General features: G+C 32.8%; 12 protein-coding genes and 2 non-coding genes across 26 annotated transcripts; 5 read left to right on the forward strand and 9 right to left on the reverse strand.

Annotated features, from left to right (window-relative positions):
• Positions 1-6,514: 6,514 nt before the first annotated feature.
• LOC129808094 (leucine-rich repeat-containing protein 15) lies at positions 6,515-20,483 on the forward strand. The gene is made up of 4 exons (XM_055857797.1): positions 6,515-7,789; positions 12,380-12,973; positions 15,656-15,862; positions 19,933-20,483. Exons 1-4 carry the CDS (start codon positions 6,896-6,898, stop codon positions 20,014-20,016), a joined length of 1,779 nt encoding a protein of 592 aa, XP_055713772.1. The 5' UTR covers positions 6,515-6,895; the 3' UTR covers positions 20,017-20,483.
• LOC129808092 (very long-chain-fatty-acid--CoA ligase bubblegum) lies at positions 20,038-56,543 on the reverse strand. Of its 4 annotated transcripts, none has more exons than XM_055857793.1 (9): positions 56,434-56,543; positions 34,895-35,168; positions 31,431-31,565; positions 31,061-31,271; positions 25,228-25,329; positions 24,162-25,154; positions 20,930-21,058; positions 20,748-20,868; positions 20,038-20,665 (listed from the first exon to the last, which is right to left on the reverse strand). In XM_055857793.1, exons 2-9 carry the CDS (start codon positions 35,116-35,118, stop codon positions 20,589-20,591), a joined length of 1,992 nt encoding a protein of 663 aa, XP_055713768.1. In that variant the 5' UTR covers positions 35,119-35,168; positions 56,434-56,543; the 3' UTR covers positions 20,038-20,588. The 4 variants fall into 4 exon arrangements, with proteins under 4 accessions (XP_055713768.1, XP_055713765.1, XP_055713766.1 ...); XM_055857790.1 differs by lacking the exon at positions 56,434-56,543 and adding an exon at positions 52,075-52,422; XM_055857791.1 differs by lacking the exon at positions 56,434-56,543 and adding an exon at positions 46,198-46,339.
• A 59-nt stretch (positions 56,544-56,602) lies between these two features.
• On the reverse strand, positions 56,603-64,355 carry LOC129808095 (COP9 signalosome complex subunit 2). Of its 2 annotated transcripts, none has more exons than XM_055857799.1 (4): positions 63,986-64,355; positions 63,535-63,855; positions 63,305-63,472; positions 56,603-57,547 (listed from the first exon to the last, which is right to left on the reverse strand). In XM_055857799.1, exons 1-4 carry the CDS (start codon positions 64,037-64,039, stop codon positions 56,756-56,758), a joined length of 1,335 nt encoding a protein of 444 aa, XP_055713774.1. In that variant the 5' UTR covers positions 64,040-64,355; the 3' UTR covers positions 56,603-56,755. The 2 variants fall into 2 exon arrangements, with proteins under 2 accessions (XP_055713774.1, XP_055713773.1); XM_055857798.1 differs by having other exon boundaries at positions 63,305-63,484; positions 63,986-64,270.
• On the reverse strand, positions 63,164-63,235 carry Trnap-ugg (transfer RNA proline (anticodon UGG)). The gene has a single exon. It is a non-coding gene; the product is annotated as a tRNA-Pro (tRNA).
• LOC129808096 (BLOC-1-related complex subunit 8 homolog) lies at positions 64,274-68,987 on the forward strand. Its single transcript, XM_055857800.1, has 3 exons — positions 64,274-64,375; positions 68,383-68,560; positions 68,622-68,987. Exons 1-3 carry the CDS (start codon positions 64,336-64,338, stop codon positions 68,944-68,946), a joined length of 543 nt encoding a protein of 180 aa, XP_055713775.1. The 5' UTR covers positions 64,274-64,335; the 3' UTR covers positions 68,947-68,987.
• Positions 68,988-70,539: 1,552 nt separating this feature from the next.
• Positions 70,540-90,699, reverse strand: LOC129808093 (protein artichoke-like). 2 transcript variants are annotated; one of them, XM_055857795.1, is made up of 4 exons: positions 90,056-90,699; positions 85,147-85,635; positions 73,891-74,539; positions 70,540-71,451 (listed from the first exon to the last, which is right to left on the reverse strand). In XM_055857795.1, exons 1-4 carry the CDS (start codon positions 90,271-90,273, stop codon positions 70,972-70,974), a joined length of 1,836 nt encoding a protein of 611 aa, XP_055713770.1. In that variant the 5' UTR covers positions 90,274-90,699; the 3' UTR covers positions 70,540-70,971. The 2 variants fall into 2 exon arrangements, with proteins under 2 accessions (XP_055713770.1, XP_055713771.1); XM_055857796.1 differs by having other exon boundaries at positions 90,371-90,666.
• A 3,066-nt stretch (positions 90,700-93,765) lies between these two features.
• On the reverse strand, positions 93,766-204,007 carry LOC129808097 (neuronal acetylcholine receptor subunit alpha-7). 8 transcript variants are annotated; one of them, XM_055857806.1, is made up of 14 exons: positions 203,147-204,007; positions 197,166-197,265; positions 164,714-164,850; positions 156,902-156,946; positions 151,956-152,065; positions 148,132-148,312; positions 118,880-118,955; positions 118,616-118,810; positions 115,609-115,695; positions 112,711-112,820; positions 112,503-112,636; positions 112,292-112,408; positions 112,001-112,136; positions 93,766-100,353 (listed from the first exon to the last, which is right to left on the reverse strand). In XM_055857806.1, exons 2-14 carry the CDS (start codon positions 197,260-197,262, stop codon positions 100,201-100,203), a joined length of 1,578 nt encoding a protein of 525 aa, XP_055713781.1. In that variant the 5' UTR covers positions 197,263-197,265; positions 203,147-204,007; the 3' UTR covers positions 93,766-100,200. The 8 variants fall into 8 exon arrangements, with proteins under 8 accessions (XP_055713781.1, XP_055713776.1, XP_055713778.1 ...); XM_055857801.1 differs by having other exon boundaries at positions 197,166-197,838; XM_055857803.1 differs by having other exon boundaries at positions 197,166-197,838; positions 203,209-203,990.
• A 5,077-nt stretch (positions 204,008-209,084) lies between these two features.
• On the forward strand, positions 209,085-215,529 carry LOC129808230 (protein snakeskin-like). The gene is made up of 3 exons (XM_055858040.1): positions 209,085-210,785; positions 214,388-214,511; positions 214,674-215,529. Exons 1-3 carry the CDS (start codon positions 210,669-210,671, stop codon positions 214,889-214,891), a joined length of 459 nt encoding a protein of 152 aa, XP_055714015.1. The 5' UTR covers positions 209,085-210,668; the 3' UTR covers positions 214,892-215,529.
• Positions 215,530-221,537: 6,008 nt separating this feature from the next.
• Positions 221,538-223,749, reverse strand: LOC129807716 (cuticle protein 64-like). Its single transcript, XM_055857166.1, has 2 exons — positions 223,665-223,749; positions 221,538-222,334 (listed from the first exon to the last, which is right to left on the reverse strand). Exons 1-2 carry the CDS (start codon positions 223,677-223,679, stop codon positions 221,633-221,635), a joined length of 717 nt encoding a protein of 238 aa, XP_055713141.1. The 5' UTR covers positions 223,680-223,749; the 3' UTR covers positions 221,538-221,632.
• An 11,846-nt stretch (positions 223,750-235,595) lies between these two features.
• LOC129807715 (keratin, type I cytoskeletal 9-like) lies at positions 235,596-236,564 on the forward strand. Its single transcript, XM_055857164.1, has one exon. The coding sequence runs from the start codon at positions 235,665-235,667 to the stop codon at positions 236,424-236,426; it is 762 nt and encodes a 253-aa protein (XP_055713139.1). The 5' UTR covers positions 235,596-235,664; the 3' UTR covers positions 236,427-236,564.
• Positions 236,565-239,686: 3,122 nt separating this feature from the next.
• Positions 239,687-240,466, reverse strand: LOC129807717 (shematrin-like protein 2). Its single transcript, XM_055857167.1, has 2 exons — positions 240,222-240,466; positions 239,687-240,163 (listed from the first exon to the last, which is right to left on the reverse strand). The coding sequence occupies exons 1-2, from the start codon at positions 240,464-240,466 to the stop codon at positions 239,866-239,868; spliced, it is 543 nt and encodes a 180-aa protein (XP_055713142.1). The 3' UTR covers positions 239,687-239,865.
• Positions 240,467-251,629: 11,163 nt separating this feature from the next.
• Positions 251,630-253,058, reverse strand: LOC129807714 (chorion protein S38-like). The gene is made up of 2 exons (XM_055857163.1): positions 252,998-253,058; positions 251,630-252,653 (listed from the first exon to the last, which is right to left on the reverse strand). Exons 1-2 carry the CDS (start codon positions 253,007-253,009, stop codon positions 251,793-251,795), a joined length of 873 nt encoding a protein of 290 aa, XP_055713138.1. The 5' UTR covers positions 253,010-253,058; the 3' UTR covers positions 251,630-251,792.
• Positions 253,059-265,557: 12,499 nt separating this feature from the next.
• On the forward strand, positions 265,558-275,090 carry LOC129805263 (nucleolar transcription factor 1-like). Its single transcript, XM_055853045.1, has 6 exons — positions 265,558-265,864; positions 265,928-266,011; positions 266,070-266,407; positions 269,952-271,024; positions 273,909-274,083; positions 274,158-275,090. The coding sequence occupies exons 1-6, from the start codon at positions 265,795-265,797 to the stop codon at positions 274,236-274,238; spliced, it is 1,821 nt and encodes a 606-aa protein (XP_055709020.1). The 5' UTR covers positions 265,558-265,794; the 3' UTR covers positions 274,239-275,090.
• An 8,937-nt stretch (positions 275,091-284,027) lies between these two features.
• Trnai-aau (transfer RNA isoleucine (anticodon AAU)) lies at positions 284,028-284,100 on the reverse strand. Its single transcript has one exon. It is a non-coding gene; the product is annotated as a tRNA-Ile (tRNA).
• Between the last annotated feature and the right edge of the window lie 4,258 nt (positions 284,101-288,358).

The raw sequence follows: 288,358 nt of genomic DNA on the forward strand, positions 1-288,358 counted from the left end.
TCAATGATCATTTTTGGCATAATAATAATTTTCAATATCTTAAGAGTTTAGTTTACCAAGGACAATTTTTCAGTTTGATTGAACTTTCAGCTGGATTCAATGGGACACAGATTAAATTTCTCCACTGGAATCCTTCCTCTAAAAGACACTTTTCTATCAATCTTACTCAAAAAATATGTGGAAGGAAAAAGTTGAAAAGAAGGAGGATACCAAAAGGATTGATAAGTGTCTGAGAGCATTAATCATACTAGCGAGTGATATGAAATTTGTGTAGTATTTGCCAAGGAGGGAAACAAATTGGAATCAATATTTATTCCCTAGATAGTTTAATGTGCGAATGCTTCACAGAATCAATCAAAATTACTCAAGTGACTCCGAAGAAAATTGAAGAGGGTGGTGATGGTAGGGGTTGGCAGGGTGTGGAATATGCAAATCTCAGTAAGAGGAGCTTCCTAAGTCGATATGCAAATTTATTTTCAGCATTCGTGCTATATTTGGGGCTATAAGAATTCAATTAGATCTAAATGGGGGCATTGTGAGTCTTTTCACTCACCACGCAAATAATACCATCATCTCCTGGATGGCATTAGCATGCACTCTAGAACCATCACCTTCTGTCTCCGGAGACCCGAATCACAGCATTGCAATTAGTTCTCTGGTGATATTTGCCCAAGTGGTTATACTTCCCATGGAGTCGTATAGTCTGTGACCCAAAGCAAAATATTCAATTTATTCCAACTTGCAACCACTTAATTGGAGAGATAGAGAGTGCAAATGCACTTGCAGACTTGATAAATGAAGATGCATTCTACCATTTCCATATATCCCCTCAATGTAGAAAATTTTCATATCTTAAATAACATTTCTCTGGAGAGGTTTTCTTTTTCATCCATTACCAGATTATTATTGAGTTTTATATACCGGAGAAATTTTTCCCTGCTGATGCTCTTTTATGATAAAAATATTCCTATGATATGAGTTAATAGTTTGCTAGATGATGCCCACAAAGTTGAAGGCAATTTGGGTCAATTTATCAAAAGGACCAATTTGATAAACTACGACTTTTGACCATTTCGATATCATGAGCACTGCAAAAATGGTTCACAGTCTGTATGTATATATTTCTTATCCCATCTGGCTTCAACACTGCTGGGGGTTCATGGCAATATTTATAGTTCCTCGCCTCTGCCCTCTATCTGGGCCTTGGTAAAGGTTCTGTTGCACCATGACATCCCCCTTGACTTTTCTAAGAGGATGACCAATTTATCTCTGTCAGGAAGATTCTCAAGCACTCTACAAACTGCCCCTGTAAATCTGAGTCTTGTTGAATGGAAAAACAAATATTCAACCCGATTGACACAAGAGGATTAACCATGCAGTAAAGATAATAAACTTATATGACAAGAGATATGTCATCTCTAATAAATTGACTCTCTATACTTTGTACATTGTACAGAGCAAAGCATTTTGCAGAGCACAAGGAAAAAACATAAAACACTTTAAAAAATTTTTTTACAAGTGCAAAATATTTTAATTGTTGATTGAGGTGCAATAAAAACTCAAATTTGACCAGTATTATAACAGTAACCTAAATCCGAAAAACAAGGGACTTACGAAACATATAAAAAATTTTCTATTCGATTAAAACACTGAGAGCATTCCAAAAAAGTTTAAATAACATTCCGGAAATGTTAATTTTACCCTGCAGTATTGATCCGAAATCGGTGTAAATATTATGCATTTCAGGTGTATTATGGGTTAAAGTTACACTTTTTCATCTTAATTTTACTCTTAAAAAGGTGTAAAATTAACATTAAAAATGTTGGTATATTTTTACACCTAAAAAGTGTTGTTACGAGGAAAAAAAGTTAATCGCACCCTCTTTTTTTCTCAGTGAAGAGAATTTCCTAAGACTTTTCAGCCTTTTATTAAACAAACTTGAATTTTTATTGATCCTTTGCATATTTTACTGACCGATTTGATTTTTCTAGTGCGAAAACTGGTAATTTATTACATTAAATGGTCAGCAAAAAATGTAACTAAATCAGCAAATAATTCGAAATGATCAGTAAAAAATTAATAATGAGCAGTAAAAATACAATATGCAACACGGATCTTTTTGACCAAGCGGTCGCTAATCCATAATTATGCTTACTCTTGTTACCCTGGATCCCGCGCAACAACTCTCACAAACTTATAAAAATCTTTGCAAAATAAATATAACATTTTATTTTTGGCATATACGATCAGTGATTCAGTGAGTTCTGCCGTTTACCTGATGAGATCGGTAGTGAAGTCGGTCAGCAGCAGTTACTTACTTATCCGGCGCTACAATCAATTACTGGTCTTGGCCTGACTCAGGACCCGTCGCCACTCGAGCTTGTTACGCGCCACTGTTCTCCAATTCCACACCCCTAATATCAGTAATCAGTAGCAGTTATCAAGCATAATTGAGGAAAAATACATTAAATTGAATTTAATTGAATTGAAGTGGAAATATGAGAATGTGGCTTCAACTCCACAGGACACTTGCCAGGGGCTTACTGGATCAGTATAAAATAAAATGTGGTCAGTAAAAATTCAATTCCGGCCAAGAAAGAAATCTATGATGGTTAGTGAAGAAATCGATCTTGATCAGTAGAAAAAATCCATTTTGATCAGATCAGAAAAAAAAAACAATTTTAGCCAGTAATAAAAAGTATCTCGGTATGTATACTTCAATCAGTAAAAAAAAACATTTAGTGAGTAAAAAAAAATAATTAATTAAACAAATTTGAAAAAAAGTGAATTAATTTGTGCATTTAACTTAAAAACAAAAATTGATTTCTTGAGTCTCCTGCACACCTTTCAGATCGAGAAAATTTCACGAAACCAAAATTAACATTTGTTCTTTCTCAAATATTTTGCACATGTCTATCTCATTCTTTCGTACTCGAAATTCAATTGAACTAAATTTAATTTGGTGTGATGTTCAAAAGAAGAAGAAGAGGCCGAAAAAATAGGGTAGACATGTGAATATTGCTTGAGAATGAAAAGGCCGCGAATTTCGGTCACATAATATTTCCTTGATCTATAGCCATTACAGACGGAAATTAATAGTTTAATTGATCTCTTTTTCACAAAACCAAATTGTTTTTGTTATTAGTCAAAAATTACTTTATTTGTAACAAATAATAATATTTTACTGACTAAAAACAATTTTTTTACTAACAAAGATTGCTTTTTTTAAAACCTAAATGATTTTTTTATGTATATAGATGGGGAAACCGGAAATCGTCGGGAAATGGGATCTCTCAAGGAAAACTCATCAACTTTTCTCAGAGCTTTTGGCTCTCAGGCTTCGAGCCTTCATCAGTGATCAAGTCTAATATACAAATAATTCGAACAAAAAACAGATCCCAGAAGCCTCTAACATTCCTAATAATTGTAAATTTGATGCCAAAATAGTGAAAAAGTATTGTAGAATTGTAAAAACGTGCCTCCGCATTGTCCATATACCCTGTACTTATAGTGTTGACGTTGATTATTATGAACGAATCCCAGGAGAGAAATATTAGACTTGATCGCTGATGAAAGCTCGGAGCCTGAGCCGAAAGCTTTGAGAAAAGTTGATGAGTTTTCCTTGAGAGATCCCATTTCCCGACGATTTCCGGTTTCCCCATCAATTCTCACGTCGCGTTGGTTTTTACTTCACAACAATTTTTTATGGCTCAGATTATAAAAAAAAATAATTTAAAAACCAAAATCACATCCCTTCCGTTCTCAACTGTTTGAATACATTATCTCTCCCATAATTGAAATTGAAATTTAAATATATATAATTTAAAAAATTAGTGTGTTAGAAATAATAATGCAAATGAAAAGTGAAAAAATTGTTCACGTCTCTGTATAAACAACGCTTCTAATTAAAATAACTCCTCTTCTATGCTCGTTTGTATTTATTGTTTTTGTTCAAATCTTCTAATATTTATCATTTGTAAATTCTCTAAAGATTCGATTAAATAAACTATTTCATTTAATTGAAGAATATTAGAGATGAAAAATCTACATAAACTTTCACTTTCAGAATGAATATTTTAAAATTTAGTTAAAGTGCCATCTCTGTGCTACCTGGCTTTCCACTGGAATACTCAGAGGTCATCCACTCAACCCTAATAGGGATTTATTGTAAGCTGTTAACCTACTTTTGAAGTACTTAATTTGAGTTATACGTATCCCTCTTAGACCCTTATTGAATTCTTATCCAGAAACAGATGCAAGTTAAAACAAATGCCACATTTCGTTCATAGCCGATTGTATGGGGAATACCATCCTGTACTGATACATCGTCAGTCTATTTTACTATCAGTGCGGAAAAGCGCGGTAAACAGTGAAATGAATAGGTTGTTTTGCATCTCACAAGAGAGACAATTAACATGAAATGGTTGGGCGTTTGGTATTGGCGAACAATAATGTAGATCATCGTGACAATGGCACTGGCGACGGTGTGTGAGAAAATTCACTTTAATGAGACATCATTTGAGGGAGAACTGAAGGGGGCCCCCATAATATTGAATGTCTCCACTATTAAGACAGTGGCTGTCTGCTTGTACACCACACAAACCAAGGGGCAACTCATTCTAATAAATTATTGACGAAGGTTTTTGGATTGACAAGTTCCGTGAATCTTTTCGGGAGTCTTTCGCGTCTATTTCGCATATAGGGTGGCGGCTTTACTTGTGGACTCTGTCTTTACTTATGGCAGGGGCACATCAAGCGTAATAAAAAGTGAAGCTATTTTTCACTTTTCCTTGGAAAAATTTTGCAGATATTGCACCGCGACTTAAACAAATTTGCTCGTAGTTCTTGTATTATTTCATCGATCATTATGAAATATGTATTTTTAGACAGCTTTTAATGCACGATTTCGAAATGTATCAGACTGATAAGTTAATTCTCTTTAGGAAAAAACTTGCCAATAGTCTTCAGTGCCTTTATGTAAAAACGTATGGAAAAAATAAATGTCGAGAGTTCCCTGCTTATGGCCTCCTCGCAAAAAAAAAACTTTAAAATGTCATAAAATCATTTCGAAAAACCTTAAAATTAAAAATATTTGATTTATTATGGTAATATATTACTTTCTTTGGTTTTCGGAATCATTTTCAGACAAAAATTACGTCGAGGCCATAAATAAAGACAAGCCACAAGTAATGCCACCACCCTAATGGGTTTTATAAAATAATTTTCAACTTTGTCCAGATTTCATATTTTTCTTTGTTCTGTTTCATCTTTTTTTTTTAATAATTCGGATTTCTCATAATTTCGAATATTTCTCCAGATTGTCCTAAAAATTTAATGCTTCTTTATAAATATCTTCAATCAAATCCCAAAATCAAAATTACATTAGGTTTTTATAAAACATTTTCTTTTGGTTTTGCAAAATATTTTAAGGTTTCTCAGATTTCATAAATTTTTTTCTAGATTTTCGAATAATATTTTGGTTTGTTAGTTGGAGTGTTTCTCAATGAAGTGCAGATAAATGAAGAAAAAGGACCACCTCGGCAGCATTAACTTCGATTCTAATATGTCTATGCAGAGCATCAATCACGCAGGGTTCCTATAAGAAGGAATTACACTTTTGAGGTTGCAGATTACTTTACCATATTTGGATCAACGATTTAACGATTTTCTGTATTGTTGAATCAGACCTAAAAACGTTTTTTCTAGGTCAAAAGTTTAAAAGGCGCTAGAGAGTGTATTTATTAACCGATTGGGGTCATATATGGCTTGTTGGAATGGCCTTGGAATTTATGACAAGGCTCAATCGCTTCCAATCGGTCATAAACTGTCAATGGGGATCTCAGTGGCGCAATAGGTAAGAGCGTTGGCTCTTGGGCGGATGAGATCTATGACTCGAGTCTCACAGTTGTCCCGCCCGGTGCAAAAATCTTAATGTCTGATTTACCCAATTTTGAAATGTAATAATAACGTAATGTAATGCACCGCCTTTGCCCAACAACTCCGGGAGTATGGAAGTAGCATCTATATTACGGGAAGGGGCTCCTGGGAGGTCTACAATGGACTTAGCAGATTTTTTCACTACGAGAATTGACATTGTTAAAATCATTACCTTGTATATCTTGATACTATTAATAATAATTGTCTATCTATAACAATAAACGGCTTCTGAAGATCACCAAACCCTAGGTCAGTCCATCAACGGTAGGGGAAAGTGCCCATGCTTCGTACGATTCCAAACTTTGTAATAACTAAATTTTTCCTATGTTTCTGATAAATGTGAACCGCGATATATTTTAAAAACTAAGGACTTTCCCCTAGTTCGATGCTGGGGATCGTACCAACCAAGCATGGACACTGTTCCCTATTACGGTATAAAAACCATCTTCATTCATAAAGTTTAATATAAGGCCTAACTTCTCTATTTTTTTTTTACTTATTTCTGGTTTTACGAAACATGGCTCGAACAATTGTCTTTGGTTTCTCCGCATGATTCTCCCCTTGTTACAAACCGTGTTGTATTTGAACAGCAGAAAGAGTGTATCTTGTGAGTGTCTCGAGGGAGTTTAGTAAATGACTTTATCGGGTTTGTAGAGTGTAGAAAAATTAAGTCGTAAATTATGTGGAATATCACTTTGTCATCAAGTGTTTGGGATTGTTTGTCTCAGCCACATTAATTCTGCGGTGCTGAGATTTAATTTTAAACCACACCGATCACCACGGAAAACTTATCTCTCCCCACATACTTTTCACTCATCTCTGCAACTTCTTTTGTGATTTCGCCTCAATTGTGATCACAGTGAAAAATAATTTTTTCCCCTGAGTTCAAGAGCACAGAAAAAATTAAGTGTTTAGAAAATAATGTGAAGTTTTTCCGAGTGTTGTGTGAAAAGTTACCATGGAAAGGTTTAACTATCTTATGCTAATTAGTACGAATTTCCTCCTATTGTGTGCCAATGCCAGTGCCAGAAATCATCAATTTCGACACGTGGTCAGCGATAGGACTATCAGCTTTACCAATTGCACTATTGAGGATGTCAAAAGTATCCGGGAGCATAATTTGCAGCCTGATGATGTAGTTATTAATCAGTGTCACGTGCCAGAACTCCCCAATGCTCTGTTCCTACGAACTTCAGCACTCGTCTCGCTTGAAATAACGGATTGTCATCTGGAAAATGTCCAGGATTATGCCCTAAATGGCCTCAATAGTCTCCAAGTACTCAATCTCACTAGGAATAACATTTCAGTGGTGAAGTCCTGGAGCGATCATGATCTCGAAGCTGTTCAGATTATTGATTTAAGGAGGAATCAACTTAGAGAACTCAACAAGAACACTTTTCGCAGATACCCAAATCTCACTCGGCTCAATTTGGCTGTAAACCTCATTGGGGTTATGAAGGAGAATACCTTTAGGTTTACACCTCATCTCAAGTACATAAATTTGGGCAAGAATCTCATAACTCACATTGACGAGTACACCTTCAAGGGCCTTCACAAGCTCACTCACCTATCACTCCATCACAATCAGATACGATACATTGACTTCTTTGCATTTGTCAGCAACAGTCATCTCAAATCCCTGCACCTACAAGGAAATGAACTGGCAGTCTTTGAAGCAGAACTAGTGGCTAACCTGCCGCGTCTAATGCACCTCAATCTCAGTCACAATCAACTGGAATTCCTGTCTGAGGGCACTTTCAAAAGGAATCTCGAACTCAAAGTTCTTGACTTGAGCTACAACAATTTCACAGAGTTCTCTGAGACTTCATTCACAGGATTGGAGAGTCTCGAGGTAACTTTGCAAATGATTCATGTGGCCTAAAATCTTTATCAGCAATATAAAAATCAAAATTTATCTCAGGCTCACAGTCTTAACTTTGACGTCGTATGGAAAGCTACAGGTTTTACTGAAAATTCCATTCTGAAATCAAAAGCTTTCCTAGGTTGTATAGATGTCGAGTGACGTTTGTTGGTAATCAAAGAAGAAAAGCTTGTTTTTTTCTCCGGCAAATTTATTAGGATGTAATATCGTATTCTACACTCAAAATATTTATTGAAAAGAAAACGATTAATCAGTTCAAAAAAAAAATCAGTCAAATTTCTATAATACTCTAAATGGAATTAAAATGTTAGTTTAGTCATTATTAAACTCAAGTCCATTTTTTAGTATTCTACTCATGGTCTTTTAAACGGAAATTTTGAAGCCCTTAGGGAAAAATTCGTAGTGATTGTAAATCAATGTTTCCGTTTCTACCACTCGCGGTTTACAAAAATGTATAGGGGGAAGTGGGGCACCTTTGAAATTGGGATTTTTCACCTATTTTTAAATAAAATTGAGCCTTATCGTGATATAATTTAGCTTCACAATCTATTTGTGCAGCTAAATTATATCACGATAAGGCTCAATTTTATTTAAAAGTAGGTGAAAAATCCCAATTTCAAAGGTGCCCCAGTTTCAAAGGTGCCCCACTTCCCCCTACAGAATCACCCCTTAACTTATAAATTAAATTATAAAAGTTGTTATTATAAAAAATGAGCGAAATTGCAAGGATCAATTTTGAGAAATAGGAGGAAGTGGGGCACCTTTGAAATTGAGATTTTTCTCCTATGTTTAAGTGGAACTGAGCCATGACAAAAAGTAATTTAGCTTCTCAATTTGTTTGTGCAGCTAAATTATATCACGATAGGACTAAATTTTATTTAAAAATATGTAAAAAATCCCAATTTCAAATGTGCCCCACTTTCAAAGGTGCCCCACTTCCACCTACTGAATGAAAATATGGTCTTGGAGAGGTAGAAGAGAGTGGGAGTGAAAAAGAAAAAAAATGTCTAGAGATAACGTTTTTTATTTGGGGTCACTGAAGATGGGAAGTAGCTATCTTTTACCGGTCTGGTCAAAATACTGAAAGCCAAAATTCCGAAAGTCAAAATCCCGAACGCCGATATCCTGAAAACCAAAATCCCGAATTCTTAAGAGTATTACAGCTACTCCCATGATTGAACCCGTGCTTGCTGGAGGCAATGTGAAATTTTCTGTGTTTTTGGAATTTATTCTGCACATTATTCTCTATATAAGGATTTTGAACATTCGGGATTTTAGCGCCCGGGATTTTGACTTTCGGGATTTTGGCTGCCTCCGATCTTTACCGTTTAAATCCCAGGACGGTGACAAGTTGAAAAAAAAGCAAATAACTGCTCTCTCTTAGAGTTCGAGCAATAAAAAATCGATTTCTACATTACCCAGCAAGCATCAAATGACCAAATGCTAACCGATTTCATTTCAGTAGAATTCTGCTAAGCTTAAAACGACATTTGCAAGGTAGTGGCATCTCCATATATTTGGTTAGCACTTTTTGTTTGAGAACTGATGACCGGCTATGTAATCTTAAATATGCTGAAAACGGTGCTTTTTCGACTGATTGTGCTCTCTGGGTAGTTATTTTAGCGTAAACTAAATGGGGCAATTATTTGGCAAAAATAGATAGTTAAGGATGGAACTTAAAAGTTAAACGAAAATCGTAACATTGCAAATGTGCAAAAATAAGGAAATATTCATGGGAGAGAAAGGATAAGGAAGTTATAAACAATTTTAGCAATGTTGATTCAATACCATGTAATAACATCCTACTGCCTAACACCATGCTTGGCTAATTCTACCCCGGTCTCCCCTATATTGGATTATTTACAACAAATTAATTGTAAAGTTTCGAAACAGTATGCAAAATGCTAATTTTTTCAAATTTTATTTTAAAAAATGTTTTAAAAAATAATATTCAGAAGGATCAGTAGCGGAAAGCACGCTACTTTCAGAAGACCCAAGTTTCGAGCAACTCAATCTTTTCTCTATATTCCTTATGGATTTGACGGATTTGACTGGTTTGACCTATGGCTCATTGTAGTTAATTTGAAGCATCGGACTATCTACTAAAAAATACTAATAGGCCAAATTAATTAAAAACATAATGAAAAGAATGAATTGTTCAACACTTGAATCGTCCGAAGGTAGGCCTCTTTCCCCTATATTCTATGACATTTTACTTTTAAACTTTGCTTTCAGCATGAATAAATGTTTTATTACTATTGTTTCAGCATTTTCATCCGTTTATTATTGACACAAGTTTTTGTTTTAATTTTTATGGTCAAATATGTTTTTTTACGTCCTCGAATAAAATACAATTATACAAAATAAATGGTAAAATTACATATTAGTTCATTTGGTTAATAAAACACTATGCATGTAATTAAATAATTAATTCTGCAAAATTATCTATCGTGTTTGTAAATGGCTCGAATTTTGAATGCTCTCAAGCTATAGCCAATCAAAGAACTAGTTGGACTAAAACATTTTGTAAAAATAAAAATTTAATTAGTCAAAAAAATAAAATAAAATTTTTCAGTATTTTTGGTGTGACAAGTGATATAATTAAAATTAGAATAACAACCTAGGAATTCAATATTTTTTGATCCCACTATTAAAATTTTTTTGAGGAACAGGACAATGCCCTCTTACGGGTAGAATTGAGTAAATTTCTTGCTTCTGATTCTAAAGTGCCATATAGTAATCTTCGTAATCTTCTAAATAATAAAAAAAAGAATCATCCAACTCTTTAACGGGGTGTGTCCTAAAAGTATTTTTGGGCGGAACATAAACTACTGTAACAGCATTGTAATATTCTAATATAAAAATATTTTTAGAGAAAAAATATAAGTTAAACTAAATTTTCTGCTCAATTCGAAGTCAAAGAAAGTTTAAAAATTTTTAAGTTTTATTAATATATAATATATACTATTTTTAGTATTATTATAATTAAGGATTTCTAATTCTGAATTAAAAACTCATGATTATGCTGCTTTGTCTATATACTATTCCAAACTTGTATCGAAATTTTCTGCATTTCATTAAAGGTGGGCCCTCCGAATAACTTTGAAATTAATTTTTTTACAGTAGACTCTCTCCCAATTGAGCATTTGGGGCAAAATGTCATCCGGTTTATCGATAGATTTGGGCGTCAAAGCCTTTGTAAATTCCACAAAAATCGCTCAATTATAAATAATCACGATAAAATAGGAAGAACTACAGCGAATTTGAGCAAATTAGCTTCATAATTAAACATGAAAATTGTCAACAAAATTTTTCGCCCGATTGAAAAAGAGTCGATTGAGTGAGAGTCTACTGTACTCCTCTGTTTATTTCACAATCTGTTTTTTACACAAAATTAACATTCAGTGAAATCTTTCAACATCAATGTAGAGGGACATGCAGAGGTATTACTCAGTAGCAATCCTCAATATAAAAAAAATTAAAAGAATGACTTGAATATTACAATGTTACTCTCAAATTGAGGTCAGGAGCTCTTGGCCTTTTCAGACGTGTGGTGAAGGATCTCTCCTGAAATTAAATAAATCATAAGGAGTTTGGTATTTCCATTACAGCTCCGTTATTCTGAAATTACCTTTGGTTTAAAGGTTTAAATAAATTTGATACTTTTTAAGCTAGTACTTCTTATCAGATATTTTAAAATGATTCTTTGAAATCGGGGGTTTTCATTAAAAACAAAAATAATAATAAAAATATTGAATTACCTTTACAGAACTGGCGAATGGAACTAATGTTACATAGGTCTTTTGCAAGCTTGAACGATGAAATAAATTTTACCCAAGGGACAGATAATAGTCGAAAATGATGTAGGGATATTGAAGATTTTTCATATCGTTTGTGAAAGTACCTAAAAGGTATCAGAAGTAAGGGAAGAGCACCACGGATCGGAATGTTTACAGACATATTCCATATTTAGTTGAAAATATAAGCCCCATAACACTTTTTGATATCTTTGTTTTTGTTAATTAGTTTATTAATTATCCATTTATCTATATCTGTTCATTTCATTTTTAAATATTTATGATTAAGTAATAAAAAATATTTGTTAATGAAAACTTGCACTCTGTACCTCGGATCGTCACGAATTGAATCAGGTCTCTCACAGAAAATTGGTTTTATAAATTAAATCTGAGCTAATGCAAAGAATTCTTGTAAGAGTTAAATAGTAAAAAGTAGCTAATAATTTTTAAAAATTCATTTTATTTGGAGCAACGATACGGTATTAACCTGACGATCCGAGGAACACTGCCGATCGCTGCGCTGGTGCTCTTCCCTTACATGGTATACATTCACATTATTTCTATAATATCTTTCACTAGATTTTGCCCATATTCCAAGTTTATAATCCCTACGAGAGTTCAAAGAAAAGCACTTCAATGGATATTTGTGATGACTGAAATATTTCACCTGCATCACCTGCATTGTAATCTAAGAGTGAATCTCTCGCACTTGTTCTGCAAAAACGTTGGTGAATTGAGAAGATTTATCAGTATGTTTTTTTAGGTGTTCAACATCAGCCACAACGACATTCCCGAGCTCAGCAAATACATCTTCCGGGAGTTCACCGCTGTGACACATTTAATCCTCGCTAGCAACCATCTCACTGCACTCGAGAATGAGCTCCTGGAGTTTGTACCCAATGTGAGAGTGTTTAATGTGTCTGGAAATGAAATCTCTACCATCGACAGTGATCTGTTTGATGGTCTGAAGGATCTTGCTGTGCTGGATCTCTCCAGGAATCGACTGAGTCGCCTGGATTTCTTATCTTCGATAGGATCTCCACTGAAGGTGTTGGATTTGGGTGGGAATCATTATCACAGTCTGGATTTTGCGCAATTTGTAGCTGTGGACAGAGTGATTGTAGAGGGAAATCCCTGGTACTGCAGTTGGCTCATTTTGGCCATGATGACCAAGCCAGATTCGATAGCACTGGGAAGGGATTATCTCGTCACGGCTACGAGCCACTCATCGGAAATCCACCATGTGGCTGGGATTGAGTGTGTGGATGAGGAAAATGGGCAGAATAGGAGTGTCATCCTTCTGAGGGAGGTGGACAAATCGTTCGAGGACGAGAGTGGAAATTTTAACAATTGGCACGTGAGTGAACTTCCAATATCTCTTTCCCATCCTATTCATTTTCACACTATTTACTCAGACTGGACCAATTCCAATATAACAACCCAAGTGATAAGGATTGATTAATATAGAGATTCTGCTCAAGCTATCATGAAATGCTTTTAATTGAATAATTCGATTTAATTTTGAAATTTGATTGTAATTTAATGAAACATTCATAAAATTTACAATGGAGAAAATTAATTGATTTATAAACATTTGTGCTATATTAATTAAAGTTTATGCAGATTGTGTCTCAGCGTTCCAATAATATATGATACAAATTTGTTTTTCAATTGTATCAAACTAGGCAAAATTATTACTTCAAAATTATTACTAAGAATATAAATTGATGAAAAAATAGAGAGCAAGGCGTCTCAACAACTTTGCGGAGCGTTTGAACTTACAAGAAACAGCTATCCGTGTATTATCGTTCCGGATGCGTTTAGGGTTCATACCGCTTTACTACCGATTAAGTTAATTGATAAATTAAAAAAACAAATTAAGAAATTGCTTAAGAAAAGTAAGTTTTTGAATATTTTAGCATGAGTAACAAGCATACGAACAAATAAAAAGTAAATCCGAGAAAGGTAAATTATTTTCGGGTATATTACCGATTCACTATCGACTAATGCCGATGCAGTCGGATTGAAAATTTGAAAAACTTTCAAAAAAATCCAAATTTAAGTCGGTTGAAAAGTAGGTGCTCCAAAATGCTTAAACTTTTACCCTTGATAATTCGATATCAAAATGGTTTTCGAACATAGGTGTCCAACTATATATTTAAGAAAGATACATTACCGATTCATTACCCATTAAGTCTGATGCAAATGGAAATTACAAGACCTTTCAAAAACATGCAAAATTAAGCAAAGCGGTTGACAAATGAACCCTCCTAAGTAGTTTAATTTTGACCTTCGAAAATTCTATATCGAAATATTTTTCCGACACAAATGTCTAAGGACGAAATATTCGCCTTGACTACCTCCAAAATGCATTCCAAAATGGAAAAAAAAACATTCTAGGAACTGTTTTTGAAAAGCAATAGACTGTCCTAGACAATGTTGACTAATGGGGGGAGGGTCGCCGTGTACCGGAAATCGATATCTCTTACCGTTTGGCCTCTAACCGTTTCACAAGTTGAAAGACGTGGATTATATAACTGCTTTGAGGATCTCAGTGGCACAATAGGCAAGATCGTTGGGTTTTGAGCTGGTGAAATCTCTAACTCGACTCGCACAGTTGGAAGCTCGAGTCTCGCCCTGTCCAAGCAACTGAATGTCTAAAAAAAGGCATTTTCACTCTGATATAACGTAATACAATAAAAATGCACTGCCTCTGCCTAAAAACTCCGGGGGCACGGACGAAGCATCCACATCACGGGAAAGGCGCTCCTGGGCGGTCCACTATGGACTTAGCATATTCTTTCACCATGGGCAGCATGACTACATTCTAAAAAATATATACCGACACGATAATAATAACTGCCCTCTTTGAGTTCGAGCAGTGATAATGATTAAATTTACATTCCTATCAATTTTCTGCTTCGCCCTCTCTCGGCTTAAGCCCTAAATCTGTTCAAGATATTAGATTAGAGATTTAGCCCGGTTCCTAAAGGTCTGGATTTTCTAAACAGCTAACAATTGCAGTAATTTAAAAAAAAGTTTGAGCCAATTTGACAGACCCAAGTTAGAATTTTCTTGAAAACCTTGCATATTTTGAGAATGTATATGTCAAGCCAGAAGGATAAACCTTAAAGCTTTAATCTCGTGTCAGGATACGTAATTACAAGCGTGATCAAGTTTTATCAGAAACGTAGTCTATTCAAATCATGAGAAAGTTTGAACCACTAATGGATTTTTCATTTTGGCTGCTTGTATTTTATATCTAAAATTTGAAATTATTAATTTAATTTGGGTATAACTTCTGAATAAGCGGGACTAAAAATGATTTATACAGTAAGGGAATTATGTAACATTATGAGAATGTCTTATGGTAAATTTTGGTGGTAAATTCAAGAACAAGATAACATTAAAGGCCTGTAAACATCAGATAGTTATTGTAAGTTGCTCTGTGAAACTCTCAGTAATTAATGTGAATCTAATTTTTTTTATAATTTTTCCAAATTTATCAAATAAAATAATAAATTTTGTCATATATTAATGTCATTCGGTTACAGAATTCTACTTAGGATTAGGTTCTTGACACACTTACAACTTAAGCCGAGAGACAGCTTAGTGGAAAATGATGGAAATGAAATTTAACCATTATTTCGAATATAATTACGCTAAACCGTCCTTCGGCTAATCCTCATGTCTGTCAAGGCCCTTACATAGTCTGGGATTTAAGACAAGCTTATCGTAGGGGGAAGTTGGACACATTTGAATTGAGACAGCTTTGAAATTAAGTTTTTCTCCTATTTTTAAATGAAAATTGTACCTTATTGATATAATTAAGCTAAATGGGAAAACAGAGCCCAATTTTAGAGTTGCACCAATTCAAAAGTGCCCCGCTTCCCCCTAGTCAATTTAACTTCTATGCAGAATAATGATCTCATAAGAAATTCAAAAATCTTTTATCTATAATTTCCATTTAGAAATATCGTCTGAAAAAAGAACGCTAAAGAATCTTTAGCGATAAATGTCCAATTTGTCGTAATTTCAGGCACAAAATTCCGCGTCATCTGAAATGGGCTTCAACCAGGACTATCTTCTGTCTAATTTACCTTCAAGAATTGATAATTTTGATTACAAGGCGATAGTACTGTGGATCATCATTGGTGTTGCTGTTGTGTTTGGTGTTACGAAAGTTTGCAGAGTTATCCTGATCAAATCTGAGCGTCAGAGTGAGGAGTTACGCAGAGCTCAGCACGTATGTTTACCATAAATATTCCCCTCCATCACCCGCCTAATTGCACCACATTAATTCCCATTTGTCCATCCCCATCTCCCCCCGCATCTTACCAAACAACGAAACCCTCTGAATCCACCCTGAGAAATTGCTCATGTCTCTTGAGCATCTCACATGATGTTCTTTCCATTGATGTTCTGGAGATTAGTACTGACGCTTGTGGGGAACATCTCTGGTGCCCCATTTTCCACCATATGTAATGTCTGGTGGAAAATATCCGCAAGAAACTGAGTTTGGTTGAGGAGGAGCAATAGAAGGATTTTCCAAAGAGAAAAAAAAAGAGAAATTCCCTTTTGGCAATTTCCACCCTCAACCCCCTAAATCCATCGCAACCTCTTCAAGCCAATTAATTTGTGTTGATTTCTCGATTATATATTAAATCAATTATTTATAGAACAATAACGAGAATTTCCTGTGCCCAATCTCATACCCTTCCCCATCGCACAACACAAGATTTTCTCTCAGGATAACAATTTCTTCAAGATAGAAACTATATTTGGTCATAATTGTTTCCAGGAATTGCCCCACAATTGATCTCGCCATTTATCCAATTATCCTCATGCGATTCATTGAGAAGATTTTCACAATGATTTTTTTTGTTTTTTTGTTTTTATTTTTTTTTTTGTACAAAAAGCTTTCGATACTTCAGGAAAACATGGGAGAGCTCTTTAGAAAAATAGAGATTATATTTTCATATTGTTCGACTTGAAAAAGAGAATGGGGTTATAAGCCGTCAGTGCTGAAATATAACAATCAATTGTTAAAAAACAGAATAGGAAAATTCGGGTTTTGAGAAAAATAACATCAAGCTATTCGTCCGCCAGGTTCAATTTCTAGAGAATATACAATAAGAGACAATTACTTAAAGGTTTCAAGAATCCCTTCGCTTAAACCAGGGAAAGACATTTTAGACAGAAGTTTATGACGAATTTTAAAAGTGATAAAAAATTATTGATTGAAAAATATCTAAAAACGAAATGAGCTTTCACGTTCAAATAAAACGAAAGCATTATTGGATGAGTAAACTTTTCAGGAAATTGAACTTTTACTGGGATTATACAATAGCATTTTCGGAATTCATATTAAGAAAAATTAAATCAATTGTGCTTGACGAAAATTTGAAATCATTTTATTTATTTGCTTGCGAAAGGGTACATACCAGACTTGAAGCCCTTAGATTGTTTTTGATTATGCCGATTTATAATCGGAGAAGCATTCTCCTATTGCATACGATATAACAATAATAAATTAACTTATTATATATACATTTTAATTGTTGAGAAATAATGTGTACTGCTATCGCAAATTAAGTACAATATTAAAGATCTCAATAAGGCATATTAAATGTCATTCAAATAGATTACCCTATTATACGAAATATTGGTTTTCTGTTTCTACTTCCATTGCAATCTTACAAAATTAAACTTTTAAAATGAAATTTCGTACTTAGTTAAGTAACTTTTAGAAAAAAAAATGCTAGATAACGATGGTTTATTAAGGAAATCAGATTTTGGCACCATTCTTTTGTGGTTGCATTATATGTATAGTCTGGATATATACTCAAAACCGTTCTAACTGTCACATTTGAATGAATATCTTGCGGTAAAACTTTTCTTATAAATTCAACAGGACTGAGATCCTTGGATCATCCTGCCCACTCCTGAAAATCAATTTTGTTCTGTTAGAACCACTTTTAATTGTTATTGTTAGCATGTTTAGGATAATTAGCTTGACTGTAACGTTCTAACGTAAAGCAAATTCTTTTCTACGTATGATTACATAGCTTGTTCAAAAACATCCTTGTTAATAAATTGGTCTATATTACCTAAGATCCCATAGGTCATACGCCAGTCTATCAAAAGCAACTATGCCATATACGTTGAAATTACCACTACCACCGATAAGATTTATGTCTTTAATTGTGTACCAAGGAGAGAATTCTTAACTTTTAAGACATCAAATTCTTTACCATGTCGGATCCTCAAATATTAATCAGGGATACATCGATTCAAATTATATATTATATTTTTCCTAAAATCTCAGGACTTTTCGCACATCTTCTTTAACAGTAATCAAATAACAAGTTACACTTCCGTTTGGATACTTACTCTTTACGTTTGGTAATCCTTCTAAACCGGTAATTTTTACAAAATCGGCTTTTAATCCTCACAGAGGTTACTTCTTCATGTTTTGTTCACCTTCTTCTGGTAGAATCTTCCCTAACGGTGGCCATTATGTACCGAAGTTTTCGAGTTTTATTGCGAAATTTGTAAGTTTAATCATAAACACTTATTGTACTGATGATTTTTTTCCTTGAACAATCCAATTAACGATAAATTTCTAAGTTGTCATAATCTCTTTTACATTAAGGTTGTTCATGGACACAAAACGGCTTATTCGCACTTTTTATGCGTCCCATAATTTTAAATTACAACATATACAAATTCTTAGGGAACCTGGAGAACGCATACAAAATTTTAAGGAATCCGGAGAACACGTAAAATATTTTAAGGGCCTTGACAGACCTGAGGATTAGCCGAGAGACGGCTTAGCGTAATTTTATTAGAAATAATGGTTAAACTACATTTCCCTCATTTTCCACTAATTCGTCTCTCGGCTGAACCCTTTAAGGACGAGACAGTTTTCGTTGACCGAAAATCACCAATAAAAATTAAATCGATAAACAAATTTTGTCAAACATCTTACATCTAACCTTCGAAAGGCCAACAAAGTCTAATTTGGTGTATTTTTTTGACTCTATGAACGATAGGACCAAAAATACCTAAAAATTTTAAGTAATTTGTCTGACGATACCAATAACTGATAATTTTGATTCTAATGAAAAATATTATGTTTGAGTATTGTACTTTCTCTTTCTAAAACGGTTTTGCTTTAAAAAAAAAACTGGAAGTGTAAAAAATAAATAAAATAAATTTTCAGTATGAGAATTGAAAAAATCGCAATTTTTGAGCTTAAAAATTTTCAATACAGCAAATAGCTGGAGACTTACAAAAAATATCCTAGATTCCTTCAACCTTCTACTTTACAATTATGTGCAAACATAAGAAAAAAATAAGTGATCAGGAAAAATTATCTTCTTTAAGGGACACCGGTGTTCCAATAGTCCTTAAAGGGTTAAGTCATAAGTGTGTCTAGGGCATAAGGCACTTAGAAAAATCATTCAAGTTTACAGGGATCATGGAGAGCTAAAAAAATTCAGGGTATCAGGGGAACCCGTACTATTTTTCAGAGAACCTGGAAAAACCCACCCAATTTTACTGGGAGTCCTGGGGGGAAACCATACCACTTTTTTTAGGAAACTCGAAGAACCTAAACAAATTTTCAAGGAACCTGAAGAATCCTCAGAGAACCTGGAAAACCCGTTCAATTGTTTTAGGGGTCTGGCAAAGCCATCACTTTTTCAGAAAATTAGGGTAACCTAACAATTTTTAAGGGAACTCGAAAATCTCAAACAATTTTTCAAGAAACCTGGGAAACCTATGCATTTTAAGGGAGTCCGAAGAACCTATTCAACTTTTAAGGAACCCGGGAAAGTCAATTTAGCAGGGAACCGGTAACTTTGGAAATTGGCACTTTTATTGCTTTTCCGTTGCTTCATAAATACTTTAATAATTCTGAACATCAATTGTAGTTGTGGTAAAATATCTTTTAAACTCATTACTTATTACTCTATTTCATTTTATTGTTAAGAAAAAGAGAACAAAGAATGAATTAAATATTAAAGAAAAATTTATGCACATAACCTGTGGTAGAAGTTGCGCTCTTTTAAAAAAGCGAAAGCCATTTAAAGCCTTGATTAAAGCCCAAAATAATCTTAATATTTTTATAAATTTTAAAAATTCAAATATAAATTTTTTTCATTCATCTCTCGATCTTGAAGCATTCATTTCTTTTTCCATTTTCTCATTGTCAGCTTTTAATAAAAAGACTTGTGCGTCAGAATTTCCCGCACATATCTGTATTATTAAAAATATTTCGATGAAACCTTTAATGTTCCTTTATCTTTGCAGGAGAAATACATGCAGGAACTGGAAGAAATCGACGACAAGTACATGCAACAACAAATGCACGAACATTCCATCTATAAACCGTGAAAATGTTGTAAAATAAGCATCTTAAAGGCTCATAAAAAATTTATTACTCTTCCTCCTCTTCAGTTTAACAATGAATCATTTTGCTTACATTTTATATATCACTCTTTTCATTTTTGCCAAGAATTTCCAATTGTCTTTAACTTTTTTTCTTTATCTTCACTCCTTCTCTACTGCAATCTTTAATGCATTTTTTTGTACTTACAAAACAAGTAATTTCTTTCTAAGTGGCAAATGTACATCTACAACATTCAGTGTACAACCCCCTTGAAATGCTTCTATCTATCTAGTTAACGCCCTGTAGTAGTATTATATTAGAAAAAAATTTACTAAGAATTGTAAAAAGAATATTTTCCCCATTCAAAATATATTAATAAGTATTTTTTTAAGATAGAAAATTTGTAGCCATGGAATGAACTAAGTAACTGCAAAGGATGTAAATGGAAAGAAAAATAAACTATTTAAGTAATTATTTGTGTTGTGACTTGGTGCTTAAATTCTAAGTTTTTCTTTGTGGCACTTTGCGTTGGTGGTAAGAATTTTCTCAGAAAAAAAAATACCCAATCCAACAGAGTTTAGTCCTTGTACAGACTCTCAATGAGTTCCTCGTACATATTCACAACTACATTTCGTTTCACTTTAAGTGTTGGACCTTTGAAAAATAGAAAAAACAACAAATTTCACTAAAAGAAGAACAAGACCACAAATACGATTTTAAAAGAAACTGGACTTACCTAATTCACCAGTCGGCACGGAGAAATCGTGCGGAAGGAGCTTGAATTTTTGGATCTTCTGAGCATTGGACGTTGCAAATTTATTAGCCCTAGCAATGCCATCTTCAAGGGCTTTGAGTACCTTGTTGAATTTTAATTAAAATTAAAATATGCTAAAAGAAATAAGTGAAATTGGGTCTTACTTTGGGACATGGTCCAGCTTCGTGAACCTGAGACAATTTGGTGTAATCAACTCCAAGTGGTTTGAACCAATTCAACGTTTCAGGATGCAATTCATCCTTTGGAGCTCCGCTATCCACGTCCATTTCAGTCTGAGGAATGTGGAAAAGAAAATTGAGATTTTAAGGAATCTCAAATAAATAGTCAAGTACCAATGGTGTACATAAATTCGTTTATTGTAAGTTTCGAAATACGTGCAAATTCTATTTAAAAACGTTAAGTTTGGTACAGTTATTCAAGAAACGATTAATTAAGGAAATCTTTCAGGATTCTCACATATTCTGGTTTCTAGTACTTCATTTTATATATTCCTTTAATGAATCTGACCAATTTTTTTTCAGGAAATGTGTGACTTAAATTTATTGTCACTAGGTCAGATTCATTGAAGGAATATATGGCAAAAATAAAAAGTGTTCGAAGCCAGAATGCGAAGCATGAAATCTTTCCCTTACCAACAAAATAGCGGTATGGTAAAAAAGTTGCCTTAAATGCTCCCTAAAATATTACAGAAGAATTTTTTCAGTTCTGAGATTAAGAAAGCTCAAAACTTTAAGTTAAATAATTTATTCCGAACTCAAAGATTTCCCTATTCAAAGTTTCCAAAGCTTGAAGTTTATATTTCAAAATAGATATAAAGAAAAATGAATCAACTCTTCAATAGCTGAATTAAATAGTTAAAGTTTAAGAATTTATTTCAGAAGTGAAATAGGTCAGCAAAAATAAATATATTTGAGATTTTTTCGATTTTGTTGAAAAGAAAAAAATGAGTTAAATTTTAGGAGATTAAACTATGTTTAATCTCCTAACTAGTTAAATATCTTTAACTAGTGTTTTTTCTTTCAAAAATCATTAAAAAAAAAAACCACTGATTTTTAACTGTCCAAATTTAAAAGTTTAATTAAAGAAATATTATCAATTTAAGTCCAAGAATTTTCAAAATTTTCATTTGTTACCTTTTTTTAATCAATAAAGCTGAAGCTAGAGACTATTTCCTCATAATTTTATTTATTAACTTTAATTTAATTGTGTTTAATCAAAGACTTTAAAATGTTTAAAATGTCATTTTTTTTTTAAATTCGTTCTATATATTTTATTTTGAGATTATTATGTTTTCAAGTTGTTTATTACATCTTTTCTCCGCTATGTAACTTCCGAAACATAATTACAGTGAAGAAGTTATTATGATTGTGATTTTTGATGTGTTAATCAGATATGGGAAATATTTTGGATATACCTTGTTTGATTTGAAAGCCCCAAAAGCATCAAAAACTCTTATTGTTTTTGTTAAATAGCATTTTAAAAAGTAATGAAGAGGACAATGCCTTTCCGAACTTTAAATCTGCATTGACCTGTAACCTCGTAAACTTGAGTTAGAAATTTTTAAACTTCTGAGTTTCTTATATAATTTTGAAGAGAAAATTCAATTATAACAGTTAATTTATTTTATTTATTTATTAAAAAAACCTACTGTTCAAAATATTTTCTAATTTTTCAGGTTTTGATCTGAGACACTAACTTTTAGAATAATAAAAGAAAAATTAGGTCTGAGGATTCAAAAATTTTCCATATTTCTTTTAAAATTAAAGAAAAATTCCACACTGGAAAAATTTAAGAATCATATTTGATATTTTTTGAATAGATTGATCATATTTGATACTTTGCCAGGCTCAATATATTTTTTTTTAAATATTCAACAGATGTCATGCAGATTTATGACGATTAAAAATTACGTATCATAAATTTATTTATGATCTGTTTATTTGTTTATTATATTGCAACAGACAAAATCCATCCTTTGAAATATTGCTTCATGATCCTTTCATTCTTCAAACAAAATTTATTTCATAAAAAACGTTTTAAAGAGCTTTTAATTTTTTGTATTATTGCATACTATTAATTAAAATGTTTTCTAAAAGGGTGCCAGTCAAAATCGCAAAATAAATTAAAAATATTGCATATTGTTTGCGATCACACGCAGATAGTCGAAAACACTTCTGTTTTCTTTGGTAATTCTTTTAATTTTTACCTCAAGGGAAAATCCACATTCGGAATTTTGACCTATTTTGGATTTGGTATCTTCGTATTTTTGGTTTTCGGAATTTTGGCCCTTTCGAGATTCTGGATTTTTGCGATTTAGGGGTATGGGATTTTGATAGTCGGAATTTTGTTGCTTCAAGTTTTTGACTTTAGGAATTTTAACCGGGACCCGTATTCGGTTTACTTCGTTGCGAGTATGAGTTGCTCACATGAAGTATAGAGGTAAATTGAAAAATTGTCAATATACGGCATTCATCCTCTAAAGAGGGCCGTGCAGCATCTCCAAGACAGGGTATGCCTAAAAGCAAATCTACAACAATATTTTCGAAAATTGAATCTATAAAATTACTGTGAAAGTTAATAATTATTTACTTCATGGCTCCAGCACACCTTTTAGATCAGGAAAATTTCATGAAATCAAAATTCATATCGCTTTCTTTCTCATACGCTTTGAATATTGAATGTCCATCACATTCTTTGGCACTCCAAATTCGATTGATCTAAATTGAATTTGAAATGATGTTTAAAAAAAGAAGAAGAGTGCGAAAGAATCAGATAGACATATGCAAAGTGTGTGAGAAAGAAAGGGATTCAAATTTCGACTTAATGGAATCTTCTTGATCTAAAAGGTGTACCGGAACCATTAATATTTAAATTCAAAATTCTATTTAAGAGAATATTGAAATAAACACTGTAGTTTTGGTTTATTGAATATAAAAAAATAAATATGTAATATTTCTGGGAACGGCGATGAATTTTCTATAGCTTTTATGTACGATGATTTAATTACGATAAGTATAAAACTGTTTTAAGCAGGCTAGAAACTATAAAGATTATGATTTTAAACGAAATAAGTTTAAAATAATTTTTAACACGAAGAGATATACTTCAGCCGAGAAAAATTCCTTTCCACAATTGTCCAAGAAAACTGCTATAAAGATCATTAGGAGAAATTGTCTTTGACTATCTCTTTATAAATATTAGTTAAATCTTAAGTTTTTTTTAAATGTTATTTTTCGTTTTCAACTCTAAAATATTAAAAAAAAATAAGCACTCTCCTAACAAAGCATTCTGCTAGTTATTATTCAGAATTAGAATTTATAAAAGAAGTCAAGGAATAAATTCCAAATAAAATAATTTGTGATCTATAGTACTCACCTTAAGTGCGAGGAGCATCGTGAGATACTTGCGCTTGTCTCCCACCAGGAAAGCATTGCTCACGCACGGTAATTCATTCTTCACGAGATGCTCCACATGAACCGGAGGTACATTCTCCCCGCCAGCTGTAATAATGAGCTCCTTCAGCCGTCCTGTAATGTATAGGAATCCACGATCGTCAATGTAGCCAATGTCTCCGGAATGGAGCCATCCTTCATCATCGAGAGCATCTTTGGTCTTTTCCGGCTCACTCAAGTAGCCCATGAAGATATTCCTGCCACGCATGCAGATCTCCCCATGTCCTTTCTCATCTGGCTCATGGATCTTTGTCTCAGTTCCTGGCAATTGACGGCCGATCGTGTTGAAATTGTAGGAATCTGGATTGGTCAGGGAATGTCCTCCTGTCGTCTCTGACATTCCAAAGGCTTCCATTACTGGAAGATCGAGGCTCATGAAGTATTTCTTGAGATCAGGTGACATTGGAGCTGCTGCGCTGGCGATGGTTTGACATCTGTCGAGTCCAAGGGCCTCCTTCACCTTCTTCAGGATGATATTCTTAGCCACTTTGTACTGCCAACTGGCTGAAGGATTGCCCTCAATGATGTTCATGTGATGCTCAAGGGTCACAGATTTAGCCCATGTGGCAATCATTTTCTTAATCCCCGAATTCTGAGCACCAACTTGGAGCATTTTTTCTTGGATTTTCTCATAGACCCGTGGGACTCCGAGAAATCGTGTAGGTCTGGCTTCCTGAAGAGTCTTCACCAGAGTCCCCTTAAGGGCATCTTTATCGGCAAAATACACTGTCACTGCAAATTGAAGTGTTAGAAAAATATCCACAATCTGAGCTGCAACATGACTAAGTGGCAAGTAAGAAATGAGAGTCTCCTTGCCATACTGAATCCCCGGTAGACGCTTTCCAATTGTAAAAGCATCCCACGTGATATTGTCATGACTCAGCATGACTCCTTTGGGATTTCCCACAGTACCAGACTGCAAGAAGGATTATCCAATTTATAAATATTTTTAGAAAGAAAAGTGCAGGAAAAATATAAATCTCACGAACCGTAAACACCAAGCAACAGCACTCATTGATAGCCATCCTTGCCAGTCGATTATTCAGCTCCTCTGTGTACTCCTCTACATCCATCTCCTCTAGCTCTGACCACTGCATTCAGGGCGATAGAGAGAGCAAAAAAAAGAGAAACAAGACATGAACATTATATATTGAATTTTCCACTCACTGAGGGACAAATTGGAAAATTCTTCATGATTTATCTCCTCATTTTCAATCTCATTCCTTCAGATTGTTTTATTCCCATTCAGACAATCGTAATCGTCGTATTTCGTCTCTTTGGGTGTTTTCTCCACCTAGTTTTTCACCAAAGATGAAATCTTACGCGAGGGAAATAATAACGTTTTTCACTTTAAACCACTTTGGTGTTTGTAAAATAGATATAATTCATAGTAAAAATTATTTAAGATGTGATAAAGATGCAATGATGCAACAATTAAATAATATGTTCTTTGCAAATTTGTTGACAAATTTTCAATGAAATGTTCTAAATACATTTAGCAAATAGTGTTATGGATAATATTCCACTGAAAGAGGATGTGCAGTGCACTAAATAGACGGAACCTAATAAGATTAGTTTTAAGAACTCCTTCGGCTAATATAAATAAATGATATAAGGAGGAAGAATAAAGGTAGGTTACACACAATTTCAAGACCTTTTTAACCGTATTAGTATTCTTAAAATTTGCAAAGTGATATAAAAGGCAATTTAAAAAAAAAGCTACCAGAACCAAAAATGTGATATAGGGAGTTCGGCTTTGAAAGAAATTCTTGGTACTGCTAAAAAGCCCGCAAATTCATTTCTACGACATAGACAAATTGCATATCCACAGGAAATGTCTTTGGAATAAGTTGCGCAAGTTACGAAAACGCCGCAATGTACGCAAAACATGTTCGGCAGCAATTTTCAGTGCCAGGGTTGAAAAAAAATTTGCAGATATCTAGGAGATATATTCAAAAGTGATTTTTTTTATTTAGCTCTCAATTATAGGCAATTTACAGTGCTATCACACTTGGATTTCCCAATTTGTAAATTCAATTTAATTTTCAGATGAATTGTTCCTGTGCGTTATTTTGCATTAAAAATCATTTGAATTAATAGATTTTTTGCTTATTTATTGATATAAACTAATAAGTGGACCACTAAAACAACCTGTTTAAATATGGTAAAATAGGATAAATGTGGTTGCTCAAATTAATTTCAACTCAGCAAATTAAAATGTTAAAATTGCTCAACAAATTCCAATTTTAGACGATATAGACACCCTCATTTTCGTTGTTTCTTTCTGCAAATGAGGTCCAACTATGTGAAGTATCTCCTCAAATTCTTCAGTAGCCATACGAAAAAAATTCTCGTGTCCAATAAAATCACCAGTTGCGATATCATCATACATTTTTTTAATGAATCCGTGGGCAGATCTCTCTTGGATCCCTTAGATCCACTTTCTGGCCCACAATCTCTTCCTTTTACCTTGAGACACATTTTTATTGAACATGTATCCTACATAAAATAGAAAAATTTCTTCGTCATCACTGGACTCACTCATTTTATTTTTCTAATAATGTAACAAAATCACAAATGACAAAATAAAAAAAACTGGCAATCTGCGCGGCTTTTTTGAATTTAACAAATTTCTCGCAAAAATGTGTCCTGGCTATGAAAAATTTGAAGTGGTTCTAGCAATTTTAATGCTCAATTTGCTGAATTCAATTTAAAATTAAATTGTGAAAAATCCTAGTGTGATAACACCGTTAGACCATCAAATGAAATTCTTTTAGTCCGTTTTAATATTAATGTTTAATGCTTATGTTTTTTTTATGTTTAATGCTTATCCCTATTGGGGTCGCGGGTTATATTGTATATATAGTATATTATATAGTACTACACTTATGTAGTATACAATTATGTTCTACTTAATTTCACGTTAATTTACCTTTTTAAGGATGAAATTTACATGGAAAAGGCTAATTTTAACCCCTAATACATCTAGAAAAGGTAAGGTAGGCAAAATTAGCATTTTCAAGATGTTATATTAACTTTTTCGAATATCTTGAAGTGTAAATTTTAATAATTTTGTAGCATGAATTCTAGAACTTTCTGGATTAATTTTAGATGCAGTAAAATTAAGTACTTTTCAGACTAATTTTGAAACTTTTGGAGGATGAACTTTAGGATTGATATAACATATATCAATCTTTACCTTTTTGCCAAAAGAACCCATGAACTAACTAAATACAAACTCTGAAATATTTTTAATTAGCATGCACATTTATATCAAACATTTACGACTCTGCAATTGTTCTGAAAACCATTTTTCTCTATCTTGAAGAGAAATATATTTTTCGAGTCATTTTCATAAATTTGAAAATTTATGAGGAAAGGGCTACTTTGAGCTCTGGGGCTACATTACTATACGCTTTTTCTGTGTAAGGTAAAGTACCCTTTATTCGACCGGTTCCTCTATTCGACCGGTAGATTTATTTATTCAATTTAATTATATTTGCTATAATTTTTGTGTATGATCTAACATTAATAGGTCAATTATTCTTTAAATAATACGAATCAGTGACAAATTCATAGAAATTGATGAAATTCACCATCAAATATTCAAAAATTGACCCACCGGTCGACTAGAGGAACCCGGTCGAGTAAGGGTACTTTACCTTATTTCTAAAGAACACTGGGCTTTAATGTAATAAGAAACAATTCTGTAAAATTAAATTTAATGAGGACTAGTTTTTTTTTAATATGCGAAAAAATGGTATAGCAAAATAGCTCCACCTTCCCTAACACCTTGGTTAAGGGGAAAAAGCGAACTGGAGACAAAGTTTGTCTCTTTAACAAAAAAATGTGTTTAAAATTTCTTTTGGTTTTCAAATTTATCTTGTTCGAATACTTAAAGGCCTCTATTGGAAACATTTTTTGTCAAAAATTGTTTTTATACGAAATTTCAGTGAATCTGAAAATTCTAAATCGAAATTTCAGTGAAAAGTATGTAGAAATTGAGCTTATAATTAAAATAAAATCGCCTCCGCATTGCTGAAAATTTAAGTTAAAAAATTTAGATTTTTTACAGAAATACGTCGTGTGAATAGGCAATTTTGCAAGAAAATCGCAACATTTTTTAAATAAAAGTTTTTCCATTAAAAATTTTTTTTTAAAAGAAGTTTTTACGAAAATCGCTTCTGTTATGTAGAGAGGCTTTAACACTGTGGACGTTTAAAGAGGTTCATGAAAGCAATTGTAAAAATTTAAAATTTTTGTCTCAATCTTAAACGTTTTATACGTTTTATATGTTAGGAGTCCTATTTAGCCCAAGCTTATCCTCCATAAAACATTTAAAAATTTGAATTGGTCAATACAAGCATGGTTTTATAATCTCGTTAAGGCGTAAGTTAGATACTTTTTACTGAATTGAAAATATTGTACATGGTATTTCCGAGAAGTTTTGCTTTTCTGAATCAATTTGAAAAATAAAAAATAAAAAAAATCGTAGACAATCATTTTAGACAGTCTACAGAGGCCATGAAATATAGAAAACTACTTGTAAATTTTCAGACCGAAGGACCAAAAAACTATAAGGATGCCGATCTACAAATGAAACTTTATAATGATTATGTAATGCAAGATTAAAGTAAGTTGTATAGTTTGACAAAAAGTAAAATGAAAATTGAAAAATCTGCTTTCGAATTTTGTGTTTGCGGGACGAAAGAAAGATTTTCTAGAAATGAATTGATAGGGTAAAATTTGAACTTCTAAGCAACGTAAAATTCTGAATAAATCATTTTAAAATTTCGGGATTCAAATTGGGATGTATGATGATAATTAAAAGAAAACTTATTCGAGAAATTTCAAAATCCAAATTTCTATAAATTAAAATTAAATGAAAAATATTTCCAGTCTCAGTTTTGAGGATTTCTTACTAGGTAGTTTAGTTTCCTTTTTTAATTTTGATTTAATTCAATTTTTGAAACATGTTCCAAAAACTATTTTCTCAACTTTTTCTGTTTTCGAACAAACGGATCAGCCAAAGTTTGAAATTGTAGAGCTAAACAAACTTTTTGTGATACCATTCATAATTCCTCAATGGCGATGAAATTTTATGGACATGAGAGTTTGCTTGTTCTTCTACTTTGAACAGAGCAATTCTCACAAATTTCCCCCATTTGTTTTTCTCTGTTCAGGCACCCAAAGAAAGAGCAACCAGAAACCAAAAACCTAACAATTTTCCCTTCTCATTGCTGCACGCTGGTATACAAAAAAATCTGTGAATAATATTTTATGTTGGGAATTATGGATTAAGATAGAGGAAAAAAACAAACATTCAATCTTCCACTGATTTGAATAGTTTTGGACTTTGGGTGAAGCAGCACTTTTGCCCCAGTAATCCCAAATCTTCCACATTGAGTGTCATGATTAAATTGGAATTTGGGCAAGAGAGATATCGTGTTGAACTTTGAGTACAGCAATTCATTATGAGGTTTTGGAATTGGACAAAACGACAAGAGATTTGTGGAACAAAAAGGGTTACAAAAGAACAAAACTAAATAAATCATTGGCGTGTCGATTTCCTTTTCCGGCAATGAAAATGGAAATTGATACGTTCAATGAGTTGAGATTCAGATGAAAGAAGAAGAAAGCTTATGATAAGATTACATTTGTTTATGGGGATTGTGATTCTGTTTAGTGGAAACCCAAACTGTGTGAGCAAACTTCATTGCAGAGTGTTAGAATCAAAATATTAAAAAGAAAACTACTGATAAACCTAGATAAGTTTATGATAGCTGAGATTTTTCACAAGACCTCGGAACGTTCGTCATTCAGAATATTTTCAAATTCGATTGTGAGTTGAATATTGCTGACAAAAAAAACGCGTAAAGCAAAATTATTTTGACAGTTTCTCTTGGGATCTTAATTTTATCTTAAAAACTGTGTCACAAAAAGGAAATTTAAGAATAAAATACTCATCAAAACATAATACGCGACTTTTTCATTTTTTTTATTGATAATTTTGATTGTGAAAATAACTTAATTTAGCATAAAATTTACATAAATCTTCTGCTCGATTTTGCTGAGTAACTTTTCGTTTTTCTATAATCCCCCGTGAAGCGAGACTTGTACGATTTTAAAACTTGTAAAATTAACATTAAAAAATGTTGATATATTTTTACACCTAAAATTGTTAAGGTTATGAGGAAAAAAAGTTAATCGCATCCCCGTTTTTTTCTCAGTTTGGTTATTGGTTAATTAATTTGACGATTGTCTGGTTACAAGTTAAATTAGCCATTGACAATATCGATTGTCTCATACAACTAACCGTTTTCTCATAATCCAGGACACATTCCCCTCTTCATATTTTAGCAGCGCCCTGAATTTTAAGAATATTTAAGATTAAAAGAAACCGCGCGAAATGGCATTATGCATGTAGAAAATTAGCATAATTTGGATTATTTCAAAATAGATAATCCTGGTATCCTTAGTTATAGAAACATTCAGTAAGGGCCTTGACAGACCTGAGGATTAGCCGAGAGACGGCTTAGCGTAATTATATTCGAAATAATGGTTAAACCACATTTCTATCATTTTCTACTAAGCCGTCTCTTGGCTTAAGTCGTAAGTTTGTCAGTGTCAAGGGCTTAACCAACCAGCATTATATTTGTGGTTGAGCCTTTGAATTTGACCTTAGGCAAGTTAAAAACATCTGCCCTGTGAATATGAGCTCGATTCGAGACTTTTTACATAACAGCAGAATTACAATAGCTGTGATTGTAAATGAATCACAAGCTAAGAAAACAATCTTAGAGTGATATTCTCTTGACTTACACGATAATATCCATCCTCTCGTTTCACGAAGGGCTCATAGGGAGGCAAAGTTTGGACGACAGCTTTCAAATGTGGCAATTTGTGCCTAATGGATCGAACTTTCTCCATTTGCTTACTATCATCCACGATCACAATGTTTGCCTCCGAAGTGCTCAACACATGATAAACAGCATCCGCCGAATTTGTCGTGTAGATGCCCGTAACAATTCCTCTGGAAATTGTGGCGGGAAAAGAGAAATTGTTAGAGGGAATTGTGATATCAAATTCCAAATGGATTGGTCAGCAATTGAGGTTCACTTAAATCATTGATTGCTCGTTTACTTCTTTTTCCTTCAACATCCATTTTCCGCCAAAAAAAAAAATCACTCACCCAGCATGGATTGCGGCCAATTCGGAGTAGAACCACTCAGGACTGTTGAAAGCCAGAATCCCAACGGAATGACGAGGCTGCAGGCCAAGTTTAATGAACGCTTTGGCCACTTTGTAAACATTTGCTTTGTACTCACTACAAGAGAGAGATGTTTGGAGGGAAAAATATGTGAGATGGAAAAATCAATAAACACTTCTGCAAGATGCGCCCTATATTGGTCACTTGCACTTTGACATCACAGAAAAATTCCCCAGATTAAATCAGTTGAGCAGAAAATATTTCCCAATCAATTATCTTACTCATTCCAAAATTACCTTTGAGTCAAATACGATTTCAGTGTTTTTCCCACGAAAATTTTCTAACTGAAAGACTTTTGCTTTTGATAGTTTTATTAAAAAATGAATTTATTTAAAAGAAGCGTTCTTCATTCTTCCATGATAATTTCGTTAAGCTTACTTTCAAGTATGAAAGAAAATCATGTTTGAATATTTAAATGAAAGAGACAATTCCTTAATTTATTTCTTGTTTTATAAATTTCTTTTTCTATTCATATTTTTTTTATTATTTCCTGAAAAGCTTTTAAAATATTCAGCAAGTCCTAACAGTGGCACATCTTATGTTGGACATTTTGAATCTCACTTAAATTAATTTTTAAGCCACGCCCGCCACAAAAGTAATGTTTTTTTTTGAATACTTAGCGTTTATTCCGGTAGTACGTTGGCATTCCTTAAGCATAAATTCCTTCTATTCATTTTAATATAAGGGGATCTCAGTGGCGCAATAGGCAAGATTATTGGCTCTTGGACGGATAGATCCCCGGCTTGATTCACAGGGTTGTGTGTTCGAGTCCCGCCCGGTGCAAAGTCGTAAATGTCTAGAAAAAGACATTTTCACTGTGATAAAACGTAATAAAAAATGCACCGCCTCTGCCCAAAAACTCTGGAAAAATGGAAGAAGCGTCCACACTGTGAGGAAGGCGTTTCTGGGCGATTTACGACCAACAAATTTTTCGAATACGAGCACGTTGTAAAGATTACATTGTAATACAAATAAAGTGTCTCGATACGATTAATATAATAATTTTAATATATTTGGGATTCAAGAATTACAGTTTCTTGTGAAATAAGCCACGCCTTCTATAAGACTTTCTTTAAAAAAAATGTTTAAGAATGAGACAAATGTTCGTAGAAAGTGAAAAATACAGGAAGTAGAATTTTGCATTTCAAGAGTCCATAAGAGTAAAACATTCGAATTTTCAGGAAAATTCTATTGAACTTGCTTAGTAAGTCCTTACCATTAATAATTTTAGATCACGCCCCTTCTTTGGAGTGTTGCTTTATCAAAGTTGCTCTAAAGAGGAGACAAGGCTCGTAAATGGCAAAAATTATAGAGATAATAATTAGGCATTTAGGAATTAAAAAAAAAATTGCAGGAAAATCGTATTAGACTTTCTCAGCAAACTTTTAACATTCTTAATTTTAGATCCCGCCCCTTTTTTGGAGTTTCGTCTTAATAATTTATTGTTGTTGATTTTTTTTGTGATTAATTGGATAAATATTGTAGCATTATTAGGTCAAATCATGACCAAAGTTTTAATTATGGGCGGTGCCTAAAAGGTTTCATCCTCCAAAACATAAAACACGTCTTCAATCACGCAAACATTGTAATTATACAAAGTCATTTAACCCATTCAGTCAATGTACCAGAAATACTTGAGATAGAATGTTCATATTTTATGATTAGTTTCCTACAGATTAATAGATGAATTTTTTGAAAAGAAAAAAATTTTATCTATTATGGGGGCGCGAGGATTCGCCCTCAAACACACGTCCTAACGGTCACTGAATTTAAATTCTGTGCATTAATTCATTACAAACTCTATTGCTTTAGATAGAGTAGCTATCCAAGAAAACAAATTGGCAATCAGAATTCAAATCAGGAAAGAGGAAAGAGGGCAATTTTAATAAATTCGACGGGATGTCGACATTTCCGTCCGCAATTTTGAGCAAAAATTTTGCATGACCTTCCGCGAAGCAAGAAAACAATAACAAAATGTATTTTCATCTCTGTCTGACTATTTTTTCCAAATAATTGAAGAACTAAAGTTACTAAAAATCCATTCCCGACAGCAATTCGAGTATCAATTGCCCAGGAATAAATCATCTAAAATCACTCAATTTGCGTATGATATATAATACCATGGTAAGGAATGGGTTAAAATTATCTGAAAGTGAATAAATGCTCTTGAAAATTTGGCAGAAAAATTTCCCGAGCTTTGAGTGGGGATTATGCCAACAAGTGGGCGTGGTCTTTAAACTGAAAGAGGTTAAACAAATCTTCCTTTATATAAGTTAAATATGTATCAACATGTAATTAAACACTTTATTTCCAAAAATGATTAGACTTTAACTTAATTTGAATTCAACCTAATATTTTGTTCTTCGGTATTTCTGACAATCGATTCATTTTTGGACATGTTTTAGAGATTATCCAGACGGACATTTCGTCCTTAGACGAAAATACCGTTGAATCATTCCTAATAACGGTTTTTCAAGATCAAAGGTTAAAAATATACTAGAGAGCGCATTTTTCAACAAAATGGTATCGTATTTGCGCTCGTTGGAAAGCTCTTGGAACTTCCTATAAAACTGAACCGGTTCTTATCGGTTCTGAACGGGTAATGAACCGATTCATAGCCGATAACTAATTTTTATCTGAAAATCAATACTATTACTTTTAAAACTATTCTGGGATCTTTGGAGTGATGAATCAGTTCAAATCGGTTGAAAACCGGTGAATAATGCGAAAATCCTTTTGAGGTATATCATCTAAGTCTCGAGTTCGCGCATTTCGCATAACCTGGGACACTTTGCAACCCTTTTTGTTTCCTTCATTATAATTTACTTTATTGACAGTTTATCCAGGAATATTGCTAAATGGTCTTCAATCGGTATTTTATTCAAATATTTCATAATTCAAACGCTTCAGACTGAGAGAAAAGTAGATAAACAATTTGAACAATTTCCTTCTTGAAGTGAGCTTCCAATGAAATGAGTATATTTTAATCTCTCGAAGTGTATCACAATTTGATAAAAAGAACATTAGGAAATTTGTTGACATTGTCTTAAGTATAAAAAAAATTACTTCAAAAGTCATTAAGCTTTTAAAAGATGCTATACAATACATCATAAGAAAATTATGGTTGTACAATGAGCATAAACAATTTAATTACAACTAATCTCAACCTAATTTGTAAGCAGTTTCTCACAATTTCCCGCTTTTTGTGCAATTGCGCTCAATGTTAGCTTCTATCTCATTGAGAGGTTAGTCCAGTTCATTCGCGAGAAGGTTTTCAAGGGTTTAAAAGGTCTTACATTATAAGCTCTCTTGCGTTTAAATTTGACGTCAAGAGATTTTTAGAATGAGTTCAAGGAACTTCCGAATTAATCAAAATATAAACTTACGAGTATGTTACTGTCTGCCACACATTGTTGGGATTTTTGTACACAAGAGCAGGATGATTGGGATAATCCCGAGCTGATCGGTTGAGGAGGGTGGGCACAGATATGGGATCCTGCGCTGCAATTCCATCATTTCCAATCCTAAGTTTTACATAATTATCCTTTTCGGTGATGGTGTATGAGTCCGAGGGCATAACCCTATTTGGACCAACTTTCTCAGCTGGCATGGTTTTTCACAAATACACAAAATCAGGCGCAGAAAATGAAAAATAAATAACTGCAAATAGAATAAAAAGAGAAACAAAATTGAAAAAATGGAAAACTTGTTTAGTTGAAGGTTGAAGCAATTTGAAGATCATGCGACTAAATACTTGGTAGAATCATTGCAATGTCTATATGTCGATTTTCTCACAGAAATTGTTATTATTTTCTATTTCCGAACGAAGGAAAACTTCTATTTATTATCATGAGTACTGTACATAATAGATAAGAAATGTTTTACTTGGTAATAGACAAGTCATAACCAGTGGGAGAGATATAAATATTTATGATTACTGATAAGATCAGTTTGATTAGATACTTCTTAGGCTATTGGCTTGCTCAAGTTTTATAAAATATAAATATTTGCAATATTTTTATGTGTTTTTATCAGCGTGTCGGGTCTGTAAGAAAAAGTAGACGCGTATTCATTTTAAATGTTGAAGAATAGAATAATTTTAAGTACTTTGAATCTTGGGCTACATTTAAAATACTATTTTCCGCATATTTCTGAATTAATCCGGTCTTAGCCAGATTTTATAATTTAGAACTAATTTGAGTTTTGAACTTAAGGGGTTACATGGGTCTCTCAGGTCCAAAACATCATTTTTTAATTTTTTTATTTTATTGTATAACATTTGAAAAATATTTTCTGAAAATTTCAAGTCAATCGGAGTAAAACTCTCGGAAGTAGAGTAGTTTAGTTGTAAAACTTTAAACGCGTTTTTCTCAAAACACCGTTTTACAATGCGGTAGTCAAGATTATTTAGAGTCTATTGAACCGATCTTTCTGAGATTTTGCATATTTGTTTTGAGAAGTTTTATCTACTGTTTGAACGAAGGATTTGCACTTCCTTTTATCAGAACCATTTTTACAATACAAAATGTGTTGAAAAATAGGGTAAAATTGATACTTTTTTACAAAAACTTTTGCCAAAAATCCAAATTTTGTTTTTTTCAAAAATTCTTCGTTTATCCAGGGTTCCAACTAATCCTCTAACAGAGTATATTCGGCTTTTTGATTTCAGATGAACCTACTGGGAGAAATCCTGCCTACCGCAAGGTCTGTTTTTCGAAGAATGGTTCCAAAACTCAACAACCAACGGTCGAATTTTCAAAATTTTTCAATTTCTTTTTAATTATAGGTTCTAAAGTTACTCTTTCATATCCCAAAAGTTGGAATTTCTAAAATATTACCTACACAATAAATTATTATCAGAAAAAAGGCCTATTTTTTGACCTGAAAGACCCATGTAACCCCTTAACCCCAACTTTAATGCAGCCCCACCTCCGCCTATAATTAAGAAAAAACATTGTTCTAAAATTCCTACACATGATCATATACGTTTTACAAAATCATTCCTAATATTGCTTTCTCAAGGCCAAAGGTTAATCTGCTTTAAAAATCATATACTTCATAACCGATAGTAACCGATTGAAGCAAATTGTAGGGTGAAAGGAACGTCTGTTCGACAGGGAACCCCTATTGACACTCTCATCAAAACATTGAAATTTATTTAATATAAATTGTTTATATCTAGTGAAATTCATGTAATCTGACCTGCTTTCCTTTAACCTACCCTTTTCTAGAACTGTTCTGCGAATTTAAGAAGGTTTTAAAAAGGTTTAAGCAATTTCAATTGTCGACGTGGAGAAATTTCAAGATTCTTATGAAAAAGTGTAAGAAAGAAGCTTTTACAAAAATAATTTTTTTCTATTTTTTTTTAATAAAATGAACGTATATCTGTTGCATAACAGTCAAAAAATAACTAAATTTTAATTTAATACACAATTTGCATCAATTTATTTTAATTAAAATGAATTTAGTTACAGTGTCAATAAACCGAGACAAAATCGTCGATTTCAACGTCTATTGACAGGTACAGATTGCCGACTTTTGTATCAGCTTGATAGATGAAGAAGAATGAATAAAAGTAAACAAAGTTGGTGCATTTTTGTGAAAGAAATAGTGAAATTACTAACAAGTTAAGTGTTTGTGCGCAAAAAAGACTAAGAATGTTTGTTGGTGGATGAATGGCCACTGGTGATATTTTTATAGTAGAACTTCCTTCAGCTCTAGCACTGCAGAAATCTAATGCGTGACAAAAATTTCGACTGCACCACAGATGCCCCAATGGAAAGAGTATTGTCTATAAGCTGTTGAGAGAGAATTCTTAAGAAGAGTGTCAAGTTTTATAAATCTGAAAGCTGCCCATTGCATCCTGTAAGGAATACAATGTAAGATTATGAGGATAGAGAAGTTTATCATCACGAGAATGGCTGCTGTGAAGGGACATAAGATTTACAGAAATCTCTGTGAGGAAGAGTTTCTTACGGAAAGACGGGGCATTCTGGATGGAGATTTAATAGATTCCCTGGTTGGCAGTCCTTCAGATGGGGTTATCCAGTGCAATAAGGAAGTTTTCAGCCAAAATCTCAATCAAATGTGTAAAGAAAAAGTGTCCAATAGGTGTTCAAATTTCGTGTGTCAATAGATACCGAAAGTGTCAATAGATATGGCATTTAGGGTAAAATGTATAATTTGGAATTAGTGATATAAGTTGGACAATTCGCCGGTACAAGTTGGACATGGCTTTTTTCTTGATAAATACAGTACAAAATTTGTTTCTAAGCACAAGAAACCAAATTATAAAACTAAAGCATTAAAAATATACAAATAAAAATGAAGTAGTAAATTTATCAAGACGAAAAGCCCTGTCCAAATTATACCATTGTCCAACTTGTACCACTGTCCAACTTGTACCACTTTACCCTAGTCATGATCTTAAAAAATACAGTTTTTTTAGTTTTTCAAACATTTTGAGAAAAGTGAATGATACTGAACGGTAGTCAAATTAATAAGTTGATATAAGTTAATATTTAAACACAAAAAAATTTAATACAATAGAAGATATCAGTCAGGAAAGTTACGAAAGTTCTTAAAGTGTCAATAGACGTTCCTTTGACCCTATTCATAAGATAGGTCTTGGAAACCTGTACAAATCTGAAATTGTCCAAATTGTAATGAATTGAACATCATTCATGCTATATCTTAAGGCTTAAGCAATCTTTTAGTTCAATTAAATCGGTTAAGTTGCACGAAATAAAAGTTATTTTAATAAAGAAGTTATGTTTCATTCCTCAATGTCTTTCATATTTTATGGTAAACTTTGAAAAAATTAAAAGTAAAACGAACAAAAAAATATTTTGAAAATAAGCTGTTTAAATTAATTATTGTAATTAACAAACAAAAATAGACGTTGCCTTTTTTACATGTTTGAACTTTAAATACCACGCTCTGGAATAAATTGTTATCAGTAGCCGAATTTTACAATATCAAATATGAGAATGAGATTTTCAAATGTGAGAATCCTATTCTCAAACTCACACTACTCACATTGATTTGAGAACATTGTTCGAAAACTCGCATGCAAATCGCACAATAAGATGGTCAATCATATTGCAATATTCATAAAAAATAATAAATAATATCATTTTAGATGTTTTTGAACATATTAGTTTTTAGTAAATGTGAAAGATGAAAATGTTGAGTTTACTCAATTACCAAACTCAAACTTTTTTGCTTAAACTCACACAATTTTACTCACATTGAGTTGAAACTCAACTCACAATGGAGACGCTTAGAGTAAGAGTGGTCTCCATTGTATGCCATTCCCTATTAAAACGGTCCACTTTTGCTCTGAGCACCTCATTGTGCAAGTTGCATGCGATTTTTCGAACAAAACGTTCTCAAATCAATGTGAGTAGTGTGAGTTTGAGGATAGGATTCTCACATTTGAAAATCTTATTCTCATATTTGATATTGTAAAATTCGGCTACAGAAAAGTTTAAGGCTTCGCACATACTCCTGCTTCGAACACTCCATTTTTTTCTCATATTCATTTAATAAATTCGACTAACAACAATGTATTATATTTTAGGTAGTATTAAGTCACACACTTTCTGAAAAAAAGTTAGATTCTTTAAAAGAATACAGGAAAACTATGAAGTGTTCGAAGCCAGAGTATATACGAAGCCTGAAAGCCTTCCCTTACATTGTAAAAATAAATTAACTACAATTATCATGTTTAATGGAAGTAGCAGGTTTATTGTAGAAAATTTCCAACGATTATCGTAGAAAAGTTGAGAAGCTAAGCAAGTAGAATTTTTCCAGTTGTATGTCTCAAGTTTAACACCCATGACATAAAATAAAATGAAAATGAACAATAGAAGAGTTCAACCGATAATAATCGTTTAAATAAAAAAAAGAGTTCATTCGATATAATCGTTTTAATAATATTGAAGCAAAACTTTGAAATTTCATACGATAAGATCGTTGTTAAAAAAGTTTTTTAAAAAAGTTATATTAATTCATTTTATAGTGGAACAATATTGAGATAATGGTTTAATTTTGAACTATCAACCAAATGGATTTCATCTAGTTCTCTTTCTGTTAAATGCTTCGCAAAATTCCAAATAAAAAATCGAAATAAGAAGATAAATCCTACCACCTCAGTATAGGGGAAAGTAGGGGTACCTTTGAATTGGGGCAACTTTGAAATGAAGTTTTTTCTACTATTTTAAAATGAAATTAGACATTATTATTAAATAATTTATTTAAAAAAACCCAATGAGAGGCTAAATTACATCATAAGGCTCAATTCCATTTAAAAATAGGAGAAAAAAGCCTAATTTTAAAGCAGCCCTAAATTAAAAGGTGCCCCACTTCCCCCTGCATTAATTTTTTAATTCATGGATGAGAAAATCAAGAAAATGGGTTTTTCATTTAAATTTTAAAATCATTAAAGTAACTTCTGGAAAGTTTTCTAATTTTATCCAATTAAAAAAGTGCTTCCTAACTTTGCATTTGATTGCAATTAAAAAGAGAACAACATCAAAAGATAAAATGTGCAATTCACCTGATAACTACTATGTCAATTAAAAAAATGTCATATCACTGCATTGATTGTTTAAGAAGAATGAAAGCGGAAAATGAAGAATCATTCTATATTATTAATTGGTAGTTTAGTACTGTTTTGTAGAAAAAAAAATTGTTTAAAGAGTCTTGGGAGAAACTTGCGACAAAAACATCGGAAAAACCTTCACATTGTTATTTTCTCATCTCATGTAATTTTTCTTCAAAAAGACACATTCCTTATCAACGGATATATTCTTGTCAGAGCGACAAGCGAAGTAGTGAAATAAATTCTTATCGACTTGTCATGAACAATGTCATAAGAAGAGAAAAAAAGGAGAAACATCACCTTATTGACTGTGATTAAAGTGATTTTATTCATCGATAATTTCCATAATATGTACAATCTTTATAGCCCCTTTGGAATCACCTAATCACTCCCTGATAGCAAAAGCACCAACAAATACAGCAAATACAGGTATAATGCCAATGATATTAGGGGGTGGCCCCTATTGATAATGCCATACGCAAACGTTATTTGATATAACACACATTTCTGATTGTTAAGAAGCCAGAGTCTTATGGAACATTGATCAAATGCGAATTTAGGAATTAACTTTTCAATAAAAAAATTATGTGAATGACGAAAATTTCAAACAGGTGGAGTGAGATTTATAGGTGTCGGCTCTTTCTTTTCTTTTACAATTCATTCACACGAATTCTTCCCTTAGTGATTGGTGAAAAATAAAGAGTATACTTCTTATCCGAATACCTCCTCATAAATTTTCATACGTTACGTAGAAGTTTTTTTTCCCAGAGTGTAAAATCTAGAAATCTGTATTCCATAATTCCACAATGATTGATTATTATCAATAAATTCAATATATTCATATTCTAAAATAGTGTGAATGATAAAAAAATGGTTAAAACAAAAACAACAAAAGTGATTGATTATCGAGCCCTGCTAATTGATTGTGTTAGAGAGATTATACTTCCAAAGTTCAAATCGCACTATTTTTCCTCGATTTTTTTTCTATTTCCTACAAAAAACACAAATAAGCAACCTCTTCAGTGATAAACCCTGGAAGTATACTTTTATCAACGAAAATGCTTCATATTACCGCACAAAAGCTCATACCCAAGTCCAAAATTTATGTGCAATATTTTATGGTAGAAAGAGATTGCGATTAAAATTGCTAATATTAAACTACAGTCAGAGCGAATGAATATAAAGTACACTGCAACTAAAAGAAACCATCAAGATGGTTTTATGATCCATAAATTTTGCATTAATCATATTATTTCTTCTGCAATCTTTAGTTTAACATATGCAGCAAAAAATCTCGCAAATAGAGATTCATTAACTTATCAATTTCTTCTGAAAAATATTTTCTAGTTTTATAAGCGCTTTTTTTAATGTCTGCTTGATTACCATAATTAGAATGTTTATTAAAATAGTTATCTTTTTTACAATCACAGTGATGACATGTAAATATAAACAGATTTTTTTTAAAATTGTTTTCATTAATTCAAGAGAATGAGAAAACAGAAAACGTGACTTACTTAATTTGTTCTAAAGTAATACCCAACGCACAATAACTTTTGTTTAGTAAACATTTTTTTGATATTTCAATGAGAGTGAGTGAGATCTAGATCTAGTTATCTCGCTCATTCTCATAGAAAATTTTACAAACAAAAGTTATTGTGCGCTGATCATAAGACTTTGAAGAAAGTCTTATTCTAAGTCTATACTAAATAAATAATAGAAAATTAATAAACAGTTTTTTAAAATAAATTCGCAACAAAAACTTGATAGTATTGCATCGAATATAGTAATAGTACATGTATAGGGGAGACCGGGGAGATTTGGGACAGGGGCAGTGTGGGACAAGGCGAGTTTTTCAATTCATTTTTTAAATAAATGGGATTTAACCATTACTGTATCGTAGGCAATATTAAGATGTATCTTGACTAAAATAATGGATATCCTCAGTTTTATTGTTTTAATTCTATGAACATTTTTTTAAAAATTGATAAAAATCGTATATTTTTACGTCTCAGTTTTCCTCTTTGTTTTTTATATCAGCCATATATAATCAAAACTTTTTTATCTCATTAGATATCAGTGTAATCTGGGAACATATTTTTATAAAAGTTTCAAAGATTATACGATCTTGTTTTTTACATAAAGGTTTTAAATACCAAAACTACACATGGGGATGTTTGGGACACCTGAAAGGGGATGAATGGGACGTTGATTTTCGACAAGATTGTAGGTGGTATGCAATTGTTTATTGTCAAATTGAAGAGTAATGCCCAGTTTCTACTGGAAATCTCCCTCTTGTGCAAAGTTAATCAGTGCAGCAGATTTCTCTAACTACAGGGACAATTAAACCATCATTGTCTTGGGAATCAATAATTCCTTCTCAGAGGATATTCGATCTTTGCCCAATTTAGTTAAAAACCATTTTTTCGAAAATTTCTCGAACAAATTCTCCAGAAAAGGCAAGGCGAGATCTAATTCAGAGAAATAATGAGAAAACAGGAACAATGCAGTTGTCGTAAAATCAAACAGGAATCCATCAATGAGTTCAAAACTAAGAGTTGCAAGAAAATCTACTCGCCTGAGGAATTTGATAATCATGATTGCAATATTTAGAACAAAAAAAAGAAAAGAAAGGTAGTTGGAAAATAAGAAGAAAATACTTTAAATAATTGATTGACAATAAATGACTCTACTGTACAAATAAAATTGATATTAATTTCTAAGTGTAAATAAAAGATGAAACATTTTTATTTCACATCGGGGAGGTTTGGGACAAAGCATCAAGTTAAATGTTTTATTTTCTTTAAGAAAACTCAGTTGTTTTCCAAGTTCTATCGAGTACTTTTTATAAAGTCAATACCCATAAGTATCCTATAGACCGCATAAAATTGTAATACACTATCGTGGTTTTTTGGAATAGTGTCTCAAAGTCAAAACATGAAAAAGTGTCCCAAACCTCCCCGGTCTCCCCTAGTAGAAAACCTTTAATCCTTTAAGGGTTATAGTTAAGATTATCTATATTTACAAAATATTTTTATTCATCCTTCAATGTAATAGAGAGCGAACAAAACCTTTCCAATCTGAGCATGTTTTTCACACTATAAATGAGAAAAAATAAATAAATTACATAGGGTAAAAGGAACACCTATTGACACCCTGTACTAACTCTGTATTAACTCTGTACAATTTGGAATACGAAATTTGAACACTTATCCTTATCGAAAAACGTAAAATAATGAAAAGACACCATATTACTTACATTTTATTAGATACATTAAAAAAATTTCAAGATTTTGACAAAAGTGTCAATAGGGGTTCCCTGTCGAAGAGGTGTTCATTCGACCCCATAATTTCGAATGAAAATTTTAATAGCCAAGATATAAATTAAAGTGTCCAAGTGAGATGGGGTCAATGTTCTAAGAAAAGAAGTCAGTTCAATCATATTGAGCCGTGTCTTAAGAGGTTCGACATTAGGTAATGAGAACGTCGTTGGAACGTTTTTAATGCTACATCAGCAGAACGACTAAAATTTTACTAGTTTTACAACAATCAAAATCGTAAGCTTAATGTCGTAGTAACAACGTCATGCTTACTATTAATTACGCAGAGCTTTAAAAGCACTAAAATAGAAGATAAATCATAGATAAGTACAGATAAGCTTTTGGCAGTTGAGATTATTTATAGGCAACCTCGAAATGCGTGAAAATTCAATTTTGAATTGGATTTTGGGGGTAATGCCCAGGCCCGGCCCGACACAAGCCTTATATCAGAAAAGTTTAGAATAGGGATCTTATAATTTTCGAATTTGAAATAATTTTTTTGTGATATTCAAAAAAAAAAAGAAGAAGATTGCGAAAGAGTGGGATAGATATATGCAACACGTTTTGGAAGAAAGAGATATAAATTTTGATTTCATGAATTCTTCCTAATCAAAAACCATGATCATGAGCGTAAGTTATTTTGCAAAAAAAAATCATAATTAGGAGGACGTGGGGCTACTTTGAGCTGTGGAGCTACATTGTTATACAGTGCCCGCTTTGTAATCCGGATGATTGGGAGACAATATGACAGATGTCCACTTCGTAATTCGGATTGATTTTTTGAATTTGTTCAACGTCTCGAAAATATAATACAAGGTTTTTTTGTAGAATTAGAATAAAAGTTTTAAAGAAGATTAAAATGACATAATTAGACAATTCTATGCTATTATACTTCATTTATGAAACAAAAACATCACACGATAATTTATTTTCATTGCTGAACACATATGCATACATGACCTCAAAATTATTTTAAATGTAACCGTCGATAACTCGTCCGGATTACGCCGATTCGGATTAGAGAGCGGGCACTGTACGATTTTTTAGCATATTCCTAAAGAAGCTGGGGTTTAATATGATGTAATTTGGATAGACAAAGCAATTGTGGATCTAAATAAAATAATTGTAAAGACCAAATAATAATTGTAAGTGCACCAAATTCCGGCCAGTTTGCAATTCTGGCCACCATTTTTATTCCTCGAATTTCTATGAATTATTAGTTTTTGCATACTCTAGAGATTATACAGTGGAGTAAAATAAGTGTGGTCGAAATAAGCCACCAAAGCTATGTCTCCATTTTTATTCATTTTAAAATGTATTAAGAATAATTTTAGAGAAAATGAAATCGATAAACTGTCTGCAAGGTTGCAAGCAACACTCCTTAAGAAGAAGGAATAAAAAATTCAATTTATATTAAAAATATTACGTATTAAATTTGAGATTTAGGCGCTTGCATGCAACTATGCCGAAATTTAGCACACTTACCCTAAGCATGCAATTTTTCCAGCGAGAAATAAAGTGTTATTTTTCTTTTTTTCGAAGTTTTTGATACATTGGGTAAGATGGGGAAATTTGAAATTATGTCTAATTTGGGACTTTGAGATTTCTTGACATTTCTAGATGGCAAATTAAAAAAAAAAACATAGAAGTACTCTGGAATGTAAAGTCTTGTGTCTTCTTCGTGGTTTTCGTTTTTTCTTCTTTGACTTTCTGTAACATTAAGGAAATCTCAAAATTCCAAAATAGACGATTCTGAATTACTCTAATTATACTGAATCTTACCCTAATTGTGATATAAAATGATACGTAAACACATTAAAAAATCTATTGCTTTTTGACAGACAATAAATTCACGAAGCATGAAATATAAAAACTTTAACCAGATTTAAAAAAAAATATATATATAAATGTCATTAGAAAATAAATTTTCAAAAACAAATCTGGTGCCTGAAATTTACCTGCCCTCCCCTACTTTCAGATTAACTTTAACATAATTAATGTTCAACAGGTTTAAGATAAACCCTAAAAAATCAAATAATACAAATATGAAATGCGAATAGTTGCGATAGTGACTTTAAAATTCTTCAATAGAAAGTTGATATGAAGTAGTTCAGTAACCTCTTCTACTTTTAAGTGTTTTCCTTTAAAAAATATTCACAGCTTGTGTGAATTAAGCACTTAAGTAAAGCCTTACTGTAGAGTAATCTTTTTTTTATAAAACTTGCTGCAGAAAATCACAGTTAAACTTATTAAATGCATTTACATTGCTCTAAAAATAAATATTTGAGTTTATTTGAAGAGTTTATATCAATGGAACATCGTATGATTCGCGATGATTCACCAATAAAAAAAGTATTACTAGAATAAACCACTGAATGCAAATTTCAATGAGCAATGTGCAGTAATTTATACAATATTTGATTATTTTTCTCACTGTTGAAACGATATTAACTTGCTGTATAGTATTAGCATAGGAATTGCAAGCAATTAGAACAAGTGAAACACAGACTCTACAACTGGATTTTCTAATCAGTCTCTGGCGAGAAAAATTATTTTTCGTTGAAATTTCCTCTGGTCAGAGATCGCACAAGAAACAGAGAAGGTCAAGTTGAAGCTGATAAAGCCATTGAGAAAAAAAGCCACAATTCTTACATAAATCGTATTACGAATGCATCTCAAATGTCTCGACTGAAGCAGCCATGATCCAATTTAACTAAATCAACAGTTCAATTCTAGTGTCAGAACAAAGTAAGAGTAAGGTAAACACCTGTTAATGCCGTTTGGAGTGATGGAGGATGGAAGAACTAAAAAATGTTGGAGGGGAAACAGAATGAAGCAGGGAACTGAAAATGATCACTGTTCACACTCTGAATGCACTCACAGCACTAAAGCTGTGACTACAATAAACAAGACTATTGGTTCCCGGCGTATTGCCATCTTATCACAAAGCTCTATTGAGCCGTTATCGAGAGACTTCAACGTATCGATATGGGGAGATTGAGGGGCTTTTCTATAAAATAGCGTTTGCTATCACAAAATTGGGCCATATTCACTCAGTTACTGATAATTTTGTAAATTTGCAAATGGATATGGGAGAAATTTGTTGAGTTTTCTAACAAATTTAAATTAAGGTAGAAGCACACGGGGAGACTGAAATTTCATTAAATATTTGATAGACATTTATATAGATTCATTATAAATTTCGTAAAGATTCAATTCTATAACCCATATTTTTATGTACTTTATTCCATCTGTGCAAAACGGTTCCAAACAATTTCTAGAATTTTTTATGTAGAAAGCATTTACAGAATATTAAACATAGACCTTAAAAAATCTCTTTCTCAATAACTTTACCCGAAAAAAAACAACTTTTCTCAATAATGGTTTTTTTAATCTTAAGGCTTTTCTTGGGACAGAGAAAATAATAATTAAATTATATATTATGTACTTTTTGACATCATCTTGACCAGGGGCATAACGTTTCCTATGTTTCCCATATGTTTCTAGCGTGCCGAGAAACTTACTGGAGTTTATTAGGTGTTTTTCTTTAATTGTAGAATGAATTAGAAAAAAAATACAAATACAAAATAAAAGGCAACTTAATACTGAATAGGCAACCGAAAACCCCGAATTGACAACCTACGTAGTTTCGGAGATATCTTGAGAAATGTGTACGAAAGCAGGAAAAAAATTATACTAAAACTGATCGCATTTTTCAGAGCTAATGTCACCCCCCTGATCTTGACAATATGTCTCAAATACGGCTATTCTTTAAGAAATTGATAACTAAATACCAAAAAATATATTAGGTTGCTTGGAAAAGCTTTATATTTGTGCAAGTCCTTTACTAGATGTGACCGTATACCCCGTATACCTCACAAATTGCAAAAGGGGAGTATGGGGAAATTCGCGAATGCATGATTTTCGAAAATTGATATTTTTTGGAAAATAATTAAATATGCAGGAATTTTATTATAAGTTTTTAGATAGCCACTATCTTAGAGAAATTAGGGTCGAGTAACCACTTATCGCCATGTTTAGGAAAAAGAAGAATTAATTTTATTATAACTTTTGACGCCTTATTATCAGATAACTCAAATTTGACACATAACTACTTAGATGTAATGGCTTATGATTTGTGAAAACAATAGTCCTAGAATTTAACGCTAGACTACTTAAAAAACTAATTTCTATTAATAATGCAAAAATAACCACTTTATCGCCACTTTTCACCACTTTTCGCCAGTTTTATAACCACTTCTCGCCATATATTTGAATTTTGAAAAGGTCCAAATTCGATTATTTTAGGCAATGTTATATATAAAAAGAATGCATTTAGCATATTTTTTTCTCATGATCACCTTATTATTACTCACTTTAAACAATTTTTCTTCAAGTTTATTTGAGAAATCAAATTATAGGTCTATTGCAGAAAGTAAACAACGCAGATTTGATAACTGTCAATCTGCGAAGTGAAGTTAGCGTCGCCTATTGAAAAGAGATGGCGACAGGTGGTAAAATCATGTGGTAATATAAAATTAAATATTAATTGACTAAATACAAATTCTATGTATTCTACAAGTGTAATTAAATATTCAATTGACAAACTATTGATCCAAAAAGGTATTTTTGCTTAATAAAAATTTTATGGCACTTAGTATATTTCGTATATTGGATTCGATGCTCTTGCTTAAATACTCTAAAAAATGCTCAATATCCAGAACGAATAATAATTATTTTTCGACTCTATACGTAGCAGCAGTAAAAATAAAAAGAACATTGCAAATCATTTAATTCACAAATCGTAAAAAATAGCGATTTCAATATAAGTGGCGAAAAGTGGGGCACTGGCGAGAAGTGGTGATTCCACCCTAGTTGGACTTGAATGGTTCGAATTCACTTCCAATTCGTTCACGAAATGGATATTATAAGAAAAATCAGCTGCATGAAACTGCATCATTCTCTCTTAAATTTTAAAGAAACCCGATGATCAACTTAGATAAAGTACTTGTACGTGTAATTCTTAAAGTGAGTGTTTTTTATCTCGTAAGTAAACTCTAACCAGCCATAAGGGAAAGCGTTTTATCTTCGGACGTTTTATGCTTCGGACAAATAATTTTTTTCAATTTGTTATAAATGAATTTGGCCCATTTATAATATAATATTTTAATAGTTCAATACCTCACATTTTCAGAAAAGAGCTATGGGAGAAATCCATAAGGAACATAGAGAAAAAAATTGAATTGTCCGAAGCTTGAGTCGTCCGAAGGTAGCGCGCTTTTCCCTAATATGTAGTTGCATTCAAATTAACCCGTTCAGGCAATGTACTAGAAATGTTGGAAAAGGATTGTTCATATTTTGGAATTAGCTCCTTAGAGAAAAACAAGTGATTATTGTAAAAAGGACTAATAACTATTTCGCATCATTTAGAACTCTGATTACCCAAAGGATAATATGGATATTTTGAGAAAACAATTTTTTGAATAATTCAGAATCGAGAAAAATCGATTTTTGTGGATGATTTTAAACTAGAAAAATGACCAAATGTAGGATATTTTTTATAGAACCTGAATTAATTCCTAACCTGTAATATTCTTGATCTTAAATTTATAAAATTGGTTTGTATTGTATGCAGCTGTCCTGAAAAGGTTAAGGTAACGTAGAAAGACGCTATCAGTAAAGAGTTCTAACCCAGTGAGCAGTTAGCTGAAATAAGTAGCGTTTTCAGCATATTTTTGCTAAGTCGAACAGCCAATCGGAAAGCAGTTCTCGAACAAAAAGTGATAACCATATACATGAAAATGGCACTACCTTGCGAGTGTCATTTTGAGGTTAGCAGAATTCCTCTGCAAATGCTTTCAGCTGAATTAAGAAAATCGGTTAGCATTTGACACTCGCTGGGAATGATCACTGAATTTAAGAATTTAATTTTTTTTACGTTGAATCATTATATACACCAATCACACATATAGTGTAACTATCTAAGAAAATTATTTATTATTCAGAATTCAAATCAAGAAACAGTACAAAAGAAAATATAATTAAAATCGACGTTATGTCAAACTTTCCGTATGCAACTTTGAGTAAAAGAAATACGAGAAGTGAAGAAAGAGCAATAAAATCCGTTTTTACCTTAGTCGCGTATTTTTCTCACGTTACTGAAGACTTAATATAATTTAAAACTTTTTCCCGACAGCAATTCCGATATCAATTGTGCAGTATACGAATGGGTTAATTGAATATGGAGAATAAATTAGAAATTACTTTATATATTCACGATAAACCTTCTTAATTTTCTGCATTATTTATAAACTATTACTCCCAGTTTTAAAATTCTGTTACAGAATATTTTTTTTATATAATTTTTCAGTCTCATATAAAAATCAAACGGTAAGAGATATCGATTTACGGATTTAGACAATCTTCCTAGAATGACATAACTTCTAAGCTAATCTCTTTCGTTTTCCTCCCACCCCTTCATGTGTTCCTTACCCTGAAAAATACGTCAAAAATGTGGTTTTTGTAACTTTGCAAAAAAATTGACCCTAACGATTTCAATGATTTTCGGATATGTTTTGTAATGGCTCCGGCACACCTTTTAGATTAGGAAAATTTCATGAAATCGAAATTCGCATCCCTTTCATTCTCACATGTTTTACATATGACTATCACATTCTTTCGCATACCAAATTCTGAATTTTCTGTTTGTCCGTTTGTCCGTCCGAGTGTCGCCAGTTCTAAAGGCCAAACGGTTAGAGATAGCGACTTAGGACCTTCGGAGGACCCCCCATAAATCGACCCAAGGATCGCTAACATGCCCCTCATTTCCCCCCCACCCCTCCCTTTCCCATCCAAAACTATGTTTTTTGAGATTGCTCGAAAACACGTCGTGCGATTTTTTTTTTTCATTTTTGGATATGTTTATTTTTGGAAAAGATTACCCAAGGGACAACCATAAAAGGGCATGCATAAGGGGCCCAAATAGAGGCCTGGATGCAGCGGGCGAGTCGGTGAGATCATAGTACACGAGGAGGATGGAGCGGCTGAAGCTGAGGCTGGAGCTGAAGGTGTATGGATGGACGCCGCTTGCTTCCCCCAGAATGAATCTATCTAAGATTACCCAGGCGATCATATCGTTCTTAGACGAAAATACCGTTGAATCATTCTTAATAACGGTTTTTCAAGGTCAAAGATTAAAAAAAAACACTAGAGAGCGCATTTATTAAGCAAATGGGGTCATTTTTGGGGTCGTTAGAAAGGTCTTGGAATTTTATATAAAACTGAACCGGTTCCAATCGGTTTTGAATCGGTAATGAACCGGATCATAACAGATAAAAAATTTCATCTGAAAATCAATCCTATTACTTTTAAACTATTTTGAGGGGATCTTTTGAGAGATTTATGAATCGGTTCAAATCGATTGAGAAGCATTTAAGTCAAGTTCAAACATTTCGCAAAGCGTTGGACGCTTTGCCACCCCTTTTTAGAAGATGCTTCAAAAGCACATTTTTATTCAAGATAGAGGAAAGTGTCTTCGATAAAGTTATAGAGCAATAAATTCTCTACATTATTGCGCTGATTAAGAATCTTTCATGCATTCCGGGAGCTCTGGAAAAATATTCTTTTAGTATATCTTAGAACTTCTCACATTGCATTGTCAACGGAAAAATTACCGAATTTACTTATTACTTTAAAAAGGTTTTCAGAACCATTAAATTGAATAGTCAACCAGAAAATTAATATCGTAATTTGGCGTGGAAAGCTTCAAAGCTCCAGAAAATATATTAATTTAATTGCAGCACATTATGTAATTTTGCGAAGAGGCAATAAACTGACATTGACACTGTTGCTGAAGTGAAATTAATCACCGTTCATCACTTCAACAAGTTTCAGTAGAAACTTGGGGAGTGAGAGAGAGAGAAAGCAACCTAGTGAGTGAGAGGTAGAGTGCAAAAAAAAATCTTTTTCAAACTCATAAAATTTCTTCCTTCTGGAAATTTTTTTCTCCCTACTCTTGTATTTCCCCCAAACCCTCTAAAAAAAGAAAAATCATTCAACGTGGGAGTTGAGATAAATATTTTTATAGACTCTCTTTTATCACTAAGAGCCATCGATCATTTTTTGGGCGATTTTTTGATAACGAGAAGCTCTTTTTTATTCCATCGATACACTTGAGCGGAATTTAAAATCAATAAAGGTCATTATGCGATAGAGACAAAAGATTTTCCTGGAGTCAACTGCAAGATTTTCTCCTGCTCCCCCAAATCAGTGAATTTTTCGTTATCACTTGATACGACTATAAATGAGTTGAATTATTGATAATTAAACTCTTTCTTCGTTACGTAACACACTCGTTGGAATAAACTTTGAGCTTCTTTTTTTTAAAACATTATTTTTCCTTCCTCAGAGTCAATACACAAGGTCAATAGAACGATACATCAATGAGAAATCTTACGATGAAAAAAAACCTTCCTCGCGCAATTTTCTATCAAACCAGACGACCATAAAATACTAGACTAAATGAGAAACAGGTGGAATATACACTAAAGCGTATAAGATTTGAATATTCATAGTGATTCTCAGAGAGAGAGGAAGTTTTGGCGCGCTTTTAGAGCACATGGTTCAAGAGTAAAAATTGCCTTACCGCACACTCTCGGCGGTACCTTTGGCGGTCAAGGTAATCAGCTTCCAGCCACTTCTAAATACAGTTCTTGGAAAACTGCACTTAACACTCAATGCAAAAATTACACTCTCAACAATTAAACTTTGAGCAGGATTCACTGACAAATGCACGAGGGACGGGGAAATAATTACACTACAGAAAGAATGTGCATTTGTTGGAAGAACATGCGATCAACTGAAATGATTCTGTGATTTTCTGACCAATGTTGGGCACGATCTCCAGCACGAAAAAGGCCTCTCCCTCTCCTATCACACTCCCCACACACTCCTCAACCGCTCTAACCATCAAACATGCGATAATCTTGGAGTAACAATGAGAAGCACAAAAAAAATTTAATATTACTTGTATATTAAATGGAAAATTGTAACTGCTTATTTTGTCGATAAGCCTAGATTTTTTTCTGTCTGAGCATTGTAAAAGAAAAGAATCATTACAAATTTTTAATACTATCCTAAATCTAAATACAATTATTACTATCACGATAAAATTATTAGAAATCAACTTTGTGAAAACCACGTTACTTTTTAAATTCTTTGTATATTCACCATTTACCTTGAAAGATGCATTTTAGAAGAGAAATTGGCGATCAAGAAGTTACAAGGAGATATTACATAAAGGTTTAAGTGATACCGGGGCAGAAATAGCTATCAAATTGATGTATTTATTACTCTGAAGCAGGAACCCATAAAGCCTAATAAAAATGAAGCTATTTTTCACTTTTCTTTGTAAAAATTTTGCAGATATTGCACCACGACTTCAACAAATTTGCTCGTAGTTCTTGTATAATTTTGGCGAATGTTATTAAATATGTATTTTTAGATAGCTTTTAATGCACGATTTCGAAATATATCAGACTGATAAGGCAATTCTCTTTAGGAAAAACCTTGCCAATAGTCTTCAGTTCCTCTATGCAAAAACGTATGGCAAAATGAAATGTTGAGAGGCCCCTGCTCTGAAGAGAAGTTTTAAGAAAAAAATCAGTGATAAACCCAGATAAGCTGATGGTAGCTGAGATTCTTTACAGATGACCTCTGAGTGTCTGCAACTCGGGGTCCTTGCAACTCGAAATTCTTGAAAGTTTGATTGTGAATCGAATTTTGAGGGTAAAGAATCGCATCAAGCAAATCGTTCTTAGTCATTGAAATGAATAAAATGTGGTGCGCGCGAACCACCATTAGAAAGCTCTTGACTTCAGCTGCAACATACTAAAATTTCATTAAAATTTAAAATGGGAATTTCGATGTATTCGACTAATCAATTTTATGATTATTCGGACCTTTGATTAAATCGGACGAAAATGGGGCAGTGGCGGAAAAAATTTATAAACTTGGTTCGACGCGATTCTTTACCCAAAAATTCAACTCACAATCGAATTTTCAAATATTCCGAGTTGCAAGAACTCCGAGGTCCCCTGTAAAGGATCTCAGATATGATAAGCTACCTGGGCTTATCACTGGTAATTTTATATTCTAAATAGTTTGAGTACAGAAGGCCAACAAAAGAAAAAAAATAACATTAAAATTTGTTAATAAACTAGAGATAGAATCCGGTCAATTTCGATATAGTAAGAGTCGGGGAACAGTGGGATGGAGCTGGGATGGATAAGATGGAGAGACTTATTGTTAGAAAGATCTCGATCTCATATACAATATAATAAAATCTCTTTTTTTTTTGCTTCATAAACTTCGAAAATGCAATCCGGTTAAGACGTTTTCGATTATAGCTTATATAGGGATCATCGAGGGAGGAGTTTGACCCACTGTTGGAAAGGTCTCAACCTCAGTTACGACATATTAAAATTTAAATAAAAACCATCATCTTGTTTTTGAAATATTCGACATCGAATTTTCGAAAATTAATTTTACGATTAATCAGACTTTCGATTAAATCGGATAATGTTGGGGTGTTAGAATAGTTGTAGTGAAAGCTCAAAATTTTTCAAATTCTAACAATTAGAATCGGAGATATAGCTATTTAAAAATTAAATTTTTGACTCCTTATAGCTCAGTTCAGGGAGTCGGAGTGTTTAATTTTTTTTAGTTGAAAGCTCTTAAGACCCCTAATACACGAAAATTTGAACCCGTTCGATGCCATACGGGCTGAGTTATTGAGAAAACAAATTTTGGAGGTTGTTCAAAATTGCGGAAGGGGGGTCGGGGAAGTGGATCTGACATCATACTTACTTCTAGCGACCCATCGATATTTAACTTTTGCCGAAAACCATTTGTCGATATCTCTCTCTGGTCTCTCTCTAGCCAGAAGTGGTTATACGACGGTTATACGAAAACCGGTTTTTAGCTCGTACGATATTCGTGATCTATGAGTACCTATCAAAATGTGTAAAGCCAAAATTTGGGCGCAATGTGACGAGATGGGGTTTCACCTTGGACCACAGGAGCTGAGATTTAAAGAATCTTAGCTAAAAATAGTCCTTATACCCTCTAAGTAAGGGATCATATTTTGGTAGAATTTTGAAAAATAGTGTCAAGTTTTCTGACAACGCATTTTTTGTCCGTTCGTCCATCCGGCTGTCATCAGCTGTAAAGGCGAAACGGTTATAGAAAGAGGTTTGGGACCTTCGGGGAACCAATTCTTTTTCTTTTTGGATTGCTCAGAAACACGTCGAAAACCCCTTACAATTATTTCTAAAACCGTTTTTTCAAGATCAAAGATTTAAAAGGCTCTAGAAAACATATTCTCTACAGAATGGTATTGTATTTGGGCTCGTTGGAAAGGGCTTGGAATTTCTGACAATTAAGAGCCGATTCCAAACGATTATAAAACGGAAGGAACGGGTATGAAACTATAAGTAATTTTTCCGAAAAATTAATTTACTCTTCAGCTACTTTGGGTGATCGTTAGAGTGATTTAGGAATCAGTTTAAATTTGTTGTGAATCGCTAAACGGTGAATGACACTAACGTACTTTTTAGGTATGTCATCTAAGTCAAGAGTTCAAGAATTTCGCTAAGCCCGGGGCGCTTTGTCACCCTCTTTTTTTGTTTTAGGTTTTTTGAAGTCTGTTACTTTCAAAAGTGGGTTTTATTTTTAGTTTTCAGTGGCAGAGTCTTTGATTTTTTGTTACTTTTCGATAGATTTTGGGTTTTTAATTTATTCGAGAATTCCAGGGGGTTTGAGGGCAATTGGGGTATGATTTTCAGGTGTAGTTTTTATTATAAATTAACTTGATTTTAATGAGTGGGGATTTTCCTGATGGAATAAATATAAATTTTCTAATATAAAACAAATTCAAAAAAACTATGGCTACAGGCACTTACAGTCTCCTTTAAGACCTTGAACTTTTCCTACACCTAATTTCTTCTTTTTCTTCTCTTTCTTCTGGATTCCTATAAAAATTTAATCTCTTACATTTCATCTAATTTCTTTCTGTTAAATAACTTACTTCTTTGGATTTTTTATCCCTTTTTCAGTAATTCAACTCTTCACTCTTCTCACGCATTTACTTCTGAGCTTAATGAGCTTGTTTTGAGCTTTTTCCCCTTTTCTATGTCCATTATTGCAGTTGCAATAATGAACATAGAATCTATGAATATTAATTTATCTTACTTGACAAGTGTCTTTGTTTACTAATTCAAATTTAAGAAATTCACTGAACAGTACTTATAGCAAGATATTTTTTTCTCACTATGAGTTAGGATTTTTGATGGGTTTGACCGTCAACTGGGTTAACAATTGTAGAATAGACCATACACTCTATAATTACCGGACATTTTCAAGATGACTATAAAAGCGAAACTAATGGTGCTATTCCAGTAACAACTGAACATGTATTTTTTCTCAAGTGCTTTTCTCCATTATCGACTTTTCGCTATGTTAATTCGTTGGTTCCTGTCACGACTCTTTGGTGGTTTTAGAACACGGCGAGGACTAGAGGAAGACAATCGAAAAAGAAACCAACACAACGAAAAGTCGATAATTCAGAAGTATTTGAAAACAGTAAAGTATTAAAAAAAAAAGTTTATTTTTCACTGGAATAGCACCATAGGTAGTTAAATGGAGTAACGTATCCCTTTGGCTAGGCTAGAACGTTAGAGCATTTTGGAAATCATTAATATTTATTCGGTATTTTACATCATGAGTTTTCTTCAATAAAAAATTAATGTAATAGAAATAAAAGTTTTAGAAACCACAATCAATATGATAAATTGTAGATAATTAAACAAGACGAAATACTCATGGTATTCGCCCTACTTCTTCATCAATCTCTAATTGAACGTCCTCTCATCATCTCGAATGTCATCAATTTCCTGTCAACTCTTTAATCAAAATCAAAAAAACCCCAAGAATCGATAGAACTTACCTTTTGATGTCACACACTCAACACTTCTTGCACAAACAACAATTTTGGATGCACCTCTTTAAAACTTCCACGTTGTTGTGATGTGTTTGCGTTTTAGAAAACCGGCAAAAGTAACAAAAGAAAAAACACGCCACACTTTCATTGGACGAGAGCAGTAGGCCAAAAAACATCTGATTGACGTCTCTTTTATTCGCTGTGCTTCTTTCTCTTTTTACCTCGGATGATTCTCTCAAATGTTCATTTATCGTTATGTGAAAGTAATTTCTCAAGAAGAATCGCAAGATTTTTTTAGAGGAAAAGATTTTGTGGTTATTAGGGGCTTTTAGGACATTTTGTTGATCACGGCAAGCTGAAGAGAATGAATCTGATTGGACCACTTCTCCATGGCATAATCCCTAGTAGCACACAGTGTTTCCTGATCAAGTTCCAATACCTGATTAACCTGATCGATGCGTCCATGGATGGCATTGTCCAGGATACATGACACCAGGAGACTCTCAACTTCCGCCGGTTCGATGTTCAACTCATTGGAAATGAAGGGAATGGCGATTCTGGTATAAGGTCTTATGAGCTTGATCAACACCTGAGTCCGTATGTTCCTCAGCAAATCCTCAATATGTTCCCGGATGAAAGGATCATCCATAATATTGTTTCGGTTATTCCGCAAAATCGATTCAAATTCATTGATATCATTATTCTGATAGGACACCACGAGATTCGTCATTGCCAATATTTCCGGATCATTCTTGTACGGTTTAGCCTCCTGAGAGTCAAAAGGATTAATCCCAGACTTCATCAGCATATTGGCCAATACCAAATACTTCAAGCACGTTGTCCTCCTCGGTGAGCCTGATTCATCGTAATTCTTGAAAGCCTCGAAGAAATCTGTATGAGCCTTTTCAAATTCTCCCTCTCGCAAATGCATCTTGCCCCCACATTCCCGGATCACTCCCATAATCAATGGATGCGGAATGGCTGACTTAATGTGCAGACTCTGCTCATAGAGAGCCTTCAGTTTCTTATTGTTCTTCTGCACGGTGTACATTTGGATTTCCAGAGCGTAAATCTCAAGCAGTTGGGTGCCCTTCTTCAGATCATCTTCTCCATCATCCGTCTGAAGAGCAAAGAAAAGAATTACTGCAATTAATCTCTGGCAATCACACCAAATGTGTCCGCTTCAATAATTTATATGTTTTGTTTTTTGTATTTATTTTATCATGAAAAAGAGATCTTAGGAATGTTATTAAAGCTCTTTAGACAAAAGATAGAAAAATTATTAAAAAATTAAGGTTATGTTATACCTAACCTAAAAAAAATATACTGAGAAGAAAGGTTATGGACAAAATTTAATTTGAATAATATTAAAACCTTGACAAAAATACAAAGGCTAATTCACCTTTATTTTAATTTTAATTCTTTGAATTATCTTTGGGAACAAAAATGTTTGTAATTAACCTAAAAAATAACCTTAAAAATATAAAAAAAACCTTAAAAATATAAAAAAAAAACATAACCTTAAAAATATATTGAAGTCTCCAGCACTATCTTTATGTGTTCAAAATTCTGTTTAGAAATTCATAAAATGGCTAATTGGCAAAAATTATATTGATAAAATTTTGTTTAGTATTAAAAAATTCGAGGTTATGGCTTTTTGGGAAAGTAGTCTTCCAAATTTATAGTTCTAGAGGTTCTGAATAATCTAAAAATGTATGACTACTTTTCAGTTTTTATTACCACCAAACGATTTTAGTCATCTTAATTAACCTCAATCACTAATTAACCTCTCTATAAGATACAATAAATTTAGGTTATCCTAAATTATGATTCAAAATCGTTGTTTTTCGAATCTCATATACAGTAGACTCTCACTCAATCGGCTCTTTTTCAATCGGGCGACAAATTTTGTTGACAATTTTTACGTTTAATTATGAAGCTAATTTGCTCAAATTCGCTGTAGTTCTTCCTATTTTTATCGTGATTCTTTATAATTGAGCGGTTTTTGAGGAATTTACACAGGCTTTGACGCTCAATTCTATCGCTAAACCGGATGACATTTTGCCCCATATTCCCGATTGAGAAAGAGTCTACTGTACAAAAATATGTGTGTTAATAATTCCTGTAATTCGGAGAATACTTAAAATTGCTTTATTCGATGTTAAAATCTGGAATAATCTTTTAAAGGTTATGTTCATCATAACCTTACATTTGCAAAATAGATTATATAAGTGAATTGGACTGTGTTAGAAAAAATTTATTTCAGTAAGTCAACCAGATATAAAGTATCTGATTTAAATTAAGCTAATTCAAAACCTACTCCAAGTGGAATTTTTTCGCTACTCCAAATGGAAACGTCAGTGTTTTTGTTTTCACGATAAATACAGTACTAAATTATTATACTTAGATTTTCAATTTCAATTTCAATTTATTTAAAATCCACAAAAAATAGGGTGATTCCCTCTTACAAATTTGTGGCAAGTAAAGAAAAAAAAAGGATAAAAAAGTATAGAAAAACAAAAACGGAAACAAAAGAGAACAAAAATGAAAGAAAAAAAAGTAAAGAGTAGTATGTTGCTAACCCAATTCATCCTGAGTGTTACAAATGTACTCCCGAATTGCATCCGGTGATCGACGATTATGCGAAGTAAGAGAAGTGTATAAATATACACCTCTAACAAACAGAGTGCGTCTAAAGCACTCATGATTACACTTCGGGACAATGAGCCCCCTGACCCTGACCGAACCTCCACCAGTCACGAGAGAGGCCAGATATCCAGGACACCCAGACTCGTGAAGGCGATGTAGAAAAATGAGGGCACGCATAAGCAAAAGTGATGGAAGATCACATCCCACTAAAACTTTGCGGTGAGCTGAGATATGGTCACGGGGACGCAGCCCACATACGTACCTGACGCAATTATTAAATGAAGTGGAAAGACGGCGGATAGTCTCACCGTCTGCCAAGAAGAACAACTCTGCTCCATAAGTAAAAAATGGCAATATCAGTGCTCGAGCTAAGAGCAAGCGTGTGCCATAAGGTGTAATGTCCCAGTAGCGTCGGAGGGTATAAAGAGAGTAATTCACCTTGCGGCAAATGGTGGATGCATGATCAGACCAGGATAAAGTCTTGTTAAAGACAATACCCAGATTTTTGACCGAGTCCACAAAAGGAATGATTTCTCCGTGAAGGAATAAAGGGTAATGCGAAATATGGGCTGATTTTTTATAGATTATTATGGCCTGCGACTTTTTGGGATTTAGAAGTAATCCATTTGTGGATATTTTCTATACCACAGTTTCATTATTTAGTTATTTTGCTCCAAATAAAGGGAAAATCCATTCATATTCACAAATTTTAAATTGTTAATTTCTCAGAAAAATTAAAAGTCTACCTTCTCACCATCGAATTCTTTATCGATCGACCATGTTTTCCAATGAAAAACACAATGAAGAGACTGTTGTTTATTCGTTTTGTTTAATATTTATGTCATATTTCTGGCTAATTTTAGTTAAATTAAGTGCTAATCTTTATTGTTAACGGTACGTTTTCAAAGTTTTCAGATTTCAAGTTTAAGTTTTCAAATGAAATAATTACCTATTTCGTGAACAAAAAGGGTTTTTTCTGAAGTGTCTGCAAATGCTTCAATAGGAAACCCCGAAAATATATAATTTTCTTTGGAGAGATTTTCTTATTGTTTCAGATGGGAAAGGTGAAAAGACCAGGAATAAGAACAAATCCTGGACTCAAGAGGAACTCAGCAAGGTTTTGGAAGCCTTTCGTCGCGGTTTCATTTACACTGTTTGTCTCCAATAGAAGCATTTTACACTCGCGTATTTTTCTTGTATTTAAGAAGTTTTCAAATTATATCTAAAGAATTTTCACTAAACAGTAACATTCTAGAAGAGTCAAGGAGCAAATTTATGTAATTCTCTTCAGAAAAAATATGAACTTATAATGTGTTGAATCTTCTGTCAAAGTTAAAGCGTCTGGAAATGGTTTTGAATTAGGACATTTACCCTAATATCTCTCTTCTGCTTAAAGATTAGTTACATAGACCAAGGCTTATCGCGACTTATTGCCCGGCAACGATCGAGCTCTAACCGAGACACTTGCGTCACAAACCGAGTACAGTAGACTCTCTCAAATGCGGGCATTTGGGACCGAAATATCAACCGAATTAGAGAGATATTCAGGCGTCAAATTTTTTGAAATACAACGATTTTTTGTTTATCTGCATATCTCATATTGAGTTTGAATGCTCATTGCTATTATCAACTTCATGAAAACTTTTTAATAATGCAAAATCACATAAAAACTAAGACAAATCATGACAAATTTGAACATATTTGCTTCATTTGATAATAATAATCAACTTGGAAAATATCAACAAGCTTTTTTCGAATTTAACTGCCGCTCGAATTAAAATGTAGCCCGATCTTAAAAGAGCCGAATTAGCGAGAATGTACTGTACTTACTCTACTGTTTGACTCATTTAGTTAAATTTGATTATGTTAATCCAAACGTAAAAATTAAAAGACTGTATTAATATTAAAATTTTGTAATATTTCCCGAATCATATAGAAATAAAACTTCGATAAAATTCGGTCAATTCAAGGTTTATAAGACAAATACACGGATTTTTGACCTGGTTCAGATTTATTCGATTAAAATCAAAAGGATAAATCGGATCTTGGAACAAAATTTGAATCTTGGAACAATTTGATACACACAGCATGCCGATCAAATGAAAACTGATCAACAATTTCTTTAAAATCAAAAGTAATGAAATTGTAATATCAGAAAATTATAAAACAGCATTGACTAAATAATTGAATAAAGGAGATCTTAGTGGCGCAATAGGCAAGACCGTTGGCTCTTGGCCGGTGAGATCTCTGGCTCGACTCTCACAGTTGTGAGTTCGAGTCCCGCCCGATCCAAGCAATTGAATGTCAGAAAAATACATTTTCACTATGATATATAACGTAATAAAATGCACCCCCTCTGCCCAAAAAAACTTCAGGACCATGGAATAAGCATTCACTACGGGGAAGGCGTTCCTGGGCGATCTACGATCAGCAATTCTCGATACGTGATATCGTGTCTCGATACGATTAATAATAATAATAATTGAATACTTTTGTATTATTTATTCACTTAAGTTTTACGATTTCATCGAAGTTGAACATAACCTAAAAATTTTAGCAGAAACCGAGATGTTCTCAAAGAACAGTTTGTTAAAAAATTAGGTGAAAGTTTAATGCCTAAACTAAAATTTAGATGCTTTTTTGAATGCAAATTTTTTTCAGGTATTTCAATAAATATTTTTACTATTTAATAAGTGGATAAAAACCTCGATCGGTTAAACTTTTTGTAATTTTGAGCCTTATTACAATTTTTTAAATCAAGATCATGCTGAAAACTACTCGATTTGACTCTTAAATTTTTTAAATGAGTTCCAAAGCAGAAAATATTTATTATTCCAAAAAAGACAGTATATTTTTTAGGTTACATGCAACATAACCAAAAACTTTCAAAACAAAATCTTTTTAGGCTATAAGTCCAGTAGACTGTCTCAAATTAAAGTCATAGAAAAATCCTCGGGAATTATACACAGCAACTAGAATTTTCTTGGACACAAGAAGTTGGGTAAGTGTGCCAAATTTGGGCATAGTTGCATGCAAGCGTCAAAGTCTCAAGTTTGAAATGTAACATTTTAAATACAAATTGATTTTTTATTCTTTCTTTTGAAACAGTGTTGCTTGGAACCCTGTAAAGAGTTTACCGTCTTTATTTACTCTAAAATCATTCTTGATACATTTTAAAATGAATAAAAATATAGACATAGATTTGGTGCCCCATTTCGGCCACCTTCATTCTCATAGTTTCTTGCCCTTCGGGAATACTTCCAATATCTTTTTTACGTCATATCGTTTGTCAAAGCTACATTTTTTGTTATTATTTTTCATTGTATAATCTCTAGAGATGTAAAAACTAAAAATTCATGGAAATTCGAGGAACAAAAAAGGTGGCCGAAATTGCAACCTGGTCGGAATTTGGCACACTTACCCTATTAAGAAGAATTTGTCATAAATAAAAAACAGAAAATAATAAATTTTATAAGGAGATTTTCTAATATATAAATGGCTTTCCTGCTCGAGTTTGATTAAAACTGTTGATCATCTTTCCGTGTTCAGAATATTTAGGATCTTTAAAAGGTTTTTATTCCCATTAGGAAGAAGTGGAACACCTTTGAATTGCTGCAGCTTTAAAATTTGGTTTTTTTTCTCCCATTTCAAATTAAAATTGAGCCTTTATTAATGTATTTTAGCTTCACAATTGGTCTGTGAGTTAAATGATATTACGATAGGGCCCAGATTCTTTAAAAAGGAGAAAAACTTCTATTTTGAAGCTGCCGCAATTCAAGCGTGCCCCAATTTCCCCTACAAAAAAATCATCATGAATATTCTGTTATTCCCATTTAATCCTTAGAGCGACTATAATATATTCATTGTAATTATCAAAAAGAAAAATAAATAATTAAATAAAACCCTGTATCATGTAAAATTACGTTCTTGTTAAAATATTTAACATGAATTCTAGAAGAAATATGTCAAATACGACGACTTTCCGAACAAATTTTGGAGAAAATGAGAAATTATATTTCTTTTCTTTTAATTGTTAAAAAAATAAATAAAAGGACGAAAAATCAAGAAAAAAAAAATAATAAAAATCGGGCTCAACCGGGATTTGAACCCGGGACCTCTCGCACCCAAAGCGAGAATCATACCCCTAGACCATTGAGCCGCTTATACGAGATCATTCGCAGAAACGCTTCATATTTTACCGCTCGAGCTTAAAAGTAATTAATCTTACCTGACAAGATTGATGCAGTTGCTTGAGGATTTTCTGCAATTTGGTGAAGTCATTGCGATCGAAGTACAATTTGCCCAATTTGGTGTTTGTCTTGAACCACAGCCGGTCATTCTTGGCATCCTTGAGAGCATCCAAAGTAGTTTCATAGAAGTTTTGTAGCAGTTCCATCTGCAACGACCCCTAAAACCTATAGCTATATCTCCAAAAGAGACTAGAGATCTCGAACTTACATTCTTAGACGTGGAGATGTAGTCGAGGATGGAGTTAATGGACTTCTCGGAGTGATTTCTTGTCACTGCGCTCTTGATGTAAGTCAGAAGCTGCTTATATCTTGTCATCATCTCTACGTATTTGCCCAACTTGAAGTTGATCTTGATCATCTGCTTGAGTGCCTTGAAGCCCCATTCACCCTTCTCGCCATTCTCAAGATCCAGGACTTTCTGGAAGGATGCCAGAGCTGCTTCCGGTTCATCCTCTTTTAGGGCCTTGCTATTATAGTACTGATTCTCAAGATCAACATCTGGCTCTGAATTGCTGTCCTCAGAGTATTCCTGCACAAGAATCCAAAAGATATTTTGAGAAAATTATATGGAAAACAGGACAAAAGCCCCAATTCCTAACCTAACTTCAATCACCGAATTAAAAAGGTCATTCAAGGAAATATATGCACATTTAACTTACCAATCCATAATCCTCTTCATCCTCACACATAAAATCATCATCCACGTCGGACATCTCTTGCAAAAACTGGCTTTAAATGGGATAAAATCTTAGAAAAACAACAAGAAGAAAACACTCCAATTACTACTTCGAATTTACTACGCAATGCGACAGCTTTTCCCTCCTTCAAATTATTCGTTATTACACTGCCAAAAGAATTTCTGAAGATCAAAAAAGCAAGAGAATTTTTCCACTGATATTTTCAGTGTACTTTTAGTAAAGGTTTTCACATCAAAAATTCAGCAAAGTGCACTGTGTCAAAAGTGTTTTTGTATCTTCAAAAATATAGTGCTTGGTATTTCCCTGGAAAAATGTCCGTAGATCAGGAATTGGAGACTAAAATTAGAAAAAGTGAGTAGATAAGTTATCCCTCAATCATATTTCAAAAGAATATTCAAAATAATTTAAGAATTACCGCGGAAATGGTTTGAAATCTGGAGGCCTTGTTTTGCATGAAAAATCAATGTTTACTACATTTCACAGGGTGATCCATATTACTGATAAAATTTAATAAAAACTAATAGATTTTTTAAGTTTTTCTAACAAATTAAAATTATTAAATATTTTGATTCTAAATTGTCAGGCAATTAATTTTATTTGAGTTTCAATGCTAAAATTAATTTATTAAATCTTAATTTAAAATAAATATATAAATAATTTTTCATGTTTTTCATCGTTCTTGGATCATAAAATTTGTGTTATATATATTTCAGAACACAATGAAAATTTTATAAAAAATAAATTCTAGGGAAATTTTTCAAAAGTCGGACACACCGAAAGTCGAAATGAAAAGCGGCTTTAGCACAAATGAAAACATGTCCTGCTGTTGCTCGCTAGCACTAGAGGTCAAACGGTCAGAGATAGAGACTTGGGATCTCCGGGAGACCCCCCCCCCCAATTAGGTCCGATTGTTAACACTCTCCTCATTTTTCATCTAGCCCGTCACTTCTTCAAAAAAAAAAACCATGTTTTTTGGGATTGCACGAAAATGCGTCGTGTGGTTTTTCTCATTTTTAGTAGATTTGGTATGTTTACCTGTGATTGTAATTGAACTACTGCGTTTTGTATATGCTGGACAGAAGGAGACACTTTGATGGCCATGTCACATATAAGATTAATATTAAGATTAATACTTTTTTAACTGCGAGAATGGCAAAAAAAGATAGCAATTGTTTTATCTTGCCTCTCTCTCGCATTTCCCCTCTGCGTACAAAGTTGGCAGCACTACTTAGCTCGAAAACTGACCGAATCACAGTTGGCACGTGTAGGTTTTTTTTCTCCAAGTAAATCTGTCAAACAAAAATGGAAAAAGTAGCGTGGGTTATTGAAATGGAGAAGATGGTGATTGAAGAATTCCGCAACAGTCCACATCTGTGGAACTGCAAGTACAAGGGAAAAAAGAATTTAAACCTAGCCAGAAAGGAACTGGAGAGAATATCAAAAATTTTAGTGACAAATTTCCCTAAATATAGCAGTGTCTGTTCAAGTGGAGGTTATATCATCATCCATTGCACTCTGTTTTGCATAACACCAAGACCATAGACAATCGAAAAGTGCACGAAGTGCTAGAATTAATATGTTTCAGACGATTCAGAAAACTATTAATACGAACAGTAATATCTTACTCATCGTATTAATTCACTAGAGTGTATTCTTTCTAACAGACGTGATATTCCATTTGAATTTCGAAAACTATATATAGCTCTCTTTCCAGCTTTTCTTAATATTAATATTAATCTTATATGTGACACCACGGTGAGGGTTTTGTAAAAAAAATTGGATAGATGATTATAATCTGGCGAGAAATGACCAGATGCTTGATTCCTGGTCAATTCTTGCATTTTCTTAATGATAAACGCGATCTTTTCTGCTTCCGCAACTAATTTTACTAACAAAATTCGACAAGATGACTCAAATAATTAATGAAAACGTTTAAGAAGAAATTTTTTGTGACGCCTCGATGCCAGCTCACGGCGAAAAGATGTATAGCGTGAAGTTACCCAGTTCCGAAATTCGCCGCTTCGGAATCCGTCATTTCGGATGAACGGGATCAACGGGATGAACAATTTAACTGGGTAACCGGCTGTACGATCAGAGGGGCAATTCACGAAATATCCAGACAAATTTGACTGGACGGCGAATATGGTGGAGACATATTTGGTGTGGCGAAAAGTGAAATAACCCTAATTAACGCATTTTTCAGTTCATTTTTATTCGCTTAAAAGTAAGCAAAATGCAATTGGCAGGTTATTTGTGGCGCGTATTTAAAATTGGAATATATGAATTCTTATAATAAATTAGGAATTTTATTTAAAGCATTCTAAGATAAAGACAAATTTTGAAATAATAATATTTTTTTTTATATTTTGGTGAACTTTGTTGAACATTAAATCATTCAAATAAAATCGCTTTGACTTCCTTTTAAATTCTAAATTACAATTTCAATATTAGAAGGTTATAAAATTATTTGGTTATTGATCAAGTTGTCGTCACATGTATTTTCTGAGACTTATGATAAATGTTGTAAGTCTGTAAAGACTAATTACCTCTCAAGAGTAGCATCGAAAAAATTGCATTTATTCTAATAATAAAGATTTCATTCATTTTGTATAAATGTGATAAATATTACTTAAAACGTTGAAAATATGATTTTTTTTATGCATACCATGCATACATTGATTGAGACGTGGTGGTCTTTAGTTTAGAAGGTTAATTGATATTAATTTTTAATTTATTATTATAATATTAATATTTAATTTACTACTATTTAATTAAATTTTTAAATTCATATTAAAAATAATTTTCTTTGGATCATTCTAGAAGTCTTAGTTTGGCGAAAATTTAGGTCCAAAAAAAAATCGTATGTAAATTTAGCAATAAAAAATTCTGAAACTTATAATCTTTAATACTAATTCCTTTAATCCCCGAATCTACCCAAAAGCTATTTTTTAAGAACGCAGGAAGTATTTAAACGTTTATCAAATTTTAAAGCCCACTAATTTCATATTTTTACTTCCGGAAATCTTTATTTAAATAAAATAATGCAAATAAATATTTTTTTTATAAGATTTTGGTAAAAAAATCGTAACCTCCGCTCTCGAGCTGGAGGGTAAAATTGTCTGGATACATCCCGAAATTCCAGCAGGTACCAGACACAAAACTTTGTACACCCTACATTTTTAGCGAGGAGACGAACCTTTTCACGGGATGGCGAAATTCGCTTCACAGAAAACAGGCAGTAACCATAGTCAAAATTTTGTCTGGATATTTTCGTGAATTGCCCCTCAGATATGTTTGAGAGATTATCTAGGCAGACGGAAATATCATCCTTGTATGAAAATACCGTTGAATCACTCCTAAAAACGGGTTTTGAAGGTTGAAAGTCAATGGTTAAAAAGGTTCTAGCTAGAGAGCGTATTTCTCATCCGAATGGTATCATGTTTGTGCTTGTTGGAATGGTCTTGGAATTTCCGATAAAAGTGAACCGATTTGAACCGGTAATGAACAGGTTCACTACCAATAATTAATTTTTATTTGATATTCACTTAATATCCTTTATATCACTCCTGACCTGAGGTGTATTTTGGGAAATGTTTTGAGTGCTTTAAAAATCGGTTCAAATCGGTTGTGAACCGGTAATGAAGCGGTTATGAGCCTTTATGAACCGATAAGTAATTTTTGTCCGAAAATTAATTCTATTGTCCTTTAGCTACTTTGAGCAATCTTTTAAGTGATTTTTAAATCGGTCACCTCAAATACAAGTCTGAATCGTTTTAGGCTTGATATGAAAATATTCTACAGTAGACTCGCTCAATCGGCTCTTTTTCAATCGGGCGAAAAATTTTGTTGACAATTTTCACATTTAATTATCAAACTAATTTGCTCAAATTCGCTGTAATTCTTCCTATTTTATCGTGATTCTTTATAATTGAGCGCTTTTTTGTGGAATTTACAAAGACTTTGACTCCCAAATCTATCGCTAAACCGGATGACATTTTGCCCAAATGCCCAATTGAGAGAGAAGTCTACTGTATTTTAATATTATGAATAATTTAAAAACTTGTTTAGGTATTGGATAGACGGCTGAGTTGTGCTAATACCGACTCGCATTAGTCCGATTTTCGATTATGTTCGATTTTAAATGCTGTCCGACTAGCAAATCATACTTAAGTACCTAACATTTAACTGCAGCAGAGTAAAAATGTTTATTCAAAACCGTAATCATAATCTTCTACCGTTTTGTCTTTAGAAATAATTGCACAATAATAGACTATCCATCAAAGCGGTTCGGGTTTTATATTTTCGTTTTTCGCTACTGTTAAAATGGTAAAACCTTTTTGAATTTCTTTTCTAAATAGCCAGCGAGAAAATCTCCGAAAATATGCACATTGTGGCTAATGAGCCCAGTTTAGCATTCTTTCGGATCCAGGAACATGTTAGAAAAGTCCTCCCGTTAATTGTGGACAGAAGGAGCGAGGTAGTTCAGCTGCAGCAGGATCTTCAGGGTCACTGCTATGACATGGAATACGCAATCGGGTAAAAACTTATTCCTTTTCTTGGTAGAGTTGTTTTTCTTCAAGAATCCTTTCTTTTTCAGAGCAATAAAATCCATTGAAGCATCTGAACAGAGTTTTCAGAACATTCATGAACTCCTGAAGAATGCCATCTTCCTGAAGCAGCAACTGAAATATGAGGAGTCCCGGAGATCGAAAAAAGAACCGAGTAATAACTCGGTTTACAAGAGATTATCAGCTCATATCACCCTGGAACTCCCGGATCTGCCAGATCTTTCGGGAGTTGTGAGGGAAACTACAAATAGGGTGGAAAATATGATGTCCCATGCTAGAAATTCTTCATCTTCAGCAGCACCATCCGGCAATGGAGCTTCAGAGTTGCAGAGGTCGCATACAACTTTGCATTGAAACTGTTTTTAATATTTGCCAACTGAACCAAAGACATTATATAAGGAAAGTTAAGCTCAATAAAAATTGAATAATTCAGAAAAAAATTCATTTTTATTTGAAATTTGTGAAAATTTTAAATCCGCAATTATATTTTATTTTCTTCAAAACCTACATTCACTTAAAATTTATTGGGTGGATATGAAAAAACGCATTAATATAGAACCCCATCTTAGTTAGAAAAATTTATGCATTAACTTAGATATCTTGGATATCATTCTATGGAATAAATAATAAACTAATCAGAATCTATTAAAACATTCCAATTTCAAAGACGAAATTTTTATTTCAAATTTTAGATACTTTTCAAAAACACTTAAAATGGAATAGATATGTCATATTTTTCAGGTTAGGATTTGATTGATTTAAAATTTAAATGAATTTTAAATCGATTCTTATTTTGTCAATCAAGCACTGAAATATATTGATTTTTTAGGGTTATGTTCAACACAACCTTAAACTTTTAAAGGGTAAAATGGGATAATTTGGTAAGATGTTTAATTTGGAACTTCGAGAATTCCTTACAGTTTTATTTAGATGGAAAAAGGAAGAAACGACGAAGAAGTACTCTAAAATGTAAAGTCGTGTACTTCGTGGTTTTCTTTTTCTTTTTAAGCATCTGACAGTGAAGAAATATCAAAAATTCCAAAATGGACATGCTTCCGAATTACTCGAATTTTAAATGGATTGATTCCGATTTTTAAGTGGTGGAATTTCTTAATCTGTTCTTAATTTGTTTAAATATTTAGCTGACAAAGCGTTCTTTAAAAAGTTTTAATTTTAATGTATCAAAGCCTAACCTAAAAAAATTATCATAGATCCCTACCGTTCAAAATGCTTTTATCTGTTCAGTTCCGAAACAAATTATATATCGCTTCATCTTAAAATTGGAATACATCATAGATTCCCTAAAAATTAGAAAAATAATATTAGCAAATAGGACTTGAAAGTTCAAAATCATCTGTTGATAGATAGGGTTACGTTTAACCTCAAATTCCAAGATATTTTATTTACAAAATAATTAGTGACATGCCAAATATAGAAAACATATAATTCTTATCAAATCTGAATAAAATCAAATTATTGGAATGTCGAAAAAATTAGCTTTCCATATGCGAAATATTTGACAGATTTTAACCTAAAAACTAATTTTAAAGACTCTTTGAAGTATTGTAAACTTATACTTTAATTTATGACTTTAATGCTTCGAAAACGAAAGACAAAATCGATTTGTTTTTATATCAAATTGCTTTTAACAAAAATTATGACCAATGAATAACTTTAGAAATTCATGTGGCACTGTTATTGAGGTTATACTATAAAATAATAAGAATAAAATACACATAACCTCCTTTTGAATTAAATAAGAATAGGAAATTTGCGAGAAATCTTGTATTCCTTCATTACTGTGTTAATTTTAATAATGTCTTTGGTCTCTTTGTCAGTGAAACATATTTCATTTTGCTATGAAATTTGAGGTTAGTGGCAATTTATTATTAAAACTCAGATAAATATTTGTTAAAGTGGAATTTGCTTAAGGATTAACATTACTTCTGAAATTTAAAACGCTTTTATTCAATATACAAATTTATGATCTATTTGCTAACTTCTGCAAAAATAAATTTAAAAAAAAATGTTTTGAATGAGGTTAGGTTATATTAGGAAAATTATGGAAGACTTTCGATCCGATGGAATGTAACAGGGTAACAGGAGATGGACGCAAACGCTGAACCTCTCTTGATTTTCACAATTTTATTCACCACAATAATGTTTCGAGGATGGATGTCCCTCTCATCTGCCATACTCGATATCTAAGTGTTTCCGTACATCTCCAGGAAAATTGTAATGAATTTTTCTTTTGTCTATTGTTGTAGGACGACGAGGAGGGCAGAATGTCCTGTTGTATCTTGAAGTTCTATATATCAATGCTTTTAGTAGTAAAGCTATATACAATTCTAAAATTTCCTAAAAAATATTTACAAAATATTACTGAATTTCCCTGAACAATCTCTTTTGTCTGTTTCTCCTCAAACGTTGCTTCTCAACGCGGACCATATAAAGTCCTCCGGCCATCAAGGCTAGGACAACAAAACAAGACACTCCAATAATAATTCCAACTCCTGGGCCCTTGTTCAGGTGCAAATGAAAGCCAGCTTCCGCAGTTTCGGATTCCTCGATAGGTTTGATGACCATCCGAGCGGTGGGATTGCAAAAAGCCAGGCGCCTTCTGTAGTACCTTACGATTCTCTGTCCGGCAAATTCTTCCGGAGAAGCACATCTGAGATCTGAAAGGTAGTGCTGGTGTTCTGGTCTTTGGTAGAGAATGTTTAGCACTGTGTCCAGCATCCACTGGGCACTGCACGAACAATCCAAGGGATTGTCCTGAAAGTCTATTCCATCTTCAAGATTCGACCAATTTGTGAGGTTCTCCGGGATTTTTGTTAAATTGTTCCCACTCAAATCAAGCTGAAAAGAGAGTTTAAAAAATCGAGGTTTAAAAAATCGTGATAGTTCTTCTGGAAAAAGCATTAAAAAATTAAAAAGTACCATTTTTTAAGGTTAACCTGTTGATTCTAACCTCCAAGTCTATAACGGTGTTATCACACTTGCACATTAAAATTTTAATATGATTCACATTAATTGGTCGCTGGTGAGAGTCCAAATGTGTAATTTGTGTGTTTGGATCATTTTATATTCAAAACTTGATCTATTGTTGATAAAAAGGTAGACTTGGCCCGCAAAATTTGATATAAATTGATTTATAGCATCAATGCGAAAAATTAATGCAATTTTCTCTTTAATTTTTTAATGTGAAAAATATTTATGCTTTAAGTAAATTTAAACTTATTTTTGCAGGCCAAGTCCACTTCTTTATCAATAAATTGAAAAACCCCAAATATTAAGTGACTCAAAGACACAAATAACATATTTGGACGCTCACAAGCGACAATTAAGTGTGATAACGCCGTAAGACTTGAAATTTATTTTAAATTTATTTTAAATTTTTAATTTCATTATTAATAGAGAAATAAAGCAAATTCTGAAATCAATGAAAGCTGAAGTTCAAAAGCTGTAGCTGTTTTCAAAATCTGTATATTTTGTTCCAAATTCTGCATATAAATGATATTTAAAATATCTATAGTCGAAAGATTATTCTAAATAATCCATAGCTCTCCTTTTAATACTTGAAAAATGTTTTACCATGTATCTCATTTGCTTATTAAGTTTCAAAGTTAATTATCAGATCAGCAAATTTGAGGTTATAAAAGCATAACCTCCAAAAAGTTGGTAAAATTTCAATTTATAAAAATTTCAAAGTTTTGTAAACTCTATGCAATTATTTTATTAAATTCAATCATTTGACAAAGAAAGATGTGAATCTTGAAATATTTTTAATTTTTTTTTAAATTACTGATTTCAGATTATAATTTTATAATGTTTTAGTTAAATTATAAAATGAAACCTATTGAAAATTTCTTTAAAACACGGATTAGAAGATTCCGTCAAGTAAAATCTAAGGTTATATTCCCTTGATGTTTAATAAATCAGTTTGAAAAATTTTAGGTTATGTTGAGTTTTACTTTCAAAATTTAAGGGCATATAATTCTCTTATATTTGGCAATAATCTATGTAACAGTAAACTCTGTCTGATTCATTGATTGCATGGATATATCAAGAATCGTTAGATTTTCAAAAGTTTAACGCCGCAAAAAAAACTACCATAAGCTTTTTTTTGCAAATAAAGGGAGTCCAGTATACGATTTTATTAACTAACCTTGGACCTAAGAATCTGAAACTTTTTAGATTCATTGAATGGCAAAATATGCGAACGTGAACTACGGTTTCTGAAGAAGGCGTGGCCTAAATTGTTTCCTAAGCGAAAAGTAATTTAATTAATTTTTAAAAAAAAACAAAATCATGATATTTAAAAGTTTTAAATTGAGGAAATTAGAAGAAATTAAAGTATATACCTATTTAAGTATTTTTATTAATAAAATTATTTGACATTTCACCAAGTAGTGTAAACTAGGCTAATTTAAAACCTGCTCTAAATGGAAATTTTTCGCTACTCCAAATGGAAACATACAGTGCCCGCTTTGTAATCCGGATGATTGGGAGACAAAATGACAGATGTCCGCTTCGTAATCCGTTGGATTTTTTGAATTTGTTCAACGTCTCGCAAATACAATACAAGTTTTTTTTGTTGAATTAGAATAAAAGTTTTAAAAGAAGCTTAAAAAGACATAATTAGAGCTATTATATGCTATTATAATTCATAATAATAATAATTCATTTTCATTGGTAAAGACACATGCATACATGACCACAAAATTATTTTAAATGTAACCGTCTATAACTCGTCCGGATTACGGCGATCTGGATTAGAGAGCGGGCACTGTAATTGTTTTTAACGATAAATACAGTACTAAATTATTATATTTATATATTTTCTATACTACAATTTCATTACTAAATTAGAATAAAATATTTAAAAAGTTCTAGTTCATGAATGAGAAAAACCTAAATCAAATTGAAAGGGTTAAATCCGTTAAATCTATCTTTAAATTAATAAAGTGGATGATAAGTGGAATAAATGTGTACAAAATCACCGTTAAATAACTGCCATAGTTGTTTAAAATTTTGACAGTAATTTACCTGTCAAATACTTTTTTTTGTCCTTTCCTGTCAACAGTTATATTATTAATAAAAAAACCTATTTGACTCAGTCGTATTAATAAATAGCTTTTGTTATGAATTTCTGAGGAAAACAGTTCTTATCATGGTGTTATCAGAGCGTCTGGGGCATAATAAGGCAGAAAAACGGGTCGCTTATCGCCCGGAATGTGTCTGATAATTTTGCTAAGACTTTAATGACGCAGACATGAGGTCACAAATCGGTCTTACCTTGCATAGATTAACACCCTCAAAGGCTTGCTCATGGATCTCCTGCAGAAGGGGGCACCGTGAGATGGAGATAGAGACACAAGTGTGGTTTTCCTGCGAATGTCTCCCGCTCACAGCGGAGAAAGCTTTGGCATCCACCGAACGGATGAGGGGCATGTTGCTGAGGGATAGATTGCCCACGGTTATTTGGTCGACAAAGAGAATAGTCTCGATAGGATTGTGGTCGAGAATGAGGGTTTGCAGAGATGGGGCTCTGGTTGACATTCCCTGAGGCACAGAAGTCAGTTGATTGTAACTCAAATCCAGGACAGTTAATTCTGGAAGAGTCACATGGTGAGGCATGAATTCAATTAGGTTGTCGGATACATTGAAAAAGGTCAAATTGGACGATGTATCAGTCAACGTGAAGAGTTCTGTGAGACGATTGTTCTCAATGTGAATCTCCTTGATTGCTTCCGGGATTTTGGTGAGAGGCCACAACTTAATTCGATTGCCTTTTGCATAGAAATTCTCCACGGAATCTGGTAGATGCAGGTGAAGGTCTTCTATAGCATTATCAGACAAATCCAGACTCTTCAGGTGCTTCATGTATTTAAATGCTTTCTGATTCACATTTATGATCTTATTTTGCGAAATGTCCAGCATTTCCCTAAAACAAATTTAAAGAGAGAAAATCTACAGATTATTGCTCTTTTTAGTTTATGAGAATTATGATTCTCTTATAGTTATCTTTTAAAATGATCTTTGTTTCTAAGATTTTTTTTGTTGTAAAATCTGTAGCTTGTAATTCTTGTGGGAAAAAAGCAATTTAAAAAATATTGAATTTTCATAAATATATTTCACAGTTAAACCTAAACCAAGAAAAATCGGAAAAAAGTAAAACCGAATCCTTTTTAACGGATTTTTTTGAAATGCATAAAATGTTAATCTAAACTTCTAAACACACAATAAAAAAATACATATATTTTTAAAGACCATTCAATTTTAGCGAGAAGAGCTTTTAATTTTCAAGACGATAAGCCTTTATTCATTTATATCGGTTTAAATTCGACAAAGTCGTAAAAATGGAAGTTGAAAGAATGTGCTTCAAAATTATAAATGTTTGTCCAAATGTTTGTAAATCAATTCGGTGCTCCTTTGCTTTAGTCTCTGTATCTTAGAAAATTCTTCAGAACCAGTTTCTGATTTTTTTAGTTACTAGTTCATCAATCGATAAAAGAACTAATAAAATAAAATCTGCTTTTTGACTATGAAGTTTAGGTTTTCACCTAGCCCTAGCAAATAATACCCTAAACGCCTAAACAGACTTACATCTTAACTTCTTAACGACGAGACACTTTTTACGGACTGAAAATAAACAATAAAAATTAAACTGAGAATTATAACACTATGCAACAAATTGACAACTTTTTTTTGGCACACGAATCTCACATGGTACGTTTGGTAGAGTCGAGTCCCCTGATCAAAAATCTGTTCTTGGTTTTTCTTCTATACGTCACAATTTTCTTTAATTATTTTTTTTTCTTTTTTCTGTTTTGTCTCATATTATCAATTATTCCTCCGGTTCTAGTGAACAGAACTTAATGAATGGGCATCCGTTGGAAAGGTAAGTAGTTGTGCTTCAACTTGAAAATTATGTGATATTTTTTTCAAAAAATCCTTGGGGGCGGAAAAACAAAATCAAACTAAAATCTCTAAAAAATGACCTAAGAAAGCAACTTTTAAAAAATCATATAAACTAAACTAAACTAAATACTAATGTACTCTCCTCAGCATATAATAGATTTCACTTAGGACTACATTTTTGCCATATAAGACATTCAGCTGCGATACCTCTTAATGCCTTATTTTTTGATTCTGTGCTTCTATGAACGATAGGGACAAAAATAGCCCAAAAATTTAAGTAATTTTTCTGCCAATACCAATGAATAATATTTTTCACTTTAATGAAAAATATTACGTATGAGTATTGTAGTTTTTATTGTCAAAAGGGTTTTGCTTTAAAAAAAAATTGTAAGTATAAAAATAAATAAAATCAATTATGATTTTGAGAAATTAAAAATTCGCAATTTTTTAGCTTAAATATTTACTACATAGCAAATAGCTAGAGACTTGCAAAAAATATTCTAGATTCCTTCAACCTTCTACTTTACAATTATGTACAGATATAAGAAAACAATAACTTTAGGTAGTCAGAAAAAATTATTTTCTTTATGGGACACCGGTGTTTCAATTGTCCATAAAGGGTTTAAAGGATTAGAAAAGCTGTTTCTGTTCTTCTTATTCGCCTTTTTCTTCTATTTCGCGGTCTTTGTTTCCCTTTGCTCGTCTGAAAAAATGAGAGTCTCAAATGTCCCAAATTATAAGTGGTTCCAAATTACCTCATTTTACCCTACGTTAAGCTGTTAACTGTTTCAGATGAGCAAAGAGAAAAAAATGACAGCGAAATAAAAGAAATAGACGATTAAGAAAAACAGAAACAGCTCTTCATCCTTTTGAATCTCTAAAACAGTGAGAAAATCTCAAATATCCCAAATTGAAAATTGTTCCAAATTACACCATTTTACCCTAAAGCTTAAAAATTTATGTAGCGTATACACTGAGAAAAAATGGAGGTGCGATTAACTTTTTTTCCTCATAATTTTAACACTTTTTATGTATAAAAATATACCAACGTTTTTTAATATTAATTTTACATCCTTTTAAGTGTAAAATTAACATGAAAAAGGGTAACTTTAACCCCTAATAATATTTACACCGATTTCGGATCAATACTGCAGGGCCTGCAGGGTAAAATAAACATTTCCGGAATGTTATTTTAACTTTTTCGGATTTCTCTCAGTGTACGAAGTTTTAGTAAAGCATCATTTTTAATTTTTTTTATTTAACTATTGAATTAAGACGTACCATGATGCAATTTAACTTCGCAATTGGTTTGCTGAGTTAAATTTAATCACGAATAAACCTGAATTTCTTTTAAAATTAGGAGAAAATAGCCCAATTTAACAGCTGTCCCAATTCAAAGGTATACCATTGCCCACTAGCCAACTTTCGGTTTAGATAAATCTTGTCTGATAACTAATGAAATAAAGTTAAGCCATATGATTAAACCTGGGCAAACCTTAGTTCTGAACGCCATATCATCCGTTTCCAAAACGTATAGTTCAGAGATGTTCAAAACTGTTCTCCAGTTAATATAAGATCAATCTGAGATAATTGAGTGAATCACTGTATCACAAAAGCTGTGATTATGAAAGAAAAGCAGCTTAAAAAATTGAAACATCTTGCCCAATTTCCCTCAATTATTAATCAACCCCGAATTTTACACTCAGCGATGCTATTAATAATTTTCATGAATTATTACAACTATACAGAATTTATAGGAAGAATGGTGAAGCACGTGGTGTATCTCTTCCATGGGAAATCCTAGTTAATTTATAATACTTTCCCCTCTTGTGTGGGATATTCACGGAAAGCATTCTCAATTCCTGGAAAGTTTGGAGAGTTTGGACGTGCTGAAAAAAAATTGGGTCATGGCGATGCGAGAGTTTTGTGTGGAAATTTTCCGTGAAATTATGAATCACCGAGAGAGAAATTTCACTAGAACACTGTGGCACAGAATCCAACTGCAATGGGAATTCTCTGTCGTGGGTAGAGATTTCTCAGAATATTAGAACACATTTTAAATGGAACATGGTACACAATTAAAGTGTCATCGCAAGCGCATCTGTTGGTCGTTTATCGCGATAAGATATTCCATTCATATTCTTGCAGTTATCCCAGTGTATTTTGCTAATGAATTTAATAATTTTATAAAACGTTTCTTAGTTTTTTTTTAGGAAAGGATCAAGTCAATAAACTTTAAACTTCAGCAAAATTTAAATTTTAGGCAAAGAGTAAAAAACTTGAGGAAGAAGTACGGTAAAGGTTTATATTTAAAAACGTAAATAAGAATGGCAAAAACAATTATATAAATCAGTTTGAGGAGTTTTTTCAAACCTTTTCTACATAAAATCTTTATTAACATATAATTCAGTTTTCTTAGTATTCTTGAAGCCCTATGGTCAGTTTGGAAAATAAGAGGTAAGAGAAAAATAAAAAAGCACTTTGTGAGTACTCTTGCCTTCCGTTTACTAAACCTCCGTAAAGGCCTTTACACATCGGGAATCGGGAGCAATTTTCGTGAAAAATTACTTTTTTGAAGGAAATATTCTGCACTTTTGTAGGTAGAAACGTCAAAATTCTGTCAAACATGCAATCTTTGACAAAAATTTCCCCTAATGTGTAGAGGCCTTAACGGAGATATTGGTTTAAGAGTTTTCTAAGAATCCCTCACAAATTAATCCATCTTGAAACCTTATCGCAGGATTGTCGTTTTCAATCCTTATGTAGGAAGATATTTCGCTCATAAATTAACTGACTAATGGTTTTGAAAATTGAAGTTTAATCAGAACTTTACCATGCATTCTCATCCAAATAGGGCAATTATTTATTCATTTAGTCATTTAGAGATTCTTGGAAATCCGAACTAGCCTGATTCGTTTTCAACCGATAATTCATCGATAATTAATTTAATTTAATATGCTTTTATATGCTTTCTTATCAGAAATTTGATTGTGTTCTCAAGTAGCAAAAAAAGTAGCGAAATATAAAATTCGTTATTCTAAATGTACCCGGTTCAAATAAGTCTGACCAATTTGAACGAAAATCAGTGAAGAACTTAAAGACTTGACCACTGATGAAGGCTTGGAGACTGAGCCGAAAGCTCTGGAAAAAGGTGATGCATTTTCCCTGAGTGATTTTCCACTTCTGACGATTTCCGGACCCTCATTGATAAAACTAGTTTCACGTCGGTTTTTCTTTACAAAGAAGTAGTGGATAGTGTTCCTAAACAGCTGGGGTTGCTGAGGTGCTGGAATGAGATGGCGGAGAGTCGCCAGGACTGAAGGAGATTACTGCAAGAGGCCTGGTTCCATATAAGAAAGTTGCAACCACCTAAGAAAATTCTGGACGTCATGATATGTAGTAAAAATAACGTAATACTGCGCTAAGAGAGTAGCTCGACTTTAACCCTAAACCTACAAAGACCCGGTCAAATTGACCGGTTTAACCCTTTAACGACGAGACAGTTTTCGCGGATCGAAAATCAGCAATAAAAATGAAACCAATGAACAAAACGAGTAAAAGGTCCTATATCTGGCATTAGAAAAGCCAACAGAGACTGATTTAGTATACTTTTTGTCTCTATGAACGATAGGGGCAAAGATAACCTAAAAATTTAAGTAATTTTTTTGACAATACTAATGAATGATAATTGTCAAACTATTGAAAAATATTATGTTTGAGTATTGTAGTTTCTTTTCCCAAAACGGTTTTCCTTAAAAAAAATTGGAAGTATTAAAAATATTTAAAATTAATTTTCATTATGAGAATTTAAAAATTCGTTATTTTTTAGCTCAAAAATTTACTATGTTGCAAATAACTTTAGATAGTCAGGAAAAATTATTTTCTTTATGGGACACCGGTGTTCCAATCGTCCTTAAAGGGTTAAAATTACCACAAATTTAAACAGTATAATGTCACTATCAAACTTTATGAATTTCTTAAAATATGCATGAAATATATTTTTCAGTGTTTAAATTTTAATTTTTTGCTCTTTTCCAAGACAAATTTGTTGAGTATCTTACCCTGCCGCAGTTTGTCATTTCACCGAAAAACGACCAAAAACGGTCGGTAGGTTTAGTGTTAAGACTACCCTATGTCATTTTAATGACGTGAAAATAACGTTTTTAAGATTTAATTTGTACGCTATAGTCAAATTTTTCTACTTGGGCAATTCGTATCTGTTTTTGGGCAAATTGTAAAGCAATCTATAAATCGATATTAATTGGTTATAATGGCTTCCATTATGGCTCTTCTTTTTTAAATATCATAAAAAAATAAATTTAGCTCAACCGAATTTGAAGAATAAGATATACATATGCAAAACGTTTGAGAAAGAAAGGGATATATATTTTGATTTCGTGAAATTTTACCGATCTAAATGTGTGCTGGAGCCATAAAAAAATACAAAACGAAATTTTTTTTAAGAGAATTCTTAAACTCGTGAGTATAATTACTTTCTCATTTCACTTCATTTAAAACGATTTATAATCGAAAGAATTAAAAGCACAACCGGTTTTAGGGTATGTCATCAATGTCAAGAGTTTAAGTATTACGCAGATTGGACGTTTTTATAACGTTTTTGCTTTTATAAACAAAAGTTTATTTATAGTGCTGAAGTTACAAGTTTTATAGTTCATTGGGTTGTATCTAGAAAGATGTGAGAATTATCACGTGAGATATTTGCCTTAGAATACTTTTTTAAAAGGTATCAAAAAATGTTATTCGACTTGGTGTCTCATGAGTTGATATAAAAAAGTTAATGAATTTAGCTATAATGATATGAATATATGAATGATAGGTTTTAATACTCTTTCAAATCTAATGGGATAATTTATAAAGTATACAATTCCGAATTTCATTATTTGGAAAATCATAAAATTTATATGACTTTTCCCAGTTCGAAACTCATCAATATCAATTCTCATGTTCAGCACATGAATCCATCTCAAGGAGTTATAAATCTTAAAAACGGTTATCGTAAATGTTCAAAAATAGGGTAGAGTCAGTACTTTTTCGCCAGTAAGCCCTTTTTCGCCACCTAAATTAAAATCACATTTTAAAAAAATTATGAGTTCGTGGAACTACGAAATGAGTGTTATTTCGTGACCTCTAACCAAATGAATCAGAAAACCATATCAGATGCTCCACCGACTAGATTATTTGCAAGTTAATTAAAGAAATTGTCGACAAGGTGAACAGTCACCAAAAAAATATGGAGTTCTTAATATTCTTGTCAACGCTCAGACAAATTGTCTTGCATTATTAGGTGAGATTCTTAACAATCTCACCTACTATAATCCTAACAAAATTTCATGTCGTCCGATCGACCTCAAACTTGGCCAAAATGTGTTTCGCCACTTCCTGATCACGAATATATATGTGGCTATTTTACGTTCCCGGCCGGCCGCTCTTTGGAGCTTAATAGCTCCTAAACTAAAAAAGATATCGACTTGCGGTTTTCGGCAAAGGTTATATATCGGGTGAAAATTGCAACTTGGTGCATAGACCCCCCACCCCCCACCCCTCCTTCCGTCATTTTGAAGACCCCCCTTTTTTTGTTTTCTCAATAGCTCCGCCCCTATGGCATCGAGCGGGCTCAAATTTTAGTATGTTATAGCTGGGCCTTAGAGCTTTCCATCAATACCAAACTTAAGGTCCCCCAACCCCCCTGACCCAAGCTATAAGGGTCCAAAAAAAATTTCTTAAAATGGCCATAACTCCTGTTCTAATTGTCAGAATTTAAAAGGTGAGGGCTTTTTGGAAAGCTCTCGTGAAATGCCACTGCCTCTTCTAACATCGCAAGTTCATAAAACCACCGCTAGGGGCGCTATTAATAAAAAGAAAATTTTTAAATCTTATAAGTTAAATAACTCAAAAATTCCATTGTGCATCGGGCTGAAATTTTAGTATGTTGTAGCCGTTGATTATACCTATCAAACAAAAAAAACCTTAAGTCGATCTAAAACCCCTGACCCGAGCTATAAGGGGTCAAAGTTCGAACATTGACCGGCCTCTATCTCCGGTTCTAACTAACATAGCGACCTAAATTTTACCTTTTTGGTTTCGTCTCGATGAGCACTTTCAGATGGAAGTTCAAAAAGTCACTACAGGTGGCGCTGTGATAGCGTCAAAATTCATCGAAATTCAAAGTCACTTTTCTCAAAAACGGCATTGTGCAAGTTAATGAAATTTTAGTATGTTGTAGTCCAGTCTAGGACGTTTCCAAAATGGTGCGTATGTGCGCTGTGGTTAAAACAGAACCGGAGATATGAGGGGTCAAAGTTCACAAAATTCAAAAAATCATATCTCCGGTTCTATGTGACCGATTTTGATGAATGAGGGCTTAAACGAAAGATCTCACCAAATACTACAACTTTCTAAAATATTTGAACTTCGTGGGACCAACACCAGGGGCGCCACAGTCGAAAAACCAATTTCAATATCACATAACCTCAATTATATCGACTGTCGCTGAACCGATTTTGATGATTACTTCAACATAATTGTAGAGGACATTTGTCTCTACATTTCGTCCATACATCATTTTCCGCTCAGACTACGCTATCACTCCGATTTTGCCGTTTAAGTGTGAAAAAATTGATTTTTCCCATAATAACGCTTTGAAATCACTCAGATGCGAATTTGACTGCCTCTACTCCACCAAGACACTTAAAATAGGGTTTTAAATGAAGAGTCTCACAAAATACAACAATTCTTTGATATAGTTGAAGTTCAACAAATGACTACTTGGGGCACTCTGGATGAAAAAACAAGTTAAGAAACAAAAAACCTCGATTATCTTGGCTTCTGAGTAATCGATGAGATCATGTTCTATAGGAAAATTATAGAGTACACTAACGGCCAAAACATTAAATACACCCCTCGTAAGCTTAAATACACGTGATTTGGACCGGGAAAACGCTGTAATATCCAGTTCTATTGACTGAAATAGTTTCATATATAAACCTAAGAACAGTTTTAAACAACATTTGAGAAAATACATGAGCTACGAAATTTATAATTTGAGGATCAGTCAAAAATTAGCTTTTTGGAAAAAATGCAAAAGTAGCCCCACATTCTAAAACTGATCTAATCTTTTAATAATCATTTAATATAAGCTAAATACTATTAGTAAATATTGTTAAGAGTCAGAAAAATTGAAAATAATACCGAGGGAATATTTTTGGTACGGATTGTGGTCGGTTTCCGGTGTGATGTGTCCTGAAAGGGGTTTCTTTTTTGAATATTGAAATTTTCAGCCCAAATTCTACTTTTTCATATATTTTTTTATTATTTTTCCAATGACTATTTATTATTGTTGCAATTTCATTTCTTTTACTTCATTATTTTATTTAAAAAAACATGAATAAAATCATCAAATTCAGTTTTCCTCGAAGAATTTTCCTTTAGCTTTGATAAGCGCCTCACAAATTCGGGGCATCCTGTTGATCTATTTCTACAAAATGTCTGAAGGAACTTTGCCCACACATCCTGAAGTGTTTCCACCAAGATTGGAACTGATGTCGGCGCCTTCTCTCGGTCTAGAAAATTCATTCATTGCAATTCTCTTGGATTTTCTAGACCACAAGGTTAGAGATTAGGCGCGACATCAGTTCCAATCTTGGTGGAAACACTTCAGGATGTGTGGGCAAAGTTCCTTCAGACATTTTGTAGAAATAGATCAACAGGATGCCCTGAATTTGTGAGGCGCTTATCAAAGCTAAAGGAAAATTCTTCGAGGAAAACTGAATTTGATGATTTTATTCATGTTTTTTTAAATAAAATAATGAAGTAAAAGAAATGAAATTGCAACAATAATAAATAGTCATTGGAAAAATAATAAAAAAATATATGAAAAAGTAGAATTTGGGCTGAAAATTTCAATATTCAAAAAAGAAACCCCTTTCAGGACACATCACACCGGAAACCGACCACAATCCGTACCAAAAATATTCCCTCGGTATTATTTTCAATTTTTCTGACTCTTAACAATATTTACTAATAGTATTTAGCTTATATTAAATGATTATTAAAAGATTAGATCAGTTTTAGAATGTGGGGCTACTTTTGCATTTTTTCCAAAAAGCTAATTTTTGACTGATCCTCAAATTATAAATTTCGTAGCTCATGTATTTTCTCAAATGTTGTTTAAAACTGTTCTTAGGTTTATATATGAAACTATTTCAGTCAATAGAACTGGATATTACAGCGTTTTCCCGGTCCAAATCACGTGTATTTAAGCTTACGAGGGGTGTATTTAATGTTTTGGCCGTTAGTGTACATTCTGGTCTACATTTCACCTTCACCCATATATCACTTTTGTGCCAGTTCATCCCAATCCTTGATATTTTGGTTTAAATACAAAATTTGTATAATTTCACGAATTTGATTCAAGATAACTGAATGGCGACTCACAATTTCAGCTCTAAATCGAATTTGCATGCACTCCGAGTTAGCTCACGTTAAGAATCTCACCTACATAAGCCGGTTAGGATTATCTGTCCCTTTTATGTTTTTTCAGTACTGTATGCGATATTTTTTCACTGAAAGTCAATCCGTTATTAACTAAGCTTTGCTCTAATATCATTTTTTAATAATGTTTTCCAAAAAATAAAGAAATACGGATGTGGTGAAATAGGGCTTACTTTTTTCCGCTGTGTAAGTACTTTTCGCCACTCATTTTTCCAAGCATTTTACAAGTGGCGCTCCTCGCGGAATTTAGTTGAAACAGGCGTAATTTTCAATTGATTATTGTCGCAAATAAAAAATGTGCAAAAAATCATTCGAAATACTCTAATAAGTGTATTATATCGGTGTTAAATAAGAAAAGTACTGTGCCGTGTACTTTTGGGGGTTTTCGAAAGCTGCTGTTTCTTAAAAATCAATTGAAAACAAGTGGCGAGAAAGTGCTTACACAGTGGCGAAAAAGTGTTTACAAGGTGGCGAAAAGTACTGAAACATGCATTGTTGCAGGAAATGTACTTTTTCAACCAGATACTCAAAAGTTCCCAGAAAGTCTCCTGGTTCAATAGACAGACAATGCTTCAAAGCACTTGTACACAAAATTTCATTTTATTTCGACAAAAAGTGTAAGAATTATAAAGATGTCAAACCTTAAGGTGGCGAAAAGTACTTACTCTACCCTACTTATTAATAATCTTAGACTTTTCGGTTAAATTTAAAATGAATTTATGATCTTTTTTTGTACTAACCGGATTTTTTACTGAATAAAATTTAAGTTACGAACCGTTTTGAATTATTTACTGACCAAACTGTTTATTTCCTGAAAAGAAAATGTTTTTCTGTTAAGAAAAATCTTTAAAAAAAAATATTTCAAAAATCACTTAACACTATTTTTGTCAAAATTAATATTCATCAAACAGTTGGAATATTTGTATTCCGACAGTTATTGCTATAGCGTACATTACTAATGATTTATTCTCAGCAAGTAACTCTAGGACACCAAGGATGAGTCATTAAATGGAAGATAAACCGAATGCATTTGTTGACACTGCAGATAGTGCAGTCAGTGGCATAAAAGAATAAAGGAGTCAAGAAAGACATTAGCTCATTTCAACACTTTATACTTACAATTTATCAAAGTCGGCAAAAGTTTTTGCCGTTATGACTGCAAAATTATTCTTGGCCAGATTCAACTCCTTGATGTTCAAGTGCCTTTCAGGCACTCTCACATCCTCGTGACTGTCATCTGTGTCATCATCCAGATCTTCAATATCAAATATTAGATTGCCCTCAAGATTGAGCCTCTCCACGCGATTTAGTGCAGACAGAAGCTCCGAGGACACTTTGCGGAATTTGTTGTGGCTGAGATCTAGACTTTGGAGTTCCTTGAGATACTTGAACATCTTCTCATCCACATCCTCGAGGACATTGTTGGAAAGATTGAGATGTTTCAGTTTCGTGGGACTGCGGATAAAATCTTTAGGGATTTCGGTTATTTGATTATTAGCCAAGGAGAATCTCTCGAGATTTTTGAAGAACTGCAGTGGCTCAGGTGTGAATATACTAATTTCATTGTCGTCAAAATCTAATCCAATCACACTAGCGTCTTCAGTCAATCTGAAATGAATGGTTACAATATGATATCACGCAGCTTTTATCAGCAACTGCTGTAGCGATAAGTATTTAATTCTGATAGCAAATGCAATGAATCGATGTTGACTGTTCCAACGAATAGAGGAAGGTGAGGCAGTTTCATTGATATAAAATTCAATTTTGAATTTGATATCCTGTTTGATACAGTTTAACAAGAGCTGTAACTACTTTTAAATATGGAGTAGTTTCAAGTATCCCTTGAGGACAATTTTGGAGGAAAATGCCCATGCTTCGTACGATCCCAAGCTGCGTAATGACTAAATTTTCCTATGTTTCTCAATAAATGTGACTCATCGAACCCATATTTTAAAAGCTAGAGGAACGTGCCCAATTTTTAAAATATATTGCGGAGTTACATTCATTGAGGAACACCGGGAAAATCTAGTCATTACGAATCTTAAGATCGTACGAAGCATGGCACTTTCCCCTACTTATATTTAAAATAAATTATTTATTACCTGGGAATTGTGCTAAATAAATTTTCAACTTAGGCTTCCATTCAGAAAACGTGTCGTTCGTAAATCTACTAGGAACTCGGATCTTGGTTTAATGAAAAAATTTAGGGAAACCCTGGGGCAAATATAACAAGCTGAAAATTTAAAGGTTTTATGTCTTCCGATACCTAATCTTCATAAGAAATCTTCATGAGCAACAAATTTTCAACCTTTTGCTTGTTGTTTGTTTTAGGTTATTCTGAAGGGTTTCCGCTGTGGAAAATCTCGAAAATGACAAATCGGCGTTAAAACTGCGGCTGAAATATGAACTAAAGACATTTATGGTGCCATTCTATTGAAAAATTAACATATTTTTTTAACACTTTACTCTTCTCAAAAGTTTCTGCATTATCGGCTATTTTCGTTTTGGTTTCTGTCTTGACTATTTTTTCCAGTTCTCGTCGTATTATTGTAAAGGTTCTAAAACCACTAATCAGTTGTGACAGAAACCATTACAAAAAAGTCGATTATCCCAGCGAGCACAGTTAGCAGAATAAAATAGGATTTTCAGCATTTTTTTGCTGAATCGGTCTGCTGGCCAATCAGCAGCTCTCGAACAAAAAGTGCTAAGCAAATACATAAAAATGGCACTGTTTAGCGCTCGCAGTGGATGATGGCAGAACTAAATACTGCCGGTAGATGGCGCCAGGAAGCATTTAGCAGCAAATTTTCTTTCATTTTTTTTCTTTTTCTCTCAAAATGTCAAAATGGACTTGGAATTTCCCCTGAAATTATTTATCAACTTAGGGGGTATTATAATCACGATTTTTATTACTTATATTATTATAGGAATTATGCTGCGGTATGCTGCCTATAGAGAATGGTCAAATAAGAGTATTAAACATACTCCCGACCAAAAATGTTGCATTTTTTAGTGAATTGCGTCATTATATTTTCCCGAGAAATAAAAATATTTTTTTCTGAGCAAATATTCAGTCGGGGGTTATAAAATTATTCATTATTTATGAAAAATATGTTTTTTCTTTTGCAAAAAGCATATTTTCCTCAATTTTCGCAATTAAATATTGGCATCTTTCCTGGAACAGCCATTGATGTATTATGCTCACAGTCGGTAACAACTATTGTAATTGATCTTGAAACAGGATTTTTCTACTTTTTTAACTTTTTTATGGTAAATAAAGTTGCAGATGCATTTAAAAAAATCCATTTAAAAGTTGTGACTCCCCCACTTAACTCTTTCGCCTCTTTTGGGACTCTGAGTACACAAAGCAGCATATGAATACTTTGTGGAAAACAATGTTTTTTTTAATTATTCAGAACTGATAAAAATCCTATTCTTGTGAATGATTACAAACTATAAGGATGTCTAAATGTAAAATATTTTTTTGTAGGACCTCAATTAATTTCTGAGCAAAGATATTTTTGATTTAAAAAAAAAAGTGAAATTGGCTTACAGCATAATGCTGCGGTCCGGAAAGAGTTAATGAGTTCAATAATGCCTTTTAAAAATACTACAAAAAAAATTTCTATGGATACTACAAAATAAAATATACTTGTTTTATCACAATTTGAGTTGAAAAATTTACATAAAAGCGTTTTTGTTTGTTGCGGCAAATGCGGAAAATATATATTTTTTTATGTTATAAAATGTTTTATATTTTACAAGTGAAATAAATGTATGATCCGTGCACGATGCATATGCATAATGTATATGCTGCACTTTTCTATTTATAAATTTTCGATCATAAATTTTCTAAAGCGCATTTTTACGCAAAAAACTACTTTTATTATCGTGGTAAAATAACAAACCAACAATTATCGTTTTTTTTAATACTGTACGTATTCATTTTTAAATGAAAAATTTATTCAATTTGATGATTCATTTTTTAAATTAAAATGATATGCATTTATATTTTTTAGAAGAGAGTTTTTAAATACCTTTAAAGTCAGGAAAATATGCTAATTTGTTGGAAATCATTTCAAATAATTTTGAGTAGACTGTGTATACCATTAAATAAAAATTATAGAGGCTCTAAATTCTATATGTTCTTGATCTTCTTGGTATTTCCACGAGGTTCCGAAGTTTTTTCAATATTTCTCGAATTTAGAATTCATTAAATATCAAAATATCTTGAGAATTCCCAAGAATTTCTTGGGTTAATTTTCTAAAATCACAGCGGACAAGAATTCTTGGCAATGCAATTTTAATTTAGGTGTAGTATATTTTTTTTATAAATGAATTCACAATATTTTTTGATAAAATTAGCCAAAAAAAATAAATTTATTGGTTGGAAAAGGTTTAAGAATACATATTATTCAAAATATATTATAAATATGATTTTTTAAAATTTTTTGCTTTATTTTTTTAATGTCAAATGTGGTTATTGTAAGAATCATAAAATTGTAATAATGGAAAAGGTTAACCTTAGCTTCTACTCAACTCAGCAAAGACAAAAACCAAGTGCATTAAAGTATCTCACTCGATTGGGGGAAAAGAATAACTTTGACTAATTGCCACTGCGATCGCTAGTGTAACTTCGAGGTCAGCAGAGCTCAGCTGAAAAAATATATGTTTTCAGCTGATTTGAAAAAGCTTAGCATTTGGTGCTCGCTGGGATGTAGAAGCACTTGAAAGCAGTATGGTGCTAAAAAAATATGTTCATTTTGCAAGTTCTCAAATGTTTCTACATTATCGACTTCTCTTTGTATTGGTTGCTGTCTCGACTATTTTCCGAAGTCCTTGTCGTCTTCTTAAACCATCAAACATTCGCGACGGTCGTGACAGCAACCAAAACAAAGAAAATTCGATTATCTAGAAGCACCTGAGAAGAGAACAGTAAAGTGATAAAAGAAACATATTAATTTTTCATTGGATTACTACCATTATTCAATTTATTTCTTGTCCGTTCAGTTTTTCTACCTTTTATAAACCATTGAGGAGACTTTTCTCGCTAAAAGCAACCTTTAGAATTTAACTCAAAAAGTACATTTCTCGTTCCGAAGGAGAAAAATATTCTGGGACAATTTGGAGAAGAATAGATGCCCTATAAAAATCAATTGGATGTTTCTTTTATTATTTACAAGTTCCATGTTATAAGTTATAATCTTATAATGCGAATAAAAAGCTTCATAAATTGACCCATGCCCGTCAGTACTATCTTTAGCATTTTTAATAATTTCTGAAGAATCAATTTTAAGTAAATGGATCGAAAATCAAAATTACAATTTAGATAAGGAAAAAGGATTCAGCAGAAGTCTAAAGGTAATTAGGGTTTTTCAACAAGAAAAAAAATTGGTACTATTCTCAGGGGGCCCTACATAATGAGACAAGAATGTTTTTCTTCGACGACCATATGATCGGACGCTGTTTAGAGGTAACTTAACGGTCCTCTCTGTAGTGTAAAATCAGAAAGTTGTTCTACGTAAACGGTCGTTCAGCTACATCTAAACAGCGTTTGATTAAATAGTTTTCGACGAAAAACTTTCTTGTCTTATGTAGAGCACCCTGACAATAGTGCCACTTTTTTCTTTTTGAAACACCCTAGAATAAATTTTTTAAGAATGTTTTATTAGATTTTCCTTTAGAAAATGCGAAGTTATTCATAAAATCCTAAATTGTTAAATTAATAAATAGTTATAAGCTCTATAATGTATTTTTTAAATAATTCTTTCATATATAAAAGCTCACTGATCTATCTCATTGAACGTCAAAGTTATTTTTTATAAAAATATTTATTTTATTAGACATTAGAAATTATCCTACGCGAAAATTTCCCTCACATAAACCGCACTTCCAGAATAATCTTTAATTTTTTTCTAAAGAATGATTAAAAAGTGAAGACTATAAAAACGCCCCTTTATGAAACTGCCCTACTATCCCCTACGCCCAGTTTTGAAGGTTTGTAAGAACTGGACATAAACTCAATTACTTGGGCAAAAATCTGAGTCCGAGATGGTTGAAATGTGCTTCAATTTTCTTCGCTGCTGGCCATGCAATGTTATCCAGTTCAATTGTACGATTGCTTTTCGTTGTTCGACAGAAAATGTGTAGAATATCGCCCCTTTCGTCGCACTCACAAAGACTGCACAAGTCACAATAAGCCGTAGAAATGACGAGTGATATGCACAACAATATCAATTTATTCATTATGTAATTGTGAGCTTCACACGGCGAATTGCCCACTGATTTATCAAGCGGATGCCTTTCAACTGAAGCCCGAGGCAACGATGCGATTTTTACTCACCTCATGGGAAATTACGAATAAAATTACAACAAAAAGCCGATAGATAAAAACTTGTGCTCTCGTCAATGCGCAAAACTGATAAGATACCTTCATATCAAAGTGATATAGAATGATCTAAATTTCATATGCATTGATTGCTGTCCGTTCAACTCGAACTTTGGCCACTAAAGTGCCTTCTTTGCGCGCGATTTAACAGCAATAACGAAACTTCAAGTAAACTTTTACAAAATGTTTATTTCTCAAACTGTATCAACCTCATTCGATCCACGACAGATTTTTATTCAAATTCAGTGTCTCGTTTCCACATTAGCAAGGCCAAGAGCAGCTTTAGTGTAAGCTCATACACAAACACACGAGATTCCATGGGAAATTCCCGGGAAAATGTTTTTCATAATGTTAGGGGTTTGTCATTTTCTTGATAGGGTACAAAACATTAATTACACTGGAATACGCTAATACTTTAATACTACATTGATATACAGTAGTGGCCAAAATAATAGAATCATCTCCACAATTTTTCCTTTAGCATTTTTGGTTATTCCAATTCGTTGAAATAATTTTGATATAGAAATGTGCAAATAATTACCTTACGTCAGATAAGTATTGTTTTGGCCGCTAGAGGTCTCTATTTTTCACAGAATAAATCAATAGTGAAATTTGGTTTGAACAACACGATAGGACCACTTTCATTTAAATTAAAGAATGTGGTCTATAAATGAAAAAAAGTTTAAATAAAACCATATTTAGAAACCATAAATGACAGTTTTCCATTTTTTTGGCCGAGCTGAATTTCACTATATTGACGTATTCTGGATAAAATAGAGACCTCTAGCGGACAAAACAACCTTTATTCTGAGATTATAATAATTTGAAGTTTTCTACTGCAGAATTATATCAAAAAATTGGCAAAAATACAAAAGTTAAAGAAATATAAGATTTGTAAAGGATTTGTTTGATTTTGGAAGTCAAAGCGAAAATGGCACATATACTATGCTTTAGCTATAGGATATGTACCATATTTGCTCTAAGTTCCACATATTACGTTATGAATCAGGAGACAAGTCTGCCTGATTATTATGGGTGCCGATAAAACGATCAAAGAAACCGATTGATGCCGATCTGTCACTCACGGTTCACTCGCTGATCATACTTATACACACCTTGTAATGAAAACATAGTAATTAATCTAAAAATTATGTTAAAAAAAAAATAAAACCATGAAACACATATACTAATCATATAAAATTCATTATAAAAATTCTTTGGGAAAATTGATACACTTTTGACAATTTTTCTAAATAAACTTTTTCAAAAAGTAATAAAATATTTACTAAGGAAACTTGGAGCGAAATATGACAATCGGACACTTTTCAATATCTTGCAAAATTAAAGAAACTGGTGCATTATAAACTATCTAAAACTTGCAAAACTTTAACGAACGCGAGCAAGAAATATGAATACATTAATTCATCTCATTAAAATATTATCTTTGCTGTATGTAAATTTTGACCAATTTATTTTTAAAGTGTTTAAAAAAGATACAAACTTACCTCATGTTTGCCAATTTAGTATTTTTAATGACTTCTATAAAATAAACTTTTATAAAATGACTTGAAAAGATTGTCTTTGAGATCGAGGAATATATTCTTCGGCAGAGTTGGTAGGGATCTTGCAAATCATCGGGAGATCGTGAAAAAGTAAAATGTCCTTTTTAATCTCATCGCATAGCCTGATTGGCTAGGTCCCTGTAAAGCTTTGATTCCTTTCAAACTACAGCTACTTTGAGCTGTAGGATTACATTGATATAAGAATTTTCTATACTTATGAAAATTAAGTACATTAAGGGTAATTGGGGCAGCTTTGAACATTGGTTTTTTCTCCTCTTTTTTTTTTTAATGAAACTGGACCTTTCAATGATAAAATTCAGCTTCGCAAATTAATAGGGAAAATAAACTACATTATAGAGAAAGAAAGCTCCATTTCAAAGATTTTCCAATTTAAAATTGTCCACTTTCCTTAGACCAAAATCTCATTTATGAAATTAAAAGATTCAGTAATAATAATTGAACTGAATTGAATTAATTTTTGTTTTTAAAATTTTGAAGTATTGATTCATTTAATAATTTTCTTTATAATTTATCAGAATTATTTCACTTTAAAATTTTTAGCAATGTTCACAGTAACTATTCTTTATTTTCGTTCAAATGAAGTAAGTATTATCTGAATATTGCATGGTGTACCAATTTATCGAATAATTAGTTTAAAATAATTATGTGGTAGGTGAAACCGACGCTGAGACTTCTATTCTGCTGTTTCAGGACAAAATTTTTCTTCCGCTGAGCGTCGGTGAGGTGGTTTAATCCAAAATTAAAACACTCAAGGTTCCAGAGCTTTCGACATTATATCGTGTCTTCTTCAGTGGTTCTTGGTTAGTCTATTATCTTGGATATTTTGTACTATTTTTGTCTAAATTTACACTGGTCAGGATTGGTACTACTTGGAGGAGTACCAAGCCGTTTTGCAGAGAAAAAAGACAGAAAAATTGTTAGTGATAATTTTTGTGATTATTTCATTAATAGCTCCCAACTGTTGTTTCCAATCTGATCAGTGTAAATTGAGACAAATATAGTGACAATATCCAAGATAATAGACTAACCAAGACCCACTGAAGAAGAAACGATATAGTGTCGAGAGCTCTGGAACCTTGAGTGTTTTAATTTAGGATTAAATCACCTCATCGACGCTCATCGGAAGGACAATTTTGTCCTGAAACAGCAGAATAAAATAATTATGATAGCATTTATTAATAAATAAATTTAAAAAGAAATTAGTTATTTAATGGAATGAGAGCACGGTAAGGAATCTCCACGCGTATTTAGTGCTAATATTTAGAACTAAATCGGTGCTTTTGGACAATCCCTTGGGACTGACTAATACCATGAGACTTCTCGACTCGATTAATAATGATAATGGAATTACTGGGTAATTATCATTATTATGGAATAAAATATAATGGTCCACATACAACTTCCTAATTTTCCCATAGCCAATATTTTATTACTACTATTAATTTCACTACATAACTTAATATTTTTCATTTTTATTTACGACTTTTACCAAAATACTTACCAATTCAGTCAATTAATAAATCAAATAAATTATTAAAACTTACTATTCCACTTATTCATTCTGAATCCAATGTTCAAAATCTTAAAGATTTGAAGTTTCAATAAACTTGTCTACCAATCTTATCGATGACATCCCCTTTTCACTGAGATGTTTTTTTGCATTGAAAGGAAACCGAATTTGGAATTAATTCACTTTTTCAAACCTCTTCCTGACGATGATTGATTAATATTCGTGAGCGGAATTAAAAAAAAATAAAACCGATGAAATTCGTTTAATGAATTATCAATTTTATTAAAGTTCTTCTTCATTCTCAAATAACATTTTACAAACATGTTCAAAACACAAAATATTTTTCATCATCTTCAAATTGCATTACAATAAATGTAACATTTCAAAATTATACCGTATTTCATTTTTTTTATTCGCTGTGTTCAGCACTTTTTATTTTAGTAAAATGTTTCACAAGAAATCTTTTGCACTGCATTAGTTTGTGTGTAATTCTGTTATACTTTTTTTTATACCAAGTGTGTAAGTTCTCAACAAAATTGGTGTCGTTCAGTGCATTGAGAGTTGTTGGTTGTTTTTTTTTTTCTTTTACGAGGGGAACAACATAAAAACATTAAACAGATAAAATTGCTCTCTCACTTGCTCATATAATTAGCTATTAAATTTGTTTTTTTTTTCGAACTAAAGTATCACCTAAGTTCTTCGTGTGGTAAAATCGTGTAACGTCATTTTGAAAGCATTTTGAGTTCATTTCTTGCTGATTTGCAAATTTTTATGTTTAATATGTTTAATGTAAATGTATGTAACAATAAATTCAATCATGAACACTTTCAACTTTTTTTTCTTTATTACGTGTTATACTTGTTTTTTTTTTAAATAACTTGTTCTCTCTTTTTATTATATTTTATTTAGATATATTTGCTTTACTCTCTTTTTGGCAATGTACATTAGCCAATATTTATTTTTAATCGTCAATCATCCCCTTTTTTTGTTTAAATATTTTATTATTAAAATTTAAGAATTAGTCAATTTACTGATTATTCATTTCTTTCATGTGTAACTTTTTGAAGGTATGTTAGCGAAGGTAGTAATCTATTTTTTTCGCGGGAATTGGGTGAAGAAGGTGATTAAAATGTGTAAATGTGTGTGAAAAGTGTGTAAAGTTGTATAGTTAGTGATAATAGAGAATTCTAGTTTAGTTATGGGATCATTACGTGAAAGGTTTTTGAAGCTTAGTATATTTTTCGTTTTGTTTTCAAAAATTCTTTAATTTTACTTTATAATAAAAAGTTAAGAAACCTCAATTCGGGATCAGTTATTTTGTAATACGTTTTTTTTTTTCTTAATAAAATTTCCAAATACTGAGAATTTTTTCTTTAACTATATTTGTAAAAATAACGAAAATACCCATGAAATTATCGTTAAGTTCGTTGTTGCAACAAAAATGTCATTAGTTTTTTTTCTGGAAATAGTTTTATTCATACTTTTCTTTAAATAGTGTTCTATAGGATTTTATTTTATTAAGGTATTGCATTGAGTATTTGATAGTCCTTTAGTTTAGTTTGCATTTTGTAACAAAAAAATCAAACTTGACGAAAGAATTAACGAACATTGCGTTTGGAATAAAAAGAGAAATCTATGCTTTCGCTAAATTTCAATCAAAAATTTTAGATTAGTAAAATAAATTTAAAAAAAACAATAATTTGGTAACTTTAATTTCAAAATAAATGAACCTAGAGAATAAATGAAAATAGAATATATTCTATCTTTCGTTAAATGATGGTTATCATCTTAGGAAGACCGTAGTATATTTTTATTTCTTTTCTTTCATTTGAATTATAATTAGGAATTCGGTAATATGTTTATAGAAAATGTTAGTCAGCCACCTAAATAGGGTATTTTTTGACAAATTTAGTTATACGGTGTAAATATTAGGGTGTGTATAATACTTTATAAATATACTTTATTACCTCGAATATTGAAGTAAATTTACAGTATCTTCATTTTGTTTTAATTATAAATTTACCATTTCACTAATTTATTATGCTCTTTTCGTTTTATTAAATCTTACGATTAATGTTAATCTACTTAGTATTAAATCTTTTTTTTTATACAGATTTAGAACTACGATTTTTTTTTATTTTAGTTTTTAATGATATTTTTAATTTATGTTTATGATATAATATTTATTTACTTGCAATTTACTCATGATGTTTTATTTAATTTATATATAGTTTTTTTTAATTACTTTGATACTGTAAACTTCATTCAATATGTTCGTTTCTTAATTTAAAAGTTCTTTTTTTTAATTGCTGGATATTAACGGTGATGCTGTTTTTTTTAATTGTTAGAAGTTTTTTTTTGAAATGTTCTTTTTAAGAAGAATTCTTTTAAATGATTTTCATTTGGTTTTGACAAAAAATAAATTGTGTCCATGCTGATGATGTGTAGAAGGTTTATGAAATGAAAACTTTTAAATAAATTATAAGTATTATCGCAATCGTGCCTCTTTTCATATTTATTTTATCCTCACATTTTTTTAGTTATTGTGTAATTTTTTTCTGTGGATAATTATTTTTCTAATAAAATCAACAAGTTTTTTGCGATTTTGTTTTATTCATTGTTTTAACAATCATTTTTAATGCATCTTTTTTTCTTCACCATTATAAAAAGTCATATCACAGCATTTACGTGACGTAACAATATGAATTATCTTCTAAATTTCTTCTCATTTCTTTTTGTATAATATATGAATAATCGTTTTTTCTCTATTTCTTATTTACTTTCACTTCTTTCTGTTTTTTCTTCCATCACTATAAAATATTACGCTCTATCACTAAATTTGTAATATTAAACTATTATTGGTAGTTCTTTCATTATTGTATCATTTTTTTTCTTCATTTGCATCTCACTGAATTAACTCTTTCACTTTCTCATTGTGTGCGTCAAGGGTAATTTTTTTCTGTAAGTAAATTGTTCTGTACATTTTGATATTGTTACCACAATGTTTTGCACGTTCAAATTTCTCCTCAGGCTCACATAACTTTTTCTATATGCTCTACTGTTCTATTTTGTGGTATTTCATTTCCTCTTTGACTGCATTCCATTTGGAAGTTTAACTCCCATAAATTGTTTAAGTTTACCTCAAATTTTGATGGCCTATATCACGTGAATTTTATACATTTTTTTCACATTTCTTTTTTATTTGAACAAAATTAATTTGTTCTTATTGCTCATGTCGACAAAATCATTGTAATTTCCATTAAAAATCAATTTTTAAGCATTCTAAAAATACATGGCAATCATAAAATGTCATTGCATTGTTCTAATATTACTCAAAAAATATATAATAAAATAAATATTCCGAATATTAAATTCTGGAAAACACTGTGTGAGTTACATGAAAGTCTAATAAGAAGAAAAATAATAATTCCTTAATTGAATTTTCGTTAAAATTATGAATTAAAAAATCTGAAACATGTATAAGCTCAATTTAAGCGGACTATATACCATTCGAATCTCTAACTATGATATTTTAAAGTATTTTCTCTATCAAATTTCCTATTGAATTTAATAAGACGTTTACCTGAAAATTTTACTTCTTTCCCAAAATATTTGCAAACTTATCTTGTAGCCTTAAGCATTATCCACATGGAATTAAATATTTAGTCCATTCAAATATTTTAGTTCCTTTGAGTCAAGGAGTTGCTCATTTAAATACTTCATTAAAATAGAATTCTGGATTTCGAATACCCTTCAAGTATTTTGGGCATTTTTGGGATTCGCGAATACTCTCCAAGTAGTTTTAAGAGATTCTAGGGCTTCGCGAATACTTTTAAAGTGTTCTTGGGATTCGCAAATAATTTTTGAATATTCTTGGGATTTTCGAATTATGGGAATACTTTCAAGTATTCATGGAATGCACAAATACTATCTTGGAATTATCGGATTTCACGAATATTTTTAAAATATTCTTGAATACTTTTAAAGCATTCTTGGGATTCGCAAATACTCTCTTGGAATTGTCGGGTTTCGCAAATAATTTTTAAAGTATTCTTGGGATTCGCAAATAATTTTTAAATATTCTTGGAATTCATTATTTACGGGAATACTTTTCAAGTATTTGTTGGATGCGTAAATATTCTCTTGGAATTTTCGGATTTCACGAATATTTTTAAAATATTCTTGAATATTCTTGTATACTTTTAAAGTATTCTTGAGATTCGCAAATATTCTCTTGGAATTGTCGGGTTTCACGAATAATTTTTAAAGTATTCTTGGGATTCGCAAATATTTTTCAATATTCTTGTAATTCTTGAATTACGGGAATACTTTTCAAGTATTCATTGGATGCGTAAATACTCTCTTGGAATTATCGAATTTCACGAATACTTTTAAAATATTCTCGATTATTCTTGTACACTTTTAAAGTATTCTTGGGATTCGCAAATAGTCTCTTGGAATTGTAGGGTTTCGCGAAGAATTTTTAAAGTATTCTTGGGATTCGCAAATAATTTTTAAATATTCTTGGAATTCATTATTTACGGGAATACTTTTCAAGTATTCATTGGATGCGTAAATACTCTCTTGGAATTATCGGATTTCACGAATACTTTTAAAATATTCTTGAATATTCTTGTATATTTTTAAAGTATTCTTGGGATTGGCAAATAGTCTCTTGGAATTGTCGTGTTTCGCGAATTATTTTTAAATATTTTTTGGGATTCGCAAATACTCCCTTGGCATTATTGAGTTTCGCAAATAACTTTTAAATATTATTGGGATTCTCGAGTTACGGGAATACTTTTCAAGAATTTTTGAGATTTACAAATACTTTTTAAATGTTGTGGAATTCGCAAATACTTTTTTATGTTCTCAGGTTTGGCGAATGGTTTTGAAGCTTTCTTGGGATTCGCGAATACTTCAGAAATATTCCTAGTATTCGCAAATGTTGTTTTAACGCTCTTGGGATTTGCAGATACTTTCTTGGGATTCTTCTATTTTACGAATACTTTTGAAGTGTTTATGGGATTCACTAAAAAATTTCCAGTATTCTTGAATTACACGAATTGGGATTCTCAGGTCTCGGGAATAAATTCTCACGATTCTCGGGTTTCCTCGGTTTCCGAATACTTTTGAATCTTGAATTTAACGAATACGTTCTTTATTCTTCAGGCTGTGGGAATATTTTTTTTTTAGAATTTTTTAGTTATCCAAATACTTTTAATGTATTCGATTTGATGTTTCGCGTAACCCTTGGAAATCCCGGGTTTCCGGGCAAATACTTTCTTGTGATTCGTATTCTATTCATGATTAGCTAAAGATTTCAATGTTTTAAACGCTTTAAAGCTCTAGCCAATCAAATAATACTACACGACTAAAATATTTACCATTCTTAATTGTTTAATTTCATGCGAATAATGCTTCAATGATATTTAATTATATTGATTTTGAAAAATTCTTATTGAATGTGTTAACAAAGCCGCTAGTATCGAAAAGTTATTCCTTTTTATTACAAACTAAGTAATATTTTACTTAAGGTACAAAACTCGCTATGATTATGCGTTCTTTTTTTTCTTAAGAATTGGTATCAATCCAATTATTTAAAATATTTTCCTAGATTTTTTTTTTAATTAGAATGATATTTTTTTCATTTTCAGAGAGTGGCTATAAATATGACTTCTGTTTAGTTTATGTATTATTGTATTTGATCTAAATGTTTTTTCGTAATCATAAGTTATTCCATGTTTCTTTCTGTTATTGTTTTTTTATGTTACTCTTTTAATTAACATCCTTGTTTGACTATTTACCTTTTCTGTAGGGTTAATATTTGTTATATCCTACGAAGATTTTTCGATTTTCGTTTAATTTTCACGTTTTCTTTTGATCAGATTTAGGAGACTTCATATTGACATGGCAAATGAATCTCCGGTTTTCTTTTTATTTTTTGTTAGACTTTCATTCTTGAATATGTAAAACAACCTTTAACATGAGCTCTGATATATATATAATTTATCTTTTTTTGACCAAATAAGCCATCGCTATTTGGAAAGTTCTTCACAAGAACGGTTTCCTAGTATATTTCACCTTGTTTTATTTTCTTTTATTTAATAAATCTAAATTTTCAATGGCACATTGTGATAACAGAAAGTTTCCTTTCTCTAAATTTCCTCCAGTTTTTTTCTTTAGTAATATTGCAATTTTATTAGTTAATGGAAATATTTGGATATATATCGATTTACTAGAGATAATAAATTTTAGTAATTGAAATGTGTCTACAATTGTCCTTAGAAGTAGTGTGGCTTTTCTTTTGTCCTTCTCACTATTTGATTAACATAGCACTGTGAGTTTATTTTTTCGAATTTCTTATTTTTTTGTAAAAAAGAATCTTTTTTTCTTTATTTACTTTATCAGTCACACTTTCTTGAAGGTCTTCGTTTTGTTGTCAACTCAAGGTGTACTTTTTTCCTAAATTACTTATTTGATATTCATCGCAGAAATTTTTCAATGTTGTTTTCTCTTTTTTTTTGTTTATTTTTCACATTATTTTTTTTTTAATGTATCAAAAATGGGGAAATTCTTTTTGGCATAAAATTCTTCGAATAAATCTACGATGTGAGATGTTTCCTTTGTCTTTTTTTTCTCTAAGTCAGGGAAAGCAATATAAGAATTGATCTAATAAAATTTTTGTATGGTTACGAGAAAATGAAGTGAGGTGCTGAAAACAGGACAGCTAGTGTAGCAATTAAGGTGAATAATGTGAAAATTATAAGGCACAATCGGTCAACTACCATTGCAGCAAATTTCCAGTCTCTAGTTACGTCCGAGTTTTCATCTTCTTTGCGAAGCTGAAAATGGATTTTCAAGTTAGGCACATTTAATATTTTAGTATTCCGAACACGAAAGTCATGCCAACCCATATTTGTTTACTCTGTAAATTGCTTAAGAAATATGTTTACCAATTCACAAAATATCTTCTCAAGTTCATATATATACAAAAGATACACTCACGATTTAAATCAATTTCAAATTTCGGCATTTGAAACGTATACTTTTTTTCCTTTGTTGTACTTTCTTGGCTCAAATAGCAGAGAATCCTCTAGAGACAGACGAGGAAATCATTGGGATGTACAAAGGAAATTAGGTCACCTCCTGAGAAGAAGTGAATATTTCCCAAAAGGCATTTCTTTCAATCAAGCCTTTCAATCAACTCTTGATACTGCATTGATATCAATTTCGAATTTGCATAGTAGCAAAATAAATGAAATTCAATGTAAAAATATTGTTCTAAAAACACTTGTCTTTTCTTTTTGATACTATCCATGCAAATGGATCATCAATCTTGAATTCTTGCACTATCCAAAACTGTTACCGTATTCTTCATGACTTTCCCAAAATGCAAAAATAGTGCAATAAATAGTAGAAAAGAATCCGAGAAGATGTTTCTTTTTTGCATACAGTAAATTTGCCAAAAACTGCATATTTTGCGACAGAAAATGTTTTCTCCACAATACGAAAAAATCACAATTCTGAGGATTTACTTTTTTCTTGTATTTTTTCTGCTTTATCTTATATTATTGCCCATATCTCCGGTTCCAGTAAACAGAATATTATGCCCGGATATCCGTTGGAAAGGTAAAAAGTTATTCTACAAATATTTAAAATTCTAGAAATAATCACGTTTTCTTGAAAATTGTCCAAAAAATATTTAAAAGCGAGGTTCTTAAAAATCATAGGGGACAGAACATGGGGTAGCACCGAACAATGATTTTTATTTCTAAGCTATTTGAACTATGAGGATTATTTCTTTAGTTGACAAGCATCTCTGTAGTATCTATGAACTTATTCAGGGTATGAATTCTGAGAAGCGTGAGTTTTTCACGTGAGAAACTCACGGCTTTTAGATCGTCTTTTGTAAGAGTTTCATTAAGTTTTCATGTGAACTGTCATGAGAAACACTTACAGTACTTAAGAATGCACAGTAAAGTTTTTACGAAAGCTTCACAAAGAGTTAATAAAGCTGATTTCAGAGCCGTGAATTTCTCACGTGAATAACTCACGCATCTCAGAATTCATACCCAGGGTATGAATTCTGACTGAGATGCGTAAGTTTTTCACGTGAGAAACTTTAGATCGTTTCCTGTACGCGTTTGGTGAAACTTTTACAAAAAAATGTCACGTGCAACACTTACAGCATCTAAGAATTTACATGAAAGTTTTTACGAAAGCTGGACAAAATGTTTTCTAAAGGTGATCTCAGAGCCGTGAATTTTTCACATGAAAAACTCACCATCTCAGAATTCATATCCAGGTCTCGTTCTTTAAAGTCTAATATCTAATTAAAAAATCGCTGCCTTCAGTGCTACCCCGTGTTCGGTGGTACCCCAGTTTCCCCTACATAAAATATTTTAGGTAATCTCAGAAGAAGATACTGCGCTCTGATTTTTCATCGATTTTTTCAAGAGTTAGGGGAAGTGCGTCAAATTTCGGCCAGATTGCAATTTCGGCCAGATTGCAATTTCGCCCAGATTGTAATTTCGGCCACTTCGTTTGTTTGTCACGTTTCCATGAATTATAGTCTTTGTGTATTCTAGAGATTTTACAATGCAAAAAAAAAAAACAAAAAATAATAAAATATCGCTTCGACGAAAGGGATGTGAAAAAGACTTAGGAAGAATTCCGGAAGGGCAAGGAACTATGAGAACAAACGTGGCCGAAATATTACCAAAAGCTAACTCTGTATTACTGCTCGAACTAAAGAGAGAGCGCAATTATATATATTTTTTTCAATTTGTGGCACGGCTAGAGGCTAAACGGTAAGAGATATAGTCATTCAAGGAGACGAATTTCACTGGTTTGTCATTGGAACACCCCTAATTTTAGCAAAATGTATTTTTTTTATTTTATGAATTTTGAATAAGAGAAAATTGGTTTTAGACAAGAATGCTGTTTCATTGAATTTATTGGAGTTTATTTTAATTTCTCAGTATAAATAATTTATTTCCACACAGTTCCACGGAGTTTATCAAGTCAGTCTTACCAGAAATTTAGAGAAAATAATATCTGAGATTGACTTGAAATGATTTTACAGAACATTGACTGAAATTCACCCCGAAAGTGTTGCCAAAACTATTGTGTTCCATCTCTCCTCAACCTAAAAATATACGTATTCTTAAGGAGAAATGAAAATTTTTGGCCATTTTTTTGGACACCCAAAAATTTAATTTCTATTTTCTCGCACAATTTTCAATGTAGAAAGCTGTAATTTGGGAGCTTTTATTTTAGATTAGAATGTTGAAGGGCTTAAATAAACAAAATGAGGTGGAGATCGTGCGCAGGGTGTGAAGTGGTCCATCTCTCCTCGAATTACTATATCAACTTCCGGTCTTCGATGACCCTCACATAAGTCAACATTATGTAAGCCCAGATGGGGCTCACCTAAATAGAAGAATACAAACTTAGAGGGAAATTGGAGAACTGAAGGTGCCACCCATTTTTCACTTCATGAGAGTGAACCGTCCACGGCGACTGATGCTCACTCACTGCAGACTGAGGACATTTACCTAACAGTAAGAGCCCCAAAGCAACCTTTCAGCACCCATAGGGATGGTAGGGGTTGGGCGTGTCAAAGGAATAAAGGATTAGGATTGGTGGGTTGTGGCCGTCGACTGGGTTGACATGTTTCGAATAGGCCACACGCTCTACAATTCGGCCAATCCTGACAAAGCTGCCGTCCCTTGGCAGCGTGGTGAATGGTAGGAGCCCCAGGCCAGGACCGTATGCTACCAACCTGCTCCTTTAGCCCATAGCACCACAACACCTAGGAATCCAGTATACCAGGAAGGCGAATTAACCTTTAAGTTCCGTGTTACATAGAGCGCTCGAATCCACTTATCACCATGGATCGAATGATTAAGCAAGCTTAATCCCACAGTCCTATTAACTACTAGGCGCTGTGACCTGGTCTGCCACCGACCAGAAATGGAGGCCCCGCGAGAAGCTACAACATGGGAACGTGTTATAGCTACTCACTTCATTTGTAGGGGTGACACTCCCCGGACTCAATGATTGAGAAAGTGCCCGTGAGAAGCGCGAGCCAACAGAGTAGCTGTTTGGGCAAATCACATTCTTTGACGTGGGCATTCTAGAGATTTGGAGATCGCCTAAAATACCCGTGAAGAGCCAAAAACCCACAGCACCTGTTGGAGCCAATCACTGCATTGGGAGTGGACACTTCCGCACATCACTGGCCGAAAACCCACAGTCCACGTAGGTCAAGCTAGTCTCGTTCCTCAATGCGCATTCCTCACACAGTACCCCTGTGTATACGGACATCTTGTCCTTTCCTGTGGCATTTTCCCAATCACTAAGTTTCTGTGATTGACTTCCTCAAAAACATCTGCAACGCTAACTTATCCGTCAACTGTCCTTTAACAATTACTTTCACAGAGCTCTGTTGTTTTGGTATTGTTGTCTGCATATTCATGGCAATTCCTTTTGGATCATGATCATGACGTTGACCTCAGTTCAGTTTTATCACTTTGATTACTCCTCCAATATCAAATTCCTCGGTGCTATTCTGACTGAATTTCCTTTGATCCAACCAGAAGTATCCATGTAGAAGCCTGCCAATAATGTGACCTATTGGGAGCATTACGTCTTTGAAGTGAACAACTTCAGTGATTTCTAGTTAAGGTAAAGTACCCTTACTCGACCGGGTTCCTCTATTCGACCGGTGGGTCAATTTTTGAATATTTGATGGTGAATTTCATCAATTTCTATGAATTTGTCACTGATTCGTATTATTTAAAGAATAATTGACCTATTAATGTTAGATCATACACAAAATATTATAGCAAATATAATTAAATTGAATAAATAAATCTACCGGTCGAATAGAGGAACCGGTCGAATAAAGGGTACTTTACCTTACAAACTCTTTGTCGCGATTATCTTCAGCATCCAGAATACTACTGCCCCATGCCTTTGTACCCCGTGAAACTCCTGTCGCATATTAACTTGACATTTTCAGTCTTTAGTGTAGTCGACTCCTTCGTTGAATCTCTTCTGTTGTAGTTCAATTCTCTGATAAGAACCCTTTAACGGTCCTACTGGTTATATTTCTGTTGTCTTGCATTCAAATTAGATGTCATCCGTGTAGTAGAAGTTCGCTGTAGTGTAGAATGTGCGCTCTGTCGAATACTGCTCCTGTTGGTTTCCAATGTGAAGTCTTCTTTTCCTCCCTCTGGAACAAACTCGGTGTGTTCGGCGCTTTCGGTCCCTGTTCCCTAACTTTGGGATGTAGTGATTGTATGCATCACACTCCTGGCCAGATTCTGTCCGCTTTGTTGTAATTGGATCGTACCTCTGGACCTAGGAATCTGATCATACCACTATCCCATGATTACCGTTTTCATCATGTGATACATTTACCGACCGTGTGTTTTAGAGTTTATAAAGTATCGCTCCTATTCTCCGAATATACCCCTAAATACCGTGTCCTACTTATAATAATATATAGCCTGTCATTGATGAGTTGAGTTTTATTGTCCCTTTGCTCGGATAAAACCCGTTGACTCCAGCCTTTCTGTACTCCTGCCATTCTGTTTTTCTTCTAGTATTTCATGAAATACGTTTCATTTATATTCGTTTATTCCTTTCATACATTACAGTCGAATCTTGTAAGAGTCCCCTGTACTATTTTTTTTTTCATACATAAACACTGTTGAAGATTCCATTATTTTCTTGATGCCGTTCCCTTAGGTCCAGAGCACAATAACCCCCGTCCTGCAAACATGCCTTCGAAATCTCATATGAAAGTAAGAGAGATTAACATATCTAGATCTCACTCATTCTCATTGAAACATCAAAAGCACACCTACAAAACAAAAACTATTGTGCGTTGCGAATTACTCTACTATAATGTTGGTTTTAGACTTCCTACTGCACACGTTGTTGTATTTGGTTCATGTCTAACTCGATTATGATCTTGTTTGTGCTATGTTTATATTCACAATACGACGTTGTCCAAAAATTTTCATAATTACACTTCTGTCCGTATAATGTCATCTATCTCTTGTTATAGTAACGACTGTTATCACTTCGTACAACATCTTCCTTAAAACCTCATCGTATGTGTGAAACCCTTACACACAGCATACTATTTCTTCATACTCCTGTTAGATTCCATACAATTTGTTTATTTCATACACAACGCCATCTATTTGCGAATCCGTGCGATACAACTTTCAACTCAAAGTTTTGAATATTTCAACCGTCAACCTAAATGAATATGTTGTCCTACTTTCTACCTGTGCACTTTCGACAGCAGAAAAAGGTTTTTCCCTCATTATCCCGTGATCCTAAAAATGTGTACCTTTAATATGATTCGATTTCTGAATACTAAAAATATTGATCCCATAAAGTGTAATACAATATCACTGATTCACAGATTTGAAATTCTTAACACCGAATCCTGCATTAACGCGTTTATTTTGAACTAGACTTTACTTTCCTTTCTTTACTTTAAGTTGAATTACAACATGCGATAGACGTCGGGATTCTCTTTACATTAACTGTTTTACTTGATATCCCCGAGATACTGTAAAAGTCCTTTGACTATTTTAAAACCGACCGTCAAAAATAACCTTCTTTTCCTTCAAGATCTGTCTAATTTAATGAATCCTCAGATGCCGCAATAAATGCTTTGATGCTAGATTGCTTACACGTCATATTGATATATTCTTAGATAACTCCCAAAATTTTCGGATTTCTTTAACATTTAACCCATCCGCATCTATCACATATTATATCTCTCGAAACCTAGATTATCCTGGATAAGCCATTTCTGTACAATTGACATACGCATCTTTGCCGGAAAACAATTTCTAGTTACTTTATTATCTTGCATAACACGGTAAGCATAACCCGACGGTCTTACAAATAGGTTTCGTATATTTGCTCCAGCTTCGTGGAAGATCATACATGTTCTCTACTTGATCACCTCTTTCTCTCTCTTCATGTAAAATCCAGGACAAACTTCCTTTTCATGTAATTTCACTGTGCCATGTAAACAAATTATGATTGAAAAAATTCAAAACGAAGAATTCATTCAGTGACTGTTATGAGATCCACACGCTAGAGAAAGTGATATCTATCTTTTACATTATTGAAGAAATTTTGACAGTTTTCTCTGGCATCAACAATTTACTTCAATATGGCAACTATTGACGAACATTCATTATAGTGTGTAAAGGCCATTAATGTTCCGAATGACAGCGTGTTCCTATTCCTCCCATTTAGATAATTCCTTCTCTCGCAATAATGATCTATCAGTCTCTAAGGAGTCATTTTCAAACTACGAACAGTCCATCTGTAGTATTTCCATATATCGCCTGAACGAATTACGATCTTCTGTTGATGTAGATGGTTCGACAAAGCCTTTCCCAATCAATAAACTACTATATTTTCTGCGCGAGTGTTGTACAACTGAAGTTAATTTCCATGTCGCAAATGTTGACTAAAATAAGCGTCGCGTCGATATGGTTACGTTTCATGATATTCCCTATCGTATTCAACCTAGATCTACACGCGATTTAGTGTCTTTATGTTACGTAGCCCTGTATTCCCGTATGTATTAAGAATTCTAAAGAGATTATATTAATATTAAGACTTTTTCAAAATACTATCTAATTGTTACTGAATTCGACTTATATAACCGTGAATTACCCGTCTTATTTATCTATCATATATCTGCCATCTGAAATCCGCTTCCTTAAATTTTGAGTTACCCCTTTTATTCCAAAATATTCCTTTTTGATTGAGATCAGATCCAAGAGCATGTGGTTGGGAAAGTTTTCAAATTTCTCTAGGTATGGCGACACGACATAATGTTCTTTCGAAGATCCTTCGTTTCGTTAATAATTATCCGATGTCTAATATATTTTACAGTTTGTGAAAAATGTGGTATGCAGCTGTATACATTTTAAAAGCATTACACATATCTATTTATGTGGGTTTTATTGCAAGGGATACGTTTTCGACCCGAGTATCTGACTATCCCGGAAATCCCAAGACCCGCCTAATGAGTGGTGCATTGTAAAACTGTAAAACCTTTTTGTAGGATAAATTGCAACATTGTCGGTATGTCTGTTTGAAAAACCTAATTACTTCATTTCCATAAGGCGCTTGAACTAATGGGTCCTTGCAACACATTTGGGTTTTCCCAATTTGCTTGTCGATCCTTTTGCATTTATTTTATGATCCCTGAATGAGGTGTTGTTTTTCGTTCCTTAACCCAGACGCATTTCTTTTTGGGTCTAAGCAATTGAAAAACTCATTTAGACCATTTCCTCTAACGCATCCTTTCAATATAACATTAAGTTTGCCGACGTGTCGGGTCCCTTTGTCTGCAAAAATATTTCAATATTTTACAGCCCCTATCATAAACCTAACTTTGTACCCTTCTCTACCAGCATTTTTTTGGGTTATTCCCATACTTTCGAAAATGGATTACTCATCTTTATCATTTTCTTTCCTTTCTTCTTATATTTCAACATTATCATTATGAATTCCAATTTTTAATATTTTAATATGTCCTTCAATTCCGTGATCGCGGTAATGTTCGTGAAGCATATGTGGTATTGATCCTTGATCGCGTAAACTTTCTGAAGATAAGTATTTAATATCAAACGTCTTATCACTTATAGATATCAATATAAACCTCTGACATTCATAATTGTGGCGCGTCTTCAATTTAAAATGTGTCCTTCTCTTTACCTTATGTAGCCTATACAACTGAAATTATAGTTTCTCCTAAGATCAAATCTATACGAATTCCTTCAAATTCCCAATTTTGATTCAATTTACAACTGCAATGGAAAATCTCATTCACACACACTTTCGAGGGCCCTCTATCACACATCAATCTCACAGACCATTCATAAATACAGCCTCTAAATTCCATTTACAATTCTGCTATTTCTCATCCAAAATATTATAATCTTATTGCTAGATGATACTTTGCTTTTCATATGACCGTTTAAATCTTCCGATATTTATTCGTCATCGACAGGGTGTTAAGTGATCGCCGCGAAAAGATTATTTGCTAATGTTCCGAAGAGTACTTTCACTCAATTCATATTTTAATTTAACCTACGTAATCCCATGAAATCACTTGCTTGCATACGACCCTACAGACTTCTAAATTATTTTGCTAACATCCTCTGATCTCGATCATAAATTTACTGAGTTGCGCACTTAACGTTGTTCTTGGTAAATCATGAAAAACTCGCGTTTGATCTATTAAAATAGTTGTCTCAAATATAGATTTATACCTTTTCTACTAAATTTAATTCACTATGTGTTTCCGTAAAGATGTGGTCATGGGTCCTGAAAATAATTAGCTATCAAAATGGGACTAATAGTGATTTTGAAGACTATAACACAGATGCAACTAAATAATGAAGTTATGAAGGACTTGTATCCGAAATTATCACTGACGAACTTTTCATTTGTGGCTGTGATTTAGATCTTTAATAAAATTAAAACACGTTCAAACGTTATTTAATTATTGTTTAAACACTTTACATAGAAGATCATCCCCCCCAAAATTTCTTTGCTAATAAAAAATGAAACATTTAATAGTATTGCAATTCTTCAAAACCAATTCTCGATGTAAACTATATGTTTCTGTGAAATGGGCACGAATTTATCGATGGCTATCTCTGTTACTGTATCTGCGATTGCTCAATATAAATAACTTTTTCTAGAAATTTTAATTAAAATGGACTTATCTGAAAATCTTTCTCCGATGATCTCTCTGTACTAAGACCTCCATCCTCACAAATACTTCCTTGAAGAATTCCTCGCACTTATCTTATAAGGCTCCACAATCTCCTGGCTCCACAATACGATGTCTCCTCCGCGTTGGCTTAGTGATCCCGCATGGACTCCCCAGTCATCTGCAGACTTTCCTCGACAGGAATGCTCCATTTTATCTTCTGTGTTCTCGTTGTATCACTAGATTTTACACATCACACGACCACAATGCAAGATTAATTAAAGTCTCAACACAACAACTGTAACAATTAATTCAACTGTTCTTTTCGCGATCCACTTTTGGGGATTGGGGATCCCACTTCTGAATTTGTAAGCCCAGATGGGGCTCACCTAAATAGAAGAATACAAACTTAGAGGGAAATTGGAGAACTGAAGGTGCCACCCATTTTTCACTTCATGAGAGTGAACCGTCCACGGCGACTGATGCTCACTCACTGCAGACTGAGGACATTTACCTAACAGTAAGAGCCCCAAAGCAACCTTTCAGCACCCATAGGGATGGTAGGGGTTGGGCGTGTCAAAGGAATAAAGGATTAGGATTGGTGGGTTGTGGCCGTCGACTGGGTTGACATGTTTCGAATAGGCCACACGCTCTACAATTATCTATTTTTGCCTCCCACTCCCACCAAAACCATGTTTTTTTGGTTTAATTCGATAACGGCTCCTAAGATTTCTTTCATCCGTGGACACTTATGTATGTTAGAAAAACATTTCGGTATCGAATTATCGAAAATCAAAGTTTAACCACTTTTAAGCGCCTATTTGTCAAACGATTTGCTTAAGTTCGGAATTTTTTGAAAGATCTTTAAATTCTGAACCCGAATGCATTTGACCTAATCGGTCATGAGTCGATATAGTACCCGTAAATGATCTACCTCTTTCTCGAATTTACTTTTTTATTTATTCATTTGCTTGTTACTTATGCTAAAATATTCTAAAATCTAGTTTTCCTAAGCAATTTCTTATTTCGGATTTTTTTTTTTGTAATCTATCAATCAATTTAACCGGTAATAAAGCGGTATGCACCCAAAAAGCATGGAACGGACAAAACTTTGGACGTTTTCCCATCTCTTTTTTTTACATACTTTCTCTTATACTTTTTGCAGAAAGATTTTAAATACAAAAATATTAAATTGAAATGATATTATACTTTATGCTTCATAAATTTAGTATGTTCTTAAATTTGAAATCAGATGTTTTCATTCATTAAAAACATTAAGGTAAACCAACAACTTTTACAGATTACAAAGAATGTGAAATTGACGAATATTTGTTGAAAGAATTATAAGAAAACTTAAAATAAGAGAAATATAAAAGCCTAATGGCGTTATCACACTTGCACATTAAAATTTTAATGTGATTCACATTAATTGTCTCTTGTGAGCGTCCAAATATGTTATTTGTGTCTTTGAGTCACTTAATATTTGGGGTTTTTCTATTATTTGATAAAGAAGTGGACTTGACCTGCAAAAATAAGTTCAAATTTACCTAAAACATAAATATTTTTCACATTAAAAAATTAAAGAGAAAATCACATTAATTTTTCGCATTAATGCTATAAATCAATTTTTATCAAATTTTGCGGGCCAAGTCTACCTTTTTATCAACAAATAGATCAAATTTTGAATATAAAATGATTCAAACACACAAATTACACATTTGGACTCTCACCAGCGACTTGTTAAGATTTGCAACCATAAGATTGAGAACTTGATTGAAAACTACAAATTGAGAACAGTCGCCAGGACTGCTTGCACTTTATGGAAAAAGTATCAGTGAATTCTCCTCAATTTTTTTTTTATTTCATAGCAGTGAAAATGTTTTCCCGCTAAAACGGTGCTATTATTCTATCTCAAAATAAAATAGTGAAATGTAGTGGAAATAATGAAAATACTGAGATACTGTTCTTAACTGTTTTGCCTTGCTAAGTGACACTTAAACAGAAGTGAGTTTATTTTAAAGCCGTTCGAAATTGAGGAAAATGAAAGGCTTGATTGTTTTTTTTATTGTAATAACAATACTAACACTTTTATAATGTTTTTGGGGTAATAAGCGATAAAGTAACTAACCTATCTGAAAAGTAATACTAGGACATAAATAATTGAATTTTAAATATTTATATAATAAATTAAAGAGACTTCTACTAATATTTGATACAGCCTAGTTAAGGTTTTGTTGGTGCCTAAGAAAGCTCTGCAAGGCAAAGTTTATTCTTCCTCAATAAAAGTCAAAGGAAGAAAAGTTTAATTGCCTCAATTCCAATTCAATATTTTTAACGACTTTAAAAGTTTATATAATTTTGAAGCTATAGCTCAGTACTGTTGTGGATTATAGGATTATTTCATTAGAGAAATTGAAAAATTGTATTGAAATATAATGTGAATCAGTTTAGTTTAATATTTTTAATGACTTTTGGTCAGCAATTTGGCAGAAGATGATGATCTGGGAATATGTTTCGAAGGATTGTAAGTGAATATTGAATTAGATGTCTCTGTATGCATACCATGCATACCAATTTGGTTTGGAATCTAATTTTAAAGTTCTAAATGTTGAAAATTTTGGATTCAGAATTCAGATGGGGTATAACGGAATTTGTGTGGTGTTTTAAACTAGCTTATTTAGTGGTGATAAGGGTTTAATCATGATGGCACTTACTTGATCTGTAATCCACCGAAGCTCCTTGAGAATTAGTGCCAATTCATATTCAGCTGATGAGCTTAGGCATGTGTGTGATATTGTTTCGTGCATTCTGGCATCGGAAACAGGTCCAACGCTTCCATCATCTCCTTGCCTGATTGACCAAGAGAAAGATGAGAAAAACATATGGTATCACTTTGGTGCATATGGTGTTAAAAATATCACAAGACATATTTCACAGTAGATAAAATTGTGTTTTAGAGTGAAATATAAATGTGAGGGAGCTTTTGTACAACTTTATGCACACACCTAAAAACAGTTCTATAGTACGTGGGATTGTGAGGAAGAGTTCCACTCGTGCAACGATGATTACAACGAAAATCATCATCAATATCAAGCACATTAGCAAGCAGGGATTTTGATGATCTGAAAAATTTAATTGTATTTTTTTTTCAAAATAATTCCACCAAACATTCAGTTTAATTGCCATTTTATGGGTATTTTAGCCGAATGTACTTACCGCTCTTTCAGTTCAACATTCTGTATCTGTTGCTTCTCTTTTGCCCCACTAATTGTTGGACATTCAAAGCCATCCTGACCCGGGCGACTCATGCGAAGGATACAAGGCAACCAGTATAAGAATACCACACGAATCTACCGAGGAAGAAATTAATTAAAATTTATGAACATCAACTCTGAAGCATTGCAATTTAATTTTTATCAATTACCCATTCTGACATTTCATGAGTGTCTGCATTTCTATGATGGTAATTCAAAATTAAAATTGTTGACACAACCGACGACGCTACCATAAACATAATGCAATTGAAGTAAGTTCCTGATGCAAAAGATAGAAAAAATATTGAACTGTTATTCTTGAAATCTGAGGATAATTTTCACTTCGGAGAATTTATCACATTTACGTATTTTCTCTTGGAAAATTATTATAATGTTATATGAGAGAATATGGATTTTTTGTCAAATTTTGCCCGAATGGTAGTGCAGAATATTAACCGAATGAATATTCGGGGATCTCTTGGTTTAATTGATAAGAGCATTCGGCTCCTGTGCACTTGGACTTCTAACTAGACTATCACAGTCAAGATCTCTGTACCTCTGTACATAAGAAAATAATAATAGTGAATAATATTAATATACCAAAAATTTTTGTATTCCTTTTTAGAGATTTGAAAAGGAACATTAATCCTAGAAAATAATCAAGAGATATTTTTATCTTCTTACTATCTGCCTCATTCCATTAACCCCTTAGGGACAATTAGATCACCGATGTTCCATTGCTAAAATATTCTTTAGACTATCCAAATTTATTTTATTTCTAATATTTATACAAAATAGTAAAGTGGAAGGTTGTAGTGATCTAGGATATTTTTTTGCAGATTTCCTATTATTTTCTTCAGTAGGAGTCATAAGTTTGTTACGGTGCTCATTTCTAGTGGAAGCAAATTATCGTATAATAGTAAACTCATGTTTTTTTTTTTAAATTATTTTCATAATCTTGAGGTACCTTTCAATTCAAATTTTATTTTATATTCCTATCTTTTATAATCAAGAATATTTTATAAAACTAATAAATTAATAATTATAATAATGCTGGCATAACATGAAGGAACTAGACCTTCCCTAAAGGGGACTTCTAGACACGCATTATTATTTTTTATTATATGGGATGAGATTGTCAGCTCCTTGTCCCGTGGAATCAAATGAAATGAAGCTTACTACTGGATGCAATTCGAACGCCTTTAACGTCCGAAAAATTGCTGGAAACATAAAGGGGATTGGAACCCGGGTAACTTGCATTATAGAGCGAGTGCTCTACCACTTGACCAATTGAGTTATTTACCTAAAATAAATTGCATGTTAATTTTTTTCCTCAAGGAAATCCACTTAACAGACGGTCGCTGATAAACTGAAAAACTCTTTATTTTACTAAGTGTGAAAAGCGGTGAGCGTCGGGTAAGAAGAACCAAAAGAAAATTTACATGACAATGGCATCGATTTTGAAAATTGAGATTCTTTGCTGCTTAAATTAAGTGCTTCCTAATCAAATTCAATGTTTAAATGCTCGTTTAGTGCTAACATTTTGTAGGTCACTAAAAATATATGTAATAAAACAAAATAATCTGAGACATTTTCTCAAAATTCACATGGGAATACACTTCCAAGGGAAGTTTTCGGAGGAACTCGAGAATAAAGGGAAGCAGAAAAGTTTGAAAATGGTGAGTTAGGGTGGTACATGGGAGAGAGAAAAAAAATATTTGCTAGTGCTATAAATATTGAAAGAACATTTTCCACACAATTTATCGTTCTCAAACTTCATGAATAATAATTTTTCCTGACTCTCACCCTTTTTTGCATTTATATACATTTGAAGCTGAGTCAAAGACTTCTCATGTTGAAGTGAAACGGGCAGAAAAACAGCCCATGGGGCCACTAACTTGTCACTTTAGTGCCTCTTACGCCCTTTTGCAATGAGAAAAAAGTTCGTCTAATTCTTGAATTTATATTGCGAATATTGTGCAATCATCCGCACCAAAATTGCCACACAAACGATAGTGCCACTTGAGAGTTTCAGCATGGTGGATAAATAATTCAGAATTTATCGGTATACATAAACTATAAATAATTCACAATGATAAATGGGATGGAAGAGGAGTAAAGAGAATATTACTGTCGATCGGAAAAAGCTTTGTGCATTTCAACGTGAAAATCCCACAAAGTCCTCTTTTTTTAAGCCCAAGCTTCACCAACTGAGCTTACAAAACAATTCCATGCCACGGTAGAATCTAATGAAATAACAAATAGAAAATTCTGCTCAGTGATCTAAACTTGTGGTCACCCATAGGGTACAATTGCAAGCCCCGAGGCTTGTCTTTTTGTGGTAAAGTCACCCTTTCCCTTTGAACATCTACTGCCGGATATTTGTCTAGATTAAGATATCAAATGTGATGCTCATGCCTGGTTGGTAGTATAAATTTTTCAACTTTATGATTTTCCGTTCAATATATTCAATCAACATACGTCTGTTTTTTCTCTATAGACTTTAAAAAAAACACACATTTTTATTTCAGCAAATTTATCAATATTTATCTCGTATTATACACATGCCATAAAATATTTCATTCCATAAAATATTTAATCCTGTAACGTTATCTGATTGACTAGAATTTGAAAGCATGCAAAGTTTTAGCCGATCAGAAACTCTTTTTACGAACTAAAAGAAAATTTTGAAAATAAAATTTAAAAACTGTTGAAAATATTTTATATATCAATTTATTAATAAATTGGCAAATAAGTTAATAAGTTGCTTAACAATGTTCTCATATAAAACGCCGTTTAATGATTCTCCATCATAATTAATTAGTACTACATTATTAATGGAGTGGTCATCAATTTTGCCCAAGTCATCAAATACAATTTGTAAATTTTTAAAATCAGTCATGTGATGAAATTTCTTTAAGTGAAATAAATTGCCAATTAAATCTTAAAGTGAATCCCCTTTTTGATCATAAGGGTGAATACGGTCAGAATTACCCCCGAAGGCCAATTTCCTTTACCGCAAAATTGAAAATGTTCAATTGATTATTTATAGAGGAATGTTTACTCACCTAGAAGAGGCACAGCATCTGAAGTGGCCGGCATTGTTTCAGCCACCATGTTTAGGAAGACGGTTAGTGACAAAAGAATTGTTACTCCTGCAATAAAACACACCAAATTTAATTTTCTAAAGTAACAATTAAATTTATAGCTTAATTCAATTATAAATATTTGAAAACAAAACAGAAATTTATGATAATTTTCGTCAACTTTTATTCTATTTAACTAAATATCGACTAAAATCTTGGGAATCGAAAGGAGCGTACAGCGCCCCTTGCGGAAGAAAACAGCGCCCTCACGCGGAGACAAGCTTATCAGTATTTAATTTTAGTGTTCTAAATGAATTGAATAGCATTAGTAATTAGATGTAGGGGAGGGTGAGTTCGGTTCAGTCAACTTTTAGATTTTTCTTCGAACTTCTCGAGAATGAGCTAAAACCTTTACATAACTAAAACAGTTCTTGAACCCCACTTTCACTAAAATAATTAACTTCGAATACACAATCGGTTGTATTTTGTTCTTTATTTTTTAATTTCAATTTTTTTTATTTATTTTATTAAAGTAACGTGATAAAATCATAAAATATTATATTTATCACTGGATGAATTCTATGATAGTTCTGAAGACTTTGTTTTAGGTTCTAAAAGTATAGGAGAGGAGGTGTAATTTTATCCTGAGTCACAGAAAAGTTTCTTGTGTCCAAAAATTACATTCTAATTTACAGCCATCATAATCTAAGAATATTCATAGATGAAGTTCATAAAGTTATTTGGTTCGAAATCAATCAAAATAAGAAAAAGAAGTTCCGTAGGGGCCTTAACAGTCCTGATAATTAGCCGAGTGACGACTTAGCCTAATTATATTCGGAAAAATGGTTGAACTAGGGGGAGGTGGGGCTATTTTGAGCTGTGGGGCTATTTTGAGCTGTGGGGCTACATTGTTATACGATTTTATCGCATATTTCTAATGGAAACTGGGTTCTAACATGATTTAATTTGGATACACAAAGTAATTGTGGATCTAAATAAAATAATTGTAAGGTCCAGCTTTATTTAGAAATAGGCGGAAAAGTCGTATAACAATCTAGCTACGCAGCTCAAAGTAGCCACACATACCTTTCAATAATTTCCACTAAGCTGTGCTTCGGATTAAATCGTAAGTCTGTTAAGGACCTAGGTACGGATGACTTTACCCCCTGCTTTTCGTAAGTTTTTCTTTATAATTTTATCATTTAAAAAAATTATTTTACTTAAGTCAAGCTCGCCAGGGGAATCCACGGGGAATCCGGGGAATTCTTGGGGGCCTAGGGAACCCATAAAGTTTTTAGAGAACGTAATCATTATGTAAAAATCGACGTTGATAAAAAGGATATGTGTGAACTGAAGTTCGTCGGAGGATTCAGAGATACTCTAGGAAAACATAAAACATCAACTCTTTCCAGAGCTTTCGGCACAGTCTACAAGTCATCATCACTGGCTGGACCAACAAAAGAGCCCGTTTATTTTCTATTAGCGAACATTTTTTCTGTACTGCATTTTTCGTACTTCCTTTTGAATGACCAGGCATGAAATGTTGACAAAACTCTGGTATAAATTCCCAATTCTCGAGTATCAGTTCTTATTTATACTCAAGTAAGTTTGAAAAATGTTGCACAGAAGAAATGTGTATTAGAAATAGAATATAAAAAGGCTCTCTTTTGATCCAGCCACTGCACTGATGAAGGCTTGGAGATCAAGCCAAAAGCTCTGGAAAAAGTTGATGTTTTCCCAGAGTATTTCCAAATTTCCCGACGTACTCCGGTTCTCACATATTCTTTTCAGAGAACTCACGGAAAGGGATAAGAAACCCATCAATTCTTCAGGGAACTCTCCGGGAATCCGGAGAATTCATATATTTTTTTCAGGGAACCCCAAGAATCCTTATATTTCGACTTATCTTAAAATTGGCCCTGGCGATTTCCTTCATTTTTGGATGCATTTTGGAGGTAGTCTAGCTCAACATGTCGACATCGACACCTATCTCCAGAGAAATCGCCATGTTGGATTATTCAATGTCCAATTTCAACCACCCTTTTCAACGGAATATTTTTCAAGGAACACACAAGGAACCCGTATATTTTTTCAGGGAATAAGGGGAACTCAGGGAACCTAATTTTTTCTCGGGGAACCAAGAATTCGAGCCACTCGAAATGCTTACACTGTGAGAGAAATCCAAAAAAAATTAAAATAACATTCCGGAAATGTTTATTTTACCTTGCAAAATTGATCCGAAATTGGTGTAAATGTTATGCTTTTTAGGTGTATTATGGGTTAAAGTTATCCTTTTACATGCTAATTTTACACTTAGAAAGGTGTAAAATTAACATAAAAAATGTTGATATATTTTTACACCTAAAAAGTGTAAAAGTTATGAGGAAAAAAAGTTAATCGCACCCCTGTTTTTTCTCAGTGTATGAATAACCCCTTCATAATGTCTAATAAATGGATAGTTGGAACACTTGAAAATGGTTTAGAGTGTAAGCAATATAAAATGCATTATCGTTTTCTAAGTTTTTAATTAAGTCTCAAACTGCTGAAACTACATCTTTTTTCCCTGTCAATTGCTCCAATGTGAAAGATATAGTCATTCTACCATTTAAATAAAATATTTTAACCTTGAAAGACAAATCAAATTCAAGGATATTGTAATTATTTTTTAACAATTCAGAGCCCAACTGTAAGTCACAGACTATACTTTAAATCTTGCTTATGAAATAGCTTTAAAATTTAAATTGTAATTCATACCCACAACTGCTCCACCCTCCTCTATACCATTTCTTGTCCTATAATAACTGGTTATATAAGATTTTAGAAAATTTTGTCACGTACATAGTTACATCTAATAAGCTCATCTGTATTGTTGTTTTGTTCTAATGAATTTCTTGCAGTATAATAGCATTTTTTGGTACTTTAGGTGTTGACAAATAAATAAAATCAGAAATAGCTGTTCTGGAAAAAAGCTTCCAAAATTTTGTCTTACCAAGCGAGAGTTTTTCACCGGAATCTGGTGGCAGTGTGAATCCCAACAGTGCCATCGATGCAATCAGTACACATGGCACGATTAAGTTAAAAAAATAGTACAAGGTTTTCCGTCGGATTAATATGGCAAATGTTATATCGATATAAGGTTCAGGGCAGCAATTGTAGTAAATTTCATTACGTTTTCCGGGAACACCTATGGTCAAATAGTGATAAAGTGTTAAAGACCCCCCTGGGTAGATAATTTGAACTTAATTGCCCTCACCTAGTAACTCCCATTCGCCATTTGTTATAAAACTACTGATATCTCCTCCTGCCTCATCTTGGAGCTGAAGATCGAGCTGCAATAAAGACAAAGCAAAGCTTTTATTAACCAATTGGATTTTTTTTGATCTGGCTTAATAGCTATATAGTGCATCTGTTTGCCATGAAAAGAGTCACACGCAGTTGCACATAGTCATTTAAATTGTATAAACAGTTTTCATGCATTTAAATTGGAAAAGTCAGAGATTATCTTTCCCTTTAATTCCCCACAATTCTCGCTACCCTGCAAAAATATCACTTTCCATTTTGGAAAATTCTTCAATTAAAGGGACTTTAAATGGAAGAATTTAAAATGAAAATGTTGATTCAATAAATGTGCAACATAGTTAAATTTATTCTTGTAGACGCAATATCCTGAAGCTTCTATGCATTTTACCAAGCAACATGAATTGTGCGAGTGAATGATGTTCTTTCTATGCAAATGATGCTTCGTATATTTATACAAGAACTCCTCGACCGCAGTTCATTCGTTCAACTCTTGAGAGTAATTTATAAATTAAAGCCCACACTTGCTTTTAAATGTTCAGTTGGGGAGTAACAATTGGGGTAAATGTACAAGAGTTTCTGTTTCAAATTCAAAATTCACAAGAAAGTGTGGAGTGTGTTTGCTGTAATAATGAAATAATCACAGTTACTGCAATGCTGTAGTTCAGTCAACTATCTCCGATTGAGCTCATATTCACAGGGGAAAAGTTTTGAGAATCTTCTGATTCCTAAAAAGCTCGACTGGCCATATAGTGTGCACAGCTCGGAAGGAGATGTTCTAAATTTTCCTTGAACAAGTTAGTTTACTCTCTTAAGCAGTTTTCAAATAATCAATTTTAAATAAGTTTTACCTCAATTTTGAAATGGTATACTCTTTTTTTATACTACTCATTAGTAAAATCTAATTTATTTATTTTTTAGGAACTTATTATATTCGAAATTTTGTCGTTAGTTAAATCATTCCCAAGCCAAAGTCGTAACTCCCTTTTAGCAACTTTTCAGATTTATTTTTCTCAAAAATCAGCCTTGAAACTTTTAAATATTTAAATCATATTGATTAAGAGTAGACTTGAAAATGATTTAAAAGCTAAGATATTAGGGATATGTGTCAGAAGGAACACTATATGATTTTACCGCAACTTCCATCGTTGTACTTTTACGCGGACTTTTGATATATAATCTTTTAGGGAAAAATAGCGTAAATCGTATTCAAATCTGCTTTTTTAGATTTGCTTATTGTTTCCGACAGGAAAAGAGAAACAAAAGCAACGAAGAAATACAACTCTTATGTACTGGATACACTTACGACTTAAGCCTAGAAACGGCTTAACGTAATCATAATCAAAATAATGATTCGACTAAATTTCTATCAGTAATTTGGAAACGGATTAGCCAAAAACTGATGGAAATGTAATTCTTTTGATCATGATAATAATTACGCTAAGCCGTCTCTTGGCTTAAGTCGTAAGTGTGTCTAGGACATCGTCATCATCATTTTCAACCGCTTATCCCTATTAGGGTTGCAAAGCCATGACATCCAGTTTAGAAACCCACGTCTGCCGATCCTCTGCCACTTCAGGAAGATGTTCAGCTTCGATCCCAATGCGCTCCAAGGCAGGATTCCGAATTTGATTCAATTACCTTGTCCTAGGTCTGCCCTAAGGTCGACGCCTGTGCTCATAATAGCTTGTATAGTTTTTTAGGAAATCTTTTTTGTTTATAGGGCATGAAACAGTCTCAAATCAGTTGTAAACTAGAAGAGATAAAAAATCAATAAGATAAAGAACGTTGCGGAAAACTCGAACTTCGAATCACCATTAATTTTTTTATGAATTTATATTATATTATATAATATTATACTCCCTCCGTTCCGAAATAAGTCGTACGTTTGGGGAAAAATTAGGGATTAAGGAATGGTTTCAGAGAATGTTTTTGTTATTGGCAAATATCTTGTGTATGAACTATCCTCCATGTTCAGGGATAATATGAGGATCCTATCACGATGGTATGTTGAGGATTCGATATGTTGAAGTTTTCCATTTTTCGCGTTTTTTTCAAAGAGCTCCGGTAGATAGTTAATTACTAAAAAATGGACTGTGATTAACATTACAGGATAGAATTTGTTCTAAATTTTTAGTATGCACAAGTAGAACTCAACAGTTATTACCGATATGACATTTTTTATTGCTCAAATTTTGCAGAATGAGCAATAAAAAGAATATCCATTTTTATGTGTTCGAATATCTGGATGCAAAATGGTGAGAAATAGGGACTTGGGACCTTCAGAGGACCCCCCAAAAGTTGACCCTGGGACACTTTATATGTTTCTCTAAAACATATTCTGAATTGAAAAAAAGAAATCGCACGACGTGTTTTCGAGCAATCCCAAAAAACATGATTTTGAAGGGAAAGGGAAGGAGTGGGGGCAAAATAAATAACATATTAATGTTCCCAGGGTCAACTTATGGGGGGGGTCCCCCGAAGGTCCCAAGTCTGTATCTCTCACCATTCTGCATCTATGTTAGATTGAAAATAAAACGCCAAAAATAAGATATTTTTAAGACATTCATTCCTCAAGATACCATCAAGACCGGACCCCAATTTTAGTACTGAACATAAGCAATAGTTCTTTATAAGAGATAATTGTTGATACATAAAACATTTACCAACAAACTTTCCCTTAATTCCAATTTTTCCCAAACGTATGACTTATTTCGGAACAAGATTTTTTCCCAAACGTACGACTTATTTCGGAACGGAGGGAGTATTATTATATATTATATTATTATTTATATTAACCCTTTAAGATTGAGTAATACATCTGTGTCCCAAAAAAAAACATTTTTTTATATAAGCTTATTTTGTCCTGTAAATATTCAGAATAAACGGTTTTTGTTTTTGAGATACCGGTGTCCCACTCGTACTTAAAAGGTTAAACTGTCTTTCCAGCTTCGCATATTTTTAAGATTTTTTAGAGTTTTCAATTTTCTCTCCCAATCTTTCTTAAAAACGGGTCGGCACGGTGTATCCGTACGGTTTGACGGAAATTTTAGCTCTGGATTTATTACAATACGGGTCGTCTTTTTAGTCAGGGTGTCTAGGATCTTCATCTTTGTTTCAGATTTTAAGTTTCACTTTCACGTTTCCGATGTGAATTGTCGATAATAATTGGATCACATACGAGAACAACAGTCAGAAAAAATCGTGATTCAAGCGTGATGAGCCAGCCCAAGCGATCACCAAGCCCGGATTAATGGTTAAAAAGGTTTTTTCTGTGTATTTGGTGGGATTGGAAGGGAATCATCCACTATGAGCTTCTGTCCAACAATGACGCTCCAGAACTTCCGAGAGCTGGGAAAGGAGGTTCTATTGCACCCGCTGTATAGATCAGACCAGACACCAAACGATTATCTTCAAGTACGTGCAAAATTTTCTTCTTGGTATAAAATTGTCCTCAAGAAAGGCTTGTAAAAATGGGATAGTAAATTTTTTATACCCTTTTTAGCAGTAGGGCCTTCTACCATCGTCAGATTATGAAATTGCCATCAAAATGAACGAAAGTCAACAAACAAAACGGTCCATATTTGATTTAAATCGGATAATCCTAACAATGTTATTTTCATCTTCAAAATTAGGCTTAAGAATTCTCAAGATTTTTTACTTAACCTAATATAATATGTCTCTACGGCAACAATGCAAGCTACATTTTAAAGGCTGCAGTAGATTAGTAAAAATGATCAGTAGATCTCCATTCTTAAATGTTAATTTAAAAAATTTCAATGCAATAAAATGGTGAAATATTGTAAGCAAATGAAAAATTAAAAACTATAAACTATCGTGATGTCTCAGTTATGATTTACAGACTTTCTGAACAATTTAATTTTTTGTCTTCCAGAAAATACAATATTTTGCTGAACGCAAATGTAGTTTTAGGGGAGATGGGGCCACATTGAGCTGGGGCTATATTAAAAAGGGTATTTTTTTTTACAAATTTCTAAGGGAAGATGGACCTAGCGATAATTTAATTTAGTTTCCTTTAGAAATACGCGAAAATAGCATTTTCAATGTATCCCCAGATCAGTATAGTCCTACCACCCCCTATATACCATGTAATTTATTCTAGATTGCTTTTCTATCCAATTACACATTATTTTACTTTTAAAACCCCAGCAAAAATGTGACAATTCTCGTAAATCAGCTCTTACAAACAAGGACCCTATACTATTTTTCTAAGGAGAGTTATAATGGGTTAAGTTGGCGGCGGTCATACTTGGACGCTTGTTGGTAAATAAAAACTAAACTAAAAAAAAACAATTTTAATAATTTTAAATTTCCGAATTTTGCACAGATCAAGTTTGATCTTTCACAAACCAAAGTTCTTTGCACTAACCAAATTCACTTTTTCACGCCCCTTCCATACTTTTAAGTCCAAATTGAATTTGGCTTGATGCTTGTAGGGAAAAGCACGTTACTTTCGGACGATTTATGCTTCCCACAAAGCATTTTTTCAAAGTGTTATAAATGAATTTGCCCCATTGTAATATTATATTTTAATAGCTAGTTCAATGTCTCAAAATTTCAGAAAAGTTCTATGGGTGAAATCCATAAGAAACATGGTAAAAAATTGAATTGTCCGAAGTTTGAGTTGTCCGAAGGTAGCGCGCTTTCCCCTAATCCATTACGTGAGCATCACGATGAGTGCAAAAAGTTATGAATAGGGGAGACTGAGGCAGAAAGTCAGAAATTGAAAATTTGAAAATTCAATATCTTTCAAGATAAAATAGGTAGAGGCTTAAACTTTTTTTCATAGACGGCCTCCATAGACCTTCTTCAAAGTCGTAAGTTTCATTGAATTCGAACAAGAAATTCATAAAATAAAAAGAATATTGAATTTTTTAGCCCTATTTTTCAAATGTTTTTCTTACAGCAGATATCAATTTTTACTTATTTTCCAAAATTTATGAACTGGTAAATATTTCCTAAATAATTTGGATTCTTTGAATACGAAGCCGCTATTCGTTTAAGCATTTTCCAAAGATTCTTTTCTCCAGAAATCCTTTTATTAAAAATTACCACTTGGGGTGAAAAGTAACAAAAGGTAAGGAGCAAAGACCGAAGCAATTTCTGATGTCTCACGGTGAGAAGAAACGTCATTTCCATGTCTCGCCGCTTTTTGTTTGCATTGGTCAAACGATTATCAGTCTCTTGTGTGTTTTTTTTTTTTTTCTAAAATAGCTTGAAAAGCGTTTTTCTCGTTCAGGTAGAGAAAAGTGTGTTTTAAAAAGGTGTAGATGAATAAATTTCCTATAAACATATGTCATCTAGCTATTTTTTTTTTAAATTTACGAAAGCCCATAATAAAGCAAATCAAAATGTGATAATATCCCATACCTGGTACTATTTGCCCCAGCATTTTTGAGAATGGTCACAAAATTACCTTTTAGAAATCAGCTCGTTAAATGTATTTCCTTACAAAAAAGAGGAAAATGACTTTCACAAAGTTGTAGAGCATTAAATTTCCTATAAAACTGTAAGGTAAAGTGCCCTCAAGTCGACCGGTTCCTCAATTCGACCGGTACAGGTATTTATTCAATTTATTTATATTTGCACTAATATTTGGCGTATGATCTAACATTAATAGATCAATTATTCCATAAATAAATACGAATCAGTGACAATTTTATAGAAATTCACCATTTAAAACTTTCAAATATTGACCACCGGTCGAGTCGAGGAACCGGTCGACTCGAGGGCACTTTACCTTACTAATTAGAAATTTCTAGGGCGCTAGGGTAGCTTGTAAGAAACTAGAATATCCGTTTTGTGACTTTTTGCCCCAGTCTCCCCTACACAGATTTCATGAAATTTCTCTATAGTCTAAAATGAATGGAAGAGGATACTTTACCAATTTAGATTTTCTGTCTTGGATTTTTTATTGATTTATTTAATAATGTAAGTTTTAAAGTTTTGTTTAATTTTTGTAAAGGTTTTAATGTTTTAGTGACAAAAATTTAGTATTGTGCGCATTAAATTCAGTTTTTACGAAAAAAGATCTTAATATTAAGTAAGACATCTATAAAACTCTTCCAAAGTTCAATAAATACTTTGCAGACATGGTTGCCATATGAATCACTGTTCCTATAAGTAATAAAAGCTCATCAGTGTACTTTCTGTTTCGTCAAGAGAAAGTATTCTCAAGCTCTACCACAATGATTTTCCTCACTGTAATTATGTTTTTACAGCAAGTGCTTGATTTCGTAAACTTTCCATAATATGACGATAAGCAGAGTTTAATTTCATTAAGCACACGCCTACACTTTAAAAGTATCCCCCTAAAGCTCTACAAATTTTAACCTTAATTCCAATGTGCGCGAATTCTTTGCCCCAGTCCTCCTCAAAAGCCTCCAGGCTGGAATGAACTTTCCAGAATGACCCTCGTTGGCAGTTAATTCTGTGTGAGAGGGACATAAATTGTGCCAGAGTAAATTGTTGAAGGATATATATGTATATTCCAAGTCAAACTATTGTCTCTTTGGACTATATCACCCAGTTTCGTTATATTAAATTATATGCTTCGAAGGGACGATTTTGCTGATTCATGCAAGTTGTGCAAGTCTCCCTCAGGCGACCAAGTACTTTCCAAATGCAATTTGAACTCATACATCGTTTCCGAATCATTGAATATTTTTCATCTATAGGGGGTGGTGTATTTCGGATACAAGATTTATAATTTCTACTTGAAATATTGTAAACCATCCTATTCTCTCTGGAGATTTTTATTCCGAGAGGAAGTAAAAATTCGTATTATAATAAAAATATTTTCCTCCCTGGATTGTGCTGTTTTAGTTCACCAACGCAAAATATAAAAAAAAATCCTGAATAAAATACCATGTAAATTATTTACATTTTTCCATGGTATTCGGCCGTTCGTTGAGGTGAAATATGGCACTGATATAAATTTTAGCTGTTCAAGTGCTGAAAGAAGCAAAAAAATGCTTAATGGGATTGTTTACTTCGCTGAGCGGAAAGGATAGTCTCTGCCGGGAAGGATCTTATTCTTCTTCGAGACTTTGATTGGCGTTAACGTCTCAGATTTTATCCAATGTTTTTGCGTGGAAAAAGTAGGAAGAAAGAAATCGAATAACAAAATTAAAGAAAATATTCTCTTTGAGTGAATTTTATGCCTTTTTATAGTTTAAAGAAAATGACATTATTATCCTAAAACATTCAAAACAATAATCACAACAATAAAAATATAAGTGATGAACAGTGCAAGATTTGAAATACACTTGAATGTCTGTTTTCCAGTAGAAGAAATTTTATTATAGGAATGTTATCCTTTAGTGCTGAAAAATTTGCGCATCGAATTAAATGCCGACAGAATGCAATAAATCTTCTTAACAAAAATATTTCTTTTTAAATTTAAGGAAGATCATTCAATAATTTTTCAAAATAGAAATGTTCAATGGTCAACAAGTATAAAATATCCAGACCTTGTTTTCAATCATAGGGGGAAGTGGGGCAACGTCCCCCTATGATTGATTTCCCCTATTGATTTCTGAAGAAAAGAACTTTTGTGAAATTCTAAAATAGATAGCGGATTCGTATTCAAAAAATCCAAATTATTTAGAAAATATTCACCAGTGCATCAATTTTGGAAAATAAGTAGGTAATAATTGTTATCTTCTGCAAGGAAAATATTTCCAAAATAGGGTAAGTGAGCCAAATTTCGGCATAGTTGCATGCAAGCGTCAAAGTCTCAAGTTTGAAATGTAATATTTTAAATTCAAATTGATTTTTATATTTTTTATTCCTAAAGAGTGATGCTTGGAACCTTGTAAAGAGTTTACCGTCTTTATTTACTCTAAAATCATTCTTAATACATTTTAAAATGAATAAAAATATAGACATAGCTTTGGTGCCCTATTTCGGCCACCTTCATTCTCATAGTTCCTTGCCCTTCGGGAATTCTTCCAATATCTTTTTCACGTCATCTCGTTTGTCGAAGTTACATTTTTTGTTATTCTTTTACATTGTATAATCTCTAGAGTATGTAAAAACTAAAAATTCGTGGAAATTCGAGGAACAAAAAAGGTGGCCGAAATTGCAAGCTGGCCGGAATTTGGCACACTTACCCTAGGGCTAAAAATTTCGATATTTTTATTTTCTAAATTCCTTGTTCGAATTCTAAAAAACTTACGACATTGAAGAAGGTCTATGGAAGCTATCTATAAAAAAAAATTGAGCCGCTATCTTTCTTACCTTGGAAGATATTGAATTTTCAAATTTTCAATTTGTGACTTTTTGCCCCAGTTTCCCCTACTAATAATGTAAAATTCCAAATTTTCAGATGAAAACAAAATGCATATTTCACAACCATTTTCATAGGATTGTGCAAGAAAAACACGTTTCTAAACCTCAATTTAATAAAAATAAATTCTTACTATTATTTATTTTCAATCCGAGTCATTAGCTACATAAAATAGGAAAACCTAAAATGTTTGAAAATTAAGCCGGTAAAATTTCTACCAATTTCAAAGAAAAATGAATCAATAAAGTGCACCCCAAAAGGAACTTGTTGTTTTGGACGGGATAGAATAAGACTTTAGGGTTCGCACATACTCTGGCTTCGGACACTTCATATCTCTCCCATATTTTTTTAATGAATCTGACTTAATATCTTTCAGTAAATATGTAACTTAGTACCAAATATTAAAATATTTGTCATAGGTCAAATTCGTTAAAGAAGTATAGAAAAAATATTAAGTGATCGAAGTCAGATCGTGTGCGAAGCCTGAAAACTTTCCTCTGTACACTGAGAAAAAAAATGAATCTTAAAATTATATTTTTTGACGACTTAATTTTATTCTGCCAAAAAAGATTAAATTTTATTCTAAAAGAATAAATTGTAGTATTTTCATTCATATCCCAGATTAATTTTTAGTAGTTTTAGTCTTAAATTCAATTTTTTTCGGAGACTTATTTTTATTCTTCACTCTCTCTGTGAGAGAAAGAAACGAATATAGTGCACAGCAATGTGTCCGTGCTATGTGAGAGAGTGAGAAAAAGAATTGTGCGACTGACGTGAGATAGTCGGCCATTTTGGCAGTGAACGCCAAGCTGTTAGCAGCACCAGAGGTAAATAATTTTCTTCTTTATTTTCTTTTACTAATTTGCGATGATTGTTTCAGGAAGATGGATAGCAAATAATAACTGTGAAGACCATGAAGATATCTGTCAACTTGAGAATTCAATGGGATCTTAGGTTTGTGCGAGATTCAGGGGGGACCAAGTGAGGAAGAAGAAAAAAGCGTGTGGAAGAATGCGGCATTTTCAGGAAAAAACATTTGGAAATTCCAGATGCTGGAGCCCTCTCCAAGTGTTTAATTACGACCAGTTCATAGGAGACGATATCCTCCTCAAACATCATCTGACGAAGTGGACGGAAGAGAATGCGGTAAGTGCAATACAAATGTCCAAACCGTCCTAACCTATCTTCCCCGTGGGGGCGTCCATTGCATCCTGGGCGTCGACATAGATTTGAGTGTTAATACAAGACAAGCTAGTTTTTCGTGGAAATCTTTGTGAATTATCTTTTAAGATGGACTTTTTCAGTTTCTGGATACACGTTATGTAATTTTTTATGCAAGTTAAATGCTTTGTGATTGCGAGTCTTAAGCTTTAGTTGGTGTTATAGGAGTTTTTGAGTTCCCGTATGAAAGATTAGTGAAATTTCAATTAATATCCTTATCCATTGAAGGTGTAGTTGGACTTCTATGTGTTTCCGGGTGGAAGTTAGATAATATTCAATAACCTGGGTCTTTAGTAAATGTATTTGGAGGGTTTGAATTTCGTGGAGCAAGTTGACTATAAGGCTTGTTATCTTATTTTAAGGTAGAGCATGGACCGTAGTGTCCATTAGTAGCCAAAGAGGAAAGGCATCAAAGGGCAGCTTGGTTTCTTATAGTTTTTGTACAGTCTAGGGATCTTATATTTCAGTATATGTTTTGTATTTTTGACGAATCTAATAGTAGATTGGTATAGTTGGTAAAATAATCTTAACCATTTAAGGACGATTGGGTCACCGGTGTCCCAAAAAAGAAAATTTTTCCAACAGCCTTCTAAAGTTTGGTTTAAAAAGGCAGAAAAAGTGATTTTTTTTTCAGACACCCAATTTTTTACCCTTTCGTCCTTAAATAGTTAATTTTTAATTTGTGAATATGTACGCAAGATGCGCAAGGAAGTCCAGGGTTACGTGCAGATTATAGGGCTTTCTCATGGAATAGAATAACCGATATTTACATATATTTAGAAAGATTTTTTTTAATGAAAATACCGCTTATTTTAATTAGTATTTATTCTACCCTAAATTGTAAAAAATATATTTATAATTTCTCACAAATTAGCTTTTTTATACTAAACTCATTTATTGAATATTTTTAATGATGTTTCAAATATTTCAGATGATGATGGACTTTAACTCTGAAAAATCAAACGTCGTCGGTGATAGTGCATCTTTTACAAACAATTTTGCTCGGATTGTCTTGTCACTAAGCTCTTGTACATCATAGTCCAAAGATAAGGCCAATAAGCAGCTATTGAAGAAAATGTATGATCCCTTTACAACAAAAGGTAATAATGATCAGATCACTCTTTATATAGTTTTATCCTAAAATTTAATTTATTTTTTTGTTTGTTTTTAGGCTCACAAGATTGTATCCTGTTTCTCTCGCTCAAGGCTTTGATTCTCCTAGACCGTGAGAGTGGTAATAAGATATCAGTAATTTAAGACGCGGTTACTGGTTATACTCTTAAAATTATGAAAAATAAAACTTAATTTCATTCTGCATAATGACTTATTTCTATTCTTCTTTATTCTTGAAATTAATCTTCTGCAGTCTTAAATTTAATCTGATAGCTTCTTAAAAAAAAGATTTAAAGTTATTCGAAAAAAATCTTATTTTCAGTTCCGACTTGATTTTATTCTTTATAGGACTAATATTAAGAATAAAAAAATCTTAATATTTTTTAAGCCCTAAAAAGACTAGAAATTATGAAGAAAAGAATAAATTTTAATCTTTTTTTTCTCTCAGTGTAGTTATTCTTTTATTATTAGTTTTCTTCTAAAATATTTCTCTAAACCAATTTTCGAAAATTAAAAAAAAAGTATTTTTTTACTATCTATATTTTGTAAGAAAAATAAGTCCTTAATAAGTACTTATTAAGTCCTTAATTAAAGCTTTCGTCGGGAAAAAGTAATGAATTTGGGGACAAAAACTTGATATTAGAATAGAGAATGGAATGGGCACCTGTTAATCATTGAATAGAAAGAGTTTATTTACAAAATTTTAAATCGTATTGTGATAAATTTACAAAAAGCAAATATCTGTGAAATCTACGAAGTCTAATTCAAAATTTACTAGAAGGCAACCGGAATTCGTCCGGGGAATGGAGACATTCTTGGAAAAACGACAATCCTTTCCAAAGCTTTCGGCTGGGTCTCCACGCCTTCATCAGTGGCCGAATCAATTAGGAACTTCCAGAGTTTTGTCTCTCAATCTGTCTAGGGACGGTACAGGGCATAACAGAGGATGTGGGGACACTAATAACAAAAACAATTCAATTTTTCTTATAAACCATTTGGCACAAATTTAAAAATTTCTCAACTTCTTCTGCTCTGGCAACTTCTTTATTCACACAATTCAAATTCCTATCTACATTTTGATATGATAAGTTTATCTCAATGCCCTCCATTTAATCGTAAAAGATTGCAACCTGGAATGTAACAACTCCAACTTGTGCACCACCATACACCACACAAGTACACCATATTTTGTTAAATTTTCCCTTTAGCTCATGGACCAAGTGGTGTTAGCCATAAGATTCCCAAATTTGTCCGTCTGTCTGTCTGGTCGTTGCCGGAACAACAGGCTAAAACGGTTAGGGATAACGACTTCGGATCTTTGTCTTCCCCTATCATATCTCTAAAACCATGACATTTTTTTTTTTTTTTTTTTGAGAATCAACCAAGAGGAAATTCGGGAAATCATCGAGAAGTAATAATTTCCCAGGGAAACACATCAACTTTACCCATAGCTTTCGGCTCGGTATCCAAGTCTCATTAGTGGTCAAGTCTTGCTATTTTTTTCTCTGAGACTCTTTTAGGAATTTGGTCAGGTCAGGATTACAACAGGGCATAAGAGGGAATGGGGCACTACTTTACTCTGTCTTTTAAATTTTTTTTCTCAATTTTGGAACAATTTTAGACTTTTCTTCTTCTCGGATTTTTCTGGGAGATTTCCTTTACTAGTGCTGAACAGTAGTACTCTCGTTCCCTCTTATGTCCTGTTGTAATCCTGATCAAAATATCTGAATTAGTCTGAGAGAAAAGTTTGCAAGACTTGACCACTGATGAAGGCTTGGAGACCGAGGCGAAGGCTCTGAAGATAATTGATGTGTTTCACGGTGTAATTGATACTTCTCAACGATTTTCGAAATCCTCTATTGTTGGTTGCAACCCCATATCAGTTTACTCCTTCAATTTTTTGGGAATGCTCTAAAACTCGTAGGTCATTTAGAAAGATCTTGCATTCCCTGACAAGTCTAAATATGAACTAGTTGGAATCGGCTATGTAACAGTTATGTATCGGTAATGAATCCTTTATAAACCGATACCTATCACTACTGGAACTCCACAGAGAGAGCAATATGTGTAAACCCTCGATTTTTTCACTCTCCAAAATTTTCAACCTTCCATGTCTAGAAGCCAAATGGTCAGAAATAGAGGCTTGGGACCATTAAGGGACCCTCCATTAATGGCCCCAAGGATCGTCAATAAAATATTTTTTGGGCTTGCTTTTAAAAGGCTCTTGAGAGCGTATATATCAACCGTAGTGGGCCATGTTTGGGCTCGTTGGAAAAGTCTTGGAATTCCTGAGAAGCTTTACCCGATTCCAATCGGTTATCGGTTAAGTACTTTTGTGGTATAGCGTCTAAGTCACGAGTCCGAGCATTTTGCTACGTTTAAACGCTTTGTCATCTCTTTTTAAGCGAAATTTAATTGTATTACCCCAATAAAAGATTTTTTCGGTGATTCCGGTACATAATCGGAGGACAAAAATAAAGAAAATTTATTTTTTTTCTGTTTCCTTTTTAAACGTCGCGTCGATTCAACTAATTAGACTAATTTAGGATCATTTATGAATTTCGCTACCGAAAATTAATCTTTTATTTACCAAGTCTTATTATTACTAAAAATGCGTTGACAAAATGTTTTTGGGTACACGACGAATTTTATTTTTACTAGTCTATAGAATTTTTGTTTAAATAACGAAAATAAATGATTAATGAAATTAAAATGAGTGTCTGTCTCATAGAATGTATGTAGTGTGGTTTGAGACAATTTGTGTTATATATTTTAAGAACTATATACATATATACTTTCTTATTGTTTATTTGTAAGAATTTTGAGTAATCTCACGATTATGTGATATTCATAAATTTTAGACTAACAACTCATACGGGAGCAATAAATTCAAAAATGTGCATGGTTACAATCTCAATTTTATTAGAAAACAACAATATTACTCTCAATCTAATTTGTCTGGCTATAAACACAATACACTTGGGCTTACGAACAAACTGAATAATCAATTTAAAAAATACTAACAACAATATATTTTGTTCTAATTTTACAAATTTCTCCCTAATTCGATTACTGCAGGACAAAACCGGGTCCAGTCCTTGCGTAAACCAGGTTAATGGAGCGTGGTATACGACGCGACGTGAGCACCTTGATTAAAACCAGTATAACCTCATAATTCATGCGATCGATGCAAATAGCGAAGATTTTTATCCCGGAGCAAGTTTAATTCAGTGGGATATACACACCTTCACAAAATTAAGGATATAAATTTCCGTATACTATTAGTCACGTAATGTTTGTGCAATTACCGTACTCTTTAAAGATACTACGCTTGTTTCAGTGGGAAATTTCAAAAATATGGTTTTCCCACCAGATTATGCTTTATATGTCGCGATAGACCATGTACATGAGGACAGTGGTTGGGGGTGGTAGTCTGAATTTGACCCAGAGAGTATCATAACAACAATGGTACATTTGGGAGGTATGATACTACATGCAAAATAGGGAATGGGTGTTTTTAGAGGGAAAATCTCAGCATTGCACTTTCAGGGTGTTTGTAGCATAGTCGTTGCATTGTTGTGGTTGTCGACAAAGGAACTTCATATACATGCTGCAGACATCTTAGCTGACAATAGGTGAGATTCTTCATAGTGTCACCTATTGCGTTTGTCCCGAAATATAACATCTTCTGATTGGGTTCAAAGATTCTCAAAGTGATACTTTCAACTCCCGAATATAATACTCTGGCAGAAAAAATCTAGGTATCATTGAATGAGGGGGATAACTTCTTGTATTTCTTTGTCTCACTCTCTCTTCGGGAAAAATAATCTTAATCTTGTCTAAGCTTAAGATTTTATGGGAAAGGGACAGATAATCCTAACCGGCTTATGTAGGTGAGATTCTTAACGTGAGCTAACTCGGAGTGCATGCAAATTCGATTTAGAGCTGAAGTTGGGAGACGCCAGTTATCTTGAATCAAATTCGTGAAATTATACAAATTTTGTATTTAAACCAAAATATCAAGGATTGAGATGAACTGACAGAAAAGTGTTATATGGGTGAAATGTAGACCAGAATGTTCTCTATAATTTTCCCATAGAACATGATCTCATCGATTACTCAGAAGCCAAGATAAGCGAGGTTTTTTGTTTCTTAACTTGTTTTTTCATCCAGAGTGCCCCAAGTAGTCATTTGTTGAACTTCAACTATATCAAAGAATTGTTGTCTTTTGTGGGAATTTCCATTTAAAACCCTATTTTAAGTGGCTTGGTGGAGTAGAGGCAGTCAAATTGGCATCTGAGTGATTTCAAAGCGTTATTATGGGAAAAATCAATTTTTTCACACTTAAACGGCAAAATCGGAGTGATAGCGTAGTCTGAGCGGAAAATGATGTATGGACGAAATGTAGAGACAAATGTCCCCTACAATTATGTCGAAGTAATCATCAAAATCGGTTCAGCGACAGTCGAGATAATTGAGGTTATGTGATATTGAAATTGGTTTTTCGACTGTGGCGCCCCTGGTGTTGGTCCCACGAAGTTCAAATATTCTAGAAAGTTGTAGCATTTGGTGAGATCTTTCGTTTAAGCCCTCATTCATCAAAATCGGTCACATAGAACCGGAGATATGATTTTTTGAATTTCGTGAACTTTGACCCCTCATATCTCCGGTTCTATTGAAACCACAGCGCGCATACGCACCATTTTGGAAACGTCCTAGACTGGACTACAACATACTAAAATTTCATTAACTTGCACAATGCCGTTTTTGAGAAAAGTGACTTTGAATTTCGATGAATTTTGACGCTATCACAGCGCCACCTGTGGTGACTTCTTGAACTTCCATCTGAAAGTGCTCATCGAGACGAAACCAAAAAGGTAAAATTTAGGTCGCTATGTTAATTAGAACCGGAGATAGAGGCCGGTCAATGTTCGAACTTTGACCCCTTATAGCTCGGGTCAGGGGTTATGGATCGACTTAAAGTTTTTTTTGTTTGATAGGTATAATCAACGGCTACAACATACTAAATTTTCAGCCCGATGCACAATGGAATTTTTGAGTTATTTAACTTTTAAGATTTAAAAATTTTCTTTTTAAAAAAAGCGCCCCTAGCGGTGGTTTTATGAACTTGCGATGTTAGAAGGGGAAGTGGCATTTCACGAGAGCTTTCCAAAAAGCACTCACTTTTTAAATTCTGACAATTAGAACCGGAGTTATGGCCATTTTAAGAATTTTTTTTTGGACCCTTATAGCTCGGGTCAGGGGGGTCGGGGGACCTTAAGTTTGGTATTGATGGAAAGCTCTAAGGCCCAGCTATAACATACTAAAATTTGAGCCCGCTGAATGCCATAGGGGCGGAGCTATTGAGAAAACAAAAAAGGGGGGTCTTCAAAATGGCGGAAGGAGGGGTGGGGGGTGGGGGGTCTATGCACCAAGTTGCAATTTTCACCCGATATATAACCTTTGCCGAAAACCGCAAGTCGATATCTTTTTTAGTTTAGGAGCTATTAAGCTCCAAAGAGCGGCCGGCCGGCCGGCCGGCCGGGAACGTAAATTAGCCACATATATATTCGTGATCAGGAAGTGCTGAAACACATTTTGGCCAAATTTGAGGTCGATCGGACGACATGAAATTTTGTTAGGATTATAGTAGGTGAGATTGTTAAGAATCTCACCTAATAATTGCCGTTGGTTATCGGGTGTGTGGGGTTGTTCGGAGAGAATCTCCATTCGGATGATTCTCGGTTAAAATCTCCACCAATTGTGTAATTCTTTCCGAACAACCCCACTCTTAGAATTTTAGCTTAAAGTTCTCATTCTTCCAAGTATTTCCAATTAAACGGTACACAAAAGAAATTTTATTTTCATTTCCTTTTTTTACTGCTCGAACTCAAAGAAAGAAAGCAGATTTATCATTCATAGGTGGAATAAAGGCACATCGCGAAAATAGTGAAATCCATTGCTAGAAAGACCTCCAAATTGCTTAGAGTTAAAATGTTAAGAGATATAAATAGAGTCCATATAACCTTGTTTATGGTCAGTAAATTAAAATGGTATTTAGACCAGAAAATTAGCCCAGTTCTCAAAGAGTTCAAACTTCAAACTTCTGAACGATAATCAGTTGCAGTAATATTTTTTCTTAACTATAAAGACCTATTAATTTCTATGTATACATAAAAAAAATACTTAAAAATATCTCCGGTTAAGGAATTTGAACAGTTAAAGCGGTTAAAGCCGTATACCTTGAAGCTGAAGACCATATAACACTTAAATGTTTTTGATGGAGAGCGGTTCGAAAAACAATTATAAAGCTAAGCCTTTGTTGTAACGATATTTTTTTCATCAAAACGTAAAAAGCAGAGTTTTCTATCATAAAATCCTGTGCTTCATAAAAGAACAAGGATCAACGACCATACACACGGGTATGGGGTAGTTTGGATTACCCCACAGGTATAAAGGACATCACTTTCTCAGAACCCCATAATCGCTACGGTTTGCGGAAACTTCGTATTTTACACTTCGTATTTTACATGTTCGTATTGCACATTTCGTGTTACGGAAACTTCGTTTTCTAGTACATTTCGTATTTTACCATTTCGTATTTCACACATTTTGTACAAAAATTGAACATTTCTTCTGCCATACATTTTACACAAGCATATCAACCAATAAAATAATAGAATTACAGTTTTATAGGATCAAGGGCGCTATTAGTTTCGGGTCTGAGTTTAAAGTCGTACTTCAAGCTCTTTTCAACTCTTCAAGGCAAAGAGAAATTTTCTATGCTTAGAGAAGATATCAGTAGCGTCTATTGAGGTCAAGGGAAATTTTCAGTGCTTTGCGAAGTTATCAGTAGCACCTGTTGAGGCAAAGGGAAATTTTCTGTGTTTTTAGAAGATATCAGTATCTCCTGTTGGGACAAAGGTAAATTTTCTGTGTTTTTTTAAGTTATCAGTAACGCCTGGTTGAGGCTAAGGGAAATTTTTTGTGCTTCGGGAAGTTATCTGTATCGCCTGTTAAGGCAAAGAAAAATTTTCTGTGTTTTTAGAAGTTATCAGTAACACATGTTACATTTTTATACAAAATATGGGAAAGACGAAATGTGAAATACGAAATGGTAAAATACGAAATGTACTAGAATACGAAGTTTCCGCAATACGAAATGTGCAATACGAACATGTCAAATACGAAATGTAAACTACGAAGTTTCCATATCCGAAACGCTACTGGTTGCCTCTCGAACGTGCCACACCGCTAACTAACCAAATGAGAAACTTTCATATTCTCTAGTTATAGTCACCATCAAGAGAAAATCTTTTCTTTAATTTAACAAAATCTGATGGATAGGTTTTCTTCGACAGATTTAGTTTACGCTCCTTCGGCAACTTATCAAGTGGTTTTACAGACAGAGTTTGCATTATCCAGGTTTTTGGAACCAAGGAGAAGATGTTTTGAGTTCGGTACTAATCTTAGACATCTCTGTACTGGAGATAATTTGCCTCCGCACTCATGGTGGAATAATATCTGCTAAGGGATTTGTCCACTAGAGTGTTCTTTAAGCACCCCGTTACTATACGAGCGGTATCGTTATGGCGTCTACAGAGATATATATGCCCATATTTAATAGTTTTTCCTACACCGGCGTCAGCAATTTTTTTCAAAATGGACATAAATTTCTCTAGTGTATGGAGGCCATGGAATCAGAAAACGTGAGAATTTTTTCGAACTCTTTGTTCAATATTAATTGTATTTTATGTAAAGACAATTTTCAAACAGAGCAATTGACATTTAAATCATCTAATTTACTTCGGAGTGGAAATAGGAAAATTTTTTTCCACCACCAAGGATCGAATTGGAAACCTCTCGTTAACTAAATAAATGCCCTATCAACTGAGCTATTAAAGACTACATGTTCTGCTTGATTTTTTACACGACCTTAACCAATTGCATTTTGCACTTCAATCAAACACTCTCGGAGTAGCGAGATTTGAGAATGGTATCGTGCGTACAAATAGAGCCGACAGCCCATGTTGTCCATGGATTTTGGTTAATTTTGAGATTTTTTGCAAACTTTTTGTTCAATGTTAATGGTATTTATGCACAGAGAATTGTCAGGATCAGTGATCTTCGTTTTTTCTTAAGATTACCGAAGACAAAGATTCCAAAGACAAAATAGGGAATCAAAATAGGAAATAGGGAAAATGGGTAATCAGTGGCGCAATAGGCAAGACCGTTGGCTCTTGGGCGGATCGATTCCCCGGCTCGACTTACTGTTGTGAGTTCGAGTCCCGCCCGGTACAAAGATCTGAATGTCTAATTTAGACAATTTTCATATGTTAATAACGTAATATAATGCACCGCCTACGCGCAACAACTCCGGGAGCATAGAAGAAGCATCCACAATACGGGGAAGGCGCTCCTGGGCGAGTCTACAAACGGACTAGCAGGTTCTTCTAACAGAGGATATGGAGATTGTAAAAATGATTACCTTTGTAATGAATATATCTCGATACGATTAATAATAATAATAGGGAAAACAAAATGGACAAAACGAAAACTCTACAAACCGTTTGGAATGAACAGATCCACGTGCATTTAGTGCTTTCTCCGAAACTAAATCGGTCCTTCTGGTTATACTATTTTGCTTTGTATTAGAATATATTGTTTAGATAACATCAAAAGCGATTGTAATTATTAAGCATATGTAAAATTGTAAAGTAATAAGTTTTAGACGGAAAGCCACGACAAGCGTAAAATCCCTCTGCTGTGGCTCACCTGCTGAGGCGAGACAAATCGCTCATTGTTAGGCCAGTTACTCAGTACATGACGGGCTCCAAGGCAGTGATGAAGTGGTGTCAGAGGGTTCTCCTCAGGCGTTCGCACCACTTAAGCTTCGATCTCTCTGATTTCAGTTAACATAAGCTAACTAAAACTGTCAGTTCTTCTACAGTAATCTTAATCGGTTATGTTTTTAAAAGTTTTGTACCATTTCTGTTTGTAAGTGTTTAACAGAAATGGAAATGAGAGAGAAGGATCAGTCTGGTTTTTATCGTGCAACCGAGAAATCGGACTCCGTGTTTTGCTGAACGGCTAGTAAGGGATAATTAGTGATCCCAAAGCCCAGGACAACATTTATCAGACACATTGTCTGAAGGTTGGCACATTAAAGAATTCATATAGATTCATCATGTGTTGGAATCAGGACTCATTAAGTCTAAGTTATGCCTTAAACACACTTACGACTTAAGTTGACAGACGGCTTATCGTAATTATAATCAAAATAATGATGAGATTACATTTCCGTCAGTTTCAGACTAATCTGTCTCTCGGCTTCAGCCGAGAAATTGCTTAATTAGTAGGAAACTGATGAAAATTTACTCAAAGACTTAAGCCGTCTCTCGGCTTAAGTCGTAAGTGTGTCTAGGGCATAATAGATATACTATACGAGGTTTTTGATTCCAAAACCCTTAAAAAATACATTTCTAATTAAATAACGAAAACAGAAAACTTTATTTACACTATTGAAGTTCAAAAACTCCAGTAGTTTAAATTGCGAATAATAGCCTTCTACATTACTGGAATAATTGCTGAACTTACATTTTTAGTTATTTGTATTCGCCGGCGCTAAGAGGAGTCAGAGCACCTTAACAATCTCATCAATCATAAGCTGATTTAGGTTTAGTCATGATTTCAGTTGGTTGTCCTTGCCTTCGTCTTCTAAAGGTGTTTTCACGTAGAAGTTCGGAGATTTTTTGGGAGTGTTGTGTAGTGAATTCTTAGATGGGAATTATCATGAGTAAAATTTTGAAAAGGCAAACAATGCTGAGAATTTTCTACTCTACGGCATGTCTTTTTTTTGGAGAGGAGGAGGGTGCAAGAGAAACTTTGAACCCTTACTTTTCCAGAATTTGGGTGATATGGGTGTTAGTGCATCCCTCGAAATACTGCAATTGTACTTCATCGTCAACATAGATAGTATAGTTGAACTATCATGGTTCTCATCCCTCACCTTGTGCATCCACCCCCTTTCACACAAGCACAATCGAAGCCCACATGCATGGTGTTAGCATTGTGTGTGTATAAATTCACAACCATGAATGGTGCATTTATCATTTTGCGTTTGGGGCAGGATGGGTGAAGGCGATAGGAGCTGAAATGTTCACAAAATGGGAATCAGCGAAAATGGAATAAGGGAATGCCATTGTGGGTCAACTAAATTGTACTGAACATATATAGTGCTCATGATCAATTTATTTTATAATATTATATGGCCTCTTCTGAAATCATTCGCCCCAGAGACACAACTCTACAACATTTTCCACGGGGGGATTTCATATGATTTTGTCGCTTTTGACATTCACATCGTGCCAAAGGGGCTTAAAATTCCTCCTAAAATTTGTCCCATACATCTTTCTAATTTAAGTGGCCATAGCGTCAATGAGCCAGAAAAATTGTCCCTCAAGTAAAGAATTTTAGTCATTTATCAAAAAAGAAATTTTATTGAATAAGACACTTCACATGTAAGAAACCGAGCCAAAAATTTCAAGCATCCGGATTTGGGACTAAGAATAAAAACAACACCCCCGCAATGTCATCCAATTTTCTATGACTCCTGCTAGATCTCTTTGCCATTGTCTGTTGCAAAAAGCTCATTTATAGGATTGAATTCTTATTTGCAAGTGTATGTTTTCCTCACGAAAACCTTCTCTATATCATCTCCAAAAAATGTAATTTAATATTACAAACACCCATTCAGCTGAAAGTTTATGTTAAGCTTGGTTTAACTTATGCGAGCTGTGATTCTTTTATTGGAAACCCGACATGACAAGGAAAGTTCTGGCAAAGAATATGAGAGAGCTTTAGAAAACGATATTTTTGCGTTTTAGCCTCAAAGTTTAAATAAATTTTAACACTTTAAAACAAAGGTTATTTACCAAAGAATACGAGAGAGCTCTCAAAAACCGATTTATTTATTCAAAGTATAAGAAGTCAAAAATCCATGGATGAATTTCTAGAAATTAATATTTTTTGAATGGTAAAACTACTAAAATAAGTATGGACAGGTATTTTATATCATATCAATACAAGAAATATAGGAATAAAGCGTGTCCACGATAAAATTGTTCCAAATGATTTGATATTTTTATGACAGATGCCACTGCATTTTCGTTGTATGTAAAGATTGTAACACGTGTTTTTACCTTTCCTTTGGTGAAACTCTCATCAAATTCTGTTCATTTTTCACTGAGATACGAAATAATAATGGAAAAGAGAAGGGAACTGATTGTGTACACGTATTTAAAAAATCCTGGAATCAATTACGCGGACCTTGGAAAACTCACAAATATCTCTCGACAGGCCGTTCGGAGGGTGATTCTCCGATTCCTCGACAGTAAAACCACTGCCCAAAAACCTGGATGTGGAAAAATTGGGGTATTGGAGATTGAGATTTGGAGAAAAATGTGATCATGCACTACAAGAACAATCCTTCGACATCTGTGAGGGATACGGCTAAAAAACTTAAATGTCGTACCAGTCTTGTGTACTTGTGCACAAAATCAAACAGAGGAATGGATTGAAGATTTTTAAAGCCCAAGCAGGCCCTCATCGCACGGATGCACAAAGTCAGTCAGCTAAAACACGAGCTCGAAGGTTGCATGATAAGATGATGTCTGGTTTTAGTGGGTGCATCTTGATAGATAAGGAAACATACGTAAAAGGAGACTTCAAAAAATTATCAGGACAGCATTATTACATCGAAAAGTCTCGCAGAGGATGTAAGAAAAAGTACACGTACAAAAATTATGAAAAGTTTCCAAAGTAATGCATGGTTTGGATGGCGATCTGCTCATGTGGACGTCAAAGCAAGGCGTTCTTTATGTAGGGCAACATGAACTCGTCAATTTACATCACGGAGTGCCTCCAAAAACGCATGTTGCCTCTGTACAGATGCCATGACATACCCCCGATCTTCTGACCAGATTTGGCGTCGTGCCATTACTCAAAAGCAACCAAAGAATGGTACGAGGAGAACGACGTTCGTTATCTACCCAAGGAGTTGAATCCGCCAATCACTCCAAATCTCCGTCCAGTTGAAACATATTGGGCTATTATCAAATACGATCTGAAGAAGAAGGCTAAACGCGTCGAGAACATAGAGAACTTCAAGAAAAAATGGAATGAAACAACCAAGAACCGCGGTGATGATCTTGTACAGACCTTGATGGGAGGACTCAAGAAGAATCAAATAGTTGAATAAAAAAACTAATATATCTAATAAATCTACAATGAATTAAAGTTTCAAAAAATATTTTCATTTTTTTATATTATGTAGACTTCATTTTTAAAGCATTATTCTTGGGAACAATTTTATCGTGAACACGCTCTAATGACATTTTAAAGAAATTATAATTCGACCGTGCTATGACATATTTTAATTTTCTTAAAATAAAGCCATATATCAAAATTAGATATATATTAGGTTAGGGTTATGTGCTGAACGGTTGCATACATGTACGACTTAAACCTGGAGACGGGTTAACGTAATTATAGCGATTAGACTACATTTTCTATTTTCATCAGTTTCCCACTAAGCCGTCCCACGGCTTCAGCTGTTAGTCTGTCTAGGACTTAAAAGTACCGTGGATCAGTACAGGAGGTAGCAGCAGCTTAATTAGCGTAAAAAAAAATTCTATTGGGGGCTCTCTATATGCTCGTAAATTGTATAACCCACAAACAAGTTCGTAAAAGTTTGTACTTTTCACAAACATTGTTCGTAAAATGCTCATTTGACGAGGATTTTCTGTACTTTTACAAGCATTTGTTCCTAAATGTTCGTAAACACACAGAAAAAGTTCGTAAAACTTTGTCATTTGTTTGTATATTTTTGTAAGACAAACAAAAAGCTACGAACAAATGTTTGTATAATGAACAAAAAATGCTTGTAGAAAGATCATTTTACGAACAATGTTTGTGAAAAAGTACAAACTTTTACGAAGATATTTGTGTGTTATACAATTTAGGAGCATTTTTTAAATACCCCTGTAGAAATTCACACCATTTACAAATAATTTTACAAAACTTTTTATCCGGTGTAGAATACAAAAAAAAAGAAAAAAGTGTCGCCTGTAAAAGCGAGATAATGTGGAAAAATTTTTACAAAAGTTCGGAATGGCAAGTAACTACGAGAATCAGGATGGCCGAAATATTACCCAAAGCAATGTCTCATTTCAAAATGTATTACGCATAATTTTAGATAAAACAAAGACGATAAACTGTATAAGATTCCAAACAGTATTCTTGTAATAGAAGTGACAAAAAATTTCAATTTGTATTACAAATATTACATTTCAAACTTGATACATTGAATTTTACATGAGCCTATGCCGAAATTTGGTACAGTTTCCATTAAAAAGAAAATATAATTATAGAGAAATTTTCTTAACTTTGTATGCTTTTTGGTATAATTTTTTCATTTTACACAATTTTTATTTCTAAATCAGAAATTTTCAAAGCATATTCCCTTTGAATATATTCTCGATCGAAGATGGTTGACTGAACGGTTGCATTGCAAGAGCTGTGACCAAGAAAGAACAATGGGGAAAGACAAGACGAGGAAAAAGAGAAAACCCTTCATGCGACCATGAGAGAGACGGTGATTTGTTGAAGAATTAAGATAAACAACTGATGAAATTCTTGGGTGATAAAAAGACGCTATTATTCAACGTAATTTCCGCATCACTATTTGAATACCGCCCCAAGCATAGATTTTTGCCATGAGATAAACTCTGCAAAGTATAAATTAACATATCCCAGAATGACACTGAAATTAATGCTTAAGCATTACTTTTCAGAAAGTGGTACTTGCTGAAAAAAAACCAACGATACTTCGAAATAATTTCCATTGCAACAAGATTTTAGGGTCTTGTCTTATACCACAAGCATTTTCAGTGAACAATCACTTGAAGAAATATCTAACAATTTCCCAATGAAGTACAGCCCTTTTGTACATTTTACTCAGCAGCAATTTATGATTTGAGACTGCAAAATATATTTTCTGAACTTTTCCAAAAATAAATGAGTTTTCTACAAAATTTATTGTTAAAACTTTTCCTCGCTTCAAAGGCCAAATGTACCCTCTGCCATATTCATTTTTAGCACAGCCAGAAAATTTCCAACACAATTTACCATAACTATTCCAAATGATGTTCCACAGTTCTGTACTTTGCTATTATGTTTACTCATTTAACTTGCGAATCAATTTAGAATAAATATAGCGATTAGAGATAGTGTTCAATGCTTAAAATATGCTGCAGTATTTCATGGTTGTATTTCAATAAATTAATATAATTTAATTAGGGATACTTAAACAATGAAAATGTCAAAAATGTTTGTAAAATTTAAATTTCATATCGGTACTTCAGGACTATACTACTATTTGTAATTTTAAACGTGATTTTGTTATTAAATATTTTAAAATTCCGCATAAAACTTTGTAAAATTTATGAAATAGTGGTATAGAACAAATAAATTATGAAAATATAGAGGTAGCGACTCAAAATTTTTGACAAAGATCCTACAGTGAGAGAAATCCGAAAAAGTTAAAATAACATTCCGGAAATGTTTATTTTAACCAGCAGTATTGATCCGAAATCGGTGTAAATATTATGCTTTTTAGGTGTATTAGGGATTAAAGTCCCCTTTTTTCATATTACTTTTACCCTTGAAAAGGTGTAAAATTAACATTGAAAAATGTTGATATATTTTTACACCTTAAAAGTGTTAAAGTTATGAGGAAAATATGTTAATCGCACCCCCGTTTCTCTCTCAGTGTATAGCACGTTTTTCATTAAAATTGGCACAAAGTATAAAGATTTTCTGTTCCATTCAAAGTCATAAACTAAGTCGCTACCCAAGTGCCAAATTGTTACTCTTTCTGAATTATTATTCGTTTCTGGAGGTAAAGAATAGTCAAAAACTATTCTGCATGCGAAGAGTCCTGACATAGGGTAAGTGTTCCAAATTTCGGCATAGTTGCATGCAAGCGTCAAAGTCTAAAGTTTGAAATGTAATATCTTAAATTCAAATTGATTTTTTTTTAATTCTTTCTTCTTAAAGAGTGTTGCTTGGAACCTTGTTAAGAGTTTATCGTCTTTATTTACTCTAAAATCATTCTTAATACATTTTAAAATGAATAAGAATATAGACATAGCTTTGGTGGCCTATTTCGGCCACCTTCATTCTCATAGTTCCTTGCCTTTCGGAAATTCTTCCAATATCTTTTTCATATCATCTCGTTTGTCGAAGCTACATTTTTTGTTATTCTTTTGCATTGTATAATCTCTAGAGTACGTTAAATCTAAAAGTTCATGGAAATTCGAGGAACAAAAAAGGTGGTCGAAATTGCAAGCTGGCCGAAATTTGGCACACTTACCCTAGTCTTGGATGTGCTTCACTGTACTTGTCCATCGAACAGTGAATAAATTAAAATTCATAATAAAATCTTACACTATCAAAATCATCAAAAGCATTGCATGATGACCAATTCTTTTTATTTAATTTTTTTAATCAAATTATTTAGAACCAAAAACATCATAAAAAGAGAAAAAAATGTTCTCTAAAAATACGAGTTTTTTAGGGTGAAACTTTTCGATCCAACATTTCTCACAATTCTGGATGAAGTAGAGTAAAGTGATATAAGTTGGACATAGTGTTACAGGTTGGACAATTCGCCGGTACAAGTTGGACATGGCTTTTTTCTTGATAAATACAGTACAAAATTTATTTTTAAGCACAATGAACCAAATTATAAAAGTAAAGCATTAAAAATATACAAATAAAAATGGAGTAGGGGAAAGTGCCCATGATATACAGGGTCCCAAGCTTTACAATGACTAAATTTTTCGTATGTTTTTCAATAAATGAGACTCATCTTATCCATATTTTAAAAACTAGGGGAAAGTGTCTTGTATTTAAAATATATCCGGGAGCCGCATTTGTTCAGAAACATAGAAAAAATTTAGTCATTGTAAAGCTTGGGACCGTGCAAAGGATGGGCACTTTCCCCTACTAAATTTATCAAGGAAAAAAGCCCTGTCCAACTTGTACCATTGTCCAACTTATACCACTTTACCCTACCTTTAATGACTTACGAGCTTCAAAAATTTTAGTTCTCTTTATGGAAAATTGTAGAAAAATTAATCGGTAAGGATTTTTTTTGTTCCAGAGAAATCTTAAGTCATCCACTACAAATAATTCATTGCATTGACATCCTACGATGTACCGTTTTTAAGATAGAATAAGATTCTAAAAATATTTCTTTAATAAGCTACGTCCTTCAAAACAAAATTTTATAATGAAAAAAATAATAGATCTTAAGCATAATTAAAAGTATCAGAATGGTTATTTCGAAAAGGAAATTTTTAGTTTTGGTTTTGAAAGTGCCAATTTTATCCTTCTTCGATTTCATTGTGGGACCTATGTATCTGTATAAACATAGGTCTTTTAACTCTTTCTCCTGATTGAAGATTTGGAATACTTAAACATGTAGCAATATATGCTATTGCGGTGGCAGCCAAAATCCCGAAAGCTAAAATCCCGAAAGCCAAAATCCCGAACGCCAAAATCCCGAAAAGGCCGAAATCCTGAAAGTTAAAATTCTGAAAGCCAAAATCCCGAATGTTCAAAATCTTAAAAGGGATGAAATTATGTGGAGGAAAGTGTTTAGAATAATTTTCCAAGACACAGAAGATTTCCCTTTGCCTCCAGAAAACGCGGGTGCAATCGTGGGAGTAGCTATATGACACTTTTAAGAATTCGGGATTTTGGCTTTCGGGATTTTGGCTTTCGAGATTTTGGCCCATTCGGAATTTTGCCTTTTGGGATTTTGCCCGGGACCCATAGTGGGGCCTATGTATCTGTATAAACATAGGTCTTTTAACTCTTTCTCCTGATTCAAGAGTTGGAATACTTAAACATGTAGCAATATATGCTACTGACCCACACCGGAACATGCTGGAGTGCCCTTCATTGCCAGCCTCCCGGAGTGGAGCCCCCATTGCTCATTCCTAGGGAGCTACGAATCAGAGATCCTCTCAGTTTCACGGTTGAAGGCCGACTGTGGAGGGACCGATTCGTATGTACCTTCGAAAGTCCACCCCATCTATCGGCGATATATTACTCTCTGAAGTTAGCCGCTATAGCACCCCCCAGAGTCACCAACCACCCCAACTGAACCGGGATTGGTACCGTTAGCTTAGAAGAGTCTTTGTCAGGACGGGCTTTCTCCCTCCAACTCCTCTAGGCTCGACAGTCCTACTACAAACATTCCTTTTCTTATTGGAACATCTAAAACAATTTTACAAAACGTAATGGGTATAATGTCCAGCGCACAATAACTTTTGTTTTTTAAACAAGTTATTGATTTTGACATATCAGTGAGAGTGAATGATATCGAGAATATCGAGATGTAGTCGTCTCGCTCACTCTCATAGGCAATTTTGAGGACATATTTACAAACAAAAGTTATTGTGCGCTGGACATAATATCCAGCGCACAGTAACATTTGTTTTGTAAATATGTTTTCGGAATTTTCTATGAGAATGAGTGAGATCTAGATCTAGTCATCTCGCTCACTGCCACTCTCATAGCCAGTTCCGAAAATACAAAATGAAAGTTATTGTGCGTTGGACATAAGATAAAGTACAGTTTATTTTGAAAATGTTGCATGGACTCCAATATAGAATTCAGAAATTTTCACATTCAAAAATGCAAAATTCCTAAACAGAGCATAGCCGGAATTTATTTCTGGGTGGAACTGGAAAGGGCGGTCAAAAAAATTCCACCATAAATAAAAGTATTTTGAAAAGTTTTTCCGAATATTGCGTAAACAATTTATTTAATTAAAACAAATTGAAAATACAATAACCTGTAATGAATGAAAAAACCTCATTGAACAATTTGTATGTCAAAAATAGTGATAAGAGTATATGATTGCATTTAAAAGCATGTTTATTGATGATGATTTGTTTATCAATAATTAATTACTTGAGTGAAGCCTCTCTATAAATATTGGTATGGGTGCAGGTTGTGAATTTCTACGGAATGAAAATGAACATACATGATATGAGTGAAATGTTATGCTGACATGACTATTATTGATTTGCATGAGGGATAGGGAAATCATTGTATTTTATTTTACGATATTTGTTCAAGACCATTTTGCTAAGGCTTCCCAAAATATTCATCTTATCCCATACCCCTTCTTGAGCCTCTTTTGTATGCGGGAAAATTTCAAACTCTCAACTTCATGTACTAGCATAACAAATAAACTTCCACATTGTGCGGAAATCTTTTGGTTGGAAGAGGGTTCTTGGTGCTGAAGTTGGTGTTATTTAATAAAATTTTGCCAATGTAAGGCACTATTGTTTGGGTTGGAGGGTTGGGGTTATAACATGGGGAAGAATTATGAGTTTCTAATAGTGTGTATTTTAGCCTCAGTACCCCCAATCCAGCTTTTGGGTTGCCCAAGAATGTGGACATTTTAATCATTAAGTTTTAATTACCTGAAAACCATCGTAGGTCCATGAGCCGAATTTCATCTCACACCGTTGATCATCAAAGGGAAACCAAGTGATATCAATTTTGCACGTGGACTTGAAAATTCCAGGTGGCACATACAGGCATGACCCATTGTTCCTGACCACCACATTCGTTGGGTATGTGCCATCGAAGCCCTCGTCAGCACTGCAATTCAATTGGCGACAATGTAAACAGGTGTAATCTTATGTGGGAGTCACACAGACGTCAACAATACTTTCCAACCTCCCCCACAATGTTCCAAAACTTATTTGTTCTATTACACTAACCAAATATTTATTGTTCTCAAATTAAATCAGATCCATGCGTCTCAAGCATGAAGGTGGCAAATTTATGTCTTTAATATTCCAAATAGACCTTTGAGCCGAGCAGCCTCACCAGGCGGCAGCTATATGCAATAAATTATTCGGCTGAGAATTTATTTTGACAAAGAAAAGAGGAAAATTTAACTGGAAAGTTTTATATGTGCTTAATGCAGTACACACAATTATTTTCATTTGGTAAACACATTTTTGACTGATCGTATGAGAATGATTTAACTAATCCCATTGAACTGTCAAACATATGCTTACAAAACAAAATTAACTGTGCGTTGGGCTTCACTGTCTCGGAATTTGAAAATATTTTCTTTTAATTTTATTTAATATTTAAAATAAAAGTCAGACACAAAATTCGGCACTTGTGTGGATTACTTGGAAATGCAATATTTTTTCTATAAATTTTTATTTTCCGTTTAATTCTAGCTCGTCTTCCATAGCAACGGAAATTGCAATCATTCAATTTTGTGATATCGTCCGATACCATCCGTTTCGATTTTGTCCGTTTGTTCGTCCACAAATCGTTAAAATCGTGCTTTTTTTCTCCCTGGCCGATTAAAAAAAGCAACTTTAGTCCGTAAAATTTAACTGTGAGAGGCAAAAAACATTTTTGCAAAGAATATATCAACCTGGATCCAAACATTTTTTATTACTTTTCCAATTTTTCAAATTTTGACCAATTTGAAACTAGATATTAAAATCGGTGCCGGCCAAAATCCCGAGAGCCAAAATAGAAAATGTCAAAATCCCGAAAGTCAAAATTCGCAAAAGCCAAAATCAAGAAACAGTCAAAATCCCAAACGCTAAAATCCCGAATGGATTGAAATCCTGAATTGGTCAAAATCCGGAATGGATCAATAGCCCGAAAAGCCAAAATTCCGAATGGGTCAAAATTCCGAAAGCAAGGATTCCGAAAACCAGAATCCCGAAAGTCAAAATCCTAGAAGCCATATCGGGATTCTGACTTTCGAAATTTCGACTGAGACTCATTAAAATATATTGACACAAAAGTCAGATTCATTAAGGTAATATGGGAAAAATATAAAATGTTTGAAGCGTTTGAAAACAGAATTTCTTTCTTTCACGGGAGCTAATCAATACACTACAAATTCCCCATGCCTGTCAATATTGCCCTAGCATTTTTTAATAAGACAAGATCCCTTAAGATACATGAAAGTGTCCTTCGAAAAATTGTCGAAAAGTTAATTACCTATAAGATTTTACCGATTGAACTGAAAATACCTTTCTGTTCGTTTAGGAACTCGTATTCTTACATTTCATTTCAGGCGCCGTTATTGATCCAAGTTGAAACTTGGATATGAAATGGTTGATCAGAAGCCACGTCTATCGGAGAGCCAGCGCATCTATTTTACACGATTTACTAACGGCCGGAGTTTATTTCTATTAATGTGTTTCGGCTAAATGGTAAATAGCTCCTTATTTGTAGAAAAAAATGTCGGTGGTGGTCGATAAATTCAAACAAAATTTAGAATTTACATTCTGAAGAAAAATCGAGTAAGGTTATGATATATCACAATAACATGTTATCATTTGAGTTATTCAGTCATTATAAAGAGATTTAGTAATAGAAAAAGAATACTTTGAGCCTTTTTCGTTTTTTTTTTTTCGAAACAAAGTGAAAATCCAGACATTTCGCAATTTGAATAGCAGACACTTGAGCTCTTGAGCACTTGAGCCGCTACACGAACGAAACAACAAGTCAAAATGTTTTCTCTATGGCTCTCGAAACCGATCTTCGAATGTCTTTTCTCTAGGAGAAACTCCAGCTGTGATCATACGAATCAAGCGAACAGAAGTCTATTCAATCACTTTCATAAAAAATTAATTCTCCATGGAAAACATGGGCTGCTAGTTCAATTGTACGTATGATACCGTTCCTCCAGGCTCGTGGTTAATCGAAAACGAGTTGAAGTGCACATGGCAATTGGTTGAGATCAGTGGCAAAGACAATCAGAGCCAGTGTCCCCATAGTTCAGTTGGAAGAGCATTCACCTAGACAGCGAAAGGCCCCATTTCAAGCCTGGGTGGAGGCATACAATCTTTGGCATTGAATAAATGAGCAGTAAAGAGTCAAAATTGAGCGATAACAAAGAAAATTGAAACAGTGATATTATCATCCAAATTTCGGCAAAGGGAAAATAAAGGGCTTTTCATTCTATCTGCAACAATTTCAAATGTTAAATAAATAAATTAGACACATTTTCGTAAAGATTTAAGTTTTTTACTGACCATATTTAGATATTTTACTGCTAATTTTTAATTTTTTACTGCTCGTTTGTTTTTTGCCAAAATTTTTCCTTTCTCTATTTGGGTTAAATTTGTGGGTTGGGAATCACTTGTTCTGATTGTCGCTCTATGTGCACAAACACAAAATTTCTTGGGATTACGTACCAAGCGAACAGAAGTCTGTTCAATCACTTTCACATATTACGATAATTCAAAGTGGTAAGGAACAGTAAGTAAAAACGAAGCAGTAAAAAAAGCAGAGAAAAGTAAGCAAAGGTTAATAAAAACGCACATAATAATCTTAATCTTAATTTTGGCCACGCCTACTCTGATTTCAAAAATAATGGCGCTGGCACACCTTTTCAATTTAGTGAAATTCAATCGATTGAAATTTTACCTCTTACTCTTTCAAACTGAAATAAGATACGTTTGTCTCTTTCTGTCAAATGAAAATTGAAATTTCAATTTCATTTTCAATTTCAATTTTAAATTTCATTTGACAGAAAGAAACAGCTTTATCTGATCTCAGTGTGAAAGAGTAAGAGGTAAATTTTCAATCGATTGAATTTCACTCAATTGAAAAGGTGTGCCAGCGCCATAACTTTTGGCTTTCCGTTATCTAAAACTTCAATTTTTATCGACTTTGATGTGATTCTTTCATAATAAGATTTATTTGTTCGACGTTCAGTACAATTTTCAAAAATTGTTGAGTAAGGATATCCTTGATTAAGTCACTCTTACTTAAAAGTAACGCACGCCTACTTTACGTATTAGCTCCTCCCATATCTCTCTAGCCTTCATAAGGTCTCTTTAAGATTTTTGAATTCAAAATAGAGTAATAAAATAGTAAAAAGGAAAGAGAATAATGATATAGCCTTTCCAAGCAATCCACACTTGAGCCTATAATTTTTAAGTATTGTTCACTTTAATTTTTAAAGGTCCTTGCAATCTGTGTGAAATTCAGCAGAAAATTTATAAGAATAGTTTTTTTTAGAACATCTTAAAAAATATGTTTGTTTTCAAATGATCAACTTAAAATTTGGTATTTTGATGCAATTTGAATCAGTGTGCACTCCGCCTTAGTTGCACATAAAGTCGCAATGTGTCAGTACAATCAAGGACACAGCCTGTAGCCGCTAGATTTTTGACAAGCTCACACGTCTAATGCCAAAATGATATGGGTGGAAAATTAGAAGGATGTTGTATGATTCTGTGTACAAATTTACCTGTTATACATTAATACATCTGGCTTCCACAGACGATGTGGTGGAATTCGTAAATCTCGCACTCCACCATATTCTGAAGAATTCCAGCGCAAATTCATATCATTCCATTCCTGAAAATACATTTATTGCCAATGTGTCTTTTTTTTATTTGTTTGCCAACCCCCCCGCGTATAATGCCCAGGTGAGAGAGATATTGCATATAAAAACTTCAACAGAGTGCAGTTGGTGAGTGATTTAATAATACAAAAAACAATTTGTCAAAAACATAATTCTATTTGATAAACACACGAAGCCATATAAAATGGAATCACATAAAAAAATATTATACAAACAATTTTCATGCATCATCTGACAAATTCATTCATTTTCCATTTCATTATCACTCGGCAGCATATGCAGTAAATCAGTGTCAGAATTATTATGTTTACCACAGCTTAAAGTTTCTTTTAAATTTAGCCTTTGTTGATACATGTTAATTCACTTTGTGGAAACTACATACAAAGTTTCCATGTATAACTTTCCTGGATAAATTTAATAAAATTCTTGGCGTATAATTATTTTGTTTTGCCTTAGTTTTAATGAAATTTATCAGTAATTAATAAGGAATTATGAACATTTTAATAAAGTCTTTTTAGAATCCACTGCAATTAAATAAAGTAAAATATTCATTTCAAAGTTCTTCCACATGCAAGTTGGATGTAAAACTTGTAACGAGTCCTTACAAATATAGTTTTGTGAATAATTCAAGAAATTCATATCAATTTTGTAAGTATTTTCTTTTGCATTCCAAGATGCATAAATAAAACTTCAGCAAAAATTTTATCATATCGGTTTTATGAAAAATACATTTTCATTCTTTCGTTATACGTAACCCACTTGTGATAAATTGTTTAAATTATTCCTGTTAGCATTTCTTGTGAAGTCTAATAAAACCAGAGTCCTTTTGCATTGTTGAATAACTATTTTTTGAGGAAAATATTAAACTGGTTGTTTTCATTTCCATAAAAGAATTTATAGAGGCAAGTGTGGCTTTTCGGATACTGTACGATTGTATCTGTCGACAGGGGTCTTAAACAATTATTTACATTAATATTAATATGTAGGGGGAAGTGGGGTCCTTTTGAAAATGGGGCACCCTTGAAATTGGACTTTTTCAACTATTTCTAAATAAAATTCATCCTTATTGTGATATAATTCAGCTGCACAAACAGATTGAGAAGCTAAATTACATTATGATATGGCTCAGTTCCACTTAAACATAGGTGAAAAATCTTAATTTCAAAGGTGCCCCACTTCCCCCTACATAGAAAAAATATTTTGTTAAATTGTTCGTGAATGTTTGTGAATTCCTACCGGGGACATATAACCGCATAACCCGTATAAAAAGTATAATCGTATAACCTACAAATAATTTCGAAAAAGTTTGTATTTTTCTCACAAATGTTGTTGGTATTATGATCAGTTGACGTGCATTTTTTGTACTTTTTCAAACATTTGTTAGTAAATGTTCGTAAACAGACTAAAAATGTTCGTAAAATTTTGTTATGTGTTCGTAAATTTCTCTCAGATAAACAAAAAGATGCGAACAAATATTTGTGAAAGAGCAAAAAAGCTCGTCAAGTGATCATGTTGCGAACAAAATTTGTAAAAAAGTACAAACTTTTACGAACTTTTTGAGGTTATGCACTTTACTAGCATTTCGTAAGTTTCCAGTAATTCACAAACATTTACAAAGTATTTTACGACATTTTTTTTTTCTGTGTATGTAGGGGAAACTGGGGCACTAGTAAACACGGGGTGGTTGTAAACTGCGATGATTTTAATTAGATATCGGATTTAAGAGGACCAGACCTGTAAGAATTTATAGATAGTATAGGGATCTATGTAGGATCTATATAAGATCCTTGTTTACTGAATAAATAGTCGACAAAAGACCAATCAATAATGGTGTAAATATAAAAATTAGTGTTTACAACAAACCCGTGTTTACTATTGCCCCAGTTTCCATCACTACATGGGATTTGCATCGGATTCGCTAAAATTTAGCGACTTTATTCATATCTCCGCACACGAATATTTTGTTCAGAATCTCGAAATATGTTTCGTATAATAAAAAAAGTTTTTTTATTAGATATTTAGCATGAAATTCTTATGAAGTTCACCGTAGATAAGGATAACTTTGTCCTCCGTGGGTGAGCCCTCCTATTGTTCGTAAACGTTTTTTTTCGTTTCTTGTTTAAGAGTGATCCTCACCGATTAGACATGATAGATCGGATCGGTAAAGATCATACTTAAGTTCTAGAATTAAAGAAAAGCTTACAAGGAGGAGGGGGGGGGGGGGCAAAATCACCCACGGATGACAAAGTCACCCGCATCTACGATGTGAATTTTTATATGACTTTAAGCGTGCACACAGACGGAATTCCCACGAAATATTTTATTCCGGATGGGAATTCCGGATGAAAATTCCCATATTGAACTGTCAATTTTTTACCATCTGTTGTATGAGCCTCTGGTGGACTTCAAGCGCAACACAAAAATGTTCCGAAGATTTTAAATTCAAATTGTGTTTTTTTCTGAATATAACGGAATGTGTATTTAGAAGATATTTCACGTACTTTATTTTATTAAAGTGGCTTTATTATTACACAAGGATAGGGTAAGTGTGCCAAATTTCGGCATAGTTGCATGTAAGCGCCAAAGTCTCAAGTTTCAAATGTAATATTTTTTATACAAATTGAATTTATTTGTTACTTTTTTGTAAGGAGTGTTCCTTGGAACCTTGTAGACAGTTTATCGTTTTTGTGTTCTCTAAATTAATTCTTAATACATTCTAAAATGAATAAAAATGTTGACATATCATTGGTGGCTTATTTCGGCCACTTTCATTTTCATAGTTCCTTGCCCTTCCGGAATTCTTCTTTGATTGTTTTTTCAAATCATCTTGTTCGTCTAATCGAAATTTTTTGTTATTTTTTTGCATTGTATTATTTCTAAGAGTACGGAAAAACTAAAAATTCATTGAAATTCGAGGAGCAAAAAATGTGGCCGAAATTACAAGCTGGCCGGAATTTGGCACACTTACCCTATTATTAATATTATCTATTGAATTTCATGGAAAATGTTTTAAAATATCTAGGTAAATTATTGCAAACGTTGTTATAGCGATATCTCGTCAAAGACCTGCAATTAAAATGGATAAAGCAATGACTGGTCTTGGATATCTTTGCTGATAGGACCTATTGATTAATTGCAGTTTATATTTTTGTTTCAAATAATAAGAGTCTTTTAAAATATGGAGGTTAAATAAGTTGATATGAAACTCATTCGCATTTAAAATTTTCTGCTTCAAATATTTCATTTCACGACTTACGTGTTGTCTTTTATACTCAATTTTTATTTTGTAACAAAGTCTTTAAAATAATATAGTTAAAAAATAGTTTATATGGTTCTGGCTATGCTTCTAACCACTAAACTTCGACAGATCTTATATTCTTTGTATTTCTTAATTTAAATTATTATATTCTTTACAGTTTTTTTTTAATTAATGGGAATTATTGAAAAAAATGTTTTGAATCTTGTTTTTCAATCATTTAAACCTCCTCTGGAACGTTATGATGAATATTTTATTCAATCCAGAAACCCTGAAAATGTTTCCACACTTTTCAAAATTTATTATAATATCTTTATTCGTTTTCAAATTTTCTTTTAAAATCAATTTTTCAATCACTATATAGTAGATTTTACAAGTTTTTTTTTTCATATATTACTTGCTCAAAAACACTCCAAACAAAATTTTCGGAATTTTCCGGAAACAAAAAGGGGTATCTAGGGAGATAGCTTTTTGTCCCGAAGGGCATTATTGTAGTTGAATTTCAATGAAGTTGAACAAATTGAGATATAAAAGTTATTTTTTAAAATTATTTTTGTTAGATATTCAATATTTTATCTCAATATTAATTAAATATTAGAAGAATACGTCAAAATAAGTTCAGGGAGTGCATGAAATAATTTTTTTAATAGAATTTCGCAATATTATACAGGAATCATATGTATAAAGGTAGAAATTGATATATGAAGCAGAAAAATATAAATTGGCGTATCTTTTGATTCTTTATATAAATTAATTGTGATACTAGTCTCAATTACAACTTCTGTACTGCAATTTTGGATGTTTCTTGTTTTTGACGAGATATTTTCAATACCGATCGTATTTTCTGACAATCTTGCGGATTATTTTGTCTCAAAGTATGGTAAGCTAGGATATACACACTGCAAAAGACATCCTAGATGAATAATTCAGTGATCTTCGATGGTTTAGAGCAGGGGTGTGCACTAACCGTTTAACACCGAATAAACGTCAAAATAAGTTTGTTCAGGTAGCATTTTGACCATTGACGTATACGTTTCATTTGACGTTTGTTCGGTTTCAAACGGTTCTTGCACATCTCTGGTTTAGAGATGCAAAACCATTTCACAAAATTCAACACTTCTTGCACTTTTGCAGAGGGCGCTAGTATAGCAAATTTACCACTTGCTCGTGGGAATTTCGTCTGTTTGCACGGTAAATGATTTTATTGAATAATTAAAAATTTCTAATTGAAAATATAATCGAAAAAGCCTCATTTAGCCCTATTTTGTGTCAACATAAGTTTAAGATTAAATTCAAACAGATGGTCTAACATACATCAAATGTAAATATTGTTAATCAACTTGTGGATTTGCATGTAGCGAAAGTTTGACTAGAAAATGAACTTGGAATGCATAAGAAGAGAGTAATCTTGTGTTATGCATTGAGGGGACTTAGTGGTTAAAATCACAAGCAATGAATGAAACAGGAATTGAGAAAATCAGTTAAAAGTCTTTAGTTTTGGCAAAGTTCTGAAGAAGTCTGGCAAGAAATTGTTTTTTTTCTGTATTCATATTTAATTTATTGGGAAACTTACCAGTTTCAGCCATATATTGGTAATAAGAAGTTGATTCTTTTCATCCTGAAAGCAAGAGAAAGAAGAAAACGGTGAATGAGATGGTAAATTTCTGGAGTTAATTCATTGAGTGAAAATATGGACAAAAGTTTTCTTTGCCCAAAATCGAGAGGCGTCTCAAGTCGAGCGTTCTTAAAGATGAGGTGGAAACCAAGAAAAAAGCTCACAGAGGATAAATTTTACTATGCTTTTTTTCTGGCTTTAGGCAGGTCTTCGGTATTTCTTTGGGTCCAACATGAAGGGGATATTGAGGTATATTTGGAAGGTTGAATTTATTCCCAAGAGATATTTTCCCTTTTTTTCTGAGGGTTAAAACACAACACCTTCAAGATTGGCTACATATGGCTACAAAAAGAGTATCTTTTTGCGTGATGAAAAACTAGTGGTAATACTTTACAGTCATTCATAGAATAAGTAAAATATCGATTTTGTCCTTATGCATTGATGTCTTTTACATATATGCCATCCACATATATGGGTGGCAAAAGAGATGTATGAAAAGCGATAGCGATGCTATTTTATGGGCATTTTTACGCACAAAATGACGAAGGAAAAACTGCCACCTGTGTCAGGAAACTTTTCACGACAACTTTTAAAAACACCCATTTTTCTCTTCCACCTTGCTCAGCAGAGCACATCCCAACCATCAGAAAAATTTATAATATTTTCTACAAAAATACCCTGTGACTGTGTATTTGACATGGTGAGGTACTTTTGATGATGAATTGCACACCCATTATCAGTGGATATTGGCAAACAGAGTTTGATGCTCAAATAGTTTGGAAAAGTTGTCATTGATTTTCCCATTTGGTATGTTATCACTGGATTTATTTCTCTCTCTACAAGCTCTAATTCAGACCCAATTTGCTCTCTCATATAGCTCAAAGTAGGGTAGTATATTTGAGAATTATTGCCAGGGCTGTAAAAAAGAGATTTTCCAACACAAGCATGTATAAAATAAATCCATTAGCGTTTATTTGGATTTTTCACCGATTCAGTTTCAGATAAGCTTTACAAGGAAGCATCGTAAAGTCTGCTCAATTTTTGGGGAAGTGGTCCTTAATTTTCCAAGGATTGTCTTTATCTGAGCCCTTTACAAAAAAGATCAGATTGTGTAAATTATATCAATATACGAGTAAGTCTCCCACAATATTTTGCGGTATACCCCAAAATTGATGGAAATTACGGTCGTTTACATCACCTATTATTGTATTACAAATGATGCAAATTCTTTTATATTTAGATTTTTTTATTTTAGATTTCGTATTTTTCACTTCATATTTTTCTTCACTTTTTTTAAGTCACACATTTTCTCAAAAAAAAAATTAAATCAGATAAACTAGGATGTAGTACAATAGACTCTCTCAAATTCGGACTTTTGGGACCAAAATGTCACCCGAATTAGAGAGAAATTCGTTTAATTTCGTTTAATAATTCTTAAAGTGTATGAAGCATATTACTGTTATTCATGAGGAAAATTGGATGAGAAATGCATGAAAGTGTCTGAAAATCTTTAAAGTCGATTATCTCGGAAACTATGAGAGGTAGAGGCCTCAAACTTTACGTCCATTGAGAGCCTCTTTCAAGCTTGATATGTGCAAAACTTCACTTGAAAATTAAGAAAATTAATGAGAAATTCATAAAAGTGTCTGAAAATCTTTAAAATCGATTGTCTCGAAAACTATGAGATAACTATGAGGCCTCAACTTTATATCTGTTTAGAACTGTTTAGAAATTCGATTATGAGTTGAATTTTGGGGATAGAGAATCCCGTCGAATCAATTTTATCCATTTCGACCGCCGAGTACAGTTTACTCGACGCGATTCTTTACCCTCAAAATTCAACTCACAATCGAATTTTCACGCAGTCTGAGTTGCACGCATTTCGAGGTCACCTGTAAAGAATCTCAGCTACCATAAGCTTATCTGGACTTATCACTGGTTTGCATTTTACTGCTCGAATTCAAGGACAAAGCTGCATTTATCTAGAAACCACGTTTTTCCAACTCGTTACTGTCCTGGAGCTTGAACGGTAAAAGATAGCAGCTTTCGGCCTTCGACGACCCGCAATACAAAAATACAATATCTCCAGAAGTTCATTTTCCGTTTTAATATACCAGGATTTTTTATTGAAAATAGTAAAAGGCAAATAAACAGTGGTTATTAAGCTTTTAAAGTTGGGTTGTAAATCACTTAAAATAGAGTAATTTCGTAGGGCAAAATGCGAAGACAAATTCCACATGCACGAAAAATGTTTTACGTTATCCAAATTTGTTAAATTGAATTATATATATTTTATACATGTATAGGGGAAAGTGACCATGCTTGATACTGTAAAATGATGTCCAAGGTTTGTGATTATTTTCTGATTAACACACAAACTGAAACGATTCTTCCACTATGACAAAAAAATGTCTAACTTATTAGGTTCATAATCCAACCTCAAATAGTTCCTGGAAATCCTTAGATTTTCCTCAAGAAGAAAATGGAAATTCAGTGGCGATTTTTACACAAGTTGGGTCCGGAGCCTTCCTGTATAATAATTGATTCGACAATTCGGAGGCCCATTTTCACTGCAAAAAATTCACCGGATACAAAAAATTGCACATCAATATTTAGACGGAACTCTAATCTATCTGCTTAAATCGTTTGTACGACTGGTTATTAGTTTTAAAATCACTTTTATGTAATTTTTTTAAGCCATGTTTTTATGACATTAGGGCGCTAGCGAAAACCATTTTTTCACTTTGAGTCCATGAAAATGTCATTCTGCAACCTTAAAATTCAGGCAACAGGGTTGAAGATTATGTCAATTGTCGGTAAAATTGGCGGATTGCAATACGTGTAATTATGAAAGAATCACATCTAATTATATAGTTGCCACATTAAAATTATCATTCATGGACCCTTCTTAAAATATAGGATGGACACAAGTAGAATTTATGAATTTGTTACCACCCACAAAAACAGTGTCCACCAAGTACAAATATTTTTACATAAATATTAGTACTGATGACCCCTCTATGTGCCTATGATAGTAGTTTTCGTCAACAGCGACATTAATTAAGAAATACTTATGAAATATCATGTATCGAAATTACAGTTTTGGGCCTATTTTTGATTTTTGCTTCCTGAAACTAGGAAAAAAGAGCTAGGATCCTAATTTTTTTAGGAAATGTGAGGCTTAGCACCAGCTATTGAAATATATTGCGATGAGTCATAACTATTGATTAACATAGGAAAGAAATAGTTATTATCAAGCTTGGATCGTATCAAGCATGGTCACTTTCCCCTACATATATGTATAATAATGTGAATAATTTTCTATATCCTTTTTTACGACTTCCACTTTCATCTGTTAGCACTTTAAGCTCGGAAAATAGACATACCGAGCGTGAGAGTCTCAGCAAAAAGACAACCCTCGAATGCCTCTTCATTAATATTCCTCTAGGATCTCCGATTATATGGTTTTTTCCCTTATTCAACCATAAGAGGATGGTGTTCGCCCAAAAACTATATGGCAGTTCTTATAATCTGTGATAAAAGTTGGCCTTCTCATCCATGAAGAGGAATAATAAATCAGCGGAAAATTAAACAGCACAGCCTGGCTTCTATGGATCACAACATTCATTTACTTCCGAGACACTGACATATTCACTGGCTTTCCCTGCAATTGATTTCCTCATTTGTAAACCTCTATAGTGGAAGAATTTGCAGATTTGTAGGAATTTGTAGATAAAGGAGGCAGTCTTGAGCTTAGTTGAAATTTGCATCAGGAAGAATAATATAAGAACTTTGGAAAATTTGTGAATATATAAATAAGTTTTCGTAAAATTGAGATTCAGAATTACTAATATGCTTTACTCGCAAGTTGCTAAAAAAAGAGGTCTGCAAGAAATGTACGAGGACAATAGAGTTGGAAACAGTCCTGTATTTTGTACCGCCCAGTACATTAAAGATTCCTGTTCCACAGAAAGATCCCTTGCCACGAACTTTATAATCCTTTTTACAATGTTTTTCTTTCTTCAATTCGCTTCTACAAAAAGTTCATTAGTACGAAAAAACACAACACAGTATTTATCGTACTAATTGCATGTTGTAGTTTAATGCTCCTTAGAGCATATTTCAATTGGACAACACGATGCGACAGTAAACTTGAACGTGGCCAATGTACAAACGTCAACAACAGATTGGATTCCGAGTGGCAAATATTTGAGAAGACAAACTTTCAGGGGTAAATACTTCCAAACTGTCTTCAAAGTCAATAACAGTCAAAATCCCTTTTCCAAAGTGGATTTACCGTGTGATAAATCCATCTTGTTCTTAGTCAACTTCGCGGCAAATTGATTTGGACTGTCTCAATTGGACCGGTGAGCTAACAATGATTGTCAAGCACGCCGACAGTGATTAGAGTTAAAGTCTCTTATAAAGTCCCTCAAACTGACACGTTACATTTCAGTGAGCTGTTGAAAACTTTGAGTGCCATATTCCACTCTCAGGCATTTTCATTGTACGTGTGCAGCACCTTTTTATCACCGTCGAGGGTGATGCCAGGGCAAAAAAAAAACTGAGGATATTCTCTCGAGGAAGAAAATCCAACCAAAAAAAAGCTGTGATAAAATTGTTTCATCTCATGGAAGTTGAGAGTATTTATTGAAAATCCGGTATGCAAGCCAACTCAAATAACATGGAAGCAAGTTTTTGAAGACAACTTGATGGATTTTTCAGTATGGCAAAATTTTCAAAATAATCCTTTCGATTGGCACCAATACCGAAATATTAAGGCAAAATTAAACAAAATTAGAAGGTAAGCAATTTTCACTTGCATCATAGAGCGAGTACTCAACCAGATGACCCATTGAGGCTATTTACACCGCCGCATTAGATAGGGATTGAACTGTTCCAAAATCGGATTTCGGATAATTAAGTCTTAATCTAAGGCAGCAATCTAAACGATTTCATTGAGGTCATTTAGACTATCGTATTAGATTCTTACTGAGTTGTCCCAAAAACCGATTTTGGGACAATTTAATCTCAATCCAATGCGGCGGTGTAAATGGCCTCATTGAGTGCTCAGACTGAATCATATCCATACAAAATAATTTAGACAGATCGCTACTTATGTTATTGTCAATCTGCCAGAAGTGATAGAAAATAAAAGTATCTGGAATAATACGGAAACGATGTTTTGCACGAGCCATAGGGTAAGTGTACCAAATTTCGCTGAGCTTGCAATTTCGGAAACTTCTTTTGTTCCACAAATTTCCATGAATTTTTAGTTTTTGCATTCACCAGAGATTATACAATTAAGAAAAAGAAACAGGAAATATCGCTTCGACGAAAGAGATGATATTAAAAAGATTTTGGAAGAATTCCGGAAGGGCAAGGAATTATGAGAATCAAGGTGAATGCGAAGCCGGAAGGAGTTCGTTTTAGAGTAGGCCTCCGAAGGAGATGATAAGAAGTAGTGAGGTCCTTAAACGATTGAATGTGCTGAGGCGCTGGAGGGTTATCGCTTTGAATCGCGGAGTATGGCGGGTGGTGGTGCAAGAGACCTTGTCCCTCAATGGGACGTAGCACCACCTAAGTAAGTAAGTAAATAAATGATTTTAAAGAAAACAAAGACGACAAACTATCTACTAGTTTTCAAGAAACACTACTTAAAAAGAAGTAAAAAAAAAATCAATTTGCATTAAAAATATTACATTTCCAACTCAAAATTTTGGCCCTTGTATACAACAATACCGAAATTTGGTACAGTTAGCCTATTCGTCATTTCTGATCAATTTCATATGAATGTAAAGGTCTTTTGGAAGTGTTTAAATATTTCTGAAAATTTAAGGTATATTTTATCATTAAAATATTTTAAGAAATAAATACTTTTTGAACCTGAAATATTTTGAAAAATTATTGTATTTGATAATTGATTTCATAATTAAAAACAATAAATTTATTCGGTTTTAGAAAATCAGTTTTTAGCTGTTTAAAATTGAATAATTAATTGCCATCATATTTTATTATAATACATTTCACTAATAATTATTTATTAGCCGAGGTTCAGACAAAAGTAAGAAAATCAATTATTCAATCCGGTACTAAAAATTCAAATAACAAAGAATCATAATCAACATCATATGCTCTAAAACACTATATTTTTGAGGGGTCCTGGTCAAAATCCCGGAAGCCAAAATTCCGAAAGCCAAAATCCCGAACGCCAAAATCCTGAAAGCCAACATCCCGAATGGGCCAAAATACCGAAAGTCAAAATCCCGAACGCCAAAATCCCGAACGTCAAAATCCCGAAAGCCAAAATCCCGAATTCTTAAAAGTGTCATAGCTACTTCCGCGATTGCATCCGCGCTTGCTGGAGGCAAAGGGAAATCTTCTGTGTCTTGGGAAATTATTCTAAATATTTTCCTCCATATAATTTCATCCTTTTCAGGATTTTGAACATTCGGGATTTTGGCTTTCGGGATTTTGACGTTCGGGATTTTGGCGTTCGGGATTTTGGCTTTCGGGATTTTGGCTGCCACCGATTTTTGAGATATCACTCTTTTAGAACCAATTAGTCAAACAGGATTTATTAAATAAATTTATTTTAGAAGAGTTAATTATTCCTTTCATTAATCATTAATACATAGACACCTAGTAAAAAATGCTATTTGAATAAACAAATACATATACTAGTGGTCTTTTTGCATAAAGCGTGGCGAGTAGGGGCAAGCGCGCTATTTTCAGACGACTCAAGCTTCGAATAACTCATTTTTCATATGTTTTTAATGAATATGACTTGTTATAATATTAAATTTTAATATCAAGTACAATGCCTAAAATTTCCTGAAAAGAGCCATAGGTCCAATTTATCAAGACTAAAGAGAAATAAATGAGTTATCCGAAGCTTAGGTTGTCAGAAGGTAACACGCTTTCCCCTAGACCCGACCGTGATGCATAAGGGTCTAACCCCAAGCAGCAATTTTTTCTTAAAAAAATCTTGTAGAATTCCCTAAGTAAGGCACTATAGAACCAAAAATCTATTTATTAACTTATAACGCTCTTGCTTCCATCACTGAGATTACTATAAGTAAAGTGGCGCACTCTTAAGGATCTTAAGAGCTGCTATAGGAATTTCAACAGAAAATTTTCACTTTAAGTCTTTTAAAAGTGCACTAAAAGATTTGTCTAATACTTGGATATATAAGGCAGCTATTTTGCTTCTTGGGACATTTTTAAAATCTCTACCCTGAGAACATAAGACCAATCATGCATGATCGACTGACCACCAGCTTCACAATAGCTGCGAGTCTCAGAGAATTACAGCTAACAACGATAAAAAATATCCCTGTCTCGTAGTACAAAAACAATGTCTGGTGGAGGTGCCTCTGTGAGGATTTCCATTGAGTTGGGGATATGGATTAGCAATAAAGCGGCGTATTCAATTAGACTAATGCCACAAACAGAATGGGATTTTCCAGGAGAGAGCAAATGTATGTGAGATGAAGCGTGTTTTGTAATTAAAAACCCAACAAAATTTACTTGGTAGGATAAAGTGGGAGTGTGTGGTATACAAAAAAGAGGGATTTCTGTTAATGAGCTAATGTTAAGATATAATAATAACATTTTCGGTGAGTGACAAAACCCCAAAAGTACACAGAAAGCATTTTAAGCGACAAAAATTTACTATACGTCGTGTTCGCATTCCATCCACCGTCATTTACATTAACCAAATTCCACTTGTGTTTTCAGAATAATTGAGTGACAGTCTAATGAACTTACCACATCGATAATTTGCATTAGTGTCAGGCCAAAACTCAGCTGTAGTGGATCTGATTCGTTGACGACAGGTCGTTCCAGCACGTTGTAATTGTCCAGGAGCATATGAAGGAGACGCTTCTCATGTGGTCCGGCAATCACTGGAAAATAGCATAACATTAACATTTATTAATTGGAAATGCAAAAATAAATCTGAAGAAGCAAACAGCCATTATAGTGGCTCCGGTACATCCTTTAAATCAGAGAAAGTTCATGAAATTAAAATTAACATCCTTTTCTATAAATAAATATATAATCAACACAAAAATAAAGTTTACTCCCATTTTTGAGTAAAATAGAGTGAGATAGATATATGCAAAATTAATAAAATTAAGAGAAAGAAAAGTTGGTGAATTTTGATTTCATAAAATTTTCTTGATCTAAAAGATTACGCCTCTACAATAATATTTAATAAAATCAAAATTATTTACCAAAAATTGGCTTTAAAAAATATTTCTCGAGGAATTTGATTCATAATGCCTCCAACACAACTTTTAGATTAGGAGAATTTTATTAAATCAAAATTCTAAGCCTTTTATTTATCAAAACTTTATGGGGCTGGCACACCTTTTCAATTGAGTGAAATTCAATCGATTGAAATTTTACCTCTTACTCTTTCAAACTGAAATCATATATAGCTGTCTCTTTCTGTTAAATGAAAATTGAAATTTCAATTTCATTTTCAATTTCAATTTTAATTTTAATTTGACAGAAAGAGACAGCTATATCTGATTTCAGTTTGAAATTTCAATTTCAATTTTAATTTTAATTTGACAGAAAGAGACAGCTATATCTGATTTCAGTTTGAAATTTCAATTTCAATTTTAATTTTAATTGACAGAAAGAGACAGCTATATCTGATTTCAGTTTGAAAGAGTAAGAGGTAAAATTTCAATCAATTGAATTTCACTCAATTGAAAAGGTGTGCTAGCGCCATTATCATTCAAATTTAATTACAGTAGACTCTCTCTTAATCGTGCATATGGGGCAAAATGTCATTCAAATTATCGAGAGTTTTGGGCATCAAAATAATTGTAAATTCCATAAAAAGCGCTCAAATATAAAGAATCACGATAAAACAAGAGGAACTACAGTGAATTTGAAGAAATTTGCTTTAAAATCAAACGTAAAAATTGTCAACAACATTTTGCGCCCGTTTGAAAAAGAGCCGATTGAGAGAGAATTTACTGTAAATCGAATGTTATTTGTTTTGATGTTTCTAAGAAGAACAAGAGTACGAAAGAGAGAGATAAGCATATGTGAAATGTTTAAAATGAAAGAGGATGTCAATTTAGATTTAACAAAATTTTCCAGATCTAAAAGGTGTGCCGAAGCCATTAATAATTCATTAAGAGTTCAATAAAAATTTTCTATAAACAAATCACATTGTTCTATACAGAATGTTTTTATCATAAATTTTGAGTCTCTTCACCATTTCACTTGTACTATAAAACAAAACCTAAATTCAGAATAAAAATTGTTGAGCACAATTAAGGGTGAAACATTTTCGAATTAAGAAAGGTCCACCAGGCTTAGAGCTCAAACTGTAAGAGATAGACTTGGGATCTTCAGGGAACCCCTCATAAGTCAATCCAGGAGACATTACCATACCCCTTAGTTTTCCTCAACCACTCCCCTATATCCTCCAAAACCGTGTTGTTTTTTGAGATTGCTCGAAAATGCGTCGTGCGCTTCATTTTTGGACGAGTTTTAGAGATTACCTAGGCAAATATTTTATCCTTATACAAAAATCCCGTTGAATTATTCCTTATAACAGTTTTTCATGATCGAAGATTAAAAAGGCCCTAGAGAGCGTATTTCTCATCCGAATGGTTTCGCATTTGGGGTCGTTAGAAAGGTTTTGGAATTCTTAACAAGCCTGAGCCGAATCCAATCTAATTTTTATCCGTTGTCGTTTTATTCGTTATCTAACTAATTTTTATCTGTTATTTTGTGTAATATTCTCAGGAGTGATTTATAAATCGCTTCAAATCGGTTAAGAACCGGTGAACTATAAATGATGTGAAAGTATTTTTGTGGTATATCATCTAAGTCACGAGTTCGAGCACTTCGTAAAGCCTGGTGATGCTTTACCACCCATGTTAAAGCGCAATGTAAGTGGATTAATACCGATCCCGATAGACATAAAATATATATTGCTTTCATGTTCTACTGAAGAAGAAAATATTCTTTGGGAATTCATGTAATTATGGTCGAAGGAAAACCTCTTTGACAGCGAATCCCTATCGACACTTGTGTTAAAATGGCAAAATTTATTTAATATATCCAATAATATGTAAGTATAATATGACATTTTTTCTGTAATCTATCTTTTCCTATAAAGAGGATGTTCAAATTTCACATCTCAAATGGTAGAGAAAGTGTGTCAGTAGGTATTCCTTTCATCTTATTTAAATTCTTCTAAATATTTGCAACGGTCAAAACATTCCTCTTTCACCTGTCTAACGATATTAAGTATGCTTCCCTGCTCAGTATTTTGGAGGATTTGAAATATAAATTTTGCAAGTGGTAGTCTGGAAAATGTTTCTTATCTCTCTTAATAGAATTTTCACATATTCTAGAGCTTCAGCACTATCCCATTCATTCTTTCTTTTTTGTGCCCTCAGGCATCAGTTCCACTTTTCTCTATCCTTTGTGAAATATGCTATGAGAGTTTATATCCGAATAATTTGTTTTTTCCACTCCAATGTCACGTTCAACGTTCGCCACGTTTTCCGAATGCTCCCGAATTACGTGATTCTGCCATTTTGTACAAGACATAAGGTTAATACAATGTATTTTCTGCTTGGAGTTATTGATGGAAATTGGAATTTTATTAACTTTTTCTTTGTGTTTCCCATTCCAACATTGACATGAGCATTCCCTGGTGATTCCCATAGGGTATGGGATTAAGGAGTTAGTTCTCAAGCAGTTTCAAACGTTTCGGGAAGAAAAAGCTCCTGAAAAGCTCATTCACGCGATGAATGATAATGAAGACTGAATATTTCAATAGCATCCTATCTCAGGATTTCGGGATTCTATGTCAGCTATTTCAAAGAGGTGTTGAAATTTTCATGTCGGTTCTTTTCCCGAAAAAAAAGCTTTTTTTTTAAGAACATTGTTGTGCAGTCATTTCAACAGGGAAAAAGATCACAGTTCCAAAACGAAAGATGAATTTTTATGAACAATTTTTGACGGTACAATGCTTAGGGGAAGTGCTTATAATTTTGGACAGTCTGCATATAAGCATCGATATCCTAAGTTTGAAGTGCGATATTTTCAATACTAATTGACTTTTCTTGTTACGCTCTTTTCAGAAGGATTGTTTAGAAACTTGGCAAGCTATTTATCATCTCATTTTTACTAAAATTAGTTTTAATACGTTTAAAAATGAATTGATATGTAGAGGTGAATTTGACTCTTATTTTGGACAACTTGGTTAATAATTTTTACAACTTGTCTGTAAATTTGGACAGATAATCCGCCTCAACAGGATGCCCATTGTTCTTCATTTTATGAACCAATCTTACCAAGTCCTCTTCCTGGTCATGTAAGGGAAACGTAGAATGTCACAAGACGCCCAGAAACTTTCCATATCATTCATTAAAGTGAGTTGACTTCGGTACTCCAAGTACGTCCGGATTCGCTCATTCCCTGCCCTTTCCGGGAGCCTTTCAAGGCATTTCTCACTGCATCTCTTTCGTAGAGATGATGCTCCTTTGTTTCTCCAGGCATTTGTCCAACCTAGTCATCACAAAAGCTAAAACTTCACGAAATTTCGTGAGAAAAACACCTGTCCAAAATAAGAATCATCACCTCACTGGTGAATGTCTTAAAAAATTTCCCATTTTTCACACGAAAAATATAATTCACAAGGCAAATCTCACTTAAGGTCAAATGTACAAATCATCAGTAACGTGAATCAACACAATATTCAATGAATCTTCAATAATATCACTCAAAAACAGCGAACAAACTTTGTTAGTACTTCACCAAAACTAAATAAGACTGAAGTAAGCCACGAAGTTCTGTCATATTTCTCGTAAGCAATTGCTCAGACTGAATTTTCAACAAAGCAATTTCAACTCAAATCATATTCAAATTTTAACGTATTTAGTGTTAAAATATTCCAAAAAGAACAAATATTTAGATAGAATTCATTATTCATCAAATATTGGAATAAAAATCCATCATTTTAATCAATTTATTTTTAGTGTCCAATGTTATCCTCAAAGTGTCCAAAATAAGAAACTGGACAAAATTAGAAGCATTTCCCCTATGTCATTATCTTTGCATGATTTTATGAAACAGAAGTGCAAAACCTGAAATTTTGGAGGATGTTTTTTTCTTTCAGACTTGTGGCTTATTATATTTTGTCCATTTTGTGAGAAATTTTCATTAAAGTGTAAAATGTTGACTAATTTAGATAAGTTTCACATGCAAATATACTAGAGATTTACTTAAAAATTTTCCATTTTAAGAAAGATTTTCAGAATGCGTAAGTGTAATTACAGACTAAATGGATGGAGATGAGGAACTCGGACCATCGACAGCCTCCTGTGCACAGTGACTTTTAATAAAATGAACAATAATCTTTGTTTTCCGTTAGAGTACTATTTTTTTTTTTGGTAAAAATACGTCTCTAGTACATTTGAAGATATTGAATTTGTCTAACTATTTATTCTCTAAATACCTTATCAATTATTTTTTACGAAAATAACGGAAGTATTAAACCCTAATAATCAAATTAAAAGAACAGAATGTAATATATCATTATTTTGTTTTATACCACACATTATAATAATATTAAATGTATCCTAAATTACTAATATTATTCATTAATTTCCCAAATGTCTATCTAATTTTACGAAAAACAATATAGGGGAAAGTGCCCATGCTTGATACCATTGGAAGCTTCGTAATGACTAAGTTTTTCCTATGTTTCTCAATAAACGTGACTCCGCAATATATTTTAAAAACTGGCCACTTTCCCATAGTTTTTAAAATAGGCATGCGATGAGTCAAATATATATTGTGAAACATAGAAAATTTAGTCATTACAAAGCTTCCCATGGTATCAAGCATGGGCACTTTCCCCTAATAATTTTGGTATTTATTATTATTATTATTATTATTTCAAATTCTTGAAACGCTGTCTTGATTTTGCTTACTGTTACAATACAAAGTTAGGTTTTTATTATTTCTCAGATTTTTCACATTCTTTATCTTACAATTGTAGAGCGTACGGTCTATTCGACACATGTCAACCCTGTCGACGGATGTATCCTACCACTGCAAATCCTTTATTTCTTTGACATACCATCGCAAGACGGGTGCTGAAACTTGTTATATGGTGCTTTTGTTGCTTATGGCAATTAATACCAGTACTTCATTGAATGAGCATAAGTCGTCGTGGACATATCACTCTCAGGACGTTAAAAAAAGGCAGACTCAGTTCCCCATTTTCCCTTTGTAAGTTTTTAATTTTATTTAGGTGAGCCCCATCAGGGTATACACAATTTCTGAATTTTCTAATGTAAAATATGATTAAAAGAATTTCCCATTTCACATATATAAGCGTTGATATATTATTTACATCAAATCTTTCTGTATTTTAATACCCAATGTTAGTCAGAATTGAAGTCATTTGAAATATATATTGAAATTTCCAACAAGTTTGAATCGAATGAAACTGGCAATGATGCAGCAATAAATCCTTAATAGGATTTTTGATGAGAGGTACTTTGTATAATTGTATGATTTTTGCTTGAGATGATTTATTCTTGAGATTGTATGTCAAATTTTTCTTAATATCTGGTCTTATCTGAAAAACATTCCATTTATTCACAAAGTTTGATTTTTTAAATGAATCGCAATTTAAATGTAATTAAATATAATTGTTTTATATATTTTCTTCTCATTGTGTTCTAAGAATGGATAGATATATTGAATAGATAGAGCTAACATGAAAAGACGATGGATATTAAATGCTTAATTACACGTCTATAATCTGTCTGAATCATTTGAATCCGAAAAGGGTATTGGCATCTTTAAAATTTTTGCAGAAAATTAATATCTTTTGCGGTATATGGTAACTCCAGAAAAATTTAGATTTTTTTTTACTTTAAATAACATAAACACTTTAAATTGCTTTTAAGGAGACCAGAAGGGGTTAATCTACTGGTAAAGCAGACAAATAAGCTGTCATAGTCCAAATTCAAATACTAATTCAGATTTACACGTACAATTTTTAAGCAGTTTTAGTGTCTTGAAATGTTTTGTCCTATAAAATACCCAAATAGCAAAACTCATAAGAAGATGTTAATGGGTAAAATCCAGTCACCTGGATGTGAAAGCGTTCATTGGCATGGATTGTATCTTTATTTTTCCGTAGGGGAAAGTACTCTTCCTTCGAACGTTCATGCCTTCGAATTCGGAAAATGTGAATTTTCTTTTAGTTTTCCTATAAGAGACTTACACATTTCTATTAAATATTGTTAAATATTGTTGTTTATTGTTTAATATTAATTGTTTAATATTAAATTATTAATATAGGGTGTCTTAATACCTTTCAAAAACAGGCACTGGATCACGTAACGATGGCCCATTTCTTCCATGTTCAATTTTTTTTTCTGAGCATCCACTTTCAACAGCTGTCAAAAAAAACTAAGCAGCGCATTTCCGCCAAATCTGAAACTTAATCTTTTTTATGTTGATACTTTGGAAAAAAGTCACTGGTCCCAGCCCACAAGCGCCATCTATACCCGAGATCAGAGACTTCTGGGACTGCCCTCGTAATTACGTCATTATATGGAGCTTATATCCCATTTTGAAAATATGAAGTTACCAAATAATCAAAAAAAAAAAGTACCGTAAGTGCGGGTGACTTTGTCCCCTGCGAGTGACTTTGACACCCTCCTGTTCGTAGGCTTGTCGTTACTTCTAGAACTTAAGGATGGTTTTTACCGATCCAATCTAACATGTCTGATCGGTGAGAACCGTTCTTAAATGTTAGAATTAAAGAAAAGCTTATGAACAGGAGGGTGTCAAAGTCACCCGCAGGGGACAAAGTCCGCACACGGTATTTAGTTCCAAAACAATTACTAGGACCATATGCAAAAAAATATTTCGTAAAATTGTTCGTAAATGTTTTTATATTTCCATTAGGGATTTACGTTATGCTCGTAAATCGTATAATGACCAACGCAAAATAACTTTTGTTTGTAAACATGTTTTCAAAATTTCCCATGAGCATGAGCGAGATGACTAGATATAGATCTCACTCACTCTCATTGAAATGTTAAAAACATGTTTACTAAACAAAAGTTATTGTGCGTTGGGCATAACTCACTAATTGGTTTAAAAAAGTTGATACTTTTCTCAAAATAATTGTTTCCAACATGATCATCTGATGAGCATTTTTTGATCTTTATAGGCCATTTCCATTGGGAAAACTTTCAGATTTTTGCAATTCCCAATTCGCATGAAAGCTCGCAAAAAAGCTCAGTTTTGAATACGAACATCTCGTTGACATTTGTTTGTTTTGATTTAGCTTCAGGGTAAAAATACATGAAAACTACCGAAAACTTCATGAAATCACTGCTAAAGGATATCTTTAATCGTTTGGTGCGCAAATTGAAGCAAGAAAACTGATAATGAGGGGTAATTTAAACCATTACCACTTTAAAACAGCAACGCTACCGCTTTCCGAGGAACTTATAACATTTTGCCCGCCTTTACCATAAATCACAGTTCTGGGCATACTGTATCCCCAATACAGAGACATTTTCTCACGGCATGCATCATTTTCATCTTCAAAGAACCCAAATTTATTTGAATTGCCTCTAAAAACACCTTCACTGTGAAATGAAAACAAGTTTTTCTTGTGGGAATTCCCTCAGCTTACAACTTATTAGCATGCAAGTATCAGAAGAAAACTCAATGGATGGCGCTGTTCCCCATAGGAACAGTCTGGAAAACTGTTCCCAATTTTTATTTTTAAGCTTTTATGCGAAAAAGTTCAACCAAATTGAATTTTTTCTCATAAAAGCACCCTTTTTTCATTATGTAGTTGAAAATTTTCTGAGAAATTTGTTGAAAAAATTTCTCAATGGAAATTGCCCATTACAAAGATTTTTTCCTAAATGTTTGGTAATACATAGAAAAATGTTCGTAAGATTTTCTCACTTGTTCGTAAAGTTTTGCTAGATAAACTGAAATGTACAACAACAAATGTTTGTAAAAGAGCAAAAAATTCTCCTCCAGTAGACATGTTACGAACAATATTTGTGAAAAAATACGTACTTTAACGAACTTTTTTGCGGTTTATATGATTTACATGCATTTCGTAAGGGTGTCTACACACTAGAAGCAATTTTCGTAAAATATTTCCTTTTTTAAAAAATCCTGACGTTTCTGCTTACAAAGATAGGGGAAATTTTCTTTAAAAAGACATTTTTTAGAGAAAATTCTCCTAGTGTGTAAAGGCCATAAGACAGAATTCATTTACACAAACATTTACGAACAATTTTACGAAATACTACTTTTGCTGTGTATGGTAAATGTAGCGTTAATGTAACTTAATTTTGCTATTTGGGCTTATCATATTCCTACATTTGTTACAAGTGGATAGTTCCTCATTGCTTGTATTTTTAGCGAGTTTATTTTTCTTATAATATCCATATATATATCGAGATATAAAAACGAAGAAAATTCAGAGGAATTCACCTAATATTCTTTTCGATTTCTCAAATTGTCCTTCGTTTTCCTTCAATGCCTACCAGCATAATCCTAACCCATTAGTTAGAATCCAGTTCAAGGTGTTTAATATCTTTCAGGAGGTGTGAATTTTTCATGAAATATCCCTGCTGAATCACCCAATAAATGCAACTCAGCGATGTGTGCAGTGAATTTTCCCAAGAGATGGTGATGTTTGTTTTCCCAGGAGTGAAATGTAAAGGGCGCTTAAGGAGCAAACTTGTGCTTTCAAACACGAAATCGTGGAATTTACTTTTCACAGTCTTTTCAATTTGATGAATCTGCCTTCAGCACCATACAATATATTGCTTCATTGTGATAACTTCATGAAAATAGAGTCAAGAAGTGGGATCAGATTTTTTTTTGTTGTATATTACTATACTAAAAATATACCACCAAAAAAGAGACTTGTTGAAAATAACGAAGAGAAAATGTAATTCACACAGAATAAAGTTCTTTGACAAAACAGAGATTTTGCGCAAATACTTTGGAACGATAGAGACAAGGAGCTTTTGAGGATGGGAAAAGATGAATGAGCTCTAGTAAGAATTTGCTATGTCACCAATAAATAACACATTGTATGATGTTCGATATCTGGGTATCGTCCAAGGAAGAGAAAATCATTTTTTTTGTTATTGCAAAAGGCTCTTTTCTCACGAATATGGATTGAAAAATTCCCATCACGTTTGACTTTTTATTGCTTCATCTTCGGACAAGTGCGAGAAGTGATTGAGTGAAAATTTATATTGAAAGACCGCATGAAGATTTTTGTCAGGGTATAAATAAATTATGAGAACTGCACCAAGTCATAAATTATCATTGGGCAACAGTGAATGTAAGCTCTACCCCAAAAGGATGCTTTTCTGTATGTGAAAGGCATCACAACCCCAAAAGTATAACTTTATGTACTTGAGAGTGTATTTAGTAGCTGTTAGTGGCACTTTTTGGTGGAAGCTTTTCTCACATGTCTTCACCATGTGGCCCACATATACCTTTCTTTCAAAAACTCCATTCCACACCATCTTCAACCATCCACCCACTCAGCATAATGTAAATTTTTAATGCAACACCGAATAATTTAACAATTTGGCACATTCTTCGCGTCATATTCCAACTTGCCGCCTTTTTTCACCCAATCGACATTTCCATTAAAAGTTTAATCATACACCCCTCTTACATTCTCTCTTAAATTATTGCTACATTCCTTCCCAATGTTCAAATGTAAATTCAGATTGAAATGCTGAAAGTGTGCCAAACCATTGGAGTTTTCCTTGAAACAATGCAAAAATGAGAAAAGGTGGTTCCATGAGAAATGCACAAGAGATTTTCTCTTGCAAAAAAAAAATGAAAAAGATATAATTCATAATCAAATTAGGATTTCTTTTCTGTAATTTGCGATATAACCGAATTTTTATCCATTTAATAAAATTTCCACTCTTGAAAATTGCCTTGAACAGTTTTAACTCTCTCTCAAATGGCAGAAAAGTTTCATTTTAAGGCCAGTTTGGGTTAAAATTGGTTTTCGTGGACATTGTGCATCAGCTTGAAAGTTTGAAAATGTTTCTATTTCGTTGGAAAAACTATTAATTAAAATTTTAGTATCTTTCAAGTTTGATATGTTATGGGTGGATGGTGCAGTTATTGCAATTTAACTATTTTTTTTTCAAAAGTCTTTTGCCAAATAGAAGAACTAGATGGAAGCAAGATGTGACAAGTTTTGTACATTTCAAATTTCGATGTATTATTCAAGATAAAAGAGATTGATGTTGCAAATTTTTGCCATAGATGGATATAGATATTCTTGATAAACCTTCTCAGTGGTCCAAAGTTTTTTTTTGGGATTGGAACAAGGAATATGGGAAATAAAAAAATACAGGGGAACTGTGCCAAATTTAGAAAAGTTTATTTATAGGATCCTTTGAGTGAAATATCGGACACTACAATAACTTAAGTAATTAAAATTGTTAAATTATTTTCGAATATTTCGCGAATTATGTGTTTCTCTCAAAGTTATAGTTAATATTGAATTTTTTATTCAAACTTCAGTGTGAAAAACGTGACAAATAATTTTATGTTGATTGCAGTCTTATATCTGGGATGAAGAACAAATAAGTTTCCTTAGCTGTTCTTTTTTGTATATAAAATTGTTATACAATTCATTAAACTGTGTGTGTACTTGTCCTAGATGCTAGTGTTTTATTTTAATTCGGAATGAAATTTTCCAATTACGCAAAAACGCGTCACCTTCGAACGATTTATGCATCGAACAAATAATTTTTTTCAAGGTGTTATAAATGAAATTGTCCCATTATAATATTATATTTCAATATAATCGGATTGTCCGAAGCTTGAGTCGTCCGAAGGTAGCGCACCTTCCCCTAGATTAAATTTCGTTTATAAAATTAACGTTTCGTCAGTGATTCAACGGTGACTAATGTTTCTTAAATTGTACACTTGGTAGGGGAGGCTGGGGCAGTTTAACGACGGGGCAGTTTCAATTTTTGTATATTCTTCTTATCTCTTTGAAAGGAATGAAATAAAACCTTCATGTTACTAAAACGATAACTGAAACCCATGTTCATAAAAATAACTAATCTCGTGACGCTTCTCGTTTGAGTTCTGTAATTGATTTTATAAAACTGCATCAAAATGCAACTTTTTGTACACTCAGCAAAATAATCGAGAAAAAATTTCTTGAATCGATGTTGAATTGACTCTTTTTCGTTGTGATTTTCGATTAACTATATTTTAGAGTTCATTTTACTTCTATTTAGGTGTAATAATCGGAAGAGTTGTTTTAACTTTTTTTCCTAAAATTTACATGACAAAAGAGTGTAAATAACTCTTTTTAAGACTGAAAATAACTCGTTTTAAGAGTTAAAATAACTCGTTCCAAGAGTTAAAAAAAAAATTTTGGAGTTAAAATAACTCTTTCAAATCCCAAAATGGATAGATTTTGCAATTTTATGTTTTCTTTTATTTTATCATTTCCTTTATTAATATTTTCTTGATCTCAAGTTCCCTATATTCCGAGCGAAATATCACGTATGAAACGTTCATGAAATACTGTTAGGCATATTTCTAGTTGATGTTCCATATGAACTTTGTCACATGAAAATCTTTTTGACTGAAGTATATTCTTAAAACGAAAACACTTAAGCATATACTTCAGTCGAGATGAAATTTTACATCGAAAAAGAGTAATAATTACATCGATATCTGACGAATTGATTCAACTCGCACGAAGAGTTGTTTCAACTCTATTTACTAAATTTTGCAACGAAAAAGAGTGACAATTACATCGATATTCGTAGAGTTAATTCAACTCTGCCATAGAGTTGTTTTAACTTTTCAGGTTTTTTCTTATAGCCTCTACACATTAAGAGCAATTTTTGTCAAAAATTGCTTTTTTGAAGGAAATTCCCTGCAGCGTTGTAGGGGGAAACGTCAAATTTCTGTCAAAAATCCAATTTTTGACGAAAATTGCTCCCAATGTGTAGACGCCTTTAGTGTAATGTATTATTTTCACCAATTTCTGAACCGTTGCACTTATCTATCAAAGTAACATAATTGTATTAATTTACCAATGGTTTTATGACTATTATAAGGCATTTAGCGTTGAATGAATTCTAACATGGTTCTAAAAATTTTGATTTGAGTCCCGAAAGTGCGTAAGGGGCAGTTTCATGTAAGCACACGGAGAAGTTTCCAGTGTCCAATAATTCACTTTTTTAATCAAAATTAACTTAAAGCGATCACTGAAAACGTTTTGTAGCTGTTTTTGTCGATAAATTTCGAAATTTTTGGGAAGTAGATTTCCCAAAAACTCATTACCAAAAAAAATTTTAAAAAATCTTTCAGTGATTTTTACGTGCTTAAAAACACTAAAGTTATTATAATATTTTTCAGAATATTTTCAGCAAGATATTATAATTTTTTTGTAGTATTATAACAATTCAAGATTCTAAAATACTATTATAAAACTGTTATACTAAAAACGACATGTTCTAAGGCGATATATTGATCCATTTATGTTCAGAATTAGCTTAGAACTACAAAAGACATTTCTTTCGTATAAAAAATTATAGAAAATTGCTCAATTAATGAGAAATAGGATTGGAAATTTGTGGCGATGTCTTATTTTCTCTGTATGATAAATTAAAGTTAAAATTCTGTTATAAAGTTCCTGCTCGATTATATTTTTATGTTTTAAAGTCCTAGAAGACTTTAAAAAATATATATATTTCAATTTTCATTAAATATATCATGATTGAAACAAAAAATAAATTAGACAGATAGATAAATAAGTATCTCATCTCAGTGTACAATGGTTCATGTCTTTCAATTTCAAAAGACACAGAAATTTATCGTATTCATTTTTTTTTTATTTTTTTAAAAAATATTTTCCTTAGTTTTGTCTTTTCCTATTTACTTTTCAAAATATTTATGAATAATGTGGATATGTGAGAATAATTAGCTGAACGCGAATCCCTTCCCATCAAAATATTTAAGGGGAAGATCAAGAATGAAAAGAAAAGAAATTCAATTCAATTTAATTGAGGAAGTTATGATAATTGCTGATTTAAGCGGCTATTTAAATTATGCGGCAAGAATAATTTTGTTATTCTGACAAAAATATTAAATTTTATTAATAAAAAACGATGGGTAATTTAATAAAACATGATTTGTGGTGTCACTATCTGGCAAAGGTGTAATATTCTCATGTGATTTTCAATTTTAATGGCACAAGCTTAAGGGATTAAAAACCAAGTCCGTCGTTGAAGGCAACAAACGGAAGAAGGAGATAAATTGCATGACTTAACTTTCTTCCTTCACGGAACACCCCACATCTCAGATTTTTCTTTATTTAATACTTAATCCCCTTTATTAATCGGTGGAGATAAAGAGAAAGTTTTTACTTGTCACAGTAAATCCCCCACAAAGGAATATTTCATGGGTGTACCAGAGAATACTGTTCATTGCTCCACTATTTTATAATTATTTTTTGTGTCACTTTGTCGACTTCCTTTCGTCTTTGGCTTTCGGGGAAAATGGCGCGAAAGGCAGAAAAAGCTACTATAAATTAGAATGAAGAAGAAAATTTCTTAGTGTGTAAAGAAAGAAGGTTGAAAAAGAAGCAGTAAAATTCCAAAACATATATTACGTTGGAGAATGTAATTAAATTCTTTGGAAAGTTTTACTAAAGTACACAATGTGAGTGCCAAAATTTTCCACTGCATTTACTTTTGCAGACATTTGTTTAGAAAATTACAGTTGAAATTCTGCTGAATTTTCACTATACACAGAATTTTCATTATACTAATAAGACACGTGCCCCCTGCTTCATAATAAGGACACACTTCTTGTTCCTTCTGTAACAATTCACAGGGAAATGTTTTATCGTATTCCTTCCTGCTATACTCCAAACTAAACTTATACTAAATTCTATCTTGTATGTAAAAACATTGAGCACTTTTAAAGTTAATTCCAGACTATATATTTTCTTTAAGTGGACTCTAATTAAATTATTAAATTATCAATCACATTTATTTTGAAAAACCTATCAGAAATCTGAGACGTAAAGTTGCTGATTCTTCTGACAGAATTTGATCACAAGGGGCCAACAAAATTTCTCATAAAAACTTTAACTTTCAAGACAAGTTTTATAGCGCTTAAGTTCAAGAGCTCTTGACTATAATTTTCTGATAGAGATAATTATTTTTTATTACCGGTTTCATTTTGCCATTTTGTACATTATTCGGACAAATTTTATTCAAATTATGTAAAAAAAAGTTCTTCAGACACTTTAATCTTTAGCACTGGATGAGACTAGAACCCACAAATATTGCAGTCTAGCTAAAGTATTCACCGCTTCAAGAGCGGTAACAAACTATCCCAACTTTGTAAACCGGTCGAACTCATTGAAGTTTATGCCCTTAAAATCGTTTGCAAATTAATTGTTTTAATTCATAAAGTTATTTAGTAATAAAACTTATGGTGAAAGAATCTCCTTAATTTCTTATTTTCTATTTTGTTATATTTTAAAATATATTTCTAAATACATATTTCATCTTGAAATTTTCCAAAAATCGATAACAAGAACAACAAAGCAATAATATTAAATTTGAAATAAAATTTATTAAGTGGTTCACACCCACTTGGAACTGGTTCAGAATTGTGACCTCAATCTGTTAGGAAATATGTTCAAAAAAACTGATTAATACTTGTCTTAAAAAAAAACATTAGAAATTCGTTCGAGGTGAACAATGAAATTAGAAATTTATTTAGTAATATTTTTAAATGCATTTTGGATTTTAATACAAAAAATAACGATCACTGGTACACCGTCATTTCCAATATTTCTGTGAGTCGTTCTTTTTTTATGCCTCCGGTACACTTTTTAGATAAATAAAATTTTATGAAATCAAAATTTACGTCCCTTTCTCAAAAGATGTGCATGAGTCTATTCTACTCTTTCTTCTCCAAGTTGGACTGAGCTAAATTTAATTTGACGTGATGTTCGAAAGAAGAAGAAGAAGAGTACAAAGGACTAGGCTAGACATATTCTAAACTTTTATGATAGAAAGGGATTTGAATTTCGATTTTATGAAATTTTCCTGATCTAAAAGGTATGCCGAAACCATTATGAAACACTTTGTTTTTCATTTATTTCTTACGTTCAGCAAGAACCTTCCCGATTTGACATCTCTATCTCTTCGAAAACTGGATGGATTTATAATGAGTTATTAAAGGAAATTTACCATTCAACAACTTTGCTGCATCTCGAAAGAAATGTTTTTCAAGTTACTTTCCGAAAGTTGATTTTGTTGAGATTATTAAAACTGCTCAGTCAAATTTTGTCAGGCATGAGATGATTTGTGACGTATTTCTCTCGAAAATTGAAAAGAAAATCACGTTAGGCGTGGGTGGGGTAGTTTCACACATATACCATTTTCGGAAACAAAGATTTTATAAACGAAAAATAATTAGGGTAAAGTGATATAATTTGGAATTAATTAGTGTTACAAATTGGTCAATTCGCCGGTACAAGTTGGACATGGCTTTTTCCTTGATAAATACAGTACAAAATTTATTTTTAAGCACAAGGAACTAAATTATTAAACTAAAGCATTAAAAATATACAAATAAAAACGAAGTTCTAAATTTATCAAGACAAAAAACCCGGTCCAAATTGTACCATTGTCCAACTTGTACCACTGTCCAACTTGTACCACTTTACCGTATTTGGGGATTGTCCTGTATATTTCCAGATAGTCATAATTCAAGAGAAACTAAAGCGTGTGCACGACGAATTTTGCGATTCGTTTGACATTAAGTCAGACGTAGTAGGCTTTGGATTTTGTTTTTTCTTCATTATCGTTTCAAGAGAATTTAATTAGCTTTATTTTTCTGAAATCCTTGTTAAAAAATATTAATTTATGACTAGGTTGTCGGAAATGATGTAAAGCATACGGATATATTAATTAACGGACTTCTCAACACTCCAAATGCGACTTATGCAGAGATCGCAAAATTGAGCAGGAAGTGTGCCGCTCCATCATCCGGAAGATTACAATTTGGTTTAAGGAACTCAAAACTATTTCTCAAAAGTCAGGAGGAAGTGGTCCGAAAAAGCCTGGGATTCAGGAGAAGAGAATGAAAAAGAAGCTTTTCGAGAAGCGACGAAATCTTTCAGTGCGAGATGTTGGCGAAAAGAGGATAATATATTGAAGCTTGATCCTTAAATCAAGAAGGGGAATGGTTTGATAACCCACAGAGCTCAGGCTGCTCCCCGCTGGATTGACAAACTGCGTCAAAATGCTAAAAAAAAATTGTCGCGCAGACTCCACGATTATCTTCTTAAAGGATTCCAAGGCTATGGGAAAGATGTTCAACCCGCTCCGGAACCTAAAAGTTCACCGATTGAGAAATACTGGGGAATTTGGAAGACCTATCTCAGGGAGAAGGCTCAACCAGCTAAAGACTTGTCGGATTTCAAGAGGAAGTGAAAAAAGCCGCCCGAGACCATGGAGACAAGTTTCTCAAGTTTCTAATGAAGGGAGTTATGCAGATGGTTTGAGAGTTAGGAGAGAAGCCATTGAATTAAAAAAAAAGAAAAGATCTAGAAAAATCTTAATAAAAATGTTTTCCAAAAACATTATTTAGTTTTTTTTTACATACTGTGGTTAATGTTTGAGAGCCATTTTTAACACTAAATCTACCAAGACCCGGTCAAATTGACCGATTTAAAATTACCACATATTTAAACGGTAATGTCACTATCAAACTTTGTGAATTTCTTAAAATACGAATGTAATATATTTTTCAGTGTTTAAATTTTAATTTTTAACTGTTTTCCAAGACAAATTTGTTGAGTTTCCTACTCTACCGCAGTTTGTCATTTGACCGAAAAGCGACCAAAAAATGGTCGGTAGGTTTAGTGTTAAAATCGCAAGATTCATCGTCCACGTGCTTTAACGGAACATACAACATAGTTAGTTTAAATATGGTACATATTCGTTTCGCAAATGGATCCTGAGAAAAGATTCACCTGCGTGAAACTATCCCACCTTCTCCTATCATATTCTAATAAAAAATCCTATATAATTCAGTTGAAGACTATTTTTCCCTATCTGTAAGAAAAATGTATCAAAAACCGGGCCCAAAATTTCAATGCTTTCCTTATTATTTTTTTTTGTAACTTAGTTCAGGTTATGAAGGCTTTAGTAGAAGTTTAAGCACCGCTTTCTTTTGTGTTGGAAAAGATTGGGTTTTGAAGATTTAGCATTCAAAAATTTTGCTGAAGTCTCCCATATTCAAAACTACTTCAACTAATTCAAGGGAACTAAACACAATTATTTAGTTTTCCTTGGGTAGGGGAAAGTGCTTATGCTTTGCACGGTCCCAAGCTTCATAATGACCAAATTTTTCCTATATTTTTCAATAAATGTGACCCATTGCACCCGTGTTTTTAAAAAATAGGGCAAAGTGTTCTGTTTTTAAAATATTTTTCGGAGTCACATTTATTCAGAAACATAGGAAAAATTAGTCATTATGAAGATTGGGACCGTGTAAAGCATGGGCACCTTCCCCTATTGGCTATTTGGATTATAATTTTTTTATCTGAAATTTATGTATGGACTTCCCAGGATTCCCCTATATTTATTGCTCTGCCCAAATGGTTTTAGCCTCTTAATTTTAGTTTCATATCATTTGTTGATAGTGTCAAGCTTTAAATATTTCAAAGATATACAGAAAATCTGGGAATACTAATGGACTAAAATATCTCATGAACTGAATCATTTAATATATTTTATTTAATTCCATGTGAATAAAGTTGAATATAATATATGTCTTTAATTATTTTCTAAGTACTACAGATATGACATAACATTATCAACACTATAAACGCTGATAAACGGGGATAAACGCTGTAATCTAACTATTGTGACTATCTAACTATTAATCGCATAAAAACGTTTTTCATGACATGGAGAAGTAGATACAATTACTTGTATTTGAAGTTAAATTGCGCATAAAAAGTATAAAAATCCTTATGACACAAACTAGTACAAGTGAGAAAATTCTATTAAGAAATCCTTCATACCTATATATGTTCTAGCTGAAGCTCCAACCAAATTTGAAAGCATTTCAAGTTTATTGACTTTAAAAAAAGTCACACGTCTTCAACGTAATGTTAATTTTCTGGTCTTTTTCTTGTCACAGTATTTAAAATGTAATTTTACGAGAGACCGTCATTAATTCTACAAATTGCATTTTGTTCCAATATTTTCTCATTATTTCTCAGAATTAGTACTTGTCAAATTATAATCTTGCACTAGCAACTATAATTATGACAAAATGACTGCGGTGATTAATGAATATTCTCGTATGTATTATAGAAACTTTCTTACGAAATCTTCCAATTTACAATGGGATTTTTTACCACAATTTTCCGTCATTGTGTCACACTGGCAGCCAAATACCTAAGAAAGGTGTGATACCTCAAGAGAATCAAACTTTCTACCAAAATGGGAAAAACCCACAATGAAAATTCTTGCACTTGTGAAGAATTTCGTGGTAGATTTTTTTTTCAAGCTCTTGCAACCCTCCTCGCTGAATATTTTATGCAATTTTCGGTGGGTTGAGGGGGTACATTTTTAATCAATAATCTCTCCCGGTTTTTGTTCTTGCCATTCCACTCTTGTTCTAGATGACATACAAAGTTGCAGAATTTGCATAAAAGAGGAGACATATGAGGGGGCTCAAAAGGGAGGCCCAAAGAATGAAAAAAAAGCCAGACGCGCCATCCATGAAGAGCCCAAAGAATTTTTTATTAGAATTCAGATATACAAGAAAGAAATGTTAGGAGTATTTGGGGAAAAATGCGAATTGAAATGCTCATTTGAATGAAATTTAAGTTCTGGGGAGAAAAGCCTAATGCTGCATTTACACCCAAAGTAACTTTTATGCCCAGAAGAGCAATTTGATTTGGTGAAGCGCATGTGCATCCTTTTGCCAAACTTTCCGTATACTCATGGATCGCAAGAAAATACAAAAGCTCATAGACATGTCGCAGTAGTATAATATGTATGTAATGCCGTCATTTAATTTATAGATAAATGCCTCTTTTTACATACAACCCACTCATCTCCTCCCCAGCCATTTGTCCCTCAGAATCTCCAACCCAGAAAAAAAAGATCTAACACTCATCTCCAGAGACAGAGAGCAACCAAGTGACACAAATTGCCAGATACAGTCACCCATTCAGTTTTACATGAAATTTTTCGACATTTGTACAGGGGATGACCTTTTCCATGCTCCTAGAAAATTGGGGAGCATTTTTTTTGGGGCAAGTATCACCTTTAAGAGCGTGACATTTTATTGGATTCCATGGGGAGGTGTTTAGTGAAGAGGAAGATGAATCCTTCGGGACAAGATAGGGGGAACAATATGTGGAAATTAGGCTGAGCAGCATTTAAGAAGTCAAAGGCGTAGTCATTTCGTCAAATTGTTTTTTTTTTTATTTAGATGCAGACAAAAAATGAAGTTTTTAATAGCCTACGTGATCTAAAGAATGCGTCAAATTAGAGATTTAGACGGGTCTCGGTCATAATCCCGAAAGCCAAAATCCCGAACGCCAAAATCCCGAAAGCCAAAATCCCGAATGGGCCAAAATCCCGAAAGCCAAAATCCCGAAAGTCAAAATCCCGAATTCTTAAAAGTGTCATAGCTACTCTCACGATTACACTCACGCTTGCTGGAGGCAAAGAAAAATTTTCTATGTCTTGGGAAATTATTCTACACATTATCTTTCATATAATTTCATTCCTTCAAGGATTTTGAACATTTGGGATTTTGACTTTCGGAATTTTGGCCCTTTCGGGATTTCGGCATTCGGGATTTTGGCTTTCGGAATTTTGCCTGCCTCCGATTTAGTTGAGTTCCTAAAAATTTTTCTTTTCCAAAAAAAAACAACGAATTTCAGTGATTCTTCAGAATCTGTATAGGATCAATTTCTTTTAATACTTTTTTTAAAAAAAAAAGTATAGGGGAGACCGGGGAGGTTTGGGACACTTTTTCATGTTTTGACTTTGAGACACTATTCCAAAAAACCACGATAGTGTATTACAATTTTATGCGGTCTACTTATGGGTATTGACTTTATAAAAAGTACTCGAAAGAACTTGGTAAACAACTGAGTTTTCTTGGAGAAGATAAAACATTTTACTTAACGCTTTGTCCCAAATCTCCCCGATATGGGGCAGTATGGGACGCAAAAGGGGATGTTTGGGACGGGTTTTTTTCTCGCATAATTTGTATTACTGGAACACGTTAATTAATTTTAAATACTAGATTAAAAATATTTCTGATAGAAATAAAAATGTTTCATCTTTTATTTACACTTAGAAATTAATATCAATTTTATTTGTACAGTAGAGTCATTTATTGTCAATCAATTATTTAAAGTATTTTCTTCTTATTTTCCATCTACCTTTTTTTTATTCTAAATATTGCAATCATGATTATCAAATTCCTCAGGCGAGTAGATTTTCTTTTAACTCTTAGTTTTGAACTCATTGATGGATTCCTGTTTGATTTGACGACAACTACATTGTACCTGTTTTCTCATTATTTCTCTGAATTAGCTCTCGCCTTGCCTTCTCTGGAGAACTTGTTCGAGAAATTTTCGAAAAAAATAGTTTTTAACTAGATTGGGCAAAGGTCGAATATCCTCTGAGGAGGAATTATTGATTCCCAAGACAATGATGGTTTAATTGTCCCTGTAATCAACTGCTCAACTGGTAAAGTTTGGACAAGAGGGAGATTTCCAGTAGAAACTGGGCATTACTCTTCATTTTGACAACAAACAATTGCACACCACCTACAATCTTGTCGAAAATCAACGTCCCATTCATCCCCTTTCAGGTGTCCCAAACATCCCCGCGTGTAGTTTTGCTATTTAAAACCTTTAAGTAAAAAACAAGCGTGTATGATCACGGAAACTTTTATAAAAATATGTTACCAGATTACACTGTTACCTAATGAGATAAAAAAGTTTTGATTATATATCGCTGATATAAAATACAAACATGAAAACTGAGACGTCAAAATATACAATTTTTATCAATTTTTAAAAAAATGTTCGTAGAATTAAAACAATAAAACCGAGGATATCCATTCTTTTAGTCAAGATACATCTTAATATTGCCTACGATACAGTAATGATTAAATCCCATTTATTTCAAAAATTAATTGAAAAAATCGCCTTGTCCCACACTACCCCTGTCCCAAACCTCCCCGGTCTCCCCTATTGCTAAAAATGGAAGGGTCGCGAGGATCCTTTGAAAAGGTCACTGTTTTGACACCTATTTAACTCCGGAATAAACGAATGCAAACAATGAAAAAATCATCTTTTGGTTCTTGCTCAGATGACAGAAATATAAATTGAATAATAAGTTTACGATAAATCATAATCTGTCATGATAAATATTCACACAAAATTTCAAGAAATACAAGTAAACCTTTCAAAGGATCAAATATGTTTAAGCCTGTCTTAGGTTAAAAGCCGAATAAGCTTTTTGATTTTAAATTCTTGCATTTACAAACGGTGTACGCCTGTTGGATATATGATAAATCGGATAGGTTAAGATCATCCTTAGGTGCCGGAATTAAAAAAAAGCTTATGAACAGCGGGGGAATAAAGCCATCTTCGGAAGGTAAGGCACCCACATCTACGGTACAAAACGTGTCTTACAAAATTCTTGTTAGAAATGTCTATTTTGTATTGCACTGTACAGGCCCTTACTAACTATTTGGCAGTTTCTAAGATAGTAAAAAATATCTTACTATGAAATATTTAAAAAATTATGTATTCTTGTAGGGTCTCGCGATTTAATTTGTAAAAGCGTCAGATCTTGAGCGCAGAGATCCCTGACTAGAATCTTGCGAATGTGAAATCACGTTACATTACTCTATCGACTGGGTCCCAAGATCCCCGAGATCAGAAACCTTTCGTCGATATGCAAAGGCCCCTGAACCAACCCTTTAACGGTTTATCAAGGTCATAAAGCTTAAGCAATATAGTCAAAGGCGGGATTTCGGTCTAATTTATGCTCTGCAATTTTACTTTATTGTTGCCGACGTTTCGATCCTGGATGGGATCTTCTTCAGGGCCTATTACATCCAGGATCGAAACGTCGGCAACAATAAAGTAAAATTGCAGAGCATAAATTAGACCGAAATCCCGCCTTTGACTATATTGATACAATAAACGGTCGAAATCCATTAGAGAAAAGCTTAAGCATTTGTGTAACGCAATATTATTATTACCATTAATATATGCGTGTAAATTCATTTAAAGAATCTCTGAAAACAGAACAATTCAGTTATGGTTAAAACCAGTTTGAAACAATGCGAAATTTTGGAGCTTTGATCTATAAAATTAGGAAAACTGAACCTAAATAATTGTATTCAAACTATTTTCCCTATTTTCCATTATTCCTCATTCTTTTTTAATTTTTATGTCTTAACCCTTATTACATACAAAAATTAATTTTCATGGTCGTGGTATCGAATTCGTGATATCGAGCATTACGCTCTTGGTTACTAAGCTTGGCCACTTCTCTTTCCCATAATAGAAGTTTTTCGATTTGCATATTTTATCTAGAATCTTTAAACCGTGTTTTATCTTGCTTCATGCAACAATCGCATTAAATTTAAGTTTTTATAGTCATTCATATTTAAATCGATTTTCGCATCTTGAAATTCCATTCATAATTTTTATTTTTTTTACTTTTTTATTATTCTAATGTTTACTTTATTTCTAAAGTTGGCTTCAGTTTCTAAATAAAGCTACTACGTCCCTGTTTTGTTTATAAATTAATTTTAAGTGACTCATAATAGTGAGAATTTTATCAGAATAAGTGAGTTTCAGACAACACTAAACCCAATTAATAAAGCATACCGTCATTTCCTTTCCATGCCCTATATATCCGTGATATTTTCGGATTTTTTTTTTGGTGTATTAGTAGCCGCCTCAATGGCTGAGTAACTTTCTTCACACGGAAGTTCTTCTAGGCCATTGAAGGTGTTAGTATCCATTAAGTCCCTCATGGCCTGAAGGAAGAAAAGGCTGCCAGAAAAGTCACTTCTTTTCTCACCATTTTCTTATCTAACGACATTGAAGCATAAAACTATTTTCTTAGACTTCCCCTAATGCTCAATTTTCTTTTATCTCCCACACTCATTGATTTTTGCCACCCAAACCAAACTAAATCCGCAAAGAACTAGGAAAAAAGGATTTAAATTACCCCATCTCCTCCCATCTTGGCCTGGGATATGTGCTTCAAACTTTCAGCAATGTGAATGGAGCATTACACAATAAAGTAAACGAAGCCGATCGATTGGCAAGCATGAACCACAGAACCGGAAAGTGAAACTAGTGCAACTAAAATATTTCTCCCCATATCATTTTATTTTCCCACCGAAAAGACTTTAAAATTGCATCTGCGTGTGACATGGAGCCCTTTTTTTAAAAAAAAAAGCATATCCCAGCAAAAATTCTCAATGGGGCCCTCTCTCGCAAAAATTCTTTTTGGTAAGAATCTGTTTCTGATTTAGTTCAGATGCTGGCACTTGGTTATGCCATCGATGACTTCGCCGTACCCAGCAAAAATTTCAACCAAGTTTGGAACGTAAATTGGGTCCTCTGGAAAAAAAAGCACGGATAGTCTGGCAAGAAAATTATCCATGGCTGAAATATTGAGAGTCTCATGAAATTTTCACCAAACACTGTTTTCACATCATCGCATGCGGAGAAAAATCATTGAGAAAGTTTTCATAGTTACTCACTTTGTGATTCAAATGCAAAAAAAAAATCCACAGAAAGTGGAAAAAGCAGTTAAAAAAATTGCAATGTAGAGAAGATATAGTTTGCAATAATAAAAAGTTCCAATTTCATATCATATCATATCAATATGGAACTTAATTCAAAGGGAATAGATATATAATATTATAATTTAAATCCTTAAATAGTTAAAAAATAATTACAAAACTATCGAATTGATTGATTTAACTCTATGAACACATTAAAAAGTGGCAATTGCAAATGTTTGCTCATCGAAAGGTCGAATAGGGGAGACAGGGGCAGAATTAGCCATGCATGGTATTCCAGGGGGGATGTTATAACGTGCCTATAAATTAAAATATTTATTATCCTGGTATTAACATTTTTCACAAACTATACGCAATGAAAAATTCCATTTTTTGGCTAATACTGCCCCTGTTTCTCCTATTGAGTGAAAATAATTGAAAATAATTGTTACTAAGGGAAGCGTGCATGGGGCAAAATGTATCAATTCAAAAATTTTAAAATGCGATATTTTCCAAGATAAAAGAAACTGCGTAAGTATTAAATTTTTACTATAGATATCTTTGAACATTAGTCTTCTTAGGCATTTAAGTTTTAAAGATTCCGAGCAATTACGAGCAAGAAGTAGGGGTAAGTGGATACTTATGAATTGGGGCACCTTTGAATTAGGGCTTTCTTCTTGCATTTTTAAATGGAACTGGACCATTTAGGGTAGTGTGGTATTTCTGGACAAGGTGCTTTTCGGGACATAATATGGGTATTTCGGGACACATCAAAAATCGTCTAAATATTTATTTTCTTATTATTTTTAGGTTCCATATGAAATTTTAAGCTCTTTATGTTTCAGACAAACATAAAACTTCTGAAATTTTTTTAAATTTAAAGTGTGAAATACGCGCAAATTGTGAGTATCACATTCCACTTTTTACAAAACCTTCAGTGTGGTCAATTTTTCAGATGCTTATATTTTTTCGATTTAAGTCACTTTGAAAGTGAAATTTATACAAAATTTTTATGAAAGAGTGAAGTTTAGACTTTTTACTTAAAGGTAAATAGTCAAGCTTAGTGACATTTACTTGCTTAATAGCGATTTTAGTCTGTCTCGAAATACCCAATTGTCCCGAAATACACCATTCATACTTCTTTACATTTTTCGCTATTTTGAATAAAAAATTATGCATTTTTTAACATTTTTCGGTAAGAATATTATTCTAAATAGAATACGGAACATAAATATTTGTATCAACAAAAAAAAAATAATTTGGGAAGTCATTAGGCTGTTTGAAATTTGAAAGTGCTAAAAAGTGTCCCCAAATACCACACGTTACCCTATAATGTATTAATTTAGTTCCACATTCTGAAGCCAAATTACATTATGACAAAGCGACAAGGTTCAGTTCCCTTTAAGGGGTTACGTGGCAGCTTTGAAATTTCATAAAAATACCATATTTTCTTTACATCATATTTTTCGCCAAAATTAAAAAATAAATTAAATTTGAGCTCTTAAGCCATATAATACACCATCTTAACTACATTTTCTAAAATTTCCATTTCCAAATTTTAAAAATTCAGCCGTTGTTGGGGGCTTATTTTTGGAGACGGGTTTTTAAAAGAAACATACTTTTCGGTTGACAAGATTTCCCAGAGCATATTCAACTGACGTCAAAAAACTAAATATTCCCTATTAGTTGATGAGTTACACTCGTACTTGAACGGTACATTTTTTTAAATGAAATTTGCATTTTTGGCAGAATTTTATACAAAAAATACTATTTTTAAAGTTTTGTTGGATAAATGTCATTTGTACTTGACTTTCGCAAAGTGGTTTACAAAAGTTATAAAGTTTCATAAAATTCTCTATTTGCTCAAATCATACCAGTATGCTTCGAATTATGAAACACGGTAAATTATTGCTAATTATAAATTTTTAAAATTTATTGAGTTTTTGAAAGTGAAGATACTCGTAGCAGGTTTTCTAATATTTACTTAATATGCCGATGGATACAGATTGAATCAGTGAATCAAGTTTATTACCTGAACATTTCAATTTGCATGATATATCAAAGTTTTAAAAACGTTACTAAGAAAATTTAAATGAGAAGCCCCCGGTTATCTCAAATTCAAAGCAATTGACCTTGCACAAGTTAAATTAGAAAATCTATCCCATTTTGGAATTTCAAAATAAAATGTAAGTGAACCAGACGATGTAACTCAGATTTACCTAAGGCTGTTCATTAAGCACATACACATTTTCTCATGCCTTCCAGTAAGTTTTTAAACCTCCAACAGGTCAAGAAATAAATTATAGAACAAATGTAAATGTTCCGAAAATATATTCAGAGTGCAAAATCCAATAGGAAAAGTTGTAGAGTGGATACTTTACGAACTTTGGTGAGCTTCTGTATATGGAGTTTGTGCAAATTTCTATACCAACTTTATACTGATACGATAGTCTGACTATGAATAAATATTTTTACCAGAAATCTGTGCATATATGCACAATGGAGCTTTAGAAAAAGCAAAATTCTTGAGGGGAATCTGAAACTTCTATTATTGAATGAATTTCAGTTGGTAAATTTCAAAGTTTCAGCATCTTGAGTTTATCTGTGAGCCTTCAGGCGAACCTCTTTCTCATCTTCTTCAGCTTGAATGCATTTTGATGATGATAAATGCGAAAGTAGAAATATTTATTGTGATGGAGATGCATATGACATGACATTAATTTTTAATCCCATTTTGGCCAAGGGCTCCTTTTCTTTTCTTTCCCATCCCCAACATCTTCAATATCTCGTATGTCGTTTCAACCACAAAATACAAGAGATTGCGATATGTGTCTCCAGATATTGTTGAGCAATATAAGCTTTTAGTTTTATGTCGGTCTCCCTACTCCCTTTTCCCTTTTCCCGCACCATCCACCGAGATTTTCGCATTTCACCGCCGTGGGCTGTTCACAATGGAGCAATTTTCTTTAGGCTTTCACCAATATGATTGTCCTTTAAATAAAAATGCCTTAGGAAGTTTCGCGAGTAAGGTTATATTTTTTGTCATTTTGGGAATATGTGTATGATAACAAAAAAAGAGATGAAAATCACCATCTGGTTCTGATTACATTTTCTCTCTTTTCAAAATAAAATTCATGAGCATTGGTTTTCTTTTTACAATATCAAAGTACTATGATTTTTAAGGAGCGCATTTCAACCATTCAAATAAACTTTTATACTAATTTTTTCGGTCAGCAATATTCCAGATGTTCTATTTCAAAGAGTTCTTTTTTGCTAAATTTTTGATCATTTAAATATTCTGTTGCAAATTCTCCATTCGATTTTTTTTTGAACAAGAAAGGTACTTTTGTTTCAAATATATAGGAGAGAGTGGGGAAGTTTCACGAAGTTAAAGTTTTTTTTAAGACTCATTCGCCAAACGTGAATGAACTATATTCACAGTAAACAAGGGCAATTAATTGTTTTGGGAAATAGTTGGAAATACATTAACAATATAATTTATTATCACAAAATTTTAAAATTTCGAAAAAGCAGATGTTAAACTATCATGTTAGAACTAAGAACTAAGAACTATTTATTAATAATTTTACTGCTCCACCTAGAGATCTGTATGACACGCTCAGAACAAAAACCAGCTACTTTAAGAGAGAAATGCATGAACGATAGGGGAAAGTACTCTCCCTTCGAACGTTCATGCCTTCACTGAGAAAAAAAGAGGGTTCGATTAACTTTTTTCATCATAACTTTAACACTTTTTAGGTTTAAAAATATATTAACATTTTTTAATGTTAATTTTACGCCTTTTTAAGGGTAAAATTAACATGAAGAAGGGTAACTTTAACCCCCAATACACCTAAAAAGAGTAATATTTACACCGATTTTGGATCAATACTCCAGGGTAAAATTAACATTTCCGGAATGTTATTTTAACTTTTTCGGATTTCTCTCAGTGTTCGAATAATGTGATTTTCTTTTATCTTTTTCGTAAGAGATTTACACTAAATTAACATGTAATTATCAACAAATGACGATAAGCCAAATATTATTTGATATAAATAAGTAAATCTCTTAGGAAAACTAAAAGAAAAATCACATTATTCGAAGGCATGAACGTTCGAATAGAAAGTACTTTCCCCTAGTGATTATTTGCATATAATCCCTCGCAATTCATATAATCCGTCGATTTTGAGTTTATATTGAAATGAATTGAATTATTTTATTTATTCATGCCCAAATACAAAAAAAATACATAGTAGAACTGTTCATTTGGTTTGACATGTTAAAAATTTTTGGAGATTATTTAGGAGTATCAATTGAATCGATGAGAGAACGAGCAACAAACAAGAAAGAGACTATTGTAAATTTAATTACAGAAATTCCACGATTTTTTGAATAGACATCTTTTTCATCATTTTATAGTAGATTATTGTGTTTTGTGGCCGGTTTCCAGCTCCAGAGGTCAAACGGTTGGAGACAACAATTTCAGGTCTTCGGGGGATCCCTTATAAGTCAACCTAATTACTATTGACATGATTTTCAAATTTCCGCCATGTTTTTTTTAAGTTGTCTATAGATTGAAGCTGATTTCATCAAAAATTATTTCAAAAATGTTTGAACAAAAAAATAGTTTGAACGAATCTTTTTGAAAGATTGCTATCATTAACAGGTCTCTTGCTCTTGTGATCGTTTTTCATGAAAATGTGTAGTTTCTCTCATCTACAATATTTTCAGATGAAAATAAAGACGTAATTTTGAGGTTATGTTCGCTGGGAAAGTCAACAGCGGTCCCAAAGAGTCCGCCAATTTCCTCCTTTCCATCCATATCGTAAACCATGGCATACGGAGCCAGTGTATTGAAGAAAACCTCAATAATACACTTCCGGCGATTTCTAGATAAAAACAGAAGAAATATTTCTTTCTTCAAAGGCAGAGTTGAATTCCACCAGGAACGGACATCTCCAGGAAAATACTCTGCTTTAGCATTTTTTGAAATTTTCCACAAAAATTCACTAAATACTATCCCAAGACACTTCCATAAACGCTTTTCTCACTTTCTCCAGCAGAAAACAATAAATTTTCGTGAAAAACAATCTCAAATCCTGCTGGCTCCCTTCAAAAATTCTGTCAAAAATGACTTTGATGAATTTTGTTCCAATGAATGTGTAGCGGTTAATTTCTTTCAAAATTTTTTTATGTAAATTACATTGAATTGGATTTGATTTTTGAAATAAATTGCCTACACTTTAGACAAATTTTCTTCAAAACTCATCTTTTTGTCAAAAATTCTTACCAATAATGTGTTGCGTAGGCAATTTTTTTGAAGGTTACTTCTTGAAGCTCGTTTTTGATCACCTTGTGAGTTTTTTTTCATTTTTGGGAATGTTTTTTACGTTTTTTTTTAGTGAATTCAAAATGTCTTTTCTTTGGCTTTTGAAACCGATCTTCGAATATGTCACATAAAGGGGCGTAATTAAACTAAGAACTATCCAGACGAAACCGAATATTTATTATAAATTTGAGGAATGTTTTGTTATAGTCAGTTGTCAGAGACAATACTCATTATCTCGTACAACAGATCATCCACTTTCAATTAGCGATATTTTCTTCTCTTCTAAATAGAAAAGTCTTTTAGTATAAAGAAGAAAAATGCTTGAATTTCAATCCATGTTTCAATTTTGCTGTAATAAGAGTGACCGATATATTCATCTTGAACGATGTAATTTAACATTTTGAGAATTGAACATCAGGGGGAAGTGGACACTTTTGAATTGGGGTATCTTTAGAAACATAGGGAAAAGCGCGCTACCTTCGAACGACTCAAGCTTCGGACAATTCAATTTTTTCTTTATGTTCCATATGGATTTCACCCACAGCTCTTTTTTTTATTTAAGGTATTAAACTAGCTATTAAAATATAATATTATAAATACACCAAATTCATTTTATAACACATTGAAAAAAAATGATATGTGCAAAGCATAAATCGTCCGAAGGTAGAGCGCTTTCCCTTACATTTTTCTTTTATTTTTAAAAGGAATTGAATTGTAATTTATCTTCGCAATTGTTTTGTGGACCTAAATTTTATCACAGTAAGATCCAACTCCATCTAAGAATGGAAGAAAAAATCAATTTTAAAGCTACCCCAATTCAAAGATGCCCTACTTCCCTCTAGTATTGTGTATTACCTCAATATTTCTTAACTTACACACAGAAAAATTTTGACTCTAAATTTAAGAATATAAGATCCTGGGAACTTAAATTGGACGTGAATCCCCGAGGAGTTCAAGTTTAGAAGCTCCGAGCGAAAGAAATAGGCTAGAACCCCTAGCTCTTTCAAGTTAAGAGATCGGGAACTTAAGTTCAGCATTAACTGGAAGATGAAAAATGTCTACAGATTTGCAAACTGCAACTAAAACTAAATGATTAAGGATTTAAAATTAGGGCATTGGCATTCATTGGATGGGATTTGAAATTAAATTCCTGGGTGTTTCTGTTTAAGAATTTTTCATTTTTCTGTGTGTATTCACAGTAAAGAGATCTGTTCTAGATTTGCAAAAATTTAATGTAATTGTAAGGATGCATTGTGTTCCATGGATCGTAAGGGCTTTAATAAGGTGTCCTACGAATAATTTCCAGTACTACATATATTAAATGTAAAATAACGATTTCACATTTCCTTGCTAGTTAATTGGTAAAAAATTGCGTATAATTTTTCAAAATCAATTTTATTTTTGGGCAATAATATGGCATCCATTTGGTCCGAGAATTTTTCCCTCGCATACAATTTTTCCCTAGCAATACCGTCAATACCTACAAATTGGACCTAGTCAATTTCGGGTTAAACGTTGGACCAGCTTCCGCGCAAGTTTATCTATTCCTTTTAATGATTTAAAAAACAGCAACATGCCCCCACCTCCCCCGCTAAGAAAATTTTCAATTTGGTCCCACCCTAACTGAAATCCTGGGTACACCTTTGAGATGAATCACATTGATCCTCACCGATATGGTTTTGCTGTTTGTCCTTTCAATTTTAGACATTTTTATTACAATTCTAAAACAAAACATATCAGCTAATAACAGCATTAGGTTTTATATAGACGGTTTTATAAAATGATGCGTCAGTTTTCTCGTGAAAAGCCTTGAAATTCACAAGTCATATTCACTCAAGTATAGAGTTCACTATCATGAACTATGAAAGACTGTGAAATCCATTTGTTCCAGCTTTTTGTCAATAGGAGTAAGGAGTTTTACGAGAGAAGCTTTATGAATTTGTCTTCAAAATGGCGTATATTTGACTTTTTTTTATTATGTTAACATTAAATTTTTAAATACAGAATGAAAGGTATAATAACCTCAACAAGTTTATTATATGCGGAATGTTTTAGTAGGGGAAAGTGCTCTCCCTTCTAACGTTCATGCCTTCGAATAATGTGAATTTCTTTTATTTTTCGTAGAGATTTACACTAAATTATAACGGAAATATCAACAATTAATGATAAGCCAACTAATATTTAATAGAAATGTGTTTTCTTATGAAAACAGAAAGAAAATTCACATTGTTCGAAGGCATGAACGTTCGAAGGGAGAGTATTTTCCCCTAATAGTACAAGTGTAAAAAAGAGAGACATGATGAGGGAAAAATATAAAAGTAGTAGGGTTAGCCGAGACATACACCTTTTTTCCTATTTATTGTAACTTCACCGTATTTATTTTATTTTGATTCAATTCAAATAAAGATGATATTAACTGAAACAGCTATCAAAAATAGTACTGCATTCTGAAAATTGTTAAAACTTGGAGTTCGAGCATTTAAAAAAACAAGCGAAAAAACTACATTGACACAGTTTTACAGTGAGCCAAGATACGTATGTTGATCCATAAAAAAATAATATTTTCATCAACCTGATTTCCAGAGTCATTTTGTTTTACCTTTTTATTTTGTATTTTTTTATATTCCATCCTATATTTATTTGTATTTGTGCTCGAAATTGGAGAAGAATAAATTAAAATGAAAAAAAAATTAGATTTAATTTAATAGATTGATATGTGTCTCGATTTTCTAATGTTAAATTAAATTCTTGAAACACATCAAACACATTGATACTGAAGTACAATGATTTGATAAGCAAATTTCTGACTTTTAGAGGCCTTTAAAGCCTTGTCGAATTTGCAGAGTATACTCTAAATTCACCTGCAAGGCGAGGTCATTCAAAATTAAAGTAACACCATGTTTCTATTGAGTGTAATGGTGAGTGAAAAGATTTTATTGTTGATATAAAACTAACCTGTCGGCAAGGAGAAGAGCAATCCCAGGGCTACGAGGGATGCAGTTGGCATGGGTAAGAACACTTGCCAAAAATAGTGCTGCATCATTGATGGCATCAACTTGAACAAGAATGAATACATTGTATTGGCGACTTTTTTTCTCTATTCAAGACAACACACAAAATTTTATTTTGTACAAAGTTATACAAAAAATAAATAAACAAACAATAAATTATACTGAGAGAATAAAAAATCCTCTGTAGGTGCAATTGTTTTTTTTTGTTTTAGTTCTTTTTGTTAATAATCTTTTGAATTTATTTATTACTTTTTTTATTTAGGTTTGGAGAATTTAATTCTCTGTATCGTTTTTTTTTATGTATTGTTGTTTTATTGTTTAATTTATTAAATGCACAACACTGGATTAATCACAATATTTCTTTTTTAAATAATGGTTTTTTATCCGGTGATTAACGACATTTTCAGTGTATTTGATTAGCGCTAATTATTAGTGGGGGATTTTATTTTAAATTAAATTACATTATGTACATTTGAGCATGGTTTTCTTTAGTCTTTGTTTATGAAAATTCTCATTATCAGTTCATTAGGTATCTCATTAATATTATACTTGTTTGGTGTTCTATCTTTTGTTCCGGGTCGCTTTATTTATCCAATCTCTTATTTAGCCAATATATTCTATTAAAATTCAATGGATAAAATTAAGTTTAATTTAATACGAGTCCGTATTTAAATAGCTAATTTATTACTCTACCTACTTCTAACCCTCGTTTGTTTTTTCTTTTTTTTTATTTCATTCAGAAAGGGAATGAGGTATTTATTTCATACAATTTAATCATGAATTGTTATCCTAACAAGTGGTTTATTGTATCAGTTAGAGTGTGTTGGAGGGGAATAATTAGAGAAATGGAAACAAGGCAAAATTCGATAAACATGTAAAAAGAGACGAAACTCATTTAATTTGATGAAATTTCCGCATCCGGTTTCATATTCTCACACCCCCATTTTCTCGCCTTTCCAACTTTTTCTGCAGAAGGGGGACCTCAATGTGTGCTTTTTGTGGGTTTGCAGAACGGAATACTTGTAAATCCTAATGGAAGTTTGTCTATATAAGACTGTTGTCGGAAGGGATGGTGTTATATAGTAATGGTAGTGAATGAGAAGAAAATGTTGGAGGAAGAGAAATAACTAACCTCAGGCAGTCAAAATTAGAATCATCTTCGTGAGGGTGTGTATAAAAGTGTTTACTCAGTAGGAGGGTGTACGAAAAGATATCAAAAAGCTCGTGGCAATTTGCTTAAGATTGAAAAGTTCCCCTATAAACCTTTTGCCTTCTCCAATCGAATGGGAAACGGTTCACAAAAGGGACATTACAGTGTTATTCTATTAATTTGTAACGTTTTTTTTATATTGCAAATCAAATAACAAAATTTTTATCCTATTATTTATATTTTTACAGCTTGAACTTTAGTTTTAAATGCAAATTGTACCTAGAAGATACTCTGTAAGGATAAGGCATCAGGGATTCAAATATTCCTAGTGATAACTTTTAAGAAACTCCTTAAATGTTAAATTGTTAAAAATTCCGCAAAGAGTAAGGAAAAACGAGATATTGAAATTTTGATTTTGTTATGTTAAGTATTTTTCTCACAGGACGTATCAATTATTATTATTTTATTTTCTAAAATTTATGAATTCCTGCAAATTTATAGAATATTTTGACTATATTAAACACTGGGGTAAAATAGGGTAATTTGGAACCATTTACAATTTGGGACATTTGAGATTTTCTCACTGTTTTAGAGATTCAAAAGGAAGAAAAGCTGTTCCTTTTCTTCTCAATCGTCTTTTTATTCTATTTCGCTATCATTTTTTCTCTCTTTGCTCATCTGAAACAATGAGAAAATCTCAAATGTCCCAAATTGTAAATGGTTCCAAATTTTCTCATTTTACCCTAATTCTTTTTCCGTTTGCCGGAATTGTTTTCCGCGTAGATTTTTTTTATTAACAATTTTTGCTCAGGATAAAAAGTGTCAAAATTCATGGGACAAAAAATTGAAAGGAATGAATTTTTTTGGGATCATTTTGTCACCTAATTCAGCAATTTTTCTATAATTACGGGAAGGTACTCTGTCTTCATACACCATATGGATTCGAACATTTTATATTTTTCTCATAGTCCTATCTGACCTAATAGCAATGTATTTTAATAACCAAATTTAAGTCTTACGTTTCCTGAAAAAAATAGGTCAGTTTCGTTGAAGGCACGTGAGAAAATATATGAAATATTCGAAGCCACAGAATGTGCGAAGTCTAAGAGCATTCCCCAATATGAAAATACAGAGTTTGTAAGAGAATAAAAGAAAAGATTTTTTCGTAAACTTTTAGAAAAATATCTGAAAACCCGATTCCCAATAGAATAAATAACCATCGTTTTCAAGAAAGTTGTAGAGAAATAAATTTTATATCAAAAATTGTTAAAACTACTCTCTCTCTTGAAGTTTGAGCAGTTAATATAATCTCAGCTAAATCAGTTTTTCATTTATTTACGGGTATAATAAAACGAATCCAAATTGTCCAATTTATCCCATACCAATCAATATATACCCGAGTATTTTAGAGAACTTCTACAAAATTAACTTATAGAAAAGGGATTTAAAAGCACACGTTCCTTCTAAATAGAGAAATGACATGGGTAAAAGTCTTCGAGCAGTAAATATTCCATAAGAACGTGCTGATTAGAACTCGAAAGTGGTGTAGGAATTCATGACTGAGACCAAATAAAATATCCATTTTGTTATATTAGTTTAAAGACTCCTCTGTCAATACCCCATATATTGATAAGGGAGTTATAGATACTAAATTGTGAAAGAATTGTAGGGGAAAGTACTCTCCCTTCGAACGTACATGCCTTCGAATTATGTCAATTTTCTTTTATTTTTCTTAAGAGACTTACACATTTCTATTAAATATTAGGTAGCTTATCATCAATTATTGATAATTACATGATAAAATTGTATGTAAGTCTCTTAGGAAAAATAAAAGAAAATTCACATTATTCGAAGGGAGAGTACTTTCCGCTATCATTTTCATAAATTTATTATTAATTCATTATTGAAGAAATTTCTTGATGAAGCAAATTACTAATGATGATTATCAAGAGATGTATCAAGGAACTAATAATATTACAACAATGTTCTTGAAGTCAGGATCACAAATTAAAAAAAGAATCTTTCGAAAAATAATAAATAATCGTAAGATTTTTTAAAAATGCAAAAGTTCGAAAAAATTTTGTTTTTCTATTTCGAATTTTAGGGGAACTTTGAACGTTCATACCTTCGAATAGTGTGAATTTTTTCAAAGTTTTCCTAAAAGACCTCAACATTTCTATTAAATATTAGTTAGCTTATTATCAATTATTGATAAATTATATGACAATCACGTGAAAATTTTTAAGGAAAAGTAAAAGAAATTCACGTTTTTCGAAGGCATGAACATTCAAAGGGAAAGTACTTTCCCCTACTCGATTTTTATTTGCATATCGTTATAAGATTTTAATAACACATGAGTAAAAGAAAAATATATCCAATAGAATTTTGTATGAGACAGAGAATGTTACAAAATATACGTCTCTTCACCATAATATCTTAGATTATGTATGCAAAACTATCAACTACAAAAACAGTACGAATACAAAGTATTAGTTTTTAGAATTGGATTTTGTTAGACAACATGATTTGAGTCAAACAACATTTGGGAACTTTAGCTTTTTTATGATGATCAAACTTAATTTAACTGCAATGCAACTCAATAAACTAAGAAAACCAAAGAGATGTTTTTAACTAGATAGTTCTGATAAGTCCTTGATTTCGTAAAGTATTAGACTAAAATAATAATCGAAGTTATTTGAGTATACAAACACGAAAAAAATTACAAATTGTTGCAAATATAAAATAATATTTACAAAGCAAATGTAAATACGAATAATGACACTATAAGTGTAAGACATTATCATTATTATGCCATTTCATTGCATATAATTTATCAATTTTAGCATACCTAAATATATTTGAATTGGGAGTAAACTGGTAAACTTTAAATAGTTTTTAATGTTTATAAACATAATCATAAATATATAAAATGTTTATAAAACCAAAATACCCTTAATTATTATTAAGTAAATATTAATTATATTTAACTTAATTTAATAATTAAGTTTTATTAATATTAATAAGGTCGCTAGCAATCAAATGGATGGTAGTCAGAAATGTGAAACACATTTTTATAATTTATTTTTCAAAATTTCTTGAGCGATGTATAAGATACGCATAAATGTAGATAACACAGTATGTTTTATTAACTCAAAGTACCAGGTGCTTTCTCATAAAAATATATAAGAAATTCAAATGATAGCGCTAATTGTTAAAATATTAATTGGCAAAAATTATAGTTTTAACAGCAAGCGAATTTTGTAATATATCAAGCCATATTTCAAACAGGTTTTCAAACTCACTCAACTCATATTGAATTAATAAAACTTTCTGATAATATTTCAAATTACATTGTATTTATAATTCTATTCAATGAAGTGGAAACTTCTTAGTTTAATATTTTTTTCTAAGCAGTTTTCTTATCCTGTGCCCACTCATGGAAAAATTAGGTGAGTGTTAGGTGGTCTTCAGACTAGAAGTTTAGCCCAGTTTCAAAAGGTCTTAAAATCCTGAATGAAATTTTATTGTTGTTTTTAGAATCTATATAGGTCACTTATCTTTCATAATTCAATCCTAAGTTAAACTTTTCCAAAAAAATTGTGATTGATAAGAAATTTAAGCAGTTAAACCATATGACTAAGTCTTAGGTTTGAAGCCCGTATTACTGCCTCTGATTGACGATTGTTCGTGCATAAGGACAATCAATATTGAACAAAAATTTAAGGTTATGCTCTATGTTTATCGCCCTTTATAATAATTTAACCAATTTCTTCTATATCTGCGAGTAATCAATGAATTTATAATAATAAAATGAAGAATATTGAAATTAGAATTGAAGCCACTTGGCGTCTCCACTTTAAAATATATTTCATTATAAACCCAATAAATAGTAAATAGTATTCTAATGTGTTTAAATCCTAAATTAGTGCTTTAGTATTTGTCTATTTCTGCTAATTTAATTGAAAATTTTGCTAAACAATGGCAATAAATACCTGTATTGCTATTCATCTGAAATGTGGAGACGCCTGGTGATTGAAATTGAATAGTAAAGTTTTTTGCTTTATGAGTTACCTATTGTTTGCAATGGTGCAAATAATGTTTTGTAGGGAAAAGACTCCTAAAAAAATATAAACATAAAAAAATTGTTCAAGAATTATCGTACAGGGGTGTAAATGCTACAAATAACATGGAGCACCAGGCGCCTCCACATAGTAACATATGTATAACAGGGTCTCATAATTAAAATCAGGGGTTAGATACTACATTTACTGCTACACTATAAATTGTTTTGTCATTCTCTGTGGTTATCCAGTCCAAAGTTTTATCAGAAACAAAATAAAATTAATTAAATCTCTTTAGTTGTTTATGTGGAGACGCCTGGTGATGAGGAATTAGATGGTTTTACTATGTTACTCCTATTCTAAACTACCAAATATATTTTTAATGAAATAATCGTAGTTTGTTTGATATACAAAATATTTTTTTTAAAATATCTTAATAGTTTTGATTCACAATACAAGGCACTTTCTTTAATTTTTGCTTTATATGTATTTCCTAAGACCGCGTTTTCGCAGATTATTTTTTTGGATTGGTAACTAAATGATCAATTGAAAAGAATTTAAATCTCAAATATATTACAAATTTCATGAATAACACTGTAAATCCCAAATTGAGAAGGAAGGGGAGTACATTCACTGTGTTTGATGGGTTGATTTTATTGAGAAACAGAACATATTCTTGCTCATGTTCGTGTGTCTATTTTCACGCAATTTTACCAGCTGTGTTATCCAAACTGTACTCTGTCCATTCTCACAACTTCCGCCAAACTGCCAATTACCAATGATGACACTCTTCTCGGTGACATTCACCGTGGCAGTGGGATTCTTGCAAAAGATCCATCTCGTAAAATGTGGTTGCGGTTGTAAAAGACGCGAATTTCGGAGGAAGTTTTTGGCAGAATCCACACTAGGCTCCCTTGCAATTTTCTTGGCCAATTTTCCCTCACTCGAATACCAATTTTACTAATTGTCTGGCGATTTTGATTGCATCTCCCGTTCTTCGTTATGGGCTTCAGTAATTTATTTCTTTGTGCAAATACGCTATATGTCGTGATATCGCGTGTCCACCAAATTGCGAATAGTTGCTAACTGCAGATTCAACAATCTCTTGATTTTTGTAGTGAAAGTTTATCTCGTTAGAGTGACAATGGCACAATGTCCAAGCTAAATATCTCTATATCGTATAATATCACAATTCTAATGTATTGTTTGATGCAAAGTGAAAAGTTGAAAATGGCACTATGCCCTCATCATGTTGACGAGAAACCATCACAATTATTTGATTTTTTTTTCTTTTTCTGCTTTTCGACGATCCAAGAAGGTTTAGTTTTGGGTTTTTTTTTATCGCAGAACCGGAATATTTTGCCGAGATTTTGTATATTCAAAAGCCCAATTGTTTTTTTTTTAAGAGAGATTTGTTTTTAAAGAATTAGTTGGAGGATATTGGTTGCAGATTCCCGTGTGAAAATTCCTTCTTCCGGGGGTGAGTTCTTCTCTCTGTCCTTGACAAAACACACAAACTATATATTAAACAGCGTGACGACCATACACGAACTAGATAACGTAGAGAACTGAACTGAGTGTCTCGACAGCGATGCAAAAGGGAAAAATTGAAAAGTCTCCTCCGTACTTACAACCCCCTCAACTAACACTCTGCGGCTGTGTGTGTAATGTTCTGGGGGAGGAAAACCCTAAGAGATTCCTATGGTTATGCTCCTCAAACTACCCCAAAGTCCCAAATTCATCATCAGTATCGATCTCTTTCTGGTACTCCATCTCTACCAGAACATCAGCTGCAGTTATTGCGCGCGCATACGACTATTTAGCCAAGTACACCAACATTCCACCACCCACCGCATTCCCTCAGCTTCGTTCCATTTTACAACACATTCGCAGAAATTAAATGCTATATATCACTTTCAGTGTACCTACCTGACTTTTCTAAACTTCATTTATACTCCCACGCTTTTCCCCATCTCTTTTTGGCGCCAAAATCCTCCATCTACATCCCCTACTTATGGATTGGAACTAATTAAATATTAACCGTTCAGCACTCAATTGATATGCAATCAAATTCCGCGAAAATTTCTCCCAAAAGATATTCTCTGGCATTCACGCTATCGCGTCGGCTCAGCACATTGTTTTTTCACCAAACCTACACCCCTTACTACCCCCTGTCTTTATATACCATAAAATTCCCATACCCTAACCCTCCTAACTCTGCCGCCTTGAATATCAATGAACGCAAGACACGAAGAAAATGCTATATCTATTTTAATTTGTTGTATTTTGCCAATTGGAACCAGTCACCATTCATTTTCCGCTAATCTAAAATGGATTAGTGGAATCGAGACGATCTCTGTGGAATTCATTCATTCATACCTCATACCAAAATATCCCCAAAAGCTGTCCGCATACAATTCCAAAAGCCAGCAAAAACTAACCAAAGAGTATTGTAGTAATCTAATTAGGGGTAAAGTATTACCCTATGACGACAAGTTAAGTCCTTTGGGGTAAGAAGCAACAAAATTTTATAGTCGTGACTTTTATTTAAAAGAAGTGTGGAGCTGCCATGAGAAATGCTAAACATTTCCACGCCTTTCCGTCACAACAGTGAATGGGAATGTTAAGACAGAAAGATAGAGAAACTCTTCTTAAGTTGAGATAGGTTAGGAGGATAAAAGTCTCTTTGGGGATGAACATTTTGGGAAACTGTCAGAACTTCCAAGAGATATGGGTATATCCTAAGAATTACATGATGGAAAATATTTATCTCAAAAATATTTCGTAAGATAAAAATATATTAAGAATGATAAACAGATGGAACACAACAAGCAATATTTTATTTAGTCTTTCCAATTTTTTCTCAATTTTTTAGACAAAATCCCATAAGATTTAGAACAGTATATAATGTTAATCACATGTAAATTAAATTAAATAACTTACGAGTTGTACAATTCGATAATTTTTGTGAAAAAATGCCTTCAAAATTAGATAAAAGCACTAAAGTCGAACCTCATGACCGCATGACGGTGGTGACTCTGAGGGATGTTATAACGGTTAACTTTAGAGGCATTGTATCGCTAAACCCGGCTTCAGACCTAAGGTTTGACTAGATGGCTTAACTGATCTAATTTCTTATCAATTACGATTTTTTGGAAAAATTTGACTTAGGATTGGATTATTAAGGACGAATGACCTAATAGTTTCTCAAAAAGCAATTATAATTGCTCGTTATTTAGGATATTGACGCCTTCGGAAACTGGGCTAAACCTCTAGTCTGAAGACCGCTTAAGCTCCACCAATAGATCGGTTCCTCAGTCGGACTTCAACCCAGAAGATGTGAAGATGCCTGATTCGTGGTTCTGGAATGGTGCCATGGGGCGCCTTTTCCAGGAAGCTAGGGAGGAAGGGTGCTCCAACATGTTTAGAGCAATCGTGCTACAGCAATATGAAAGTAAGGGCCTTGACAGACCTGAGGATTAGCCGAGAGACGGCTTAGTGCAATTATACTAGGCATAATGGTTAAACTTCATTTCCATCATTTTCCACTAAGTCGTCTCTCGGCTTAAGCCGTAAGTGTGTCTAGGGCATATAAGTTTGGTGACGAAGTAAACTATCAGTAAGTGATCAGTAAACTATCAAATTGAAATATAAAAAGTATGGTTAGGTTATTAAACTTCTTCTAAACTTCTACTTTAAATTGGTAGCGTTTGACCAGGGGTGACATGTTAACTTCTTTTTGATAGTATGGAATGACAATTCTGAAAAAATAAAATAATATGCACATTTTGTAGCTAATAAAAATACTTATTAACAGTTACATTCTTTTATTGGTCTAAAAATATTTCAAAATCCGACACTCACCAAATCTACGAGATGTAGATTTATCGATTTTCAAGAGCTTAACTCTTGCGCGTCTTTAGGGTCATATATGACCCGGGGAAAAAAGTTTCTTTTTGGCTATTTACATTAATTGAAATCTAACTGGAGTCTTGAGAAAATGAGCCAAGAATCTTACATCCTTCTATTATGATGTCGTGCACGAACAGATAGATTTCAATTAATGTAAATACCCAAAAAAAACTTTTTTCCCCGAGTCATGACATTACCCTAAAGACGCGAAAGAGTTAATGTATCGGACAGACCTATACTGCTTAAACTGCGAGCCGGCTTAACTTAATTATAATCGAGATAATGATTAAACTACATTCCCATCAGTTTCTTATTGAGACGTCTCTCGGCGAAGCCGTAAGTCTGTCTAGGACATAAGACACAACTAAATCGATATGTTAGACTTACTACACTTTATGCTGTGAAAACTTGCTTTTGCTGTTTGGGTATACTCATTTCATCATGAAAATAATAATAACTCGGTTAACTCTTTGGGAACCGTAGGTAATTTTTACGTCATTCTAATGAACAATGAAAAAATACCGCTTCTCTTATTTATAAGATTCTTATTTGATAACAAAATGCTTGTGCGGTATAAGATTATTATTATTTTTTTATCGGAAGAATAGGTCATAGATCTTGAAACTCTGATGAAAAAAAAGCGAAAAAGCTAATGAATTAACCAGCAAAGAAAAAAGTAAGGCATAATACAAAACAAAATAAAGGAAAGAGGAAGAATATACAAAAAACCCAAGTATAAAAGATAATCAATGAAAAAAAGAAAAAGTTTGTTCCTATTCTTCGGCCAAGAAATATTCCCGAATGCTAAGCCAAAGGAGTATGAGTACCGTCAGGAAGAAAATTGAAAACCATTCATTGTAGTTCTTTTTGCCAAATAAAATAAATACATTTTTAATTAACAAGATTTTTAAAAATTTTTACTTATTATATAGCCATGATTATATACAGGAAATGAAGTTTGGGATTTCTAAGGGATTTTTCGAATAAATAGATTTTGCAGATTTTGTTATTTTTATTTGGGTAACATTTACATACATATACTATTTTTTTTATGGGAAATCAAATAAATTAAAGAAAAAAACAAATACTTTAACGATCATTTTGTAAAATGGTTTTATTTAAACGGATCTAAAATGGAATTCTAGGATTGCCTCACTGTTCCACATGGAAAGAGAAAAAAGTAAATCATGAAGAAGTGTACCCTTGAGATACTTTCGTGCTTTTTTTCCTTTTATTTATTTTAAGTAATCAGGACATCTCAAAATTCTAAATTAGATTTGACTCCAAATCTCCCCCATCGCAAAATATTTTAAATATAAAGGCAACAATTTAAAGCAATATTTTTTCCAATAATTTATTAAATTGTTCAAATTAAAAAAAATTTAAGAAAAGCAACTGTTAAAAAATAAATATGACGTTTTAAATTAATAATTAAATGAAATTTGTTTCAATTCCGAATGAAAAATTATTTTAACAATTTTTTTATCACATTACTGCTCGAACTCAAACGGTAAAAGATATCGCCGACCTCCCATAAGTCAATGTTATCTAGGACAGTCTTTTTTCTTACCTCTCCCCCATTCCCTTCGTTTCCTTCCAAAACCATGACTCCCACTTTTTTTCCTTCATTTTCGAATATGTTTTGGAAGTGAATATTTCATCCTTAGACAATTATATTCGAAAAACATTTCGATGTCGAATTTTCGGACGTTAAAGTTTAACCACTTTGGCAGGCCTATTTTTCAACTAATTTGTTTAAATTTGGATTTTTTGAAAGATTTAAAAATTTCCAATCTAATTGCATCTGCCTTAATCAGTTATGAATCAGTAATATACCTGTAAATGATATACCTTTCTCGGATTTACTTTTTTATTTGTCCGTATGCTTTTACACATACTGAAATACATGCTACTACATGGACAGTAGGGCGGTCTTTTTCCTTTTTCGCCCATGTCCTCCATCCATTCCAAAACCATATTTTTTTTGGTTTATATCGAAAACGGCTCCTATTTTTGAATATGTTTTGGAAAGTCAAAGTGAACAATTCGTTAAAATTAAACCACTTTGAAAGGCCTATTTTTCATCCGATCTACTTAAATTTAGATTCTTTTGAAAGATATTGAATTTTCCAATCCGGCTGTATCGGACTTAAGTACCCGTAAATGTTATAAACTCTCCCTTCGAACGTTCATTCCTTAGAAAAATGTGAATTTTCTTTTATTTTCATAAGAGATTTACGCATTTCTATTAAGGATTAGTTAGCTTATTATTAATTTTTTATTGTTATGTGATAAATTATGTGCAAGTCTCTTAGGAAAAATTAAAAAAAAATCACAATATTCGAAGGCATGAACGTTCGAATGGAGAGTACTTTACCCATACCTCTCAAATTTACTTTTTTTGTCCGTAGGCTTGTTACTCATGCTGAAAATATTCTAAAATTTGCTTTACTTAAGCATTTTTTTTTATTTTAGAACGAGTTTATTTAATTTATGAATCAATTTAATCGGTAGTAAACCGGTATTCACCGTAAATCACGGAAAGGCCTTTCCCGTGAGTTAGCACATTCCGCGAAGCTTGGACGCTTAGCCATCTTTCTTAAGTATTATTTTTTTATTCAATTTTAATATATTGTTCGAATTTCCATTGAAATGAATATCATAGCTCCTTTTTATTTAATTATTCTATTATTCTATTTTCAGCTTTCACAAACCATAAAGAAAAACTCAAAAATAACACTCTGTATTGATTGAAAAAGCACTATTTTGTTCAAATTATATTTGTTTTATTTCAATGAAAGAAATCTGTGAATTTATTGCGGTTGGCTCTTTGTAGTATTTTTTCTCTTTTATTGTCTTTTAATTTTTATTAGGAATCAATTTTTGCTTTGTTTATTATTATTTCTTTTTGATAAAATTTTTTGGACGTAAATAACTTGAATGTGATCAGAACTTCTTTTCAATCTTATCCAGATTCATATCTTCTTTTTAAATTTATGTGTCAAAAAATATATTTTTTATGTACTAAAATTGATAAGTTTTATTTTAATTGATTCACCGAATTTGATTTTAACTAACCATTTTAAACTTAATAGTGCTAATGTGCCGCAGACTATTTTTCCCATTTTTCCACAGTTTTCAATAATTTCAAACTTTTGATTATAGTGATTTATCGTCTTAATTAACGATTTACGAATATTTCAGAAGATGTAGTTTTAGCTAAAGATTATATAAGTCTTGGGAATTATTAATTTAAAATAAAAAAAGCAAATTTTAAAACGAACTGAAAAGATATAAGCTTTATGAGATGAGTACAATACTTAATTTAATTTCATAAGTAAAGTTTTAATAAGTGTTTTACTAAATTACTTCAGTAAATATCAATGTATTAAACAGATAAAATAAAAATTTATGATAAATTTTGTGTTAGTCACTGATTAAAATAGAATATTGAATATTGAAGAGTATTCAATGCTTTACATGTAAAAGTTCAACATTCTGCGAAGTATTCGGTTTATTCTCTTGGTAGTGAATTGCATAAAAAATGAATTTCTAAAGAATTCGTTGCATTACTAGGCGCCTCTACTCAATATTTGTCTAAAATTTCTTCTGTCTTATTTTTAATATATTTATTTTAATATTGTTTAATATCGGATGGAATGTTCATTTTTAAGGACAGATAATTGGTGTATTGTTTTCACTGCTTCATTCGGCACTTTCACAATTAATATTAAATTACTAAAAATCTTAGTGCAGGCGCCTAGTCATTGCTTCAACTTCTACCTTACATGAAGTTTTCTGAATCATTCTCTAATTTAGGCCGAAATTACTTCCTTTAGCAGTTACACTGTCAATACTAATTAACTAAGTGCGTCATAAATTAATGATGAAGGAGAATTACAAGTAAATTTTCTTCTATACTTGATCTCATTAGCGGAACGTGATCTTTGTTCTAGGGCTGAAGAAAAGAATTTATTTATAAAGATGAGATCCTACATCAATTATGTTTGTAGTGCTGCAATCCTCAATTATATAATGTTGGGCAAGAGCCACGGAGAATACCAATAAATCGTCGCTGAGCTCAAAAGGCTATGGTCAGTATTTGGAGGGATGTGTAATACATCATCAGAGAGATTTCCCAATATCGACTCTGGCACAATTGAGAGTTTGGCAGTCAAGAGGTCTGTTTTTCTCCACAAAATCCTCTTCACATGATTCTGGTATTTTTAATTCTCACACCAATTTCTCGCGGTAGTTGTTTGGTATTCATGGTGGACACCAGTGCCCTCCGGGAGACTCTTCCGCTTCATCATAGGATTATTCTATGTGTGGAAATAATTGGTGGAAGTGCCATCAAAGTGGTTCGCTAACAATGTCACCAACTCCTATTGAAGATGCCACATCGCACAATAGATTGTCAGTTATAAAATTTATGGAGCTAGTGAGTGGATTTTGGTGCACAGAAGAATCCCCGATTTTCCACATACCACCATCCAATGGTCGTGAAACGTGCCAGTCACCACACTTTCGCATTTCTGAAGGATTAAAATTCCTCAATAAAGTGCTCTTCAAGTGAAAAAGTGTTAACAATACGAATAAAATTTGATGGACTCTCGATGGTACAATAAGAATGTCAATTGAAGTTTAAGGAACACATACTCGTCCTCAAAAAATGATAAATACATTTTGTGATTTTTTTCTGACTCATGTGCAAATTAAAGACGCTTCATGCTCTAGACACACTTACGACTTAAGCCGAGAAACGGTTTAACGTAATTATAATCAAAATAATTCATTTTAATTTTAATGTTTTTTAGTTTTTGCTTAAAAATTAAAAATATAAAAAAAAATAAAAATCATTCATCAATGCGGCATTCTGAGAATTCGTCACTTTGCAGCTTATATATTTACTATATAGCAAATAGCTGAAGATTTGCATAAAATATCCTAGATTTCTACAACCTTCTACTTTACGATTAGGCACAAACATTAGAAAGAAATTACTTTGGGTAGCTAAAAAAATTATATTCACTATGCATCACGGGTGACCAAAATGCCCTTAAAGGGTTAAGCTATCTCTTCATTTTAAAATTTGTTTTAGATGTTCTTACTGAATAAAAATTTTACATTTTAAATGTAGCCAATAAATTTATTGTTAAATAAAATATAAGATTATAATAATACCTCCGTTAGCCACTTTTCCACGTCATTGAAGGACTATAGTAACTACATAGTTCCCGTCAAGCAGCAATTCGTATATGCGAGATCAGGACAAAATTAATCTAAAATTGAACTATGCGGTTTCATACAACTAATACCTTAGAGCTATTTATAAAACATTAAAAAATAGACAAAGTTTATCATTTTTTTACAAATTATACGCGAAAAAGATTTATTTGCTGGCTAAACGTACGTACCCCCATCAACCTCTATTGAAAAATATATTTCTACTAAATTTTTTATATCCCAGAATTACTATATTTTTTAATTTTCAAAATTGTTTCGGAGTTACCCCAAATGAAGGCTTTATCCATGTGCGGTTTTGATACTAACGTATATCATTTTATTTATATTTTGTAAATTAAGTTTTATAATACAACGTTGAGAGTTCGTCAACCGATTTGGATTTCGATTCGGATGTTTATTAATCAATTTAGTCATGTAATTGTGTCTGATAGTTAGCTTCTTCAAGCTGCTGAGTCGGATCGGGCTTGAATTTTATAATACTTAACTTGTTTTGAGACTTATAAACAAAGATTATGATGCCTATTAAATTCTATAGGTAGGTAACTGACGAATTATGTTAGATTCTGTCGAACACCGGAAGATCTGAATCTAATGCTTATTAAAATTGGATCCTAGTCAAAATTCCGAAAGCCGGAATCCTGAAAGCCAAAATTCCGAATTCTTGAAAGTCTCATCGCTATTCACACGATTGCACTCGCGTTTTCAGTAGGCAAAAGGAAATTTTCCATGTCCTGGGAAATTATTCTATGTTGAGGGTCGACCGTTAGGATGATATAAGTCAGATTTTGGAATTTCGGTCTAAAAAAATTTTCTTGCTCTTCTGTATGTTTTTATTGGCCGACGTTTCGATCCTTGGTTGGAACCTTCTTCAGGGGATCAAAAACTGGGAAAACAATTGTAAATATAAATTCAACACCATCAACTTTCACTGACACTACACATTGCTCCTCATCCATCAGCCTTGGCAGATTGACTACACATTTAAATATACATAATTATTCTACACATTATCCCTCCATGTAATTTCACTCCTTTCAGGATTTTGAAATCGAAATTTTGGGTTTCGGGAGTCTGGCTTTCGGGTTTTTGGCTTTCGGTATTTTGGCTTTCGGGATTTTGGGTTTCGGTATTTTGGCTCCCTCCGATTAAAAATCAATCCTCCTGCCCTCCAATAGTTCGTCCAGTGGTCTATCTAGTCGTTTATCTCTAAAACAAATACTTTTGAAAACTCGTAGTTTTAGAAAAGCGTTTAATATCATGGATAATCAGAAGTTGTAATGAGATTTAGCACCTTCATTCGTCTTGTAATCTCTTACAATTTTATTTTCTCTAATATATTCAGACTTAATATGAAGCAGTGTCAAATTTTAGAACACAATTTAATTACAGGGCTTGATCAAAAAAATTTTAAGGGAGGTTGTATTGGCTTCAGGTTTCAGGCATCCATGACTTTCGAAATTACAAAATTTTGTGGTAATAAACTAATATATGGGAAATGTTCTGCGTATTTGCAAATAGCCAATAGCCATGAGAAATGGCTGAGTTTAATTAATTTGAATATAGTTCATATAAGTTTGGTAAATGAGTTTTGAAATTGCCCTGGATAATTAGCTGTATAAATTAGGTGTAAAACTTACTCAGTATCCTTGCAAAAGATAATTTGTTTTTGTACAACGATGCGAGAGATAATCTGGCGGTCCCATGAATGCCACCGATTGCTAGAGATCGCCTAACTTTCCTTATCTCGAAATTTAATTTTCGATTTCCATGAAATTCTAGTATGTTGTAGTAAGATATTTTCATCGAAAGTTTGTATTATGCCCTAGACACACTTACGACTTAAGCCGAGAGACGGCTTAACGTAATTATAATGAAAATAATGATTAGACCACATTCCCATCAGTTTCACATTTAATAGTCTCTCGGCTTAAGCCATAATGCCTTAAAAAGACTTACGACTTAAGCCGAGTAACGTCTTAGTGAGAAACTGATGGTAATGTCGTCTGTCTAAATATTATTTTGATTATAATTACGTTAAGCCATCTTTCGACTTAAACCGTAATAACGGCTTCAGACTGAAGGTTTAGCCCAGTTCGCTGAGGTCTCAAAAATATAAATAACAAGGAATTTTATTGATATTTTCAAAATCTAATGGATCATTTGCCCTTAATATACAATCCTAAACAACAATTTCCTAAAAAATCGTGCCTGATTATGAATTAGAGCAGTTAAGACAGATTGCTAAGCCTTAGGTCTGAAGCCCGTATAAGTGTGTCAGCACATAAGAGCCTTGACAGACCTGAGGATTAGCCAAGAGACGGCTTAGCGTAATTATATTCAAAACAATGATTAAACTACATTTCCATCATTTTCCACTAAGCCGTCTCTCGACTTAAGTCGTAAGTGTGTCTAAGGCATAAGTATCTCTAGTGTCTAGGACATTACACCCACATTTGGGCTGATCCCTGTAAACGTTTGAAGCTCGACTAAAATCGGTTTATTAACCAATTCCTATGAACTCTTTCTTTCGTTAGCTTTTCTAGCACTTTATTTAAAATAGACAAACTATAATAAGGTCGAGTAAGTTTATGTTAGCTAAGATTCTTTTCACTGCCTAATACCAATATCAAAAACGAATGTTTTTCTAATATGCCATCAAAATCCATCAATGCCCTATTAAGTTGGATAATATTTAACAAAAGAGTGTAAAAAATGTGTGAAAATTCGGGGGTTTATCTGTGCTATACAAAACGCAGGAGCAGATAAAAAATGAAGATAAATTTTGTAATTTTCCAGTCACTCGCCATCGCCAGCACAGTTCTGCATTACTACAGCTTTAATGATGGTGAATTGGTGACGGCATTTTTGGCCACAGGCACGTTCTGCGGCTACATTATTGTCCTCATAGCCATTTTCGCTGGTAATGTATACATGAATTTTGTGTACACCTAATAAGTGAGGGATGGTATTGCCTCCACATGCCCTAACATTGTTTCTCATTGGAGGTCAGGACACTTTCCCCCAAAATTTCAACCCAGAAAATCGCATTGACTCTCATCGTCTTTTCAATCCCCTGGAATAGGTCACATGATCGGAACGCCTGTTAACAAGCGTCTCAGCATCTTTTACAGCATTATCGGAAGCGTGATGTTCATTACATCGGGTGTTTTCATCATTGAGGCGTGGGAACATTCATTTAGGACACGAACACGAGATTTGGCCATCACGAAAGGATCTGTTGCTATAATAAATGGAGCTGTCTTTTTATTAGACACAATTTTCACATTTCGAGATAAATGATTTTGACCTATTGCGAGCCTGTCACTGCAATCTCTCTATGCTGTTAAATAATTTAATGCTCCCATCGAAAATGTATTGTTGCATTTAACACCCCAACATCATTGGGATAAATATGCAAAATACATCATCAGAACAAATATGAAAACACCATGATTGTTTGCCATTCAACTTCTACCATTTGATTTCTGTATGCCTTTATGGTGACCTCGTCTATATATTTAGAGTCAATTCACTCAAAATACATACCCTCATGTACGAATCACACAACTTTCCATATTAATTGAATTACTTCCCTAATTGATGTATATACCCCCGAGAGTAAATATCCACTCATTGAGCAACTGTTTACCTTTCATTTTTATTAAATTACCATCAATATATTTCTCTACAGCAAGTCCACTTAATAACACACCTTTTCCCACTTTCAATTAACATGATGATATTCCTATTAATTCTCAAAGTCCATCTAAACTAAAGGGTTTATTGCAATGGAAAGGATGGAAAACAACCAACAATAATATGGGTTATTAGTACATTTATCGATTTTTAAAGTTGATGTAAAATGTTGTTCCACTTATCATTATTTTGTTACATCAATACGTTTTAAATTAAATTCAATTGAAAGAAGATACAATCCCTCAAATCAATTTATGTATTTGGATGGCGTATTAGGTGCAAAAGTCGAATATTGTAATTAAATATTTAACTGCATTTACTATTTATGTGAGACACATCTGATTGTCCAATAGACTAGAACATTAAATGCGTTCAAGCTCTATTGATGAATTAAGAGTTTATGTACATTTAGATAAAATGCTTGACAATAAAATATTTGAGGATTAAATTAATTAAAATTTCATAAATTTCCCATACTCATAGAGACATTAAAGTTCTATATTTCCTCATTAAGAATCAATTTTTTTTTTTAATTAATCAGTTAGGTACAATTCCCAAATTGGGATTTAACTTTGTAGTTGTAAAAGGATTGTTAACTTTAATATATATTTAAATTTTGCTAAGTTTAATATAATGTTTTAAGGTACTTTATAAAAGAAAGCGAAAGGTGAAATTTCATTAATTTATTATTATTAATTTATTAAATAGAATGAACCAATATTATGATATAATCTAGCCCTATGAACTAATTTTGAACCTATATTACATTATGAGAAGGTGCTTGACTTTCCCTGTACAAAAAATATCCCTAATCGTATAATTAAGTGGTATTATATGGGTCGCGGTCAAAATCTCGCAAGGTAAAATCCCGAATGCCAAAATCCCGAAAGCCAAAATCCCGAAAGCCAAAATACCGAAAGCCTAAATCCCGAATGGGCCAAAATTCCGAAAGCCCAAATCCCGAATTCTAAAAAGTATCATACCTACTTCCACGATTATATTCGCGCCTGCTTGAGGTAAAGGAAAGGTTTCTGTGTCTTGAGAAATCATTCTAAACATCTAAACATTTTCCTCCATATAATCTCATCCCTTTCAGGATTTTGGCTTTCGGGATTTTGGCTTTCGGATTTTGGCTTAACTGCTTTTCTTGCTTTTCTTAATTCAAGCTATTACACACAGAGGACACTCAATGGGTCAAGTAGTAGAGCACTCGCTCTATGATGCAAGTGTCCCGGGTTTGAATCCCCTTTTGGTCATCAGGAATTTTTCTGGCGTTAAAGAGGGTCGAATTACATCCAGTGAGCTTCACTGCACTTGATTCCACGGGCCTCATCCCGTACAAGAAAAAATAATAATGCATGTTTAGAAATCCCCTTGCGGGAAGGCCTAGTTCCTTCATGGAATGTTGTGCCAGCATTATTATTATTATTACACACAGAAAAATGGAAAATTCTTGAACAGAAACACCAAGGAATTTAAGTTCAAATACCATTTTGGTAAATGCCACTGCTCTAATTCTGACTCCTTGATCATTTAGTTTTAATTGGAATTTGCAAATATCAAGACTTCTTTCACTTTTCAGCTAATCCTCAACTTAAATTCCCGATCTTTTACCGTGAAAGAGATCGGGATTCTAGCCCATTTCATTCACTCAGAGTTTCTAAACTTGAACGCCTCAGACATTCACGTTCAATTTAAATTTCCAAAAAATTACATAGGTATTCTTAAATTCAGAGTTAAAACTTTTTGTGTGTAGGCATATAAAATTGCAACATTAAAACTATATTTTCTAAAATTTTCATTTAAAAATTTTAAAAATTAAGCCTTCGAGTTTTGATTTTCGAATAGCTGTTTTGAAAAGAAAACATACCTATCGGTAGACAATAGTTTTCGGTGTAACTTCATCTGTCGTCAAAAAACTTAATATTTCCCGTTATCTGATGAGTTAGGGCAGAATCACATTGACAATAAAATGCTCGCCAGAGCCTCACCATATTTCATTAATTTCCGCATTTTCATTGCAATTCTTACGCAAATTCTCGATTACCGTATTACCTTATCTCATACTCGGTTTTGGTACTAGATGAAAATAATATTAGAAAATTGAAGAAATAAAACAAAAATGCGATAAACGGTGAGCAAAAAAACTGTATGAGAAATTAATAGTACAGTTTTTTTTTGCTCACCGTTTATCGAATTTTCGTTTTATTTTTTCAATTTTCTTATATTACTTTCACCTTAGTGTCACCGAGTATGAGATAATGTAATACGGAAATCGAGAATTTGCGTAAGAATTGCAATGAAAATGTGTAAATTAACGAAATAGGGTGAGCATTTTACTGTCAATGTGATTCTGCCCTTAAACTAGTTTTTGAACGAGATATTTTTCAAAAAATGAAATTTGAATTCTTGTGAGAATTTTATACAAAAAATACCATTTTTGACGTATTTTACAACGTGTTGTAGAATAATTTGTGATTACGTAAGCATAAAATCTGTATTTAAGTACGAAAGTAAATAAAATTAGAAAATATACTTTTTTATTCCTACGAATCTGAATTAATTTTTTATTATAATGAAAAATATTATTATTATGAAATTATTCCGCTTCTAGTCTTCTTGACCTACGTAATCTCTTAATAAGAAAAATAGTTGATATATTTTTACACCTAAAAATGTAACCGTTATGAAGAAAGAAGTTAATCAATTTTTTTTCATTGTCAGTTAAACAGCGATAATGGCATAATGTTTGTTAATTTATCTCACGTTGTAAAGGAGACTAAAGGTAATGATGTAAAATTTAAACTCTTTCGTTTTTTGTATCTTTAAGAATCTCACTTTTCAGAAATTAAAAAAAATATCGTCACTGCCCATGATGTAACGAACTAAAAAGGTGTGCTCACAACATGGCGGCTGGAGTATTGGGGTTTTTGAAATTGTGAAATTAACGGTCACTTCTGAAAAGTTGTTAAAAACCCTCAGATTTCGATTCGATACGGTTCATTTTCCTTTAAAATTCAATAATTTATTCCAAGTAAGGCTTATGAATCCTGAATTTTTGAGTTTTTTGCTTTGAAACTGCACAATTTCTAAAGAAACTCATCTGAGAAATGGTGCACCGAACCCCCGCAATTCTTCACAAAATATCATCACACACGCATCGGAATTCTAAATTTTCGCAATAATGAAGGTTTTAGAACTTTTTAAACTACTTTTAAGAACACAATTTACAACATAAAACCTCAAAATCACATCATTTTATTAGAAAAACAAAATGAAAAGAGAGAAATTCAGTAAATTTGACACTTCGGAGGTGTGAGTCTAAAAAATTTCAGCGGCAGCTGTCAAAATTATATTTTTGTCAGCCGGCTAAACATAATGAAATATTTCCATATTTTTTGTTACAGTAAACTCTCGCTTATCAGTGGACTCTTTTTCCGGGTGACAAAAAAAATCTTTTTTTGTTATGCAAATGTGCTCTATCTACTGTTAATTCTTACTCACTGTAACTTTTTTGGACAGTACGCATGTTTAAAGGGAATGTCAGATTCAGTCAGGTCAGGATTCACTCTATAAATTTTCAATGTATACAAAAAAAATCGTTGGATTTCAAACAATTTAATGGATATCACTCTCAAAATCCGTATGACATTTTGGTCCCGCTCTCACGGATAAGCGAGAGTCTACTGTAAATTTTACTTCAAAAATGATTTTAGATGCTTTAATTGCATGTTTAACACCAAATATATCGCAATTGGCAAATATAAATGTATTTTCACACAAGAAACTTTTATTGTTTTCGAAAGAAGATATACCGAATATTCACGCTTATTCTGCTTTATTATAATGATTTAATTTGCCCTGATTATAGGCGTAAACTTTCCAATATATGTTTTCATGAAGGAGAGTTTGATAATATATGTCAAAAAACAATTCCATGTTTTATTTTGCAGCCACAATTTTGTATTTTATAATTCGAAAATTCATATTATTAGTAATAGGTAACAGTTTTAAACAAATTTAATAATTCGGATGATAAAAAGTGGATCTTAATGCCCCGCTCCCCTCAGCGATATCACTTATTTCATTTGCTTCTTCCAAAAGTTGACCGTTTTTCATCGGCCAAAATTTTCATCATTCAAGTTCAGTTTTTGTATAAAATGATCAAATTAGTGCAACTAAGTTTTTTCAATCCGGTTACATTTTGAAGTTATTTCATTTGCGAGACAAGTGAGAAAATCGACTTTAAAGTTTCCTCATGAAATATTATTAATTTTCAAGTGAACTTTCGCACATCTCGAGCCTATTGAGTATGAGGCCTATATCTCCCATAGTTTAAGAGAAAATTTTATTTTAAAGTTTTTCAAATATTTTAATGCATTTTTCATCGAGTTTTCCTCAATTTTAAGTGAAATTTTGCATATTACTAGCCTAAAGGAGGCTCTAAAAGTATGTAGATAGGGGGAGGTGGGGCTACATTGAGCTGTGGGGATAGATTGTTATACGACTTTTTCGCATATTTCTAAATGAAACTGGTCCGTGCAATTATTTTATTTAGATGCGCAATTATTTTGTCTATCCAATTTACATCATGTTAAAACCCAGTTTCATTTAGAAATATGCGAAAAAATCGTATAACAATGTAGCCCCACCTCCCCCTATTGAGATTTCTATCTCGCGGATGACTTTCTCTTTTTGAGACTTTTATATAGTTTAGATGAATAAGGAAAATTTCATGAAAATTTCTGAAATTTTCAAAATATTGTGAAATTTTCATGAAAATATCTTTGAAATTTGAAATTGGGTTTAGTCTGTTTGTTAGTTTTTGAAGACAATTTTGTAGACAATCCAAAATTTCTGATAGACTTTTATTTATTCACATTTTAGTTTTTGTCAATCTCTTTTTTCATTTTTAACTGATCAACTCGAGTATTTCTACTGCTCATATTTAATTTTTTGTTCACCATATATTATTTTATATTGCTAATTTTGGTGACCACTTTTTAATTTTTTTATTGCTCATTTCGAATACTTTTACTGATCATTTTTAATTTTATTATTATTTAGGTTTTATTTTTTGTTCACCAAATTTCTAATTTTTTCTTAATCACTTTTAAACTTTTTACTGCCTAAATTGAATATTTTTACTGGTAATTTTTAATATTTTATTTTACTACTCGCTTTTAATTTATTTGCTCATAAATTTTTAATTTTTTTCCTGGTCATGTTTTAATTTTTTACTGATCATTTTTTTTAAATTTTTACTACCCCTTTTAATTTCTTACTACTTTTTATTTTAAATTTTTGCTGTTTTATTTAATTTTGTAATGACCATTTTTATTTTTTGTTTTTGACCATTTCGAATTTTTTGCTAAGCAGATTTTTATTTTCTACTGCTCGTTTATGCAATGCCGAAGAGAAATCGTATGATAATACGTTGAAATATAACAGAATTTAATGACAATGCCTTGAAAATAATTTTTATTGAAAAAGCCGGCGCAATTAAGCTTTGCCGCCGCCAAAAATGTTTCGACTCACACCACTCAAATTGACAGCAAAATGTCGTTAGAATCAGAATTCAAATACCAGAAGAGAAAGACAAAAGATATCGTGATGTCACTCTCTATTTATGTAGTGAGCACACCTTCTTAAGTCATTACACCATGGTCACTGCCAATTAAAAAACATGGCACTAATTTTATGATTAATTTCATATGAATTTTAATATGTAAAAATTTTTGATTATTGAAAAAATTTAAGATAAATTTTGGATCGTTTGCTTTGTGTGTAAATTGTTTTAATACTCCGTAAAGTCCTGACAATTATCATTAATTAATTACAAAACACGTTTTCATGATGTTAAGGTGCACCTCTGCAGTCACACCCATATAAAGCTATAATAAGATGCTTGATATAATTATATAAAGCTTGTTATTCACTTTAATCAATCAATATTCAAATGAGTTTTTAATTGTACTTTTGCTCCTAGTTTACTTTATATTCTTTCACAATGCAATGGTCCGAAATATTTAGAAATTAATTTTTTAAATTATGTTCCAAATTATCATATCTGAATTATTACTAAAAAAAACTTTTTGTAACGATAAATTAAAATTGTTTAACTTAACTGAAAGCATTATATGTTAAGACAATGAAATGTAAATTATAATTTATAAAATTAATATCTTACCTTTTCAATAATGACAGCAAATCTGTAGTATAAAAATATTTGTAAAATAAACGAAAATTATTACAAAAGAGAGAGAAGTTTTATTTTTTTTTAGTATAAAATTCTACATTAGTCTTAAAACAAAAGGATTAGTCTTGTGGAGAAATTATGTACATTTAGGCTATGAAGCCGTGATTATGGTCACAATATACTCCATTGTGGATATGTCCTCCGTATCCACCGTATGATCCAATGGCTCCATAACCTCCATAATGACCACCTAAGTGACCGCCTAAAGCACCACCCCAGCCTATTCCTCCGTAGCCAATGAGTGGTTTAGAAGCCAAGTAAGATCCGGATGATGCCACAAAGGACGGTTTATTGATATACACAGGGGTTTGCACAGGAACTGGAACTGGAACTGTATGGGGGACTGGGACTTTTACAGGGATACCGACTTTGACGGGGAATGGGACCTTTACCGGAACAGGAACGGGTTTTTCTACAGGAATGGGATGTGGCACAAGGACTTTAACTGGATAGGGTCGATCTACAGGAACCGGGACTGTTTGGACAACACTGCTGTGACCATGAAGGCCACCTGAGTAACCGTAGGAACCCCCATAGGAACCTCCATAACCAAGTCCATAGGCACCAGAGAGAGACCCTCCTGATGGGCCGAATTTGGAGATTCCAGAAAGACCGTGATATCCATCATAACTTGAACCATAATAACCACCGGTTTTGTACAAACCAGCTCCGAAGCCTAAGCCTACGGAACCGTAAGAACCATGTAGACCAATGGCACCTCCAATATGTCGTTTTTTAGGATCTTTCTCCTCACTGCAACTTCCAGCAGCAACGAAAAGCACCAAGGTCTGTCGATTTTAAAAGAAAAAAAAAACTTTTAAAAATACTAAAGCTTTTTCATTCAAGTGGAATGTAAGATAAGCTTAGAGACAGAGTTATACAAGGTTATTAAAAATGGTTTTTAAAATATTTGGTTATTTATCTTTTCGTTCAAACGGTTTTCGATCTTATTTTCACCCATCAGTTTACATTTTTTTGTTTATTGAATACATATTTGAAAAATATTTCGTTGAATTCCTTCGTTTGAAACTTAGTCAGAAAACAGTTTGGAACCATTTCCATGATGCCATAGACACACGTGCGACTTGACGCCCTAGGCACACTTACGACTTAAGCCGAGAGACGACTTAGTGGAAAATGATGGAAATGTAGTTTGGCCATTATTTCTATTATAATTACGCTAAGCCGTCTCTCGGCTAATCATCAGGTCTGTCATGGCCCTAAGTCGAGAGTTGGTTTAACGTAATTATAATCAAAATAGTGATCAAATTATATTTCCATTAGTTTCTGACTTATCCGTCTCTCGGCTTAAGTTGTAAATATGTCTAGGACATAAGGCTAATCTCAGGAATAAGCTAGATTTATGGGTGCTACATAAATTGTTGCTAGAAAAGTCTTTTAGACCAAATCGATGTTTGTGATTCTTTTCTGAAACACCACAAAATCGACTCATTTTCGAAACGGATGGTGAATGACGATGAATAGTACGAGAACAAGCATCGAAAAAAATCGTGGCCCAAGTATAATGAGTCGGCCTAAATTTTTGCCAAGTCCGGAATTAACGGCCAAAAAGGTTTTGCTAATGGAATTGGAAGAAAATCATCCACTATGAGCTGCTGCCCAATGGCCAAACGTTCCTATTGGCAACAGACCAAATTGGTTTAATCTTCAAAATAATGCTTGGAAGAGATCAGAATTATTTACTTCACCGAATAGTTCAGAAAAGGCAGAAAAGGCGAACTGGAGATGAAGTTTGTCACTTAATATCACTTAAGTGCAGGCCTTTACCACATTTTTAACACGGTCATTCTGCCACACTTTTTGTGAATAAAATATTTTCCAGAGAGATAACTCTTCGGAATTCCTAAGACTAACAACACATTCGTATTCAATGTATCCAAATTTTACTTTGGAAACACTAATACACGCATTTGGGGAAGTAAAATAGTGAAAATTAATATCTCCTTTAAAAAAAAATTCAATATTTTATTACTAAATGAATTTGAGACTTAAGGATTTAAAAGAAGATGTTGCTTAAAGTTTTGTATCGAAATTAACTTATCCTTAAGTGAGCTGCACAATTTAAAGTTAAAATGACACTAAAAGCACTAGACATACCACAAAAATTCTCATTGTGATAAATAAAGATAGATGTAAAGGTGTCACTGAAGAGTCACAATCACTGAACCACTTTCTGCATACTGCAATCTTGATGAGGAATGTACCAAGTCTTTTATACTACAACTCTATGCGACAATTTTGAAATTATTTCCCACCTGTCCATCAATCCCGATAGATGAGACGCATGCTTTGGAAATGCGAGCAACAAGTGATGAAAATAATTCGATAATTGGGTCCCTATTTTGTGTTGAATGATAAAAACAGGAGTAAAAGAAATAACTTATGTCGCGACGAGTAATTTGACTTGATTTTCCGCCTAGTACCCTCTCCTCCCTCGTTGCACGCTCTTTACATATATTTTACCACTGATTGTCATAAGATTTATCCCATGTGCGATCTCGACAAGACCATGATGACTTCCTCCAAGTACCAAGTCTAATTTGAGCGGATCACACCTTGGCAAAAACCAATACACTTTCTCAATGGCAAGCAGTATTGGTTGTGAAGAAAGTAAAAATACTTCCGTGTGCTCGATGTGAATAATCTCCCGTAGTGTCTATAATGGTAAGAAAAAAAAACCTTAAACATGAGATTGAATGGTGCCCACGAGCCAATGATTCTTCTTCTTGCACCAGATTCAGATGTATAAAGTGTGAAAAAAGAGAAGCATGGTATGAATGAGGCGCCTGAAGGGAATTTAAAACACGTAATAGTATTACACGAGTTGTATCACAATTGCTCCGGCAATTACACTTTAATACCTACTTTAGCATTTTGATTGATCGGAAAATTGCTAGGTAAACTACGCGAAATTGTGGATTTTATATATGTGATAGTACTGATTACCAATATTAATTGTAATTAATTCAAACTCACTTTTGAGACAATTGCATCGTCAATTTTCCGGAAATACCGCACAGGCAGCTCTCCCTTTCAGCCTCAATGAGGGGGAGCTATCGGAAATTCCATTTCTCTCATACAGAGCTGAAAAATTCAAAAGATTAAGATTAAATTCTAAAAATGTGATAAGTGTTCACATTGAAATTACGATTTCAATCGAGTAATTGCAGAAATAAGGACACTTATACAGTGAAATAAAAAAAATGTACTCATTTATTGTCTGAACTAGTTCCAATATAAGAAAATTTTAAATCACGCCATTTCTCGGAGTTATGAAATAAATTTAACTTAAAGTTTGTAAATTTTCAGTCTCATTTAGAGTATTTGGTAATACTTTGGACATACTCATTCTAAATTCGGATTAAATCCAAAGGATCTGCCAATCAAAATACCTAAAATTATTAGAAGTATTAAATAAACTTTTCTTGAGTTTGATAAATTATAAGAATGAGAAGAAGGAACTGGTAGTACCATGTCAACCTTCAAAAAACGTCTATAATGGCCTCTACACACTAGTAGAAATTTCTTTATAAAATGCCTTTTTAAAGAAAATTTCCCCTGTCCTTATAGGCAGAAACGTCAGAATTTTTTAAAAAAGGCAACTTTTTATGAAAATTGCTTCTAGTGTGTACATACACTCAAAAGAAGTGTAACACATGATGTTTAGCCCATACGAATAGTGATTTCGCAAAATTTTATAAGTCATTTACCTTTAAATTTCAATACAAAGTCAAAGAATTCTTAAAAAAAAATTAATTAAGATATATGGTTAAACATTATTTTAAATAGATCTAGCTTAAAACGTCAAATATTATTTCTCGATAGAACTTGGAAAGATATTTTATCGCATTTTGTTCATTATTACTTCATTTATTTTCTTTTAGTCTACACATTTTACTGCTCAAAGTCAAAGAAAGAGCAGTTACATAATCCGCTCGTTCAGTATTAACCTTCTCGATTTGACAGTCCTCTCCGGTTGAAGTTTTTCCTTTATCGATTCGAAGATATAGCAGAGAGAACTTACCTAAAAACCCGTTGGAAGTTCGAACATTTAAACTGACGAGTTGCACAAATGTGTACAAGCTCACGAAAAGGACATTTATCCTTGGATTTATCTTATTAAAATTGCAATTCAAACGTTCGGCCATCCTGAAATTCCACAAACCTACACAAAAATTGACTTTTTGCAGCAAACATTTGCACACTGTTGTTGACATTGTTGACGATTTGAAGTGTCCAGAATATCGAAATTCGAAATGGCAGAACAGTCAGCGCTAAAGGGGCGAGTATGTGAACTTGCACTTTAGGCTTTCGGTAAATTTTCGAATAGGTTTGGCTTGGCTTTGGAGTGGCTTTGTCTCTTCAAAAGGTTATTACTGAGCGGAACCAATTTCAACTTGTGACCCGTTCGGAGGCTAAACGGTAAGATATATCGACTTCGAAGTCGTAGACGACCACTTTCCCATAATTGAACATTATCTATGACAGTTCTTTTTATTTTTCATCAACCTCCCTCCTTCTCCTCCAAAACTATGTTTTTTTGTTTCTTTCTTTTTTCTAAAACGGCTGCTACGATTTCTTTCATTTTCCGATATATTTTAGAAGTAGTCAAGGCGAATATTTCGTCCTTAGACACCCCTATGTTCGAAAACCATTTTGATATCGAATTTTCGAAGATCAAAGTTGAACCACTTTGGAGGGTCTATTTATCAACTAATTTGCATAAATTTGTATAATTTTTTTAATATCTTGAAATTTCCAACCCGACTGCATCGCACTTAATCGGTCATGAGTCAGTATAGTACCCGTAATTGATGTTCTCAAAAAATTTTCAAAAATATTTTTCATTTCATTCATTTTTCGTTATCATTCATCTATGATTTACAAAAATTGATCAACTCTAGTATGTTGTGAAATAGTTTGTTTAGCATATATCCTCATGGGAATGGCTCCAAAACTATCCAGACTTTCTCAGAAACACCAAAGAAAATTCCATCTAATACCAAATTTTCAATTTCTAACACAATACTGAGAATTGTTGAGCAAATTAATGCATGTAAAATGAATTTATTGCAAAATGTTGTTGGTAAAAACTAAATTCTATTTCAAAAATATCTACCGACAACCCATGGGAATTCTGTGGATGAGTTTTCCTAAACCATAAGTTAATTAATTTGGTTTAAACAAACAGACACCCTAAGAAGAGAGTTGAGATAAGACAATTCAAGAAATTTTCATTGTCTTGCAACTATTGGTGGTACGTCTGCTTCTTGAGAGGAAGGCGTTTTTCGAACAAGAACTGGCAGATAAGACTAAGTGGATTTAAATGGAGTTTCTATATATGGAAATTGTTTAGTTTTCTTCCACATTGTTTGGCAATGAAATTGTGTTTCCCAAACTATTTTTTCCAGTATCGATAGAAGTTTCAATGTTGCTTCAGTCATTCGCAATCTTATAGAGATGTTCAATTTCGCTAAAGAAAACTTCTCTCGTTCTTACAGTTTGCTTTTAATTAGGAAGAAAGTCTTTAACATTGATAGTTTTACTTTAGAGATCTTGCACCAAAAAAATCAATTGTAGTTAAATGGAATTTAATTACATTGTAATGTTTGTTAATACATTTGGTGTAATTCCTTGTTGATTATTCACAAGTTTTTACCATATTGTAACAAGTTTGATTTAAAAGAAAAACTTTACTTTATCAGTGCATCCGTAATGCATTCGTACATTACTTCTCATAATGGTTTGTGCGATTGTCTTACTTAGAAATTACAAGTGCGGTAAAGATAAGTAAAGTTTTTATTATGCTAGCTTACCAACCAAAAGTATTTGCAAAAAATGGGTTTTTTCTATCAACTTCATGTTTATATTTATTTATAAATTCAAGAAAAAAGTAATATTCCCTCCGTTTTGAAAAAAATCGTACGTTTGCTAGCACATTTTGCATAAAAAATGTACGACTCTCTTCGAAACAGAGGAAATATTAAATTCTGAAACTTAAATTTCTTGTTTCACTGAGTAAGAGGGTATAGATTAATATGTTCTCGAATTTTACATAGAGAAGTGTACTAAATTTCGGACAGCTTTCAATCTCGGACACTAGAATTAAATTGAATTGAATTATAAATTATTTTCGTATATTTAAAAGATACGATAACCATCGATGGAACCCAATTCATTAAGTCATTTATCATGTAAAAAATTTACATTTAGTCAGAGGTTTTCCTATGAAGTTTTGTTATCTATATCGGACATTTTTAATTTTTCAAATATTCCATAAATTTTTAATCTTTTTAATATCTAGAATGCTAATGAAACAAAAAATCGTCTCTTCTACGAAAGAGATGGTGTTAAAAAACCATTGGAACAGTTCCAAAAAGCAAGAATTTTGAAGAAACTTGGTGTCCGAATTTTCACACAAAGCTAGGGTAAAGTGGTACAAGTTGGACAGTGGTACAAGTTGGACAATGGTATAATTTGGACAGGGCTTTTTATCTTGATAAATTTAGTACTGCATTTTTATTTGTATATTTTTAATGCTTTAGTTTTATAATTTGGTTTCTAGTGCTTAAAAACAAATTTTGTACTGTATTTATCAAGTCATGTCCAACTTGTACCGGCGAATTGTCCAACTTGTAACACTAATTCCAAATTATACACTTTACCCTATGTCTATATTTTTATTCGCTCTTGAATATTTGTATTAAGAATAATTTTAGAGAGACTATGATGAACTACATTTTAGGGTTCTAAACAATACTGCTCAAGAGGAATTAACAAATAATCTACTTTTCTAAAAAATATAGTATTTTCAAACATTTTTGGTGCTCATACGTAACATGTCCGAAATTTATACAGGACCTATGATAATCATCTTTTATAAGGCAAATTTCATTACTAATATTCTTAAGGAGTCTCATTTTGACATTTGCATTATTTTGCAAAAAGAAAATCGTATGGTAGTTTATATTGTAAGCCTTGATGAATCTCACTTAAATAAAGGTACAAAATCAAAAGGAATATTGGAGAACTGAGGCTGCCACCCTTATTTCAACTTCCTGAAAGTGAACTGTCTACTGCAACTGATGCCCACTCACTGAATTACTAGTGTTAATAGCCATAAGCAAGAAGAGCACCATATAACAACCTTCAGCACCGGCCTTGGGATGGTAGGAGTTGGGTGTGTCAAAAGAATAAATGTTTTGGATTTCTGGGATACAACCGCCGACAGGTTTGACATGTGTCGAATAGGTCGGACGCTCTACAATATAGTAAAGCTACGGGGCTCTAGATATATTGAGGACTCAGGGCTTAAATTGCTTGAAACATCGACCACTGCAGAAGCCAAAGCACTGAACTTAATAGCCTGAGCCATATTGATTGTCTCTCTGTGTCGATCGATAGATCGACAGAGGGCTTTAGTGACTGAAAGTTGGAATTGAGCGGCAAGGTCTAACTGCTGTAGACTGTGCATGTGATGGAAGGACAAAGCCTTGTCAAAAAAGATCGGTTGATCACGGGACGGTTTTGAATCCTCGTTGATTATTAGGTCTATAAATCAAATGGTTTTAGATAATTCCAAAAGGTCTGCCAGAGGACTCCCCCATAAGTCTACCTCTACATTAAAAAGTCCCCTAATTTGCCATCTATTCTTTCCAAAAAGTAAGTTTTATTGATACGACTAAAACACTTTCAATGTTTTTTTTTCCTTTTTGTTTAGGTCCCTTTGAGTATATTCCTTTTTAACAGCCTTCCAGATTCTAAAGTTAAAAAAAAATATACCAAAACCTGCCTTTTTGATCCATTAAGACAAGCATTGGTTCATTTGAAGAGTCTTAGATCTACTAAAAAATTATTACCGGTTTGAATTACAGTGAGTGTCAATAGTTTGTTGCCTAATGGATGTTTGAGAAATCAAGTGAAAAAAATGATAGAAAAAAATATTTTTCCAAATTTTTCTTTTTGCAGATGAGTTCCTTGTAATCCGTAGATATTATTTATAGTTTAAAAAAAAAAATAATTTAATTTCATATCAAAAATAATTGTTTTCCAAAAGTTGGTCATTTTTGAAAAATCAAAAGTTTGTTGCCTCATTAAAAAAACTAATTCAAAATGGTGAAAACGTGCAACCAACTTTATGTAAACCGGTTACATTTTGAGCTTATGTCATTTGATAGGCAAATGGTGGATTTGTACATTTTTAAGGCTGTCAATGTTAAATATATAGGTGTAAGAGTGATGATAAATAACAAGAAATAATCAGTTTTTTGATAATTCATAATTTAGGTTATAATGGCAAATTACAAAAAGTTGAAAGGTGGGATATTGTCCAGAGATACTGCTGGAAGGAATCGGCGTCGCTTAATTGCCAAATTTTATGGAAATTCATGAAAAGTTATACATAAAATGGTCAAATATTATAGTTATGAGGCACGAGTACATCTGAAAAACGCTACTGGTAGACCCAGGGTTTCGACTCAGAAAGTCGATAACCGCATTCTAGGTATCTCTGATAGTAACCCCATGATGTTTGCTTCAAAAATTCAGAGTCGGCTGGTTACAGAAGGCATACAGGCTTCAAAACCAACCGCAATTTAATGAAAGTGGTAAGAATAATTACTTGGTTTGCAGGTTTCCATTGGTAAACAAAACCAATCTGGTTAAAAGGTTGTAAATTCACTTGGAGCATGCTAAAAACGTAAAAATACAACCTCTTACGCAGTTTGGTTTTGCTTACAAATGGAATCTTGCGAGCCAAGTACCTATTCTTATATTTTCTTTCATTTTGAATTTGATTTTCGAAGCATTTGAAGCCTGTATGCCTTCTGTAACCAGCCGACTCTGAATTTTTGAAGCAAACATCATGGGGTTACTATCAGAGATACCTAGAATGCGGTTATCGACTTTCTGAGTCGAAACCCTGGGTCTACCAGTAGCGTTTTTCTGATGTACTCGTGCCTCATAACTATAATATTTGACCATTTTATGTATAACTTTTCATGAATTTCCATAAAATTTGGCAATAAAGCGACGCCGATTCCTTCCAGCAATATCTCTGGACAATATCCCACCTTTCAACTTTTTGTAATTTGCCATTATAACCTAAATTATGAATTATCAAAAAACTGATTATTTCTTGTTATTTATCATCACTCTTACACCTATATATTTAACATTGACAGCCTTAAAAATGTACAAATCCACCATTTGCCTATCAAATGACATAAGCTCAAAATGTAACCGGTTTACATAAAGTCGGTTGCACGTTTTCACCATTTTGAATTAGTTTTTTTTAATGCGGCAACAAACTTTTGATTTTTCAAAAATGACCAACTTTTGGAAAACAATTATTTTTGATATTAAATAAAATTAATTATTTTTTTTGAAAATTATAAATAATATCTACGGATTACAAGGAACTCATCTGCAAAAAGAAAAATTTGGAAAAGTATTTTTTTCTATCATTTTTTTCACTTGATTTCTCAAACATCCATTAGGCAACAAACTATTGACACTCACTGTAGATTTCAATCATGTAACTTATAAACAGATAAAAATAAACTGTGCAGATTTGGAAATTGTTCGAGATCGTTGTTGCGATGATTTACTCGAGTGTTGAACATGCTAAATAGCTCCATTCATTTAAGCAATTAATTCGAAACCGAATTTTAAAGCATAGCAGCAAAGTCACGGGTTTGAGAATTTTGTCAATTCTGGGTCAGTTTGCCACCCCTTTGTTATTTGTGAATTGCGTTTAAATTGAATTAATTTTCAATTAAAATATAATTTTTTACGTATCAATTTTATTGTACTCCTTGATTTAAATTTCCCACTTGTTGATATTGAAAAAAAGATTTAAAAAAAAACTGAAAGTGTTGCTGTTTAATCCCGATGAATTTTCTATTTGCTCATAGATTCTAAATATTACCAATTAATGTTTTCGAAGATATAATAAAAGTGAAAGGGATTTCTGATGTTTGTTTATAATAATCAAAAATAGAATATGACTGCGTCATAAGAAGAAATTTGAAGTGGAAATCGATAGCAAGACTTATTGGCTGAAAGTGAATTAAGGAAACATTTAAATGTCTTTTTTTAATTTTGATCCAATTGTCGGTCAAATTGTCTCGACAAGTTGAATGATATACATGGTACTGGAAATACGAATAAATTAAGTTTGCCTTCTTTTTCTTATGATTTGAGGTCGAAGACATGGTAAGAATTCGTCTTTCCTTCCTTCATGCCAACATTATTTTTTTTTATACTCAGCATCTCTTTCTCTGAAGAAGTGAGCGTAAATGGGGTATTACGAAACGATGATTCAATGAATGGCGAATGTCTTGAATGAAAACAAGAAGTTTAAATGAGTTTAGAAAAATTATTATACCCTATTTATCTAGTATTAATCTCATAATAGTAATAAGATAATTCAATTGCTGAAGACATTATAGAATTAAATTAGGAATTAGATTCTCTTCACTTTCACCAATTTTTTTTTACTTTGTAATTCTATGATAATAGTGGGTAGTCCTGTTTTTTGGTTGTTTAACTTTATAGAACACCCATGTAGGTAAATCGGACTTAAAGAATATAAAGCCAATCCATTAGATTGAAAGTCGATTATTATTTTTATAAAAACCACTTATTGTAGTTAAAAAATTTTATGTTTCGAATTGGATTAGATTTTTTTAAAAGAATTTTTATCATTATTTTGTAAATTAAATTAGCAACAGTTACTATCTTGATTTTCTTTGTATCTGCAACAAAAATAACTACTCAACAATGCGTAATTTTTGCAATAAATAATACAATATAAATTAAGATAGCGTAGTAGCTGATTCAAACGATTTGTTGTTAGAAATTCAGTCTATCGGTCACTAAAGCTTAAGGCTCTCGTATGTCGGAGGAAATGGGGCACCCTTGAATTTAGGGCAGTCTTAAAATTGGGATTTTACTCCTATTAATCTGTGGAGCTAAATCATATCATGACAATGCTCAATTTTATTAAAAAAATAGGAGAAAATCGAAATTTCAAAGCTGCCCCACTTCCCCCCAGGGCAGTGGTTTAGAAAATTTTGTCAAACAAAATTGAATTTAGACACTATTGTCTCCGGCATATTTTGCATATGTAATAATAATAATAATAATAATAAACATTTATTCATGCCCCAAGCAAAGCATTTTACAATTAAGGGACTATACAAATTAAATGATTATTACTTTAAAATACAATCAGAATAAAGATTAACAGAAACAGAAAATGCGGAGGTGATTCGAGACAAAGAAGCCTTTTTTTATCATGAAAATTCAAAGATGTGTTTATGTAGAATTTTTTTTTTAAATATTTTCCGGTGTGGAATCCGGGTGTTTATATGTGAAATAATTGAAAAGTTTAATAGATGTGAATCTGAGACTTTTCAGACTCTCTAATTTTTTTACACTCCAAATTTAATTGAGCTAAATTGAATTGGAGTGATGTTTAAAAGAAGAAGACGGGAAAGAATTAGTTAGACATAAAGTTAGATCTCACGTTCATAAATCATATATTAAGTGTCTTCATTTTTGAATCGACGCGACATAAGAATGTGGAAATGTTTATATTATTTTTTCTGAGAATTCATTTTTCTGAAAATATTTATCTTTCACAGTTTCGACTTATATGGATCACTCTTTGATGTTTAATTGACAAAAAACCACAATGTTTATATTACCTTGAATAGGAATGTACTTCTTGCGAAATTCAAATCGTCATAAGATCATGAAATTCTAAAAATAGATTATCTGATAAAAGACAAAGATGATCGAAGGGAGAGTAATCATATAAATATCATGTATCAAAAGAAAGAAGAAGAGAATAAAATGAACATCGAAAGAAGCGACACGTCTTCTTTATTTCCAAATTACTGATTTCCCCGCTCGGAAATCATATTTATATGCAAAGTATGTGAGAAAGAAAGGGATTCGAATTTCGACTTCATGAAATTTTCCCAATCTAAAAGGTGTGCCGGGGCCATATAAATATTTTCTTTAAAAAATAGATCGTCAATTTAGATTAATTTAGATATTTAAAGATGAATTTTAGGTTTATCCCTGAGCTGGGGCTACATTGGAAGTGCTATTTTTTCGCATACTTTGAATGGAATCTGGACTTTAACGCAATGTAATTTATATAGAAAAAACAATTGCGGTTCTAAACAAAATTATAGCTAAGTCCAGGTTCATTTAGGATAATGCGAATAAAACGTTTTCAATGTAGCCTCAGCTTAATTTAGCCGCATTTAGATGCCATATAAAAAATATTAATTTGTAAAATAATAAAGTTTAAATAAGCATAATAAAACAAATTAAAATTCCCCATACAGAATACATTGTCTTCAAGTCAACTTGCAGAATTATTTATTCATGCTCGAACTCCACATAAAGAGCTGAATTATAAATTTTTAATGTTTTACGTTAAATTTATTTAAAATTATCTTTGATTCGGGTTTTGAAATGATTGACCTTGTGGTGTTAATGCTAAATATTATTTCAAATGATAATAAATCGTATGCCTAGTAAATAAATTAATTCCACAGATTAGTAGACTTTTGAGGGCAGTGTACCTTTAATTTAAGAAATAATTATTTAAAATAATTATAATTTTTTAATTGATCACGATTCCGATTTATGAACTGAAGCTTAAAGCAGTAAAACATATTTCCAAAACTTTTTATATTTTTAAAAGACTAGCATGCCTGATCTGTCGCATCCTCCTCTATCTTCGGAAATTAAATTACCTACTAAAATTATTTTTCTTTTATAAAATATTATTAATACGATGAATTATTGGGCTGTATACAAAAAAAGAGAAAAATTAATCAAAGGGGTGGCCATACGTCTGAAAACGCTTCGAAAAAATTCACATTTATGGCCATTTTCAAGATTTTACAATTTTTTTTTTGATAAAATTTGTTTTTGTTTATAATTGTAATATCAGGGGCCTCTCGACATTTCATTTTTCCATGCGTTTTTGCTTAGAGGTACTGAAGAGTACTTTTTTCCTAAAGAGAATTGACTTATCAATCTGATATATTTCGAAATTGTGCATTAAAAGCTATCTAAAAATACATATTTCATAATGCTCGCCGAAATAATACAAGAACTACGAGGAAATTTCTTTAAGTCGCGGTGCAATATCTGCAAAATTTTTACAAGGAAAAGTGAAAAAAAGGTTACCTTTTTATTAGGCTTGATGGGCCCCTGTGTAATACATTTAGATTAGAAAAATGAGCAATTTTAGAGAATAATATGAATTTTGGCAATTAATTTTTAGCCAACATGAGTAAGTTTCTGTACGACATTGTCTTTGAGTAATTTTTTATAATGTTGTATTATGAACATTTTTTAACGACTGTCTAAAGAAAGTTGTAATACAGCTCCTTTTTAATTTTTTATTTTTGTTTTTAAGTTTCCTACGAAGAAAATTTTCCTACGGTTGTGCAGGAAAAACTGACAAATATATGGACAAAAAATCTCTAGTGTGTAGAGGCCATAAGAGCATTAGAACACAGAATATTTGCGTTCTAGAGTTCTAGGTTCCTCCATATCCCATTCAATACTAATCCTTAATTAAATTATTAAAATTGCTTGAAAGAAATTTAAGAATTTTTAATTAATTAACAAAGAACAATCATTCTGATATAAATTGTATAATATATCAGGAGCTATTGAATAACTTTAGGAATGTCACGCAATATCTCTTCCGAAAAGTCTTAATTCGAGACAATGATCAGTAAATGCAGCGTGATCAGCAAATATTGGATTTCCCACTCTAAATGGCCGGTAAGTTCAGTGAAAAGAGCAAAAGAATTAATTTGTATCAGCAGAAAGGCCAAAAATACAACTAATTACATATCTTTCTCCCCACATTCTACCAAAGCGAAAGAAGTGGGCATATGGGGTCTTGGAAAAGAGATTTTTGAGTGAATGTGATACGCTTTTGTATAAAATCTCACGCTAGTCAGATATTCTCCATCAGTTTCGCAAATACTTCCTTCCGTTAGACATCAACTCTTACTTTCGCGATCTTTTTCTCTGTACTCTGTGCAAATAATAAAAATGTTCACAAAAAGTGTGCAAATCGCAATTTTGCTGACGATCTCCTCTGCGATCGTTGCGGGCAGTGGTCATGGTGGTGGAAGTGACTTTGGTGGAGATTTTGATGAGATTCACAAGACTGGAGGAAAGCTCGAGCATCTGGGTACATATGTCGGCAAGCAACACAGTCCACCAAAGATCATCAGGATAACAAAGACTGTGGCTGTCAAGGTGCCAGTTCCTGTCCACATTCCCAAGTTCATCAAATATCCCGTCCCATTCCCGGTACATGTGCCCAAGATCATTAAGGTCAAGGAGCACTTCCCATTCTCAGACAAGGAGTCCCATGGAGGTCATGAGAATTTTGGGGCTCAGCTGGGTTCTGGAGAAGGTGGTCACTTTGAGGGTGGTCATGCCCTTGGTGGATCTGCTCAAGGTGGACAGGAGCACCAACTCAGCGGAGGTGATGCTAGTGGACATGGAGGAGAAGCCAGTGGATCCTATCAGCATGAAGAATTCAGCCACAGTGGATATGGAAATGGTCTTGGGGGTGATCTTCAACAATCTTACGGAGGTGGTGAATCTTACGGAAGTGGTGAATCCTACGGACAAGGATACGAACACCAAGAGAGTCAGGCTGCTCCAGTAAACTATCAATTCATCTCCCAAGGAGCATCTTCTGGCCATGATGGTTCTGGTTACCAAAGCACCGGGGGAATTCACGAGGTTCCCGCTCCACTCTTCAACGGAGGATACAGCCAAGAAAGCCACGGATATCACTAGATCTCTTCACTAAATGTGAATTATCCTCTTGTTAAATTTTCTACAAATCTCCTAAGAATCTCTCTGGGGCGACGCTCTCAGATTCCATGTTCCTCATTGTTGTTATAAATTCTTATTTAAATAAAAACACTGTTTTTTTAACGCCTGAAAATCTGCAAAATCTTTTACTTTTCATCCAAACAGATACATTCAAAGTGTTCAAAGTTGATTATTCAAGCTATATTATTAAATAATTTATTCGATAATGCAAAATAAACATATTTTCTCCGTCTCTTTTTCCTTCAACTTGAGATTATACCACAAACACTCTCAACCAGGCAACAGATGACCCAATACACTTTCCCATTTGGAGCAAAACGCACACAATGAAAATTTTTGAACTATAAAATTAATTGAATTCACCATTTTTCGCGCTTGTAATGGGCTTAATTGAACGATTTGTTGATTTATTGCCGAATGTATTTGCTGTGGCGTTCAATTAAGTGATTAATTTTATATTTAGCAAACTAATTGGAAGCTACATTGTTTGAATTGTATGAACTACAATTAATCATTTTCAATAGTTACGTCTTCATGAAAAATGTTCAGAGGGAAATAAATTACAAATCCTTTAAACTATTTTTGATGAGAATTTTCTTTAAACATTACTACATGGTGTTTAAAAAAAATTAAAGAATTTTTAGAGATATATTAAATAGCACTTAAATCGTTTCAAGTAACATCTATCTGATATTCTATGTAAATTATACTCTATTTCTGCATGCTTGAACACATAGTATTAACCAAATTAATTATTTTCATTCTAGACTATGCTGACACGAGAATGCTATACAATAAGATGTTTTACAATTTTTTACAATCTAAATTAGAATTTTAGGACTTGATTAGACGGGAAAAAGAAAATAAAACAGAAGTACCTCTCTTGAGTGTAGAACTTGTACTTCTTTATTAAGAAAATCCTTAAATTTAAATTTAGGTCTGATTCTAAAAGACCTCCGTTATACTGCATCCTTAAAATTGATTTGTTATTTACTCCCTCCGTATCAAAATAAGTCGTACTTTTGGATAAAATTTTTGTACTAAAAAAGCCGCACTTTTGAGAAAAAATTGAGATTTAGGAGCAGTCTTAAGGTAAATACAGTGGCGACCATAATAATAGAATCAGCTCCGCAAAGACCACTATTTTACCATGAGCATTTCTGTTTATTTCAATTCGTTGAAATAATTTCGACATAGAAATGTTCAATTAATTACCTTACGTCAAATAAGTGTTGTTTCGGCCGCTAGAGGTCTCTATTTTTCACAGAATACATCAATAGTGAAATTTGGTTTGAACAACACAATATGACCACTTTTATTTAAATTAAAGAATGCGGTCTATAAATCGAATAAGTTTAAATAAAGCCACATTTAGAAATCATAAATGACAGTTTTCCAGTTTTTTATGGCCTAACTGAATTTCACTATTGACGTGTTTTGTGTAAAATAGAGACCTCTAGCGGCCAAAACAACCCTTATACTACGATTCTAATAATTTTAAGATTTCTACTTCGGAATTATATAAACAAATTGGGGAAATATACAAAAGTTAAAAAGTAAGCTTTGCATAATGATTCTGTTATTTTTGCCGCCACTGTATATTAATTTATAGGGGACTCTCCGGTGGTGGCCAGTGGATTTGAAGTCACTTCACAAAGAAAAACACTTCTTCAAACTTTCCCAGATCTTTCGGTCCTGGATGTGGCCCTTCTTCAGTGATCGACTAAACTATGTTTTTTGTACTTTATGAGGATCGTTATTTTGTGTGGGATTGAACAATATCATCACTTTCAGATTATCAATTGGGAAGGGTCTTTCAGGAAATTGTTTTCACTGATTTTCAACTTTTAAGCAATTTTTCTTTTCTTAGGTACGGATATGATGTGATTTGGCGCTTTCTGTTAATAATTTTCTTTTGTGTTATCAACTGAAAGATTGAAGAAGTGTTTTTCTTTGTGAAGTGACTTCAAATCCACTGGCCACCACCGGAGAGTCCCCTATCAATACACATTACGCCAGTTCTTCATCCAACTGTATATTAATGTACTACAAATATCTCTCGAATGAACCATTATGAAGGTTCAGTGGTAATATTGGGGTCCAATTATAATGGTAAGTTGAAGAACATGTCTTAGAAACTTTTTATTTACTATGTTTTGTTTTCCAATTGATTTAGGTGTTTAACGATAAAAGATAGCAAAATGTAAGTGTTCAAAGGGATCCCGCTGTAAACGCTAGGTTCATTAATCATTAACATGCCCTGTCCTCCAATAAAAATAAATGCTTTTGGTATATATTCAAAACGGCCTGAAAAATCTCTTTTAATTTTTAATACTTTTTAGATATTATCCAGATGAACATTTCGTCCATATACGCCAATGACATTATATCATTACTTCTAACGGTTTTCCAATGTTAAAGCTTTTTTTGCAATGTTTGAGCAATAATAAATAGTATAATGGAATTAACTATTGAATTCTCCTTTTGCATACTAAAAGTATAGAATAAATATGCTAGTTCGTAACGTTAATCGCATCGATCTTCCATTTTGAAAAATATATTAAAGCGAAAATTTCAATTGAATTTCGGACGTACTTCATATTGTCACAAAATTAATTAGATATCTCAAGGATAATTAGTTTTATATAAAATGTGGACTAATATTGTGCTTCCTTGTAAGAGTTAAGTGGTAAAAGTAGAGGTAAGAAGTAAAAGTTCATTTTACTTTAGATAGAGAAACAATACGAGGATAACCTAACGGTCCGCGGAACACTGACTGACTTAGGGAAAACTGGGGCACCACCGAACGCGGAGTAGCACCGAACACTGCGATTTTTTTTAACTAGATATTAGACTTAAGAGAACGAGACCTGTATGAATTCATAGATAATAGGCTTGCTTGTCCACTGAAGATATGGTCGAGCTAGTCCAAGTAGTTTAGAAATAAAAATAAGTGTTTGGTTCTACCCCGTGTTTTAAGGTGCCCCAGTTTCCCCTATACAATTTCGGAATTTCGGACATTTTGTGAAAATTTCAAGCAAAGTTATGCAAATCCTTGTTAGTAACACGTTAGAATTTCTCAAGCCTTATTTTGTTTTTCTAGAACAATATGACGAGAAAATTAAGACCAAGGTAATTACCTAAATAAATGTTATTGTTGAAAGATTTTCAAAGTGATAAACAAACCAAGCTCGTTGAAGGAAAGACTTAAATTTTTCAGATTTTCTGAATTTCAAATTTGGTGACTTTATTACATCTTGGTCTTTCAGTGGTACAAAAAACGTGTTTTTGGTCTTATAAAACAAATGTGGATATGAAGAAGGGCTGCAAACTTATAAATTAAAACATTTGATAGGGCAGATGACACTGGGGATCACATTTTGTACATTCTGACCTACCATCAATAGTGATGATAGTCGAAGCCATATCCTCCGTGACCGAGTCCATGGTAGCTATGGCTCACACCGTAACTATATCCGGACAATCCGTGTCCATGTCCGTATCCGCCATAGCCCAGTCCACCCAAGTAAGGAACGTGTTTCTCCACAACTGTAGGAACAGCTACTTTCTGCACAACCTTCTGGACAACTGGCACGGCTACGGGAACTTTACGTTCAACAACTACAGGAACGGTGTGATGATGATGCTTCACAACGGTTTTTGTCACACCCAAGTCCAATCCACCACCATAACCGAGTCTGGAAGTTTGAAATGGGTCATTTGAATTACCCAGACTCTTCCGGATAAAATACTTACCCATCGTATCCCAATCCACCGTAGGCAGAATGTCCTAGGCCGACATCACCATATCCACCATATCCACCATATCCTCCGTATCCATAACCGAGATCGAATAGTCCACGCTTTCCTTGCTTCTTCTCACCCTCAACTGGAGCTGGGTCTTCCTTGTCACTAACGGATGGCTCAATTTCCTTCTCAATGGCAGCCCCAGCCACGAAAGCAACTCCCAGACACAGAACAATAAAAGCCTGCGAGAACATTGAATATATCCAAAATAGAAACACTTTAGATTCAGGAAGAAACTTTAACCACAAGCACATTAGTAAAACATTGCACATACCTTCATTGTTATGTTAACACACAAGAGAGATAATTTAATTCTTGTGAGAAGAGCTAGCTAGTTAATCCACTTGTATGGCAAACACTTGTGTTGTCTTGAGCACACAAATCTGATTCTTTTATACTCAATGATTCATTCCACCACCAATTCTCTTTGGAGGATTGCTGATCTTCTACATAATTACATGACTTTGCTGAGGTGGAGGACACACCAATTCTCGTGCATCCCTACCCCCGCCCCCCATTCCATATTTCTACATAACATCTTTTTCCTCCATTTCTTGAAATTGCCATACAATTGTTACTAGAAGAAAAAAAAATCACGCCACACTCAAAATTATGCCCACAGTAGAAGAATGGCAAAACTTGCAAGAAGTTTGCAATAAGACAAGCATATTCGCGTTTTATGGAACCACCAATTGCAACATGTAGAGACCACCAAAGACATTAAATTTACCATTTTTATTTTGTCCACTCACTGATGATACGTATTTCAATAGGCCTATCTATGGCCCAATTTTGAGGTATTATAAATTACGGAAAATTAAAAAAAAAATTGATTGGGACTAATAAAAGATGCCCCATATATAAAATGCACAAAACGTCCTCGGATGCAAAATTTCAACAATGAAAATTTCAGAAGCAAAATAGCTTTTTCTTTGTCCAATTTGCCTGATTTACTTTTTAGTAGCTAGTTAAAATATGAATGAAATATTTAATGCTCATAAAGTGATTCACACGATGTTGCACATATTACAGTGCCGTGTCAAGATAGCACGTACAACTAAAGATAAATCCTATACTCACTCAGCTGAATGGTTACCGTTACACTTATCAAACTCAAACCCTAGATCTCCGATTTGGTTTCTGACTAGAGACTTATGGCTGAGACTTAGCGCTAAGTCATTGAGGTTATTTACACCGCCGTATTAGATTGAGATTAAACTGTCCTAAAATCGGATCTTGGGGCAATTCAGTATCAATCTAATGCGGGGGTGGAATTGGCCTCAATGAAACCATTTATATTGCCGTCTCAGATTGAGTCTAAATTGTCCCAAAACCCGATTTTGGGACAATTCAATCTCAATCCAATTCAGCGGTGTAAATGAACGCATTGCCTGAAAAAGGTCCAGTTTCGGCTAAGCCCAAAAATTTAAAGACTTATAGCTAAGTCTTCGTTGAAACGAAAGTTCAGTGATATGTCAGTGGTTTATCAAATTATGACACACCTTTGCAATGAAACAGTGAAATGTAAAACCAGTCATTGCGGAGATGAGAAAAAGAATTATACGATATTCAAACAATGGCCTCGATTCTGAGACTAAGATCAAGATCAAGAAAATTTCAAGATCAATATACACAAGCATTTCTTGGTTTATCACAGGTCACAAGTTTGGTTTGCACTTCTTGTACTCCCGTTTATGACCTCTCATTTATTCTTTAATACGTCCTATAATTAATTTTCCTAATTTATATGATGAAATTCAACAAATTCAACAGAGAAATGAAGATATTTGTCAGAAGTGACGTTTCGTTAAGTGTGGAAAATCTTGAAATCTTGGTTCTTAGCTAAGACATTTCAAGTTCCATAAATACTTCGCGTTAGAATACGAAATCTTTATTTTGGAAATATTTGGCAGCTTGCAATTTTGATCTTGATTTTGGTCTCAGAATAGAGGCCAATGTTTTGGTTTTGAACGCAAATTTCAGATACCAAAAAGCACAAATTGAGACTTCTCCATCACACTCAAACTGCAAGGTACCGGTATGAAGCTCAGGTATGAAGCGGACTTAAGCTAAGGAGGGAACTTGAATTACCAGGTCAAAATAATCGGTTCAAATAAATTTACAAAAAAAAAATATGTCACAGAGATGGATCCAAATCTTTGAAACGCTTTTGGCTTTTTCCCAACTTTTTATTTTTACGATTTCAAAGAATTGCCGGGAAATATAGCTAAAGACTTATTCTTTTCTAGTAAACCTCTGAACTTAAAAAAAATACTTTTTAGAAATATATTTAATAGGATGTTTAAGTCAGAATTTTGCTCCAAAATATAATATTTGCATTTTTTAACACTAAACCTACCGACCGTTTTTAGTAGTTCTTTCCTAACGCGTTCTGTCAAATGACCGACCGCGGTAAGTAGGATATTCAACAATTTTTTCTTGGAAAACAGGAAAACATTTAAAATTAAACAATGAAAAAATATTACATGCACATTTTAAAAAATTCATAAAGTTTGATAGCGACATTTTACCGTTTAATGTGTTAATTTTAAAAAGTTTTTGAAACGTTCAATTTGACCGGTCTTGAGGTTTAGTGTTAAACAAATAAAACGTTCCGTTTATTAAACACGTTATGCTAAACACGTTTATGAAAATTATTTTTTCACACAAGAACTAAAAGCTGCACATTTCCTGCCAATTAGGGAATGCCCTGACAAGGCGCGCTCCGAAATACTCATTAAGTCCGAATTTTTGTAATATTTTGTTTCCAAAAAAATTATTGGAACACTTTAAATATGTATAAAACATATTATAAAACATGCAACAAAAATATCATGAAACTTAGTCATGTCCTTCTATTAAAAAAAGGCAAAAATAGCGCATTATTTAAGACTATTAATTGAGGCTCCCCTAAGAATAGTAACAGCGATCTTCGGTATTTCTCCCAAATCACCGGATTTTTTCCGTATTGTTGCCACAAAACCAAATAAATTAAAAAAAATATATGTGGTTCTTTTTACTATATTCGCTACTTACGATCGACGCTCTATTTGTTCCTTTTTCTTCATTTTAATTCTAAAAATTTTCTATGTCCACCACCGTCTTAGAATTTCCCCCTATTACAGAGCACAACACTGGACATGATTGTTTGATTTACAATTTAATTTAATTAGAGTGACTTGATTTTGACTTAGGCAACCTACAAAAGAGCTAATTTTGAAATTTAGAAAAACAATGTTTGTAACATTCAGTCCAGGCACTGTAAGAGTGGCAATGCAGAAACAAACAATGCTTGCAGGTTGAAAAGTGTTTCGGACAAGCGCGAGAAAATGAGATTAGGAAATCTCACTATTCGACAATCATAAACAAATTAAATCATTGAAGAACATGGGGAAAAAACAGACTTCCACGGAGTCCAAGGGCAATATTTTCCATATGGAATTCGATGCTATTAATTATGATGTTTTTGTCTTTTTTGTGCACTTTTTATTATTGTCTTTCTGAGGTATTTAGTGAAAATTTCATTGAGAACATTTTTTCGAAGTCTCATTAAAACAGAAAAAACACGTGTAATGAATGGGAAGTTACATTCGTTTTTCTTCTTCTCTTTGTAATATCATTGTATCTGGTGTTTGATGCATAAGTGTAATTAATGATTCGCTTCTAGTTATTTTTCTTCGATTGAGCAACATTGTATGATATGGCCCTCGATAAATCATAAGTTGAACCTTCTTAAGGCGAAGGAAAATTCACAAGTATTTTACGAAATGCCGAATCAAATTTTGGGCAACTGATGTTGAGATTGTCTTGATAAGCTTTATTTGGACAATGTCTCACATTCGCTCTTTTGTCATCTAGTTTTAGCATGACATGATCCAATTTCATATTTTTTGCGACATGTCAACGGCTTATTACTGAAATTTTTTTTGCAAATTTTCGTCTGTCTACTGAAAGAGACAAAGAATTAGACATAATCTCATGCATTTTAAAATTGCAACTTTCAATTGGATTTTATAAATGGATGTTGCTTTATTTTTTCGACAAAATTTGTTGGGGACTTTCATTGAATAAACTAATTCACTAAATTATGCAATGAAAGGTCACACATGTTGGCGGCAAGAAAACGACTGAAAGAGAAAAGTGATCAAAAAGAAAATATTTTTCAAATTTGAGGGCGAATAAGTAACAAAAATAGATGTATCTCTCATAAAAAATCGTTATTTAATGTTATATATTGAAGCAAAACACTGAAAATTTGAAACAACATTGTTATAGATTTTCAAAAATTCAACTGTTAAAAAAATAATTAATAAGATTTAACAAAAAATTTTGAATTAACGAAATATATTTATTAATATGACAAAATGTTGTTATTTCAGCAACAAAAAAAGTTTTGTCTAGAATTTCTTGAAATATTTTCAAAATTTAATTTTCTTCTTTTAATGATTTACTAATATAAAAACAGATTTAGTAAAAGATATAAATATTCGTAAAGTTCCAAAACAAACTCTTAATTCAGCATTTTATTTATTTACAAGGTTCAACGGTTTAATGAATTAAAGAATTTATTTTTTATAATTGGGTCCAATGATTTTATTATAAGATAGATCATGTAAATCATGCATGTAAAATAAATAAGATCAATTTAAATTACACTTTCTTTTTTAAATCATTTTTATTTTACTTCTTGCAAGTGGAAACTTCTAAAATGTGAGAATCCGGAGCCATGTGACGAAAGAAACCCACCCAAATCTAACCCAAGTGATGTTTAACTAATTTAAGTTTTCCAAAAACACAGGTGGCAAGGCGTTCCAGGCTTTACAAAATGCTCGTATTCGTGACTTAGCTGCTATACCCCATTTATGCATCATTTATTGTTTATCGGTTCTCAACTGATTCGAACCGATTTATAAATCACTCAAAAGATCCCACAAAATTGTTTAAGAGTAAATGGAATTGATTTTAGGTTTAGTATTACACCGAGAGAAATCCGAAAAAATTAAAATAACATTCCGGAAATGTTAATTTTACCCTGCATTATTGATCCAAAATCGGTGTAAGTATTACCCTTTTTAGGTGTATTGGGGATTAAAGTTACCCTTTTCCATGTTAATTTTACCCTTAAAAAGTTGTAAAATTAATATTGAAAAATGTTGATAAATTTTTACACATAAAAAGTCTTAAAGTTATGAGGAAGAAAAGTTAATCGCACCCTCTTTTTTTTCTCAGTGTAGTTACCAGTAACGAAACGGTTTATTATTATTATTAATCGTATTGAGATATATTGTTACAATTTAATCATGTAATCATGTTACTTTGTTGTTGATCCCGTGTTGGAAGAATCTGCAAAGTCCGTTTGCAGACCGTCCAGGAGCACCTTCCCCTCAGTGTGCACGCTTCTTCCATGCTCCCGGAGTTGTCGGGCAGAGGCAGCGCATTGTTATTACGTTTAATTCCGTGTGAAATTTCCTTTTTCTGAACATTCAGTTGTATTGCACCGGGCGTGACTCGAACTCACAACTTTGAAAGTCGAGTCAGAGATCCAGTCCACCCAAGACCAACGGTCTTGCCTATTGCGCCACTGAGATCCCCATTGAGAGTTCATGACCGATTGGAAGCGGTTGAGCCTTGTCAGAAATTCCAAGACCATTCCAACGAGCCATATATGACCTCATTCGACGATTTTAAGTATAATTGCATCTTATTGTTAAAAATACTAAAAATATCTTATTCCAATCTGTTTTCAATCTCAGAATATTTGATTTTATACAATTGGTTATGAAGCATAAAATTTTTATTTTTTGCTTTATTTTTAATTTTTTTCAGACTATTTTTTTTTTTAGTTGCCCTCCCCTTAGTCTCCACGATCACCAGCTTAGAGATCATAATACTTGATCTCCTCTGTGAATCTCAATTCGATTCACATCTCATACTTTCTTGTATGCAAATGAGAGCGTGTTGTGATTTTAATTACTGTCTATGATGTGTTATAAAGTCTTCGATAACAAATTGTGGGTGTATTTCCCATGATTTTTCGCTCATTGTACATAAGCCAGAAGCAATTAATAGGTAACAAAATCATCTTTGCTGAATAATAAGAATTGCATAAATAAATTATTGATCCATTATTTAATCAATTCGCAGATTGTGCTCAAAAAAAAATCTGGATCGTGTGACTCTGTGGGAAATTATGAATTTTTCCAGAGGTGTAACCAACAAAGTTCATGTGAATTGTTGGCATCTGCACCTAAGGCTTTTGTCTTATGCGATCAACAAATCAATTTTGAGCATTGAGTGATGGAAAAAGAAGCATTTCAATAAATGCTGAACAGTTCACACTGGAGATGTACATTTTGCAATTTGACAGAGACACTGGCTCTTTTCCCCGCTTCGTGGTCAAAATCATTAGGTATTTTGTGAAAAGAAAAAAAAAACATAATTTTCGAGGCGTGGGGCAATCGGTTTATAATTTTGCAATTATTTCAATCACTACTGGATCGACGACTGTATCATAGCATTAAAGACCAGAGATGTGGGAAAGTCAGATTGACATTCAACATTGTGAATTTTTCTCTCAAAAAATATACTTCAACAAGAAAACAACTCTATTTGCTATGAGCCAATAGAGTCATTTTATTTGCGGCATATTGCTTCAAACAAGCCACTGAGAAGACACGCAAATCCATCATCGTGAAGAGAATTATGAAAATACTTCATCCGATTCGTATTGAATGGCTTATCACAGGGTAATTAACGTCTCAGATGGAATGACGAAAAGAAAGAAATGTTTGTGTATTTTCGCGGAAGACAGAAGTTTCCACGTGTAGTTAATTGAATTAAGAGGAAGCTTCAAGACCAGTTTTTTTGTCGAGAGGAGAAATTTGCATGATAAGCAATGTCTTTTGACTATCAACTGTTGAGTTTCAAATTTTTGAGATAGTATTTGAAATACTAGATAAAGCCGATGGATGAAAGAGGCTTAGTACAGTATGAGGCTAAGGTAAAGCGTTATCTCTTGATTTTTTTTTCAATTTCCTAAATTTTACTTATAAGAACAGGCCCTGTTTCAAACAGTCTGTAGCTATTAGTTTTGAGGGCAAAATTTCCAGGAATGACGATCACGTTGGAATTGTGAGAGTCGTATCGATTCCTTGTACGCAGGATTGCATGAATATTGATTTTGTTCAAAGCTAAGTATTTAACGGAAGCAGCCAAAATCCCGAAAGCCGAAATCCCGAACGCCAAAATCCCGAAAGGGCCTAAATTCCGAAAACCAAAATTCCGAATGCCAAAATTCCGAATGTTGTTAATCCTGAAAGGGATGAAATTATATGGAGGATAATGTGTTAAATAATTTCCGAAGACACAAAAATTTCCCTTTGCCTCCAGCAAGCGCAGGTGCAATCGTAGGAGTAGCTATGACATTTCTAAGTATTCGGGATTTTGGCTTTCGGAATTTCGGCTTTCGGGAATTTGGCTTTCGGGATTTTAGCTTTCGGGATCTTAATCTGGACCCGTATTTAAGTATAAGTAATTCTGGACATCGAATTTAAATTGAATGAGCATATGGCTTTATTACGTAAACGTATGAGATGTTCGAATATGCAGATTTATAGAGTGCGTTCTTCCTATTCATTTGAACTGCTGAGAACCTTCTATTTTGCTATAGTTGAGTCTAGATTAAAGTATGGACTGCTCTGTTGACGGAGGGCGCTGCCGACATAAATCTGCGACTGTTGTTCACCTCTCAAAGAGCGCTCTTCGGAAACATGTCCTTTGTCGACACTCTTTAAGTCTTCTATTCAGGGGTGTTGCCATGATTCGTACGATCCTAAGCTTCGTAACGACTAAAATTTAGCTGAGATTCTTTACAATCTCATGATTTTTCTTTAAATTTTAGTATGTTGTAACTGAGGCAGAGACCTTTCCAACGGTGGGTCGCACTCCACCGGGGATATTCCCTGACCTCAGCTATAATCAAAAATGTCTTGACCTGACTGCATTTTCTGTGTTTATGAAGGGATTTCGATGAAATTTTAGTATATATTATGTCTGAGATCGAGATCTTTCTAAGGATGAGTCCTATGTATTTGTCCCTATTCCAACCTACTGTACTCCGCCCCTAACAATATCCAAATGGACCGAACTCTCTAATGTTTATTAACCAATTTTAATGAACTTTTTTTTCTTTCATTGGCCTTCTGTACTCAGACTACTTAAAATAGAAAATTTCCAGCGATAATCCCAGAGAAGCTTATGTAGCTGGGATTCTTTACAGGTGACCTCAAAATGCGTGCAACTGGAAGTGTTTGCAACTCGAAATGCGTGAAAAATTCGATTGTTGAAAATTCGAGTTTTATTCAATTAACTTATTAATTAAATAAATAAAATTTGGTCATTTATTATTTTATATCATGATTGAAGGTAAAATAAATGATATTGATAAATGTTGAAGGTTGTCATAAAGAATTTAGTGTATTAGCATTCCTACTCAATTTGTTAAAATAATTATAAAAGAGACGTTTAATACATTAACAAACAAACTCGAGTAGAATTTGGGTAAGTAGTATTTGGGCTGAAAATTTCAATATTCAAAGAAGAAACCCCTATCAAAACACATCACACCGGAAACCGTCCACAATCCGTACCAAAAATATTCCCTCGGTATTATTTTCAGTTTTTCTGACTCTTAATAATATTTACTAATAGTATTTAGCTTATATCAAGTGATTATTAAAAGATTAGATCAGTTTTAGAATGTGGGGCTACTTTTGCATTTTTTTCCAAAAAGGTAATTTTTGACTGATCCTCAAATTATAAATTTTGTAGCTCATGTATTTTCTCAAATCTTGTTTAAAACTGTTCTTAGGTTTATATATGAAACTATTTCAGTCAATAGAACTGGATATTACAGCGTTTTCCCGGTCCAAATCACGTGTATTTAAGCTTACGAAGGGTGTATTTAATGTTTTGGCCGTTAGTGTATATATTCTCTAAGAGTATGCAAAAACTAAAAATTCATGGAAATTCGAGGAACAAAAAAGGTGGCTAGAATTGCAAGCTGGCCGGAATTTGGTACACTTACCCTATATCTTTACTAAACCTTAAGATCTTAAGATATATCTTACTTTTTACTTGCTAATTGCAATGTAAATTTAATAGTGAAGATTAAATAATTGAAAAAATATAATTAGGGGGAACTGGGGCAGTAGTAATCTGGGGTAGTTGTAAACACTGTAATTTTTTTCATTAATTTTAAGACTCCAGAGGATAAAACCCATAAGCATTCATAGATACCATGGGGATGTATGTCCACAGATAAATTGGTGAATAAAATCCTAATATACTTTAAAAATAAAAATCCTTTTCCTGAAAATGTTGATATTTCGATTATTTTGATCATTTGGATTTCCACCTGGAAATTAAAAATTGTGTAAAATAATCGAAATGTAGCAATACCAGTTCATTCCTATATCTTTTAGGATTATATTAATGCATTTACTAGAGAAATTGAGATACTCATTACTTTAAAAGAATTAATAATTGGTCAAAAAACAGCATTTGGGGTAGATGTAAACAGGCAATTTCAATTTCACAAAATGAGTAGGTAAAAGAGCGGGAAATTGACCTTCATGCGAAATATCTATAATTCATAGATTACGAAAAAAAATTGGTGGCGCTGTGTTCAATAAAAAGTCACATGATGTCAAAATATGGGGAAAATCTATTGAAAAATGTCTTTGATATGCATGCTTTTAGTTTTTTTGCTATTTTAATTATCCTTTGTAAAAAGTGTCGTGATTTTTTGAAAAATATACAGTCTTTATATATCTCTTAAGTAATTAAAATAATCGAGAGTGGTGCAAAGTTAATTTCAAGGGTGGGAAAAAAGGTGTTTACATCCTTCCCAGAAAGTGGTTACTTCTACCCCAGGTATTTTGTGAAAAGAGAAAAATGCACAGGGACACAAATTTTATTTTTATGGAAAACTCAATTGTTTTCCAGCATCCGCATTACCCTCGACGAATTGCCTATACCCAAGGGTAAAACATGAGCTAAGAAATATTTTTCAAAAAATCACGGTGTCCTTGGAAAATCACCTCAAATTCGCATCTATCGAAAATGGTTACATGTGCCCCAGTCTCCCCTACTCTCTTTTTCAGTTTAATTGTAAAATTGGGACCAAAGATGTTCAAAAAACCAAGACCACGACCTAATGTACTTTATCATTAATTGTGTTTAATTTATCAATAAACTTCAATATTTTATGAATTTTTTTCACTAATAAATAAATAATTTTGCTTTAATTAATTAAGTAGGGGGAAGTGGGGCACCTTTGAAATTGGGATTTTTCACCTATTTTTAAATAAAATTGAACTTTATCGTGATATAATTTAGCTGCACAAACAGATTGAAAAGCTAAATTACATTTTGATATAGCTCAGATCTACCTAAATATAGGAGAAAGATTCCAATTTCAAATGTTCCCCACTTTCAAAGGTGCTCCACTTCCCCCTAAGGGAATTTTTTATCAGAGAGGAAGTATATTTTCATCTAGGGGAAATGCACTCCTTTCGAACGTTCAAACCTTCGAATAATGTGATTTTTCTTTTATTTTTCCTAAGAGACTTACACATTTCTATTAAATATTTGTTAGCTTATTATTAATTATTGATAATTATGTGATAATTATGAGCAAATCTCTCAATAAAAAAAAAAAGAAAATCACATTATCCGAAGTAATGAACGATCGATTGGAGAGTACTTTCTCCTACATTATTACGAAAAATCATTCTTATTTTCAAAATGAATTCTTCAAAAAATCCTTAATCGTACTGCAGCGATGATGAGCCCGATTCAAAATCAAACAAAAATTCACGTAAGCTCAACTTCTTAAACCCAATATAATGCTGTTTACTTACCACAAAGTAACATAACTTTTCTCTGTACAATGGTACACTTTTGCTACTTCGCAACAAATTTAATTTGAAAAGCCACCAAATAAACATATTATGCATACATTCACTCTATTTTCAAACTTATTTGCTCTCGAAATTGAGAAATATATTTGAGTAATTTTTGCAAAAGACATACTAATAACTTATCTGTAATTTTTCTCACGGAATAAATAAAAACATCATCATTTGTAAATTTTCATTGATATTATCTCTTCTATTTCCGCAGATTTTGTTATGCATTGTTGTATTGGTGCTTCGAAAACGACCACAGAGACACTTTATAAGGAAGTTGAAGTGATCTGCATTTGAATATGAATTGATCATTGAATTTGAAATTCTGCAATTTCGAATGATCTCGTAAATCACCATCAGAGTGGAGAGAGAAAGTGAATATTTAGATTGATTAAAGAGAGTCTTTTATTTTTGTAGAAAAGGGGTGTTTTTGAACAACAGATGTTTGGTAATTAAACTAGTAATCGCATCAAACAGTTGTAGGTCAGCAACAACTGGAGGCGATCGTGATGGCAACTCTGAAGTGACTTTTGGTTTGACGTAGATTTCTTTACCATCCATGTCCATAGGTATGGGCAGGGGCGTAGTTGTAACCACCATGAGCGCTACCGTGAGAGTAGCTGTGAACACCACCGTGGGCAAAACCGTGAGCGTCACCGTGGGCGAAACCGTGAGCATCACCGTGGCCGAAACCATGACTGTGGGTCAGGTCGAGTTCAACAGCATGGTGTCCACCGTTGTAGCCGACATCGTGACCAGCGTGGTAGGTATTTCCATGGGGGACGGGCACATAGACAGGCCTATCAACGGGAACTGGAACCCTTACGGGCACCCTAACTTGAACTGGTACTGGTACCCTGCGCTCAACTGGCACGGGCACTCTCACGTATTCCTTAACTGGAACGGGCACTTTAACATGAACTGGAACCCTACGTTCAACTGGATATGGCACCCTGACGTACTCCTTAACTGGGACGTGACGTACGACTTCGTAGGGCTGAGGAACTGGAACCTTCACGGGTACTGGCACTGGACGGTCAACTGGACGATCAACTGGGACAGGGACTGGAACGGGGTTGTTGACAACTGGAACACGAACACGGACGGGAACAGATACTTGGCGACTGACAACGACTTCACCAGCAGTTCCAGCACCACCTGCGTATCCATGTCCACCAGCAAAGCCAGTTCCTCCCAAACCCACTCCACTGCTGAAACCAGCATTGCCTGAGGCATGGAGTCCATTGTAGGCATTCAGGTAAGAGTCTCCATGTCCAAAGCCACCATGGGCAGATCCATGGAAGGCATCTCCATGTCCATGACCGCTGGCATAGGCACTAGCATATCCATGACCATGGACATCTCCGCCAAGATTTCCCGCAGAAGCGAGGGCGGTGCACAGAGCTAGGATCTGTAAAACAAGGAGTATTAAGGTCAACTCTTATCATCAATGAACCTCGATTTTCAACATTAGAACAAAGATTTATAAGAGTTCGTTAAATATTTGTCTTTGTAGGTTTTTTGAGATAGAAGCCACAAAATTTCGCGAATTCGTAACTTAAATAAGCAACTGCCAGTAGATAGAGCAATCGGTCATTAAAGAAGTGCATGGTTAAATGATAAATTAGCAAATATTCTTGCAGAATATTGTTCACACAATTGTAGTTTAGATGCACAAAAATCACTTTAGAGCAATTTTAAAAAATCCACAATTGATCAGTAATCCACAATTGAACCAGATCCTCGATCACTCACCAAAAGTTTCATGATGGTTAATCCGTTAAAAGTGCGTGTAGCTTTGAAACTGCCACAGAAATGACTTGATTTGGATGGATGACACAGAGTTTATATACCAAAGAAAAAACTGTCCAAAAACCACAAAAAGATCGAAGATCATCTGAAGAGTGGTGCGAAAAAAAGAGCCGGTGGGGAGTTTGTGTCTGGTATATCGGAAGGAAAAAGAGTATCATCTCTTTCGCATGAATATTAACTAAATTTTCACAGTTTTAATTCCACTTTCGCTCTCGATTCTCATCAAACACTGTAAGAGCTTTTATAAAAAAAAATCACAAATTTACATATTTTATAGTTGTACACTCTGCTATCATAATCAAACCTATAAGGAAAAGGTTTTATTTATCACTCTGTGATTTAATTTCCCAAAATTACATAATATATTAATGAGGATGCCCTGCTAATCTTAAAATAAATGCCATGCTTTCCTGGTAATTCGCTTCTTGACCAAAATCCACCCAAAATTACTTTATGTATCATCCCGAGAAATAATCAGAATATTGATACTGATATTGAATACTGAATACTGACCATGCCCCCAAATAAAACTTACATCAAAAACAATAATGTAATAATACTTGCTGAACTCTAGCCAAACTTTATATACTTCCCAGTAATTCCAAAATCTATAAACGGAGAAAGATTAAGTTACAGATGCAAAATACCTGTAATGGGCATGGTATCCGATACACAGATTTTTCACTTCAGTCTTCTATCTCAAATTATTTTTTTATTACCATTTCTTAAAATTTATTTTGATTTCCTTTTTATTTGAAACTTTCTAAAAGGAATGACATATTTTTTAAAGGGCAGGACTTCTAGGAATTTACTTTTTGGGAGTGACCTAATGTCACTTAACGAGGCGTGGTCTAAATACATTTTTCACAATTCGAAAAATTTTGTCTGCTCTAACATTTTTTTGTCAGATTAACAGGAAAAGTTTGTCAAAATACGATCTTCACACTCCTTTTGGATCATTGAAGAGAATTTTCTAAATTTTTCATTGTCTTTTATACAATTAACGTTTAATTTTCCGTAGCTATTGTCCTATATTTGCATTGAGAAAATGAGAAATGAAATAAAAAATACCACTTTGGTACAGCCTAAATTCTTCTTTTCTGATGAATTATAAATTCTTTTAAAAGTGTGAATCTCAATTTCTGTAGTAAATACATTTATGTTAATCTAAAATAACCCAAGTAGCAAGAACTAATACCTCTGATGTAAATGTTAAGTACCAATAAACGTATTTAGTAAATAAAATATTTTATTTTGGTCAGTAAATAACGTTAAAGAGCTATTGTAAATCACTTTAAATTATATTGCTTCCTAAATTTCCCTTTTCCAAGACTATTTCATTACTTTCGCGCATTTAAAATTCGTGGACGTCTTTGGGGACGATTGAATTACCGATTAACTATAAAGAACAAAACTTTTTTGACTGTCTAATTTTTTCTAATGTTTGTACATAATCTAGAAATAGATGGTTGTAGTGAATAATCTCCAATTTTCTCACGTTAATCATTCAATACAAGAAAACAATCATTCAATACAATTAGAAATACAAGAACTAAACATAATATTTTTCTTTATAATGAAAATTATCTTCCATCAGTATTCTTAGAAAAATCACTAAAATTTTATGGGCTCTATGTATAGGTTCCCATCGTTCATAAAATTCCGTCGATTTTCAAAGAATTGGGATAAGATACATATTTTACTGTTTATGGTTATCGGTTATTAATTTTTACCGGTTAATTGGATCTCGTCTTTAAAGGGTAAAGGGTTAAATTTTATTTTTACTGATAAGTTAGTCGTATTATCTGAGACCATTGATAGTCATACACTGAAAGAAATCCGAAAAAGTTAAAATAACATTCCGGAAATGTTAATTATACCCTGCAGTATTGATCCAAAATCGGTGTAAATATTATGCCTTTTTTTAGGTGTATTAGGGGTTAAAGTGACCCTTTTTCATGTTAATTTTTTAAAATTGACGAAAAATGTTTTAAGCCTTATTATTATAAAAATTAGGGTCCTGTCGAAATAATAATATCAACTGTATCAAGCAAAATTATATGGACATTCTCTTGTAACATTTTATGACTAAATTAAAAACTTGACATAAGAAAATAGTAATCTTTACATAATAAATTGAATCTAACGCATTTAACGTAAAATGTGTGGTTCTGTTTTTATAATTATAAAAATCAGAAGAATACTAATGCGACTCCTAAAAAAAACCGAGTGAAAAAACGTACTCTCATCTTAATTTAATTCAATTTATCTATAAATTGAGAAAAAAAGAGGGTGCGTTTAACTTTTTTTCGTCATACCTTTAACACTTTTTGGGTATAAGATAAGATAAGATAAGATTTTGCCAGGGGTCAGTTCTCCATTTCGGATATTCCGATGCATCCAGGACACCAATTGGGCCCCTTACGCTTCCCCACTCCTATTCTATCTTATCATCCCCCGATACGGGTAGCCGCTCTATATCACAGCTCTGTGAGCAGTCAGTGCCGTTGCTATATCACAGCATCCCTTTTCGGTGTGTGTTTGGGATCAGTGACAGCGAATATTTGTATCGACTGAAGTACCACTTTCAAGCCGAAACTCGTTCTCGTACCAGCCTCTATTTTTTAGGCGGTTCACTTTTTTTGCCAATATGCATCATTGACATTACTATTCATTCATTCACTGGACGAATTCAAAGCCGATATGGCATGAGAAATCTTTTTCTGCTGCTGCTCAGCTTTGAACCCCAGACCTCGCAGTCATAGAGCTACTACTCTATCCACTGACCCACTCGAGGCCCCCCTTTTTGGGTGTAAAAATATATCAACATTTTTTAATGTTAATTTTACACCATTTAAGGGTAAAATCAACATGAAAGAAGGGTAACTTTAACACATAATACACCTAAAAAGGGTAATACTTACACCGTTTTCGGATCAATACTGCAGGGTAAAATTAACATTTCCGGAATGTTATTTTAACTTTTTCAGAGATTGTCAACCAAAAAGGGAAGCTCCCAAAAATGGTCAATAATTTATACAAATAGAAAGAAATAATTTTTTCAAGATTTTCCATTCTGATATGCGGCTATAAAAATCTACTATCTTGATATTAGAATCTAGGAGAGGCCTGAGGGTTAATCTAAAGTAAGAGAGTGAAATTTACCATCCGGCCTAATATCTATAGGATAGTAAAGCCAAACATATAGATTCTACAATTTTCGACTGTCCGATTGTTCCGATCTGGTATATCGTTTGCTAGGTAACTGTTTTAACTTTCTGGCTATTAAAATTTTGTATGAAGGATAAATTTCACAATTTTAATATTTTCGGTGTGATCGGAGAACACATCTAAAATAGTCACAGTGACGTCGACAGTTCGTTATTAAAGTTACATTAGTTTTAATTATTGTCAAACTGGTAAATTTTTAGTAATTTTGCTAACGTAGCAAGAAAAATGTTCGTATACGACGTTGGTGTGACCTAACGTCGCGCTTCTGGTCATGTTCTGCTACTTGGGACGTAGGGATGAACTGGTGCATTTTGAATAATTTATCTCAGACTAACCAACCTAACTCGTGAATGCTCATGCTTCAAGTTTTCAATAGACAATCAATTCTTAAGTTTATGAAAGAATAATATTATCGAAAGCATTACATTTAATAGAAAAAAGTATGATAAGGAAGTCTACAATATTGTAATTTTTTGATGAATATTTAGAGGTCGAGGCTGGATTTTGGCAAATTTAGGTTAAATAAGAAGAGCTAAAAAAAAAGCTATTTTCTCTTTTTCAAATGTTTTAGACAGATATTCCAGACACTGATCTTGCATTTGTAAAGATCATATAATATTGTGTTGTCTGTTGCATAAAATTTGTGAATTTGTGCCACTATAAGAGTCTTATGATATTTTAAAATTGATTGTAAAAAAAACCTAAATGATAATGGCGATGAACGTTTTTATTAGGGGATCAATTTGGCTTATAAAATTTCATGGTGAAGTGATAAATATTTCTTTGAATACTAATAGAGCAGAGTTGCATCATAGAAGGGCTCTTTTGACTGCCAAAAATCTTCCTTTAGAAAGATCACTTTTGAATTGATGTCACAATTAGAGCAACAAGAGGACCATTTGGAGATTGGTCAATGATTGTCGTTAACATATCTGATTTGATGTATTGCATAGGTAAATGCCGTGGTAAATATCAACAGGTGTGGTAATTTGAAATGGAAATGAACAGACGCAACAGTTTATTGATCTGTATTGTGATCTTCTTTGGAGGAGCATCCCACGGTGTCCAATATGAGACAGACCAACTAATTTTTCCAGCAATCCATCCACCTCCGAAATCTACATCTGTGAAAGTTTATTTTAATATTCCATCCACAGCATTGTAAGCAAACCAGCTCAAAGTGGAAGCAAACTATAAGCAATGAAGATCACTTTGGAGATGTCGCAAAGCAATTGTTCCGCTAAATGCTCATCTTTCTTCCGAAAGTGCACAAGTAAATCTTTTTTTCTTCTTTATTTTTAATATTTTTTACAAAGAAATTGCAAAGCCTAATTGTGCAATTTTCAAACAAAATTCCATTTCTTTTAAGTGCGAAAAATACATGGAAAGTAATAAATTTTACAATGGACACCTTTGTCGATGAGGAAGAAGTAATCAAATGATCATCTTTGAAATATTTGAATACACTAAACTTGCAAATTAACTCACAGCAGTGGATTTATCTGTTCAAACTTTTGAGAGACTGCGTGAATCATTATTTATTTCATTTGGAAAAAATCACAGATAAAATTTTGAAACAATTGGACATTTCTTCACATACCTCAGAAACCAAGAGGAAATTAAAGAATTACCTTTCAGACAAATATTTGTCTAATTCATGATTCAGACAAATATTGGCTGAAAGCATAAGTTTTAATTTTACAATAAATGTTGACGAAGAATAGAATTTTCATTTTAATCTGGGAAAAACTAATTTTCGATCCCTGTAAAAATAGTTTGTTTCCATAGTGTCAAAGATTGTTAGTTCAAAACTCGAGTGAACCGTATAGTGGAAGATTATCAACCTCTTGTAAGTCAATGGAAAATTTTAATTTAAACAGCATTTAAAAACGGCTGCCAGTATCCCAACTTTGCGAAATGCTCAAAAGTTCACGGTGCTATCACACTATGATTTTTGCAATTTAAATTTAAATTCAATTGAGCCAATTGAACATTATAAGATTTCTAGAATTTACTTGAAAATTCTCACAGCCAGGACACATTTTGCAAGAAATTTGCTCAATTTTAAATATTGCCGCGAGATTTTTAATTGTGAATGACTCCGGAAAATGTGTGATAGTACTTAAAATGTCTTATAAGTCACTTATCTGTTATTCAGAAGAATCCCCAAAGCCAGAAGAAAGATTTGTAGGGAAAAGGCTGATGAAGCGATTCTCATACATCTTGTTGAAAATCTGTGTGAAGTCATATAAACAGAAGATTTCTTGGCACAATAATGGCTTTGGAGGAACTTAGCAAATTACTCCCGATACTAATGCATCACTCGCGTACAAGTTTATCACTAAATTTCTGTAATTATCTTATTTTTTTGGCCACAAATAATAATTTATTATTAGTAAATATATTCACTATGAACAATTTGGTTCAAAAAGATACTTGTTTAATTGCAATAAAATTGAAATTAATGACCAATTTTAGCATTTTAATTTGTTTAATTCAAATTTAATTAAGCAACCACATTTATGCTATTTTAGCATGTTTGAACATATTTTGGTGGGCCAAGTATTAGTTTATATCAATAAATAAGCGAAAATCTATCAATTCAAATTATTTTTAATGCAAAATAACGCATAGGAACAAATCATCTGAAAATTAAATTGAATTTACAAATTGAAAAAATTCCTAGTGTGATAGCACGGTAATAGAAGAAACACGATTAAACTGAATTAAAAAATATTTGAATTTAATTGAATTGAATTGTTTTAGTTATTCATGCTCATATAGGTACTCAAGGTACATAGCAAGACTATACACAGGGGCATGACATTTCCTATGTTTCCCATATGTTTATTAGCTGTTTTCTGTTAATGTAGAATGAATTAGCAAAAAATACTAATACAAAATAAAAGCCAATTTAATATAGAATAGGCAACCTAAAACGCTAAATTGATAACCTTTGGAGACATCTCGTGAAATATGTACGAAAACAGGGAAAAAATTACACTAAAACCGGTCGCATTTTTCAGAGCTAATGTCACCCCCTTAACTATACATATTCCTTTTACGTTAAAAAAAGTTATTTTTGAATATTTCTATTATATTTTGAATAGTTTTATCAGTTCATAAATAAACCTAAAAAATTAGTTATTTATTCTATTTTTTTTTCTATTTTTTTATTTCCATTTTATTGCTCGAAAACAAGGAGAGACAGTTATAACAATCCGCTTTTTTTCGTACTTGTTACAGATATGGAGCTTAAACGGTAAAAGGTGTCAACTTCCGGTCCTCGTTGATCCCTAATAAAAAAAACATTAACTCCAGAAGTTTTTTCCTTTTCCCTCCACATCCTCCATCCTCCCCAAAAACATGTTTTCTCGGATTTTGTAAAAATTGGGTCAAGCTTTTCGAATGATTTTCGAATATGTTTTAGAGATAGTCCAGGCGAACATTTCGCCCAAATACACCTATGACCGGATAATTCGCCATTTTGAATTATTGAAGATCAAAGGTCAACCAACCTGGAGGGCCTAATTTTCAACGGATTTGGTTAAATTTGGACTTTTTTGAAAGGTCTTGACATTTCTTATCTATAGGTATATATCAGTTCCATCAGTTCTAATCGGTAATGAATCGGTCAAGTAATCTTTTTATCTTATTATTCTTTTTTTTTTCGTAACCATGTTACTAAAATGACAAGAACATTCTAAAATATACGCTTATGTTGTCCGATTTGTGCACAAATCTATTCGTTAATAAACCAACATAGAAAAAAATACTACACAGATAGTTTTATCTCATCAGTTCGAGCATTCCGCAAAGCTGGGACGCTTTGCAGTCTCTTTCCTACATATTCAATTCATCATGTTGTCCAGCTTTAATGTACTAAAAATAAACTGATAACTTCTTACATAACTTTGGTAAAAATGACCTTTTTTGAGGGACAGAACTTGCACAATTTCATTCAGTATTTTAAAAAGATCAGTTTGCAAATTAGAATTTCTTATCGTCTCATAAATATAATACTTTCATCATTGATGCAAAAATAAACACAATCTCCCATCGTTTATGCAAATAAAATGAAGACACTCTACATAAAATTCAATTTGGAATGGAGCAACTTGAAAAAAAATCATAGATACGAATTACTAATTTAGAGCTGTAAAAGATGCATCAACTAGGTGTCTTTATTCGTTTTTATATAACATTTTACTGATTAAGAATGGTTGATATTTAAAACTCAAACAAAAATTGCACTTTATATCATCAATTTTCGTAATTAAAATTAAATGTGTTGCAAAAAATATCCTCCAGATTGAGGTGTAAAAACTTTCGACTTCTGTGAAGTAATTAAAAATGTAATAAGCTAATGGTACTACAGTAATGAGAGAATTTTTTCCATTTATTTTATTCCGCGAACTCCACAGAGAGGACATTAATATTTTTCATTTTTTTCCATTAATATATACAGGATTTCAGAAAAATGATGTCACACCGATTGTCCAGTCAATCGGAAGCAAGGCAAAGCCAAACTTTGAGAGATAGCGACTTGGGATCTTCGAGGAACTCCCCGCCTTCATCTATAAATCCATTTTGGAATAGATAATATGTGTCACTGACTCAAAACATCTGGGAGTAATAATGTAAATCACTTTGGTTGCCAACGTTGCCGATCAAGGCGATCCTAGAAATTGATTGCGTATCAATCAATAGACGCGATCACCGCGATCACCCGACATGCCACTCACGGTTCACTCGCTGGACATGGTGTAATGACTCAGTTGTTCGTTACACGATAGCATTCATCATACGCATTTTAGCTGACATTCTTTACAATCTCAGCTTTTGTGGTCACAGGTGAAATCCGACTTCGTCAGATCGAGCCCAAATTTTGGATTTACACGTTTTGACACTCAAAGATCATGAATATCATACGCGAAATATAGATTTTCGTGGAGGTCCCGTTCCGTCCGGAGTACAAACGCTTCTAAAAAGAGAACGGAAAGAGATATCAACAAACGGTTTTCGGCAAAGGTTAACCCTTTAAGACCGAGAGGGTCAAAGATTGGGGGTCAAAAAAACCCTTTTTCTGACTGTTTAGTGCAGAACATAACTTAAGAAGGGCGTAGGAAAAATTTTATTTTTCGGTCACCTCTGACCAAATCGTCCTTAAAGGGTTAAATATCAATAGGTGGCTAACAGTTGGTGATATCAGCCCCACTCCCACACCCCCTTCCGCTATTTTGGAATACCCCTAAATTTTGATTTATCAATACAGTAAAATCTCGCTAATTCGGCTCTTTTAAGATCTGACTACTTTTCAATTCGTGCAGCAGTTAACTTTGAAAAAATTTATCGACATTTTTTTTTAAGTTTTCGAGTGAAGCAAATATGCTCAAATTTGCCATGTTTTGTCCTAGTTACCGTGCTTTCACACTAGGATTTTTTCAATTTGTAAATTCAATTTAATTTTCAGATGAATTCTTTCTATGCGTTATTTTGTGGTTGCTCAATTAAATTTGAATTCAGCAAAATAAAATGCTAAAATTGGTCATTAATTTCAATTTTATTGCAATTAAACAAGTAGGGGAAAGTGCTCTCCCTTCGAACGTTCATGCCTTCGAATTATGTGAATTTCTCTTGTTTTTCGTTAAAGATTTACACTAAATTACCACGGAATTATCAATAATTGATGATAAGCTACCTAATATTTAATAGAAATGTGTAAGTCTCTTAAGAAAACTAAAAGAAAATTCACATTATTCGAAGGCATGAACGTTCGAAGGGAGAGTACTTTCCCCTACCAAGAAATTTCCTGTTTTTATGATTTCATAAAGATTTTCAACAAGATGCATGAGAGTCGCTTCATCAGCCTTTTCCCTACAAATCTTTCTTCTGGCTTTGGGGATCCTTCTGAATAACAGATAAGTGACTTATAAGACATTTTAAGTACTATCACACATTTTCCGGAGTCATTCACAATTAAAAATCTCGCGGCAATATTTATTTAAAATTGAGTAAATTTCTTGAAAAATGTATCCTGGCTGTGAGAATTTTCAAGTAAATTCTAGAAATCTTATAATGCTCAATTGGCTCAATTGAATTTAAAGTCAAATTGTGAAAATCATAGTGTGGCAGCACCGTTATAATGTCATTTTGATACTGTACTCTATTTGATACTGTAACTCATCTCGTATGGTATTGATCAATCTCAAATTTTAGTATGTTATAGCAGGGCCTAAGAGTTTTCGATTAAAAAAATAATCCTCCCCGACCCTCCTGACCCGATCTATAAGGGGTAAAAATTAATTTTTCAAATGGCTATAGCTCCGGTTCAAATTGTCGGAATTTGAAAAATTTTGGTGCTTTGGAAAGCTCTCGTGGACAACTCCTCGGACCGTAAATTCATCCGATTTAATCAACGGTCCGATTATTCGAACAATCGATTTTCGAAATTTCGATGTCGAATATTTCGAAAAACAGATTGTGTTTTTTTCTTTAAATTTCAGTACATTATAGCTAAAGTGGAGACCTTTCCAACGGTGGGTCGCACTTCACGGTCGATATTACCTGACCTGAGCTATAATAATTAAAAATGTCTTGACCGGACTGCATTTTCTTTGTTTATGAAGCGATTTCGATTAAATTTTAGTATAATATTATGAGATCGAGATCCTTCTAAGGATGAGTCCCATCCGTCCCTACTCCACTCTACTGTACCTCGACCCTTACTATATCAAACTGGGCCGGACTCTAGTGTTTATTAACTGATTTTAATGAAGTTTTTTCTTTCGTTGGCCTTCCCCACTCAGACTAATTAATCCTCTAACAGGTAAGACCGCTTGTGGGCAGTCTTATCGGTTTAGGTATAAAATTTTCAAAAATTACCGATTTTTTTTATTTAATTGTTTTGGTTGTTCTAGTAAAATATATTATTATTTTGCAATATATTAATCATGGAAAACAATTGAGATTACATGAAGACTGTCCAGAATGAGTAAAATGGTCGCTTTCTGCGAATTAAGCGAAATTGATAAAGAAGCACACTTCAACAGTGATGATTAGTTCCATAACTCGTCCTTTAATGCTTCAGATCGTGAAATAAAACCAGAAGATGAGCAATGTATTTCAAAGTACCTTCAAATTATACAAGAAGATGACGTTTTCATACCTAGCCTGCGATCTATTAGTTTAAAATCAGTCTAATTAAAGCACCTTGAGCTTCATTAACGTCTAATTATAAAAATTATAAACGTTTTTTTCCTAAAAATTATTATTTTTTAGACAATCATACAACATTCATCTATAAAAAAACGTTTAAAATTCATTTATTTTACTATTCGTTCACTATTTTTCAATAAAAATATTTCAGTATTTTTATGCCTTAAACCGATATGACCGCCTCCAGGCGATCTTAACCGTCTTTACCTTTTCTCACCTGGCGCCCAAACGGAAAGAGATAATGAAGAATGGATGGTATTTTTGAGTTCAGTGGACCATTAATTACCATGGACAAAATTATTTAACTATCTTTTTTTGCACATTAAAGAAAACACTGTTAGAGGGTTAAAATAGAAAATGACCAGTGATAAGCCCAAATAAGCTTACGGTAACTGAGATTCTTTACAGGTAACCTCTAAATAAGTGCAACTAGGGGTGTTTGCAACTCGGAATATGTGAAAATTCGATTGCGAGTTTAATTTTGGGAGTAAAGAATCGCGTTGAGCCAATTTTATCCATTTCGACTGCCGAATTTTCACACATTCCGAGTTGCAATCACCCCGAGTTACGTGCATTTCGAAGACATCTGTAAAGAATCTCAGTTATTATAAGCTTACCTGGGCTTATCACTGGTTTAATATTTTAATTTAATTTATAATTGTTTCTGGTATATAAGCAAATAGACAAGAGGACTTTTCATCGGTCAAATGGCTCATTTTGTTGTAAAATTATTACACGGTTAATATTCGAATTTTATCATAAAATTACCATGACGACCATGACCTTACATAAATGTTTTAATTGGTTTTAATTTTTTGATTTTTTTTTTAACTTATCTTGTCACAATTGTAAGAGGGATGACCCTATTTTTGTGATTAATAAATATTATTATTATTATTATTATTATTAAAAAAATTGAAAAATCATAAAAAAATATTTTTTTTTTATTTATGATTAATTATTTTAAATACTGCTTTTGAGCTAGAGCTCTTGAAAACCAAATTTTGCTAGATATAGGTGTACAGAGAATTCAATGTTTGTGTGATAGCGGCCACCGGCGTCTTAGCGTTGGTAACCCAACCTCCAGAGTAAAACGGTGGAACACTCTTTGCCAGGTTGTATGAGCCATCTGCATCAGAAAATAGAAATAAGATATACACATATGAGAGAAAGGAAAAGAAAAAGTTCAATAATAAAAAAAAGTTAGGGTAAGTGTGCCAAATTCCGGCCAGCTTGCAATTTCGGCCACCTTTTTTGTTCCTCGAATTTCCACGATTTTTAGTTTTTATATACTTTAGGGATTATACAATGCAAAAGAATAACAAAAATGTAGCTTCGACAAACGAGATGACGTGAAAAAGATATTGGAAGAATTCCCGAAGGGCAAGGAACTATGAGAATGAAGGTGGCCGAAATAGGGCACCTAAGTTATGTCTATATTTTTATTCATTTCAAGGTGTATTAAGAATGATTTTAGAGTAAATAAAGACGGTAAACTCTTTACAAGGTTCCAAGCAACACTCTTTCAGAAGAAAGAATAAAGTAAATCAATTTGTATTTAAAATATTACATTTTAAACTTGAGACTTTGACGCTTGCATGCAACTAGGCCGAAATTTGGCACACTTACCCTAACTCTATCGGAGTCAATTTGGGTCCAAGTTGACACTATCGGAGTTCGTAGAGTAAAAAAAAAGACGTTGACTCTTTTGGAGTTTGACTCTATTGGGGATTGCTTTATCGAGGTCTCACTGTATTTTTAGTCTCCGTAAGTCATGGAAAGAATAAGCGAAAATTGCTTATAATTCAGTATAAGTCGCATTAATTTTTCAGAAATTCGAGATTTTCGTTTACATAAAAAAAATAAACAAATTAAACATATTTATAATTTTTATGCTTCCTAAGTTTAATATTGAGTTTATTTTTTATCCTTTTTATAATAACGAATAATAATTTTGAAAGAGATCGATATACCTACATTACCGATATGGTTGTGAGCATGGCTATATCGATATATCGAGAGTTATGAAAACCTTTCACTCTGCATAGTAAGCCATTTAAATGTGTTACTTCAAGTCGTCAAGTGGGAAAGCATCACAAGCGTTGGTTTTTATTCTCGATTTCACAGTGTTTTATTTAGTTTTTTCTGCAAATTTTGCATAAAACATTGAGATAACTCAGTATTGTTTTGCAAAATAAACTTACATCAGTGGATTCCTTGTGATTTTCGTGTCTAAAGTGGATGTTTTTTTATGAGTTCAACCTAACCTCACAAACATTGTTGTGTTGAAAATGGGTAAGCTCCGGCAACGCGCGAAATCGGTTTTTGTCGATCCCAAGGAGAAGGAGAAACTCTTTGAAGGTAAATTTTGTCTCTCTGTGAGCCTCAATAAGGATTTAATTATGTGAATTTGTCTATGCGCAGAGTTTAAAAAACAATACGACAAGGAAGAGGAAGAACAAGAGGAGGATGAGGAGATTGATGATGAAACAGATACTCTTGAAAAAGGTAAACATCATGCTACTTGTAGCTTTCCGGACACTTTATTTGGCCTTTCCTATTGCAGATTTCAGTGAAAAAGACAAAGACCACCTCTACCAAATGTTCGACATCCTGGAAACGCACCTTCCGGACACTGATGCAATGACGTATAAGCAACGTCTCTCGAGAGTCAAATGGGACACTCTCCCTCCGGAAGTGTCAAAGGAAAAGGTGACCACGGTGTTGAACAAACTCAGAAGCCACAGGAATCTGAGGGAAATGATACAGGCAGCTCGTGTAGCACTTACAACTGGATTTTTTGAGCCTACTACCAGGAGGCAAAGAAGAACGTCAAATCCTTTTCCAGTTTATGTGAAGGACGTGCACTTGAAGTTCCGGGAGAAATATCCTACTTACAGCAATGTAAGTATTTTTTTTAACCTTTGGAAATTGAAATCATAAAATTGGAATTTTACACCGATTCCAAGCTTCATATCAAGAACTCTATTTAATTTTACGCATAAGTTGTATAGAGAATTAATTTAGCTTGCTAAAAATACCGTGAAGTACCGTACTATAATTTAAAAAGTACACCAAAATCCAAAAATGTGGAATACCGGCGTTAAGTGCTACCTTTTTTGTATGAGTTCGTCATCTAATTAACATTTGAATGGCTTTTACAGCATAAGATTGCGAAGCCGATAACATTTGTTTGGTTTCGTCACTTGGAAATCGGTTGCAAAATCGCAAAAAATTTGAAAAATGCTAGTGATAAGCCTAGATCAGCTTATTGTAGGTGAGATTCTTAACGTGAGCTAACTGGGAGTGCATGCAAATTCGATTTGATGCTGAAGTAGGGAGACGCCATTCAGTTATCTTGAATCAAATTCGTGAAATTATACAAATTTTGTATTTAAACCAAAATATCAAGGATTTGGATGAACTGGTACAAAAGTAATATATGGGTGAAATGTAGACCAGAATGTACTCTATAATTTTCCTATAGAACATGATCTCATCGATTACTCAGAAGCCAAGATAAGCGAGTTTTTTTTTGTTTCTTAACTTGTTTTTTCATCCAGAGCGCCCCAAGTGTTCATTTGTTGAACTTCAACTATATCAAAGAATTGTTGTATTCTGTGGGACTTTCCATTTAAACCCCTATGGTAAGTGTCTTGGTGGAGTAGAGGCAGTCAAATTGGCATCTGAGTGATTTCAAAGCGTTTTTATGGGAAAAATCAATTTTTTCACACTTAAACGGCAAAATCGGAGTGATAGCGTAGTCTGAGCGGAAAATGATGTATGGACGAAATGTAGAGACAAATGTCCTCTACAATTATGTCAAAGTAATCATCAAAATCGGTTCAGCGACAGTCGAGATAATTGAGGTTATGTGATATTGAAATTGGTTTTTCGACTGTGGCGCGCCTGGTGTTGGTCTCACAAAGTTCAAATATTCTAGAAAGTTGTAGCATTTGGTGAGATCTTTCGTTTAAGCCCTCACTCATCAAAATCGGTCACATAGAACCGGAGATATGATTTTTTGAATTTTGTGAAATTTGACCCCCCATATCTTCGGTTCTGTTTTAACCACAGCGCACATTTGCACCATTTTGGAAACGTCCTAGACTGGACCACAAGACTCTAAAATTTCATTAACTTGCACAAAGGAATTTTTGAGAAAAATGAGTTTGAATTTCGATGAATTTTGACGATATCGCAGCGCCACCTGTGATGACTTTTTGAACTTCCATCTGAAAGTGCTCATCGAGACGAAAGCAAAAACCCAAAATTTAGCTCACAATGTTAATTAGAACCGGAGATAGAGGCCGGTCAATATTCGAACTTTGACCCCTTATAGCTCGGGTCAGGGGTTTTAGATCGACTTAAGTATTTTTTTGTTCGATAGGTATAATCTGCGGCTACAACATACTAAAATTTCAGCCCGAGCACAAAGGAATTTTTGAGTTATTTAACTTACAAAATTGTAAATTTTTCTTTTTGATAATAGCGCCCCTAGCGGTGGTTTTATGAACTTGTGATGTTATAAGGGGAAGTGGCATTTCGCGAGAGCTTTCCAAAACGCCCTTACTTTTTAAATTTTGACAATTAGAACTGGAGTTATGGCCATTTTAAGAAATTTTTTTTTGACTATTCTATATAGGGTAGCGGCATTACTTATGGCCACATTAAGGACATTTGCTCACAACTTCTTTTCTTTTTGACCAAAAAAGATAAAATTTTAACTATACTTTATTTTAACTACCTCCTTTCGATATATCCGGGTAAATTTAGTACAAAATTCCTTTAAGCCCCAGAAAAAGTGTGATTTTTCCAACAATGCAAATTTCATAACTTGTGGCCACTTTTACGAACATATGGCCGCTCGTGGAATGACTAATGGCCATAACGTAATATGATGCAAAATAATCCAAAAATAAAATATTTTAAGTGCAAAAGGAAAAGAAAAAGATTTTAAGCAGTTTGAAAGGTTTTTATTACTCTTTTGTTAAGTTTTTATAGTTTTTATTTATGATTGTATCATTGCACTATTCATTGCTTTTATCTGTTCTTTTCACTGAGACCAACAATCCGTTTTTTCGTGATAAAAAATCCACATTTGACTGCATAAAAAACCCTCCCCATAATTCTCTGTATCCTTTTCTAAGGGCATTGTAAAAGCCTCCGTGATCAGATATATCTTCCGGACCCTTCCCGGAGACTTTATTGAGGAGAATTGTGAGAGGAATCTGATACACCTGAAATACTCTGGTCGCGGTCATTCCATTATCAATGCCTCTCAATAACTGTGAGTTCAATATTGAGGCTGTTTTTGGTTTCTTTTTATTTATTTTTTACTGATACCATTATCCTAAAAGAGAGAAAAAAGAAAACTTAGGTTATCTGTAACAAAATACAAATTTATGAGATAAAATGTGCAACTCTCGAGTGATTTTGAAAATAGATTATACCCCACATCTATTTTTAAACCATTTCATCACTTATCTTAAATTTCATCAGATGTTTGCCAGAAAACACTGAACTATTGAATAAAAACAATAAAATTGACAACTCTCCAAATCAAAATAGTTACACATATGGTGTGAGGGCGCCACACGCCAAATACCGTGGCCACAAGTCCATAATCCTATCAATTTCGTCATAACTTATGGCCTCATCTAAATTTTATATTTATTGTTAAAATTTTATTAAAATTCAATAGTAAAAGGACATATAGTTATTATGGAAAGAAGTTTTGAAAAATAGTACTAAATATTTTCGATTAAAAATATAAAATTTAGTTGTTGAAAATTTTGAGATAGCTAGTAAATTTCTTAGCAATTTGGCGTATTTATAATCGTCATCCGCATCAGTGAAATATTTTACATAAATTGATTAGTATTGTACCGAAATATTAAAGGAAATCAATTTAAAATTTTCGTTTAATGATAGTACATCAAATATTCCTAATTTTGTGGTTCTTTAAAATTAATTTGTGGGAAATAAATGAAGTTATCTGCGAGGTGGCCACAAGTATAGACTGGCCATAAGTAATGCCGCCACCCTATTCTATTCGTGATCAGGAAGTGGCCAAACACATTTTGGCAAGGTTTGGGAAATATTTCGGTCACCTTGATCCTCTAGGTTTTTGCCCTTCCGGAACTCTTCCAATGTCTTTTTCACATCTCACATCGTCTCAGTCGCAAAAGCGACATTTTTCGCATTGTAAAATCTGTAGAGTATGCGAAAACTAAAAATTAATGGAAATTTGCGGAATAAAAGTTGCCGAAATTGCAAGCTACCAGAAATTTCAAGCTGTCCGAAATTTGGTACATGTACCCTATAGCATTTTATTTTTTTTAAACAATTTTTTTATTTAATAATATTTTTATTAAACAAAAAAAAACACAAAATTAAACAGTGTGATTTTCTTGGTTGTGTAAGAATCATACGGTTTGCTTTTCAGCAAGAGTTGATGAAGTTGATAGGGCAGAAGTACAATGAGCTGTCGAAAGAAGAACAAGCGAGTTACAGATTGAAGGCAGACCAGTTATATTTTGAGAAATATGGAGTGTACCCCTCTTCTCCTGATAAAAAGGTAAAACCTAAAATTCAAGTGAAGTTAGTGCAGAAGAAAGACATCGAAAAAGAATATCCCGAACCGAAGACTCCCTTTGATTTGTGGTCGAATAAAAAAATGCTCAAAGGTTCAATGGCGGATTTGTCTGAGCTGAAGGCAGAGTGGAAGTGTTTGGATATGAAGGAGAAGGTGAAGTATATCCTGAAAGCAATGAAATTGGCAAAAGACAGTGATAAATCCGCGATTTCGAAGCAAGAGAAGAAAATCCTTGACGAATATGAGGAACGTCCAAAGTATCCAGCAACTGCTTTTGGAGAGTTTTGGGCTGAGCACAAGAATATGACTATGATACAAGTGGCTGAATTATGGAAGAATTTGCCAGAGAATGAGAAAAATAAGCGAAAAGAAAAATTCAAAATAAATCTTCGGGAATATAAATCCAATATGCAGGAATTCTTGGATTCTCTCTCCAAGGAGAGGCTTGAGCTCGAGCAGGCGAAGAAGAAACGACAAAAGAAAGCCAAATCAACTCGAGACAGTCCTGAAAAGAAGAAGGTTAGAGACAAGTCTGAGGAGAAATTTAAGTCTCCTAAGAAAAAGAAGAAGGAAAAGGCTCAAGAGGTGGAAGCTTCTCCGGAGCCCGTAAAAAAGAAAAGAAAGAGTCAGAAGAAGGAATCAACGCCAGAACCTTCTCCTGTCATTTCCAAAAAGGGGTCGAGAAAGAGAAAAAGGCCAAGGAGCAGCGACACGGAGTTTGATTCTGATGATCAATTTGAAAAGAGTGAAGTGTCAAAGTCGTTTTCGAAGAAGAGAAAAATAAAGGAAATTCCGGAAGATGCTGAAACGTCCGAAACTCCTCAAACTCCCGTCAATGGACAAGTAGAGTCCCCAACGAAAAAGAAGAAGAAGAAGAAGGAGCAGAAAGCCCAGAAGATGGCGCCTCCAGAGCAACCTGTCAGGTAAGAAAATTCCACTTATTTTAATTTATTTTTTTTTTTGTAAATTTCTTTATAAAAAATCTAATTTATAAAATAATAAGTAAATTGATCACCAATCAAATAATTTAAAATGAATAAATAAATTTTTACTATAATTTATAAATTTAGCAAATCATTTCAAAGAACAAGATGAAGACTTTACGTTCTTGTAAATTTCAAAAACAAAATTCTTTTTAGATTAAAATTTTAAAAATTCTCATGGAAATATAATTAATTAAAAAAAATAGTTTTTGAGAAATTTTGATATATATCTTCAAACTTTGAAATTTTGAAACTCCCATTACTAAAAGCGAATTTTAAATATAGGGTAAATGTCCTAATTCAAAACCATTTCCAGGTGCTTTAACTTTGACAGAAGATTCAACACATTAAGTTTATATTTTTCTGAAGAGAATTACATAAATTTGCTCCTTGACTCTTCTAGAATGTTACTGTTTAGTGAAAATTCTTTAGATATAATTTGAAAACTTCTTAAATACAAGAAAAATACGCGAGCGTAAAATGCTTCTATTGGGAACAAATTAATCCAAATGGAGACAAGGGAAAGTTTCTAATTGGAGACGAACAGTGTAAGTGAAATCGCGACGACAGACTTCCAAAACCTTGCTGAGTTGCTCTTGAGTGCAGGATTTGTTTTTATTCTTGGTCTTTTCTCTTTTCCCATCTAAAACAATAAGAAAATCTCTCCAAAAAAATCATATTTCCGGGATTTCCTATTGAAGCATTTGCAGACACTTCAGGAAAACCCTTTTTGTTCACGAAATAGGTAATTATTTCATTTGAAAACTTCACGTACCGTTAACAATAAAAATTAGTACTTAATTTGACTAAAATTAGCCAGAAATATGACATAAATATTAAACAAAACGAATAAACAATGGTCACTTCATTGTGTTTTTCATTGGAAAACATGGTCGATCGATGAAAAATTCGATGGTGAAAAGGTACACTTTTAATTTTTCTGAGAAATTAACAAATTAAAATTTGTGAATATGAATAGATTTTCGCTATATTTGGAGCAAAATTAACTAAATAATGAAACTGAGATATAGAAAATATATAAATATAGTAATTTAGTACTGTATTTATCATGAAAACAGTGACGTTTCCATTTGGATTAGCGAAAAATTTCCATTTGGAGCAGGTTTTGAATTAGCTTAATTTACCCTAATTGCTTAAAATTTAGCAAAGATTGAGCAGATAATGCTGTTAGAAAAATTTTAATTTTAAATTGTTTACTTTCTTTGATCCTTTAACCCTTTAAGGTCGATTGGGTCACCGGTGACTCAAAAATAAAATTTTTCCTACAGCCATCCAAAATCGTGTTTTGGTCTAAAATGTCGCAAAAAAGTGATTTTTTCTGACCCTCAATTTTTAACCCTCTCGCCCTTAAAGGGTTAAGCTGAAAATTATTATTCTGAAAATGGAAATATCAAAGTTCTCAAGGTCCCTTTCAAATTCAAGGCCAATCGTAAAGATCTTTTAGAACTTTAACTATTCTGAAAATTTATTAGATCAGCTTGTAGGGGAAACCTTTGCAGCTTCGTACTAATGATGTCCAAGTTTTAAGATTCTTTAATAAATGTCACAGAAGTCCAATCTATTATACCATTTATGCCAAAAAAAATTTTACTTAATAAGTTCGTAATTCCACTTCACAAAATTCCTGGAAATCCTTGTATTTCCTTCTAAAGGAAAATTAAAATTTAGTGGAAATTTTTACAAAGCTGCCCCGATTTACTCAGATTCGTACAAAATTTGTCCACTTACGTACGCCATATTTTCACTGTAAACACTACACCTGAATAATGAAATTTTCACATCAGAGTGTTTAGATGGAACTTCCATCTATTTCCTTTAACCGTCTGTAGGAGGTATCATGCGTTTTAAAATTAATTTTATGGTATTTTACTAAGACATGTTTTTGTGACACTTGGAAAACCATTTTTTCACTTCATTCTTACATTCCATTTGATGTGATTCTCTCATATCACATCTATTGTAATCCTAGAATATATTGCAAAGGGTTGGATTTATTTAGTAAAATACGAAAAAATCGATTTTTATGTAGCTGCAATTGTACGAAGCTGCAAAGGTTTCACTTAATATGTAAAGCGTCTTTAAGGTTTGACTCAGAAGAGAAAGACTTTAATTTGGACTGTTAATAATTTGATTTAAGGCTTTAAGCTTTCCCTCATCATTGTTAAGATTTACTTTTTTTACATTTTGTAACAAAATTTTTGTAGTAAAGCCTAAATTTTTTTATTGTGACAGCTAAATGAAACACACTCTGAAGATATTAATAATCTAGATAGGGTCTAATTTATTTAATGTATCTAAAAGTTTTCATTGATCTACTTTTTCCTATAAGGATAGGTGTTCAAATTTCTTATCCCAAATAGAAATAGGATGCTAATAGGTTACGACACGAGTTTTTAACGTGCCAATGGGTGTTCCTTCGACCCTATTTTTTATTTTCCAAATAAAATACTATTAACTTGATTTTTTGTAACTGCACTGAGAGAAATCCGAAAACGTTAAAATAACATTCTTGAAATGTTAATTTTACCCTGCAGTATTGATCCAAAATCGGTATAAATATTACCCTTTTTAGGTGTATTAGGGGTCAAAATTACCCTTTTTCATGTTAATTTTACTCTTAAAAAGGTGTAAAATTAACATTAAAAAATGTTGATATATTTTTACACCTAAAAAGTGTTTAGTTGTGAGGAAAAAAGTTAATCGCACCCTCTTTTTTTCTCAGTGTGTATTAAATTTAGTCTTATATTTCTTGTTATTTAATAGAAAGAACATGGGTTGTTCTAATTTTTTTTTATTTTTAAAGCTCTGTTTACGATTACTTCTGTAAATACGTTTATACTGGAGCTCCAGAAAAAATAGAGAAAGCCTGGAGCAAGGTTACAAAGTCACAGAAGAAGGAATATTTTGAAATCATAAGGGACCTCAGTCAGAAGTATATGGAGGATTTAGAGCGGTATCTCAAAACATTAACACCAAAGGTAAGACAATATTTTTTTTTTGAAAAAAAAAAAAGTTATTAGAAAAATATCACGAGAATTTATTTTTTATCTAGGAAGTGGAAGAGTATTCACGGATGAAAAGAAAATCCATGCAAACAAAAACAGAGAGTGATGATGAAAATAGTTCAGACTAAAAAATAAGACTATTTCCTGAAATTCGGAAAAGTAGTGTTCAATTTGACAAAATAGGATAATTACAATTTTTTTTTGAAGAATGTATATTTTTTTAAGTCTCCTAGAGGATAATCTGAAAATAATCAAATTACTCAGAGATGCAGTAATTGAAATTAAGATTGCAATTTGAGTACATAATAAGTTTTTACGGTGAATTCTATGAACTAACACCATTTAATAAATGTAATTTTACTTAAAAAGGAAATTTAAAAATAAAGCTGTGCTTTACTCTTTCCGGACCGTAAGATATCGAGCCATTTGCACGATTTTTTCCATAAAAAAATATCTTTCAGCTCAGGAATTAATAGGGTTCCTGAAAAAAATATTCTAGATATGTATCAACATTCTTATAGTTTTTAATCATCCACGAGAATTAAATTTTGATCTTTTCTAAATAGTAAGAAAATCACAAAATATCCATATTTTCTTTTGAGTGTCCAAAGTCCCAAAGAATGCGAAAGAGTTAAGCTTATGTGTTGACTTAATTAGTGAAAAGAATTTTCAAGATTTTCTTTAAAATTTGAACCATTCATAAACCCTATAAAAAATGCTAGATTGTAACGGAATTCCCAGCCAGGAGCTCGGACAATTCCATTGTGTATTTGCATTGTGTTTGCATTATTTCATTGTCTCATCTAAATTCTTAAAGATGAAATTTGAATCCTTGAAAAAAGGTTTTTTATTCAAATTCTTTTTTTAATGCAAGAACAGAACTAACATCAACACCTGTAAATAAATTCGCATAATTGTACATTATTTGAATATAAAATTATCATTGATTCTTAATAAATATTACAAATGAAATATGATCATTGTTGTGTTTTCTTTTTTCTTCACACAATCATTGGTATTTAATTCGAATTAAAAAAAAAATTAAAAATATGAAAAAATATATGAATGTCAAATTGAATTGTGCCAAGTTGAAGATTCGATCCTGATCTCTTGGTTTACTGATCTGCTAGTCTACCGTAATGCTACGCATCCATCACAGAAGAACACCTAAGAAGCCTAAGAATTAAGGTATGTAATAGAATTTTATACATTGCATCATGTGAAACAAACGGATCTCAAGGGAGGCGCTCCTGGGCGGTCTCCGATCAGCAGGTTCCTCCAATCAGTTCCGGATTTAGGTGGGTTCTCTGAGGTCACGGCACCGAGCCCCCACATTTTAGGGGCCTCCACATTTAAAAAGTTTACTATGGTCACAAAATATAAATTATTACAAAAAAAAGAGCTTTTACCATTCCATTTTTAATCAATTCCCCTTTTCGTCTAGGAAAAATTTTCTTGGTGGCTTTAGCAAACTTTCAGCTTACGAAATCCTCCGAAAGATTGGATTTAATTTATGTTTTTAATTTTAAACGCATAAAATTAAAAACAAAAAAAAATCTCCCTTCAATTAGACACAATCATTTTGTTTGCTGATCAATTGGTGAATTGGAATTTTTTTCTCATAAAAAATTTCCATATTCTGCAACTGGCCTTAAACATGTAAGCCAAGGTACTTCTTCGCTCTATCGAGTATAACTTTTTTTTTAATGATGGATAAAATCTTGTCGTTTTTGGGATTTTTAAGGCTTCACATGGACATGGAGGTCCTTTTCCACTGGAGAATACGTTTTAATTTTAAACGTTCCAGATTTTTTTTGCGGAAATGTTTTCGTCAGGGTCTTCCACTCTGTAGCTACAACTGTGAGTTCGAGTCGGTTCGAGCAGTAAAGGCAAGGTCTCAGGTCTCAGGTAAATTTAAAGCTGCTCAAATTTACCTATAGCACGAAATACCGTTATTTTATGTAAGGTAAAGTACCCTCTAGTCGGCCGGTTTCTCAACTCGGCCAGTTGAATTATTTAACCAATTTTTTAACGTTTTATAGTCAATTTCTGTGAAATTTTCACTGATTTACGTTATATATAATATAATACACCTTCTAATGTTAAATCTGTAAGACCGTATTATAACAAATCTAAGTAAATTGAATAAATAGTCGCATTGGCCGAGTTGAGAAACCGGCCGACTAGAGGGTACTTTACCTTAAAATGTTAAAGCTGCGACACTGTTGGAAAACGTCAGATTTTTGGAGACCCTGCAAATGGGCATTGGGCCTGCACATTTCTAAATCCGGCCCTGTCTCCAACACAATCACTCTTTAAAATGAACACAAGGGGGAGATGTTAGGGTCGGAAGTGGTGTACAGCTCAAAATGAAGTGCTTGGAAGTCTTTGGAAGTGGGAGTGTCCGAAAATAAAGTCTTCTTTGTTTAACCCTTTAAGGACGATTGGAACACCGGTGTCCCATAAAGAAAAGAATTTTTCCTGACTACCTAAAGTTATTTTTTTCTTATGTCTGTACATAATTGTGTCTTTAGCTATTTGCTATGTAGTAAATATTTAAGCTCAAAAATGGTAAATTTTTAAATTCTCAAATTCATAATTGATTTTATTTATTTTTTATACTTCCAATTTTTTTAAGCAAACCCCTTTCGGCAATAAAAACTACAATAGTCATACGTAATATTTTTCATTAAAGCGAAAAATATTATTCATTGGTATTGTCAGAAAATTACTTAAATTTTTGGGATAATTTTGGCCCTATCCGTTCATAGATGCACAAAATACACCAAATCAGACTTTGTTGGACTTTCTAAGGTTAGATGTAAGACTTATCATTGACTATGTTTCTCAGTTTAATTTTTATTTTTGATTTTCAATCTTTAAAAAGTGTTTCGTCGTTAAAGGGTTAATTCCAAATTTTACAGATTATACGCTACTTTTAGCTCAGATTTTAAATTCGAGTGGCAAAAATACGTAATGAACCTTTTCACCTTTTCACCTTCAAGACCTTTTCCAAAAATATTAAATTTAACCAAATCGGTTGATAAACAGATCCTCCAGACTAGTTAAACTTTGACCTTTAAAAATTAAATATGGTGATTTTTTTAGGTCACTGTTTATGTTTGGGCGACATGTTTACCCTTTCTCCAAAACATGTCCGAAAATAAAAGAAACCTTAGATGCCGGTTTCGAAATAAACCATGGAGAAAAAGGATATCTGTAGATAATTACTTTTATTGGGGAGTCACCAAAGACCGGAATTTGATATCTCGTACCCTTTAATATCCAGAAGGGTAACAAATTGAAAAAAAGCTAATTATAATACTGCTGTTTCTCCGAGTTTGAGCAGTAAAAAATATATCTTGCTTAAATATCATTGGCATTGAATAAATGAGCAGTAAAAAGTTAAAATTGATCAGTAACAAAAAACTTTGAAACAGTGATATTTTCGTCCAAATCTTGGCAAAGGGAAAATAAAGGGCTTTACACTTTATATGAAACTATTTCAAATGTTAAATATATAAATAAGGTCCATTTTTGTAAAGATTTAAGGTTTTTACTGATCATAATTAGATATTTTACTGCTCATTTTTAATTTTTTACTGCCCATTTAGAACTTTTTACTGATCGTTTGTTTTTTGCCAATATCATTAAATTAGAGGAGATTGATCAAGGTCGTCTAAAATCTGTGTCGGGTTTTTCTTATTCCAAGTGGTTCTATTGAATTTAAGTAAGTTTAAGTAGGGTGGAATCTACACTTATGGATGTTGTATACACTTATGGACAACGCAAAAATCTTAAGTTATTACACTAAACAGATTTCGAAAAATCAAAAAAAGTGTTAATTACAACATAAACTAATAATTTTATAACTTTTCGAAATCTGTTTTACGTAAAAACCTAAGATTTTTTCACGCTGTCCATAAGTGTATAGCATCCATAAGTGTAGACTCCACCCTAAGTGTTCCAATTTTAATTTAATTGCGCTACATCTTTAATTCAGAGTTATAAATATTAAACAGAGGTTTAGAACAGAAAGAAAATATAAAGTAGATTTAGGTGACTTTTACTTAATGAATGATATAGTCAAATTAGCAATATTAATAATAGGCTAAAATTAACTGAATTTAAACTTACTAAAACTGGTCTAGCTGTTGCATCACTGTGTGAGGCGATATGCGGCAGTTCTCGATAAATTTCGATTGAAATTTATCGAGGAAGGAGTACATTTTCCAGTTTGTGTAAACGGAATGTGGACAAAAAATAATTATTGTATGGATGAGAAATATACAATATAAAAGTAACTGAGATATTTTAAAATCGATTTTAGTAGAAACTATGAGAGAAAAAGACCTACAACTTTACATTTTTTTTAGTAAGGGGTTGTATATCGGTAAGATTTTGGAAACCCGAAATTTCGAGTTTTAAACGTCACTCTGTTTGTCCGTGTCCTCGACGATCACCATATCTAGAGGTCAAACGGTTAGAGATAGAGACTTGGAAATTTCGGAAGACCCCTCTCCCATAAGTCGAAAAGTAAATAGGTTAATGTAAAGTTTAAATTTCGCTATCTCTTACTATTTTATCTCATGCTCTGGGACCTAATTTTCGGAGTTTAACTTGAAGATTCCTCGCAGGGTAAGAGATACAGAAATATGTAAATCTAAATATAATTTTTGTTGTCCTCTCAATTCTTTCAGTAAGGTACATACATATTCTAATGGCATTATGCAAAATGTCTCATTAGATGGGTTTGCAGACGTTTTTGCTCATTCCTGAATTTGCCAATTGAATTGACTTCCTGAGTGAGCTCAGCAAATACTAGCACATCAATTAGAATGGAAAGATGGAAAAAAACTGTCGATGACGTTCATTGGGAGAAAACGTTCGATTGAGAAGGAAATGGACTTCAGTGAAATCACTGCCTTTTGCAGATGACACTTTCCACAACGAGGACAGTATGAGAAATTAACGAATGAGGGTGCTTCATTACAGAAGAGGAAATCAATGTTCAAGCATTTTGCTCAAATTGATTGCATTTTGAAAGTCAAGGAGTTTTTTTTTCTCATTTTATCTAAAAAAATTTCTTTAATTTACTGCCAATCGGTTCTATGAGTTTCACCGTATAACTGTAGTAGATATTCTATTCAATAGAAAAGAAAGTAACGGAATTTACTGACTTTTCCCCCTTATCACAGAGGAGAACTTTCCAAAAGAAGGGTAAAACTTCCAAATTTCCAGATTTGGGAGTGAATAAACAGAGAGGGGGAAATGACGATTTGCGCAGAAGGGTTGTTCCACAAATTCGTCCTATAATTTTCAAAGAAAACGAATTTCATCAGCATTCATAAAAATTGGTATTTTAGTCTTTAAACTTGATTGCAAAAATCGAAAAATCGTATCGGGTAATTATTATTGAGCCAATTAATTTAATTAAATTATATTACTATTTTAAAGCTTCTTAAGTTACCAATATAATATAGCAATGATTTTAATACTAAATTTTAATATATACAAATTTTTTTCAGACAGAAAAGATAAAATATTGTCTGATATTCCTCATTATTTGCTCTATTTGGAGAATATTTATAAGTAACGTGCAAGGTTTTTTTTCATAGTGCTAAATCACATTTGGACATTGAAAGTTAATTATAGCACTTTACATCGTCTTGCATAGCGAACTATATTTTGATAGCATTCTAAATTCTTGAATCCTCAAGATACAATTACAGAATATTTTACTTGCAGACATTTTGAAAAATTTATTATTGCGATTAATTCCCCAGAAAAACTATAAAAGTTAACGTGAGGAGACCTCGACGTCGGGGTAGAGGCCAAGGTGGCTGAATCAAATTCAGGATCTTGCCCTGGAGCCTCTTGAGATCGAATGCGAACATTTTCCTGAAGTGGCGGAAGATTGACAGGCGTAGGCTGCTAAATTGAATGATATGGGCTCGCGACCACAATAGGAATAAGCGTATGAAAATGATAATGAGTATTGTGCCTTTGTCACACCTTTTAGACCAGGAAAATTTCATGAAATCGAAATTCACATCTCTTTCATTCTCAAGCGTTTTTCATATTTGTATCCCGTTCTCTCGCTCTCAAATTTGGATTTACTAAATTTAATTTGCTGTCTATAAGTCTCTATAAAAAATGTCTCAAAAACCATTTAGGTTCAATTAGAATTTAATTCTGAAGAAAATATGCCATAATTCTTCTCAATAAGTCCATTTTCTTGCTATTTTTCCCATCATTTTGACTGAATCATAAATAATGACAACCGAAGAATAGGGTAGACGCTGGTATTACCAAAACGCTCCTAATATCGATCAAGCGATGCTTGTAATATCGACTTCTCTTCCAACTGATGGATAAAAAAAATCATTTTTCTACATGAACATTAATTATTATATGATTTTTTAAATTATTTTATATTTCAAGATGTCAAATAAAAAATTTCACAATTTTTCCGGTAATATTTGCACAAGAAAAGTGATTTTTAAAAATGTGTGCACAAAATTACAATAAGTAGCCATTCCAAAAGTTCACTTTGCTGCCATTTAAGCAAATACCGTCAGTTTTGTCAGTAAATTGAACAGTTTGTGCGCTTCTTATCAATACAATTGGGAAACCAATTAAGGATTGAAGCTTACATGTGAAGATTTCATAGGTAAGTACTGTTAGTTGAGCGTAATCAGAGATTTTCTGCGATCGATCTCAAATTCTGATGTATGGAATATCGATCACTTTTCTCTTCAGTAAAAACGTGGCAAAAACACCAAAAAAAAAACGCCTTCAATACCGGGATGATGAAATGGTAAAAGATCTTGAGGATGCCAGAATGGACTTAGCATTAGAGAGGCAGCTCGGATATACTATGTGCTGTACGGAACACTGATGGGAAGTTGAAGGGAACCAGTCCGGAAGAAAGACATATCGGCACTTCTGCAGTCCCCTCAAGAGAACACGAGGAATCGTTGGTAGCTTGGGTCATTTCATGGGCTAATGTGGGTCACCCAATTACCAAGGATCAACTTCTCTACAGTGTGCAAATGTTGTGCAGGAAGAATTGACGGAAACACTAGACCTTTCTTGACTTTCGCAATTTTGTTCTTCACGACGTTTCGAGGATGAATGTCCTTTTCATCAGGTCTACAAATCATTTACAAGAAAAATCTTTAGATTACATTTCTTCATCAGTGATACCAAATACATTCGTACATCGAATTTTGTTGGGAACGTCGTAAAGAATAAAATTGCGAAAGTCAAGAAAGGTCTAGTGTTTCCGTCAATTCTTGTTGTGCAGGAAGTTAAAAATTCCAAACAATTTTGTGGTGTATTAAATTATTTTGATTGTTCCCTTTAGAAATTAAAGTTAAGTATTTTATTTATCTATTTTTTTTTTTATTTTATCGGAAAATATAAAATACATATTCACATTCCCTGATAGTACGTGTAAAACCCATATTTTCCTTGATCGGTACTACAAGCATCGACTGATCGATAATACCATCAGCTGATCGATATTACATGCAAATGCACTTCGAAAAGTTTTTCGTGTTTTAAACCACTCCAAAATAAACATATCAAGAATGAGAGTGGTCGATCTTGTAGAGGACATCTGCAAGGTTGACTATAACAAGTTTTCACTTCAAAAATTCAAATATATATATGGTTTTTTGTATGTTAAAGTTGATCATTTCTTTAACTGATCGATAATGCCCACGTCTACCCTACTTGGCTAAAAGTTTTGGATGTCCATACGAGTGTTTACAAATCTGCTCGGCGCTTCTTTGCTTCTGTCTCCATATCTTCGAAAATACTTCGAATGTGATTTTGTAACAGCTATGATAATTCTTATATTGTTATCTATCGATTTAATCCTTGAAGGACGGAAGGGTCAAAAATTGGGGGTCAGAAAAACTAATTTTTGAGACTCTTTTAGACTTTTTAATTTTCACATTGGTGACCATTGTGACCAATCGTCCTGAGAGTGTTATGGCCTCTACACACTAGAGGAATTTATGTTCATATTAAAGAAAATTCCCTACGCTGGTGTACGAAAAACTCTTTAATAGCTTTAATATTTACATAATTTTTTGCAGTGTTAGGCAATTAGGCAATTATTAAAAATAAATTATCAATTTTTTGACTTTTTATTACAGCCTCCCCCCTTAACTAAAAACAATGGCGTTAAGTGCGAAGTTGAGTAAGAGTAGTATAAAATCAAATAACTTTGAATTTATTTATTTCATAATATTGAAAAAATATAAATTTAATTATGAGTAGGACAAAGTCAGTCACTGCTAGCGAGAATTACTTCTTCCATCTTATATATTTTTCTAAAAGTCCTTCTAAATCCCGTATATTAAACTTGAAATTACTGCATTCCGTAAGTTGGTTCACGTTGAGAATTTCACATACTATAAGCTTATCGGATCTTATCAATGGCTTTTTCTATATACTGAATAAAATATTTTTTCAAATTGTAAAAAACTACTACTAAAACGTTCCCCGTCTGACCAGGTAAGCGTGGATTATAACCGCAATTAACCCCTATCTTTCATACCTTACTTTTAAGAAGCTTCCATACAAAATACCCCTTACTAAATATGTGTGAAGGACACTGTTTTGCGTTCATGGTGGTGAAGAGTGGAACTACGAAAATTATGTTGCCGGCCGTGTTGCTCAGCTGTCAGTGACAAGATGGAATATTTTCCAAAACATTTCATTTGTTTTTAAAATTATCACAAAGATTCTCAGTGTTTTTAGTGTTTTTTAATAATAATAATAAATATGCGTGAGTGCGTTTCGTGTAGAGAAAAGTGTCGTGGTAACTGTAGGCAAATTTCCAATCTTGAAATACGTGTTTTTATTTCCTTTCAGGGTATTTTTTAGGAGACAATTTTTTTCATAATAGTTTTTGCTTTTCTAAAGTGTTAAATCGTTCATCGTGGTTCAATAAAACATATCCATATCTTTGTAGCTTCTGTCATTTATATAAAATTCGAAGGTGCAATCAGGATGTGCAATTGACAGTTTCATTCCACTGCCATTGATGTACGTGGCAAAATCCAGTCCTTAATTTGTGCCTACCACTCGGATCTTGCCGATGAGGGCTAAAATAGTGCCTAAAGTTGGGTGTTAATTAATGGCTCAACGCTGGGTCCCTCTTACCCTGTGTCAGACGGGTCATTAAAGCTTGTAATTTTTAACAAACATTGTTCGTAATATGATTACTTGACAAATATTTTTTTGTTCTTTTCCAAGTATTTATTCATGCACATAAATACATATAAAAATGTCTGTAAAGACAAAAGCGGCCAGAATCCCGAAAGCCAAAATCCCAAATCTTCAAAATCCTGAAAGGAATGAAATTATATTTCCAAAGTCATAGAAAATTTCCTTTTTGCCTCCTTCAAACGCGAGTGCAATCGTGGGAGTAGCTATGACACTTTTAAGAATTCCAGATATCGGCCTTTGGGATTTGACCCATTCGGAATTTTGGCTTTCGGGATTTTTGCGTTTGGAATTTTGGCTTTCGGGATTTTGACCGGGACCCGTTCGTAAAGTTTTGTCAGCTAAACGAAGATATGTATACGAACAAATGTTTGTAAAAGATTAAAAACCGCTTATTAAGTCATCATGTTACGAACGTTTATGAAAAAAGTTCGGACTTTTGGTGCGTTATACTATTTACGAGCATTTTGTAAGTCTCCAGTAGGAATTGACAAACATTTGTGAAAAATTATGCGAAATATTTAACGGCTAGAGACTAGATGGTAAGAGATATCGTGAGAATTTTACGAACTTTAGTTCAATGTTAATTGTATTTAGGTACAGAGAAATCGTCAATCAGAGCAAATGACACTTAAATCATCCAGTTTTTTCTCAGTGGAGATAAGAAAAATTCCTGCCTCCACCCAGAATCGAACTGGAGACCTTTCGTTAATTAGACGAGTGCTCTACCAACTGAGCTATAGAGTCCAAATGCTCTGCTTGACTTGCTACACGTCCTTTAGCTAATTGCATTGTGCACTGAGGTAAGAGATATCAACTTCCGGTTTTTGACGACCCCTAATATGTCAGTGTTATCTAGGACAGTTTTTTTTTCTTTTTCCATCCATCTCTCTCCTTCTCCTCCAAAAACTGTTTTCTGGTTTATTTTGAAAACGGTTCCTACGATTTCTTTCTTTTTCGTGTATGTTTTAGAGGACGTCAAGGCGAATATTTCGTCCTTGGACACCTATGTTCGAAAACCATTTCGATATCGAATTTTCGAAGATCAAAGTTTAACCATTCTGGAGGGTCTACTATTCCACCGATTTACTTAGATTTGGATTTTTTGAAAGATTTTGAAATTTCCAACGCGACTGCATCGGACTTAATCGATAGTGAATCGGTAATATACCCGTAAATGATTTACCTTTCTCGGATTTACTTTTTATTTGTTCGAAAGCTTTTTACGCATGCTAAAATATTCTGAAACCTACTTTTCTTAAGCAATTTCTTATTTCGGAATGATTTTTTTAAATTTGTCAATCAATTTAATAGGTACACTGGGAAAAAAGAGGGTGCGATAGACTTTCTTTCCTCATAATTTTAACACTTTTTAGGTGTAAAAATATATCAAAATTTTATAATGTTAATTTTACAACTTTTTAAGGGTAAAATTAACATGAAAAAGAGTAACTTTAACCCGTAATATACCTAAAAAGGGTAATATTTACACCGATTTTGGATCAATACTGCAGGGTACAATTAACATTTCTGGAATGTTATTTTAACTTTTTCGGATTTCTCTCAGAAAGCGACGTGTACCCATAAAGCATGCGAAAAGTTAATACACGGATACGTCTTTCTGTTGAGTTCGCAAACTTTAAATTGATTTGAATTAATATTATATCGTAGCTTGGATCAGCAATCATCGTAACTTCCTCGCTATCTTAAAATTCTGAAATACACATACAGCATAAAAATTATTGATTAAGGTGACAAGAATTTCTGATGCAAGCCATGAAATATTGTATATTATAATTTTGTGCAAAATCTAATTTCAATAAATTAAAGAATTTTCACAATCATTTTTGTGATTTTCGTTTATATTTCGGAAATAAAATAGCCAACAAAATATTTCCAAATGCAGAAATTTGTGATATCTCCCCAAATCTCTTAGCATTTTTGGGTATGGGGTGGAAAATTTCAATTTATTGCTATGAAAGGAATTTTCACTGGTGCTTCGGAGAATTGGTCAGTGTGCTGTAGAGTGTGGTAAAAAGCGAGTTGTACTTTATCATTCCCAATATCCTGCGATGAAAATGAATTACTTCCTATTTAAATTTATTGTGAACAAAATTTATTGAATAAAATAAAATTCAGCAATAAAAATCACGTTCATTTTTTTTTTGCTCCAACCAAGCAAAAGAGGATAAAACTATTTTGGGTGGAAGTAAAAAAAAAATAGGAACACCGATTCGCCCAAAAAAAAACAGCCAATTCTTGCCAGTTACACATAAATTATTATAGAAAAGCCATCAGATAAATAGTCAAACACCCTGCGTCCAATACAATATATTTCAAAAATTAAATAAAACACAATTCACCCCTTTGCTACCGCAAAAATTGTACCATGGAAGGCATTTATTTCGTTTAAACAATAGCCATTTTTTCGCGTTGAATGTGCGTGGTAAGAGTGCAAAAAAAATTGGGGTGTAATTTTTATCATAAATGCATAAATATATTTTTACTCTGGCCCATTCATGTGCAAGTATGTGGAGCTTTTGGGTCGAATATTGGTATGGGGGAGAAATTTCAAAAATCACCCCCATGAATGTCAATTTATGTGAAGATTTATATGAGCATTTATACACACAAAGTAATCCAAACAGCATATACGAACATACCCATTCTATTTATTTCGGAATTGGGCCAAAAATTATGAACAGACAAGTTCTTTAGGACGATGTGCACACTGTCAAAAAATAAATTGGTGATTAAATAAAGTAAATACACCATAAATAATGACAAATCCATTTTTGGGCGCACAGACAAAAAAGTTTATATGGGCTCAGTAGACAAAATGTGTGATGTAAATGAGGCAGAATATATTTTTGAAATATTGCCATATTATAGTAGGATTTTTTTTAGAACTATAAAACTATATAAATTATTAAATGGTAGTAAAAGGTTGTTGGAGTTTTTGTCCTAATGAAATACTGAGAAAGGAATACACTTAAGTTTGTGTTACAACATAAATTTTAACGATAAACTACTTAATGTTAATGAAATCCTAATCCTACAAAGCAAAAATAAAGGATAAGCTTATATTTGCTTATTATAAGTGAGATTTCCTTTAATGAATCTGACGAATCTGACCTAATGGCAATATAATTCAATAGCTAGTCTTAAGTTACACATTTCCTGGAAAATATTAAGTCATGTCTTACTTTATATGAAGTCTTTTTCCTGACACCAGAAGTTAGTCAAAATAAAAACAAAATAAAAAAATACTCCCTCCGTCCCAAAAAAAGTCGTACGTTTGGAAGAATATCGCTAGGAAGAGACGGTGTAAAGTAGAAATGCTGTGTATTGGAAATGTCTTATGTACATACTATCCTCCATCTTCAGTGGTAATATGGAGGTCCAGTTACGATTGTAAGATAAGAAAACAATGTCTTAAAAACACCTTTCTTTTGAATATTTTCAGTAAGATTTAAGTACCAAAAGGTTGGAGATAGAAGCTTGGCACCTTCGGCGGTGCCCTCGTAAGTCGACCTTAGGATCATTACCCTACCCCTCATTTACCCCCCCACTCCCATTCCCTCCAAAAACCATATTGTTTTTTGGGATTGCACAAAAACACATAGTGCGACTTTTTTCTGAGAAAAAGGAGGGGTGGGGGGAAACTGGGGACATATTGAAAATCCAAAAGTTGACCTACGGGGGGTGGGGGTCGTCCAAAGACATCAAATCTTTATCTCCAACCATTCAGCACCCATATCACAGAACGTAGAAAAAAAGAGCAAGATTGGTTTTATTGCCCTTTTTGTGAATTTAGACCCAGTGTTATGGCATAACGAAAAGAAGTATAAATCCCTTCTTTGGTACACTAAATTTTTAAATGAAATTCTACTTAAAAATGTTAATTGCAGTAGAATTTTCAAAATTTACATATCGACCGGAGCTCTTCGAAAAAAAGTGAAAGAAATAAATCTTCAAGACACCAGTTCCTTATCTTACCGTGGTAGGTGGACCTTAATATTACAACTGAAGATGGAGAATAGTTCATACGTAAGATATTTACTATTAACAAAAACATTCCGTAAAACAATTCCTTAATCCCTAATTTTTCCCCAAACGTACGACTTTTTTTGGGACGGAGGGAGTATCAAATTAAGGTTTGTTCCTGACTCCGAAGTTTAAATAAATAATTATGATTTCAGTAAAATGAGGAAATTTTGGAATATTTCCAATTTGAAATTTTGAGATTTCCTCAAAACTGCAAATGGTTCCAAATTAACCCATTTTACCCTAATGTAATAAATTAAATTGTTCTTATTGCTAGTGCAGTTTTACAGAATCTAAGTCAAAAACGAATTTAAACTTTTCTTGTATGGATCTGTATGAATTAATGCGTAACTCTTTAACCTTTTTAAGTCTAAGGGTTATCGGTGGCCTAAAAAAATGTTATTTAAGAATGTTCAAAGAACAAATAACTTTATATTTCACTGGTTCTTAAAGGAGTAACCACTTATAAACTTAAATACTTTTGAAAGTGACCAATTAAGGGGTTATGTGGGTCAAAAAATGTCCTGTCTCTTTCAAAACTTGAAAACAAAATTTGTAATGTTGGGGTTCTAAGCTCGAGTAGTACTGTACAAATCTCAAAAGTAAATTATCAGAGTCATTGGATACTCCTAAAAGATGGTTTAAGAAGACCAAGGGGTAACTCATATTGAAAAACCCTTGTCAGTTGTCCGAGAAACGCTTCGCAAAACCCGAAAAATCTAAAAATTAACATCGTGAAATCCGAGAAACCGAAAAATTGCACCACAAAACCCGAGAAACCCAATTTTTGCATCGCGAAACTCGAGAACCAGAAACCCTTTTGAGAAAAAATGGGACAGAGTTACCTTTTGAAAAAGACAAAAGTTGTTTTTGAAGGTTTGTTCTTCTTCTTCAAGTATCCTAACATTACCTTCATAGAACAACGAGGGTAAATCTCAAATGACTCAAATAGTAATTT

Source organism: Phlebotomus papatasi, chromosome 3 (assembly GCF_024763615.1).
Source record: "Phlebotomus papatasi isolate M1 chromosome 3, Ppap_2.1, whole genome shotgun sequence".
Classification (NCBI taxonomy): domain Eukaryota; kingdom Metazoa; phylum Arthropoda; class Insecta; order Diptera; family Psychodidae; genus Phlebotomus; species Phlebotomus papatasi.

What these genes read in the sequence shown, in the direction of transcription:
- LOC129808094 (XM_055857797.1), top strand. Translation starts at nt 6,896, where the DNA reads ATGGAAAGGTTTAACTATCTTATGCTAATTAGTACGAATTTCCTCCTA. An exon ending in CAGGATTGGAGAGTCTCGAG is followed by an intron (nt 7,790 to 12,379) that starts GTAACTTTGCAA and finishes ATGTTTTTTTAG; the next exon opens with GTGTTCAACATCAGCCACAA. An exon ending in AGTTACGCAGAGCTCAGCAC is followed by an intron (nt 15,863 to 19,932) that starts GTATGTTTACCA and finishes TTATCTTTGCAG; the next exon opens with GAGAAATACATGCAGGAACT.
- LOC129808092 (XM_055857793.1), bottom strand. Translation starts at nt 35,118, where the DNA reads ATGCCAGCTGAGAAAGTTGGTCCAAATAGGGTTATGCCCTCGGACTCA. An exon ending in AAGCTGGACCATGTCCCAAA is followed by an intron (nt 20,869 to 20,929) that starts GTAAGACCCAAT and finishes AAATTCAACAAG; the next exon opens with GTACTCAAAGCCCTTGAAGA. An exon ending in CGTGCCGACTGGTGAATTAG is followed by an intron (nt 20,666 to 20,747) that starts GTAAGTCCAGTT and finishes TATTTTTCAAAG; the next exon opens with GTCCAACACTTAAAGTGAAA.
- LOC129808095 (XM_055857798.1), bottom strand. Translation starts at nt 64,039, where the DNA reads ATGTCCGACGTGGATGATGATTTTATGTGTGAGGATGAAGAGGATTAT. An exon ending in ATGAAGAGGATTATGGATTG is followed by an intron (nt 63,856 to 63,985) that starts GTAAGTTAAATG and finishes ATTCTTGTGCAG; the next exon opens with GAATACTCTGAGGACAGCAA. An exon ending in AACTGCATCAATCTTGTCAG is followed by an intron (nt 57,548 to 63,304) that starts GTAAGATTAATT and finishes TTTGCTCTTCAG; the next exon opens with ACGGATGATGGAGAAGATGA.
- LOC129808096 (XM_055857800.1), top strand. Translation starts at nt 64,336, where the DNA reads ATGTCCGTAGATCAGGAATTGGAGACTAAAATTAGAAAAA. An exon ending in GGAGACTAAAATTAGAAAAA is followed by an intron (nt 64,376 to 68,382) that starts GTGAGTAGATAA and finishes TTTTCTAAATAG; the next exon opens with CCAGCGAGAAAATCTCCGAA. An exon ending in GACATGGAATACGCAATCGG is followed by an intron (nt 68,561 to 68,621) that starts GTAAAAACTTAT and finishes TTTCTTTTTCAG; the next exon opens with AGCAATAAAATCCATTGAAG.
- LOC129808093 (XM_055857795.1), bottom strand. Translation starts at nt 90,273, where the DNA reads ATGAATAAATTGATATTGTTGTGCATATCACTCGTCATTTCTACGGCT. An exon ending in GGACTCAGATTTTTGCCCAA is followed by an intron (nt 85,636 to 90,055) that starts GTAATTGAGTTT and finishes CATTCATTTCAG; the next exon opens with ATTGACTGAAGACGCTAGTG. An exon ending in AGGGTGTTAATCTATGCAAG is followed by an intron (nt 71,452 to 73,890) that starts GTAAGACCGATT and finishes CTCTCTTTTCAG; the next exon opens with CTTGATTTGAGTGGGAACAA.
- LOC129808097 (XM_055857801.1), bottom strand. Translation starts at nt 197,286, where the DNA reads ATGTATTCATTCTTGTTCAAGTTGATGCCATCAATGATGCAGCACTAT. An exon ending in AATGTTGAACTGAAAGAGCG is followed by an intron (nt 112,409 to 112,502) that starts GTAAGTACATTC and finishes TAAATTTTTCAG; the next exon opens with ATCATCAAAATCCCTGCTTG. An exon ending in TTCGGTGGATTACAGATCAA is followed by an intron (nt 100,354 to 112,000) that starts GTAAGTGCCATC and finishes ATCCATTTTCAG; the next exon opens with CTTCGCAAAGAAGATGAAAA.
- LOC129808230 (XM_055858040.1), top strand. Translation starts at nt 210,669, where the DNA reads ATGTGTGGAAATAATTGGTGGAAGTGCCATCAAAGTGGTTCGCTAACA. An exon ending in TTATAAAATTTATGGAGCTA is followed by an intron (nt 210,786 to 214,387) that starts GTGAGTGGATTT and finishes GTAATTTTCCAG; the next exon opens with TCACTCGCCATCGCCAGCAC. An exon ending in CCTCATAGCCATTTTCGCTG is followed by an intron (nt 214,512 to 214,673) that starts GTAATGTATACA and finishes CCCCTGGAATAG; the next exon opens with GTCACATGATCGGAACGCCT.
- LOC129807715 (XM_055857164.1), top strand. Translation starts at nt 235,665, where the DNA reads ATGTTCACAAAAAGTGTGCAAATCGCAATTTTGCTGACGATCTCCTCT.
- LOC129807717 (XM_055857167.1), bottom strand. Translation starts at nt 240,466, where the DNA reads ATGTTCTCGCAGGCTTTTATTGTTCTGTGTCTGGGAGTTGCTTTCGTG. An exon ending in GGTGGATTGGGATACGATGG is followed by an intron (nt 240,164 to 240,221) that starts GTAAGTATTTTA and finishes TCAAACTTCCAG; the next exon opens with ACTCGGTTATGGTGGTGGAT.
- LOC129805263 (XM_055853045.1), top strand. Translation starts at nt 265,795, where the DNA reads ATGGGTAAGCTCCGGCAACGCGCGAAATCGGTTTTTGTCGATCCCAAG. An exon ending in GAAGGAGAAACTCTTTGAAG is followed by an intron (nt 265,865 to 265,927) that starts GTAAATTTTGTC and finishes GTCTATGCGCAG; the next exon opens with AGTTTAAAAAACAATACGAC. An exon ending in CCTCCAGAGCAACCTGTCAG is followed by an intron (nt 271,025 to 273,908) that starts GTAAGAAAATTC and finishes TTATTTTTAAAG; the next exon opens with CTCTGTTTACGATTACTTCT.